Genomic DNA, 258,329 nt, shown 5'->3' on the forward strand with positions numbered 1-258,329 from the left:
ACCAACTCCCAGAGTTCACCCAGACTCACGTCCATCGAGTCGGTGATGCCATCCAGCCATCTCATCCTCTGTCGTCCCCTTCTCCTCCTGCCCCCAATCCCTCCCAGCATCAGAGTCTTTTCCAATGAGTCAACTCTTCACATGAGGTGGCCAAAGTACTGGAGTTTCAGCTTTAGCATCATTCCTTCCAAAGAAATCCACTCCTTCAGAACGGACTGGTTGGATCTCCTTGCAGTCCAAGGGACTCTCAAGAGTCTTCTCCAACACCACAGTTCAAAAGCATCAATTCTTCGGTGCTCAGCCTTCTTCGCAGTTCAACTCTCACATCCATACATGACCACAGGAAAAACCATAGCCTTGACTATTAAAACTGTGTTAATCAGGCTGGGACTCAAACTCAGCCAAAACCCAGAATGGGACTTGAACCTATTGGCCAGGAGTGAGATCACACACCTGGTCTCAGGACTTAATGAAGCTCAGGTTGTTGATGACTCATCACAGAAAGAATTCAGTCATAGGTAAGAAGTGGGTTTATTTAGAGAGAAACACACTCCACAGACAGAGTGTGGGCCATCTCAGGAGGTGAGAGTGGCCCCAGGGTATGGAGTTGTCAGTTTTTATAGAGGTGGGTGATTTCATAGGCTAATGAGTAGAAGGAATACTCCAGCTATTTTGGGGAAGCGACAGGGATTTCCAGGAATTGGGCCACCTTTCACTTTTTGACCTTTATGGCTGGCCTTGGAACTGTTACGGCACCTGTGGGTTTGTCATTCAGCTTGCTGATATGTTAAATGAGTGTGTACTGAGGCTCACAGTCTAGTGGAAGTCGACTTGTCTACCATCTTGGACCTCTTTGGTTCTAATCAGTTTATGTCGTGTCCTCGGGCTATGTTATTCTTTTAAAGGTTGTGCCCATATGTATGGTGGAATAGTAAGTACTCAGCCATTACAAAACAAAACCAAAAATGAAATAATGCCACTGCATCAACACGGATGTACCTAGAGAGTGTCATGCTGAGTGAAATGAGTCAGAGAAGGAGAAATAGCATATGACATCCCTTACATGTGGAATCTAAAAAGAAATGGTACAAATGAACTTACAAAACAGAGACTCATTCACTTAGAAAATGAAAATGTGGTAGCTTAAGGGACGAGAACTATTTACGTGTTCATGGTTCTGCAGTGTGGTCAGAGCTTGATGGAGTTGAGTCATCTCTGCTGTACACAGTACTAACTGAGGCAGCTTCACTAGGGCTGGGGGCTGCAAGATGGGTTTATTCAGATGTCTGGTATTGCAGGAGGGGAGGCTAAAATGGCGACAGCTGGTTTCTGTTTCTGTGGCCTCGCATCCTTCAGGGCCTCTGTCTCTCTACATGGTCTACCTGGCATGTTAGCAGGATTTCTTTACGCAGTGACTGGCTTCCTGGAGAGTGAAAGCAGAAGCTCCCATTGTCCTGACTCCTAGGGCGGGTACTGGGATAGCATCCTTTCTGCTGAGTTCTCTTGGTCAAATCAAGTCAGAAAGCTAGTCTGAAATCCAGGGGAAGAACTAGACACCACGCTGATGTCTGAGGAGCAGTGTTCATGTGTGTGGCAGGCAGTGTTGGTTACCCTTTTGAGCAAGGCTTCAAACACAGGCCTGCCTGACTCCAGGCTCCTGACCCAGCCTCCCTAGCCCCAGCCCACCTTAGTGAATATTTTTGCCTGGCTAGCTTGTTCTCTTCCTTCTACTGGTTTCCAAGGTGAACTCCCAGGAAGAGGGAATCCTGGTCAAAGGGCAGGCCTATTGCTGGGCTCTATGCTGAGACAAGTAGGCATCTGCAGAGCAAAGTGATCTCATGAACTTCTCCTTAAGCATCTTGCTTAAGTCTCCTCCTCCTCTTCACAAAGGACATCCAGGTTTCATTTTGTTCCTTCTATTTTTGCACCTCCTTTGACAGAGGAAATTTTGGCTCCTGGTATGGAGAAGCTCTTCAGGGCTTCTGGGGGACAATAAAGTCAGCAGAGTCATGAGGATCAGCTGCTCCTGAGCTGTGTAGGTTAGTGTTCCCGGTGGGGCAGATGCACCTCTGGCAAAGGCACCTGATGTCCTTTTGGGGAGGAAATCATATTATATCTAGATATTATATATCTCTCCCATATTATATCTAGACCTTTTTTGTGGGCCATGGACCCCTCCTCATGTTGATGTTTTTAAATGCTTAATATCAACTACAAATAATTTTTTAAAACTCAATTATATTGAAACAGTTATCACATGATAAGAAATTTTTATATAGCAATATATATATATTTCTTTATTAACACATGAATAGCAAGATCTAATTGGTCTGATAGTTACCCTAAGTTTCAAAATAGTGATGAATGTAAATGACATTTTGTGATGAGATATGAAATATCTGTGATTTCTATTAGTGCCAAAGTTATAGGAACTTTTAATACTGTTATGAAATGTTTGCTCTATTCATAATAGAAGGAAATGCTAAATTTTAGTTAGAAGCTAATAGAAAGAGATATAATTATTTCCCATTCAAATTAATGGTCTCTTTTTAAGAACCTTGGTTTGGGGATAGCAGGGTTGTTGAATGAAACAGCTTGACTCCTAGACTTAGAGGTGGGCATGTAACCCAGTACTGACAAATCGGAGCAGGGATTGGCCTAGTGACAGGCATTTGAGCCAAATTGATATAATCAGACTGAATCCTAGTCTTTTGCTAGGCAACTGGCACAGCTCCTTTGCTGGACTTGCTAAGAGGATTGGGTTTAGGCCTGGAGCATACCACCTTGCCATCACCAGGACAGAACCTGTCCCAGAATGAAGCTTTCAGGGAAAACAGAGCTGAGAGATGAACATCCACGTCTTCCTGGTGACATTCCTCCTTTAAATGTGTTAATTAATGGAAGCCAACATATTATATGTTAAAGCTAGGTTAAGTAGGGTTTTTTTATTAATTGCAACCAAAGCAGCCACGACTAATACTCTATAGTCCCACAAAGCTTAGCACAATGCCTGGCACAAAGTAGATGGGTCATGAAGGAATGATGGATGAGTTTCAAACAATGTAGTAAAATGATTGACATTATTCACTAAACTCATACATGCAGGTCTGGCTTGATTGATTAAAAGATGAAGTCTATACTCAAAGGAAGCATTCCACAGGCTTTTGTTGATTGAAAGAATAAAGAAATGCATCCATTGTCATTATTTTCTATCCCCAGCTTTGTATAGTCTTTAGTGATATAACTAGGACCATATAACCACCTGAAGAATGTAAGTCTAGAAACATGATGCGCCAGAAGTTACAAATCAAGTCCCTGGCACATTCACCCTGGGGAGAGCCATGCAGCAATTTGAAAGAATTAAAAGACATTTGTTCCTTGGAAGAAAAGCTAGGACAGACCTAGATAGCATATTAAAAAGCAGAGACATCACTTTGCTGACAAAGATCCATATAGTCAAAATTACGGTGTTTCCAGTAGTCGTGTGTGGATATGAGAGTTGGACCATAAAGAAGGCTGATCGCTGAAGAATTGATGTTTTCGAATTGTGGTGCTGGAGAAGATTCTTAAGAGGACAGCAGGGAGATCAAACCAGTCAATCCTAAAGGAAATCAACTGTGAATATTCATTGGAAGGACTGATGCTGAAGCTGAAGCTCCAATACTTTGGCCACCTGATGCAAAGGGCCAACTCACTGGGAAAGACCCTGCTGCTGGGACAGATTGACGGCAGGAGGAGGAGGAGGGCAACAGAGGATGAGATGGTTGGATGGCATCACTGACTCAATGGACATGAGTTTGAGCAAACTCTGGGAAATCGTGAAGGACAGGGAAGTCTGGCATGAAGTGCTGCACTTCATGGGATTGCAAAGAATTGAACATGACTTAGTGACTGAACAACAGTTTGAAGAAATAGGTAGATCTGCATGTACTGATATGGAAAGACCTCTAAGACATATTAAGAAGGAAATTACAAAATAGTGATTGTAGTAGGATTCCATTTTGTTTAAAAGTCTCAATCGAAACTTTGAGGGTTTCTAGGTTTTATATGTATAAAAAGCAAAGAAAAAAATCTCTTTTTTTTCCCTTTTCTGTAAGGCAATTCATGAAACAGTAACAGTGGGCACCTATGGGGAAGGAGTGATATTGGGTGAAGGTGATCACAGATGCTTGTCCTTTCTTTGTATTGTTTACATTTTTTTTGTCGTTTTTTAAAAATATTCATTTTACTTATTTATTTGGCTGCCCTGGGTCTTTAGTTGCAGCATGTGAACTCTTAGTTGCAGCATATGGGATCTAGTTCCCTGACCAGGGATTGAACTTGGGCCCCCTGCACTGGGAGCATGGAGTCTTAGCTATTGGATCACCAGGGAAGCCTCTTGTTTGCGTTTTTTTATACAAGGATAAAAATAATTGTATCACATGTAATTTAAAATAATTTGTAGTGGAGGACTTGCCTGGTGGTCTGTGGTTAAGACTCTGCATTTTCAACGCAGGGGATGTGGGTTTGATCCCTGGTTGGGGCACTGAGATCCTTACATGTCCGAGGGTGAGGCCAAAAAATAATAAAAAAAAATTACAATGAAAAATAATAACTCTGACAGAAGGTGGACTATTCCCTTTCAACCGATCTTTCATCTTTGGAGTTGTCTGCCAGTATTCTTCAGGGAAGCTGAAGAGCGCAGGGCTGCCCCCACCATGCTGTGCCCAGGATGCTCTGCTGCGCCCATGATACCACACTGTGCCTATACCTTGCCCTGCCTGTGAGGCCATGCCCCTTTCCCTGGGACTCTGAAGTTCTGGCTGCTCCAGGAACCAAAGAGCTTCCACCCCATATAAAACGCTCCTAGGGTGGCCTACTGACCTGGATTCTCTGCTCAGGATCCTGACTCCAACCATCTCTGCTGCCAAACTACACATGGCCCAAATGATTTCCCCTGCAAAGGGGAGCGGGAATCAGAGCATCTCACAGTCAGGGCCCTGGTCTCGGGGGAACACACCCATCCAAGGCGCATTTGGGATGGCCCACCCAGTCCAAGCGCACTGTTGTGCAGAGGGGGAATCTGAGTCTCAGCCTGGAGAAGAGGTTTGTCCAAACGTGAGTTCGGTCCCCAAGTGGGACTCCAAACTGACATTCGGTTCAAAGCTCATTTTAGGAAGGGTTCCTACCAGTTCCATCAGAGCTACTCCTTTATGTTGAGATCTTAAGTCTCTGAAATGTCTCTGTTACAATGCAGATAGGCTACTTAAATAACATAGATGGCAATTTTATTTATTATAAAAACAAAATTGAAACAAAACACAAATGAAAATATGAAAAGAAATTATTTCCACCATCCTCATGTTTTGTTTGTTCACACTCCTTAGGTCACTCTAACATATACACTTTAAATGTACATTTATGCACACAACTACAATCACTTTATAAACATTTTTATAACCCTATTTCACTTAATGTTATACGTATTTTCCCGTACATTTTCCATATAGCTTTCTACCTTCTGCCGAGTATCTTCATTGTTTTTGAATTATAAAATATTTCAAACATACAGAAAAGCACAAGGAACAATGCGCTACACAGATTTAACAAACACTGATACTTTAAAAATATTTTTGAGATTAAAAACAAGATCACAGGTATAACTGGAACTCTCTTACATACAATGTAATCCCACCAGGAGAAGCTACATAACTTGCAGGGTCTGGTGCAAAATGAAATGCAGGAACCCTTATTTAAAATCATCATGAATTTCAAGTCGGCAGCAGCAGAGTAATTAACCACGTGTAAGGCCAGTGTGACTTCAAGAGTGAGGTGGCTCACCCATAAAGCCAGCCCTGGGTCCCCCCTCTCCTCTCACTTTCTTGAAATGAGCTGTACCTTTGCTGTTCCATGTTTATGCTTTTACTTTATATATGTGTACTGGCCAATGCAATGGAAAATTATTTTGCATATTTAAAAACATTACATGCATAGTATAACATTGCATGTATCCTTAGGCTGCCTATTTATCTCACTCATTGCTTTTGTGTTTTATCTTTGTGGATTCATGCAGCTGTTATTAATTTTCACAGTTGTCTAATATTCCATTGTGTGGTCTCACCACAGTTCATTTTTTCCTATAAGCTGTATTTTTTTTTTACCATAATTAATAATACTGCAATGAACACCCTTGAACACAGTTCTCTGTACACATGTGTGAGCTTTTGTCTACTGTTTGTAACTAGGTGTGGAATTGAACTGCTCTTTCTTACTAGATGCTAAGGTTCTTTCCAATTTTTTGCTTGGTATCAGTGTGCTCCTCCTGTATGCCTCCTCTTGTCCCACAGTCATCTGAAAATACTCAGTTCAATTCAGTTCAGTTCAGTCGCTCAGTCGTGTCCGGCTCTTTTCGACCTCATGAATCGCAGCATGCCAGGCCTCCCTGTCCATCACCAACTCCCAGAGTTCACCCAGACTCACGTCCATTGAGTTGGTGATGCCATCCAGCCATCTCATCCTCTGTTGTCCCCTTCTCCTCTTGCCCTCAATCCCTCCCAGCATCAGAGTCTTTTCCAATGAATCAACTCTTCGCATGAGGTGGCCAAAGTACTGGAGTTTCAGCTTTAGCATCATTCCTTCCAAGAGCACCCAGGACTGATCTCCTTCACAATGGACTGGTTGGATCTCCTTGCAGTCCAAGGGACTCTCAAGAGTCTTCTCCAACACCACAGTTCAAAAGCATCAATTCTTTGGTGCTCAGCCTTCTTCACAGTCCAACTTTCACATCCATACATGACCACAGGAAAAACCATAGCCTTGACTAGACGGACCTTTGTTGGCAAAGTAATGTTTCTGCTTTTGAATATGCTATCTAGGTTGGTCATAACTTTCCTTCCAAGGAGTAAGCGTCTTTTAATTTCATGGCTGCAGTCACAATCTGCAGTGATTTTGGAGCCCAAAAAATAAAGTCTGACACTGTTTCCACTGTTTCCCCGTCTATCTCCCATGAAATGATGGGACCAGATGCCATGATCTTAGTTTTCTGAATGTTGAGCTTTAAGCCAACTTTTTCAGTCTCCTCTTTCACTTTCATCAAGAGGCTTCTTAGTTCCTCTTCACTTTCTGCCATAAGGGTGGTGTCATCTGCATATCTGAGGTTATACTCAGGAGAACCCTTATGAGCTGCCTCTTCTCTAAGACTCATCATCCACTGAAGCTCTTCCCTGTAATCAGCCCATCATTTCTTATCTATGACCAAAGCCTAGTGATTCGCACTCTAAAATGTGGCCTCCACCCATTCACTCTTCCAGATCCCTCCTACTACTTTCATTGTCTTGGCTCAGGATCCCACCTCTCCCATGGGCTCTTCTCCCAGCCCCACCCAGCTTTCAGCTCCCCCAGCTTCCATGAAAAAACTTATTACAGGGCTTTCCTGGTGGTCCAAAATCACTACAGATGGTGACTGCAGCCATGAAATTAAAAGACGCTTACTCCTTGGAAGGAAAGTTATGACCAACCTAGATAGCATATTCAAAAGCAGAGACATTACTTTGCCAACAAAGGTCCATCTAGTCAAGGCTATGGTTTTTCCTGTGGTCACGTATGGATGTGAGAGTTGGACTGTGAAGAAGGCTTAGTGCCGAAGAATTGATGCTTTTGAACTGTGGTGTTGGAGAAGACTCTTGAGAGTTCCTTGGACTGCAAGGAGATCCAACCAGTCCATTCTGAAGGAGATCAGCCCTGGGATTTCTTTGGAAAGAATGATGCTAAAGCTGAAACTCCACTACTTTGGCCACCTCATGCAAAGTGTTGACTCATTGGAAAAGACTGATGCTGGGAGGGATTGGGGGCAAGAGAAGAAGGGGATGACAGAAGATGAGATGGCAGGATGGCATCACTGACTCGATGGACATGAGTCTGGGTGAACTCTGGGAGTTGGTGATGGACAGGGAGGCCTGGCATGCTGCGATTCATGGGGTCGCAAAGAGTCGGACATGACTGAGCGATTGATCTGATCTGATCTTCCTGGTGGTCCAGTGGTTAAGAATCCGCCTGCCAATGCAGAGGACATGGGTTCGATCGGGATCCAGGAAGATTCCACGTGCCATGGGGCAACTAAGCCCATGCCCCACAACTATTGAGCCTGTGCTCTAGAGCCCACAAACGGTAACTGCTGAGTCCCCATGCCACAACTACTGAAGCCCATGTGCCTAGAGCCTGTGCTCTACAACAAAAGAAGCCACTGCAACAAAAAGCCCAAGTACCACAATCAGAGAGTAGCCCCCGCTCTAACTGCAACTAGAGAAAGCCCAAGTGCAGTAACGAGACCTGGTGCATTCAGAAATAATCTTTTTTTTAAAAAGACTTATTTCATCCTAGCATGTTGACTAGTCTCTCCCCTGCATATTGTAGAGATCACAGCTGTGAGTTACAAGAGAGCAAAGATTATATTATGGTTACTATTTGTGGGCCTGTAGCACAGTGCCTAGCATCTGGCAGGTTCTAAAAATATTTATTGAATCTATCTATCTATTTATCTATCTCAGTTCAGTTCAGTCACTCAGTTGTGTCCTACTCTTTGCGACCCCATGAACCGCAGCACGCCAGGCCTCCCCGTCCATCACCAACTCCTGGAGTTCACCCAAGCCCATGTCCATCGAGTCGGTGATGCCATCCAACCATCTCATCCTCTGTTGTCCGCTTCTCTACATAAACATTATGCTGTAGCAGTTCCAGTTTTTGAATCAGATCCTTAGGATATGTTTCCAAAGGAGCATTATTGATGATTTAGGATAGTGAATGTGAAGTTCAAAGTCCTTTGTAAGTGAACTTGATCCACACAAAATTCTAGGTCAGGTAGGACAGATAGGTTGATCATTAAAAAGGTCCCAAAGTGATAGAGTATAAAGATATTCACAAACAATAGGTACTCAGGCATTCTTACCATCTGCTTGCCTTATTTGCTAGAGATACTAAATTTAGATGTTGCCCTTTAATTCAGGTAACTCTTTAAATGTTGCTGTATTATATTATACATGTAATACACATATATATGTATTTTATACATCTAATTATATATTATATATATGTAGTAACCTGGTAGAATTTACATCTCTGTAAAAAAACAGAATAATTCATATCACTGGACCTTTGTTTCTCCATCTATCAAATGGGTATAATGAGGGACCATTATACCTGTCACACCTGTCTAGGATCATTTTGCTCTGTGAACAGATGAAGAAAAAGCAGGTGTTTCTATTCCTACCCCGCTTCATTATTCCCATGCTTTGTGCACAGTCATTAACAAGGCAGAGGTGAGTGAATGAAAACCTGCACTTGCAAAACTGGGAAACAGTCATAGGCAACTTCACAGCTGTTTAGTGCCCCTCATCTGCTGATTTGGGAACACTTTTCAGCATTTGTAGTGTGTAAAAGACACAGTGATCTGCTAAGTATCCCCTAAATGTACTGGTGAGTTTATAAGTTGGCCCTACAGGGAGAAGAGGGCAACATAAAGAAATGCTTTGCTTATGCTGGACTTTCTTTTTTTTATTCTGACTCCACTGTGTGGCATGTGGAGCCTCCCCAAACCTACGCCCCCTGCAGTGGAAGCACGGAGTCATAACCACTGGACTACCAGGGAAGTCCCATGATAGAATTTCAGGCACTGAAAGCTCTAGTCCCCAGTTCTGAGACCCTCAACTGACACAGCTGGGTGGTTTCTTCCACAGGCTCAAGCATGAGAAGTCTGTCCTGTGAAGACACCTGACCACGATGCATCCAACCTAGAGCCCCGGCTTCTAGTCCTGGCTCTGTCCCGAAGGGGTGTGTGGCTTTGGCCACATTCTGCTACGTGTTCAGCGAAGCTGATGGGTAACATACACTCCACAATTCTCAAGTTCTACAATTCAATAGGAGACGGAGCCAGCTCTCTAAATTAACAATACAAATCGGGTGACTTCTTAGTTCCTCTTGGCTTGAGTCCCTGCCTCCTGGGACTGGAGAAATAGGTGGGAAATAGGTGTGTCAGACTCCCTGGCCTGGGTAAGAGAATCACTGAGTTGTGGGCAGCTGGCAGGAAACTTCAGTGATGATCAAGACTCATGTCCCCTCTCCCCCATTCACTAGCAAAAATTTACTAAGCAATTGTTCTGAATAGAGTGTGGGCAGGGGTGGCAGCTGTTGTGTTCACTGATTTATCCATGGTTCACATCATCCCAGCTGGCACTTAGTGGGTGCTCATCAAATGTCTATTGACTGATGGGTAGTTTCCTGCAGCACAGTCATTTAGGGGAACCTATTAAATGCAGATTCCTGGGCCCACTGTTGACCTATTGAATTTTAATCTTTGGTGACAGGGACCAAGTATCTGTCATGACTGGGGTCTGCGGTTTACACCGTGCACAGATCTGGCTTCAGATCTCAGCTGTGTCTCTGCTTGGTCTTGGACTAATCATTTCAACCCCTTTTAAGCATTTGTTTCCTCAGTCATAAAATGGATATCACACCGCCAAATACTCAGGGTTGTTGAAGTCAATCTGAGATGATAATAAGCTCAGTTGTCTGGCACATGCGCAGAAGAGAGAAACTGTTAAGTTTGGGCTGGTATCTATAAACGCCCATAATATCTGGGCTAGAGGGTTCAGTAGAGGTCGATTTAGCCCAACTCTTTTGTTTTCTACAGGTATGGAAACAGCCTCAGAGAGGGGACGGTAATTGCAGAAGATTATATAGCCCGTTAGGTTTCTTGAGGGCTTTTATGGATCAGAGAATGTGAAGAGGTTGAGAATCTATTGAGTGGCCTTTAATAAAGGAATCCTTGGGATAAGATGTTTTTGTAAAAGAGGTTAGATATCTCAGATCAGGTGCCTTCTCATCTGAGTCTCTTGCCAACAAGTAGCCCATTCTGAGGACACAGGGATTAGTGAGAAAGGCCTTGTAGCTGGGCAATTAAAGACAAAAGCTTTTGGGTGGCGCTGTTGAGGGCTTCCCTGGGAGGCCCTGTCTGGCACTGCAGCTCTGCCAGGCCAAGGCTGGAGATGGCTAGTCTCAGGGATCCTCCAAGAATGGCCTCTGGGCAATAAAGGGCATAACACCAATCAGAGGTGAGACTGGATCTGGGAGGGATGCTTCTTGGAAACAGCGTCCTGGGAGGCTCTGGCTCTGATGTCTACAAACAGCAGCAAAAAAGCATGGCCTCAGGAGAGCACATGTCTTTAGTGCTGAAGGTGATGATCCTGGTGACAGTAGTGATGATGATGCCTGTGAGAATCAGCACTTCCTCTTTGCAGGCTACAGAACCAAGCAATTAATTTTACATGCATTGTTCCATTCAGTCTTCTCAAGATCCCTACCTGGTGGAAACTGAGGCTTAGAGAGGTTAAGTAAACTAGCACAAAGCTAGTGAGCACCAGGATTCAAATTCAGACCTATTGGAGTTCAAGGTAGCCAGTAGCATATAAGCTCTGGAAGAGAGGAAAATAACGTTGGCCAGGGCTTCAGGGGACATATATTTCACCCCCATTTTTACAGATGAGGAAACAAAGGACCAGAGAGGTTAGCACTTCCCTCATGAAGTCAGGTACTGTACCAAACACTTTGCATATGTTAGCTCCTCGATCATCATAACACCCCTCTTAAGTAAGTAATTCTATGGTCCCCATTTGTGTAGATGAGAAAACCAAAGCCTGAGAATAAATGACTTGCAGGTGCTCGAAACCAGGCACTCTGACTAGAGGGCCCACGCTCTTAACTCCCTGCGTTGCCCAATACTGGAGTGAGATGTGATGGGCTGGACCAGAGCCTGGGACTGCTGACTCCCAGGCTAGCGCTTCAAAGCTCCATGTAGGCTTTCTCTTGGGATCCATTGTTCCTTAAAAGCGCCCTGAACTAAAGCCCAAAGAGTGAAATCACGCCCTCTGGTTCTGGGAACCTCAAACTGGAGAAGGAAGCTCCTGCTCTGGTGTTCAAGTCTGAGCAGGTGTATTGGGGACTCTCCCTGTACTCTCCTTTCCTCCTCCGGCTGGGAGGGAGCCAGGAAGGGTGGGCAGGGTGGGGCAGGCCTTGCTAGCTTGGGATGGGAGGAGAGCAGGCGGCAGGAGGGCCCAATAAAACAGGTTGAAATCTTCCCGCCTTTCTGCCTTTACCCAGGCGGTGCCCTCATCTCCTGGCTGGCAAACAGCAGGGCATGATGATGAAAGTTCAAGGCTGGCGTCAGGAGGCCTGGGGCTCTGGATCTGGCCCTGGCACTCACTCCATGCATACCCTTTACCCTAGGCAGTTTTCTTATCTACGAAATGTGTGGTGATGGTAATGGGAGATCTAAATCCTCTGGGATTTTTAGTTAACACATTACTAAGAACCTACTATGTGCCTGGCACTGGAGACACAGTATGTGCAAAAGCAAACTCAGGCCCTGCTTTCATGGGTCTTTAAAGTCTAGTAGGAAGACGTCTGAAGATCAAATCTTCACTGTAACTACGGTAAAATGGCAACCGTTACCAGTGTTTTAAAGGTCTGCAGAGCTAAGGCCGCCGGGAATGATGGAAGTGGCAGGAGAGAGAGTTGACAGTCCGAGGAGCAGCAGGGAAGGATACAGTGAAGATGTGGTTTACTCGGTGAATGTCCGCAGACAGGGAACAGTATTCCGCAGTCGGATGGCTTACCCAAGAAACTGGGAGGCCAGTGGGCCAGCAGGAAGCTGGCTACTTCAAGGCACTGTGGCCGTGGTCAGAGAAGGAGTTGAAGTTTTCGGGGGGGAAGTACACAGTGAAGGAAGCCAGAGAGAGAGATAGTTAAGAATATGGGTCAACGCATCTTCCAAAGAAAAGATTTTTTTTAAAAAGCTTCCCCCTCCGAGGAGCCTTCCTTGATTTCTCCACCTTTGACCTATGGTATCCCTCCCTCTCTGGCTGCAGCCCAGCGAGACACTCAAGCCTGTAGGGCAGTCAGACCTGGGCTTTGTTTTCCTGTATTAAACTATATCGTGGCATCAAACGAGGTCCTCTGCCTTCTGAGGCCTCAGTTTCCCCAGCTGTGCCGAAGCAGGTTGTCTCGTAAGGACCCGCCCAGCGCTAACGCAACGTGATTCGGTCGGCAGGAGCAGTGGGCTGCCTGCATTGCTGCGCAGGCATCGGGCTGCTGGCTGACTACCGTCACCCGGCTGCGGGCGCTCTCCTCCCGGGCCGGGGGCAGCGGGCGAGGATCCCGGCGCCACACATTGCGCAGGGAAGGTGGGGTGCGACCCCCGGCTTGCGCGGGCGCCCTGCGGCCCCGCCCCCGCGGCCAGCGGCCCTGCGGCAGCGGGGGCCTGAGCTCCGCCCTCCCTCCTCCCGCCGGCCGCCCTCCCTCCTCCCGCCGGCCGCCCTCCCTCCTCCCGCCTCCCTCGCTTGCTCGCTCGCTCCCTCCCCCGGCCGGCTCGGCGCTGACTCCGCCGCACGCTGCAGCCGCGGCTGGAAGATGGCGGGGAACGACTGCGGCTCGCTGCTGGACGAGGAGCTCTCCTCCTTCTTCCTCAACTATCTCGCGGACACGCAGGTAAGATCAGCAGGGGCCACGGCCGGGTAGCCAGGGCCGCTGAGCTGCGGAGGCTGCCGCCGCAGCCGCGGAGGCCGGGAGGCAGCGGTGGGCGCATTGAGGGGATCGGGGGTTCCAGACTGCAGAGTCCCCCTTCCATGCACCCTGCGATGCACTTCTTTCTGGGGACAGGGAGCTGGAGGTCCCCCCACCACGCATGCCGGACCGTTGCGGTCGCTACGGCCGCTGGGGAGGGTCTAGCCTTGGTTGCTTGGATTCCGGCCCACCCCCACCCCCCTGCCCACTGAGGTGGGGGGTTCGGTGCTTCCTTGAAGAGGTTGAGCCGCGTCAGGTGTGGGGGACCCTCATGCTGAGTCTAGGTGCAGAAGGCGCGCCCTCAGGCTCCCGGCACTTGCTGCCGTACTTTCACGTGGACTTGTGGCCCCGGCGCAGGCGCCTGTCCCGGTCCCCGGAGTCCCCTGATCCTCCGGTCTCGGGTACCAGGTCTGCTACAGCTAGCCCCCTCGAGGCTCTCTAAAAGCTCCCGCAGCGCGGAGTTTTCTGCCAATTGCCCGCTGAAGGCATAGGGGTCTGCAGGGCACGTGGACATGCGGGCGGGGATAGCACCTTCCTGGTTTCGCTATTCGGTGGACTCCCCGGGGGCGAAAGCCCGGCAGGATGGGGCCGGAGGACTGTCTGGGGGCGTCTGGGTCCCCCTGCAGCGCGCGGCCCCTGGTGCGCGCTCGGCGATGCTGGGGGAAGGGAAGGCGAGGCGGCGAACAGGGCTCAGGCTGCGCCTGGGAGACCCACTGGCGACACGCGCGTGACAGGAGAGGGTGCTCCGTTGGGCCGGGAGGGGCGAGGAAGCTGGTTACTTGGAAACGGGGGCGGGAGGGGGGGCGGTTGCTGCTGGGATAAACTGCCCGGAAAATGCCCGCACAGGGAATGCGCGCCCCCTACCCGTTCCCCAGTTTTCCCCACCCCATGCCTGTTGCAAGCATAAAGTTTGGCCCCATAGTTAGGGTTTTTTTCTACGGTCACCCCGCCACGGGTAGCGGGGAGGCTGGGGGTGCAGCCGAGCCGCGAATGAGACCCCGGATGCGGGTGCACGCCGGAGGCAGAGGGGCTGCTGGGCTCTACCGGGCGCGGCTTGCTAGGGCTGGTTTGGTACCTGGAGTCTGAGCGCCGGTGCCGGCTTGTTTTGCATAACACTGGAAGGGAGGGGGAGGGGGGCGGGATGTGGGAGGGGAGAGAGGGAAACTTTGCTTCTTGTTATATCTGCCTGTCTTGGGCGGCAGCAGCTGTCATGGGACCGGGTGGGCGGGGAGAGGCTTGCTAGCTGACTCCTTGCCGTGAGATGCGACTTGGAGGGGACGCAGCAGCCGAGACGTTCAGCTCTGGGGGACTCTGGGTGGCGAGTCCCGCTGGCTGCTGGAACCGCGCGACGTGGCCGGGTGTCGCCGAGAGGAAGCCCGCCACGCGCAGAAGAAGGCCGGTCCCTGATCGCTGCGGACGTCCATGCGTCAGGGAGCCGCGGGGCCTCGTGGTCGGTGGCGGGATCGCTTGGGTGGGTTCCGGGCACGGGCCGCAGGGGCTAGTGGCATATGATCGAGCTTCTCTAGGCCCGGGGAAAAGTGTGATGAATGGTCTGCGCGCGGTAGTGTGTGTTTGTGTGCACACGCCGCGCGCATCGGGCGCGTACCTTACCTCTGACGAAACTGCAGTGGAGCTCCAGTGGCAGTCACCGGGCGCCGGCACTCGCCCCGGGCCCCTGTCTGCTCCGAAGGCCGATCCCAGCCTCGGCACCACCACCGCGCCCCCAGCCCCCTAGCCCCCAGCCCTCTAGCCGACAGCATGGGACCGGGGGGGGGACTGGATACAGGGTGGGCAGAGTTGCTGCTAGAAAAGTTCTACCCTCGGCCCTCTCGCTTGTCCGGGGGTGTCTCCAAACCCCTCTACTAAGACGCGGATGTAGGAGGCCTGAAATAGCCAGAGACTCGTCCAGAGACCCACAGGAAGAACTCGTCCACTTTGGACCCGACCCTAGGTCTCAACACCATCTTCTGTGTTCTTCGGCTCACATTTGCCGTTTTAGCCGTCCAAAGTGCCTACCCAGCAGGCAAATTTCACCAAAGGAAACTAGAAATTTGGGTAATCGTGTATCAGCAGAAGCAGTGCAGTGGAAGTTAATCTGGGACGTTTTGCTTTTTTTATGTAACCACGTGATGGGCTGAGGCCCTTCGGGTGATCTCTGCCGTCCCAACTTGGGAAGTGTAATTGATAGGGGGAGCTTGGCAGCCGCCCCTAGAAGGCTCCGAGAACCAGCCGGAAGAGGACCTGGGCGGGTCTTCGCGGGCCTCCTCATTTTACAGTTGGGGATCGAGGCTGTGAGGGCTGGACGGCTGGTACAGGACCATGCAGCCAGTGGGTGACAGAGCCACCCAGGGCTCCTGACTCCAGGTCCTGTGTGTTACCTCGAAATAGCACTGGACTTGGAGTCAGAAGGCCTGAGTGGAGTCGCCTTCCCCACTCTCTGGCTGGGTGACCCCAGAGCAAGCCATTTTAACCCTCGAGCCTCCTTTCTCCCATCTGTCAAATGGGGCTGGTGGTGCCGGCAAGAGAAGCCCAAGGCCCGGTGGTTGGGGGTGAGCACTCTTTGCATGTGAAATGTCTGGTCCTTCCTGTAACTTCCTCTCCTCCCCCTAGACCCTCCCTGGCCCTCCCCTTCACCGTCTCCCCCTTTGGAAGGCGTGGGGAGAGTGAGTAGAAAGGTAATTTATCAGCTTTATCCCAAAGACTTGTCTTTGGCAGCTAATCCTGGGTTAGATAGAGGGAGGATTTCTGTTGTGGAGACTTAACTTATACCCATTCAGGTCAAAGTTCAGAAATTCAACAGATTAAGGGTTGTGAAAGTTTCTTGGAAAGGTTTGGGGCATGTGTCGCAAAGGACTTTGTGTTGGCTTCTCCTTGTTCCGGGCCCCTGCCTGTAGTGCCCTCACCCACCATCCCTGTGTGGCCCTCTCCTCTAGCAGGCCTCTCTAGCCCAGCTTGCCCTGCTTTCTCTAGCCTCTGGTTGTCTTAGTCTGTGTTATACAACCAAGCATTTTGTGTGTGAGTCCTGTGGCCCAGGAAGATTCTGGAACTAGAGTTGTGCCTTTCATGTCTTTGTGCCCCTGTGTCACCTGTCACTGTGCTGAGCTCCTTTGCTTAGCTCTTGGCTAGGCACAGAAATGACAGACAAGGGACGTTCTCAGGCTGGCTGGGGGGACAGCTGGGCCCAGTATGGGGAGAGAGGAATGCAGAGGGCTGCAGCTGTGGGCAGTGACTTAGGCTCCAGAGACCACATAGTAAGCCCACACTATGGGTTGTTTGAAGACACTTGGGACATCAATCATAGATGTGCAAACTGTCAGAGATGGCAGGATCTTTATAAATCATCAAGTCCAACTCCTTATCATTTAAAAATATTTAATAATAGAATTGTTAGGAAACACTGGCAAGCATAAAGAAAAAAAATGAAAATATGTAATCTTACCCAAACATAACCACCGTTAATTTTTATATGTGTTTTCTGACTTTTTGTTTCCTATTGATTCCTATGGATTATATCTTTTGTACAAAAATGGAATCATTCTTTGTATAGTAATTGTAACTTGGAATCACACTGTTCCAACATGCTTTTTTTTGTCCTCCAAACAATATACTTTCCACATCAGCAAGTATTCTACCTAGTATCTTAATATCTTAATGGTTATGTAATATTGAGGGTTGAACCAAAAGGTATTTAATCAATCCTTTATCGTTAGTCATGTAAGTAGTTATATATATATATATATATTTTTTTTTTTTTTTTTGCTCTTGTAAGCCATGCTGAAATGAATATCTCTGCGTATGTCTTCTTTTCTTCATTTAAATTCCTAGAAATGAATTACTCTGTCAAAGGAACTATGCAGGCGTTTGGTAAACACATTTCTGGATTGCCTTCTAGAAAGATTGTGCTAATTTGCACACTAGCATTGTGTGGGAATACCCAGTTCCCCATTACCCAGAAAACTCTTGGCATTTTAATTGTTTTTCATTTTTACCAGTCTATTCATCAATAAATTTTGTCACCTTATTGGTTTAATGTGCATTTCTTTGATGACTTGTGCTGCTGAACCTTTTCCCCAAATGATTATGGGCCATTTATGGTCTGTTCTGTGAAATGTCGTGTTAGTGAATTTGGCCCATTTTTCAGTTGGTATGCTGTTTCCTTGTTGTTCTAAAACTGGATCTGAACACCCGAAGGAGCACCTGCCACATGGAGAACTGGAAAAAATGGCTTGACTAGTGTTGACTTGCTTGGTCTGGGATGCTGCTGCCTCCACAGCCCCTGAAACCAGGGCTAACTTCTTTTCCAAGTCAAAGTTCTGGCCATCTATGGGGCAGGTTGAAGTGCAACCTTTGCTGGGTACCTTTACCCACTCTTCATCTGTGTGAGACCCAGGAGACTTAACTCTTTCACCTGAGCGCAGAAGGGGACACATTTGCTGGCTCTGTTTACCAGAGACCCAGGGTTCACTTTCATTGGGGCTTCCTGGCTGGTGCTAATGATTAGGATGCTTGTGGAACCCAGGAAAGGCAATGGCCCAGCAACTGGGCCCTGGGGGTTTATGTTTCCCCTTCACCCTAGGGCTTTCCTCTCCCCAGCTGCTGCAGGCTAGCCAGAAGCTTCATCATTGCCAGGATATGAGTCACCCTTTTCCTTCTCTCTCTGGAACAAAAGAAGGAATACTGGTTTGAGTCAGAAGAAGCCTTGCAAATGGGGGCTTATGCTGGGAAGCGAGTCCCTAACATAAGCATTGCAGTATTAATAGCTATCTCCTCCTGCATTATCATCATCATCAATGCCATTTATTGAGCATCCTCTATGTGCTGTGTGCTCTGCTGAGCCTTCTGTTTGCATTATTACATTTCATTCTCATAAAGATTCTACAAAGTATAGATGTCATTATTCCCATTTTACAGCTGAGGCATTTACAGTTTCAGAAAACTCATTGACTTGCTGAAGATGATCTACCTGCATTTCCTTGGAATAAGTGGAAATGCCAGGATCAGTGGGCAAGGTCCCCAGACCTCTTGATTCCAAGTTCCATGAAGACAGGGACTACTCTCTTTCTATTCATTGTCTTCTAGCACCTTGAGCAAATGAAGGCAAATTGTCAAGAGAGAAGGCAGAACTACTTCTCTAGGCCTCTGTTCTTCAATCTATGAAATGGGGATACTAGGCCCTAACTCTCAGGATTGGAAATTAAATAATAGAAAGTACATAAAATGAGCATCTGTTGTGCACAAAACTTTGAATCCTTCTGTCTCTGAAACACTTTAGAAGGGCAAGATCAAGGATAGAAGGATAGAATTAACTCCTGCCCATGCAAACTTTTCTCTGTAAGAAAGGGAAGCACAGTTCTTGTGATAAGGATGGAGGGAACCCAAATAAAGTCATTTAGAAGAGAATGAGCAGGGTTGTTTACTGTCTCTCCCTCTCCAACATAGTTGAATGCCTCAATTACATCCTGTGGACACTCAGCTGATGAGGAATCAATTGAACTGGATTGACCTTCCTGTTACTCTCCCTGACTTCCGGTCTGGGTCCTTGTCCATTCACAGCTGGGTTCGTGTATTTACTATCACACCAGACTTTGTCCTCTCCTGATTGTCCTCAGCCCCGATGGCAGATCAGTCCCCCTAGAGCACGTGTCTGATGCCACCCCGTTGCTCACACATCATGCATGGCTCCTTGCTGTGCTTAGTTGCTCAGTGTCTGCGACTCTTTGAGACCCCATGGAGTGTCGCCCACCAGGCTCTTCTGTCCGTGGGGATTCTTCAGGCAAGAATACTGGAGTGGGTTGCCATGCCCTCCTCCAAGGGATCTTCCCAACTCAGGGACTGAACCTGGGTCTCCTGCATTGCAGGTGAATTCTTCACTGTCTGAGCCACCAAGTACTCTTAAATGCAAACCTAAAGTTTAACTTCATGTGCTAAGGCCTTCAGGTATTCGAGGTTGAAGAGTTAGGCCCCTGACTTTATCACAAGCTGTCTGCTTTCTCTTTGGGATCCTGGCCTGCCCCAGGCTATGTCATGAATCTTCCAGGAGGTATTGGCTCATTCAGCTATGTTCTGTCTCCTGTTGGAATTTCTACTATTTGCGTTATTCATCCTGCATAAGACTCAGCTCCCACGCTATCATTTTGGTGACATCTCACATCCAGGTACCACTGCTCCATCCCATATGTAGCAGAGAGCATTCTGAAGTCAGCCTGCCTGGGTTTGAGTCCTGGTTCTGTGATTTACCAGCGGTGAGACCTTTGGTATGTCATGTGACTTCTCCGAATTTCCATTTCCTCAGGTGTAGAGATAACGATAAATAGTACTTCCCTGATAAAGCTGTTTCACTATGGAGTCAATGAAAATCAAAGGACGTATGGATTTAAAGCACCTCACAGAATGCATGGCATAGAAGTACCCAACAATAGATGCATCTCTTGTAACATATGTCTCGTTAAGTATTTAGGAAATCTCTCCAGATTGTTAAGCTCCATGAGGGCAAGGATTTTTGTTCACTTTGTTAAACATTTTTTTTCCCACAATGAATAGACAAATGCCTGGAACACAGTAGCCATTCAGAATCCTCACTGGGTGAGTAAATGAGCTAGACTATGAGCCTCTTCAGAGCACGTGTTCATCAGACGAGGCAGATTAAAAAATCTTTTGGAATGACCTGAAAGTTCCTCTCCAGACATTCATCCCCAGCATTTTAATATATTCATAGCCTACCTGTGTTTCAAGCCCCTGCTCACACGTGACCACTCTGGAAAGTCTGTGAAGCACACTGTTCTGCTGACATGGAGGGTGCCACTTACTCTCTGCTAGCGCTTTGTCTTATTTTCCGTGCAGCATGCAGGATCTCAGTTCCCTGACCAGGGATCAAACTCATGTCCCCTGCAGTGGAAGTGCGGAGTCTGAACCACTGGACCGCCTGAGAAAGCTGTGCCTGTGTGCTTTTATCCCTATAACTAGAATGACAGCTCAGGAAGGGCAAGAAAAAATATTTTTATCCTAGTCTGGTTTTGTGTTTACCCATTAGGTAGGCAAATTTTTGAGCAGAACAATGTTTTATATGACTAGGTGTCAGGTTCTCTGCAAAGAACTTCGTATTTTAAACATTTTATCATGGAAAAATAGCGAACGTACAGAGCCAAAGCCAGTGGCAGGAAGGGAATCGAGAATGTCCATGCCACCGTCACCCGGCTTTGGCCACTTTTGACAAGCGGCCACTCTTGTCCGTCCACTCACAGACCACATGCCATCTGTGGCTGTTCAGTGTGTATCTGTGAAGAGACTTTTGAATACTGTTGCAATGGTTTCTTGCAGTGTGAGATTGCTTCTGTTTTCCCCATTTTGTAAGTGATGAACTTGAAGCACGGAGAGGTTAAAGCAGTCATGTAGGGTCTGGGAGCTAGTGAGTGTCTAACCTGGGATTTGAACATGGGTTCTTGAGCAGCTCCTGGTGGCGCAGATGGTAAAGCGTCTGTCTACAATGCGGGAGACCTGGGTTCGATCCCTGGGTTGTGAAGATCCCCTGGAGAAGGAAATGGCAATCCACTCTAGTACTATTGCCTGGAAAATCCCATGGACGAGGAGCCTGCTAGACTACAGTCCATGGGGTCGCGAAAGAGTTGGATATGACTAAGCGACTTCACTTTCTTGAGCAGCTCACTCTCCTTGGCTTGGGAGGGCCCTTGCTGCTAAGTCGCTTCAGCCGTGTCTGACTCTGTGGGACCCCATAGACGGCAGCCCACCAGGCTCCCCCATCCCTGGGATTCTCCAGGCAAGAACACTGGAGTGGGTTGCCATTTCCTTCTCCAATGCATGAAAGTGAAAAGTGAAAGTCAAGTAGCTCAGTCGTGTCGACTCTTCACGACCCCATGGACTGCAGCCTACCAGGCTCCTTTGTCTATGGGATTTTCCAGGCAAGAGTGCCGGAGTGGGGTGCCATTGCCTTCTCCAGGAGGGACCTTGGAGCACATCAGATCAACCCCTACCATTCCCAGAAGAAGGGACCCTGCGCAGAGAAGGAGAAGCCACCTTGTTGGACGAGGCCTAGGTCTCCTACTCCCTGACTAGTTCTTTTCCGGTATCAGAACTTGAGGGGAGGGTGGGTCTTGGCTCTGGGGGAGGGACAGGGTGATGGCCCGAGTAGAGACTCTGCTGCCCGAGGTGGCCAGGCTTTGTGGTGGCTGTAGAGTCCTGGGGTGCAGATCACCACCTCCTTGCACAGGCTGCACGTTCTTCCAGCTCTCACTGTGCCTAAACCCCGGTGGGTTCACCCATTCCTCTTGCAGTTGACCTTTGTTTTTCAGTCGCTCAGTCGTGTCTGACTCTTTGCAACCCCCATGGACTATAGCACACCAGGCTTCCCTGTCTGTCACCAACTCCCAGAGCTTGCTCAAATCATGTCCATTGAGTCAGTAATGCCATCCAATCGTCTCATCCTCTGTCATCCCCTTCTTCTCCTGTGTTCAATCTTTCCCAGCATCAGGGTCTTTTCCAATGAGTCGGCTCTTCACATCAGGTGGCCCAAGTATTGGAGCTCCAGCATCAGTCCTTCCAATGAATATTAAGGATTGATTTCCTTTAGGGTTGACTGGTTTGATCTCCTTGTAGTCCAAGGGATTCTCAAGAGTCTCCTCCAACACCGCAGTTCAAAAGCATCAATTCTTCAGCACTCAGCCCTCTTTATGGGCCAACTCTCACATCCGTATGTGACAACTGGAAACACCATAGCTTTGGCTATACAGATCTTTGTTGGCAGAGTAATGTTTCTGCTTTTTAACATGCAGTTGACCTTGGGTTTTCTCATTAGGCGCTCAGGACCATCCCTTGAGGGAGACAGGGTTGGGAGACAGAGCTGAGAGGAGGAAGCTGGCCTGAAGGCACATAGCTAGCTAGGCTCTGGTGGCAGCAAGGCTCCAGGGCTCCTGCCCTGCCCTTCCTTTAAGGCAGAGCCTGAGCTGCCCCCCGGGCCCCAGGTCTAGAGTAGGAGGCCAGAGAGACTTTTACAAGTCAAGGGCAAAGTCTTTGATTAATTATCCCCAAAGGCCTGTAATTACTGCTCTGTCTTTTAGGGAAGAAAACAAAGGTTTGCTCTAATTATTTGTTTCAGTGGCTGAGAGGGCTTTGAATCCTAGGATTGTACTCTGCTTGGGGTGAGCCCTGTGGCCTTTGGCACAAGAGTTTTTGTGTGTGTGTGTGTGTGCCTTAGCACTTTTATCTAGGAAATAGGACTGATAGTAGCACATACTTAAGGGGTTTTCTCGGGAAGGGAATGGCAACCCACTCCAGTATTCTCGCCTGAAGAATTCCTTGGACAGAGGAGCCTGATGGGCTGCAGTCCATGGGGTTGCATGCACGACCGAGTGACTAACACTTTCACTTGGGCTTCCCTGGTGGCTCAGATGGTAAAGAATCTGCCTGCAATGCAGAAGACCTAGGTTTGGTCACTGTGACGGGAAGATCGCCTAAAGAAGGAAATGGCTACCCACTCCAATATTCTTTGCTTGGAGAATCCCATGGACAAAAGCCTGATGGGCTAGTCCATGGGGTTACAAAGAGACGGACGGGACTGAGCAACTAACGCTTTTACTTTTTCAAGGGGTTTTACAAAAGGCTGTTTGAGATGATGCCTGTAAAGTGTTTAGAAATGCTCAGTGTATAGGAGCCATTGTTAAAAAACAGAAAAATATAATTCAGACCTTGCTATTTATCTTCCCACTGAACTCTTGGTCCTTGATCCTGTCTTAGCCCTGAGGTTCCTAGTATTATGATTTCCTTCACCCTATCTTTCTGCAGGGACTGGAGAGGAATCCCCTCCAGCCTTAGCCAAGTATTCCCATGCTGACTTTTCGAAAAGCAAATCCAGTTAGATGCTACTTAAAGAGAGGAGAAGAAATATCCGTGATTAAGAGCTCTGGGCTTTGGAGTTTAACTGCAAAGGGTTTAAATTTGTATTCTACCATTTACTAGCTGTGTGACCTTCACCAAGTGTCTTAACCTCTCTGACCTCAGTTACCTCATGCAAAATTGGTGATAATTATAGTATGTTCTTAAGATAACTGCAGGAGAGAAATGTGCCTGCCACATTGCCTGACATATAGTAAGCACCCACCTGACATATAGTAAGCCACTGTGAAGATGACAGTGGTAATTATGTAAATACACCAAGGTAAACTTGAGCTTTCAGGGAGTTGGGAGTGCCTTAGAGACCATCTTGCTCAATGCCCTTACCTTGAGGTGAAGAAGCAGACAGGGAGCAGACTAGGGAATGCCTTCATATCGCCCAGCCTGGCTGCTGTCTGCTTGGCCAGAGCTGGCTCTGCATAGCAGGGACTCAACTGTCTGGGACCCACTGTCTGGGAACTCAGCCGGGCGAGCCCTGCTTGGCTGAGATGGATGCTCCCCGGCAGCTCTGCTGCCGTGTTTTTTCCTTGTGCTTGCCTGGCAGAACAGAGTCATTTAGCAGAGGGAGAGTGAGGAGACGTTAGAAACCAGGCCCTGAGCAGTTGCAGCAGCCGGCCCACGAGTGGCTCCCTGATGTTGCCATGGCAAACAGCCTTGGCAACGTGGCTGCTTGAACCTTATTTCTGGTCTCAGGCTCTTCTCAGAGAAGTGTGGTACCCAGGACATTGGGGAGGGCCCTGCCCTGGTTCTTTGGCACTGAGGATGACCCAGCCTCCATGCTGCTAGTGACCCCAGACCCCAGCAACCCCTGCTCAAAACATCTGCAGGATCATCTTCAGTGACCTGCAGAAGCAAGCTCCTTAGTACAGCATCCAAGACCTCAAATGCTTACCCATTTATCCATCTATCTGTCCATCTATTATTCCAGTACTGTTGACCATGCAGCACTGTACCCATTGCCACAAGAGCAGAACAATATATTATTTTTAACATGAATCCTGGTGTTCCTAGACTGCCCTCCTCTTCAACCATATCCTTCAACAGTGATGATGATGAGAACAGTTAAAAACTGCTAACCCTTTCAAGAAGAGCATTTAATTTCAGAGGAACCCTATGAAGTGGGGTTTACCCAACTTTGCAGTTGGGTAAACTGAGGCTGACTTCCAGTTTATGGTGCTAATATTGTTTTGCAGTTCCTTCCCTATACATGGCAACCCCTAGGACCCCTACCATGAGGTATCTGTTGCCCCTCCCCAACTCCAGCAGCATCCTTCAAGGCCTCAAGGGCTGCCTCCCCTAAATCCCCCTCTGAGAATTGCTCCCCCTTTGCTCTGTGATCCTATAGTCTATAACAGAATTTACATCTCCTATCTTCATTTTGTATTCTGTCACCCTGATTAGTTTATATCTGTCCTTTAGCCACTCCAAAACAAAGCACATGGGGAAACTGGCTATGAGGGTTTTGAATGTCCTGGTGAGGCATCAGCAAAGGTTTTTGTTAGTATTGTTGTTAATAACAGTAAGCATAGAAAGTAGCTAACATTTCATGACCGCTTAATATGTGCCAGTACTAAGATAGGACCTTCAGGTACATTGTCAGGTAAAGGATTCTCAGCTACTTGGAGAGGTCGGTGCTATGACAAACCAGAAAACTAAAGCTACCAGATGTTCAGTGACTTGCCCTCTGTCACCCAGACAGACAATGGAAAGGCTGGGATTTGAGCCTAGGTCTGCCTGGCTTCAGAGCACATGGTCTTAGCCACTGCAGTGTGACCAATCTGCCTGAGCATATAACAAGGACTGGAATGGGGTGATGGACAGCGGGATGGAGGCGTCTAAACTTGGCCTCAGCTTGGGGGTGCTCACTGGAAGTGAGTGGATGTGGAAGAGAAGAGACAGAGTGCAGGGGGCTCAGAGTGGTGTCCCTATAGCAGAGATGGGGGTGCGGTGGGGCACAGAGGAGAATTTGCTTCGGGGGAAGATTTGTATGGGGAAGAGACCTCTATTTATTTTGGACCTTCCCTGGAGCCTTGTTAAATGCAGAACTCTGGTCCCAGCCTGTGATAACTTTTATGTGTTTATTCTTTATGTTCTCTCTTTTCTGACCAGTCAGGACCAGAGCTCCCTAAGGAAAGGGATCTTGTCAAGCTGGTTCAATATCAGATCTCCCAATGCCTTGACAGCGGCTGGTATACTGTAGGCCCCCAATAAATATCTGTTGAATTATTAAATGAATGAACAAATGCCGTTTGATCTTTCAGGAAAGTCACCAGCCATTTGCCTGGCCACAGAAGCCTCTTCTCTGTGTGTGGAGCTAGGATGTGTGGGTGAGGGGGGAGTTTAGGAGGATTGTGCTAGTCCCCACAAGGAACCCACTGCCCTTGTCTCCAAGATAAGCCTTGCACACAAAGGAATCAGAGGACAAACATCTTTTGGAGCCTCCAGAACCCCCTATCAGAACACACGTCTAGTGGCCAGGTCTTTGTGGAATGTTAAAACACGGGTTAGGAATCCAGTCTATTGCTCTGGCCAGACTGGGGAGGGGCTCAGAGCTTCCAGAATCTACAGGGAGGGATTTGGTCAAATGTTGCCATGTCTTCCAGGGAGACCAAAACCAACACCTTACACCGGGCCTCATGTCCATTGCCCAGCTGCTTATTCCATTGGGTCTGGCCTCCACTCTGGAGGAAAAAAGTAGAGAGCGAATTCAGAGAGGTAAAGGGATCATTCAGGAACCCAGGACTGTACTCTCCAGCCCAAGAGGATTAGCTCCAAGCCACATCCATCATTCCTTGTTCAGAATCGCCTGGAGACTCAGTCTCTTCCATAGAAGATCACCCCTCACCTGTCCCACCTAGGGCCAATTCACTCCTTGTTTACACACAGTTCTTACAAGCTTGGGAGTCCTGTCCAAGCCTCAGGACATTAGAAGCAGCAAGTCAGTTCTGTTAGTGTGTCCATGCAAGCATGGGGTGTGGGGTGCATGGCAGAAACACGTGGATTCAGCACTGAAATCCACTGGCGCCTGAGCAAGCAGCCCCCTTATTCTGAAAACATTACTTTGCAAAAGTACAAAGCTAATGCACTGTAGAGACAGTGTATCATCCCGGAGGAAAGGTATATTCTGATCAGTGGTCTCTGTTCAAGGAAGCAAGAAAGTAAAATGTATTTTGGTGTCACTGTCTAAAACAGGAGGTCTATCAAGAGGAGGAAAAATTTCAAAGTTGTCTATAAATGAAGCTTATTGTGAGCACACATTATTTCTTGATAATGGCTGATAAAGAAGGAGTTAGTCTAGCTGTAAAAGTTTCTTTGAAAGTTGATGCAATCTTGTCACGTGAGAGGTTGTCTTTTGGATTTCCAAGGCTGCATGGAGTAATAGAAAGGGCCTATGTCACATGCTCATTGGCTTCAAGAAACTGTGTAGCCTCTTGATGAAAGAAAGCTGACCGTCTGTTTTAAATCTTAGCTCTATGGCTATTAGCTGTGTGACCCAAGGAGTTAGCCACTCTGTGCTCTCATTTGCCAGCTCCCAAATGGGAATAATATTAGCTCCTGGGCTTCCCTGGTGGCTCAGAGGTTAAAGTGTCTGCCTCCAATGCGGGAGACCCGAGTTTGATCCCTGGGTCGGGAAGATCCCCTGGAGAAGGAAATGGTAACCCACTCCAGTATTCTTGCCTGGAGAATCCCATGGACGGAGAAGCCTGGTAGGCTACAGTCCACGTGGTCGCAAACAGTCGGACACGACTTCACCTTCACCTTCACCTTCAAATGGGAATAATAATAGCTCCTACCTGCCAGAGTTGGTAGAACTAATCAGTAGTTCTCAGCCATGACTGCATATCAGAATCATCAGTGTAGTTTAAAAAAAAATAATAATTATACGTCTGAGGCCATCCCAGACTTATTGAATGAGGATCTTTGAGAGCAGCCCCTTAAGTGTCTGTGTTTTTCGAAAGCTCCCTGTCATAGACACACTTCTTTGGTCCTAAACAATCAGATACTATTCATAGAGTGTCTGGAATGAACTCTGTTGTCTCCTCCCTTCTCTGTCCTTCTAGCTTTAGTCCAGAGCACAGGATACAGATGACCCAGAAGCAGATACAAGGCCCCTTTATGATGCCTGTGTAAAGCAGGGTGGCTTCCTTATCTGGCATTTCTGCTTGACCTTCACATTAATCTCGTGTTATAGCAAGAGGTGATTGCAGCCATGAAATTAAAAGACACTTGCTCCTTGAAAGGAAAGTTATGACCAACCTAGATAGCATATTCAAAAGCAGAGACATTACTTTGCCAACAAAGGTCTAGTCAAGGCTATGGTTTTTCCTGTGGTCATGGATGGATGTGACAGTTGAACTGTGAAGAAAGCTGAGCGTTGAAGAATTGATGCTTTTGAACTGTGGTGTTGGAGAAGACTCTTGAGAGTCCCTTGGACTGCAAGGAGATCCAACCAGTCCATCCTAAAGGAGATCAGTCCTGGGTGTTCTTTGGAAGGACTGATGCTAAAGCTGAAACTCCAGTACTTTGGCCACCTCATGCGAAGAGTTGACTCATTGGAAAAGACTCTAATGCTGGGAGGGATTGGGGGCAGGAGGAGAAGGGGGCGACAGAGGATGAGATGGCTGGATGGCATCACCGACTCAATGGACATGCATTTGAGTGAACTCTGGAAGTTGATGATGGACAGGGAGGCCTGGTGTGCTGTAATTCATGGGGTCGCAAAGAGTCAGACATGACTGAGCGACTGAACTGAACTGATAGCAAGAGGAGAGAGTATGTGCATGCTAATTCACTTCAGTTGTGTCCAACTCTCTTGGACCCTATGAACTGTAGCCCACTAGGCTCCTCTGTCCTTGGGGATTCTCCAGGCAAGAACACTGGAGTGGGTTGCCATTCTTCTCCAGGGATATTCCTGACTGAGGGATCTAACCCACGTCTCTTGTGTCTCCTGCGCTGGCAAACAGGTTCTTTTCCTACTAGCACCACCTGAACAGCTTTCCCATTTTACAGAGGGGCAAGTGGAGCCGCAGAGGGTGATCGGATATGATCCTGCAGTGAATCAGATGTTTGTCTTTGTCCCTCTGTCTGTCCCACTAGAGCCTCAGCCACACACACACACACATTTCTGGGGCAACTCAGGAGGTGGGGATCGTGATGACTGCAAAGGGCGTGCATGGGTTGGAAGAAGGAGAAAGGAGGGAGCTCGAGGGAAACTAGGCTGCTTACAGACCCTTAGAGACCCATCTACAGGCTGGTGCAGGTTGTCCTACCTGGCCCTCTGATGGTGTAGAGCTGGAAGCCACTTCTCCTGATGCCCAGTTAGTTGTCCTCCCAGCTCTATGTGCTGCTTCTATGGAGAAGACAGAGTTTGGCTCCAGTGATAATAGGAGTAATCTTCCAGCTAGTGTGGTGAGGCCTTTGCACATGCTGTTGCCTCTGTCAGGAATGCTCTTCCCAGGCCCCCTCACCTCCTCCAGATCTGCTGAGACATCACCTCCTCAGAGAAGCCTTCCCTGATCTTCCTGTTCTGTGCACTTTCTGTTGCAGTTCCATGCTCTCTTTTCTTTAAGGTATTTAATCATCCCAGGTACTTTCTTGTTTACTACTTTTCGCCCCATTGAGTGCCTGTTGCCCCATCAGAACTGGATATTGCCTATCTGGTTCCCACTGCACCCCCAGAAGCTAGCCTAGGGCCTGATGCATGGTTGTCGTTCATTGAATATTTCTTGAATGAATGAGTTGTGTTGAGCCTTTAATCTGTACTGGCTGTGTGCTGAGTTCACCTAACTCTCCCAACAGCCCCAGGACATAAAGCCCCAAACTTCAGATGAGGGGCCTGAGGCTCAGAGGGTGAGTGTGGGCCGGGGGACTAGCTCCTCTGCTGCCCAAGCCACACACAGGCACATGGGGTCCCAATAGCACCCTGCCCCCAAGGAGTCATGCCCCAGTGCTCCGGTGACCTCATGCCACTTTCTTCCTTGGGTTGGGCAACAGCACCACCCTCTCTTGTGGGTGTCACCACGGGCACCTCTCCAGCAACACCCAGGCCTCCAGCACTTGCCTTTTGTCCTCGTGGCCAAGGGAGTGGCTGCCTGGCGCGCACTTTGTAGACCAGCCCCCTGCAGGAATGTAGCTGTCTTCCACCTCTGGAGGTGGTCTCAGACCAGTCAGTGCAGCAGGTGAGCCTAGAGGACAATGATGGTATCTTGCGCACGTGTGCTAAGTTGCTTTAGTTGTGTCTGACTCTTTGCGGCCCTATGGACTGTGGCCCGCCAGGCTCCTCTGTGCATGAGATTCTCCAGGCAAGAGTACCGGAGTGGGTTGCCATGCCCTCCTCCAGGGGATCTTCCCAACCCAGGGCTGGAACCTGCCTCACTTACATCTCCTGCATTGGCAGGTGGGTTCTTTAGCACTAGCGCCACCTTCCTAGAAGCTTGCTTCCCTAGGGACAAAATGGGCCCAGTTTAGTGGATTGAAGTGTGGGGAGAGCAGAGTGGGCGAGAGCAGTGGTCCCCAAACTTTTTGGCACCAGGGACTGGTTTCATGAAAGACAGTTTTTCCATGGACCAGTGGGAAGGGGGATAGTGGTCTCAGGATGATTCAAGCACATTACGGTTATTGTGTACTTTATTTCTATTATTATTACATTGGTTCCACCTCAGATCATCAGGCATTAGATCTTGGAGGTTGGGCACCCCCGGGCTAGAGAATGAGATCAAAAGCATGAGAGGAAGGAGGGAAATGTAGAATCTACCCCAGAATGAGAAGTCCTCTTTTGCTCAAGTTCATGCATGCTAAGTCACGTCGGTCATGTCCAACTCTTTGCAACCCCATGGACTGTAGCCTGCCAGGCTCCTCTGTCCAAGGGATAATCCAGGCAAGAATACTGGAGTGGGTTGCCATGCCCTATTCCAGGGGATCTTCCTGCCTGGGGATCAAAGCTATATCTCTTATTTGCTCAGGTGACCTCACAGTACATTTTCAAGGATCCAGTTGTGGGACAACCAGAGGACGAGAGGTGTCAGTTGGTTCCAGTAATGGACTCAGCCTGGGGTCTGGATTGTGAGGGTCAGTGGAAGGCAGAGTAGAACAGTGGTTAAGATTGGAGCTCTAAATCGGGGCCTGAGTCCAGAATCTGTCATTTAGCAGCTGCGTGGCTTAGGGCATGTTACTTAATCTGCCCGGACCTCAGTTTCCTCAACTGTGAAATGGGATGATGGTAAGTATATCAATGAGTGGTTGCAATGATATAGTATCTGAAGAACTTCGTGCGGTGTGTGGAGGTGGTTCTTCTCCGTAACAGTGGCAATCAGTGACTGGTTGGTTTGATGACAGATGGATGGCAAAAACTGGTAGACCCCATGAGTGACAGAACCGTTGATTATCAGTTGATACCTCTTCCTTTCCCTATCTGTGTGGCAGTCACTTCCTCTGTGTAGGAAGCTACAATTGCAGGTTTGAACAAGCCCTGCTTCCCATCCTGGGAAAAACAGATCCACAGATGGCTGTGGAGGGTGGCCATTATGGAGGGAGTGTCCAGGCAGCTCATGTAGCAGAAAGAGGACTGAGGAGAGAGCTAGCTGACCAGTGGGGGAGGGCATCCTAGAGAGAGGCCATCGTGTCATAAGGCCCAGCATGTCCTGTGGCTGGTGAATGAGCAGTGAGTGACTGCAGGGGGACATGGACTCCTTCCCCATCAGTGGAGGCTTTGAGCTGGCTGGATGACTCCTGTGAAGGGGAAGAACATGCAGGATGAGCTAAGTGTCTAGAAGAATCACAAGTAGGAGCACCAAGATTTCCACCCATAGGAACTAGCAGGAGGCTGCTCTGAAGGAGTGGGGAGGTCTTGGGAGTGGGGGTTGACTAGATTTTCCCCCAGCCTCACAGGCAGGATGGAATGAGTGCTATTGCCCTGTGGTCTGTGCAGCCCTAGGTGTGGAGTGGAGGCACACGGCTGGAGCACAGCTTCTCACCTGCACACCTGACCAAGGTTCTTTTGCCCAGTGAGGCAGTAATCTCCATCACGGTGGGGCCAGCCCCACACAGCCACTGACTACTTGATGGACAGGGAGAAGGCTAGTAGCTTTACAGAAGAAGCCGTTAATAAATTTAATGATGATAGTGATAATTATTGCCATAATTATTATTACTATTACTCATCTCACTTCTACTGTTATCCCTTTTAGCATATTACTGGGAAGTTCTCATAGTATTTTACAACCTCATGACGATTTCCATTTTCATTTCACAGATGAAGAACCTGAGACCCAGGGATATTGAAATGTCTTACCCAATAAGGTTAATGTCTTACCCTCTCAATTTGAGAAGAATATGGCATTTGTGGCCCCCAAGTTCTGTCTGGTCAAGAAGGCATGGCTTTGGAAAGGGCCCCTCAGCCATTCACGTCTGTGCCTTGTCTAGACTGAGTTCCCAAGATTATCTTGAATTCTCCTTGGGGCAATGATCCTCAGTTTTTGTGGAGTTGCAACAGCAACTCCAAAATCCACTGTGTGATTTTGCAATAGTTGCAACTCCCCCAGAAAAGTATAATTTCCAGCAACTCTTCTTTGAGTTAGGGAAGAGAAAAATCTTATTTAGAGAATTCTGTAGCTGTCCTGGAGATGAGAGAGGTAAGAGTGCCATGGTGAGAGCGTAGTTCTTAGGGTCTGGAGGAAGGCCTGGATTCAGGTCCTGCCCATCCCTTTCCACTGGGTAACCCTGGACAAGTCTGGCCTCCTCTCTGGGCTTGAGTTTCCCCATCTCTACCATGCTGTGACTTATCCTTTTTCTGCCGTGGGGGCTGTCTTGCTTTTGTAAATTTTGTTTGGGGCAGAACTGCCAGGTACTAGATAGAGGGAGAAGTGGATACCGGAGGCAGACAGAGCTGGGGGATCATCAGAGCTCGGATGGGCATGTGATTTCCTTCCATCCAGGGGGCAAAGCCAGTGTCAGGCCCTCAGCTCCTCAGGTTGTGGCTCCGTTGCTGGTGACGGGTGCCTACTTGTCTTTGAACTGCAAGTTGGAAGAAGTTTGTCATGGGATCATGTGCCTTAAACGTGTGGGTTTGTAAAGAGAAGAAGGCGGAGGAGGAACTCCAAGCAAGAGAGTCCCTGATTTCTAATCTCTCCAGTGAATCACGGAACACTTGGATAAGACACTCATGGGGGTGGAAAGATGGGGTGAAAATCAGGAACTTCAGGCCAGATTGTTTTAAAGGAGCAAATTATTCAGAATCCTCTATTGATAGATTATATCTAAAATTGATTTCTTCCTTCCCTCTCCCCGCCCCCACCCCACAGTGCTATGTTATCTATCTGGAATCATTCTTTTATCTGTAAAACTGCCTTTCAGCTTTCCTCTCTGATTTAGTTAAAAAAATTTTTTTAAGAAGGGAGGGAAGGTGTTAGTGAACTCTGAGATACCCCGAGGGTACTGCAGACTTGGCTGTGGGTGCTGTCTGAGGCTCAGGATGGCTACTCGTGGGCCCTGGCCCCTGGAGTCTTTCACACGCAGCTCCTGCTGGCTCAGCCACGAGGTCTGCAATTATTTAAAGAAAGCTCACAGCAAGTGGAAAAAGAGCGACCACACTTCCCATACCATGTGGCCAACAGGCAATTCAACACCAGAGCTACCCAACTCCTCAGGCCCGCACCAGCTGCCAGATCTTGCAGCCGGGAGGATTAGGTGACAGAGGGACTGATGGGCAGGTCCACGTGCACCCAGTGGGTGCACGCAGGCAGCCTGGCCCCGCTTCAGCCCAGGAGACAGCATCCGCCTGTATCCAGGGGAAGCTCTGCTCTGAGCCTTCCAGAATAAGTTAGTTAAAAATCAGTTTTGTTGGGTAATAAAGGAAGCTAACAATAATGGAATTTGAAACAAAAATCTGATATCACTGTAACTCAGACATTTGTCTAATTGGTCCGTTTTGTTGTTCATTTACTAAGTTGTGTCTGCCTCTGTGCAACCCCGTGGACTACAGCACACCAGGCTTTCTTGTCCTTCACTATCTCCCTGAGTTCGCTCAAACCCATTGAGTTGGTGATGCCATCCAACCATCTCATCCTCTGTCGCCCCCTTTTCTTGTCCTCAACCTTTCCCAGAATCAAGGTTTTTTCCATAATTCACCATTAATCCCCAAGTGTTTTGGAGAAATAACTTATTGTTTTAAGTTTTTTTTTTTAATATCTTTGTTGTTTTTTTCAACAAATATGTATGTTTTTATATTAATATTCAAAATATTAAAATGTTTTTAATAAAAATTTAAAAACATTAAAAAAATGTCCAGTGTTAGGATGTTAGGAGCTAACTTGTCGAAGAAAGTGAGAGGCCACCCCCATCCTGTAATCTCTTACCCTCAAGAAACAACCACTCTTAGCATCTTGATTGTATTTAAATGCCTTTTAACTGAATATGTCACTCTCTGTTTTATTTTTATGTACATTGTATTTTCTTGTTGTAAAAGTATCAACTGTTAATTTATTATTGAAATTTAAGAGAGTACAAATCGGCCAAAAGGAAGCAAAGAATCCCACACCCAGGAACAACCAGTCAAAAGCAGTCCTTTTTTATTTCTTGGCTTGTTCCACCACCAGCCAAACTTCCCTCCTTGGGCACACTTCCGCCTTCCAGTCCTTTATGGACTGATTTCTGCCCATGGCCTTGAGAAACAGATAACTTTGGCTGAAGTCCTGGTTTAAATGTTGCCCACAGTGTGACCTCTGTCCTTCTTCATAACATGGGATCAACCCCTGCATTGCCTTGAGAATGCACGTATCATGGATTTCAAAGCTAATTGCACATTGTATCATAAACAGATGTAAGGCAGTGTTATTACTTCACCAGCCTGCACCGCCACAGTGACTGCTATTGTTTTAACTCAGACCATATCAAGTTTGGACAGTATCTGATCACCTCCAAGTGTCTCACATGACCCATCACCATTATCTCCCAGAATTTAATCATCCCAGAGATTTGGCTTTTATTCCGCACACACATTTTTTTTCCCCACACACGTATTACATCAAATCTTTTTATATCTGTTTGTTAGTATGTACAGAGCACGTTAAGCACCCATGCTGATAGAGAAGGTATTTAAACCCAGATTTCCTGATTTAGAATTCTTGAGTCGGTCAGATCATTTAAAGTGTTAACTGATCCACCTTGTGATTGAGGCTGCAATTGGAGCTGACCCAAGGGGAAAAAATTGGGTGGGGGTCATGTGGAGCAGGTCCTGGGAAGATCCAGCCACCTAGCAAGTTAATTTTCATACTGGTTTCAACATACAGCATTGTTCAGTGGGAAAGAGACAATAGACTTGCTTTTGTATTTATTTTGAAATTTTAATATGTGATCCTCCTTGAAAAAAATTGTAAAAGTTACAAAGGGAAGTCCTCTCTCCCGTTCTTGTGCTCCTGTCCCCACAGCAACCCTGCTACCAATTTCTAAAATGTTCTTCCAGAGAAAAACTGTGCAGCATATATACGGTCAAACTTCTGCCTCCATTTTTTGCACAAATGGTAGCAAGCTAAGATCATTGCCTGTGGGTTGCTTTTTTTTTCCACTTAATATTATATCTTAAAAGATCATTTCTTATCAGTGTATAAAGAAAGATCTACTTCACTCTTTGTGTTGACTGTAGTTTGCTTAACCAGTTTTCGATTGGGCATTTTGGTTATTCCTAATTTAGTGCTGCTACTAGTCTGTAGTGAATATTTTTGTATGAGCGTCATTTTACACTTGTGTGAATGGATATGTTAGGATAACTACTGCCAAATGGAATTGCCCAGTTAAAAGGTGTATGCATTTATTATTATTATTTTTAACACTGTTATTTATTTTGGCCCGCACCTTGTAGCCTGTGGGCTCTTAGTTCCCTGACTAGGGCTTGAACCAGCGCCCCTGGCAGTGGAAGTTCAGAGTCTTAACCACTGGACTGCCAAGGAAGTCCTAGGTGTATGCATTTAAAATTTTGATGAATGTTACCACATTCCCCTTCATAAGATTACATCAGTTTTGCATTCCTGCAGAAATGAATAGGAAATGCTTGTTCAGGAACACAGCATGGTATTAAATTTTTTTGATCTTTGTTAATCTGGTATCTCTTTGAAGTTTTAATTTGCAGACTTTCTCTCATGGTTAAGAGTCACTTGTGTTTCCTTTCCAGTGAACTGCCTATTGTGTTGTTGACTCTTACTGATTTATATGAATGTGCTTGCTTTCCCTCTACTTTCCCTTATAATACCCTGGCACCTTCTTGGGCTCCACCCTCCTCTCTAGCACCCCAGGTGAAGGGGAAAGCCCAGTGGACTAGAACTGGAATCTAGATCCTGGTCCTGACACCTACCTGCTGTGTGACTTGACTAGTCACTTAAGCTCTCTGAGTCACTTTTTCCCACTCTGTAAAGTGAGGCTGTTAGTTCAAGAGCAGGGTTGTTGGATAGATTAGACAATCAATCTGAAAAGTGTTTATAAACTGTAGAAAGCTGTAAAAACATAAAATCACATGAATATTTACTTAGTTTCAGATGACTGAAAAAAAATTTTAGATTCTTAAAACTTGAGAGCCATGTCATCTGGTTAAATAGAGATCAAATAGGTGGGGAAAGTGAGGTCCAGAGAGTAGACCTGCCAGAGTCCAAGTTAGACGCTGGTCTGGCCCAGAATAGGGTCCTGAGTTGTCTTACTACAGTGAGTCATAGGTTATGTGCAGTTTCTTTGAGAGCATTATGATTCATATGGTTAATTATTCTAACTTCTACTACAGTGTCTCTGTTTCAGTGGAATGCCTTGTGGCTGAACCCCAAGAGCCCGTGGCTCAGAGCTGAGAGATACCTAGGTTGGAATCCCAGTTCTGCCCAGCGTTAACTGCAGACTCTACGCTAGGTGACTTCACCCTCTGGGGCCATGATTGCCTTCTCTGTGGAGCAGAGAGGACTGTTGAAAGGATTACTGAGACCACAAAGGTAGAGCCTTGCCTGTCTGGCTTGGAAGGTGGTGTCATTATTACTGTTTGTCTGACACTTGGGTTCAAGGCCTTGCACTGTCCTCCCCTTGCTGGTTGGCCATCTTACCTCACCTCTCTGAGTAAGTGTTAGGAGTCCTGGCTATACAGAATGGATCTGAAGAATCAATGAACTTTGTATATAAAATGCTTACCATGTAGGAGGCATCAAATAAAAAAATAAGTTATTTAAAAAATACTTAATGAATTGTTTATTATGTGCTGACACTGGTCCAGATTGAGGATTTAGCAAAAAGGAGCAGGGTCCCTGGCCTTGGGAAGCCTACGCCCTAGTTTATTATTGTTCTTGGTCATAGTAAGGGCTGCAGATTCTGGCCATAGTCAGGTCCTGATGTGGATTCTGCTTGACCTAGAACCCCGAGGACTCACACCCTGAGGGGATTTGGGGGTTTTTCCTGCTCCTGTAGACTCTGCAGATCACATCCTGTGAAATGTTCTTTTTCCGTAATCCCAGAAAATGTGACTCAACCTGCCTTCCCCTTCCCCAAATGGGGATAGGAGTGGGGGCGGGGCTCATCTGATGGCCTGTGAGCGGAGGGGACTAGAGCTTCCTTGACTGCAGCTAAAGTTCTAAGATTCAGTGCCTTGTCTGACTTTCCATGGAGATAGGATCTGGCTTCCTGACCCCTGGGCCTGGATCACCCTGCCTGATTGATTATTCTTTTGGCTGCAGGGAGTTTCCATCTCACTCCACCTGTATTTAATGCCCATTTCCTGTGGTTGGACAAGGGGACGTAGTGATAGACCCAGTCCTGACTGTGGGGAACTGACGTAGGGAAACAGAAGAGGAACATGATTTCAGCTAGTAATAAATTTTAAGAACAAATAGGACACGGACTCTTTGTGACCCTTTGGACTGTAGCCCGCCAGGCTCCTCTGTCCATGGGATTCTCCAGGCAAGAATACTGGAGTGGGTTGCCATTTCCTCCTCCAGGGGATCTTCCTGACCCAGGGATGGAACTCACATTTCCTGTGTCTCCTGTATTGCAGGTGAATTCTTTACTTGCTGAGCCATCAGGGAAGCCATTTGTGTAGAGGCCTGAGAAATAAAAAAGGAAGCAACCTTTTGGGGAAAAGGTGTTCCGGGTAGTGGGGAGCAGCATGGGCAAAAGCCTGGAGCAGCTGGGTCTGTCCGTCTTCACAAGAAACACCCACTACTTGTGCAGCCAGGATCCCAGGGGAGGCTGCATAGAGACCTGGAGTTTGAGCATCTTTTCAGAGCAGGTGGTGTGCTAGTTATAAATCAGAGCAGGCCCTGCCTGAGGGGATCCGCTTGGGAGAGTTGAGTGAATACATCTGTATTTTAGCCCATCGCTTAAGCTACAATATTTCTTTGAAATGAGTAGAATGCACAAGGTCTTTCCAAGTTGCAGAATAGAGGCCTTTGCTAATTCAGAGGAGCTCCGGCAGGCTGTCCGAACAGATGAAGGCTTCCTCCCTGGCTCTCCATCTAGTCGTGTCAGCGTCCTAAGGCACCCTCGATGCAAAGTCAATTTCCACTTAGATCTGCGATTTAACGCCCGGCTGCTCAGAGAGCTGCAGAGAGTCGAGGTCAGCGCGGCTAATTGGGTTGCTTAATAAGAAGGAGATTCTTAGAATTGGAATAACTGGGCCCAGGGCAGGGTCACAGAGTGGAGAAACCACAGGGCTAGAGGAGGAGGCAAGACCAGGAGGAGAAAGGAAGGTCCAGCCAGAGGGAAGTGCTGGTCACAGAGTTCTAGTGACAGAGGTGAATGGAGGCCTTGGACCCATAGACTCCGCTGCCCTGGGAGGGAGTCTTGTTGCCCCAGAAGTTTAGAAAAAGACCAGGTGGGCAGCTTGGGACATTTTTTTGGTCTTTTTCTAGAAAAATATATGTATTTATTTTGGCTATGCTGGGTCTTAGATGTGGCTTGAATGGAGGGGGAGGGGGTCCTCAGTCTTCTTTGTGGCATGCAGGATCAAGTTCCCTGACCAGGGATTGAACCTGGACCCCCTGCATTGGGAGTGTGGAGTCTTAGCCGCTGGACCACTGGTGATTAATCTCTCCTAGCAACAGCCTAGATGATGGAATCTTTTTCTCCTTCCATCTCCTTTATACCCTTATCCCCCGTCTCACACATGGTAGCGCCTGTGGGCAAAGCCAGCTGATCGTGGGGACAGATCTACCACGTAGTGGCCACGTGAGCTCCACGGTGGTAAGGGTGTATACTCAGCCAGTTCGTGACCTACTGTGGGGTGGACTCTGTCTAGGTAACCCTGCCTTTGGGACAAATCCAGCCTCCACCTTGTTCTTAGGTCAGCATTCACTTATTCGTCCATTCCTTCATTCACTTCATCCATCATCCATCCCAACTCTGTTGGGAGCTAGAGGCGCAGCAGGACAGCCTGTCCCCGCTGTCTTCCAGTGCTCTGGGAAGAGGACAGAGTGGACCCGTGCATTGGATGCATCATTATTATGATTATACTCATCATTGAAGCCATCAGTTAACTGTTGTGAGATGGACCTCAAAAGATAAGCACTGGGAGTTGGCTGGGGGGTTTGGATCCGGGTGGGATCTCCTGTGTGGTCACGTGCTGGGCCAGGTGCCACCTTGTGGGAGCAGGGGTCCTGTCTGGGGGCTCCCCGCCTTGGGGATTCACAGATGCCTGCAAGCCAGTTCTGCCCATGGGCTTGAGCCTGCCTTCCCGGCTCCAAGGTGTCCTCTGTCTCTGTTGTGGGGTCATATCTTGCTTATTTTAATTCAACAAATATTTGAATAATCACAAATGTTTATACTTATACATTTTTCACATTTTTACTTCCAGTTTTAAAGCAGATATAATTAAAGAATTGGACAGTAATTTTATACATTCACAATCCCTCTGGTTCACAGAAGAGTTACTTCTGCTTTGTTTTTCTTTTTAAGTTTTTATTTATTTATGTTTATTTGGCTGTACTGGGTCTTAGTTGCAACACCCAGAATCTTTAGTTGCAGCATGTGGGATCTAGTTCCCCGACCATGGATTGAACCTGGGCCCCCTGCATTGGGAGTGCAGAGTCCTAGCCCCTCAAGCTCTAGGGAAATCCCTTTGAAGTATAAAACAAACATTTATTACAATTTTAATTACAAAAGAATTAAATATTTTTTGAAAAAAGTTAAAGACATAGGTACATCCTCCAAAAGGAAATAAAGACCACCCATAATTTCACTATCCAGGCGTGGCCACCCACCATGAATGTTTCTTCTTTCTTCCCATAAACAATTTTCCTTAAAAAAGAGATCAGATCATATTGTCTTTGTTACTTTTTCACTTAGCATTATGTTGGATGATATATCTTTATTAAGATCTCATTAATCTTTATTAAGGTTTATAGAAGGTCTTTTCCCTGGCCTTCCCTGGACTTTTTTAATTCACTGCTTTGATACCAGCAAGATAATGCTACTCATGGTTGTAGCTAGAGATTCTGTTTTGTGGTTTGTTCAGTTATGTTTTACTCATGACCTCAGGCAAGTAGTTGACTCCTGTTTGCCTAAAGAGGCAAACAGGAGTTTGCCTCTTTATTTGCCTCTTTACATTTATTTGTAAGAGGGAGAAATGACTGTACCTGCCTCTTGAAGTGAATGTGCAGGTTGAATGAACAGATGGGCCTGGTGCCTAGAGAATGCTGTACCAATAGCTGTGCCACCATGAAGCAGGAGGTGAGGGAAGGGGTACCACCATTCCTGATTCAGTGGCCAGGAGCTGGAGACTCAAGTCACCTGCCTTACACAGCTGACCAGAGTTGAACTTGAGCAGCATATAAATGAAAAAGTTGAGGTGCTGGGCTGCTCCCTGGGTAGGCATAGGATGTGGAGATGGAGTTCTCGCCCCTCCCCTTGTCCTCACAAACCAGAGGAAGTGCATTTGGTTAAGAATGACCCACATCCAGCAGCAGGCCTGCTTCTAGCAGCAATGAGGACCAGCTGCAGGGCTGCTCCTTGGGAGCTGGTGAAGGGTCTGGCCTCCAAGAGCCTCCCAATCTGGGGGCTCCCAACACCTGTCTTGAGTGTGGAAGCCCAGAGGAACTGAGCTAGTGACCCACACGTCAGGCAGTGTGTTAGTGGCAGAGCTGAGATTTGGATCCAGAGATTTCCTACCACATTTTCCATGTTAAATTCTTTACCCAGTGTGATGGAGCATCTGTTATGTGCAAGGAGCTGTGGGGGGACAGACAAAGAAGGGGTGCAGTCCTTGTGCATATATGTAGGAGATGTAGCAAGGGCCAAGGACACAGCAGGGCCATCTCCTGATTCAGTTGTTCAGCACACACCCATGGTCTGCACTGTGCACGCAGCTGTGAGCAGGCAGACCGCATCAACCAGCAGACAGCAAGCCGTCAGAAGGTCGAGGCTGTTGAGTCAGCCCAGTGAGGGACATCACATCGTGCTGGGAAGAACTGCTGGGGGTTGAGATTGGGCTGCCTCAGCTGCAGTGCCCCTGAAGGCAGGAGCAGGGCCTTGGTATGGAAGATAGCTCAAGGTAGGGCTCTTGAGTCAGATCTACTTGAGTGCTGGGTCTGAGGATTCTGCCATTTAACAGTCTTTGTGACCTTGGGCAAGTTGCTTGGCTTTTCCGAGCCTCCTACCCTGTTTTAAAAGGTCACAGGATAAAATGCACCCTTTTAAAATGAAAATGAAAATAAAATGAAAAAGCTGGTTTAAAATGCAAGTTCAAGAAACTAAGATCATGGAATCTGGTCCCATCATTTCATGGCAAATAGATGGGGAAACAATGGAAACAGTGACAGACTTTATTTTCTTGGGCTCCAGTATCACTGCAGATGGTGACTACAGCCACGCAATTAAAAGATGCCTGTTCCTTGGAAGAAAAGCTATGACAAACCTAGACAGCATATTAAAAAGCAGAGACATTACTTTGCTGACAAAGGTGCATCTAGTCAAAGCTATGGTCTTTCCAGTGGTCATGTATGGATGTGAGAGTTGGACTATAAAGAAAGCCAAGCACCAAAGAATTGATGCTTTTGAACTGTGGTGTTGGAGAAGACTCTTGAGAGTCCCCTGGACTGCAAGGAGATCCAACCTGTCAATTCTAAAGGAAATCAGTCCTGAATATTCATTGGAAGGACTGATGCTGAAGCTCCAGTACTTTGGCCACCTGATGTGAAGAACTGACTCTTTGGAAAAGACTCTGATGCTGCAAAGGATTGAAGGCGGGAGGAGAAGGGGATGACAGAGGATGAAATGGTTAGATAACATTACCTACTTGATGGACATGAGTTTGAGCAAGCTTCGGGAGTTGGTGATAGACAGGGAAGCCTGGAGTGTTGCAGTCCATGGGGTCTCAAAGAGTCGGACACAACTAAGCGACTGAACTGAAGAATAAAATGATAATAAACAGACATCACGTGTCTTCAGCAGTCATATGGTTATCCTCACTAACTTCTTTGCCACTGTCTCTCACAGCAGCAGGTATGTAGAAGTCTGGGACATGCTTGGGATTGGCATTGCTCGTTTGCTGTGGAGTGAAATGTAAGTGGAGCCCAAATGCTGTGCAAATATGACAGACACTGCCCTACCAACGATCTAAGCACCTGCCACACAAATAAGAAAGCCCCCGAGGCCTGCTGTGTCTGGCTGCCCCTGGTAGAGGTGGAATCATTTCTGGAATTTGCCCTGAGGTGTGGCAGAATCCCATCTGACCAGGTCTCTCAGCACACACCCAGTGTTCCAGTGAGCCTTCTTGGAGAGCCTGCCCTCCCTGAAGTAAAGATAAAAGAAAAGACTCCTGCCCTGAGCTGCAGGTCAGGGTGGAGGGGAGCAGGGTGAATTCCTTCTGGAATCAGGCATATTTCCTGCTGTTCTAGTTATTTTGTTCAGTGACTGATGTTGGCTCCATGTCCCGCCCCTTCTCACACACTCACAACACTGTTTTGGTTTTGTGGGCCCTGGAGGGGTTGCTTGGAGTCCAATCCTGCTTCTGTGGCTTATTAATTTGACAGGCTGCGGGTCCCTGCTGTCCTCAGTCTCCTTGTCCAGAACGAGGGAGCGCATGTTCTCTCGCGGGCCCGTGGGCACTGGCAGCACCCCCTCATCATGGGGGTTGGGGGTGGGGAACAGGATAACACACGTTTAAAGAGCTTAGTGCACGGTGCCGGTTGCTGTGAGCTCTGCTGCTTGCTCTCCCGGCTAGAGTGTCTGCCCCTGCCTTGCTGGTCCCTCCTTAGCTCTGTCTACTCCCCATTGTTCTTGGTTCAGACCCCTCATCCTCCCTGGGTTCCCGTGAGGACTGGTGTGAGTGATGGTGTAAAGTGCAAGGGCAGCGACAAGCAGATGGGGTGACTTTGGTCAGGAGGCCCTCGTGGTGGCCTCCGCGGGCCTCTCTGCTGATCCTGGCCTGACTCACCCACTAAGGACTCTCTCTGGATGGCTCTTGCGCTTTCCCAGGCCCCAGCCTTCTCTTCTGTCCTGAGGAAGAATTCCAAGACTCTCAAGAATAGAAGAGATTTTAGAGGCCATCCCACCCAGCATCCTCCCGGATGGAGAGGGCTTAGATTTCCCAGCTGCTGCTTGTGCACGCAGGACAGGGTGCTTGCTATTTCTGGAGGCCCTCTGTTTTGTTGGGGGGACAGTTTTGGGGACATGTGGGTGTTGAGCTGAATCTGTGAATTCTATCCTTTGGCTCTCCCGGGAGCCCCCTCGGTCCCTTTGGAGAGGTGAACTGGCTGGCCCCTGCTCCCTCCTTCTCCCCTTCCCTGGCCCTGGAGCCTCCCTCCCTCTGGTTCTTGGCCCTGGTCCTCCAGTTCTCAGTCTGGATTCCTGGGGGAGCCCCAGTGGAGTGAGAGCTTTGCCATGGCCCCAGGTCCTGGGGTGACTCTTGAACTTTTCTTTTTTTTGTTATAAAAGTTGTTAACTTGCTTTGGTTTTCAAGTTGAATAAAAGGCATCAAGCGCTTGGTGTGTTTCTCTCTCTCTCTTTTTTTTTTTTGTCAGGGGCTGCTGGTCACGAAGCATGGATTTGGGGGAGAAGAGAAGGTGTTTTAGGTCTTTATTGAGGTCCATTGTACGCTGGGTCGTGGGTGTGGTGTGGGGGGTGTGTACATCCCGAGGATTCAGGGTGTGAGCGTGAGAGCCCCAAGGCCTTCAGAGAGCCTGTGCTCCTGGGCCTGACTAAAACGGGGTCAGAGCCCTCATGTGGAACTCTGAAGATAGTGTGGACCTGTTTTACGTAAGAATGTTGAAACAGAGAAGTGTGCATGTGATTTCATTGACTCTGAAAGCCAGGTACAGGCCCCACTTAAGAACTTCTATCTCAGTCTTTACTCCTTCATTGTACAGACAGAGAAACTGAGGTCCAGAGAAGTGGCCCCACACTTCACAGTGAATGGTGGGAGGGCAGGGAGGCTGGGGAGGAAAGAAGTGCTCAGAGTAGGCCCAGGTGGCCAGGTGGCTCAGCCTGGAGCAGGGCTGGTGGGGTGTGCCAGGATGGGGAGGGAGATGGGTGAGAAGGACCCTGAGGGACAGAGGCTCAGGATGTGATGTCTCCAGCCCCGCTGAGGGGGCTGGATCAAACATGGGGACTGCAGAGCCGGAGCGGGAATTGGGATATGGAACCTGTGAATTCGTGTCATCAAGACAGCCTCCAGTACAAGGATGACGTGATCCTTGGCCAGTGAAGGTGCCAGACCGAGGGAGGCCAGGTGCTGGGTTGAAAAGACCTCAGCTGCCACTGTTTCAGAATTTTCCAGGGGAAGACCTGAGCCAGCAAGGGCAGGCAGCTAGGATAAAGTCAGTGCGTGTGAAAGAGAGACTTCAGAGTTCCAAGGGAAGTGTGGGTGGTCTGCTTGTTGATTTGGGGCAGCAAGCAAATCAGGGTATTTCATTTAATAATTAAGTATTTATTTAGATGCATTTGAGAAAATGTAGCTATTATATATATGTGTGTGTGTGTGTGTGTGTGTGTGTGTGTGTATCTTATAAAGATGAATCTAAGGAGAAAAAAAGGAAAGGATTTAAAGAAAAATTTGGGGTAAAAAAAAATCAATGGAGGGGTTACAAAGATACGGTAAGACTCAGGCAGCTGGCATGGGAAGCATAACACTCTAGTGACCATTGATTGACCCGGGCTGAGTCCTGAATCCTGAGTCCTTTGCCCTAAGGTTGGGATCCCCTTAGGGCAAAGCATAGGCCCCAAACAGTTGTGCCTCCTACTTCCCTCTTAGGACAGGCTTTCTCCCAAGAATGGCGCAGCAAAGGAGGGACCCAGGGGGCCTCAAGCTACTTAGGGCTTTTCTCTAGGACCTGAGCTTTGACCAGGTTGATGGAGCAGAACCGGCTGGGAGCTGAAGCCCAAAGACATGGGGCTGGGCTCTAGCCTAGGTTGCTCCTGGCTCTGTGACTCAGGAAACTAAAGGGCAGTGCCCTATGTCCTGCTGGTCTGTGAGATAGGGAGGCTGGGAGAGCTGCCTTGGGCCTGTGCAGTGATGGGCTCGGTTAGGCCTTGGCTGTCTCAGGGCATGGAGGGTGCAGGCTCGATGGTGACTGGGGCTGCCAGTATACAAATGGCAGGAAATGATGGAGGTGCCCCTCCCTAGGAGGTTCTGCTGGTTAGAGCAAGTCTGGTGACCATCAGGATGGTGTCTGATCCACTTATCTGTGTACTGTTTACTATCCCTCCTGTCATCGGCATGTCAGCTTCGTCGGGGTGCTGGGGGAGGGAGGAGTGTGAAAATGAAGGTGCTTATTAATGAGTGGAACTAGAGTCACTTGCCACTGGTGCCACCAGGGCTTCCCCAGTGGCGCTGCTGGTTAAGAATCCACCTGCCAAGCAGGAGACGCGGGTTCAGTTCCTGAGTTGGGAAGATACCCTGGAGGAGGAAATGGCAGCCCACTCCAGTGTTCTTGCCTGGAAAATCCCACGGACAGAGAAGCCTGGCAGCCTGTAGTCCATGGGGTCGCAAAGAGCTGGACATGACAGAGCGACTAAATAGCAATGACAAAGAGTTACTGATGGCCCAAGTGCAAGAATGGGCACTTCCCCCTAGGATTTGCTGGAAGGAAACCAACTGATGTCTGACAGGTAGGGAAGTGTTAAGGGGGTACCTGAGATAACAGGGGGCTTCCCTGGTGGCTCAGACAGTAAAGAATCTGGCTGCAATGCAGGAGACCTGGGTTCAATCCCTGGGTCAGGAAGATCCCCTGGAGAAGGAAATGGCAACCCACTCTAGTATTCTTGCCTGGAGAATACCATGGACAGAGGAGCCTGGTGGGCTACAGTCCATGGGGTTGCAAAGAGTTGGACACAACTGAGCGACTTCACTTTCCCTTTCCGAGATAACTCAGAATTTTCTTTTTAAGGCAGACTAATCCTATGGAAGGAAAGGAGGGTTAGACCCTCTTCGTCACCTTTTCTTTATTAAATGAAGAAAATACCTCCTTTAGCTGAGGGAGGGACAGACGGTAGAGGCCAGCCTGGCTGGTGCTGGTTCCCTGGGGGAGGCCCGGGCAGTCAACTGGTGCCTTGTTGGTGAGACCTTACTGTCTGTGACTTGTGACTGGAGCCACTTGGAGCTGAGGGCAAGGGGAGAGAGGTGGTCATTCTTACCTGAAGTTCTCTTGCCTTTACGAGATGCACCCTTGGGCATGCCACAGCACTGCTGTGAGCCTTCAGTTCCTTATTTCCTCAAAATTAGGGTAATAATGCCAGCTTCTGTGGGATTGTTTTTAGGGTTAAATGAGGTTAAGCGTTTGACAGTACCTAGAAAATATTGTTCAATTTATTTAAGGCTGCTATTTTAATAAAGAGATTTATAAAAATGAATACATGTAAAAATTGATTGATTACTAATCTGTCACCGGTATTACCTCTGACTCCTCTGGAAAAGCTTGGACCTTATGAGACCTTGTCATAGAGAAGTTTTCCACCTTGTGGCAGATCACCCAAATTGCAGGTTCAGGACTTTTGGTTTAATTTTTTTATCATCATATTTTATTTTTGTCTTGAATGGGGTGGTCTGAAAGGAGATCAGAAAATCTAAGTCATGTGGTTACAGGATAACCGGGAAAGACAGCTAAAATATCTTTACCAGGTTAACTACAGAACCAGACCTGGTAGGGCCTTACTGATCCAGAAATCTATATATTTAAAGGTAGTACTAAGTAAGCTCTTTCTTAATAGGCCAGGCAACTTGATTAGCCCTTTTCATACCTCCTCTGTAGTCTGTTCCTCATAGCAAGATCAGTATTACTTACTAGTGCCATATATCAAAAGGGAAAACTGAGGCTCGGAAGTAACTAACTTGCCTGACAGCACGCACCTCACCTCACACAGCAGAGCTGGGGGTTAACATGCAGTCTCATTCCAAAGCTTGTGTGTGATCTTAGCCCTTTCTTCAAAAAATTATTCTTAAAATTTCAAATGGGCAACACAGTATTATTAACTATAGTTGCTACACTGTACATTATATCCCTAGGAATTATAACTGGAAGCTTTTACCTTTGACCATCTTCACTGATTCCATACCCCTCAGCCTCTGGCAACCACCAATTTGCCAGTCTGTTCTCTGTATCATTGAGTTTGTGTGTGTGTGTGTGTGTGTGTGTGTTTTCTACATTCTGTGTATAAGTGAGATCACATGGTATTTGTCTTTCTCTATCTGACTTATTTCACTTAGCATAATGCCCTCAAGGTCCATTCATGTTATTGCAAATAGCAAGATTTCCTGCTTTTATGACTGAATTTTATGTGTTTGTGTGTGTGTGTGTATACATATATATGGCCTTCCAGGTGGCACAGTGGTCAAGAATCCTCCTGTCAATGTAGGAGACACAAGAAACGTGGGTTCTACTCCTGGGTCAGGAAGATCCCCTGGAGTAGGAAATGGTAACTCATTAATTCCATGGGCAGAGGAGCCTGGCAGGCTACAGCCCATGGAGTCGCAAAGAGTCAGACATGACTGAGTAATTATGTATATAGTTACTTATACATATATAAAATAACTACTACGACTAATGTTTAGTCGCTAAGCCATGTCTGATTCTTTTGTGATTCCATGGAGTGTAGCCTGCCAGGTTCCTCTGTTCATGGGATTTCCCAGGTAAGAATACTCAACTGGGTTGCTATTTCTTTCTCTAGGAGATCTTCCTGACCCAGGGATTGAACCCAGGTCTCCTGCCTTGGCAGGTGGATCGTTTACCACTGAGCCACCTGGGAAGCGCCTAAAATTATATATATAAAACATATATATAAAATATGTGTCACATATTCTTTATCCATTCATCTGTCGGTGGATACTTAGGTTGTTCCCATGTCTTGGCTGTCGTAAACGGTGCTACAGTGAACGTGGCCGTGCAGATGATCTTTTCCAGTTAGTGCCTTTGTTTTCCTCAGATAAATACCCAGAAGTATTAACCCTTTTATTGCCCCTCAACCAAGGCCAGGCCAAATATCCATACTGTTTCTGGATCCCAGAGGGTTTACTAGGCTGAGCTCTTGGTTTCTGCCTGCAGCTGGCCTGAAGAAGCATTGCATCACCCTAGGGCCTGGGTTTATGCTGTGAGTCCTGCCTATGTCCTTTACAGAGCGAGGTAGCACCATCATAATTTCATTGCATCCAACTGAAGGTGAAAGTGAGATGATGGAATTATCTCTTCTCCCGCTTCCTGTTTCCCTCCCCTTACAGAGTCAGGTGGCTGTCCTCTCTGGGAAATGTGGATGTTCTCTGAATGGCTCAGACTGAAGCAGGTGCTTGCTTGTACTTTGAGAACCTGAGCATGGAACCAGCCTGGGTGGGGGGGGGGTGGCAGGGGTGTGAGGGGTAAGCAAAACCAGCAGGTTCCTTTCCCAGTTAGTTAGGCTGGTGGTGTCAGCCTGGAGTGGCTAGTGTGGCTAGCTTGGAGATGAGGACAGGGTCCCTGCATTGAGTGAGTGGAAAGCTGTCCTGGCCACTCCCTGGCCTGGCTGCCCACAGTCCACCCTGCGAGGACATCCCCTGCGCCAGGGGAGGAAGTCTGCCTGTGCTAGGAAACAACAGTCTTCTTTCTGCAGAGTTCGACATCTCGGCCTATTTCCCACACTGGCTTGGCTGGGAGGGAAGGGTGTGGGCTGGGGTGTAAATTTCACAGAGATGGGCTCTGGGAACCTGAGGGGGTGTTCGTGCAGGAGCCCACAAATGCATTCTTGTGCCCCCAGCCTTTCTCCTAGATCCAGGAGATGTGGTCTGAGTGAGGCTGGCTGGAATGATTTCTTGGTAATAAAATAATTGTTTAGAAATTCAGGGCTCCCAGGGGAAGTGTTCTTCCTGCTTTTTCCTCTGACTCCACAGAGACACCAGGAAACTTTGAGGATGTGTGGAGAGATGACGTAAAGACATTTTACAAGCATGGGGTCTCAGGCTCTATTGAAGGGTAGAGTGGAGATGTTGAAACTGCAGGGGAATGGAGACTCAGTGTAGAGGAATTCTAGAAATCTAGGATCCTCTCAAATCATGAATTCGTGGATATCCTTTGGTCTAACTTTCCAAAGTAAGAAAGCTTCTGTTAGTATCCCCCAAAATGCTGTACCCAATCAGCTGTCACCTCCAGGGATAAGGCATTCGTTCTCACTGTAGGTACATCTGACAGCTCATGTGTTTCTTTTGTTGAGATGAACTCTGCTCCCCTGGAACTTTTTAGCATTTGTCTGTATTCTTCCACATTACTTCTTACGTTTTTTCCTTACAAATGATAACCAAGATGGCTAAATAGCAAACTGCAGGAGAAGTGGTTCTCACTGGGACCAGAAGTCCATCAAGGGTACCATGAACGCTGCTTCTTCTTGGGTGTGTCCTCTCAGTCGAGGGCCACTGTCTTCTCTCTGGGCTTCAATTTCTTATACACTGAACAGGAGTTGTCTTAGCTTCCTATTGCTGCTGTAACAAATTACTACAAACAAAGTTATTATCTTACAGTTCTGGAGGTCAGACAGCCAAGATGGGTCTCACTGGACTTGCACCAATGGCGGGGCTTCATTTCTTACTAGAGAGTCAGGGCAAAAATCTGTCTTCTTGCCTTTGTAGACTTCTAGAGGCTGTACACATTCCTTGGTTGTGGTTACGTTGCTCTGACCTCAACTTCTATCATCACATCTCCTTTTTTGACTCTCTTGCCACCTTATAAAAACCCTGTAATTACATGGAACCCACCCAGATAACCCAATGTAATTTCCCCATCTCAAGATCTTTGACTTCATTACATCTGCAAAACCCGTTATAACTTAGGCTAGTCCCAGGTTTGGGGGTTTAGGACATGGGGGACATCTTTGGGGGACAGTATTCCATCTCCAGAGCCCCCTCAGCTCTGTGACAGCTCAGCATCCCCCTCAGCTGCACCTAAGCCTCCTCAAGGTTGAAGGAACCCCCTGCTTTCTTGCCGGGTCTGGCTTCTTGATGGGGAGGAGCTCTGAAGTCCTGAAGTTGCCTTCTCCAGCTGTCACATTGTGTTCAGTTTCTTATGAGTAAAGTTTAAAGAAAAAAAAAAGGGACCTAATTTTTACATCTCATGCGTGAGTGCTCACTCAGTCGTGTCTGACTCTGTGACCCCATTGACTATAGCCCGCCAGGCTCCTCTGTCCATGGGATTATCCTGGCAAAAATACTGGAGTGGGTTGCCATTTTCTCCTCCAGGGGATCTTCTGAACCCAGGGATCGAACCCGTGTCTCTGGTGGCTCCTGCATTGGCAGGTGAATTCTTTACCACTGAGCCACCTGGGAAGCCCCATTCACACTTCTAGGAACCGTATTTTTGTTGCCTAGCAGCCCCTCAGAGTCCAGATAAATATAAGACATCCCCGCCCTCAGAGAAGTTGATCATCTGATTAAAGGGAGACATACATAAGCACCCATGCAGACTTTTGACTTCATGGCCAGATTGGCTATGTGACCTTGGGCAAATAACTTAATAGCTCTAAGTCTTCTGCATGTTAGGTGGAAATAATAGCATATTCCTTTCCCCCAAAAGTTGTGTTAAGAATAAAAACAGATTTTATTATAGAAACACAGAGGTTTATTGTAATAACTTGAAATAACCTTGAGTGGTCACATCAAAGCAGTCATAAGGACTTAAATGACTAAATGTGATATAAAACTATTCTAGGGGCAGGGCTTATGGAGGAGATGAGGACCTTAGGCTTTGAAGGATCATCATCATCGACACTGACAAATTTCTTATTCTAGAACCTTGAAGAAATTGGATGGCAGGTTTGTTGAAGCTAGAACAGAGTACAAGTGGTGCCCCAGCAGCATGTCTAAGCCCCATGTACCAGGGAACCGCAGACAGCCAGTACTCGTCACCCCCGGGCCTCAGAGTGCACACACACCGTGCAGTCATCCTGTGGGTGATGGATCCAGGGGAGAGGCCAGCATGGGCCCTGAAAGCAGGTGCAGGGCCATTTAGGCAGGCATATGTGGGTCCAGAGGGGGCTGTTGGAGAGGGCCAGTGCCAAGCCCTCCAAGGATGCAAACAAAGCCCAGTGCAGGGGCCCTGATGGCCCAGGTCTGTCGGGCTGCTGGGGACACTATGGGGTGCTGCAGGCAGTAGGCAAAGGCATGAGGGTGGGAGCAGCTGGGCGTGGCCATAGGTCTGTGAGGTCACACTGGGGAGTGGAGAGAATCCACGCAAGAGCACAGCGTAATGGGAAACACCTATTATGTTCCACGTAAATTATAGCAAGGAAACTGTTTTCCTTCGCTCTGTTAGTTTTGCATAGAAAGATATTGTGAGTGGTATTCCTTTTTCCTTGTTCTTTCTGTTTGCCTGTCTGGCAGCACTGAGTAGAAAGTTCTGTACTTACAGTATCGTGTTCAGTGGTGTCCTGGTGAATGTGTAACAGTGGGCTCAAGGATGGGGTGGGGGCCATCATTTTTAGGGTTGACCAGTTTCCATGATGTAAATTGCCCACCTACAGCTGATTTCACATTACCAACAGAATGTTACTGAGCAATCTCCCTAAGCTGGCTCCAGCTTTCATCTGCTCTGTCAGTTCAGTTCAGTTCAGTCACTCAGTCGTGTCAGACTCTTTGCGACCCCATGAATTGCAGCACGCCAGGCCTCCCTGTCCATCACCAACTCCCGGAGTTCACTCAAACTCACGTCCATCGAGTCGGTGATGCCATCCAGCCATCTCATCCTCTGTCGTCCCCTTCTCCTCTTGCCCCCAATCCCTCCCAGCATCAGAGTCTTTTCCAATGAGTCAACTCTTCGCATGAGGTGGCCAAAGTACTGGAGTTTCAGCTTTACCATCATTCCTTCCAAAGAAATGCCAGGGCTGATCTCCTTCAGAATGGACTGGTTGGATCTCCTTGCAGTCCAAGGGACTCTCAAGAGTCTTCTCCAACACCACAGTTCAAAAGCATCAATTCTTCAGCGCTCAGCCTTCTTCACAGTCCAACTCTCACATCCATACACGACCACAGGAAAAACCATAGCCTTGACTAGACGGACTTTTGTTGCAAAGTAATGTCTCTGCTTTTGAATATGCTATCTAGGTTGGTCATAACTTTCCTTCCAAGGAGTAAGCGTCTTTTAATTTCATGGCTGCAATCACCATCTGCAGTGATTTTGGAGCCCCCCAAAATAAAGTCTGACACTGCTTCCACTGCTTCCCCATCTATTTGAAACGAAGTGATGGGACCAGATGCCATGATCTTCGTTTTCTGAATGTTGAGCTTTAAGCCAACTTTTTCACTCTCCACTTTCACTTTCATCAAGAGGTTTTTGAGTTCCTCTTCACTTTCTGCCATAAGGGTGGTGTCATCTGCATATCTGAGGTTATTGATATTTCTCCCAGCAATCTTGATTCCAGCTTGTGCTTCTTCCAGCCCAGCCTTTCTCATGATGTACTCTGCATATAAGTTAAATAAGCAGATGTTCATTTAAAAACAAAAAATATTTATTTCATCTTATTTAATTAATTAGGCTGTGCCCAGTCTTTGTTGCAGCATGTGGGACCTTTGGTCTTCATAGCAGCATGCAGGATCTTTAGTTGCAGCGTGTGGGATCTAGTTCCCTGACCAGGGCTGGAACTCAGGCTCCCTGCTTTGAGAGCATGGAGTCTTAGCCACAGGACCACCAAGGAAGTCCCTTTACCTTCTTACTTTAATCCTCAAACAACACTGTGAGCACTTGTTTCCTACTTACAGACAAGCAAGCTCAGAAGGTGAAGTTTCCTAACCCAGGCCTGTCAGACTGCCAAACCTTCAAGCCTTTCCCCCTTTTATGGACTAAATTGCTTCCCTCCCGAAATTCATGTTTTGAAGCCCTAAACCCCAGTGCAATGTTTTGGAGATAGGGCCTGTAAAGAGGTAATGAAGGTTAAATGAGGTCATAAAGGTGGTCCCTCATCCAGTAGGACTGGCATCCTTATCAGAAGATGAAGCGACAGCAGAGATCTCTCTTCACCCTCAGAGACAAGACCGTGTGAAGACACAGTGAGAAGGCAGACTTGCGCTGTAAGCCTTGAGGAGAGGTTCCACCATGAACCAACCCTGTTGGCAGACATTTAGCCTCTAGAACTGTGGGAAAATGAATTCTGTTGTTTAAGCCACCCAGTGGTATTTTGTTATGGCAGCCCTAGCTGAATAGTACATTCTAATAATATGCTGAGGCCCCAGTGCCATGGCAGTGCACTGCCAGCTTTTTTGCAGAAGGCTTGGCCCTGCAAGAGGTATTGAGGAGCGTCTGCTCCGCAGGGACCAGCTGGGGTGATCTTGACAGGATGGAGGTCCCCATTCTGCAGACAGGGAGACTGAGATCACCTCCGAGGTCTCCTTCTGGTGAGTGGGGCTGCCGCTGTGGACTCTTGAGGCCTGGATATCACCCCAAAGGCAAGGAGAGTTGAAGGGTTTCTTTCCCTCTGGTCCTCGTGTCAGGCTTTACTACAGGGATTCCCTGGGGGTTGGATTCTGTGTCAGAGCCTCTGGGAGCTTTTTACAAAGCCCTTCTAGTCTCCTAGGACTTCCTCTGAGAATTCAGGCAGGGCCGCTGGTAGGGCGTTTATCTGGAGAGCGTGACTGGCTTATTGGGATGGGTGGGGTGGGGTGGAGAAGGTGGTCCCAAAGGGGCCACCACTGTTGTGCAGCTGCTGGTCTGCTGTGTTCTGGGTGTGTTCAGGGGGACATTGCACTGTGTGGGGGCAGGTGCCAGTGGGATCAGAGCCAGATCTGGTGGGCTGCACACCCGGTCAGTGGGAGGCCCCTCCGAAAGCCCCCTCCAGGCAGCCCCAGGACCCTTGGATAAGTAGGCACAAGGGCAATACTGGATGTTAGGTCTGAGTGTGTTTTATAAGCTCTGGCAAGTAAGGCCTTTGTTGTGAGCTTATTGGGCTGGCAGCTGTGATGTGTGACTGCGAGTGTGTTCCGTAGGGGCATGGTTATAACATGTCGCTCGTGGGTTAGGGTGTGCTGATGGTATTTGTGTCGTGCTGACTGTCATGGGATGTGGGATTTGTGTTAATGATGCATCTTTAAGGTGCCTGGGGTGATGGATTTGGCTGTGGGGCTGCGTGGTATTGCGTTGGTGTTCGTGGTGTTTTCTGTAACTGCTTAGTGACGGGGGTGGTGGCATTGTGGTCAGATTGGGTGCGCCAGTGCTTGTGACTAGGTGAAGGTGCAGTTAAGGTTTGGCACGATGTGTTAACGTTTTCTAAAGGAAGTCAACCCTGAATATTCATCGGAAGGACTGATGTTGAAGCTGAAGCTCCAATACTTTGGTCACCTGATGTGAAGAACCAACTCACTGGAAAATACCCTGATGCTGGGACAAATTGAGGGCAGGAGGAGAAGGGGGCGACATAGGATGAGATGGTTGGATGGCATCACTGATTCAATGGACGTGAGTTGGAGCAAACTCTGAGAAATAGTGAAGGACAGGGAGCCTGGCGTGCTGCAGTCCATTTGGGTCGCAGAGAGTCGTGCACAACGTAGCGTGACTGTACCTGGAGTTGAAGGTTTTGGTCCCGGCTCTGGCAGTGTTGCAGGATAGTGTTTTCTTGTGGGTGCAATGCTGGTGTTTTTGGCTAAGGTGCTGGCAAAGCTGATGCTTTATCTCTACCTTCTTGATGTTTGGGGATGGGGACGGGGGACCACACAGGCTGTGATGGCATTGGGGGACAGGGATGGCTGAGGTGGTGACTCATGCAGACCTCCACACCTTTTATTAATGAAAACAGCCTCCAGAGGAAACACAGCAGTGCCCCCCAAAGCTTAACTGGGGCAGCCCTGTGTATCCTCATATCCTGTGGACAGGGATGCTGAGTGTTTGAATGAACCTGGCATTGAACTTTCTCAGCCATTGCTGCCCACAGGAGGGCCAACCCTCTGCTCCTTCTCTGTCAGGTGGGCAGTGTGGTGTGAGGGAGCCTCTCCTCTCAGAGGTGGAGTCTCAGTCTGAGCACCCCCTGGACCCCTCCCACCAAGGACACCGCCACCTCTGCCCTGTGAAGGTCCACCCTCTTGAAATGACCACCGAACTCCTACTCACCCTTTGAAGCCTAACTTCTCTTCCAGGAAGCCTTCCCTGACTGACTCCCTCTCTTCCATCTGCCCCAACCCTGATCAATTTCTGCCCATTTGGGGTTCTGTCAGTCTTTTCTACTGGGACCATTCACTCTCAACTTTGCATTTTGCTTCCTACTGGATTTCCTTGTTTCTTGATAAGCATTTATTGAGGGCCCACCATTTTCCAGCACTGGGCAAACAGACAAATAAGACAGTGTCCCTGCCTTTGTGGGGGGAGACAGACACTAATTAAGTATCTACCTCAACGTGTAATTACACACTGGGAGGGTGTTATGACGCTCACAGATTTCGTGCCTAGAGGCTCAACAACCAGGGAGGTGGACTGAGGTAGGGCCGGCAGGGTGGCCATAAGCTGGAGACTGGAGTGAGGTGGAAGTAGACGGGGGAGGAGGGCAGAGTTTTAGGGAAGTAAGCCGATTATGAAGTTCTGAAGGAAGAGACCCAGCTGCCTGGCTTGATGGTGACTCTTGGCCTGGGTGACTATGGACAGGTCCCAGCTTATTCTGTCCCCAGGATCCCATCCAGCCCTTCGTGGGCCCCACTGGCACCTGCATACCCCATCAGTCAGAAAGGAGGTGCCTGCAGGGGTGCCTCAGAGTCATTTTAGCACCAGTTAGGAGAGCAAGTGAGCCACTTGTCCTGGGTCCCCCTTTCAGCTCTGACTTGAATGCCCTTCTGGCAGAGGCCAGGATGGTATGGGCATCTGAGCCTCATCAGGAAGCCTGGGGTTGGCATCTCATAGCATTTGTGAAGCCAGGAGCCTGGGGGAGCCCTCTGTCCCTCTCTGATGAGAGGGCCCCATAGTGCTGCTGCTTACTGGCTGCTTACTGGCTGTGTACACCGGCCCCCTATTCCTCACCTGTGAAATGGAGCTAAATATATCGTGTGCTCCCTGGGGTTGGGAAGTTCACAGGTAACGCAGTTACCTGTAGGCCCGGCACTGAGTGAGGACTTCATGAAGATTTGTGGCCACTCTCATCTTTCTGGGGTTGGTCCCTTGGTGACTGGCCTGACCACAGTTATCGTATCTGAGCATTGAGAAGAGGTTGGGGTGATTTCTCAGACTCCAGATTTGACATTTGTTTGTTCATTCAGCAAGGAGACTGCACCCCGAGTGAGCCAGGTTCTTTTCAGGGTGAGCCAGTGTTCAGAGATGAGCTCGCTGGGTCGTTCCCCGACCCCCTACATTTGATGCTGCTGCTGGGCAGGCTCTGAGCCTCCCTCCACCTCTTGCATCCATTGGCCAGCTCAGAAAATGGCTGAGATTGCTTAGCACCCGCTCAAGGAAGTCACTGAGATGTGAGGCTGCTGGTTTGTCAGCTGACGGCCTTTTGCCGAGGGATTGACTTCTATCTCGAGATCTCAGAGTCCTGTGGGAAACTGCTTCACAGCATAGCTTCCAAGCCTCATGCCCAGGTCTTCGCTTGGGTCTGGGGTTGGGATTTGGCCCTGTGCCTGGGTGTCTCTGATGCTGCTGGCCACAGTTCATGGCGTTTGGAGGCCATGAGCCCTCATGGAACAGAGAGGAAACGGAAGCCCAGGGTAGGGCGCGGACTTGGCCAAGGACTCAGAGTGGGTGAGTGGCAGAGCTGAAGCCTCAATCTGAGACTCTGGACTCTGAGTCCAGTGTTCCTCCCATTGTGCAGCATGGCCTTTGAGGGGGAGGAGGGTAACTCCACACCAGTGTCTTCCAGGGTCGAGGTGGCCTCATCTGAGTCTCAGGCTGGGACCCTCTGAGCAATGCACTCCTCCGTCAGAGCAGGGGGAGCTGCAGCCCGTGCTGGCGGCTGTCAGGCAGGTGCAGATGGATGGAGCTGGTTGCGCAACCTCACCTGGACTGAACTCCCCTTTCCTCTCTGGTGGGGTGTGTTCATGGGCAACTGAGGGGTGTGTGAAGGGTGTGTAGGGGTGGGGTAGGGCAGCTCCCTGTTGCAGAGACCGCAACAGCCTCTCACAGCCTCACGTGGCTGAACTCTCACCCCTTTCAGTTTCACTGAAGAAGCCCTAACTGCCACCCCATGAGGGCAGAGGCAACAGAGAACACGCTTCTGTGGATGCATCACAGTAATAAGAGGGGAGATGGAGCCCCCTACCCAGGTTCTCTTGCCTGTTATTGTCAGTGACATTGCATCCCTGGGACAATCTGCTGGCCCTGTGAGTCTTCAGTTCCCGTCCCTTCCAAGGGGCTCACTTGCTTCTGCCCTGTCCACTGCCCAGGACACTTGGAGGTTGCAGTAGAGTGAGGCTTCCTGGAAGGAAGAAGGGCCATGACTGAGATGGTACAGTAGCTGAAGCTCACAGGAATCTGTGACTTGCCCATGGTGGACAGAACTGATCAGTTACCATACTCTCCCCATGAACCTGGACAGGCCCCAGCACCCTCTGCGGAACAGAGCTTCCCAATCAGTTGGAGCTGGCATTGGAGGTAAACATTCTCTAAGAGATCTAGACGGAGAAGGCAATGGCACCCCACTCCAGTACTCTTGCCTGGAAAATCCCATGGATGGAGGAGCCTGGTGGGCTGCCGTCTATGGGGTTGCACAGAGTCGGACACGATTGAAGTGACTTAGCAGCAGCAGCAAGAGATCTAGAAAGGGATGCCAAGTCTGCAGCTGGGCCTGTCTTGCGTTGAAGGCTTCAGCTAGAGATACCCACTCCTCTTCCTTTGCCTTTGGATGGGAGCTAGGAGGTCCTTTGAGTCTCTGTGGCTTATCTGACCTGCATCTGCCTCTGGACCTCCTTCCATGTCCCTCTTCCCTCCCTCCACAGGTGGCACCTAATGGAATCGTGGCATTAGGCACACTGAACAGTCTATAAGGGAAGAAAATCAGGTGAGATAGAAGTAAGTTAATGGAGTTCTCCTAATTTCCTCTCTGATGGCCTCTTAACAGTCTCCCAACACAGCCAAGCTGTGTGAAGCCAACATTGCCCCCTAGTGGTTGGCATCAAGAGAGCACTGACTGCCCAGGCCTCCTCAACAATGATTGTTATCAGCATCCTCATCCAAGGATAATTCCTTTGGACCCCTTCTGTTCTAATTCCAATGGATATCCTAGAAAAGACAGCAGAGTGTAGGTGATGAAGACAATCCAAGAACTACTGCACCGGGAGCAGGAAGAGCTGAACCACAGCCTCGTTTTCATTGCAACCTAATTGTGTGACCATGGGCACATTCCTTTTCCTCTGTGGGCAGTGGTTTCCCCATCTGTGCTTTGGAAAGTTTGCCTGTGTGTTTCCCTAAAGGGGTACCAGAAATTTCTTAGACTGGACAGCTTTCTTTGTGCAGGAAATATAGCCACCAGGCCCCTGAGTCAGATCATTGTGCCAACCTGGAACTCCCAAATGCCTATGGCAGTGGTTCCTCCTGTGGTTGGCATCCGTAGACCAAGGGGTCTTGAGATCATGGATGAGGTGAATGCTGGCCTGCAGAGACCTGGGCAGGCTTCTGGTACCAACTGCAACTGAGCTGCAGTGAATTCATCCAAGGCCCTGGGAGTGACCCCACCCAGAGGCCAGCACTGTAGAGTAACAGAGGGACCGAGGCCTCAGCAATAAGACCTGAGTTCACAGCTCTGCTTGGCCACTTACTGGCTCTGAGGTTTCAGACAGGTTTGAACAGGACTGAGCGCGGTTCTCAGGGGATGAGGGAAATAGCCCAGTAACCTTTTCCCTTTGGCAGCGGACAGGGTGGGGCTCTCCAGGCCATTTGTACTCGACACGCATGCACAGACGTGCTCACAGTCCCACGCTCCTGCCTCATGCCTGCCCCCGAGTCCTTACCCTCCCCTCCACCCGGCTCTTCCACACTCAGGATGACCATGCCCTGGGGTGTTGCACGTTTTAGCCTGCTATCATGTCCCACTCAGCAGATGGAGGGCCCAGGGCCCAGAAGAGGTGACAGAGCTCGTCTGAGTTAAGCGGCAGCGCCCGGGCTGGACTCCGTGTGGATGCGTTCTTGCTGTTGTCATGATCGCCGCAGTAGTTTTGTGGTTTGCTGTATCTATTAAGCAAGTGTGTGCCAGGGCTTTGGAGCAATTTTCTCAATCATCCATCTCTCATGCATCGTCTGCCCCCTTCACAGATGTGGAAGCTTCTGAGCAAAGTCCCAAACTCCGGGCCATTGCCAGCCCTGCTCAGTAGTGAGGAATGGCCGGAGCTGCGCCCACAGCCAGGAGTAAGAGGGGGCTTGCTGGGCTCGGTGCCCGGGAATGTGTTGGGAAATTCCGCTGCCCTCCCGTGCTGGGAGGGAAGAGTTAAGTATCAGCCTTGTCCCTCATGGATCACAGAGGCCTCACTCCTTTTACAGCCTGGGCCTCCTCCGGAAACTGCCCCTCCCCCCGCATCCTAACATCTTGCCTTCTTTGGTCCTCTCTCCCCTTGAGGGCCGCACCGCCCCATCCTCCTCCCAGAGCTCTAGCTCCCCAAGAGAGGAACTCTTAGAAGGAGGGATTCTAAACTGTCTTCTGAAATCACACACACACCCTGTCCAGCTGCTCACACGCATAGACCAGCATCACCTGGGTGTCCGCGGATGCTGGTGCATTTTATAGGTGCATGGCAGAAGAGAGGCAGCCCCTGAACCATAAGTGGGGAAGAGGCCCACATTCCTGGCAAGAAGACTTTAGTCCGTCTCTCAGCCTCAGCCTGCATCTCGGTGAGGGGTGGGGGTGGGAAAGAGGTCTGTGAGGCTTCCTGACTCCTCCTGGGCCTCCAGGGGCCAGAGAGACCCCGGACACTGCGAGAAGAGACTCAGAGCAGAGGTCCCAGGCTCTCTGGGTTGGGAGGACCACAAGGCTATGTCGTTGAGCCCGCCCCCACCATCTCCTGCTTGCACGCCTTGCCGTCCACCAGGCAGACTGTGTTTGCACTCATGGGTCACAGAGCCCTCACTGTCTCACAGGGCTGCCTGTGACCATCTTTGGGCAGCTCGGATTGTCGCAGGCGCTTCCTTAGGGTGAATGAACTGCAGTTTCAGCTCCCACCCTTGCCCTGGCTCAGCTTCATGGGACCTCTCAGAAGGAAGCTCTCTCTTCCTGCCAGTCACAGCCCCTCATCCCCTCTTCCCACCTGGTTCCCTCACAACACCCCAGGCCAACCATCCAGGATCTGTAACCGCCTGGCTGTGGCTGGGGGATCTCAGGCAAGAACTGGCACTCAGTTTCTTTGTTAGTAGAAAGGGAAGTGTGAGTGACTGTGTGACCTCAGAACTGTCTCCAAGTTTCCAGAACTCCATGGAAAGAGATTATCCAGAAGGTTCTAGAAACATCTCACAGGGGAGACAGCCTGTGCCCACTGTCTGCGTCTGACAAGGAGTTTGCTTGCAGACCAGTCTTTCGGGGAGCAGGTACCCAAGAAATCATTTATAAGATCCAGTATTTTAAAAAATTTTTTTAATTTAAAAATATTTATTATATTTATGACTGCACTGGGTCTTCATTGCTACATACAGGCTTTCTCTAGCTGTGGTAAGTGGGGCCTACTCTTCGTTGCATTGTGAGGACTTCTCTCATTGCAGTGGATTCCCTTGTTGGAAGCACCAGCTCTAGTTGAGCAGACTTTGGTAGTTGCAGCACATGGGCTCAGTAATTGTGGCACACCAGTTTAGTTGCCCCGAGACATACGGGCTCTTCCCAGACCACGGAGTGAACCCATGTCCCTTGCACTGGCAGATGGATTCTTAACCACCGGACCACCAGGGAAGTCCAAGATCTAGTTTTGAGTGTCCCAGATTGAAGGCCCCACACCAGCCTTTCCTCAGAAGGGTTTCCTCAGATTTCTTTTAACTATGAGATAAAATCCAGGCGAGGGCCTGACATTATCTGATCCCAGCCAGGCCCCAAATCTGAGTGCAGTCCACAGAAGAGTCCTGAAGTTTGAATCCTGTCTCTGCTACATCTTGGGTGCACGTCCCAGACACTGAGCCTTTCTGAACTTGAGTCTCCCCATCTTTTAGGTATGGTGAGTGTTGTAGGGATTCTGTAGGCTGCATGTTAATTCCTGGTGCATCATAAGTGTGCAATAACTGGTAAGCAGCAGACAGTAGGCACCCCCGAGCCTGGGGGTGCGGCTGCCTCTTCTGTCCCCGGAGTGTGGGTAGACCACCTCAGGCGCCACACAGCACTCGTGCCTTCTGGTTTTTACTGAACACCCGCTATATACAGACAGTGAGGATACAACAGTGTAAGGACTGGCCAGTTGCTGTGCCTGTGGAGCTCTCTAAAAATACAGAAACAAGGAAACAAATCAGGGGACATTGGTGACAGGCTGTGGGATGGTGGTAGTGCAGAAGGAGAAAATAGTGATGGGGAGGGTGGGCATCGGGGAAGGCTTGTTCCAGGATTGACTATTGAGACTGCCAGGCAAGAAAGAGCATTTGAAAGCTCGGGAAGGGTGGGCTTTTAAGAGAAGAGGAGGGTGGTGTGGTGGAAACACGGGTGCACGGGAGGGAGGCAGGAGCAGGTCCCAGATGTGATGAGGTCAGATGTGCACGGAACCCTGCCGTGTTGTGTCCTGGTGTCTTGGCTCCAGGGCTGCTCAGGGCCAGTAATGTTTGATAGAGGGGTACCCAGAGCCCACTCCCAGTCCTTCTGCGTGGGAGCTTTCTTGTTTCACTTGGCATTTGCAAACACGCTCTGGCTGGCAGCATGTGATCCCTGTACCCAAAGCTGAAAGTAGATCTAGGTGAAAGGGCCCCCTCCTGGGTGGGGTGGAGAGAGCGGAGCCTGTGATGACTCGCAGGCGTATTCCTGCTGCAGAGTTTGGAGGTGGGCAGGAGTGGGGCGCAGAGCTGCGTGGGGTTGAAAGGGGTCAGCGCATGCACCCAGGGAGGCAAAGTCACCAGCATGGGTTCTAACACGGAGAGGAGCCCGTGTGCAGAGTAGCAGGACCCTAGTGTGACCCCAGACCTGTTGGGTTCAGACTCCCATCCTGACCTCTCAACAGTCCTCAGTAAGGCCCAAGTTGGCTCGCCTGACCTTGAGTCGGGTGTAGGATTTCAAGTCAAACATTACCTAGTGGTTAGTGGGCAGAGTTCAAGAGGGAGAGGATGATATCTGGGTTCTGGTCTGGCTCTTCACCATCTCGCCATTGAACCTGAAACAGGGCCCTTCTCCCTCAGCCATGCAGTAAGAAGTCTGACCTCAGGATCTCTGAGGCCCTTCTTGCTCTGATAGTCTGTTATTCTAGTTTTTTCTAGTTTTGCAGAACGGGGATATTTGGGGGAAGTAGGTGTATAGTGTGAAGCATGCTGAATCTCAAAAAGTTATGGGTACTTCTGAATGCTTGATTGTATTAATAGAAATCTGGCCTCTAGAACTAGGGAGGAGGTGGTCCTCAACAAAGTAGGCAAACAGATGTGCTGTCAGAGAAAGAGGAACCACAAGCGAGTAGCTCTAAACCACATGTTCTTCCAAATGGCAGGAGCTGTAAAGTGTACAACCAAAGAAAGAAGGTGTGGGGAGGGCACGAACTGCCTGTGAATATTTGACATGGGCGAGGGGTGGCACTGAAGGGCGTGCCACCCCTTAATGAGGAAAGTTTCCAACTCAGGCAAGCAAGGAGCTTCCCCGATGTCCAGAACTGACCCAGATGGAACGAGCTGGCCTGCCTTGGGTGGCAAGGCATTTCCAGTCATGGGAGGTATGAGGGGGTAGGGGGGTGGTCACCTGTTGGCTGTGATGATACTTGCTGGTTCTGCATGGCTGCCCTCTTGTGACCTGGGTTCAGGCCTGACACCTGTGGCTTGATCCAGGGACAGTCACTTAATGTCCATGTGCCTCAGTTTCCTTATGTGAAAAGTGGAGAGAATACCTGTCTACCTCTCAGCCTTGCTGTCCAGGTTAGCTGAGGTGACAGCTGTGGAGTCATTGGTGTGGTGCAGCTACAGGCGTGAGCAAGAGATAATTATTGGTTTTTTCCCTCCTCTGCGATGTCTACTTGCTACCATGATGACGTCTGGTGGTGGGCAGGGAGTGGCTTCCCTGATGGCTCAGCGGATCTTCCCTGGGTCAGGAAGATCCCCTGAAGGAGGAAATGCCAACCCACTCTAGTATTTATGCCTGAAAAATCCTGTGGACAGAAGAGCCTGGCAAGCTACAGTCCATGGGGTTGCAGACACGAGTCGGACACGAGTTGCACACGACTGAGCACACACACATAGGGAGTGGAGAATCCCTGCATTCATAGCTCAAGCTGAATGATCTATATAGTGAGCTTCTGCCCTAAGAAATTTAATCTTTGGGGGAGAAGAATGAAGAGTAGATACTAAAGCAGATATGACAAAAACTGACATGAGTACTGATAATTTGTCTGGCCGGAGCAGACATCACTAATCAATCACCATACTTTTTCCTGCAGATCCTTACCCACACGATGGCAGCTACTACCAACTTATATTTAGCTTATGAGATAGACTATTAGCTACTCCTAAATAAAGGGAAATAAATACTAATGCCATTCTTGGTCAGTGCCAAGCAAGTGACTCAGTAAATGCATTAAGGGAAGTGTTTGCATTGGTGGGGCATGGGGATCAGGACAGCCGTGAAGTAATTAAATGATCACAAAAGCCTCTTGGTGGAAGTGGTAATGGGCTGAGTCCAAGATGGAGGGGAGAGAAGAAAGAAGTGGGAAGGGCACTCCAGGCCACTGGCATGGCATGAGCAAAGACCCCCTGGTGGCCCAGATGGTAAAGAATCTGCCGGCAACTCGGGAGACCCAGTTTTATTCCTGGGTCAGGAAGGTCACCTGGAGAAGGGAATGGCTAGCCACTCCAGTATTCTTGCCTGGGAAATCCCATGGACAGAGGAGCCTGGCAGGCTAGTACGTGGGCTTGCAAAGAGTCAGAAATGACTGAGTAACTGACAGCACACAACACAACAGAACAAAAACCCAAGTGATGCTGGGCTGGGAGTGGGGTTCGTGATCCCACTAGGGGTTGTAGTGAGCGCTGGCCTGGGGGTCTGGTCCCTGTTCTACTACCCACTTACTGTGTGACCTTGGGGAATGCCCATTCCTTTTTGTTTTTTGAAATTCATGCACTTTATTTTATTATTAAGTTTTTATTTTATATTGGAGTATAGCTGATTAACAATGTTGTGCTCGTTTGAAGTGGACAGAAAAGGGACCCAGCCATACGTATACACGTTTCCATTCTTCCTCAAACTCCCCTCCCCTCCAGGCTGCCACATACCATTGAGCATACCTCCCTGTGCTATATAGGAGGACCTTGTTGGTTATTCATTTTAAATATAGCAGTGTGTACATGTCCGTCCCAAACTCCCTAACTATCCCTGCCCCTCATCCTCCTCCCGCCCCGCGGCAGCCATAAGTTTACTTGCTAAGTCTGTGAATCTGTTTCTAGTTTGTAAATAAGTTCAAGGCCCATACGTTTTGTGTAAGGTAAGGGGCGAGGATTGGTCTCATATCCACAAAGCTGTGAAGAAGTGTTAAAAGACAAATATTTCTGCAAAGACCAGTACACACATGCACCCTTTTCCTCCAGCAGTGACTACCTAATGAATGCCTTGCTGGTAGCAGCATATGTGACCCGAATGACTCAGAAATCTGGGGGCTGGAAGCAGTAACCACACCAGGAGAGTTACTGGGGATAGAAGCGAGATGTGGGCTGAGTGGGGCCTGAGCTTGATGGATCCCTGAATTTCTAGATGATGGAGTGTTTTCCCTGAGATCAGCAGAAGGTTTGGGTCCAGAGCAGCTGAGCTGGGTAGCTGGGCCTCTGCACCATTTCAAGGCGCCCTTTCATTCTTCGCCAAGAGGGAGGGGAGGCTGGGTATGGGCCGGGGGGGCTGACAGGTTCTCTTCTATTTATAGCCAAGATTCGGGGTCATGTGGCCCTGGGTGCTGGAATGGCCCTGATGCCTGGTCTTGCCAACCAATCACAGGGTGGCGTGCCCCAGGGTCTTGCACGTTAGCAGGTGCCCTAATGTGAACCCACAGGGCTGGGCTGAGCTCTGGCCAGATGCTCAACATTCCCTCCTGAGCCCCAGCAGGCCTCTGGGGGGCTGCCAAGTACTGGCTGGGACTGGGGTGGCAGGGGCGGCAGGGGAGAGAAGAGAGGAAGGGAAGAAAGGCCTTGAGTGGAGGCAGCTGGTGGGGCTTTCCTAGCCAGTGGTTCTGCACTTGCAAGTGGATAGAAGGTCAAGGTGCTTAGGGCAGAGGTTCTGGAATGAGCATCGGAACTCCTGGGTCACTGTCTCCTGTCACACTGGAATTACAGAGAGAGACTGGTGGCCCACTCCGGCCTTCCTCACCCCTGGGACACATCTCTTTCCCTCCTGCCACACTCAATACCCCAGAAGCCCATTAATTAACTTCCACTGAGATGCACAGCCCCCCAGTGGGAATAGGGAGTTTGTCTTGACCAATCAGCTCATCTGCCTCATCTTGCCCTGTCGGCAATCAGTCCAGTCCATTCATTCCTGTTCATTTTACTTTCTTCCACTTAGCAGCGACTGTGTCACTCTGGCCAATGGGACAGCCACCCAGTTGGGCCTCCTGCTGCCATTTTTGTCTGCATCTCCACATGGCAGCTAGAGCACAGAGCTATCAGGTCACTGTTCTGCAGAAACGCTGTCAAAGAAGCTCCATGATCTTGGGGCAAAGGGCAACCTCCCCATCGAGGCCTAGAAGTCCTTCAGGTTGCTTCCCCCTGATCCTCATCCCTGACCCTCACTCCAGCCAGTTGAACTTTTCTCAATTCCTTCTCTTTGTGTTCTAATTACCTGGACGTTAGCCTGTGCACCACCTGATTGGATGATGGGGGTGCCTTCTTTCTATCCCTGTTGTATCCTTGGAAGCATGGCTCAGGTTCGCATTGAAGTGACAGTTCAGGAAAGAGGGAAGTGCATGTACCCTTGGGATGACAGGTTTTCTCTGTGCTGTGTTCAGGCTTCCTGAGTCTAGAGAGAAGCCCCACCCAAGGCAGCAACAACCCTGGGTCCCAGGCAGGCCTCTTCCTTTGGGGCCTCAATCTCCTATCTGAGGATTGGACCTGGCACCTTTGTCTGAGGGCCGTTCCCGTTCTAAAGGTAGGGCAGAAAAAACGATGGGCTAACAGCATGGACTTTGCAGCCAGACAGACACAGATATGAATCGTGGCTTTTATCACTTGCTGGGCAGGTGACCTGGGGCCTTTCTGAACCTTGGTTTCTTCATCTGTGAAGGAGGTGGAGGTACTCATTTCTGCGATCTCCAGTGAGACAGCATAGTGCCTGACACTTAGTAAGCACGCAGGAAACGGGGACCCCTTCCTTTTTAGTTTACAATCTGATGATGAAATGTGGCAGTTCAAAGGACTCATAAATTGTTATCATTAAGGAAAGTTCTTTTTTCTCCTCTTAACTTTTAGTGCTAAGCATTTATAGAATGCTGCTGCTGCTAAGTCACTGCAGTCGTGTCCAAATCTGTGCGACCCCATAGACAGCAGCCCACCAGGCTACCCCATCCCTGGGATTCTCCCCTGTGTATTTGGTCCTGCCCTCTGCTTCTCCTGAGACCCCAGTCCCCATCTTTCATACACAGAGTGAAGACCTCATGGTCTCCTGGTGGTGGTTCACACGAGTGGTTTGGATGAGTCTGTGGAGCCTGCTGTGGTTGGTGTTGTGACTGTTGAGGGCTTGTGGCACCCCATCCCAGGCACTAAATGAGGCCAGAATATGAGATTGTTGGCTGACCCCTCCCCTCACATGTACCAGATTAGCTCCCCAATGGGCTGGGCTGGGCGTAGAGTGAAGGCAAGCCAAGGACCAAGCCTGACATCCATTCTTGATGGGAGGATGCCCCGGAGGCAGCAGCCAAGACCCAAGTATCTGTGCAGACCTGGACACCCTGTCATAGGGTAGCCTTAAGTGTAACCCAGCTGCATCCATGCTATAGACTGTAGAAACTGGAATTGGAGACAGTCAGGGGAGGAATGTCTCAGGTAGTAGAAAATATGGAGGAGAATTCAGAGGGTTGAAGTGAAGACCATCAAAAAGCACTAAATGTCAGTGAAATAAACAAAGGAATGAATGAACCAACCAATGAATAAAGGTCCTCTGCCAATAGAAGCAAAATTGTTTCGCAGGCCTCAGAAGCAGAGCATTAACTCCTTTGGCTCAAGGGTTGTCAATTTTATTAGGTGCCTAGAGTAGAAAAGAGACATCAGTAGAAGACCACAGGGTCAAGCTCGATGATTCTCAGACTTTTTTTTTAATTTACCCCAACGTGCATGTTAGAAAACACAGTCTCAGTCCTCTACGTATGCCCAATTTATCAGCTGTAAATTGGCTGAGAGAAGCTGTAGGGCCCATGTTCCTGCTGGAGATCTTTTCTAACCACATCAGAATGTGTGTATTTAACTGTCAGGATTGCTGTGGTTATGAGTGAAAGAGAGCTGACTCAGAGTCACCTCCAAAAAAGGAATTTATTGGTTTCCATAACTGGAAAAAGTGGGGTTCATGTTCGGTTTGATCCAGGAGCACTATCTTTCAGTGTAGCTTCCCTTTACTGGGGCTCCATTCTCACACAGGTTCTTCCCAGTCAATGAAAAAAAGGGCTGCAAGGCCTCTTATGGATCAGATTAGCAACTGCAATAGGATGAGAACATTCTTTCCCAATAGCACCAGCTAACATCCTGGGACTGACTCTCATTGTTTGGATTAGGGAGTACATTTTTCAGCTTCAAGCCAGTCATGATGTCTGGGAGTGTGGCTCTCTGATTGCCCAGGACTGGACCATGCGTCTACCTCTGGAGCAAGAGTATGCATATAGGTTCAGCATCACTGACCCATGAGATCCAGGATTAGAAGGTATTGTTCTCCTTCTAATGAAGAATGGTGGAGAGGTAAAAGCCCTTGTGCCCATTGAATTGCTCCATTTTACATTAATTAAAAACCAAATCATTCTTCAGGTTGGGGTTTTAAAATAGATTAGTAACTAATTACCTCCCATACCTACCACCAGTATCCATAATCAGAGGAGACCTGCTGATGTCCAGTGCTTCCCCCAAGAGCTGACATGATTGCCAGTCATGAAGTGGGACCAGCTAAGCAAGGCATCTATGTTGAGCAGTTGGGTGTAGGGAAAGATGGATGCTGCTGTGACCACATTCTACTCACAGGGACACTATAATCTACAAGAAGTATCTGCAGGGATGTTGACATGTGTAGTAATGGGACTAGGCTATGGGTACCCCTGTCTCCCAATCAGAACTAAATTTGGAAATAGTCCAAGTTTGAATAGAAGGTTCTGTCTACACAATGAAAGGTTTGATCATCTACCATCTGTGATCAGTTGGTAATGACTGTCAAGAATACTGTGCTGGAGAGTCCAAATCTATGCTCAAGCTCAGTAGGAACAAGGCCTACGACTGATTAGTGGTGTCTGCCATGTACATAGGCATTGCAAGTGGTGGCATGTTTGTTGCGTAGTAGACCATTCTTGTACTTTTTTTAGCTCTTTCACTTTAGATATGAGTCAGCAGAACAAATGGAGGCAACCTCAGGGCTCAAAAGAAAAACAAATGCAAAATGGGGACTTGCCTGGGAGGTACTTTGAGAATTCAGAGACTCATGCTGCTGTCTGTATTTCCTTGTGGAATTCATTTTCCCTGCCGAAGCTTGCTTTTCTCATCTGAAAATTGGGACAAATAATCCAGTCCTGTGGACCAAGCAGGGCTGTTATGAGGATAAAATAAAGTACTAAATGTGAGATCATTTTATCATACTTACAATAACAGCGAGCAGTCAAATGACACTTTTTATGGGCCAGACACCGTTCTAAGTGCTTTACTTATATCCTCATTAAAGCCTCAGAATAACTCTGTGGAGTAGTTACTGTTATGCTCATTTTATAGGAAATGGTATTTAGGTGCCGACGTTGTCACATTCTCAAGATCATGTAACTCTGGGAGCGGGGTTCAGGCCCAGGCAACCTGGTTCTGGTGTCACTGCTTTGGATCCCTTTATTAGGCACTGTGGTGCTTCCCATGGTAAACTGTAAAGTGCAGTGCACCTGAAAGGGATTACCTAAAGCAGCACCTCTCATTCTTTTCTTGCTCAAGAAATGCCTCACTTGTCTACCCTCTCATTAAGACCCACGAAGGTTGCTGTGGTCTGTGTGCCAACCCTTCACAGCTCAGTGACACCTTTCTAAGACCTTGTCGGGGTTAAGAAGGGGAAGCAGGGTAAATCTAAGGGTCTGCCCCTGATCTCCAGTCATGCTGCCTGAGTTCATCTCCTGGCTCTAGCTGGGTGACCTTGAGCAAGTTGTCTAATCTCTCTGAGCCTCAGTTTCCTCACCTGTACATAGAAGTGAAAATCATACCTTCTGTGTAGGATTATTATAGGGAGTAAATGAGATAATGTAGGGGATGTGCCTGGTAACATGATAAATACTCAGTGTAGGTGGTGGGAGGAGGGGTGCAGAAGTTAAAGGGACCTGAAATGGTGGGCATGAGTTGCCTCTCTCAGGACTGGGCAGAGGACCGGGACTCTTCTTTCTGCAGCATCATTTATTGTGAGGAAATTCTCCCTTCCCAAGTGAAAGCTATCACCCTCACCCTCAGCCCCCCCACTTAGGACTCAGGCACCCTGGGCATGCCTGTTTCCTCCCCCCTGCGTGTTCTGCCAGTTCTTCCCGCCGCGTTCGCTCAGCCTCCAGCTGTACTCCCTGTCCACCCTGTGTCTACCCTGCTGCGGCCCCAGTCTGGCCAGATCCAGAGTGAGCTGGTTTGTGGCCTGCATTTCCTAGGGGCCTCTGAGGCTTCAGAATTATAATAAAAGGAGCTAGCACAGCCGGAAGAGATCCTGATTCTAGGATGAGACATTGGGAAACAAGTGCTCTTGTTTTGGGACCTGATGAAGTAAAGAAATGAGTGAGAGAGCTTACTGGGGCTTTGCTTTCCTGTCGGTCACTCTGGAGACTTTCGCATCTGTAGGGAGGGCCTGGCTGTCCATGGGCAGTGTGTGGCAGGTACAGACTCCTGGGCTGGGGCAGGAATCTGGGCAGAGGACGGTAATGGTGGCTTCATCACTGGGAAGCTTGTTTAAAATGCAGATTCCCGGGTCTCCCCCAGTGATGGATTCAGGGCCTCTGGGGTAGGGCCCGGGAAACTTGCATTTTTACAAGCTTCCCCCAGGAGATTCTGCAGCGGGTGGTCAGGGAACCAGCCCTTGAGAAATACTGAGTCCTTCTTAGGAATACCCTTTGATTCCGTTGTTGTCCTTCAGTCACTGTTATGTTTCTCCTTAACTCCGCTTTCTCAGCCATTCCAACTTCAACTCTTGGGGGTGAAAGGCCCTGCAGGACCCCCAGGACTCCCGATTAGAAGTTTCTAGAGTTGACTCTCTACTTCTTCATTGGCTCCCCATCCCTGTTGATGTGCAAGAGGCTTGGAGCCTGCCTGCTGGGACTGGGGCTGTGGGCTGACTACGTGCAGATGCTGGTGCTGAGATTGATTCTGTGATTTCATTGCCTGGAGAGGCTAGTCTTTTATAGCAAAAGTCAATTTCTGCAGAATGAGTGGTAATTAGGGAATATTAGAGCCTAAAGGAAGCTTTATTTTTTCACCCAGGACATTTTCCCCTTCTGCAGACGCTGTTAGCTGAAGACCCAATGAGTTGAGGAGACAGGGAGAGCTACTGTCATTGGCCTGGTGTCTAGCAGCTCCCTTCCTCTGTTTTTACAGCCTTTTATAGATTAAGATGAGGGACCATATCCCAGTGCCTTGCGGTTTTCCTGTTTAAATATAAAAGGATACATCTATAAAAGCTTCACTCATTCAACACACATGGGATGAATGAGCACCTGCTGGCCCCAGGGGACCCTGGGACACACAGGATTCGAAGCCTCTCCTTGGGGGAATGATGCTAAACACACACAGAGACATAAGCTGGGCAGATGGTGTCCTGGGGCAAGAATTGGGAGGGCAGGGTTTAGAAGAGGACAGAGTGACCGTACTGGGGAGGGGGAGCAGGTGGAGTGCTGGAAGGTAGAACCCTGCGTCCAAAGGTGCTGAGCTGGAGCCATCAGTTGTTTGGAGTAGAGGGTGGGGTGGGTGGGGCAGACGTTATAAAATAGGCGTTAGCAAACAGGCCTGGCATAGAGAGCCCTTCCAGTCCTCCTGAGGGAGGTTCTGATCCTTCAGGGATGAGATGGGGCAGAGGGAGACAGTGTTCTTCCTTGGGGCCTTCAAGATGTGGGGTCTCCACCCCTTTGCTCTTCATAGGAGCTCCCCAGAGGTAAGAGTCAAAGAAAGGCTGAGACCACCTCCCAGAATGATTCATCCCACTTTGAGGATGGAGTAGGGATGGGACTAGGAGTCTGAGTGTCATTAAAGGAATGTGATTAAAAACAAAAAACAGTTAAAAATGTATATTTTTGTTTGGCTGCACTGAGTCTTGGTTGTAGCACTTGGGATCCTCCCTCTTGCTGGCACGCAGGATCTTTAGTCGTGGCATACAAACTCTTAGTTGCAGCTTGTGGGATCTAGTGCCCCAACCAGGGATCGAACCCAGGCCCCCTGCGTTGGGAGCACAGAGTCTTAGCCATTGGACCATGAGGGAAGTACCAGAGAATGTGGTTTTATGGAGACACTGACACAAGAGAGCTGGGGTCTGATCCTGGCAAGCTACACTGCTTCTGCCTCTCTGTTACAGCCTTTGTTGACTGAGCTTTTCCCATCTGAAAAGTGGATCATTTGTTTCTACCCTGAGGATTGATGTGAGGCTAAAAGAATATGCTGATGAAGGATAAGAACTTGAATGGAACACAGGTTTGGTACCTGGTCACACTGATCAGTTATAGCATCCTCATTCTTGGGTGCTTGAGTTCCCTTTGCAGTTTGCACTGCTGGCCGCTGTATAAATCCCAACAAAGAGGACATCACTGCCTTCATTCTTCCTTGTATGGGAAAAAATGTGGCTTTCACCCACTGGTATCTTGGATCTGCCCATGGGGCCCCTAAAAGAACTTCATGTGTCTTCTCCTTGACCTTCAGAAATGTGCAGATAAAATAACAGTGACCACAGCCTTGGGACAGGACATGCAATCAGAGCCCGGTTCTCTGGGTTTGGTGGTGGGTGTGTCCTCCACCCCTCTGGGCCTCCCTGCCCTTGCAGTTTGGGTTGCTGGTCCAGTGACTCCCTCACCCCACAAAAAGGCCTGTGGGGGCAGCTGCTGTTGCCTACTCTTTCCTCTTGGCCTGCCTAAGAACTGGGTGGAGGTGGGCAAGTGCTTCCTGGACAAGGGAGTGGTTTCTGCCTGCCAGAAGGAGCCCCTGAGTCACAGGAGATGTTTTCCTGTCAGAGGGGAAAGTGGTTCTATCAACAAGTCCAGGGAAGGACAGAAGGAAGCTGGTTCATTCGAGCATCCTCTGCCTTCCCCAAATCCCCTCATGCTGTCACTGATAGTGTAAGTAGCCCATTGTTTAGAAGAATGCTCTTGCGCTGCCTCACTCGACACTCATGCAACAAATGTTTGTGGGGAGGACAGATCACACCCTCGTTTCCTCATGCCTTCAGAAACATCTCATCCAGCGGCCTACACCTTCTGGAGTCTAAGCAGAGCCTGTGGTAGCCCAGGGACCAGGCCCTGTAGTCCCCCAAAGGAGTCTCCTTCAGAGCCCACGAATTCTTGTTGCTGTCATTTGTTTGTTACTGTTGTCTATTTATTTATTTTTGGCTACACTGAGTCTTTGTTGCTGTGCACAGATTTTCTCTAGTTGCCGCGCACAGGAGCTACTCTCTGGTTGCCGTGTACTGGCTTCTCCTGTAGTGGCTTCTCTTGTTGCAGGGCACAGGCTCTAGGCGGACAGGCTTTGGTGGTTGCTCCTCAGTGCATGGAATCTTCCTGGACTGGGGGTCAAACCCCACATCCCCTGCATTGGCAAGTGGATTCTTGACCACTGGACCACCAGGGAAGTCCCTCATTCTTGTTTTAGATGGAGCCTTCAGCTTTGAGATCTGGTTAACCAGTCCCCTGTTGATTAGAATTGGTACCTAAGCAGGGAAACATGGAGCTTCTTGAAGACAGCAGACTCAGAGTGGGAAGATGTGTCAGCCAAGCACCCAACTGTCCAGGGGAGATGGTTGCTAAGGGCAGAGACCAGCAGCTCTGAAGATCTCAGAGTCCCGAGGGAAGGGGCAGTACTGTGTCAGAGCAGAGGACCACTTGGAGGGGGTGGTGGTGAAGATGATGGTCCCAGAGGTCAGCAAAGTGAGGCCCTAAGGGCCACATCCAATCACTGCCTGTTTTTATAAATAAGGTTTTATTGGAAGCCACCATGCCTGTTTGTTCACACGTCTGGCTGCTTTTACACTAAAACTCCAGGACCGAGTAGTTCACTTATGGCTCAGAAACCTAAAACATTTACCATTTGACCCTTTACAGAAAAAGGTTGCCAACCCCTGATGATTGGGCTACCAAGGAAGGGTTAAAATTCAGCCTTTTTCCCTGGCGGTCCAGTGGTTAAGACTGTGTACTTCTACTGCACAGGGTGTGGGTTTGATCCCTGATTAGGGAACTAGGATCCCACATGCCACGCAGCATTCCCTTCTCCCCTCCAAAATAAAAATAAGTTCAGCCTGTGTTAGAACAAAACCAGGAGGAGTGGAGGAGTGCAGTCTCTTGGGGAAGAACTTCCAGACAGACTGGCTGATGGTGTTGTTCCTCACATGTTGATTCTTTAATGAATGGAAAAGGTTTCAGATCATCTGCATTTCATAGAATTGTAAAATATTAAGGCCAAGAAGGGTGTTACCGGCATCTCATCTGACTCTTGCCTATCCATATGGAGAGACTGAGAAACTGAGGCCTGGGGAGGCAAGGGGTATTTGTCGGATGCATATGGTGGTGGCAGCCCTCAGTTTCAAATCCAGACCAGAGCGCTTTGTTCTGATTTGCTGTTCAGTGGCATGCGTGTGTGCATGCCCCCATGTGTGTTCTTGCGTGCACGCGCACGTGCGCACACACACACGCACACACGCGCACACACACACAAGCAAAATCCTCTAAGCAGTAACGTGGCAAAGAGATGTGTTTGCCTCTAAAGAGCCGTTGCTTATTTTTGTCTTTTTCTGTGTTAATTGCCTTTGCATTAGGAGAAGAGGGGCAAGGATTTCTGCTTTGCCCTATATAAGGAGGCCGTTGTCCCAGCCAGACCCATCCCATGGCAACAGGGCTAAAATGGAAACAGGGAGTTCTGTTTAAGGCAAGCTCCTGCACAACAGCTGCCTCCCGCCTGCTGCGGATGGAGCATTGTCTGCCCAGCACCTGCCCTTCCTGCTCTAACCCGATTGGAATGCGGACTCCAGGGGCGAGTGCTCCTGGAGCTGGTCCTTCGTGGGGGTCACTGTCCACCGATGCGTGGTGCCTGCGATGTGTGGTGCCTGCGTTGGGGCTGGGTGGAGTTCACCAGAGGCAGCTTGATGCAGTCAGAGGGGCAGTCAGACTCTCCGGCTCAGAACCTCAGTTTCCTCCACTGGAAGATAGGAGAGCTAGAGCCAGGTCTGTCTAAGGGCCCCTTTCACTCTGCTAATTCTGGCACTTGTGCCTCCTTTGGTGAGGCTCTGAAACAAAAAGGGTTTTGTTCTTATTCTAGCATGGAGGTTAAATGTCACGGCTTAGGGAGTCAGATTTCCTGGGTTCCCATCCCAGCTTAACGACTTACTTAGCTGGATGTCTCCAAGGAAATTAGCAAACCTCTCTGGGTCTCAAGTTTCCTCATCTGTGAAATGGAACTATAAGGGAACCTATCCCATGAGGCACCTGCAGCTATTGTTTGGTTAAAGCATAAGGAGAGCGGTTGGACTGATTGGCGGTCAGGCTTTTTTCCTGCTTGGGGTTCTGTGGCTCTGATTTCGAGATCTCCAGCCTCTCAGGTAGGTCTCCCTCCTGCCCCAGTGTTGCCTGGGGAATTTCCTATGCAGACAACACTCCCAGCTCTGGAAACCTGATCTGGAGATTAGAGGCCTGGAAAAAGCAGTTGAGGAGAAAGGAGCCATGAGGAGTTTCCAAGGTGCTGCAGGCAATGTGAGTCCAGGTGTGGGTGCCACATCCCTGCCAGCCAATTTCCGTGGGCAGAGAGGTCCAGCAGGGGAACAGCCTCTGAGCAGGATGAGGTCACAGCATCATGAGTCCTGGAATGCCATCAGTTCAGCCCTGCACTTCTGCATCTTTCTGTAGAAGCATCCATCCCTGGTCTTCTCTTTGGGGATGACTTTTGGAGAAGATGGAGGAGTGGGAAGGGGTAATTTTATTTTATTTTTTTTAAAGAGTATGATGAAGTGATAAAGAATCCGGCTTTAGGATCAGACAGCCCTCAACCTTAGCTGGGAAACCTCCTTGGGCCCCCTCAGTTTCCGCCTCTGTATAAGGAAAAGAATAGCAGCTGTAAGGACTGCATGACATAGTGCCTGCCCAGAACTCAGCCCATTTCCCCTACACAGTAAAAAGCTCATTCAGTAAAATCTGAGGAGTGCTTACTGTGTGCCAACATAGTAGGAAGCAAGACACACAGACTAGTCTTCAGCAGTCAGGAGCTTCTGTTTGAGTGCAGGTAGACAGATAACAAACACATCAACAGAATGGACAAGTTTATTTCAGACAGTGACGTGGGTCATGAAGAAATGAGACGCAGCCATGTGATGGAGAGTTTGCCAGGGTGTGGGGAGGGGTAACCACTTTATAGTGAATGGTCAGGGAAAGCCTCTCCGAAGAGGTCACATTTGGTTTCAACGTCAGGAAGGAACCAGCCATGCAAAAATAACTTATGCAAAGGCCCTGAGGCAGTGACTACTTTGCCCTCTGATGTAAAGAATGCTGGGATGCCTGGGGCGTGGTGATCAAGGCAGGAAGTAGCCAGAGAGGATGCTGGCAGCCTAGGCAAAGGCATTCTAAGCCACAGATGTTTGGATTTATATGTACAATAGGAGAATCTTTGGAGAATTTTGAGTGGGAAGTGGGTGACATGATCTAGTTTACATTTTTTTTTAAGATTATTTGAGCTACTGTGTGAGGATGAACTTGGGGTGGGATGGAGTCCTGTTGGGCAGCACTGTAAAAGCCTAGGTAGGAGGTGATGAGGTTATGCGTGACAGCAGAGATGGAGAGGGAGTGGACAGGACTGATGGATTGAATCTGGCAGTGAGGGAAAGAGAACCCCGGGTTTTCTTCTGAGTAGCTGGGTGAAGGGTTTGCCATTTATTGACACTGGGAAAACTGCAGAGAAACTGGCTTGGGTGCAAGTAGAATTCTGTTTGGACATAAGGTTGAGATGCCAATAAGCCACCCAAGTGGAGTTGTCAGAAGGTAGGATGTGAAAGGGCTGCTTTGCAGAGTGGTTGAGGACGCGCTAATGCATGGAAGGACGCAGCTTGTTTTGAGCTGAGACAGCCTGAGTGCATATCTAGCTGGGGCTTAACCCTCTGCCAGCCCTAAGCTTCTGGATTAACTTTGAGAGCTTTCCTTAGTCACCTAACAGCTTTGCATGACCCACATCCCTCCCTGAGCCCCTGATGGGCGCAGGGCTGCTCAAGCCCCTCCCCTAGAGGACTCCTAATGGCATGCAGGTGGAACAGACCCTGTCATGTCTGGGGGCAGAGTCTGAAATAGCTTGAACCAGCTACCCTGAAGAACATTCACAGGATATGCCAGGCCCTGGGTAGACTGCTTTACAACTGAGTTGCTTAACCCCAGGGGATAGAATTCAGAGGTCTGTGAACTTGGATGAAAAAAAAAATCACATCTTTATTTTTGCCAACTCATTTCCTCCCATTGTGAATGTAGGTGGCAAACCGTAGAAGTATTAGTGGTACCTTGACTTTGTCACTGATGGAAATCAGATAATATTCATATCACATTATAGTTTTTTCGGATACCTAAGAATACTTATACTCATTGCTACTTTGAAATTACTGGTGATTATTACACTTGCTACTACATCTTATTTACTATAGTAATAAGGAAGCCTGCTATATTACTGTAACATAAATTTAGTCTTTTTAATATTTTATAAATGTATTTTGATAGTGTTGATTTCCTAAATAATCCTTTTATTTTATGCATTTAAAAATATTTCACTTATTTTATCTTATGCATTCATAAACATTCTGAGAAGTTTATAGCCTTTATTAGACTGTCAGTGGGATTCATGACTCAGAAAAGGTTAAGGACTCCTACTTTGCAAGCATGATTTTATCATTCCCAATTTAGAAGCTAAGTCTCAGAGAGGTTGAGATCAGGCCAGGGTCACACAGCTGATTGAGTGGCTGAGCCCCAATTAATGCAGATCTATCTGATCCCACAGTTCTTAACAGTCCTGCCACAGCCTCCAATGTAGTTCTGTCAGCTAAACCTACAACCTATTTAAACAGAAGCCACAGCATAAAAACTGTTATTTTATCCAAAAACAATTATTATGGCTTTTACATTCTAGTCCCTAGCATACTCTTGTTTTTTATAGTAGAAGAAATTTTTTCTTACTAGTGAATAATTTAACTTTGTTTTATGCCAGGTCTTGGGAGGGAAAATCTGAGGGAGTTCTGAGAAGAGGCACCTCACCTGGCCTGTGCCTTTGGAGTATGTCTCAGCCCACCACTGTGCCCTCAGGGGTATGTGATCAGAGACAGAGAGGCATGGCCTCAACTCAGTGATTCTTAGGCTGCCTTGTAGGCCAATAGCCCCGAGATAATGAGAAAGCTGAGGCCTCTAGCCCCGGTGGCTATGGTCCCATAGCTCCAGCCAATGGAGTTCTGGTGCTGGCTTTTCCCCCATGCAGCCTTGATCTAGTTCCAATATCACTTAACTTGGCTGTGTGATCTCAAGCACATTACTTACATTACTGAGACTCAGTTTCCTCATCTGTAAAATGGACTGGATGGTGTCTGCCTTTCTTTACTTGGTTGGGCAGGATCAATGAGATGGCTGTGTAGTGCATGGCATAAAAGGGAGGCTCACCAAAGGTTGTGATTATCATGGGCCACAGGTTACCGAGTTCTCCTTGGTCCTCAGGCAGGGGTGGGTGCTGAGGGGGACAGGAACCCCCTTGCTGCATGGGAGGTGAAGTAGGACTGTCACCAAGTTCTCGCCAAGGCTAGAAGCCAAGTCTGACCGAAGGATCCAGTCTCAGCCACAGCCCAGAGCCTCCTGGGTGATTAGTCAAGGGTGGGGATTCGGGGCCAGACTCCCTGCCTCTCATCCCTGTCTCTGCGCCTTCCTCTGAGCCCCACACCAGATTGGTGGCTTTATTTCATGCGCCTCTATATTTAATAAGCAGGGCTGTGATGAGGTTTGGTGACCTCAGGGCCCAAATGGACTGTCTGCTGGCATCAGCCGTGCTTGAGTCATTTCCCAGGGATGCGCGCCGGGCAGGTTTCCAGGAGCTGAATTTACCCTCTGATTCTCTGCTTTCCTCTTCTCTCCTCCCCATCCCCCAGCTCCATTTTAGAGTTTCCAACTTCCTTGGCTTTAGGAGGTCATGGACCAAGTTAGAAAGCAACATAATTGTTCCTTTGGCAGGCCTCTCTGCACCCCTGCCTCAGCAGAGGCTCAGGCTCAGTGTTGAGGGAGACCCCAGAGGCTCAGGACAATGACCCAGGCTCCTGCCTGGCTGAGGACTCCCTTGGGTGTGTGCACGTTGAAGATGCAGGCTCAGTGGCCTAACTGCCCTGAGAGATGCAGCCAGAATGTGGTAGGGATGCAGAGGAGAGACAAGTAGGGGAGATCAGGGCAGGCTCCATGGGGGAGGTGGTATGTGAATGGACGTTTATTTATTTATTGTTTTATTTTTGGCTGCACTGGGTCTTTGTTGTTGCCCACAGCCTTTCTCTGGCTGCGGTGAACAGCGGTGGCTTCTGTTGTTGCGGAGCACATGCTCAGTGGTTGTGGCTCATGGGCTTAGTTGCTCCAAGACATGCGGAATCTTCCCAGACCAGGGATGGAACCTGTGTCCCCTGCATTGTCAGGTGGTTTCTTAATCACTGGACCACTAGGGAAGTCAGAATTGGCCTTTTAAGGATGGTTGAAGCCTGTATATGATCAATGAAAATAAAAACCTTCAAAGAGTAAAGAAAGACGCAACATAGAAAGCAGATATTCTCTGACATCCCTTATCCCCAATCAACTCCTTATTCCCGAAGCCCACCCCCCAACTCCTGGTGCTTTCTTTTGTGTCCTTCTGGCAATAATCTGGTCTTCCCTGGTGGCTCAGCTGGTAATCTATGAACCATCTGTCCATCTTCCCACCCATGCATCATTTAAAAAAATAAACATGGTCATATAACGTTAACTTCCCTTTTCTCTTAACAGCCCAGCTTGGCAACCTTCCCATATAGCACGCGTGGGGGTTGGTGGCTCTGACTCACGGCTGAGAACTCTGCTGGTCCTTGCAGGTGGCTGGAAGGGCATGGGCAAGATGAGAAACCCCACAGTGTGTATGAAAAGCTGTGGCAGGGGAATGAGGGAAGCAATAATCTGAGTGGTTAGGAGCCCAGGCTGACCTTTAAATTTGGATGATCTGGGGATGAATCCCAGTTCCAGCACTTTCTAGCTGTGTGACCCTGGGCCAGTTTCTTTACCTCTCTGAGTTTCAGTTTCCCCATCTTCCCAATGGAGCTAATACAACCTACCTTTGAGATGTTTGGGGACTTTCACTTACAGCTCACAGAGGTACCCAATCAACAAGACTAGCTTCTTGTTTCTGCTGTCATCAGGGTGGTGTGTCAGATGGGGCAGGGGGCAGCTGAGCCCTGACAGGTAGGGCCAGGTGCGTGGTGGGTGTTTCTGGAGCAATATTTGGAGAAAGGATCTGATCGATCTGAAGCTTAAAATAGCCTGGAAGTGCAAGAACAACAATAAATAAATGGGTTCCGGATGCTTTTAAATCTTGGCATTTCCTGATCTCAGCTCAGCTGGTCCAGACAGCTTCATCAGCATTTACTGCCGAGGCCGGCGGTGCACGCCTCCCCTGGCCATAGCCCAAAGCTGCTTTCAAGAAAATCAGATCTAGAAACGTTCGGATCTCTGGCATTGGTCCTGCAGGTCAGGGGTAGAGGCTGAGGACCAGGCAGCCCTGGGGTTTGTCCCATGTGTGTATAGAGGATTAATTAAGGCCTAGGGAAAGATGTGAGGGGTGAGGTGGGACTTCCTAGGACTGGGGAGGGCGGTGAGATGGTTGCCAAGAATGGAGTTGTTCATTTATTCTCTGTGTTTATTAAACACTTATTATGTGCCGGGTGCCAGGGATACGTTGTGGTGGTTTAGTCGCTAAGTCATGTCCAAGTCTTTCAATCCTATGGACCGTAGCCCATCAGGCTCCTCTGTCTGTGGGGTTTCCCAGGCAAGAGGACTGCAGTGGGTTGCCATTCCCTTCTCTAGGGGATCTTCCCAACCCAGGGATCACACCCAGGTCTCCTGCATTGCAGGTGGATTCTTTACCAACTGACCCACCAGGGAAGCCCAAGGATACCTTGGTGAGCAATAATAACATGCCCATGCAAGTAGATGTTTAATTACCAACTGTGATAAGCTCTGAAGGCTCAGGACCTCCAGAAGGCCAGGCTCCTTCTGCAGTCTGCATGGCTCAAGGAAAGCTTCCTCAGGAGGTAAAGAGTGGAGGGTACATACGAGATAACTAGACAAAGCATCTATGTGTGGGATTATGTTCCAGGCAGAGGGAATAGCACATGCAAAGGTCTTATGGGAGAGAGGTCCTGGCAAGTGCTAGTGTTGGAGAGAAGGTCAGTGGGGCTGAAAGTTGGGTGGACTGTGGGTTAATGCCAGGAAATGATTTTGGACAGGTAGAGAGAAGCCAGATCATGCAGAATGGTAAAGGCCTCCTGAAGAGTTTGAGTCTTTATCTGGGAGGAATTGGGAACAAGCAAGGTTTTAAACAGGGTCCAGTACAGTCGGATCTGCGACTTGAAAGCACTTGGCTATGGCTGCCCCCTGCCCAGCAGCCTGGAGGGGGCTGGAGTAGAAGCAGGAAGCCATGGCTGCCAGTAAGTTGTGAGTTGATAGTGGTTGGACTGGGTCAGTCTGAGCTGGAAGGGTTCGCACAGCGATGGGGTACAGAGGAAGTTCTGGAATCCCAAAGGGCTGCATCTGTTCCAGCAGTCGCTTCAGGTCTCCTGTGTAGTAATCTCAGGAATGACTGTTATCTTTTTAGCACTTACCGTGCATCTGACACAATGCAAGCCCTTCTCATTAAATCCTCATAGGATCCCTATGGCTATTATTACCACCTCCTGTTTTACTGAGGCCCAGAGAGTTTAAATCATTCAGCCAAAAATCACACAGCCCAGCCCCCTGTTGTCCAGCTCCTCTGGGCTGACCGACCCTTGGATCAGTGTTCTCCAGCCAAGTTTAACCCTTCTCGGGGCTCCGCCCGAGCCCCCCGGCTTCTGTCTGGTTGCTCCAGTGACCCTTAGTTGGCATTGTGCCCACCCTGGCTACAAGAACTGGTTCAGAGCTGGGCTGGAGGGGCTGTGTGTGACCTGAGGGGACACAGCCCCGTGGCCCTTGCCCCTCCACCCTCAGCCTTTTATCCTCTGACGTGAGCTGAAATGGCTGTGTCTCTGGGTTTCACATGTCGCCTGCCTCTTGGGGATTCAGATGGTCTCTGTTGCTTGTTTTTATTTTGCTTCTTCATTTCCTCTGCCCTCCTCCTTTCTCCCTTTGCTCCCACCCTGTCCCCATCTGTTGCTGCCCCACGGGGGTCTTTTCCTCGCCTCCCAGATGTTGCAGGCAGGACTTGGAATGGAAGCAGAGGCGTTCTTCCTTCCGGCCTTTCAGGAAGGAAAGGAACTAGCAGTGTGTGCAGCTGTTACCTGCTGGGCACTGGGCTAGACTGTTGGCATGCGCGATCTAACATAACGCTCAGAGCAGTCGCCCTGAGGTGTACACTCTGTTATCTCTACTCCACAGATGCAGACGCTGGGGCTCGGAGGATTTAGGTGCTGAACTGAAGGTCACATGTTACAATTGGTCTTCCGATTTAAAATTTTTTTGTTTGCCACACTTTAATGTGCCTATGAATCAACCGAGGGATCTTATTAAAATGCAGGTTCTGATTCAGGAGGTGTTAGGCTTCAGCATGAGATTCTGCAGAATTGAACAACCTCCAGGGCTGGGCAATGCTGCTGGTCCGTGACTGCACTTTGAGTAGCAGAGTGAGGAGCTAGCAGATCTTCCACGTGCCCTCTCACAACACCACTACAGACACACCCCATGTGATGCCTCCTGCAGTGGTCATCACCTCCATCTCCTCCACCTCTCCCCCTTGTTGGGAATTGCCAATGGGGCAGCTAAGGCTTTCCTACCATGCCCAGGACATCATAGGCTGACCCTGCATGTCCCAAAGCCCAGCTGACTGACTGTGGTCTCCAAGCCTAACCAGTTTTGGAATATAGGGAAACTGAGGCTCAGAGAAGTGGAGGGACTTGTCCAAGGTCCCATGCCACTTGAGCAGAGAGTTCAAGATTGCTGCTCCTAATCAGTGATATTTTTGCTTCAACTGAGGCAGAGGTCTGGGAGTTCTAGTCCTGTTCTTCTCTTTAACTTGCTTCGTGACTTAAGGCAAGTTACTTCCCCTCTCTGAACCTCAGCTTCCCCATCAGAAAAAAATGGCTTAACCTCTGCCCTATTGTAAGGGTCAGATGGGAGAATGTCTAGTTTACAGGCGTAAAGGATTTTTATGAGCCCTGAGACCCCTAATCCTGGCAGGGTGGGAGGAGCCCGGTAGGTCAGAGAAGTGGGCTCCCATGGCAGGGACTTCACTCCCTGAAAGACCTCACTCTTCTGTCTTGGAGAACCCCCGCTTCCAGCCTGTTTCCCTGCAGGCTGGGTGGTAACCAGGCATTGTTAGATGGTGCCCCTTTCCTAGCTCTGGTGCCTGTTATTCTACCATGAAGGCCCTGGCTCTGGTTGGGAAACCAGTGGTGATATCACCCTGTGGACCACCTCCTTGTTACTTAAGAAGAAGGGAATGGAAAGGTATGATTTAGTTGACAAAAATTCACTTTACACACCCGGTGAACACACTTCCACATGAGACAGGTTGGCCTGTGGCTGGAGAGAGCCAGTGCCTTGGGCCTGGGGGACGTGAGTAAGTGGGCCCTCACTGACCACATGACCAGGGAGGGCCTGCTGGGGCCAGAGAGAGTCTGTTTCCCACCAGCTTTATCTGGGAGCCATGGGTCTGGGTTTCTCATCATCTGACCTCTGTGAAATGTATTTCCTTAAGGAATAAATGGATGGAGAAGGACACCCCCCCTCCCCCCCACCACCAGGAAAGGAGGGTGCATGAGAGGGAGGCCTTGCAGGACTCATAGCATGGTGAGGCAGAGCTGCCTGAACTGACCTGGGAAACTGGAGCTCTGCTCCCCAGGCCCACCTCTACCCATCCCACAAAGATCTAGTGAGCACCTACTCTGTGCCTGACACTGTCCCAGGCACCGGGATTCAACAGAGGACAAGCCTGGACCTCTGCTCTCCTGCGGCTGGTATTCTGGAGGGGACAGACAGACAGACAGTCTGTGGGTTTATGCTGTGCATAACACATGGGGACATGATCCATAGCGGGTTAGGGGTTGGGGAAGGCCTCTCACTGAGACCCAATGCTGGATAAGTAACCTGGGACCAGGCAGGACAGATGTGTCATAGGTGGAGAGCCCAAGCTGAGAGAGTTTCACTCCAGGAGAAGAAGAAGGCCGCTGTGTTCGCAGTATGGGAAGGGTGAGAGGGCCCAGGAATTTGTGCGAGAGGAGGCAGGCCCAGGCTGCGCCAGGCCTCATAGGCCAGTGAGGACTTTGGGTTTTTGTCAAGGGCGGTGACAAGTTGGGGAAGGCTCGTGCAAATGCAGGAGGGTGAGCAACAGCCCCTAGTCTCAGCTGTGCCTCCAGTTCCCTGGGGATGGTGGGCGAGCCCCAGCTTTGGTGGTATCTTCTGTGGTCTACACAGCACCTTCTTTCCTGGGCTTCCTGAGCCCATAAAGACTCTCCAACATTTACATTCTGCTTTGCAAAGTCATGTTACCTCCCTGGGTCTTAGCTTCTGCATCTGTACCATGTGGAAATGGTAGATACTACCTACTTGGAAAGTGGCTTCTTAGTCTGAGATTTCAAATGAACCCAGTAAAGCCTTTAAGTTGCCGACAAAATAGCATATGTGAATAATAGGTATGAGTGTGTGGGTATGGGGAGGTATAAAATTCATGTGCAAAACATAATGTCGTCGTATTTCTAACATGGAAGAAAGAAACAGAAATTTGGCTTCCTGTGTATTTGGTTTTTGGCAAGCTTATAATGTTGAATTCACTCAGGTTAAATAGGAGTATGATGCGTTGCCACTGTGTAGTTTTTAGTTAATAAAAATGGAAAACCTAATTAATTAGCTTCCTCATCATCCCTCCCACTTCCAAGCCCAGGGCGCTGGCAGGCTGCGGGGGTGGAGAGCATGCAGGGGCTTCCCCAGGGAGCCCAGCGTGGGAACCACAGGACCAGATGGGCTGTGAGGCCCTTCCCGGCTCCCACGCTGTGCAGCAGCCCCAGCAGGGGCAGTTGTGGGCTGCGTGTTGCTGAGTCATCTCTCCCTCCACGGGCTGTGTGTATTGGCTGACAAGCCAAGGCTGCTGTGTTGGTGGCTGAGCCCTGCCCTGGGTTCTTGGGAAGTTGACTTCACCTCTGCCCGTTGGGCTGGGGGATCCTCAGCTATTCTCTGCTCCTCCAACTCACCCCATGGTCTCCTCTCTGTTTGAACCTCCGGGAGCCGGCCACCTTGGGGCTGCCCTTCCAGAGTGGGAGTGATGCTCCCTGGCACGATAGCATGGCCACAGTCAGCCCTGGGCAGCGTGGGGGCTGGAGATGTGAGCCGGTACCTTGCTGGCCCGATGGGCGTGACATTTCCTCAAATGCCATGAAGGGGCTGCCTGACCTTCACTCTCATGCCAGACCCCTCTTTCTGCCTCTTTCTGGGTTATTTATAACAGTGTGAACAGGCAGAAGGGCTTCTCAGCTGAGCTCTGGCCCAGCTCCCCCCGGGTCTCCTGCCAACCACGGCAAGGAACACATAAATAGAAGCAAAGAACGTGGACACCGTAGGACCCCAGAGAACTCCTCCAGAAGGAGTGGGCCAGGCACTTTATTTTAGGTCTCTGGGACTTTTAGCATTTAATTTTATTGTGGTAAAATATGCATAAGATAATATTGGTTATTTTTAAGCGTACAATTCAGGGGCATTAAGTACATTCACGACTGTGTACAGATAACACCACTGTCCATTTCCAGGCATTTCTTCATCCTTCTCATACCCTCAGGTAGCTGACACATGCCAGTCCCTCCTCCCCTGCTCTTGAACGTATTCTGATTTTGAGGGAACTCCAGAAAATGTGATGGTGAAGGACAGCGATCCTGCAGTGTGATCAGGGAGTTGAGGGGTTGTCCGTTTCAGCTGCAAGGAGTGGGTGCTTTCCCAGGGCTCACTGTAGCCCTCTGCCTTCCTTCCCATCCAGTAAAGGAATCAGAATGGGAGAGGAGGTCCTGCTTGCTGGGAGAACCATGAATCTGCTCTAATCTCTTTTCTTAAGCAAAACCTATTCATTTAGCAAACTTCACTCCTGTCTTTATGAATCAGGCAAGTTTGTTGCAACTCACCTCAAAGCTGAATGCTGCTCACCATGGTCATGGACCATTTATGGCCTTTGATAAAAATGTGATAACAGTTCCTCACCTATAGATAGCACTTTAGAGTCCCAAATGCCTCACTGGACAGGACTGGAACACCCTAGGGTTATGGGCTCCATTGTAGAGATGTGGAAACCGAGCCCCCAGACTAAAGGGATCTAGGACAGGATCCGGTCTCATTTCAGTCACCAGAACATACAGTCACTCATTCTCACTAGGATTAGGGGGCAATGGCAACCCACTCCAGTACTCTTGCCTGGAAAATCCCATGGATGGAGGAGCCTGGTAGGCTGTAGTCCATGGGGTCGCTAGAGTCGGACACGACTGAGCGGCTTCACTTTCACTTTTCACTTTCATGTATTGGAGAAGGAAATGGCAACCCACTCCAGTGTTCTTGCCTGGAGAATACTAGAGATAGGGGAGCCTGGTGGGCTTCCGTCTATGGGGTCGCACAGAGTCCGACACGAGTGAAGCGACTTAGCAGCAATAGCAGCAGCACTGTGAGGCAAAGGAGACACGTGGCTCAGGCACAAAAGTTGAGATGACAGAAAGTTCAGTAATCAAGATAAGTCATATTTTAATGCAACACTTTAAATATGTTGCAATAGTTAGTGTGTTAGTTAATTTGTTAATAGTCGATGCCAAAATATCCATTTTGAATATAATAATACCACATCTTTTAAAGGTAGGAAGACTGCCATGCGGAGCCAAATAGTCTGAAGCAAAAGGAGAAGTCAGTACCACTGACCTTGTCTTTATTTAGTGTTTTGATATTTTGTTCATCCTGGATTGGGGGGCGGGCATTAATTTTGATTGTTTTCACAATATTACATCAAATATGACCTGTCTCGATTGCTGGATGTTTGGTGCCCGAGGTTGGTACCTCCCGCACCTCAGCCAAATCCCAGCCATGACTCCACCTTCCAGTGTCTGTGCCCTCCTATGACAGAGGACCCCCCTGCCTCCCAGGCCTCAAGTCCTCGTATGCCAGGGCCTTGCAACCACTGCCGAGGGCAGCATTTGATCCTCGCCATCTATTTTTGTGCCTGCCCTTCAGTGATGATAAAACGTTGCTCTGGGTAGAGCTGATGTGTTGAAATGGTGAGTGTCAATGTCAGGTGGCCTGTGTGATCGTGTGTCTTCATTTTTGGCCTCTCAAAGGGGCCTGGAACCAGGGAAGAAAAGGAGTTCCTGGGCTTTTGCCCTTACAGAGTAGGACAAAAGTCATTATCGGGAAACTGAGGCTGCCGGGCAGTTGGCCCTCGTCTCGAGACTTAATGGAAAAGATGTCCAGGTTACATTCTCTTGCTCCTGAGCACCACCCTTTACAGGGCGCTTCCACATGGCTGTCACTTTGTTTATTGAGCAGCCACTACATTCTAGGCATTCTGCTAGGGGCTGGGGAAACAGCGGGGAACAAGCTTCTGCTCGGATGGAACTCCTAGCTGGGGGAGGTAACATATACAAGTAGATACATGAAAAACGGGGAAGAGTTCTAGAGAGGGGTGCTGCTGCTGGTTACACAACAGTGTGAATATACTTAATGCCACCACATTGCCCAGTTAAAAATGGTTAAAATGTAAAGTTTTATATTATGTATATATTACTACAATTTAAAAAAAATACTGGCAAAAGTGGTGGGGGGACATCAGAGAGAGAAAAGTGCTAATTGAGGAACTTGGAGTAGGTGATGGGAGAGAGGTTGGCAGCCACTTCAGGATACAGTGGTCAGCAAGGCTCGTCTCAGAGGGACACTTAATCTGGGCTGGGGCTGATAAGAAAGGACCAGCTGTGCGCAGATGAAAGCAAGAGAAGGCTTCCCAGGCCGAGGGAGCTGCCGGCACAGAGGCCCCACGGTGGAAACTCAAGCCACACAACCGTTCTGTGTTGCAGGCCGGTCCCTGGAGATGGAAAGAGGCTAGGGGACGCCCTGCAACTAGCAGGTGATCAGCCAGGGCCAGCCTCAACCAGTCTTAACAACCGGTGGATACCTGCACGCACTTCGCAGCTTACAAAGCGCTTTTCCTGCCGCTCTCCTTTGAGTTCAAGAGGCCCTTGAATTCAAGTGCAGAAAATTGATAGCAATTGTAGGGGAGCACAGTGTGCGAATGGCAGTGCCCCGGAACACCCTCACTCACTCGTCCGCTCGTGTCACAGAGTACACTTTACGCTTTTCAGATAAACAAAACACCACCTTTCCAAGCCAGGGGCAGCCTGGGCCGCCTGGCAGGTGCCAGAATGGGTGGTGGGGCACTGATGGCATCCCCTAAGACCTCGGTGCCAGCCACCTGCCAGGACATCCAGGAGCTGCTTCACCCTAGGCCACCTCGCTCAGGCACAGCTCTCAGAGATCTTAGGGATCTCAGCTGGCAAAGGGGCTGCTGGAAGGCAACAGGGAGGAAGAAAGGATATGACTAAGATAACACCTGTCCCAGGAGACTTTCTGCCTCAGTGTCCTTGTCTGCAAAATAAGAGTCTTCTGTCTCTGGAAGTGTTTCCCTAGGTTCCTCCAGTGCCTAAAGCCCCAGATCTGGGAGTCCATTGTAGAGATTAATTTTCTGTGCTATGGAGGCTGCAATTCATGTATAATAGTCACCTTATCTGATAAAGAGTGGGAACTACAGCTGAGGGTTGGAGGGGTAGGTGGAGGGCCAGAGAGGGGAATTCCTCAGACAAAGTCAGTGAAAGCACAAAACCATAAAACCTAATACCTACCTAGGTTGTTTAATGAAGCCATATGGCGTGCACATTCATTATTACCAGTCTTTGCTCTGGGACTGCTTGTGCTGCTGGCACTGAAATCCCGAGCTCTCTCCTGCCTAGTCCACGCCCACACTGCCAGGGCTCCTGTTTCCAGACTGGGGATGCACTCAATTGGATGAAGAATTTAGACTCCCGTCAAGCAATCTAAGTGCAGATTCTTCAGAGTCTTGCCAATGTCTTCCTAATCTTCTACTATTAATTCACCCACACATAATTTGACAGCAGGGTTTTGTGTTTTCTTTTTAAGGAAAAAAAAAAACACAAAAACAGCTCAATTTTATTGACTCCTTCCATAGCCTTCAACTTAGTTTCCGTTGAAGTCTCTTCTCTTATCCTCATATTTTCTTTTGATGAACCATTTCATTAAAGTTTGTACTTATCAGAACTCCTTGGTGGTCCAGTGATTAAGACTGCATGCGTCCACTGCTGTGGGCCTGAGTTTGACCCACCAGTTGGGGAACTGCAAGCTGTGCAGTGTGGCCAAATAAACAAATAATTTTTAAAAAATAATAAAATTTGTAAAGATTGGAATTCCCTGGTGGTCCAGTGGTTAGGACTCTGCACTTTCACTGCAGAGGGCATGAGTTTGATCCCTGGTCTGGGAACTAGGGTCCCACATGCCCCATGGCACAGCAAAAACCAAAAAGTCTGTAATTATAGTTGTGTTTGGGAGAAAACACAACCGACATTGAACAAACAACCCAGACACTGGAGGCAGGTGTGTAGATGACCTGGAGGGTTGTCTCTGAGACACTGGGGCACTGTGGGCCTTAGCAATGTGTGTTGTTACAGGAAGGGATGAAGAGTGTGGATTAACCCGGCCTGTTGCTTAGGGAAGCGTCTGTTGTACCAGAGGCCTGACAAGGCCTGATTAGGATTAGGTTTGATGGCAAGTAACAGAAAACTGCCCAAAATGATGAAAACTTTGAGGAGCTCCAAGCTGACTGCTCCCTCACGTCCTAAGGTGACTGACCCAGGGCCGATTGGTGCTTTGAAATATCAGGGACCCCACCTCCTGCTCATCTGTCTACCAATCAGAGCTGCCTTCTCAAGGTCACTGATAACTAACTTGTCATCCTCTCTGGTTGTCTGGGTCTGGCCTGGCCTTGTAGCCCAGTTCTGAGCCCTGGACTTGTTTTGCTCTCTGGGTTGGAGGACCCACTCCCACCAGATCTGGTGATCTTCCATCAAATCACCTTACCCTAAGCCCTGAGTGGGCAGCTGTGTGGCTGGGGGTTGGGACCTGGTTGAAAAGGGCTGAATGTCACTGAGTTTGCCCTCGGCAGGCCTGGGACTGACGCTTTCATGTGGAAAGGGCCTCCATGATGTTTTGAGACACTTAGCCTTGAGTGTCTCGGTAAAAGATCCTTTCAATGGTCTGCTTTATCTTTAAGCTCAGAATGTTTTTTTCTTTTAGGCTGGCTCAGAGCTCCTGCATTTTCTACTTATTCTTCCTGGAGCTTAATTTTGTGTCTATGACTCCTGAGTCTTATTTCAGAGGAGGCTGGTAGTATTTCTTTGTGGTCTAAAAATCAATTACTTTTCCTACTATTCTCCTGGAAGCATCTTTAGGAGTTTTGTACTAATTTGGAAGACAGTGGGAAGATTAGATTTTTTTTCTTTTGGTTGTAAAAGGGATGAATCAATTATAACTTTTTCATTGGTAGATGATAAACTCCAGCTGGCACCTAATCTGGAGAGGGAACTTATTCACTCACATATTTGTGAAAAACAGGGACTAGACTGGCTTCAGGCACAGCTGGATCCAAGTGTTTACACTCTTTTCTCAGGAATACATCTCTCTTTGCTTCTTTGCTCTGCATTCCCTGTGCTGGCTTCATTCTCAGGCAGAAGCAAAAATGTCTCTCAGTGTCTCCAGAATTACATTCAAGCAGCTGGGCACCCTTGTCCAGATGCTCCAGCACATTCCTGGTGGTCACCCTGAACCACTGCTGTGAACCAGTTGCCATCATCACTGGATGAAACCCTTTAAATTGGCCAGACTGTACTCACCTGGACTGACTGGGTTGGAAGGAGGGATGATGTCCTCAAGGAAGATCAGTGGGCTTCCACATTAGGAAGGGGAATGGGTGGGAGGCCAGCCAAATAGCAGAGATGGGAGGAGAAAAAGGAAAACATCTTTATAGTGAAATGACCCTGTGGGGACTTCCTGCGTACTTACTTCCCTCCCTTCCTAGAAGGCAAATAGAGGCGCAGGCTCATAGGTCTAGACCAGGCTGGGTCTAATGGATTAGCAGTGGCCGTGAAGGTTCCTCGTTGCAAATGCTTGGGGCTCATTGGGAAGTAGAGCGGTGTTTGATTAGTGGTGTCTGCCACGGTTAGGGAGGCAGGAAAGGTGAGCCCAGTGCTACATACCTGTACCCCTAATAGATCTCATGCCCAATCATTTAAAAGGGAAAACTTGCCTGAGACCTTCAAATACAACTTTGTCAGTGAAGGAGGCTCCAAGCGGGCAGTAGGGCAGTGCTTAGGGCATCCAAGATGGCAGTCAAGGAGTGTGTGAGGCCCAGAGCGAGCCAGTGTGGTCTGTCCATTAGGGCAAGGTCATCCTCCAAGGGAAACCACGAGCCACAGTAACACTGGAGTGGGGGCTGGTGCAGGCTGAAGGAACAGGATTGAGGGCGTCAGGTTTAGGACTGAGGGGATGGGTCAGGAGACGAGTTCTTGAAGCATTGACCCTCTGAGAGGCCCTGCTCTGCCCATCAGTGCAGTGGGAACATTGACCACTGCCTACCTTCCTGCCTTCTGGGAAGGTATTATAGCTGTGAATGTCACTTGAATGTCAACTCTAAGTGCTATATCTGTGACCACCATTCACTGGGTATCTAGACCTGTGTTGTTTTATCTTTGTAAGGACATTGTGAAGTAGGATTCTTTTATTATCCCCATTTTGTTGATAGAAACTGAGGCTACAAAATTTAGGTCCTGATCTCAAAGGATGAGTGTTAGTAACCAAGCCAGGCTTAGCCCTTTGTCTTTCTTGTCTGGGCCTCTTTCCATGTTAATACAGACCTTCCTTCTGTACCTTTGTTTCCCCCTCCATAAATTTCATTTATTTATTCTGCCTTCATCCCAAAGTCTATGTGGATCACAGAAACTAGATAAGTACAAAATTATATCAATCGCTTGAGCACGATGGGTCCATAGGGTCTGTGTGTTTGATATTCTCTTTTCCAGAGGGGGCAGTGAGAACCCAAGAGAGGAGGCAACCCACTGAAGGATGCATAGTGACTGCGGGCAGGCCCAGCACCCAGGTTCTGTTAGTGCAGCTGCCCCTCCCCGCTCCCGCTTCCTTCCACCAGGTATAACTCTGAGAATGTGCTCTGGCCAGGCGCGCTAAGCTAGGCGATTTGCTGAGTGTAGTCTGGAAAGTGGAGCCACCAATTTTTCCTGCAGAGGCATTCTGTCTTAAACAGGGAATCGATTTCTGACAAGATGCACAAGCTTCCAATGAAGGCACTTATGTGAACCTGGATGAAGCACCATTAATCCATTGCCAGGAGTGTTTATCTCCCTGGCTTGGGGCAGCCGCAGCCTGCTTAGATATGGGATGTGATGTTGCTGGAGGAATGGGTACAGGTGATGCAGCAGCCAGAGGTGTTCCTGCCGCAGTGGTGTGAGCAGACTTGTGGTGGGGACCACCGGGGGCTCTGTGCCTGGGGCCAGCGCACAGCACAGCACGTGTGGCCCCAGGCCTGTCCCTGCTCAGCTGCAAGCTAACCCTGTGACTTGGGTCTTTCTCAGACTTTTCCCAAAGCTCTGTCTCCCCATCCATAAATGGGAATGCATGCATGTATGCTCAGCTGCTAAGTCGTGTCCGACTCTTTGCAACCCTAAGGACTGTAGTCTGCCAGACTCCTCTGTCCACGGGATTCTCCAGGCAAGAGTACTGGAGTGGATTGCCATTTCCTCCTCCAGGGGATCTTCCTGAGCCAGGGATTGAACCTGTGTCTCCTGTGGCTCCTGCATTGGTAGGAGGATTCTTTACCACTGTGCCACCAGGAAAGCCCATAAATGGGAGGAAATGATTTTAAAAGTTCCTTCTTACCTTCAGAAGCAGGATGTCAGACAATGGCACAGGCTGTGCAGGGAGCCAGGAGACCCAGGGTTGGAATCTCAGCTTTGTGTTTCTGGGACCCTTGGTGCTAAGGGTTGAACTGCATCCTCCATTCAAAGATATGTTGGCCTCCTAATCCCCATTACCTCAAAATGTGACCTTATCTGGAGATAGGGTCTCTAGTACAGAGGTCATCGAGTTAAAATGAGGTCATCAGTGTGGGCCTAATCTAGGGAAATTTGGACACGGAGCCTGGCATGTGTAGGAGGAAGATGATGGGAAGAGAGACACAGGGAGAAGACGCCATCCACTTGCCAACAAGAGAGGCCTCGGAAGGCAGCACCCCTGCCAGCATGTTGATCTCAGGCTTCCCGCCTCCAGAACGCGGAGGCAAAGTATTTCTGTTGTTTGAGCCACGCAGTTTGTGGTGCTCTCTTATGGCAGCCCTGGCAGATCAATACAGGTGACGGGATCTCCGAGTTTCCTCGTTGGTGGTAACGGGGACAGTGACACCTGCCCTGCAGCGTTGTTAGAGGAATCCAGTGAGAGAATGCAGATGAAGCACTGGGCCTGGCCCACGGTGCACCTGCAGCGTTGTTAGAGGAATCCAGTAAGAGAATGCAGATGAAGCACTGGGCCTGGCCCACGGTGCACCTGCAGCGTTGTTAGAGGAATCCAGTGAGAGAATGCAGATGAAGCACTGGGCCTGGCCCACGGTGCACCTGCAGCGTTGTTAGAGGAATCCAGTGAGAGAATGCAGATGAAGCACTGGGCCTGGTCCACGGTGCACCTGCAGCGCTGTTAGAGGAATCCAGTGAGAGAATGCAGATGAAGCACTGGGCCTGGCCCACGGTGTATAGAAAGCGCTCAGTCATAGTGGCCAGCCTGTGCTCTGACGCCCCTGCCCCCACCATTCTGTGAGTGGGGCCTACAGGAGCCGGCCGCATTAGAGGCCCTTTAGGTCACCTGAAGCACCCCTCCAAAAGCCTCTCTAAATATGAAGAGGGCCAGAGAAATCACTGTTAATGCAACGCTTAATGGTTTTTAGCCAGAGAGTGGCCTCAGCCCTAATCGACAAGGCCTCGAAGCTGAGATTTCTTTGTTTTTATGTCCTAGGTACACTGTGAGTGTGTCGAGCTGCTCTGTAAATCAATAAGTGCAGTGGTCATGGCCCCTTGATGGTATTTTGTAAAGGCAGTGGCATGGCTTTCATAGGAAGGATTCTCATTGGATGACCCTGAGCTAATCCATTATCCTCCTTGGACCTCAGTGTCTATATGTGCCAAGTGAAGGCGAGTCAGAAGTTCTTAGCTGTGTCTACGAAAGGTTAAGAGGTTCAGAGGTTCAGTCTGAATTCCTTGCACACACATGCATTGTGCACGCATACCATATCTGGTTCTGAAAGGGGTCTCCTGAATTGTCCACAAAGACCTGGACAACCTCTTGGGACAGCTGGTTCCTTGCTGATCTGAAATTCTGGAATTCTGATTTAAAACTTGTTTATAAGATTCAAGAGGCAAGTCTTACAGAGGTGGCTGCTCTGAGTTACTAGGATGGGCTGATTCTGGAATATATAAAGAGTTCCCCAAAGAGCTTATAGGTGGGGGCTTTGCTGGCCAGCCAGCTGCCAGTTGCTGAGCATCTTTGTGTCTCTGCTTTTGGCCTTTCCTCCTGCTCCACAGGCCCTCAGTGGAGGGCCTCGGTCCTCCCAGCCCTCCCGCCTGAGTCTCTACTGGATGCTAGTCAGCCTAGCCCACCCGCTTGCTTCTACACTGGCCCCACCCCCACCACGTGCATGCTTGTGTGCTAAGTCGCCTTAGTCGTGTCCGACTCTTTGCAACCCCATGGACTGTGGCCCCCCAGGTTCCTCTGTCCATGGGGATTCTCCAGGCAAGAATACTGGAGTGGGTTGCCATGCCCTCCTTCAAGATGTCTTCCCAACCCTGGGATTGAACCCCCACATGTCTCATGTCACCTGCATTGGCAGGCGGGTTCTTTACCACTAGTGCCACCGCCCTCATCACACTTGGCATAAGACCCAAATCCATCCAGTCCCTACTTGAGCTGGCCTCCACTGCCTCTCTGAAGGCATCTTCTCCCTCCCCTTACTCCAGGGCTGAGCTGCAGCCTCACTGGCCTGTGGGCAGTGCCCGACACTCTAGGCTTGGTCCCCACCTGGATCTCTGCCTGAAACCTTCTCCACACCTTCAACTGCCTGGCTCCTCCTTCACGTCTCAAACCAGACGTTGGCTTCTCCAGGAAGCCTTTGGTCAACCCCATCTAAGTAGATTCCCCTCCCTCTCTTGTCCTCCATCAGTGCACCTGGTTTGTTTCCGCTGTGGCACTAACAAAATCTGTAATGAAATATGTATGTGTTTTCTTTTCCCACTGAGATGGCAAATCATAAAGGAATGCACTGAGTCTTATACATCACAGGGCCTGCCTCATAGTAGCATTTAATATAAGGTTTGCAGGCCCCCGGTATCATGCACGGCTCATTTAAATACTGACAAAACCAAGTGCTAATGAGGGCCTGGAACAATAGGAACTTCCATACAGCCTGTGGGAGTGGGCAATGGCACATCCACATTGGAGAGCAGTTTTTCAGGTAGCTTTTATCAAGGTTCACCAATGCTTTGGAGAAGGGAATAGCAACCCACTCCAGTACTCTTGCCTGGAGAATTCCACGGATGAGGAGCCTGGCGGGCTGTAGTCCATAGGGTTGCAAAAAGTCATACACAACCGAGCACGCATGCACAGACACTTACCATATGAGCAAGCAATTCCCAAGAGAGAGAAAATTGCATGATGTATGAGTCTTTATCACGCAAAGACTTGTACACAAGTACTGTAGGCTTGTTCCTCACAGCCAAAAACTGAAAACAAACCAAACGTCTGTTTAGAACAGGCAAGACCACTGTACCCCCATGAGCCGACTCAGTAGGGGAGGAGGAGGCAGCCCCAGGAGGCGGCTGAGAATCCTCACCGAGTGACACAGGGCTTAGTTCCCATGAGTGTTGAACACATGTGGCTCGGAGGAAGACCAGGCAGATAGAGGGCAGGCACGGTTGGGAGTGTCCCTGGAGTTGCACTCTCTGGGCATGTGCTACCTGGCCTGAAAGCAGGGACTGGCTGCTTGCGAGAACCAGCCTTGGTGCCGCCCGGGTGTACAGGATTCTTGCAAAATGCCAATTAAGACATTTGACCCAAATTCAGATAAAAGCCTTTTTCCTGTGTCAAGTTGAGCTAATAATATACATTTATTCATAATTTATGAGGCCTAGTAAGTGGTAACAATTAAGGAAAAGGCCTGGATAAAACCTATTTCTCTTCAGTGTCACGCAGGCCTCTTTCTGTTCTCAAAGGAGGTTCCACCCATCTCTGCCTGCCATGAAACTCTGTTTTATATTATTTTTTAAAATTTGTCACCATTCCTGCTTGCTACCATTTATTGAGCACTTACCAAGCCAAGTTATAGCATTGCCTCATTTAATATTAACTGTATGAGGCAGATGTTATTATCCCATTTTACAGACGAGATAGTTGAGCTTCAAAGAGGTGAAGGGACTTGCCCAAGGTATCACAGCTGGTACATGGGGATTGTGATTCATAGACGCTGGACCCCAGTGTCCATGGTATCCTGTTTCTGTGTCAGCCTCCCCCAGCTCAGGCTGTTTCTGAATCTGCAAGGCACCCTTCTATTGGTAACTTTTTTTTTTTTAATTTTTAAATTTCTTGGTTGCTCCCAGTGGCATGCAGGATCTTAATTCCTTGCATTGGAAGCTTGGAGTCTTAACCACTGGATCCCCAGGGAAGTCCCTTGGTAACTGTTAAACCTGGGAGACCAGGGTGAGAAAGCGATCGCTTTCTGAGTCTATCGTCTGGGTTAGGCTGCGAATCTGCATTGTTTCCATCAGGTTCCGGGTGGTGCTGCCCCTGCTGGGACCACACTCTGAGAAGCACCGGTTTAGTCAGTGCTGTTACCAGGTCCTTCCTGACTCTCTTCTACCCCACCCACCACTTATGGCCTTCTAAACCTCCTATGTATTGGCACCGTATTCTCATATGTATTATCATCAACAGTGTGCGGCTTGAGTGTGTCTCATTCTTTTTACACGTGTGGGATAGTATTTTACCTGCCAATGTTCTGCAGGTTAGATTTAACATGATATGCATGTATGATATGATAACATACATAATGCCCTCATTCTTTTCAACAGCACTGTAGTATTCCATGATATAGATGGTTATACTTTTACTTACCTATTGTCTGCTGATGGGTAATCATCTACCCTTTTAGACATGACAATTATTTCTGGGAACTTGAGTGTTTTTCTAGAATGCAGCAATCACTCAATGATGTCAGTTCTTGCTTTTTGTTGTTTCCTTATTCATATAGAAGGATTGTTGCCTTCTAGAAATCCCCTTTCAAATGGGAACAGTTATAGAAAGGAGTAGTTCTCTATTTACAGGTTGTAATCAAGTTTTCAACCAAACATTTCTGGGAAGAGAAAAGAGGTCCTATGTGGGCAGGGCTTTGAGGGGTGTATGGGAGTGTGGAGGAGAAGGGAAGATATAGCAGGCAGGGGCATTTGTAATGCTTGAGCCTGACCTACCTCCTGGTAGTTTCAACAATTGCAAGAGGATGAAGTAGATCTTTGCATTTCTTGGTCACTTGGCAAAATCAGGCCCTAGACAAAGGCAGCCAAAGGTTCAGACTGCCAGTATCCTAAGTAGGAGGGTCCCTTCTTGGGTCTAGCCAGGCTCAGCTCTGACCCACCTCCTTTCTACCTGTCTCCTCAGGGTGGGGGATCTGGGGAGGAACAACTCTGCGCTGACTTTCCTGAGCTCGACCTCTCCCAGCTGGATGCCAATGACTTTGACTCAGCCACCTGCTTTGAGGAGCTGCAGTGGTGCCCAGAGAACTCCGAAACTGACCCCAGCGAGTACAGCCCTGATGACTTGGAGCTCTTCCAGGTACGCCCTCCGAACCTCACCACCGTCTGCCTCACTCGTGCCTCTCTCTGCCCCTGAAAGCCTGGCTGCCCTGAGTCACCTTCTTCTCCACTTGCATATGCAAAGAAGACTCTTCATCCACTACAGCTATTGGGACCCTGTCTGTTGTCCTGGGTCTGCACTTGGTCTTGGGCAGCTCTCACCCTCTCAGAGGCAGTATTATCGCCTCTGGGAAGTGGGGACTGGGAAGAGCTACTTTCTCCATGCCCCTAGTCAGAACCGAGTCTCTCTGTGAGCTAGAGCGAGTTCTTCCTTTCCTTGAATGATCACACTGAACTCTCATTCCCACTCTGTGAAGCAAGTGAGATTATCTCCTCATTTTACAGATGAGGAAACTGAGGCTTGGAGAAATTTAGCTACACGCCTAGGGTGATTTACCTTGTTAGTAGCTGAACTAGATTGAAACCCAGTTTGCCTGCCTCCTAAGCCAGAGCTTTATAACCATGCTGACGCCATAATGGCTGACACCATAATGGGACTGACTCCCATTCTCTGTGGCAGGACTGTCCCTGTGTATGTATGTTCACTCACTTAATTTTATTAACAACTCTCAGGCAGGAGTGTATTTATCTCCATATTTCCATTGGTACCTAGAGGTTCTTTATTTATTTGTTTTTTCTTTATTTTTATTTTTTAAAAAAATTTTAAATTGGAGGATAACTGCTTTACCATGTTGTAGTGATTTCTGGTGTACAACAATGCAAATCAGTCATAATTATTTATATTTATATATATTCTCTCCTTGAACCTCCCTCCCCCCTCCCATAGAGGGTCTTTAAGAAGAAGCAATGCCAGAACCTGCAGTTCATATCTGTGCCTCTTCCCCTGTGAGCCCCACAGTCCTGGAGGCACGTTTCCTTTAAGAAGGCCTCTAATGTGCGATAATGTGATGTCTGGGATTTGCTTCAGAATAAAGCAATCCCTGCATGCATTTGCATGTGTGGGTGTGCAGCATGGAGAGTAATAGGTGAAATAAGATTAACCATGTTGAAACTGGGTGATGAGTACATTTGGAGTTATTATTCTTCACTTGAAATATGCTCCTATATAAACACTGGAGGAAGAATGCATATCTCTCTGTGCCTGTCTGACAATATAATAATAATTATAGTAATAACAATAACAACAATAATAACATACCATGTGCCAAGTCAGTGTGCCAAGAGTATCATCTCAAATAATTCCACTGACAAATTGTATCATTCCTTCTAGAAATGTTTATGGAGCTCCCTATGTGTGTCAGACACTGCATTCAACAGTGGACTCTACGGTCTAGAGGGAAGATTGACCCTAGATCAGGTAATACATAGTCAAACAGTGGTCACTAGGGACATGGGCACAATAAGAATAAACCTGGGATGAGGAGCGTCTGAAGAAACTGGGTGGTCAGGAAAGTCCTTTCTAAGAGATGCTTCAGCTGAAGGAGGACAAAGGAGCCTCATGGTGATCCCAGAGCCAGGAAGCAGGAAAGCTTGCTGTGTTGGGGAGCCGAAGAGCTGGAGGGCAATAGCTAAAGGGAAAGTGTCAGGAAATGGGGGGTGGGGATAGGCTAGGCAGGGGCCAGATTATGCCTGCTCTTCTGGGTCATATTAGTGAAAGTGATAACGGCTCAGCTGTGTCTGACTCTTTGCAACCGCATTGTCTGTAACCCACCTCTGTCCATTGAGTTCTCCAGGCAAGAATACTGGAGTGGGTTGCCATGCCCTTCTCCATGGGAACTTCCTGACCCAGGAACAGAATCTGGGACTCCTGCATTGCAAGCAAATTCTTTACCATCTGAGCCACCAGGGAAGGAGTTGGATTTTCCCCAAGATTATTCTAACCTATCAGTACAAAAATTATCAGTAACCCATTTTACAGATGAGAAAAGTGATGCTTAGAGAGGTTAAGTAACTTGCCTAAGGCCACACAGTTAGGAAGGGTCAGTGTAAGTTTACTCTAATGCAGGAACCCAATCCCCTCGCTGTTGTGTGAGGATCAGCAGGACTGCGGTCTGGTTCTGGCTCCATCCGGGGCCTCCATTCTTTCTCACAACCATGGGGCAAACTGCGCTCTGCTATTCCCTCCCTCAGAGTGGGGCCAACTTCCAGGAAATGCTTTCAGGTTATAGAGAACTGATGAGCAAGAGGGATTTGGATGCTGCCTAAAGACCATCCCTGATAGCTCAGTGGTAAAGAATCCGCCTGCAACGCAGGAGACCCTGGTTCGATTCTTGGGTCGGGAAGATCCTTTTCCCGGGAGAAGGGATAGGCTACCCACTCCAGTGTTCTTGGGCTTCCCTTGTGGCTCAGCTGGTAAAGAATCCGCCTGCAATGTGAGAGACCTGGTTGGATCCCTGGGTTGGGAAGATGCCCTGGAGAAGGGAAAGGCTACCCACGCAAGTATTCTGGCCTGGAGAATTCTGTGGACTGTTATAGTCCATGGGGTCGCAAAGAGTTGGACACAACTGAGTGACTTTCACTTAGCAACTTAAAGACGATCCCCACCTAAACTGTACAGGCCCTGCCTACTCAGAGACTGGCCAGACCCACTAGTAAGCTCCTGCCAGGAGCCTACGATGTGCATGAAATGGCCTCAGACACAAGTCAGCCTGGTGTGGCCCTTGGGCTCTTTGCATAGCAAGGAAGGCAGAAGAATCTTCAGAGATGGTCAGGACTGTGGTGGAACTCTGCGTACACTGCCTCTCTCCCCTTCATTCCCTGCATTCCATAACCTGCGCCACCCATCACACCCCGGTGCCCCTCTGCGAGGGTGATTACATGATCGGTGCCTGATTCCTCCTCGATCCCCTCTCCACCCCTGGAGCTTGGGGGCTGATACAGCACTGTAAATTGTCATGGTCCCAGGCTGTGCACAGAGACCAGCACTTTCTTTATTTGTTAAATAATTAACAAATATTTCTGTGAATACATCCTTCAACACCCAGCTCTCACGTTAGCTCTTCCTAACGCAGGTGGTCAGTCACTTCCTCTCTGGGCTCCCATCCTGTGCATGCATGTGACCTTCAGAGTTCAAGCTCCTTGAGGGCAAGCGTATTTTGTTCCTCTGTGAGGCCCTTGCACATTGAATTGAAAAGACTCGGTCATAGGTGTTGAATGAAGAAACTGATTGCAATGTTTTCTTTCCTGCCAAGGACCAGACATGACCCATTCCAGAGTCCTTGATGGAATTCAGAGCCCAGAGGTTCTAATACGCCTCCGCCACTGACTGGGACAGAGTCCTCACTTGACCAGTGGCAGTCGTATAGGCATGCTGCCTTGAGTCAGAGCCATGTTCTCACAAGTCAGGTGGCACCATCGCTATGGAAACAGACCCAGAGAGTGGAGAACAGCTATCTTTACAAGAGCTGACAACTGCCCCCGGAGGCAGGGACAGTACCTTCTGTTTGTGTGCCCAGAGTACTGGGGCCAGGGCCACCGTAGGCTAAACTTAGTAAACATTTTTGGAGGAGGCAGGCGTTTGGTTTTGTCACCATGTGCTGTGTGGCCTTGGGCTAGTAGCTCCTCCTTGTTGCGCCTCAGTTTCCCCAGGTGAGAAATGAGGAAAGGGCACGGATTAGATCAGCGGTCCTTAATCTGTTATAGGGAGAGAGCCACTGGGTCCTTTTAGACTCTGTGGACCTACCCCCAGAAAAAAGGAAGGGAAAGTGACTTCCTGGGTTTCCTGCACCCCCGTGAATGGGGGCAGTTTCTGAGTATTCTTCTGGCCCTGGGAGCCTGAACTCTGTTCTGTTGTCTTTCCCTCAGGCCCCTCTAGATGCTCAGAGTGAAGGTTCTCCCTCTGGTTTCTTGAAGGTTCCTTTTTCTCCAGCCTCAGAGCGCTCAGGAAGATTGGGGGTGGGGACGAGCCTATTAATATCCGTTCCTCAGCTGATTAACTCTCCATTAATTTGCACTCCGTTTCTAAGCAGAACTGGGAGAGCTGAGCTAATGGGCCTGGGAAGAGGAGAGGGGCGGCCTGGCTCCCTGTGATGTATTATCCTGGGGTACTGATGGGACCATGCCGAGGGCAGGGCCGGACTCTCTTCCCTGACCCCACCTGGCTGTTCCGAGCTGGAGCTGCTAAGGGAGGGCTGAGGACAGAGTGGGAAGGCCTTCTGTTAGTCATTTTGTAACCTGCTGGGGCTCCTTGGCGGTCTCTACCATCTGGTATTCATTTCAGCACCATGCCGAGTACCTAGTAAGTCCTTGACCATCCTCCCTACCCGCCTCCCAACTTGCTGTGTGATCTTGACAAGTCTCTCCTGGACCTTCATTCCCCCCACCCCAAAAAAGAATGGCAAATAGGCTTCCCTGTGAGTTCCAACCCAGATGATCCACAGTGTTGCCTGGAGGGTTGTGTTAAGAAAGGGCATGGAAGGAGCACTGGGTGGGGGCATGAGGGATGGGACCCACAAGCTGCATGTTTGACTTCCCTGGTCACTGTGTGACCCCCACAGGCCCTTCCAGCTCTGATACTTGTGATAATTCAGAATATCTCTGGGCCTTTTTCCTCTGGCTGTGAAAGCCTGACCCCTCCTTCCTTCCAGTGCTGATGACACTGAATGACTTGTGAATCACTTCCCTCTGGAATGGGTTCTTTGAGACTAATCTCCCCAGTGGTCAGAGTTCATTTTTGGTTCACTCATTCTTCCATTCATCAAGTCTGCCTGGAGCCTCCCACGCCCCAGGCACTGAGCTAGGCCAGGAACAATTCACAGAGCCCTTGTGTGGCTGCCTCCAGACCGGCCTCCCTAGTAACCCTTGGAGGGAAACTGACTGGGGACCAGGTCTTCCCCCAAAGCTTCAAGGCTTAGAAATGGGAAATGACTTACCCAAGGTCACCCTGTCAGTGGTAGAGTGCCCCCCAGTCAACCCCAAGAGTAGTCCTTGAGCCCCATGTCCAAGATCTTAACTCCCCATCAGGCTGGACTGATTGCTCTGGAAACACAGGTTTGGGGGTCCGGCCTGTGGATGGGGATTGGGGCTGCCCCTTGAGCTCTTTTGCATTCCTGAACTGGAATTCCTGGACCTGCCCTTGGACCTCCATCCTGGGGGCCCAGGTCAGGCTAACCTGAAACCTTCCTTTGACCTTTCTTTTATTCTTAGCTGTCTTGCAAAGTCACAACCACATTTGTTCTCTTCTCCCCATGTCCCCCTTCGAATTACTCAGCTGCTGCTCTGGCTGCAAGGCCTGAAACAGATTTAGTACAGCCAAAAGGCCGTCACGGGATGTGTATTTCAGATGAACTTCCTGAAGAAAGGATAAACAGCCTGACCTGGGATGGGAAAGAGCGCTGGTTAAGACATCATGTGACAGACAGGCCTCCTGCCAGCACAAGCCCAGTAGCTGGGCTTTACTGAGTGAGACGCTCAGTGCCTCAACTGGAAGCAGGGTGATCTCCGTGCAGGGCTGGTGAGCTGGGAGTGTGCGTGCAGACTCTCGTGTCAGAGATCTGAGACATCAGAGAAGGAAGCCTGTCAGTTCATCTGTGTGTGCTGTGCTCTGTGTCAGCTCTGCCTCTGCCCCGGATTTGCTGTGTGAATGAATTAAATGCACCCAGGACATGTTGGTCAACCTCCATGAGGCTCAGTTTCCTCAAATGCAAAATGGCAATTAGAATAGTACCCCACCCCCCTTTTTACGCTATCTAGGTTTTTCATAGCTTTTCTTCCAAGGAGCAAGCATCTTTTAATTTCATGGATGCAGTCACCATCTAATATGATAGTGGACTTTTTGCTGACAAAGTTCCATAGTCAAAGCTGTGGTTTTTCCAATAGTCATGTATGGATGTGTGAATCGGATCATAAAGAAGGCTGAGCACCAAAGACTTGATGCTTTTGAACTGTAGTGTTGGAGAAGATTCTTGAGAGACTGTTGGACTGCAAGGAGATCAAACCAGTCCATCCTAAATGAAATCAATCCTGAATATTCACTGGAAAGACGTATGCTGAAGCTGAAGCTCCAATACTTTGGCCACGTGATGCGAAGAGTCGACTCCTTAGAAAAGACTGTGATGCTGGGAAAGATTGAGGGCAGGAGAAGGAATCGACAGAGGATGAGATGATTGGATGGCATCACCGACTCGATGGACATGAGTTTGAACAAGCTCTGGGAGATGGTGAAGGACAGGGAAGCCTGGCGTGCTGCAGTCCATGGAGTCACAAAGGGTTGGAAATGACTGAGTGACTGAAGAACAACAACCCCACCCCCACAAGGGTTATTGTGGCGTTTACCTGAGGCAGTATTTACGAAGCCTTTCTATTTCTTTCATCAGCCAAACCCTTTGTCCCTGGTCTTGGCACTAGGTTTTCAGTCTGCCTGGAATCGTCTTTCCTCAGCTCTTTGCCTGGCTGGTACCTTCTCATCTTTCAAGCCTAAGTTTCAGTATTAGTTGCTCAGAGCAGCCTTCTTTGACTGCTGTAAATAGCCTATAAATCTTTACCGCATTCTTATTCTGCATCACAGCTTCCTTTTATTTTTTTTCCCAGGCTTTCTCACTCTCTGAAATGATCTAGTTTTGTTTCCTTGTTTAACTCTTTTCTCCACTGGAGGGTAAACTCCGTGAGCTACCAGTCTGTACCACCAGTCTCCAGTCATCGCCAAGCACATAGTAGTATGTATGTGTTAGGAGAAGGAAGAGTGGGGAGGGGAGGGGAGGAACTGCCCCCGCCACAGCCATCGTCATCGCCCTCACCCCCCACCACTGTCATCGTCACCTTCACTGTCACCGTCATGCTTATGGCAGGAGTCATAGTGGCAGTGGTAACAGTGGTGGTGATGGGAGTGGTAGTAAGGAGTGCTTGTTATGTGCCGGGCCCTGTGTTCAAGCATCTTACATATATTTACTTAGTCCTTGACAATAGCCTTATGAAGTAGGTCCTGTTGTTACAGTTGGTAAATGTGAGATCTGGGATCCACCCCAGCTCCAGATCCCAAGCTCCTAGCCACCACACTAACCGCCCTGCCCATCCATGAGTGAATGAGGCTGTGGGCCCTGGGAGCCCACAGGGGCATGGCAGCTGTTGTCCTGTTGCTCTGCTCGTCACTGTCACGGTCGAACCTTGAAGCTTCCAGTCTTTCCACCAGCTGTCTGGGCCCCAGGGTCAGAGAGGCTGACCTGAGGCTGCCAGTGGCATAGACCAGCCTCGGTACTCTGTCCAGGAGTTTGGACACAGGAGGCTGTGGTATGAAGAGATGTCCTTGGAGGAAGGGATGGGTGTCCCCTGATTAGCATGTGACCCTAAGCCAAGGCCCTTCCTGTTACCACCTGCTACCTGCTCGAAAATCTCTGATTCTTAGAGTCCATAGCGCATTTCTTTGGCATCTGCTTTCCTAAGAAACTGGGAAGATCTGAGCAGGTTTGGCGGGAGGATGATGGCGGTGGTGGTGCAGCTGCAGGTACAGAGCAGATTTCTATCCAAAGTCGCTGAGCCCAAGGCATTGGCTAACCGTGTCGCCTCTCTGCCTCTCTGCTCGCTGCAGATAATCGACAGTGAGAATGAGGCCCTCCTGGCAGCGCTCACCAAAACCCTGGATGACATGCCTGAAGATGTTGTGAGTCTGGCTGCCTTGCCAGCCCTGGATGATGGAGACACACCCTCCTGTGCTTCTGCATCACCCATCCCCTCCTCTGCGCCCCCCAGCCCCTCTCTGGAGGGGCCCCCTGCCTCGGCCCCTGAGGTGGATGAGCTCTCGCTGGTGAGAATCTGTTTCCAACTGAAGTGATGGTGGTGGCCTGAGATGTGGTGTGTGGTTGTAGGGGTGGTGGGTGCAGGGAAACCAGCTCTAGGTCCTGCAGGGATCTCTGTGCATCACCGGCAAGGGTTCAGGGCAGACAGCCTGGACTGGTGGTGGGCAGCCTCCCTGGGCTTAACCTGCGACTCTGTAGGCCCTTTGGGATTTCATGGATTTACCCTAAGTGTGCGTTAAACCTTGAAATTAAATGCAAATATTTTCCACAGACCCTTGGTGGTTCAGACGGTAAAGAATCTGCCTGCAATATGGGAGGCCTGGGTTTCATCCCTAGGTTGAGACGATCCCCTGGAGAATGGAAGGGAATGGAAGGGAATGGAAGTATTCTTGCCTGGAGAATCCCCATAGACAGAGGAGCCTGGCGGGCTACAGCCCATGGGGTTGCAAAGAGTTGGACATGATTGAACGGCTGACTTTCACTTTCACTTTTCCACACATATACACACAGTGAAAAATGCAAGCAGGAAGTATGGAGAGTTAAAAGCAAAACCTCCTTACCCATCTCATAATGGCTTTTTCTTTCCCCAGATGTAACCATGGTTACTGATCTGTTGTGTGACTTTCCTCTTCTACTTTTTTTTTTAACGACAAAAAGGAGCCTCCATTACACACAGCCTAAACCTTGCTTTTCTCAGTGAATTGTGTGGCATGGAAACTTTAAGATGAACAGAGGTAGCTCTGTTTTATCCTTTTTGTCAGCTGCATAGTGTTCCCTCATAAGAAGGTACCATAACTTCTTTAACTAATCCTCTGGTTGGAGGATATGTGCATTGTTTCAACTCTTTTATTGTTCCATTACTTTAGACTGTGTCCTTCACCAGGAGGAAGTGGATCCATTCCTAGAAAACAAATTCCTGGGTCTTAATGTATGTGGTTTTTCAGTTTAGACAAGTACTTCTAGCCTGACCTCCAAAGGGGTTGGACCGGTTCATACTCTAACCAGCAAAAGTTAAATGCTACCTGAATCCACGTGGAATGTGGAAATGTACACATGGCATTGCAGGTTTCTGGGGAGAAGGTCTCAGCCTTTTCAGATTCCAAAGGGATTTCAGAGGTTGCCAAAAGCAGTTGCTCTTGTCGCAGGCTAAAGGTGCCAGAACCCCAGATGTACTGGCTTGTGAAGTCCAGCTCATCTGTCTGGGGCTCCTTACCTCATCACTGGCACTCCTAGGGCTGGTGAGACTTAGCTGGAAAGTCAGGGCCTGTTGGAGGTGGCAGGGATCTTCGGTCGTGGAGAGTTAGAGCTGGACAGGCCCTTGGTGATCATAAAGTGCACCTCTGGGGAAACTGAGGCCCAGGGAGGTGAGGGCCTCTCCCAGGATCACACAAGTTGACGTGCCAGCAAGGGCTAGAACCCAGGTCTTCTGATTCCTAGTCCAGGACTGCTTTCCCTCTCTCCTGCTGACTTCATGTTCCCCAAAGCAGTGTGGAACATTTAATTAGCACCTGTGCGTGCCAGACTCTAGAGTGTGTTCAGTCCCATGTTATGCTCCTGCTGATGAGGGTCGAGCGTCCTTTCTGATTAGAATCAGATCTCTTGGGTTTGAATCTCAGCCCCACCAGTGAATGCTCTTGTGCCTCTCTCTGACTCAGCTTCCTGGTCTGTAAGGTGGGGTTAATAGTAGTGCTTATCTCAAAGGCGGTTGGGAGGAGTACAGCAGATAATGTAAAGCACTTAGAACAGTGCTTGGTACAAAGAAATGGCTCAATAAATGCTATCTAAGTGATAGTCACAACCGTCAGCCATGGTGTTAGTAGTAGTAGTAGTAGTGGAAAAGTGAAAAGTGAAAGTGAAAGGCACTTGGTCATGCCCGACTCTTTTCTACCCCGTGGGTTATACAGTCCATGGAATTTTCTAGGCCAGAACACTGGAGTGGGTAACTGTTCCCTTCTCCAGGAGATCTTCCGAATCCAGGGATCGAACCCAGGTCTCCTGCACTTAAGGCAGGTTCTTTACCAGCTGAGCCACCAGGGAAGCCCAGTATTAGTAGTAGTAATACTTTGTGTGTGTGAGCACGTGTGTGCTCAGTCACTCAGTCACGTCCGACTCTTTTTGACCCCATGGACTATATAGCCCACCAGGCACCTCTGTCCACGGAATTTTCCAGGCAGGAATACTGGAGTGAGTTGCCATTTCCTTCTCCAGGGGATCATCCCGACCCACGGATCAAACCTACATCTCTTGCGTCTTCTGCATGCCCGGTGGATTCTTTCCTACTGCACCACCTGGGGAGCCCAGTAGTAATGGTTGTGGTAGTAACAAGAGGAATTCTGAATAGGACTCTGCAGAGGAGCCACACCTGAGTAGAGAGGTAGAGAGCGACCCCTGCTGGTCGCCAGTTGGTTGTTCCCCCTCACGCCTTGCTGTACTTCTGTTTCAGGCGCTATGCTAGGCACACAGGACACTTGCCATCTAGACTCCCCACATTCCAACATAGTTCTAGAAAGGCCCTGAGAATTTATACAAATTCTTAACCTGGAGTCATGGGTCCCAGAGAGTCCACATGCAGAACCCATGGACCTCTGCATACGTGTGTGTTTTCTGAGGCTAGCAGCTTCTCTCGTATCCTTACAGGGACCCCTGAATCAAAAAAGACCCAATTATTTAGTCTGCCTGCTCCTGTTTTACACACACACATGCACACGCACATCCATGCACACTCACAACCTTGGAGAAAGCAAGGCCAGGAGGAGAAAAGGACTCACCCAAGGTCTCACAGTGAGTTGGGTTGAACTGGGTTAGAACCAGGTCCCTTGCTCTGGTATGACCATCTTTTCCTGTCCATGTCAGAGAATCACAGACATGCACATGCTGGTTTGGGGTCTCGGTAGGGTCGTGTGGCTCCTCTAGCTCCTAGGGCAGTGGGAGTGGCCTTTTCTGTGGTTCCCGGGCCCTTGGCAATCCCACTGGGGGGTCATGTCTCCTGAGGAAACACTCAGTGCTAAAACAAAAACCTCTCAGCTTCCTGACTTGTTCTCAGCTTTGGCTGTGGTAGGATCACCGGCGAAACCCCCAGGTGCGCTCAGCTCCCTGCTTTGTTGGCTGGAATACACTGAGCACCTTTCCTCTGGGTGTAGAAGTGTGAAAAGCTTATCAACTTTTATAGAAAAATTATAAAAGCCAGACAAGCATCAGCTTAGGATGCTTCCACTCGTGTGAAAACAGCTGGCTTGGTTGGAGGTGATGTGTACATATATGCATTCTTGTGTTGTGTATGTATATATTTCTGAGTCCCACCTCAGGAAAGGGTCACAAGAAGGTGGTTAATAGCAGTTGTCTCTGGGACCTTGGACAGGAGGGAGACTAGCTTCCCGTTGTCTACCCGTCAGTATTTGTGGTATGTGTATTTTTTACCATTTCCAAGTATTACTTGTTAAGGTAAAGAATCAATTTTCTAAACAATATGATTAAACAAAAAGAACAGAGGAAAATCAGCTAAAATCCTACACCAAAGAAACACTGTGGGACCTCACCATCCAGACCGTGTATGTGTGCATGTGTGTACTACAAGTGTGTGTAGAGAGTCCCAATCAAGTGTGTGCATCATATTTCAGTGGTAGCGTGGGTAGACATCACCCGAGATCTGTCTGGGTTTCTGAAGATCATAGATATTTCTCTTGGGTTACTCACTCTGAAAAGGACTTAACATTTTACTGGGATACTTGTGTCTGTTTGGCATTGCTACACAACCTGCTTTCTGTACTTAGTGTATCCTAGGCCATTGAGTGCCCTCCCTGTGGTCTTCCACGCTCCCACGATGATGGGGTCAGAGTGTGGTCATCCTGGGGGTCTGGCTCCAGGCCGAGCTTCTCCCTAAGCTGTGCTTCCCTGTGTCTCTGGCTGTAGCTCAGCCCTGGCTTCTCCCATCTGCTCCTCCTGCAGCTGCAGAAACTCCTTCTTGCCACGTCCTACCCAACCTCGACCTCCGATAGCCAGAAGGAAGGGACCGCATGGCGCCAGGCAGGCCTCAGGTCCAGAAATCAGCGGCCTTGTGTCAAGGTATGTCTACACATGCCCCCAAACCCACCCAGGACTCCTCCAGGAGGGTCTCTGGGCAGGGGGTGCACCCTTCCACTCTTGTTAGAGGCCGTCAAGTTCAATACATTCATAGTTCACTCTTTGCTCCTCACACAACCCTTGTTGCTGATGTGCTGGACACTACTTGAAACCTAGGCTGGTCCGGGGTTCTAGATAGAGCCCTGGACTTTTTCATGTACAGTTGACCTTGAACTACATGGGTCTGAACTGCACAGGGCCACTTCTACGTGGATTTTTGTCAGTAGTAAATATTACAGTACTGCAGGATCTGAGTTCATTGAATCCATAGATGCAGAGGAACCGTGGGTACTGAGGACAGACTATATCAGTCACGTGAATTTTCCACTGTGTGGAACCCCTGTCTGGTTCAAGAGTGAACTGTAGGGGCTTCTCTGGTGGTCCAATGGCTAAGAGTCCACGCTCCCAATGCAGGGGGCCCAGATTCAATCTGGTCAAGGAACTAGATGCCACATGCCTCAACTAAAACCCAGCTCAGCCAAATAAATAAATATTAAAAAAAAAAGCCAACTCAACCTCAGTGTTCCAGGCAGTCTTAGATGTTGAGTTACAGCTGGGACAAGGAGGCTGTGGCCTGCCCTCAGGAAGCTTATTCTAATGAGGTGACAGAACCCAGCATAATATCTTTGTTGGTACCATGGAGACCACAAGGAGGAGTTTGAATTTCTCCTGGGGGTGGGGCGCATCAGAGAGCTGAAAGCACCATCGTGAACACCCAGGAGGGAAGCAAATCCTTTTCCCTCTTTGGGCTCCATCTTCTGAGACCTCCAAGGAGGGGTTTCCAAGGTGACTTCCCAGTGTTCCTGTTACTCAGAGCCTGCACTCAGCCCTTCCTCTTGTTCCTAGACACTGTTGCAGTGTCAGGCAGACTCAGGAGGGCATCTTTCTCAGATCATAGCTCAGTGTAGGAGCCTGTCCCCTCCTGGTCTCCCCGAAGGTGGGGGAGGGGGGGACCCTCTCCCTGTGCTCCCTCCCTACTTGCCCTGGCTGGCCTCCCCAAAGAGACGGCCATCCCTCACATCAAAGAGGCGGCAGCTAAGCCCCTCTGTGAGCCAGCCTGCCCTCTGGGAGGTTCGGAAGCATTGCCGGGGGAGGGGGCATGAGAGACAGCAGGACAGCTGGCCTGGGCTCAGCAGAGAGACGGTTGCTCTGGGGGTGGAACCCCTCTGTAGAAGAGTGAAGGCAGAGAAGTCTGGAGAGGGCAGTTGGCTGGGGCCACGTTGCAGAGCACCCCTGGCCAGGGGCTTCCCCTTTACTACACGGGCACTGGAAAGCTACTGATTTTTTTTTTTTAAAGAGGTTTATGAAGGTGCCGTTTACATACCATAAAAGGCACCTGTTTTAAAAGTATGATTCAGTGATTTTTAATAAACTTACAGAGTTGTGCAGCCATGACCATAATCCAGTTTTAGAACATTTCCATCCTCCCAGGAAGATCCCCAGTGTCTCTATTTACAGTCAGTCCCTGTTCCCACGCCCAGCCCCAAGCAGCCACTAATGTACTTCTTGGCGCTCTCACCGAGGGCTCCGCGCAGGGGAGCAGGGTAGTCAGAACAGGGCTTTGGCAGTAAACCTGGAAAGGGCGGGATCCATAGCTGGGGTCCCTGTTAGGAGGCTGGCCGCTCCTTCATCCTCATCCCCTGAGTGCTGTCAAGTGCCGGGTTCTGTGCTGGAAGCCGGGGATGGAGCAATGAAACCCAGCATGATCATCCTGGAGAGACAGGCTGGGCCTGGCCAATGGTGCAGCTGTGGGCAGCGGGGAGAAGCCGTGCGGGTCTCCCTCCTCACTGTGGCCTCTTTCCCTCTCCAGATGGACGGCCCCCAAGACAGGAAGGCCCCCACGCCGCACCCTCAGAGCCGGAGCTGCACGGAGCTACACAAGCACCTCACCTCGGCACCGTCCTGCCCCCGGGCTAAAGCTCTGTCCCCGGATAGAGGCCTGCAGCCACCACCATCCTTGAGTCCCCGGCTCCCCACCAAGGAGGATGAGGAGGCGGGCGAGGACTGCCCAAGCCCCCAGCTGGCTCCAGCCTCCCCCGGGGACTCACCAGCGCTGGGCAGGACAGACCCCAGCGCCCAGGTTTCCCAGGAGGACATGCAGGCCATGGTGCAACTCATCCGCTACATGCACACCTACTGCCTCCCACAGAGGAAGCTGCCCACACAGGCGCCAGAGCCAGCTCCCCAGCCCAGCAGCAGCCCCGCCAAGCAGGTCCGACCCCGGCCTCGGTCCCAGCACCCTTCCAAAGCCGCCTGGACCGAGTTCTCCATCCTGAGGGAACTTCTGGCTCAAGATGTCCTCTGCGATGTCAGCAAACCCTACCGCCTGGCCACACCTGTCTACGCCTCCCTCACGCCCCGGCCCCGGCCCAAGGACAGCCAGGCCTCTGCCGGCCACCCGGGCCTCATGGAGGAGGTGAGGGTCTCACCTTCATCCAAGAGTTCAGGGCCCAGACCCAGCCTGCGCCCGCTGAGGCTGAAGGTGAAAGGGCATGTCAGCCGGTCGGCCAGGCTGCAGCCGGAGGAGGAAGAGGAGGAAGAAGAGGAGGAGGAAGAAGAAGAAAAAGAGGAAGAGGACGAGGAGGAATGGGGCCGGAAAAGGCCAGGGACCAAGCTGGGGAGGAAGCCGGAGAGCTCTGTGTGCCCCGTGCGGCGTTCCAGGAGACTGAACCCCGAGCTCGGCCCCTGGCTGACTTTCACCGATGAGCCCATGGTCCCTGCAGAGCCCCAGGGGCCTCTGCCCTCGCGCTTGGCCCCCGAAGCCTATGATGTGGAGGGGGAGCCTGGCAGCCCCACTGATGAGGACAGTGGCCAAGACCAGCCGCTCCTGCGGGGACCCCAGATCCCGGCTCTGGAGAGCCCCTGTGAGAGCGGGTGTGGGGATACAGATGAGGACCCCAGTTGCCCGCGGCTCTCTTCCAGAGGTAGTCGGAGTCGGTGGTCCGAGAGAGGGGGCGGGGCTGAGGTGTGGCAGACCCCACTGCACTGGAGCCAGGAGCTCCAGGTTGGGCGAACCCCTCTCCCTCTCTGGCTCTCAACTTTCCTTCCTGTATAATGGGCTTAGCTGGGCAGACCTTCAGGAGTTACCTGAGCATCTCTGAGTTTCTCATCATGCATGGGCCAGGCTCCTTAATGAACAAGGAGCAAGATGCCGGCGTTCTTGGGGCTTGTGTATCAGTGGGGGAGACAGGCAATCATAAAGTGAGCAAGAAAGGAAAGTATTTACAAATTGTGATAAGTCCTCTAAAGAAGACTTCCTGGGTAACAATGTGATGGACGGTGTGAGTCTCTAAATTCAGCTCCACAATGAGGTTGAATTTTAAATGGTAACAAGAGTGGGGATAATAATACAGCAGTCATCTATTTTATATTTGCTCTGCCAGGCTTGGTCTATGATTTAATACAGATTATCCCCATTGATCCTCATAGGAAACCTATGTGGTGGGTGCTGTTGTAATTCCTGTTTTAAGACATGGAATAAAGGCACAGAGGTGTCTAATGGTTAGTCAGCTAGTTAGTCCTGCATCTCTTGGGGCTGAGGCCACAGATGCTGGCCTTGGAAGCTGGAATGCTTCACCATACGTGGTATACTGATTGGCCATAAGGGGTCGCCCTAGTACCCATCAACGCTGCCAAAGCAGTAGCCCTGCCAGCTGTAAATGTCTGCTGAGTCTGGGGGAATGAAGGTTTTGAGCTGTTCCTGCTTGTCCCTAAAAATGGCAGAGGCTTTTGGGTCACATGCCTGCTGTGCTTGGTACCAATGCAGTTCAGAGGGAAACATCCTCTCTAGCAATGCCGTGTTGAAGAATCTTATTTTTCTCTTTTGTCTTCTTTTCAGACTCTCCCAGGTGCCTCATGCTGGCCTTGTCGCAAAGGTAGATTTCTGGGAATTGTTGACTTATTATTCCGTGAGACCTTATCTGGTTGGGTGTAGGGTGGCTCATTGGCCCCTGAGCCTGATCCTGTCCCCACACACCCCTGCCCTCATTACCATGTGGGGTTCTCAGGAGCTGGGTTTCCTTGGTAGGCAGTTTGGTTTTAGAAGCTGATCTCTGCAGGCCTAGGAGATGGAGAATTTCATGGGGAAAAGCTGACAGTGCTGTGGCTTTGGGCAAGTGTCTGCTCTCTGGGCCTCAGCTGTTCCGTGGTAAATAAGGAGGTTGACAATGATTATCCTGTCTCCACTGCCCTCAGATTTCTCTTGTGTCTCCTAAAAGCTGTATAGCTTTGAATTCCTCTAACAGCCAGGATGGGGATTCTCCTGCAAATTCTCCCCAGGCCTCACTTTCGTGGGCTGCAATAGCAGGATCTGTCACGCTGTGCCCTTGCCCTCCTGGCGTGCTCGGGGAGGTGGAACCTGCTGCTGACTGGCGTCTTTCCGTCCCGTCCTCCAGCCCCACCGGTGACCCTCCTTTTGGCAAGAAGAGCTTCGAGCAGACCTTGGCGGTAGAGCTCTGTGGCACGGCAGGTAAGCTAGGGGCTCAATGGGGAGGTGCCCTTGGGGAGGAAACACCTCAGGGAGTAAGGGGGTACCCCAACAAGCCCTCCTTGCCACCACTGCACAGGCTACGCTGGATCTTGAGATTCCCATTGAGAGAGTTATAAGGAGAGTCAGGACCCAGGTTCAGCTGTTTGGCTACCAACAGTTGGCACATGACCTGATGTTAAAAAAAAAGAGAGAGACGTATGAGACACGTATCTTCCCCTGAAGCAGCCCGCAGTCCTATGTGGGAACCAGATTCACACCATGACAAGTATTGTTTGATACGGGCTTGTTCCAAAGACCTTGCAAGAGCTCTGGGAACATAGAGGAAGGGACAGTATGGGGAGGGGCAGGATGAGGCCTGAGAAGATGCAAGGGTACCCAGAGCAGCAGGCATTTTAGCTGCGTTTGCAGGGTGATAGAAGTGGAGGAGACAAAAACAAGACAGAAGGGTATTCTTGGGAGCAGAATTGGCATGAGCACAAAGGCACAGAAAAGCGGAGGTACAGGTGCATTGGAGGAGACCGGCCACATGGTGGTGCTGTGGGGCAGAACTGGGGGCCAGGCAAGAGCAAACATCAAAGGCTAAGAGGAATGTCGGGCTGAAGGGGTTCATGCAGTTCCTCAAGGCTCCAGGAGCCCCAGAAAGGAAGAGATCGCTGGCATTTTGGCAAGTTCCCTCTGGTACCCGGGTGAGGGTGAAGGCTAAGGTCAGTTGCAGGACCCCCTAAGGTCACTGTGGTGGTCAAATCCAGATGGGAGGTTTTGGCCTGTGGTACCTGCCACCTCTGTACCCTGGGAGACTTCAGAGGTATTTGGGATGACCATTTGGGAGGGCTTGTGGAATGATGGAATGTGGAGCAGGAAGCAGGAAGAGAGATCTCAGATAACCTGGAGGCTTCTGCGAGGCTACAGAAAGGATGGCAAATGGATTTCATCACATGCCAGCTCCGAAAAACTGTTGACCGACTGTATGAGATGGAGCCCCAGGCTCCGTCCAGGCTCAGTCAGCAGCGCAGTGATCGATTAGCGATGCCTGCCTTCCACTGGGTCTGGGGAGTGGTGACACGCATGCTGTTTCTCTGCCCTCCCAAAGGAGGGTTTCAATGCTCCTTGGAGAAATGATCTGTCTCACATTTTTCCTCTTGCTTGGGTAGGACTCACTCCGCCCACCACGCCTCCGTACAAGCCTACAGAGGAAGACCCCTTCAAGCCAGACATCAAGCACAGCCCAGGCAAAGATAGAGCTCCCACCCCAGAGGGTCCCCAGCTCGGGGCCACCGCCGAGGCTGCCCACAAGCTGCCAAAGAAGCACCCAGAGCGGAGCGAGCTCCTGTCCCACCTGCGGCATACCCCAGCCCAGCCAGCCTCCCAGGCTGGTCAGAAGCGCCCCTTCTCCTGTTCCTTCGGTGACCATGACTACTGCCAGGTGCTGAAGCCAGACGGCGCCCTGCAGAGGAAGGTGCTGAGGTCCTGGGAGCCGTCTGGGGCCCACCTGAAGGACTGGCCCCAGCCAGGGGCCCCACGGGCTGAGGCTCAGGCCACTGGCAGGGAAGAAGACGGAAGCTGTGATGTTGGTGCCCCCACCAAAGACAGCACGCTGCTGAGAGACCACGAGATCCGTGCCAGCCTCACTAAGCACTTTGGGCTTCTAGAGACAGCCTTGGAGGATGAAGACCTGGCCTCCTGCAAGAGCCCTGAGTATGACACTGTCTTTGAAGACAGCAGCAGCAGCAGTGGCGAGAGCACCTTCCTCCTGGAGGAGGAGGAGGAGGACGACGATGAAGAAGAGGACTCGGGGGTCAGCCCCCCTCGCTCTGACCACTGCCCCTACCAGAGCCCACCCAGCAAGGCCAGTCGGCGGCTCTGTCCCCGCAGCCGCTCCAGCTCTGGCTCCTCATCCTGCCGCTCCCGGTCACCAGCCACACGGAGGACCTTCAGGTATGGATGGGTGGGTGGCCTTAGGATGGAAGGTGGGCAGCTGAGCACCTCCAGTTCTGAGGTGTCAAGGGAGAGAGGAGCCCTGAGACCAGGGCCACAGCTTCCTGTGTGGCCTGTGTCCTGGTCAGAGGCCCTGGAGGTGGACTCCTTGGGGAGTTATGGGCAAGTCCTGAAGCCAAGCGAAGCCTGCCGTGTGGTCCAGTGAGGAGTGGTCCAGATCGCCTGGCCTCAGGGGAGGAAGAAAACGCACTTGCTGGCCTTTTGTGACCTTATTCATCTGTTTCTGCTTTTATATTTGTAAAATGGGTAGGTTTTTGTGTAAACATATACAGTTGACCTTTGAATAAGGTGAGTGTTAGGGACACCAATCCTCCACACAGTCAAAAATTGTGTATAACTTATAGTCGGCTCTCCTCATCCAAGGTAACTCTGTCTGCAGATTCAGCAACTTCTGACAGTGTGGTATTTACTACTGAAAAAAACCCCAGTGTTGGTGGACCCTCAGAGTTCAAACCTGTGTTGTTCAAGGGTCAACACATCCATACAGTGTAATACCTATGTGACATTTACTTGTAAAACAAAGATTAGCATAATTCTAACTTGTGTTCTAAAAAAACACCAAAAACCCGGCTTTAAAACAGTGATAAGGTTTATTCCCATTTCTCGGTGCTGCAGAGTTGTGCAATCTTCCGGCAGTCAGCCACCGGGTGGGAGAGCTCTTTTCCTTCGCACTGAGATGACGTGTCATGAGCGTTTGCTTATACCGTCTTTGCTCACTGAACCGGACGGTAGAAGGAGCTGTTCCAGAATTCTGTGGACCGCAGGGCAGAAAGAATGGAAGTCTGGCATCTTTTGGTGGAGACAGGTTTCTTCTCTTCCCTAATGACAGCAGGATCTGGTTCTTTGGAGGGTAGGCCTTAGGAGCGTGGGTGCAGGTCCCAAACTCTCTGCTCGAGATGCACCTGAGTGACCACCAGATGGCGCTCCTGGGTTCAGAGCAGTGCAGCAAGCCTGATCCTGGGGAGGCTTCCTTACCAAGCTGGTGGCTGGGCCCCGCCTCCTGAGCCTCAGGTTTTGTAGGTCGCGGGTGGGGGTGGAGAATTTCATTTCTAATAAGTTCCGGCGTAATGATGACATTGCTAGAGCGCTATACTCTGAGAAACAGAATTCAGGTAGTAGAAAGATAACTTTAGAAAAATTCCTCTTTATATTTTCTTATCTCTACTGGTGGCTCTTAATTGAAAATCTGATGAAAACAAAGCTTCCTTTCCCCATTAAAATGTATGCAGACAACTAATTGGGCATTGGATTTTAGGGGACTTCTGGACCACCCCCCCACCCCGGCCCAGACACTAATGTGCTGAAGCCCTGGACTATCTGAAATAAACTATTTAAAATAAACTCATTTTGAGCAATTTCTCTAAAAGCCTGTCTATGTAATAAGCCAGAACAGTTAGTCAGAGCCATCTTCTGTCAGACCTCTCTGAGCCCCCCTTTCAGCTCTGTTCTCCTTTCCCCAGCGGGTCACTTTGAGCTAGTCTGCCTGTGTTCATGTTAGCTGGTTTCTTCTGCAGTGTCTGTTCAGAAGCTACTAAGGTTCTTCTGTTGAAGCACATCCCCCAAGGCCAGAGCTGGAGCTTCTGGCTTCCTTCCCTTCCTGGCCTGTTCAGGCCCTTTACCCATGGGCTTGGCACAAGAGTCAGGGACCTCTCTCAATCACCACAGTTTCTCCTTTTCCTCTTTCTCACTTTTGGGCTAAGTTCAGGCTGGCTTTCACTGGAGAAAGTTAATTGGTTAACTTGGTTCCTACTCAGCTGCCTGGCAGAGCTTGATGGCTGGTCAGTTGGATAAACTAGTCATCAGCCTTCTCCAGACCAGCATTTCTCTACTTTTGCTTCTGCTACCAAACATCAATCAACAGGAAGGCTTTGAGCTGGTTTAACAAGCCCTATAGCACCTTCAAGTCACTCTCAGCTCTTCATGGGGGAAGACTTCCAATGCTGCTGCAAGTGGATAATGATACTCTTATTATATAGCACTTTAAAGTTTGAAAGTCACATCCCTTTCTATTACCCTCTTTGAGCTTCACAGAGGCACTTGAGGGAATCTCAAGTGCTTTTCAACCCCATTTTATAGATGAGGAAACTGAGGCTCAAAGAGGTTCAATAGAAAAATATAGCCAGCAAGTACCAAGCCATTCCAGGGCTAAGCATGTACAGGTATGTTCTGATTTGATCCTCCCAAATGGCTGAGGAGGCAAATACAATTGATTCTCCTTAGTTTACAGATGAAGAACTGGCTTAAGTAGCCGGTCCCGGGTCACCAGCAGAGAGGTAGTAGAATCAGCATTGGAATACTAGCTGACTCTGGAGCCCCTGCTCTCATTGTCTGCTGTGTTCCCAAGGATGCACACGGTGTGTGGCAGAGTCGGCACTCAACCCCCTCTTACATGCTGAGCTCCTTCCCCTCCATCAGCCTGGCCACTGGGAAGAGAGGGCATTGTACAGACAGGTGCCTGGGAGGACGCAGGCATGCGGCATCCAGGGGTTTCTCCAGCTGAGTAGCCCACTGGCTGCCTGGGGTGTGGGGGCTGTGATGGCCAAGGTTGCTGCCTGGCCAGACAGCAAAAGTGGAGGGGGAGCCATGGGTCTAGAATCAGCAGACCTCCCCCTGGCTCTGGCTTCCCCACTTCTTAGCTTTGGGGAAAATTTCATCTTGAACCTGAGCCTTAAGATTTTCATCTGAAAAATGGGGAAGCATGAGACCTCAGAGGATATTTTTTTATCAGGTCAAATACCATAATGAAGCGAAAGGGTCTTTCCACCCCCAGCAGCATAGAAAGGTTCACAGGGATTATGGTTAGCAGTGTGGAAGGCGCGTGTCAATCACATGTTCAGACCCACATGTGGCCCTGGGCGCTTACCGCTGAGACAGAGAGCTGGGCTCCCTCTCCCAGTCCTACCTTCACTGATGAACGAGTCCTAACAAAGCTGAAGAAACATCTCTCGCCTCCTGGAGCAAGTCCTCCTCCCGCCCCACTGTGGTCCCTGCTAAGAGTGAGTGAGTCTGCTTTGCTTGTTCACTGACAGATGTGAGAGCAGAGGGTCGTGTTCAGACGGAACGCCAAGCGTCCGGCATGCCAGGAAGCGGCGGGAAAAGGCCATTGTAAGTGACTTGGGGCCCCAGAGCCCGGAGTGAACGGGGACAAGCAGGGGCGTCAGGAAGTGTGGGGGCTTCAGAGACCCGAAGTGCTTTGAAGTCATCTGGCCTACAGGAGATAGTTGTATTTCTCTCATTTACTAAAGCATAAGGGTCATCAAAAGGCATCAAAGGTGGCACGTGCAAAATGCAGCCAAGGGACTGGTCTGGGAGTGGGGTGGGGTGGTGTGCCATTGGTGAGGATTTAGGGCTCAGTATCAGAGGCTCGACAGGGCCCAGGGGGTGAGCACTGATGAGGGAGCAGAGCCAGCCCTGCTTCCACTTCTGTGTGACCTTGAGCAACTTCCTTGAGCCTCAGTTTACTCATCTGTATATAGGGTCCCCTGGTGTGATCTGGGCTACAGGACCAAGAGAGCCTGTCTCTTCCTCCCTGCCCGACTCTCTAGTCCTCTCCCAGAGTTAGTCCAGAGGCCCAGGCTGTGCCTGGTGGACCTGTTGCAGAGCACCATGCGGGGAAAAGTCATTAGGAAGCTGGAGTCACTGCCCTTATATCATTAGAAAGGAGGGAAGGGAAAGTAAGACAGAAGCACAGACAGACTCTCACTGGATTTCCATACACCCACACCCCGCCCCCACGCACCCCCCCTACCCCCAACACCCGACAACGTGGTACTTCAGGGCAGGGCACGCTTGAGGTGTGCATACCCCGGAGGTGTGCTCACAGCTATCTGCAAGCAGGTACTTAAAACCACATGGAGCAACTTCCTGGGATCCTTGTGTGAGTGCTCAGTAGTTGTGGCATGCCTGGCCCTGTTCTAGGTGCTGGATGGCAGCAGTGAATGAGACAAACAAGGTCTCCACTCCTATGGTTGGGCCAGAAGGGAGAGAGAGACGACAGACTCATAAGCAAAGCAATAAACACTGTAATTACAGATTGGGAGGTGCACTGTGAAATTAATCATGCCACGACTAAGATGTCTGAAACAAATCATGTTTTGACTTGTGGGGAGGGTTTATTTACATGGTCGTCTGGGAGGGGCATCTTCAGAGAGCTAGGCCCCAAGGGATGGAAGAAGCCATCCAAGCAAAGGTTCAGGAGGACGGGGGGCAGAGGCTGGAAAGAGCCTTGTGAGTTCAAGGTCCTGGAGGAGGCGGGTGGTGGGAGGAGAGAGGGGGTGGGCAGGGGGTGGTTGCATTCTTACACGGAGCTGAACTGGGCCACCTTGGGGGACAAATCTAATGCCTGTGACTACAGCAGTGCTCTCTGTGGACCGCCGCCCTCTGAGGTGCATGGCTGGAGAATCGCTGGCCTTACCCTGTTCCGGAGAAACCCTGTCTAGACCAGACCCTGGTGGTCTTGCCCACCAGGAGCACAGCTGGAGTTTCTCCAGCAAATCAAAGGCACTCTTCCGATGGTCATGCCTTTAACTGGATCCAGTCACTAGATGATGGTGGGGGGTTGGGGGAGGTCCCAACCAGGCTTCCATGATGCACCCCCTCTGCTGGGCAGGTCTAGGGGCCTGGCTCCTAAAGGTGACCGGTGTCTACATCAGTTCAGTTCAGTTCAGGTCAGCCGCTCAGTTGTGTCCGACTCTTTGCAACCCCATGAATCGCAGCACGCCAGGCCTCCCTGTCCATCACCAACTCCCAGAGTTCACCCAGACCCACGTCCATCGAGTCAGTGATGCCATCCAGCCATCTCATCCTCTGTCGTCCCCTTCTCCTCCTGCCCCCAATCCCTCCCAGCATCAGAGTCTTTTCCAATGAGTCAACTCTTCGCATGAGGTGGCCAAAGTACTGGAGTTTCAGCTTTAGCATCATTCCTTCCAAAGAAATCCCAGGGCTGATCTCCTTCAGAATGGACCGGTTGGATCTCCTTGCAGTCCAAGGGACTCTCAAGAGTCTTCTCCAACACCACAGTTCAAAAGCATCAATTCTTCGGCGCTTACCCTGGCAAAACCAAAGCTAACGGTGGCTCCACATCCTTATGCCCCGGTCCCACTGTTGTCTTCCCCACCACTCTGACCTGTAGCGACCTGGCCGCCAGTGCTCGCCCTCTAGCATCCTCAGCACCTCCCCCAGTGCCAGAAGAAGTCAGGCTCCAAACAAATACAGAAGCTACCCAGTGTGCAGGTACATTAGTAGCAGTGACTCCCTCTCCTGTCTCCGCCCAGTCTCTGTTCATTCCCTTCAAGTACGCAGTCGCTTCCTTTCGGGCCACCTCCCATCCGATGCTTAACAGCCCCCTCCTCCCATAAGGCAGGTCCTCTGGGATAGCGACTGTCACTGTCCTGTCTCTGACTCCAGTCCCAGCTGGTGTCGCTTGCTCAGCCGGGTAACATGGACTGGGGATGAGGACTCTGTGGGAGCCCGCCATCTGGGGGGCTCTAGGAAACCACCCGAATGACAGGTCCCTCTGTGTCCCCTTCGGGCAGGGCGAAGGCCGCGTGGTGTACGTTCGAAACCTGTCCAGTGACATGAGCTCGCGAGAGCTGAAGAGGCGCTTCGAAGTGTTTGGCGAGATTGTGGAGTGCCAGGTGCTCACGAGAAGCAAGAGGTGAGTCAGGCTCTCACAGAGGAGGGGAGTTAGGGGTGTGCAGAGGTCCCCATTCAGGGCTCACCACATGAAGGTGCCCAAGAAGACTTCCAGGACAAACCTACCCTTAGGTACAGGAGAAGGGGGGACCAGTAACAATTGTGCAGCCCAGGAATCACCGCAAACATGTACTGATATTCTGCTAAAGTGCGAGGCAACTTTCATGCATTGTCTCACGTCGGTTTTCCAACTTGCGTATGACACATGCAGCCTTACTGTTTCTATTGCTTTCCTTTCTGGATGGCGCAGAGAAGTCAACTGAGCAGCTAGTTAGTGGTAGAGCCAGATCTGCAGCCCATGTGTCAGCTTCTGGTTTTCCATCCTAGAGCTGGTATGGGGCTGGCAAAAGCCCATGGTGGCTGAAGGCACACTTGTATTGCACTCTTGGCTGCCAACCCCATGTTATTCCATCCCTCCGTTCCTCTGCAGCTGCAGCCCTGTGTCCCACTCACCCAGGGAAGCAGTGCTTCATCTCTCGGGAGATCTGTAAGAATAGGTTGCATATAAACGCACAACTTAGGTGTCAAAACTTCGTCAGATTTGAAATAATTCTGAAGTGTCTCCTGTTATTACTTGCAAACTGAGTTATTAAGGTTTTAAAATTCTAATTTAATAATGACTTTTAAAAACTTCAGTGAGAAAATAGTTTCTACATAAGAATCATTACACATCTCACATCCCTTATGGTGGCTATGGAAAAGTAACAAATGAGGATGTGGAGAGACTGGAATCCTTGTGCACTATGGGTTGGAATGTAGTGGGTTGGCCAAAAAGTTCATTTGGGTTTTTCCAACCGATGTTATGGAAACCCAAACGAGCCAATAAAAGGTGCAACCACTATGGAAAATAGTATGGGGGTTCCTCATAAAATGAACCATAAAATTACCATTTGACCCAGCCATTCCTCTTCTGGGTATATAATCAGAAGAATTGAAAGCAGGATCTTGAAGAGGTATTTGCACATACATGTTCATAGCACTGGTATTCACAATATCCAAGAGCTGACAACAACTGAAGAAGAATGGATCAGCAAGAAGTGTATGCGTGCCGTGGGATATTAGTCTTGAAAGGACGGGAATCAGTCCTGTCACATGCTACAGCATACATGGGCCTTGAGGACATTATGCTGGGTGAAACCAGCCAGTCACCAAAGGACGCATACTGTGTGATTCCACTCACATGAGGATCTAAAGGAGTTAAACTCATAGACAGGGAAAGCAGAATGGTGGTGGCCAGGGGCTGGGAGAAGAGGATATAAGGCATTGTTGTTTAATGGGTTCAAAGTTTCAGTTTTGCGAGATGAAAAATTTCTAGAGATCCATCTTACAACAGTGTAAGTTAACACAGTGTGGCCCTAGTGGTAAAGAATCCACCTGCCAGTGCAGGAGACGTAAGGGACATGGGTTCAAACCCTGGGTTGGGAAGATCTGCTGGAGTAGGGAATGACAGCCCAGTCCAGTGTTCTTGCCTGGAAAATCCCATGAGCAGAGGAGCCTGGTGGGCTACAGTCCATAGCATCAACACGACTGAAGCAACTTAGCATGCACGTATATACTTAACACAACTGAACCCCCCATACACTGAAAAATAATAAAGGTAGTAAATTTTATGATATGTATTTTTGTCATAATTTGTTGTAAAAAGTCATGACACAAATTAAACTGTTTACGTTCTGTGCAGTCTTCAGGATATCCCATGAAGGTAGCATGTAAAAACAAAGCAAGCAAATTAATCTCTAAGTAGACAGTGCAATTTGTTAAGATTTAAAAAGTACTCAGGAGTCTCTGGAGAAGGCGATGGCACCCCACTCCAGTACTCTTGCCTGGAAAATCCCATGGACGGAGGAGCCTGGTGGGCTGCAGTCCCTGGGGTCGCTAAGAGTCGGACACGACTGAGCGACTTCACTTTCACTTTTCACTTTCATGCATTGGAGAACGAAATGGCAACCCACTCCAGCGTTCTTGCCTGGAGAATCCCAGGGACGGGGGAGCCTGGTGGGCTGCCGTCTATGGGGTCACACAGAGTCGGACATGACTGATGCGACTTAGCAGCAGCTGCAGGAGTCTCAGATATTTAAAGTCAGAGGGTTCCAGCCTTGGCCTTGTTCAGAGAGGTGTCAGGAAACGAAATTCAGTCAAGTGTTTGTGAGGCACTCTACCTGTGCTGAGTGGTAGGATGGTGCTGTCCTTGAGGAGTCTGAGTAGCAGACCGATAGATCAGGATTCATTTGATTGTGGAACTGATGAGTGTAGATCTGACTTTAGGTCCCCCTCACGCTGGCATTCTTCTCAGGCAGGCTTCCCTCATGCTAGCAAAGTGGTTACCTCCAGCCGTAAGCATATCTCCTACCCAGGGAAGCAGGAGTTCCAGCAAAGATATGGCATGGAATCTTTGGGGTTCTGTTTTGGGTGACAGGTTCATGCTTGAACAATCACTACGGCCAAGGAAGGTCACTGTCTTGTGTCTTACCCTGGTGCCCTGAGCCCAGCTGAGCACCGGGTGGTATTGTCAGAGGGCAGGGAGAGAATGCTGAATAGGCAGGCGTGAAGGAGGAGGTGTATATGCAATATCAGCGATGTTAGGGAAGGTGAAGGACAGGTTAACAGCCAAAGAAGTGGCGGCTGAGGGGCTTCCCTGGTGGTCCACGGGTTAAGAATCCACCTTTCAATGCAGAGGACATGCATTCAGTCCCTGGTTGGGGAACTAAGATCCCATAGACCATGGGGCAACTAAGCCTGTGTGCCACGACTAGAGACCCTATGTGCAGCTAGAGAAGCCGCATGCCATGACTACTGAGCCCATGTGCTCTAGAGCCCACGTGCTGCAAGAAGAGAAGCCCGAGTGCCACAACTAGAGAAAGCCCACGCACTGCAACGAAGATTCAGCACAGCCTAAATAAATACATGAATATTTAATTTAAAAAAAGAAGAAGAAGAAGAAGTGACAGCTGAGGCTGACTTTGAAGGGTGTGGAGTGGTAGGATGGAGCGTAGGTGTGGCTGATCCTGAAAAATGGGGATCGTGAAGGAAATAGAGAGGACCATGAAGAGCCTCAGATTTCACGGCAGGGAGCCTGGGTTTGAGTCCCTGCTCTGCTCCCTGTCTTTGGGCAAATCCTGAACTCAGAGCCTGTTCCTCGTCCCAGAGGGAGAGATGACAGCAGTTCCTGGTCACAGGGGGTCTGAGAGCACGTGAGGCGATGGGTGGTGGCCAGCACTTATTAGTGCTTTATTGCCAACCCAGTGACCGTCATCATGTCTATCGGGGAGCCGTGCGACACAGTCATGAGCCATTGACTCATGACTCATGGTTTCCCGCCCCTCACTGGGTAGCAGGTGGTCTGACAGTGTCCACCAGGCTGGCCCAGTGACACGCTCCCCCTTTCCTCTCCTTCCAGAGGCGAGAAGTATGGCTTCATCACCTACCGGAGTTCTGAGCACGCTGCCCTGTCCCTGAGGAATGGCACCGCCCTGAGGAAGCGCAGCGAGCCCTCCTTCCAGCTGAGCTACGGGGGGCTCCGGCACTTCTGCTGGCCCCGCTATACTGACTATGGTGAGTATGCAGGCCCTGTGCATCCCGCTCATACCCAAAGCTCTGGGCCAGTGACCTCCTTTATTGAAACCTAAAGCCCCCTCTGGACACGGCTCCCATGCCCAGGCTGCCCTGTCATCGTTGCTTAGTCATTGAGTCGTGTCCAACTCTTTGTGACCCCATGGAGTATAGCCCACCAGGCTCTCTGTCCATGAGGCTTCCCAGGCAGGGATACTGGAGTGAGTTGCCATTTCCTTCTCTGGGGGATTGTCCTGACCCAGGGATTGAACTGGTGTCTCCTGCATTGGCAGGCAGATTCTTTACCCCTGAGCCATGGGGGAAGACCAGGCTCCCCCATGCTGGTGGGAATAACTGGGCAGCCACTTGGCCTGGAGGCTGTCCTCTTGTTTTCCTTCTGGCCTCTGGTCCATCTTGCCCTATGCCAGGACTGGTACCAAAGAGATGAAGCCTCTCGTGGTCTCTTGGAAGGTCCAGTCTCGTGCTCGCAGCCAGGTGGCAGAACCACGGCTGCCGTCTCTTTGACCTCACAGGGTCGGCAGCCGCCCTGCCATCCATGGTGGCCCTGACAGGCAGCAGCCTTGTCCATTAACTGGGTCACAGTGAAACAATATTGTCACCATGCCCTCACCATCTGGGGCCAAGTTGGTGAAGAAGGACAAGAGTTTGTGGTAGGCCAGAGTCTGCTGCAGCCTCCATAGTGCAGATCTGAGTGTCAGGAGACCCCGGAGGCACCCCACCAGGCAGTGCTCCCGACTTTGTGTCCCCCATGGGGACCCAGTTCCCCAGCCACGCAGTGAGGACATCGTAGTTGTCTGCCTTATGTGACTTCCGCACTGGTTTCCTAAAGGGCAAGAAACCATTAGGGGAAGTAAAATTAGAGGCTGTTGGAGCGGGAAAGGAGCCCTGGGGGGAGGGCTCTGGTTCAGGCATCCCCAGCCTGCAACCAGGGCAGCCGAGCCCCCAGGACACCACCCACATGGCAGAGGTGGCCCGGAGGAGCGCAGAGCCACTGCCCACTGCTCTCTGGAACCTCAGGCTACCTCCGCTCCGTGGGGCTGACCCTGGTGGCAGATGTTCTGATTGGCAGGCTTTCTGAATCGCTCACTGCCTTCCCCTCTCACTGACTCCTCCACCCTCGCCCAGATTCTAATTCAGAAGAGGCCCTGCCTGCGTCAGTGAAAACCAAGTACGAAGCCATGGATTTTGACAGCTTACTGAAGGAGGCCCAGCAGAGCCTGCACTGATAACAGCCTTAACCTTCGAGGAATACCTCAATACCTCAGACAAGGCCCTTCCAAAATGTTTACGTTTTCAAAGAAATTAAGTATATGAGAAGGAGAGAGAGCGAGCGCGTGAGAGAGAGAGAGAGACTCGGAACTGCTGTCCTTTTAAAAAAAAAATCAATGTTTACATTGAACAAAGCTGCTTCTGTCTGTGAGTTTCCATGGTGTTGATGTTCCATTGCCACATTAGTGTCCTCGCTTCCGACGGTTGTCCTGGGTGTGCGCCAGATGCTTGGTCTGGCACCCACCTCCCCTTCCTCCCCGACCGACGTCCCCTCGTAGACGTGCAGCTGTGTTCACCATACCATTTCTCGTCTGTAGTGTGTGATGATGAAATTGTTACTCGTGAATAGAATCAGGATTATAAACTCACTTCTAATTGAAGAAAAAAAGTATATCCTTAAAATAATGTATTTATGGCTCAGATGTCCTGTGCCTGGGATTATTGTATTGCTTCCTTGATTTTGTTAACTATGCACTGTCATGAGGTGTTTGCCACTGACCTGCACTGCTCCCTTTACCAGAATGCCCCAGAAGTGCTGGCGGCCGGAAGCCTGGTTACCAGGGAGGAGTGGCATGCAGCCACCATCAGGAGCGATGGAGAGAGGGCCTGTTTCTGGGCCTGTTCTGCCAAGCGCTGCCTTGTCTCTCATTGAGCAAGCTGGGGTTTGTTTACAGTCGGTGCCCAGCTCACACTTAGTTTGTGCCTGGATATGAGTGCGCAGATCCCCTCAGACCTTGGAAAGAAGGTGGGGTGAGCTGCATTATTCCTGTTTTCCAGGTGAGGCCAGCAGTGCCCTAGGAGGCAAAATGACTTGCCCAGGATTTCACGACCTGTGAGACTATAGTGGCCCAACCCAGGCCCCTCCTCCTGCCTTAGCTAGGGTAAAGAGGCAAAGTTGCAAGGACTGGTAGAAGTGGGTTCAACTGAAAAGTACAACAGTCTAGGCGCCTCCGGGCTCATTTTGGGGGGCAAGTTGGCAGCTCCCTCGTCAATATCGGGCAAGTTCAGGCTTTGGCACCAGTCTTGATCCAAGGGGTCCTGAGGTGTGCTTACACCTGTGGACACGCCATCAGAGCTTCAGGGACACACCTGGAGTGATACAGAGAGGTGATCTGGGAGCAGTCACCCTTTTGGGGCCAGCTACCACCTCATCCTCCTTCAGCTTGACTTCCCTTTTCTTCACCTGTGAAGTTGTTTGGGCAGCAGGGGTAATAGGGAGCAGGAGGGGATGTGAGGCATGGGGATAGAGAAGACAATCTCCAATCTCCTTTCCAACTTAGAAAACATTCTCATTGGGTTTTATTTTAAACTTTGTGTTCTTGAGCGGTATCAAAGCCATGTCCACCTTGGATGTTCAGGAGGTTCCTTGGGGGCCATTTGTGAGGGGGAGCGTGGCTAGGCAGGGTAAGAGTGCACTGCTTCAGCTTCAGACAGAGTGGCTCCAACTTGGTCTTTTTCACACATCAGAGTTCCTTGGGGAGTTTTTGTATTTGAAAGAAAAAAGATCCTGCTGCTTAAAAAAGTTTGACTTGGCTCATTTAACTAAACAAAGTGATATAATCTATTACTAATGCCAAGCCTTGTTCTTTGGCAATTGGTAGTTATGGGGTTTGGGTTTTCTATTTATGTTCTTAAGATTATAAAATACCTCAGTAGTTTAACTGGGCCAATAAACCTCTCCTGAGAGGTGAGCATACTTCAAGCCCACAGAGAAGGTTGGAGGAGACTGGCACTGGAAGAAGCAGGGAATCTGAGTTCCTGTGTATCAGGTCACTTCACCTCTCTGGACCCCAGTTTTCTTTTATGTGAAATGGACCAAGGAGGAGAATTAGGCAGGCTGATCTCTAAGGTCCCTGCCAGCTCTGACAGCTGTGGCTTCTAAGGTGGTATCTAGCAAGTACATGGCACATGGGCCACTATTCCCACATCCTTGGCCAGTTGCAAACATAACTAGTTGAGCACTGCACTCATGTTCTTTGAACTTGGTCACGCTCAACAATCCTCATCACAGTGCTCTGAGCAGTCATGACTAGTTGATCAGAGTTTAACCTATCTGACATCCTGGTGTAATCTTTGAAAGTTTTCTGTCATACAGAACCCCGTGGTGGCCCGGTTTCATGCTGGCCCATCCCTCTCTGTCGTGTCCTGATCTATGAGAGAAAATTGCCCTTAAGCCATTCCTTGGCACAGGACTCCCAGTACTACTCTGACACAATCCCGCTTGGAGGTGGGGGCCAAGGGGAATAGTGGACAGGAATATGTTTGGAGAAGGCAGGGTTTATAAGGATAGACCAGAAAGGAGACTTTCCATGGCACGAGTCTGAACATTATAAATTCCCTTTATAGCTGTTCACTGCCTAGCACACAGTAGGCACACAGTAAATTGTTATGGGATGGGATGGAATGGAATGGAATAGAATTTAAATCCACCTGATGCCTCCCCTAACTCCTGATTTGCACTAACAAGTAAACTGAAATTTCATCCTGTGGAAAAAATAGAAAGGAACTATACATTCAGAGTGGAGAGAGCTGCGTTGAGTACTGGCTTTGCCAAGAATTAACTCTGTGACTTAAATAAGTCAGAGTCCCTTCCTCTCCCTAAGTCTCTGTGCTAGGAGGGGTTGGACTAGAAGATCTCTAAGCCTCTCCTGTTTGCTTCTTCCCTGATTGCACTAGACCAGGGGTTCTGCCATGGGCAGGTGGTACCTTAGGGTGAAAAAATGCAGATTTTTAGTGAAAGACAAGTGTCTTCCCTCTACTGGGTCAGCGGAAGCCACCCTTTCACTTCAGATTAATACAAGGCACTTGAAGGTGGTCAGACGCTGGCCCTTGAGCAGAGATTTGAGTTTAGTCCTGGGACATGATATGCTTAAGGTTGGGGCTGGGGCCTGCGGATGGGAGAGGGTGTCTGCCGAGGGCATCAAGCAGTTTCTTCTCACCATCCCATATGTAAAAGGATACAAGTTCTAAAGGTGACCAACCCTGCAGACAACCTCCATCCGAAGACTCATTCGGTGCTGTGTATTATTTACCAAGGAGATTCCAAGGTCTCTCCAGGAAAACCAGTCAACCTTGGTCTCTTTCCTACCAAATTAAGGAGTCCCCCAGAGGGAGCAGCTGCCATTGGCAACCATCTCACTGTAGCTGTGTCCTAGTATCTGCTCTCCGTCATGTTCACGTGCGATTGCCATGCAAGCTTACAGTAGACTGTGTTGGTAGCCGCCCACACAAGGCAGGTTGTACTGTCTATCTCTGTGCCGTGCTGGTGTTTTCCAAATATGTTCCATCTAAATGCTAAGTGGAATTCTTCCATCTCCTTCCTCAGTCGGTACAAGGCTGAATCAGAATCCTCGCTCTCGGGGGCTCTGGTTAATGAAGGAAAATGCATCAAAGAGGTAAAGAATATGAGTGGATGGAGTGCAGCTAAGGCCCTGACCCTCTTCTCCCCATCACACCTTGACCCCCAGTCAGAACACTGCTTTGAGGTATCAATACAAAGCACCAGCCAGGTGTCTGCAGCTGCTGTGAGCTCTCATAGCCCTGTGTGTGGAATGTGCTCAGGGGAGAGGCGGGGCTTTGGGAGCTCCAGGGTGGGAAGAGGAAGGGGTGGGGGATGCTCTGAACTGCAAAGACTCAGTACTCAGGTCCTTATGTGGGAAGAGATGCAATAAGAAATCTGTCTCGCCTAAAGCCTGTATTGATGTTTGGAGAGCGATTTCTTCTAGGCGTATGCAGTATGCACGCTGAGGGGACAGGGACAGCATGACAGTGCAGCCCTTCTGCATGGACAGCTTGAAACCCAATCCCAGGCCTTGGGTTCAGTTGCAATGACAGCCGAGCCCCCAGCTAGAGTGATGGGATGTCCCAGCTGTGAAGCAGAATCAACTCCAAAGGATTTGTTGATCTGACTCACTCATGTCGAAACTGCAGTCTTTTCTTACCGTTTGTGATTTAGCAATTGTCCTCAGACATGACCAAGGAAAGAAGTTGAATATATAGTAGCAAATAAAGTGAACCTAATGGTTTCAATGGCCAAAGAAGAGGGATCCTTCCCATTGGGGCAGAAGGAAACCGGTTAGTGCTTATGTGCAATATGTTTAATCTGGGCCCCACGTCCCTGAGACGTTTGCACACATAGATAGGCTCCAGAACTGTCTGCTGAGTCCAGGGGTACAGGGTAAATGGAGGGAGAGCTCGGGAGCTGGGAAACCTTTGTGCATAGAGATGCCCTTGGCTCAAAACAGACATAGAGCGGAGGGCCCCTGGGAGCCGGCTGTAGAATGCCCAGGAAGCAGGCAGAGGCTGACTTTGCATTAAACCAATAAAAGTACTTTGAGAAACCCATGACACTAAGCCTGGCTCCATGTTTCTACACTGGCAAACATGGATCTCCCTGGGCGATGTGAGGTCGTCTCCTAGGCATTGGGACAGGGGGCCAGGAAAGGGGCTGGTGAGGGAGGAAGGCGGAGATGCCTTCATAGACATCAGCTGAGGGAGAGCCCATCCTAGGGCCAGTCCTAAAAATGGAGCAATGCTTTTTGATCTGATACCTATTTTTGTAAAAAAAAAAAAAAAAAAGACAGTGCAGCCAATTGAAATGGGTTTGCAGAGCAAGTCACTTACCTATAAGCCATCTAAAAGTGAGAAACCCAATGTTTCTTACTTGCTATGTGATCTTGGGCCTCTGTTTCCTCATTTACAGATGGGAATGAGTATTGGATGGGCTGAGCACTAAAGTCCCTTTCACCTCTGATGGGCTAAGATTCCCATCCTGGAGCACCGGGAAGCCATCATTAACTCATGAAACCAATTCCATTCTCTGGCTGTGCCCAGCTCATGTTCAGGGTGAGAGTTCTCTGCAAGGTTACCAACTAGCAGGGAATTCAAATCCACATGGTCCTGGCCGAGTTACCTTATATGAGGAGGCCAGCTCCCCAGGACAGATCTAAGCCATAGTTTCTGGTGGGGATGGTGAGAAGTTAAACCCCAGTTTGGCTGGGTGGTGATGTCAGATCTCATATTAGCTTTGTCATCGTCCCCACCAAACAGCTTTCAATCTGAATGTTGTGACCTCTTGGCTGTTTCTCTCTTGCTGTCAGGCAATACTAGCAATACACTTGTTTTTGCAAAACAGCTTAACTTAGGTACTTTTCACACATTTGTTTCAAATGATTGTAAAACATACGGGGCAACAGGAGGCACGGATCACACTGCATATGTTTAGGGCAGCTTTGGTTTTTTGTTTCTTTAAGGGTGTAGCAGTGGTAGCTGAGGCTCTGAGATTTTGTGGGGCAGATTTGCAGAAAACTCTGTTTCATCAGAATGCCTTGCACATTCAGAAGCAGCACAGAAATCCAACTGCCCAAACTGGGGGCTCGGAGAATAGGGTTTTGTAGGTGGTCAGTCCCAGGGCTGTTCAATAATGCCTCCAAAAGGTGTTTTATAGCCAGGACCCCCTCTGTGCTGTATGTTTTGTCAAAGGATCCTCCAGATCTCCACTTTGCCAGCCTCGCTCATGGGTGACTTTTGAAGGGATTGGTCAGCTTCCACCTCAGCACTTTGCCTTATCAATGTCTAGTCGCCATCTAGTGGCCGAAGACTGTATCCACCAGCTACCCAGATAGAAGGCAAATAAAGCCTTTCGACCACTTTGCAGTCCAACACCAATGTTGGGAATGAAATGCAAGGACATGAGCGAACTGTCTGTGTGTTTAGAGCCCAGTGTAACACCAGTCAGAAGCCCCAGAAGCAACCACTCAGACTGAAAAATACACTAGCTCTCCTGAGGGCAGCGGAAACATGAGTGGACCTGGCCCAAGTGCCAAGGAGGGGTTTACTGTAACTGCAATACTGGCAGCCCAGCTGCTGACCTTGTTAAGTGAACCTCTGCTAGGTGGCCCCCACTGGACCCTCAGGACAAGCAGAGAGGTTGTGCGTGAGGATTTTGTGGGGGGCCTGGCCGTGGCCTTTGATATGGTCTACCGAATAGCCAAACAGCTTTTGTTTGCTTGTTTTGTATTTTGTATTTAAAAATCTTGTCAAATGTTTTTGTGTTAGGAATAAAAAGTCATAAACTACTCCCAACTTTGTTTCTTGAGGAATGTTCTGATTCCAACAGAAAGAGGTTGGAATCTCAAGGGGTGTGTGGTCAGGGTGGTCAGTGGACCAGGGAAGTGGACCACTTGGATTTCCAAATGGTTTCAGTGGAAGATGACCATCCAGAAGTCTGACTTGGGGCATTCTGCTCCGGAAATTCACACCCACCCACTCCCTTCACCTCCGTGTGCTGCGATACTAGCATTAGCATTGGCTTGGAGCATCTGCTTCTTCCAGAGGGGGCTGCTAATGTTGAAACCAACCCAAGATTCCTCCCCCCACCCACCCCAGGTTTCTAAAGAGATGATGTCTGTAGCTAGCCTTAATTGACTGGGCAAGGTGGTCCCTATGGTCCCTTCCAGCATTTCCAAATCTTGGACTCAAATCCTTTTCTCTTGGTATGATCATGCAGCCTAGAGAATTCTGAGCAATAGAAAGCCAGGGCTTTCCCCGGCTCTGTAACAGGGTCAATCCAGGGAATGGCTCACCTTGTGAGGTTTGGGTATCCCCAGGGGTACTACCGTAGGGGGCATTATTTATTAGGAAGCTCAACAAGGTAACTACAGCCTGGGGTGCGTGAGTGCAAGGCTGTGTGTGTGTGTGTGTGTGTGTGTGTCTGCACGTGTGCACACCTATGTTTGTGTGTGTGTGTGTGTGTGGAATTACATTGATGCATTTCTTGAGAAAGGTGCAAGAATTTCACCTACACAGAGGGACACATCTGCTTTGTTATTTATAATAGAAAGCTAAATTTTAATTTTTTAAAGGACACTGCTAATGATTGAGAATCGAGTTTTTAGTTTTGCTATTTTTTTTAATTGGTAGAGGATTTTTTATATATTTTTTCCATTTTGTTGGGTTGTGTCCTTATTTATATAAATACTTTATCCGTGAGGGGCAAGGAAGAAAACTTCTTTGCTTTTAATTATTGTGGTTGTCATCGTCCCTATTTTATTTCTGGTGTGATTTATCTGTTTTACCTTCTAAATGAGAAAATGTTTTCCTGTATTTGTACATTGTCAGATTCTATAGTTTCATAGATAATTTAACCAAATTGCTCTATGTATTATTATTCTGTGAGTATAAAGTTCTATTTTAATGTCTGTAAATACTTCAGAACTGGCTTCTTTTCTCAAACTCCACTGTGGAGTTATTGTTTACATCACAAAAACTGTAGAATCTCTATGCTCATGTACTGTAAATAGTGAAGTGATCTGCTTATAAATAAACTTAACAAATACACTATGGAGATTAAAAAGAAAATACCACCCACAGCTCTGCCCAGGTGTGTCTTTCTTTATTGAGTCCTGTGTGCTTGTTGAGTGTTGCTCTGGCTACTAAGGAGGAAAAGGCTTCTAGTTTCAGGGTCATCTCTTGAGAGAAGACCTCAGCCTAGGGTGCCTCTCCAAAATACTTTTCATGGATCACAAGGAACCATTCAGACTTGCGTCCCATAACATTGTTCCATTACCAACTTTTTGCCAGTATGACTTACAAAGCTATACCACCTTCTGAACGAGGACTCCCTTGTTTTGGTATATCTGCTTTTCCACACAAACACACTACATATATGTGCTAAAAGAGATATTTTGACATTATGGTTTCAGGCAAAGACACTTGCCAGTTGACAACTCTGAAATAGTCTCTGAACAGAGAATATGGAAAAGAGACTTGAATTGTGTACCATATTTGGGTGAACTTGAAACATTTTCCTGTGCTTGCTTACTCCCAATGAGAGCAGTGAAGAGTGGCATCTTCCAGGACCTTTCACCTTGGATGTGTGTGTTATTGCTGCGAACTTGTTCTGGGTTGAGCCAAGATGGCCAGGCCTTACCTGGCATGGATCTGTCATAGGCTGCAGGCCACCACCCTCAGGCAAACTCTCCCTGAGGATGAGGTAATCCCGAAGGGACTGAGACTGAGGGCTGTCTATTGACAGCGCTCATCACTGCTGAGACCACGGTCTTCAGTAAAGGGTCTGGGCAGCTCATCGCAGTATCCACCACAACTGGGTATTAGGGGTTCATGTGTGGCATGCGATCATGATGTGATTATGTTTGAAAACACCCATTCATCTTTAAAGATGCGTAATGGAGGAGTCAATGATATGCCTGGAATTTGTTTTTAAATATTTCAGCTAAGAAAAAAAGAAAACTCTAAAAGGACAGATGAAGCAAATGCAGCAAAAATCCTGATGTTAGAATCTGCATGATGGGTAGGAGTCAATTCATTGTGTAATTCTCTACTTTTGTGAATGATTGCATATTTGTGTACTATAAAATGAAAGTATAAGAACACAAAAGATTCTAGGTAAGCAGGTGAGTCTGGCACTAATGTTTGAGTCTGTGAAAGCTAAAATGTTGGTTGTCATTCAATAAAAAGTTCTCACAGCTGAAAAAAGAGGCTTGAAAGCCACTAGGAAAGATGTAAACTAAATTCTCTTTCAGTTTTCAAACCCCACAACTCTGACTTCTCGAGCAGGTGGCGTGTGGTTTCCCACCGGCCTGGGTGCTCTCGTCGGTGAAGGGTGGGGCCGGCCTGGGCCCTGGGTCCTCGCTCTGCTATTGGACGCAGCAAGACTTGGATGCAGGCCCGCTCCCAGGTTGCTTTCCGCCGTGTTGACTTCCTGCGGCTGCTGTGATCAGACAGGAAAGACAACACACCAGGTGAGAGGAGGCTGCAGCGGGCTTTCCCTCTGACCTTGTTTGGACCAGGAGTTGCAAACTCAAGGGCTTTTGGAGGTCCTACATCCACCCCTTTATTATTGGACTTTGTCCTACTCTGGTCAGGGGCAGTTGGGGAGGAATAGAGGGGAGGCTCCTTTGCTGGGACCCTCAATCTTGGGAACCAGGCTGTGCCACTGCTAAGGGTGTGATTTGACCACGACACTTCACCTCTGCGCGCCTCTGTGCTCTCATATGTAGAATGGGGGCAATTGGGTTGTGGAGTGGCCTGAATGGGCCTACGTGTGTAAGGCTCTGTGGTCGTGAGCACCCAGTGTGTGTGGGGTTGGGACCCCCCCATCCTCCCCCTTCCACAAACCTTGGTTGGCTGCCTGCTGTTTCTGCTTCTCCTCCTCCAGCCCCTTCATCTTGGTCTCATACTCATCAGCAAGCGCTTTCCACTCCTTGCGGTTGTTGGTAATCCCATCCAGCATGGGAGTGATCTCCTCGTGGAAACGGGAGAATTCCTGCAAGAGACAGAGCCTCTGGCACAGGCACAGAGCCCTGGGATCCGGTCTCCGGGCAGGGCGCAGTGTGTCATGCCCTCACTGGAGTGAGCGTCCCCAGGGGGCGGCCGCTTCCATCACCCAGTGCTGTTGGAGACGACACTGTAGGGCCCTCAGTCACAAGGTCCCGTACCTCACTTGCGTAATACCCTCCTGTGGCATTACCTGGCTTTCAGGATGGAACACAAACTCCACAAGGCTCCCAGACCCAGTGGTCTTCCTCGTCACCAACTGGAACCCTCCGGACATTCCAGATCTCTGTCTGGGCCTCACACCAGCTCGTTGCTTTGCTGGAACTCTCTAACTTCCCCCTCTTTTCCCTTGAGGGCTCTACTCAGACATCACTTCCCCTCGGAAGCCTCTTCTGATCCCCAAGGTAAGTCGAGTCCTCTATTAGCAGCTCCCCAAACCTTACATTCCCACATCACATTTCACTGTAGTGACTCCCTCTGCTAGTCTGCCTCCGGAGCTGTGCACTGGGGAGGCAGGCACATCTCTGCTCATTCACTGGGGTGACCTTGGCCCAATACAAGGTCTGGGCACAAAGATGCGACAAGGATTCTAAAGGTCTCTTAGCCCTAGAATAAAAATAATGCCTTTAAGCACAGCGCGTGACAGTTTATGATGCTCTGTGTCTCCTTTGGTCCTCAGAAAACTCCTGCCAGGTGGGACAATGAGACTTGTCACTCCTAGATTTTTGGGTGAAGAAATGGAGATGCAGATTGGCAGAGATTTGCATAAGGTGAGAATGGCACATCCAGGGTCCACTTCAGAGTTCAGCCAGAGCTAGCTGTGCTCAGATCAATTTTGCCACCAGCTGTGTGACCTTGGGCAGGTCCCCATGAAATTGGAACAGTACCTCATGGAGTTGCTGTGATAATGCACGTAAGGCTCTTAGCCCAGTCCCCACTGTTTTGTAAATTACTGATGATCACAGAGAGCATCAGCTACCCCGGCCTGCTGCTTGGAGGATCCTGGTTAGTCTGCGTTATATCAGAGATGCACTCGTGCGCCCCCTGCGGGCAGAAGGGCTGCAGCTCAAGTGAAAGTCGCTTAGTCGTGTCTGACTCTTTGTGACCACATGGACTATGCAGTCCATGGAATTCTCCAGGCCAGAATACTTGAATGGGTAGCCTTTCCCTTCTCCAGGGGATCTTTCCAACCCAGAGATCAGACCCAGGTCTCCAGCATTGCAGGTGGATTCTCTACCAGATGAGCCACAAGGGAAACCCAAGAATACTGGAGTGGGTAGTCTATCCCTTCTCCAGTGGATCTTCCTGACCCAGGAATTGAACCAGGGTCTCCTGCATTGCAGGTGGATTCTTTACCAATGAGTTTATCAGGAAAGCCCTCACGCAGCAGAAAGAGCCCTCAAATACAGGGTCAGGCTCCCCCTCTGATGCTGTGTCCTGGCCCTGTCATTTCTCCTCTCTGACATCTGTCTCCTCGTGTAACATAGCCAAAATAAAAATAACCAATGGGAGGTGGATGGTGGCACAGATAATATGGATAGGGGCATGGCAGGTTTCTCAAGAGGGAGACTTTAACGTTGAGCCAGAGCTCAAAGAGAAAATTCAGAGTATCTTTCGACAATTGAGTAACTGTGACCTGTCATATTCCCACCAGCTGGGGAAGTTAGCTGGACATGTATCTGCTATGCTCCCCATGTCTCTGCCTGAAAAGATGATACATCATTTGACCCACAACAATTTACTGAACAACTCTGGGCTTCCTTGATAGCTCAGTTGGTAAAGAATCCACCTGCAATGCAGGAGACCCAGGTTCAATTCCTGGGTCAGGAAGATTCACTGGAGAAGGGATAGACTACCCACTCCAGTATTCTTGGGTTTCCTTTGTGGCTCATCTGGTAAAGAATCCACCCGCAATGTGGGAGACCTAGGTTAGATCCCTGGGTTGGTAAGATTCCCTGGAGAAGGGAAAGTCTACCCACTCGAGTATTCTGGCCTGGAGAATTCCATGGACTGTAGAGTCCATGGGGTCACAAAGGGTTGGACACGACTGAGCAGCTTTCACTTAGGATGTGTGAAGCTGCAGGCTCTGGCCTGGGTGAAAAGTCACGGAAGCTCTTATGGGGCTGTCCTGACAACCAAACACCACTGGAGGTGAGATGCATTTTGTAAAGTAGTACTCACAGGTCACTTGCCAGGGTTTTTTATTCCTGATATCATTTGGGAATCCCAATGGCACCCCACTCCAGTACTTTTGCCTTGGAAATCCCATGGACGGCAGAGCCTGGTAGGCTGCAGTCCATGGGGTCGCTAAGAGTCGGACACGACTGAGCGACTTCACTTTCACTTTCCACTTCCATGCACTGGAGAAGGAAATGGCAACCCACTCCAGTGTTCTTGCCTGGAGAGTCCCAGGGACGGGGGAGCCTGGTGGGCTTCCGTCTATGGGGTCGCACAGAGTTGGACACAACTGAAGCGACTTAGCAGCAGCAGCAGCAGGCTCATCAGAGACATTTTGTTGGGCCTGAGAAAGCGAAGGACCTACCTTGTAGACAAAGGTGCAAACAAAGTCGATGAAGCCGACCTGAAGCTTAGGGAGTTCATCCGCCTTGTTTCTGTCCATCATGGGCTGTCAGGGGGAGAGAGAGTTAATTGCACTGGGCCCCTCTTGGGCTGATGCAGCAGGGAACCCATCCTACCTATGAAGTGAAACATTCTTCCAAAACAAAAACCCTCTCACTGGTCTCCCTGAGTCTGGTGGGGAGCCAGCGGACCATTCCAGCCAAGTTTACTTTCAATATAGATAGATTCACAGCTGGACAGGTCTTCCCCTTGCATGGTCTGTGCTGTTAGCACAGAGCCATGGGAGGTAGACTCCTAGACTGTCGGAACTGAAAGGGAAATCTAAGTTTTGGCCATCTCTACTGAGCTGACTGAGCCAAGGATACACCTTAGAGGAGGGTCTCCAAACTTTAGTAGGGAGCATGTTGCTGGGCCCACCCCCAGAGTTTCTGTGCAGGTAGGTCCAGGGTGTGCACGGGGTGAGGGGGTGGAGTGGTCTGTGGATTTGCATCTCTAATGTGTACCCAGGTAACAAGGTTGATGGTGGTCTCCAGGGAACACACTTTGAGAACCACTGCGTTAGGGGAAGCTCATCTCTGTGGTAAGGTCACACATCTGTGTGTCAAGGATGAAGGGGCACATCTCTCCATCATGGCCAGGTCACTGCTCTCCACCATAACAAGATCACACGCCCAGTATCAGGCTGAGGTCCCTTCTCTACTCACAATGGGATTCTGTTGCAGCACCGTGCGCTCCAGGTCACCTTGTTCCCAGAATTCAGCAGCAACCAGCAGAGCCACCTGCAACAGGCAGACGCCCTCCATGGAGTCAGGTCTCAGCCCCGGTCCTCCCACCCTGCTCCCATCCCTCTTGGGCTTCCAGCTCAGCAAAAACACCCCAATCCTGCCCTACCACCCCACTATATGTCATCACAAGAGATTGCCACATCTTGCCAGAGGATGATGGAGCAGTGGGCTGCCTCAGCAGCTAGAGAATCCAAGCTGCATTAGCTGCTGTCACCAGGACTGGGATGCTCCTCCTCTCAGGACAGGAGGACAGGAGGAGTACGTACCTTGCTCTGCACCTCCCAAGGCTTGGTGATGGCTGAGAGATCGCAGGCGGTCATCATCATGGCCCTGCACACAAGGACACCAACCATCAGTCCAGAGGCAGTCAGTGCTGTATATCTGATTGATTCCATCTATCTCTTCTTTTTCTGCCCCTACTAGTAGGTGGCCTCATCCCATTGTGAGCAGAGGTGTCAATGCCCAACTGCATCTGAAGGTCAGGTTTTGTAGTCAAACAGATTTAAATCCTGCCTTTGTCAGTTATTAGGAGTTTGGCATTAAGCAATTAAACCAAGTTCTGGGCCACAGTTTCCTTGTCTGTAATAATACTGCTACTTTCTTCATGGAGTGAGTGCAAGATTCAATGAGATAATGTGTGTAAAAATCTTAGCATGGTGCCTAGATATATTATGTGCACAACGTGTGTGTGTGAGTCAGTCGTGTCTGTTTGTGACCCTGTAGCCTACCAGGCTCCTCTGTCCATGGAATTTTCCCGGCAAGAGTACTGGAGTGGGTTGACATTCCCTTCTCCAGGATATCTTCCCAATCCAGGGATCAAACTGGGGTCTCCTGCATTGCAGGCAGATTCTTTACTGTCTGAGGCACCAGGGAAGCCCACGTGCACAATAAACTGGCAATTATCAGGAACACATGTTGGGTTTCTATACATTATGTGCCCCACGCTGTTCTAGGCATTTTATAAATAGCAATTTCATTTAAATCTCATCACATCCTCAGAGTTCCTTCTGACTAGAATGGAACCGTATTTCTCAACCTTTTTCTCTTTATCCTCCCTGATCTATTGTCAAAGGACCTTTTTATACATCTTTCCTATAACCACTTCACCGAGAAATTTTAATAACATGGACATACTGTGCCTCTGGAGGGCCACAGATCACTGTATTATCTAAGAGTTTTTTGCTCCTCTCCTGAGAACTACTTTTTGCCCCAGCAGGTAATGAATGATGAAAGGAGAAGGACGACCCTGGTCATTGTGAGGAAGCCTTATGTTAAAAAGTAGAGGAACAGACTGAGGAAAGAAAGGATTAAAAGATAAACTGTTAAAGTACTTTCACAGTAATAGGAAGGTAAGACAGGTATTGTTACACAGGTAGGTATGACATAAGACAGAAAGGGAAGGGACATGTGAAAAGAATTGGAGCAAGAGGAGAGAATTTGATAAGGTATTTCAGAGATGGGGCACAGTGGCGTGAAGTCTGGGAGGGGAATCCAGGGTCATGTGCTGTGGGTGTCAATCCCATGCCGGGGAGTGCAGGTGTATCCAATAAGCAGGGAGCGCATTGACGTTGCAGGGTTGGATCATGACTCATCAGAGCTGCTTGGCAGCACCTGTAAGACAGAACAGAGAGGGAGGGAGGCAGGGAGGGAGGAAGGAGAGATGCTGCAGCAGTTCAGGAAGGACAGCAGGAGGGCCTGAGCTCCCTGGCCGGGAGAGCATGGGATCAACCCCATGTGGGAGAGTCAACCCCACTTGGTGAGAGGATGGGCAGAGACTGTGGGGGACAGTTGGAGAAGCTTGGGGCTCTGAACCTAACTAGCACTTGGATGATTTTACAGTGAACCAGCTGTAGGTTACATAAGCTGGTCTGGGAGGCCTTAAGAGTTATGAAATATTAACAAGTTTAACTATCTTTAAGTAAACCCTCAAAAACTCAAAAAATTATTTGAGTAAATAAGCTTTCAGGAATGCATACATCTTCTTAGGAAAACATTTAGTGGTAGTGTTAGTCGTGCAGTTGTGTCTGACTCTTTGCAACCCCATGGACTATAGCCCACCAGGCTCCTCTGTCCATGGGATTCTCCAGGTAAGAATACTGGAGTGGGTTGCCGTTCCCTTCTCCAGGGGATCTTCCTGACCCAGTGATTGAACCTGGGTCTCCTGCATTACAGGCAGATTCTTTACCATATGAGCCACAGAGAAGTGCCATAGGAAAACATTTATTCCTTGTAATAACATCAGAACACATGCCTGATGCTCAGTGTTAAGTGTCAACATGCTACGTTTACTGTCAAACACATTAAGCAAATGAATGTTTGGTTGTGCATCCAGGAGTCACTGGTTCCTTGTTACCTGTCAGTGTCCACATCAGGAGAGCTCTGGATGTTTACTTTCCCTGGCTGAAGAAAGCATGTGACAATTACTCCCAGGAGTTAGGGAAATACCTAAGTGTTTTATAGATAGATATTTGGTATGTGCATGTGATGGGCGCTGGGGGTGGGGGACACTTGGACACCAGAAAAGTCAGTCCCAAGCTTCGTGCCCTAAAGACAAGGCATTACATTCACGTCAGCACTGTGGCCTTAGGTGTTCCTTGGCCAAGATGCTATGCTAGGCATTAGGGACCCAGAGAGGCCTGTGGGGAGCCACATAAGGAGCAGAGGGGAAACACATTCTAGGCAGAGAGAACATCTAGCGCAAAGGCCTTTGTGGAAGGAAGCCTGGAAGCAAGGAGGGGCTCAGGGAGCAGATGGAAGAGGGGTTGAGGGGACCTGAGATGAACAGGGTAGACCCAAAACCCAGGTGTGGGGACATTTCCATACTAAGAGCAACAGGAAGAGTCACTGAAGAGTGGGGGAGGGGTCATATTTGCATTTTGCAGAGAACAACACAGTGGCTTCAGTGATGAGGTCCCAGGAGCCCAGTTAGGAAGCCACTGAAGGGTCCAGACAAGAGATGGATGTGGCAATACAATGAAGTATCCAGACAGACAGGCATTTAAAAATAAACTCAGCATGGCTTGGGGATAGATTAGACATGCAGCGTGAGGAAGACGGCAGTGTCAGGATGAAAGTGGTTATTATGCAGAAGAGAGCTAGAGTAAGTCCTAAAGACTTGTGGAGAAATTTGAACCTTATCCTCAAGGTGGGTGAGAGTCATCAATTGCAGGGGGAGGGGGTCAAGGGCGGTGAAGTTAAACAATATGAAATTCAGTGCAAGGCTTTGGAGTCAGACCGAGCAATTAGATCCTCACTCTTGTCCTTGGTTGTCATATCCAGGACAAGTGACTTATGTCTTTGAGGCTCTCTCTATCTTTGGTGAAACAAGATAATCACATTAGGTTGGGTCGTACAAAATTCTGATTTTGTGGGTCAGAAACAGTCGATTGCAGCAACATGGATGACCTAGAGATCGTCATACTGACGGAAGTAAGTCAGAGGAGAAAAATCGTATGGCATTCCTTATATGTGTATAAAAAGAAATGATACAAATGAACTTACAAAACAGAGAGTAGTAGACTTAGTGAACTTATGGTTGCCGGGGGAAGGATGGGGAACAGGATAATTAAGGAGTTTGGGATGGATATGTACATCCTGCTGTACTTAAAATGGATAACCAACAAGGACCTACTGTTAATATATACCACATGGAACCCTGCTCAATGTTATGTGGCAGCCTGGATGGGAGTTCGAGGGAGCATGGATACATGGATATGTACGGCTGAGTCCCTTTGCAGTTCACCTGAAACTATCACAACATTGTTCGTCAGCTATATATAAAAAAGTTTAAAAAAAAAAAAGCAGTTGAAAGTCAGCAATTTCATGGGCTCAATGCAATATATCTGTCCTAGGGGTTACTGTGACCAATACATAGGATGATTTTACAAGTGCTACCATGGGCCTTATCTTCATCACTATCACCTGCATCATATTAAGCACCAGGATGGGCTCCTGCAGCACCAGGCCTAAAGCAAACATTACTTCTGCTCAGCTGGGATGCTCAGCAGTGCTTCTCCTTGACCCTTAGCTCGAAGCGTGACCCTGGAAGCATCCCAGGCACCCTTGCGAGGCATTCAGACTCTTCCTGGAATTACCCTTGGTCTGAAGTGGGTAGCCTGCAGGGGCAGTTTGAAGGGAGCCAAGGAAAGCTGTGGGTGTATGGGAGGGGGATAGGGTGACCTGGTTGATGCTCCACGATTGCCCATGAGACACTAGGTAAGTCACTTTGTCTCTCTGAGCCTCATTTTTTTAATTTGTAAAACATGAGACCAGGAGGCACCAACTTTTTCTGTAAAGGGCCAGATAGCAAATATTTTAGGTTTTGCAGAGCATGTGGACTCGATTGCATTACTCAGTTTCATAATCGCAATGGGAAAGCAGCCACAGATAAGATCAGTTGGTGCTTGGCCACCAGAAATGCCCTGCTGAGGCCTGGGCTTCGTGGCCTGGGGCTTGAAGGGGGTTGGAAGTTGTTAACTCACCCAGCACACCTTTGCTGAGTGCTCACTGCATGTCAGGCCCTGGAGAGATTGCAGAGGACTTAGGACTGAGAGCAGCCCTGTAGGCATTTACCATTAAAGTAGCTCTTAATCGACGGGCCCCACACCATTGTGGTTTATGAATTGTGCGGTTTGCGGTGTTTTTGGTGTCTTCGTGGTTTTCATACTTTCCCTCTGGTCCTTCCCAAAGTTCCACCCTCTTGAACACAGAGAGCACCTTACGCCAGGTAGCAGCGGATGCTGGAGCCGAGGTGATGAGCTCACTGGGTTTTAAGTGGCTCTTAATTGCTGCTTGACAACAGCTATATACAAAGTCTTGGCCACTATTCCATTATTTGCAGGATGTATGTTAGAAGAACATGTTTAGCACAGTGGTTGCCTTTGGATTCAAATGCAAAAAACTTTTAAAATTCTTTTAACGGGTGGGGAAAAGGGTGGAGAAGGAAGGATTTATTAGTTGCAACAAGTAAGGAGAACACCAGGGCATCTTTTCCCAAAGCCGTGTCTCCCTGAACTAGCAAAATTGGGGGCATTTTAAACTATGGGTACATGCGTATTTCTGAGGGGGCTTGAGTAGAGCAGAATTCAGCACAGAATTGGAGCAAAGATTGAGTCCAAGTTTCACTTGGTTGGAGTCAGGAGGGTCCACATTATCATTCCACCCCTCACCTGGGTGGGGGCCTTAGTTCCTGGTGGTAGGACTTACTGAAGTTCAGCTTCTTTATGTCTCATGGAGAAAGAATTTGGTGAGAGACAAAGTGATAGGTAAGAAGTGGATTTATTTAGAGAGGTACACATTCCATTGACAACATGTGGTCTGTCTCAAAAGTGGCCCTCAAGAGTGGCCCTGAGAGAAAAACACTCCACAGACAGAGTGTGGGCAGATTCTAAATTCTTAACATTCATTTCTAGATGGTTGGGTGGATGGGGAAGGGGAGGATGAGCTGCTGAAAAAAAAAAAAAAATGACAGGGTCACTTATCTCTAGGGTAGTGCCTAAGTAGGGTTCAGGATACTTTTAGGCACTTGTGAAAATATTTAAATTTTAGTTTATTTAAAAAAAATAGTAATAGTGAATATATGAAGAATGAATTAAGCCTGGATTATATTTGCACTTATATTAACAGTCATGAAATATGATTTTTATTTATTTAAATGGAGGAAGAAGCCATTAAGGCAAAAAGTACCTATGACCCACCTACAAATGTCATAATGTGACCCTCTATTAAAGAATATCAATCTATGGGTACTAAAATTGGAATTCTTATAATTTCTATTTATCAGGAAATATTATTCACCATTATCTTCATTACCTCCACCATAGTTTACTGAAGTGAAGTGTCTCTCTCAGTCATGTCTGACTCTTTGCGACCCCATGGACTGTAGCCTACCAGGCTTCTCTGTCCATGGGATTTTCCAGGCAAGAGTACTGGAGTGGGTTGCCATTTCCTTCTCCAGAGGATCTTCCCAACCCAGGGATTGAACCCGGGTCTCCCACATTGTAGGCAGATGCTTTACTGGCTGAGCCACCAGGGAAGTCCACCATAGTTTGGACCCAGGTAAATAGCAGGGAGGGAACACAACTCCATCCATCAACAGAAAATTGGATTCAAGATTTACTGAGCATGGCCACGCCCATCAGAACAAGACCCAGTTTCTCCCTCAATCAGTCTCTACCATCAGGAAGCTTCCATAAGCCTCTTATCCTTCTCTATCAGAGGGCAGACAGCATGAAAACCACAATCACAGAAAACTAACCAATCTGATCACATGGACCACAGCCTTGTCTAACTCAATGAAACTATGAGCCATGCTGCGTAAGGCCACCCAAGATGGACGGGTCATGGTGGAGAGTTCTGACAAAACGTGGTCCACTGGAGAAGGCAATGGCAAACCACTTCAGTATTCTTGCCTTGAGAACCCCATGAACAGTATGAAAAGGCAAAAAGATAGGACACTGAAAGATGAACTCCCCAGGTCAGTAGGTGCTCAATATGCTACTGGAGATCATTGGAGAAATAACTCCAGAAAGAAAGAAGAGACAGGGCCAAAGCAAAAACAACACCCAGTTGTGGATGTGACTGGTGATGGAAGTAAAGTCCAATGGTGTAAAGAGCAATATTGCATAGGAACCTGGAATGTTAGGTCCATGAATCAAGGCAAATTGGAAGTGGTCAAACAGAAGATGGCAAGAGTGAACATCGACATTTTAGGAATGAGTGAACTAAAATGGACTGGAATGGGTGAATTTAACTCAGATGACCGTTATATCTACTGCTGTGGGCAAGAATCCCTTAGAAGAAATGGAGTAGCCATCATAGTCAACAGAAGAGTCCAAAATCAGTACTTGGATGCCATCTCAAAAATGACAGAATGATCTCTGTCCATTTCCAAGGCAAACCATTCACTATCACGGCAATCTAAGTCTATGCCCCGACCAGTAATGATGAAGAAGCTGAAGTTGAATGGTTCTATGAAGACATACAAGACCTTCTAGAACTAACACCCCAAAAAGATGTCCTTTTCATTATAGGGGACTTGAATGCAAAAGTAGGAAGTCAAGAAATACCTGGAGTAACAGGCAAATTTGACCTTGGAGTACAGAATGAAGCAAGGTAAAGGCTAACAGAGTTTTGCCAAGAGAACACACTGGTCATAGCAAACATCCTCTTCCAACAATATAAGAGAAGACTCTACACATGTAAATCACCATATGGTCAATACTGAAATCAGATTGATTATATTCTTTGCAGCCAAAGATGGAGAAGCTCTATACAGTCAGCAAAAACAAGACCGGGAGCTGACTGTGGCTCAGATCATGAACTCCTTATTGCCAAATTCAGACTTAAATTGAAGAAAGTAGGGAAAACCACTAGACCATTCAGGTATGACCTAAATCAAATCCCTTACGATTATACAGTGAAAGTGAGAAATAGATTCAAGGGATTAGATCTGATAGAGTGCCTGATGAACTATGGATGGAGGTTTGTGACACTGTCCAGAAGACAGGGATCAAGACCATTCCCAAGAAAAAGAAATGCAAAAAGGCAAAATGGCTGTCTGAGGGGGCTTTACAAATAGCTGTGAAAAGAAGAGAAGCAAAAAGCAAAGGAGAAAAGGAAAGATATACCCATTTGAATGCAGAGTTCCAAAGAATAGCAAGGAAAGATAAGAAAGCCTTCCTTCATGATCAATGCAAAGAAATAGACGAAAACAATAGAATGGGAAAGACTAGAGATCTCTTCAAGAAAATTAAAGATACCAAGGGAACATTTCATGCAAAGATGGGCTCAATAAAGGACAGAAATGGTATGGACCTAACAGAAGCAGAAGATATTAAGAAGAGGTGGCAAGAATACACAGAAAAACTGTACAAAAAAGATCTTCATGACCCAGATAATCACAATGGTATGATCACTCACCTAGAGCCAGACATCCTGAAAAGTGAAGTCAAGTGGGCCTTAGGAAGCATCACTACAAACAAAGCTAGTGGAGGTGATGGAATTCCAGTTGAGTTATTTCAAATCCTAAAAGATGATGTTGTGAAAGTGCTGTACTCAATATGCCAGCAAATTTGGAAAACTCAGCCAGTGGCCACAGGATTGGAAAAGGTCAGTTTTCATTCCAATCTCAAGGAAAGGCAATGCCAAGGAAAGCTCAAACTACTATACAATTGCACTCATCTCACACACTAGTAAAGTAATGCTCAAAATTCTCCAAGCCAGGCTTCAACAATACGTGAACCATGAACTTCCAGACCTTCAAGCTAGTTTTAGAAAAGGCAGAGGGACCAGAGATCAAATTGCCAACATCCGCTGCATCATCAAAAAAGCAAGAGAGTTCCAGAAAAACATCTATTTCTGCTTATTGACTATGCCAAAACCTTTGACTATGTGGATCACCACAAATTGTGGAAAATTCTTCAAGAGATGGGAATACCAGACCACCTGACCTTCCTCTTGAGAAATCTGTATGCAGGTCAGGAAGCAATAGTTAGAACTGGACATGGAACAACAGACTGTTTCCAAATCAGGAAAGGAGTATGTCAAGGCTGTATATTGTCACCCTGCTTATTTAAAGGGTATATCATGAGAAATTCTGGGCTGGATGAAGCACACGCTGGAATCAAGATTGCCGGGAGAAATATCTATAACCTCCGATATGCAGGTGACACCACACTTATGGCAGAAAGTGAAGAACTTAAGAGCCTTTTAATGAAAGTGAGAGAGGAGAGTGAAAAAGTTGGCTTAAAGCTCAACATTCAGTAAACTAGATCATGGCATCTGGTTCCATCACTTCATGGGAAATAGATAGGGAAACAGTAACAGAGTTTATTTTTGAGGGCTGCAAAATCAGTGCCGATGGTGACTGCAGCCATGAAATTAAAGGATGCTTTCTCTTTGGAAGAAAAGTTATGACCATCCTAGACAGCATATTATAAAGCAGAGACATTACTTTGCCAACAAAAGTCCGTCTAGTTAAGGCTATTGTTTTTCCATTGGTCATGTATGGATGTGAGTGTTGGACTATAAAGAAAACTGAGTGCCAAAGAATTGATGCTTTTGAACTGTGGTGTTGGAGAAGACTCTTGGGAGTCCCTTGGACTGCAAGGAGATCCAACCAGTCCATCCTAAAGGAGATCAGTCCTGGGTGTTCATTGGAGGGACTGATATTGAAGCTGAAACTCCAATACTTTGACCACCTGATGCAGAGAGCTGACTCATTGGAAAAGACCCTGATGCTGGGAAAGATTGAGGGCAGGAGGAGAAGGGGACGACAGAGGATGAGATGGTTGGATGGCATCACTGATGTCACGCCCTGATTCTGAAGGTACTGTCACATCCTGGTCCTACAGTAAGCACACTGCATCAGGGTGACCCGAGAGACAGCAAAGCAGGAGACTCAAATGTGGTTGGGACTTCCCTAGTGGTCCAGCGCTTAGGATTCTGCAGGGACTTCCACTGAAGGGGGCATGAGTTTGTCCCTGGTCAGGGAACTAAGAGCCCACATACCTCAGGATGAGGAGAAAAAAAAAAAGATACCTCAAGGGTTGAGGTGTGGACCTCAAATAAGATGAAGGTTACCAACCGGAGCCCTCCCGGATAATCAGAGCAGAGGAGGCACGTGCTGGGTTTTTTCCTCAAAACAACCAATTCTGTCACCAACTGGGTGTCCTCTGATTCAATTCAATTCAATACAATTCACTTTTAACATTTGACTAGCGTCAGATTTTGCAGGTTGGCGGGCTCAATCCAATAAGACTGCCCTCACCTTGGAAGTCAGTTGCAAGTATCAGAGCCCGAGGCTACCACACCTCTGACTTGACTACAGAGGCAAGGGGTTCTCATGAACCCCAGGTTTAAAAACTTGTTAGGACAACTCATAAAACTTCGGAAAACTCTTCTCTTTGCCAGTTTACCATATAGGATATAACTTGAAAGTGAAAAGTGAAACTGAAGTTGCTTAGTCGTGTCTGACTCTTTGCGACCCCATGGACTGTAGTCTACCAGGCTCCTCTGTCCATGAGATTTTCCAGGCAATAGTACTGGAGTGGATTGCCATTTCCTTCTCCAGGGGATCTTCCCAATCCAGGGATCGAACCCAGGTCTCCTGCATTGTAGACAGACGCTTTACCGTCTGAGCCACCAGGGAAGTCCGTAGGATATAACTTAGGAATAGCCAAATGGAAGAGACGCACAGGACAAGGTATGGGGTTGGGAGTGCCTACAGAGCTTCCACGCTCTTTTCAGACATGTCACCCTCCCAGCCTGTCGATGTGTTCACTGACTTAGTGGCTCTTCAAACTGTTTTTCATAGGTTTTTATGGAGATTTTGCCCCATAAACATGGTTTATTAAATCATTGGCCACTGACTGACTCAGTCTTCAGTCCTCTTCCTCCCCAGAGGTTGGGCTGGAGCTGAAAGTTTCAAGCTTCTAATGAAATCTTTGTCTTTCTAGTGATCAGCACCTATCCTGAAGCCCTCTAGGGTTCCACCAAGAGTTGCCTCATTAGAGCCAAAAGAAAGTGAAAGTGGCCCAGTCGTGTCCGACTCTTTGCGACCCTGTGGACTGTATAGTCCATGGAATTCTCCAGGCTAGAATACTGGAGTGGGTAGCCTTTCCCTTCTCCAGGGGATCTTCCCAACCCAGGGATTGAACCCAGGTCTCCCGCATTGCAGGCAGATTCTTTACCAGCTAAGCCACCAGGGAAGCCCAAGAATACTGGAGTGGGTAGCCTATCCCTTCTCCAGTGGATCTTCCCGACCCAGGAATTGAACTGGGGTCTCCTGCATTGCAGGTGGATTCTTTACCAGCTGAGCTACCAGGGAAACCCTTAGAACCAAAGACACTCCTATCAAGTCTATGACTCATCACTATCAAGAGTTTTAGAATCTGTGTTGGGAAATGGGGACAAAGGCCAAAATACATAGGTCTCTTTATATCACAGGAAAAGCCTGACACCATGCCTGCCATGAGCAATGCAGCACAGCACTCCACGTGTCCCGGCTCAGCCCCTGTGATAACCCATAAGGTAGATACTACCATTACTCTCTTTGAGCAGATGAGGAAACAGGCACAGAGAAGTGAAGTTACCTGCTCAAGGTCAATCACCAATTAGTGAGAGAGATGAGACCAGACCCTCTGGAGCTGAAGCCCTAAGTGTGTAACAGGTACACTATACCCAGGTGTGTAGTAGCTCTAATTATGTGTCTAATCACCTAATAGATGGACCAGCCCCAAGACCGCTTCACAACAGTGCTTTTCAACCAGGTGCCACTTTTGCTCCCAGGGGATATTTGGCCATGTCTGGAGATAGTTCTGCTTGTCACAGCTGGGGAGGAGGGGCTGCTACTGGGATCTACTGAGTAGAAACCAGGGATTATATTAAATATCTTTAAATGCACAGGAGAGCCCCTATTATATTTATTGCTCCCAAATGTCAATAGTGTTAAGATTGAGAACCCTACTTTATAGATCTTTGAACATTTTTCACTGAGTGCCTACCAGAAGAATTCTGAAAAGTGTTTACCTTCTTGTACATTTTTAAGTTGACATCTTGACTTACTTACCCAGTCTTGAAAGATTGAAAGGACTCTGCAAATAGTATTACTACCTCCTTCTACATCATGGTACCCAGATTACTTATATTGTTGAGAATGTTACCTTCCAAAAATCTTAAATGGGTTCCTTGTAACTTTCTTGTATTAATGTGTCTTCAGTGATAGGCTGCTTCTTTTGTTGTTGTTTAATCTATATTTTTATGTTTAATTAAATGTAGTTGGGTTCTCCCTGTAAAGCTCTGTTATGTTTTTGGCTTAATAAAAATAATTATGATCATAAAAATAAATAAAATGGTTTCATTATTCTTTAAATATAAAGAAATCTAAATAGCATAGCATTTTTATATCAACCATCAGTGTACCATCCATTTAAAAACAAATGAACCAGCATTTCTTTAAGATTCTAGAGTTTTAAAGGCTTCCCAGGTGGTGCTAGTGGTAAAGAACCTGCCTGCCAACGCAGGAGATAGAAGGCTTTGCCTAGAGAATCCCACGGGCAGGGGAGCCTGATGGGCTACAATCCACAGGGTCACAAAGAGTCAGACACTACTGAAGCGACTTAGCATGCACACACAAACCTAAGACCAGAAACCATAAATCTCCTGGAGGAAAAGGTAGGCAGAACACTCTTTGACATAAATTGTTCCAATATTTTTTTGAATCTGTCTTCTGAAGCAAAGGAAGGAAAAGCAAAAGTAAACAAATGGGACCTAATTAAACTGAAAAGCTTTTTCACAGCAAAGGAAACCATTGACAAACCAAAGATTCAACCCATAGAATGAGAAAAAATATTTGCAATTGACATGTCCAATAAGAAGTTTAGTATCCAAAAATATAAACTATTCCTACAATATCAAAAAAAAAAAAAACAGCCTAAAAGCAAAAAAGCGAACAATTTGATTAAAAAATGAGCAGAAGAACTGAACAGACATTTTTCCAAAGAGGAAACGCAGATTACCAACAGGAACATGGAAAGATGCTTAACACTGCTAATCATCAGGGAGATGCAAATCAAAATCGCAATGAGAGATCACCTCACACTCGTCAGGAAGACCTTCATCATGAAAAAAGTGCTGATGAGAATGTGGGGAGAAGGGAACTCATACACTGTTGGTGGGAATGTAAATTGGTTCAGCCATTGTGGAAAACAGTATGACAATTTCTCATAAAACTAAAAACAGAACCATATGACCCAGAAACTCCACTCCTGGTTATATATCTGGGGAAAAAACACTAATTCAAAAAGACACATGCATCCCAATGTTCTTGGCAGCACTGTTTACAGTTGTCAAGATATTGAAGCAACCTCAGTGTCTGTCAACAGATGAAGGGATAAAGATGTGGTATGTATGTGTATATGTGTGTGTACATACATATATACACATACACACATCCATCCATCCAACGGAGTAATATCCAGTCATAAAAAAGAATGAAATTTTATATTTGCAGCAACATAGATTGACTTGGATGGTATTATGCTAAGTGAAATCAGTCAGAGAAAGGCAAATACTATATGATGTCTTTTAAACATGGACTCTAAGAAATGCAACAAACTAGTGAACATGTTAAAAGCAGCATCAGCAGACTCACAGATATGAAGGACAAACTGGAGATACACTGGTTACCAGTAGGGAGAGGGAAGTGGGGAATAACAATATAAGAAATTAAGAGACACAAACTGCTATGTATAAAATAAGCTACATGGATATATTGTACAGCACAGAATATAGCCAATATTGTATAATAACTATAAATGGAGTATAACCTTTAAAAATTGTGAATCACCATATTATACACCTAAAAGTTACATAATATTGTACATCAACTATGCTTCAATTAAAAACAAAAGTCTGGAACTTTGCATTCTTTTTTTCTCCATAAACATGTATTTCCAGTTAACTTCCCCTACAGAGTTTATCCTAAGGTTTTATATTTGTGTGTATGTGTGTATGTATATCTATATATGTGTATAACTGTATATATATCACAGATATTCAAATATATATATGAAATGTGTTGATCACTTTTTCATACTGATTTTTAACCAAATATGTCCATTAATTAAAATATGTAACTAAATATTGTCGTCTTTGACCATAGATCTCCAAGTATAGAAAATTTTTGTTCTGGATTGAATTACTATTATTACATGATTAACCAATACAATAAACTATATTACCTGTTTTTTAGAAATTATTAAAAACTCAAATATTTTTGGAAATTCATCTATTGATAGAGAGGATGGGACTTTTTTTTTTTTAACCAGTTAATGCATGGGGAATTCCCTGGCAGTCTAGTGGTTAGAACTCTGAGCTTTCACTGCCAAGGGGAGAGTTCAATCCCTAGTTGAGGACCTAAGCCATGTGACATGGCCAAAAATGAGTTAGTGAATATTTCATACTGCAAGACTAATTAGATGCAACATTTAGAAACCCTGGGAATGGAAAAAGTTTTGTTACAACATCATTCCATTCTTTAAATTCTTCCACATTATCAGTTGACAGTTTAATCAGATTCTCCTTTAAGTTTGTCTAAAGCAAACATTAGAGTCATTCACTTGCTCAGTTTCCAGGAATTGTGCCATAAAGATTTGACTAAGATTCCTCGTATGACTATTAATTGTACCCGACACTTTCTGTGTGGCACTTTGGTTAACCCAAGACACTCAGAATATGTTAAGGCAATTAAAACACTATTCACTTTAATATATCTTCCAGTTTTATATTTTTTGACTTTTTTTTTTATATTGGAGCAATTTGATTAACAATGTTGCATTAGCTTCAAGTGTACAGCAAGTGATTCAGTTATGCATGTGTCTATTCTTTTTCCAAATTCTTTTCCCATTTAGGTTATTACAGAAGAGTGAGCAGAGTTCCCTGTGCTGCACAGTATGTCCTTGCTGGTTATCTATTTTTAATATGGTAGTGTATATATGTCATCCCAAACTCCCAATTTATCCCTCCCCCTCCCAGTGCTGTATTTTTTATAAAGTGCTTTTATCTTATCACAACATTTAGCAACATTTTCATCAAAACTTTGAACCTTCAAGTTTGATTCACTTATTTCTGGAAATATCTGCCATGTAACAATTGGAAATGCCAGTCTTTTATTGTCAACTGAAGCCTGAAAATAAGACTTGTTTCAGAAAGAATCTGACCCTTATTTTTCATTTCATATAAGCATGTTATTAGAATGCATTCTGCTGACACCCACCTTATTTTTTATTCTTAATTCTAAGAAAGGCAGAGGTACTAATAGATGGATAGGTATGTAGGTAGACTAGATAGATTGACGGATAGACAGACAGAAGCATGGATGAAATCAAGTACTGCTACCTTTTTGATGGCCCTGATAGCAGGGGGCCATCCCACATCCCTAACAGCAGAGAATGCGGTTCATTCTCTGAAGGAAGTAGAGTGCTAAATAAGAGATGCTCAGCTTCTGCTGCCCCACTGTACAATCAAAGGACAAAGCTTTCCACTTCTAACGCCCTAACAAAATAAATATATAAGACAGGGAAGGTCCAAAGCCCTCCCTTGGGTTTATAACGCCATGATTAAAAGGAGCTTTGAAAACACCAATATTTATTGTCCTTCTGTTTGATGCCCCAGGGGTCTTCACACTATAGACTTCAAGAAAGGGCAAATTTGTCTTTATTTTGTCACATGGGATAAGAATGAGGAACTGACCATGCCTCACTTACTGCACTTTCTCCAGAAGATAATGTAAAGAGAGAAAATACGGATTCCCTTGAGACCATCTAAGCCTGTGTTTGTCTTGGAAGGCTTTGCAAGAGCTTCGGCTTAAGACTACGTTGGCTTTTACCATGATTCAAGAAGTCTTGCTTCTGGCTTTATTTATTTATTTTTTTGGAAACCTTTCATGTCATATCTTTGTAAACTGCATGACACCGCACTGTGTGTAAATAATATATTGTATTTAACCTGGTCCCCCATGATGGTCTTTTAAGTTTTTTTCAATATTTTTTGTGGTTACAAGTAATGTTGCAATGAATAACTCTATGCATACTTCTTGTAGCACAGGTGGGAGAAATTCTGTAGGGTAAATCCTGGATCTGGGATTTCCTGGGCCAAAGAGTATGGCTGGTTTCAATTTTGATAGGCATTGCCCTTCGTAAAACTGCACCTGTTGGAGAGTTACTTGGCCATCCGGGGGTTAGGACTTGGCGCTTTCACTGCCATGGCCCTGGGTGGTGAGGGTAAAAAAGTATAAGCCAACATTGAAAACCAAAGAAACAAAACTGCGCCTATTTACATTCCCAGCACAGTGAATAGGGTTGCCTGTTGCCCCTCACTCTGCCCAACACCACGTGTTAGCAAGCACTTCATCTTTGCCGATAGGAGGGATGAACAGTTATATCCCAAAGTAGTTTAATTTTTCATTTGTCTCACTGTGGCTAAGGTCATCTTTTCATATGTTTACATCCCACTGTAATTCCTTTTCTGGGAAATGTTTGCTCACGCCTTTTGCTCATTTTTCTGTGGGATTAGTCTTTTTCTTGAATTATATTAACACGACTGAGGAAACTAGCTCTTTTTCTGTCAGAAGCATTACACATATTTCCCCCCAGTGTATCATTTAAATTCTTACTTTAGCTCTGAGCTCTTGTGGGTGTTGTCCAGAAATCTCTAAAGTTTCATTAGTCAAATTTATCAGTCTCTTTACGACTTTTGAATTTTATGTCACACTTAGAAAAGCTTACTCTTTTCAATTCTCCCAAGCTTTTTTCCTCTCTCCATATTATTAGTTTATTTTCTCATTATTTTAAAATCCTTGATTCATCTTGAATTTATTTGCTATAGGAGTGAAATAGGGGTCTGCCTCTGTGACCACCTATGGCAGAATCTGAACTATATTTCTTCTTTGTCCCTGATTCCTCACACAGAGCTCCTAAAACCCTTGAGATTTCCCTAGTGATACAAGAGTCTTGTCCTTCCCCAGAAGCCCCCTTTGGGGCTATGCTAATGAAGTGACTTAGAGTGACTGAGGGTAGGGTCCCTAGATGGGGTCAGGCCTACCTGAAAGACCAATGGAATAGAGGGATGGACTTTCAGCCCAACTGCTGGCCTCTGGGAAACGGGTGGGGGGAGCTGCAGATTAAGCTTTGTAAAAACTATTGAACAAAGATTTAATAAGCATCAGCGTGGATGAGCACACCCCAGTTCTGTAGTAATGGAAGCCCCTGCATTCAGGACCCTTCTGCCCTTTACCTTATGTACCTCTTTGGCTGTTCTTTTGTAATAATCCTTATACTAAACTAATAATGTAAGTAAATGCTTCTCTGAGTTCTGTGGGCCATGCTAACAAATTAATCAAACCCAAGGAGGAGTTCACAGCAACTTCCAGTTTATAGCTGGGCAATCAGAAGCACAGGCAACCCGGACTGGCTTCATCTGAAAGGAAGCCAGTCTTGTGAGGCTGAGCCCTTAGTCTGTGGGGTCTGGCGCTATCTCCAGGTAGATAGTGTGAGATTTGAGTTAAATTTGTAGGACAGCCTGTCAGTGTTCACTGAGCACTGGAGAACTGCTTGCTGGTCTTGAGGGAAAAAAAAAAATCCATCAGATCACCTCATGGGCCCAACACCATTTATGAAATTATCCTTCTCCACTGGCAGAAAATCTACTTTTAGCACAGGCATTGTCTTTTGAGTCTGTCTACTGACCTCTCCTGCTCATACCTAGGACTGAGCTATCTTCAGTTCTGCTGGCCCCTATTATTTCCTTGTTTCCTCAGAATTTTCTGGCTCTTTTTCATACTTAATTCTCATAAGGATTTTGGAATTGGCTTCCTAATTCTCCACAAAATAAAGTTGATATTTTCTTTGGAATCACTTTAAATAAATAACTAAATAGGGAGAACAGACAACTTTGTAATAATAAGTCCCCCTGTCCAAGAACTTAGGGTTCTTTCCACTCATTCAGCCCTTCTGCAGCACCATTTTTGAAACATTGTGGAGCAACTCCTGGTCTGTCTGGGAGCAGCTATCACTAGAGCATGACTCATTGTTCAGTGGGCACAGGTCACACTGCTCCTCAGGGTGGGAGGACCTTTGGGGAGGCTTGGTTGGACAACTTCACAGCTGAGGGAAAGACAACTGGCCCCATCTTCCCTGAGCCTGTCCCAGCAGCTGTCTCTTCTCTGGATTTGCGAAATTCGTGACTTGATTAAACCTCACCTCTGCAGAAGCATCTAGGGATAAACAAACAACAGTTCTCTGGGTCCTGGGTCAGGCATTGTCTCCTTTAATATCACCCAGGACCTGTCATAGGGAAGCCAGGGGACCCATTGGCTTGCGCGACGTAGTCATGAAAAGACTCAAATTTGCATTTCTAACCCCATCATCAGCTGAGGTGAATCAAGGAAGCATACTGAGAAACTAAAAGAAGATATTCACCAGAAAGCTTTGCGTTGCATTACCAGACCTCGTGCCAACAAAGCACTATGAATGTCACACAAACCAGGGAACTAACTTGTGAATTGCATGCCTGCTTTTGCCATGTATAAGGGAATACTAAAGAGATTAAGCCCATATATTCTGAGTAACACTTAGCTATCACTCAAACCATAATTGGTTTAATGCTCTGTGTTTTACCAAAAACTTTATCACCAAAAGTTATATCACTTTACCACCAAAATTCTGCATTTTAGCATAGAATTACTTCAAATCTTGTACTTTTTGTATACAGAGAGGTATGCATGCATGCGTACATTCTTAGTCACTCACTTGTGTCTGACCCTTTGCAACCCCATGGACTGTAGCCCACCTGGCTCCCCTGTCCATGGGATTTTCCAGGCAAGAATACTGGAGTGGGTTGCCATTTTCTTCTCCAAGGTATCTTCCCCACCCAGGGATTGAGCCCATGTCTCCTGCATTACAGGTGGTCTCCTGTATTGGAGACAGATTCTTTACTTACTGAGCCACAGATACTGTCTTGTATTTTTGTGCTAGAATGAAGAGTAAACATATCATTTTTGCAGTGCTGTTTTGGCATAACTTCTTTGTTTTGTGTGTCAGAGGCCTCCAGAATGAAAAGTTTTGCAGGGGTCTCTTGAAGACGGAGAGGCCTGACAGGATAGCATCTTGCCTTTTGACCCTGGGCTTAAGGGAATCAGGGTTTAAGCCTTGTCTCAACTCACATGACAATTTCCTTCCGTGTCTGATCCAGCATCATGTACTGCGTCCACTCCTGCTGAGTCTCGTATGTCTTAGACTGATCCACGATCTTTTGGAACATCGTCCTTTTCCTACAAAACACATCAGTTTGTTAAAGGAGCACATATTAGAATAAGGCAACCCCTGGCCTTCTAATGTTGGTTGTTTCAGAGGCTAATTATGGCAGTGTAACTTTTAAAAAGAAAGGTGAAAAGAACCAATGCCTGGGAGTGAAGACCTAGGTTCTAACTCAGACTCTACCATGGGTTTATTATCTGATCTTAGCTTATCTTCCCCTGATCTCAGTTTCCCCATCTGTATAACAGGGTAAGACTAACTCAGAGCTGTAGTGAGAATGGATGCATCCATAGCACAAGTGTGGTACCTGGCACAGAATACTCACTAAATCAATTAGAACTGTGGTGTTCATTATTTTTATAATAGTATTCTTTTTTGTTTGTCCATGCCTTGCAGCTTGCAGGATCTTATTTCCCCTGCTAGGGACAGAACCTGGCCCCATGGCAGTAAAATCCCCAAGTCTTAACCACTGGACTGGCAGGGAATTCCCTAATCATTTTTATTCTTAAAATGAGAAGAAATACCAACTTGAAATACAAGGCAAGGTCTGTAGCAATGATCGCAATGTCCATCATGTGGATTGCATGCTCATGCTGCCTGCGATTGAGGTTCTGAAAGATATTTAGGCTCTAAAGAGAAAATGGAGGGATAGAAGTGATGTGAGAAGGAGAGAAGGGAGAAGTGACGCTGGCAGTAAAGTCATTCAATTCCCGATGGCTGCCCCAGGTGACTAGAGAGACAGTCCAGGCCAATGCCTGGCTACACTCAGGCTTCTTGTGAGATGGGGACTCGTTCTCAGGCCCCAAAGCCAATGCAGAGGGCCCTCATCCTACCTCATCTCTCAACAGTGTTTTACCAAACTCCAAGTGGTGTCTTTCCAAGATGGAGGACCCATGGAGCTTGGCCAGTGGGTTCTGGGATCTGAATGGGAGAGAAAGAGACACACAGAGAAGATTAACATGGAATGGCAGAGATGAAGGTTAAAGGCATCATCCATTCCTGTCACCTCCTAATTCTGCAGGCAGATAGGTTGAAGTGCAAGAATAAGAAGGGACTTGTCACACAGTACGACCGTGAGAAATAGGACTAGATAGCAGGTGTCCTGGCTCTCATACTTTAACTTTCTCCATAACTAATTCTGGGCCTCTTTGGGGACATGGCCTCCCTAGAAGTGTGGACCCTTATCCCCAGAAAAAGACACAAACACAATGCCATGTGCAGTTTTACAGACCCATCCCCATAGCCATCCATGGACACTGGCACTGGGCTAGTGCTTTAAAGATCGCCAAGCCCCAGATCTTCCAAACCTGATTCTGAGAAGTCACTGGATTCCCACAAGCAATGTATTTATTCACGTCTTTATTCAATAAATATTTGCTGAGCCCTTGTTGTGTGCCAAGCACTGAGATCAGTACTTCGCCTTCTACAAGGTAAAATGTAAACATAATCTCTAACCTTGGAGCAGCAGGCAGAAACTGAGAAGACTCACAGAAGCATGACTTACAGTCTGTGGGCCCTGGGCAGAGCCTGGGTACGACACTAGTCCCTGCTCTGCCAGTCCACGTGGTGGTCATGAGGGTCTCCCAAGACCATGGTTCCTGGCCCCTACTTCAGAGACTAGGATATAAGCTCTGTGAAGTCAGGGACTGTGTCTCGTTTGTTCACCATGGAACCTCCTTTGCCTAACATAGGGCCTACCATGCTGGCCTTTTGTGCATTATAAACCCAAGGTGAATAAATGAATCATTAGCAGTTACTAACATCTTGGCTTAAATTAGTTCAGTAGGAGAGGAAGGAGCAGAGTGAGAAAGTTTATTAGTTTCCTGTTGCTGCTCTAAAAAATCACCACAAACTTAAATGGCTTAAAACAAGAAAAATTTAGTGTCTTTCAGCTCTGGAGTTTAGAAGTCTAAAATGGTCTGAAGAGCTGTTTTCCTTCTGGAGGTTCTAGAGGAGACTGTTTCCTTGCCTTTTCTAGCTTCTAGAGGCCCCTAATTCCTTGGCTTGTGACTTATCCTGCATCTTCAAAGCCAACAGTGTAGCATCTTCTGTCCTCCCTGAGTTCCTACCTCTTTCTTACAAGGACCCTTCTAACTATTTGGGGCCCACTTGGATAACCCAAGATAATCCCTATATTTCAACATCCTTAATCATGTTTATGAAGTTTCTTTTGAAAGTAAGGCAACATATCCCCAGGCCCCAGGCACTGGGGTGTGGACATATTTGAGCTTCATTATTCTATCACAGGAGTTTACCCAGAACCAAAGGATAGGAGGAAGTGGGAAGCTGTGGACCATGGGAATTCCCCATGGCAAGTGAGTCTGTCTAAGACCCATTCAGATCTAGGTAATCAATCCCAGAGGCAGGAGGTAGAGAGAAGGGCCAGTAAGGGCTGACTCACTTCATCTGGTAGAGATTGTTAGTGCCTCTGTGGTCAATGTCATGGCAGAAGGCGGCGGTGACCATGGCCAAGGCCTCCAGGTCTGTGAAGTATCGCTTCAGCTTTCCGGTCTGGAAGGGCAGTCAGAGATGCTACTCACTCCTTTTGTGGGGGGCTTGGAAGCAGGACTGAGAGAGCAGGAGTAAGGGGGAGGGCCTGGTGCTTGGAAACACAGGTCTGATCTTGGCTCAACCCCTGGTGCCACAGGATGACCAGACGTTTGCCAGGACTGAGATGTGGGATATGGGACTTTCTGTGCTAGAACTGGGACAGTCCAGGCAGAGGTGATGGTGGGTCGTTTTACTCCCGAGTCACCTTAGCTGGTCCCACCTCCCTCTGGGCCTTAAAGTGGAGGGTGTCAGACTGGATGCTTGTTGAGAAACAGACAGCCCTGGACTTTGAGGATTTAGACAGTGTTGGAACATGTCCAGACTGGTAAAACAAACCTTCCAAACCTGGTCTACTGGTTCAAACACAGCTCAGAAGAATTTTTCCCTGGCTGTCCTCACTTAACTCCTTGTTTGTGCCGGGTATTGGAGTCAAGGCTGGAAAGAGCCCTGAGGAGGTGCCGCTGACTTGTGACTCTAAGAAATAAATCACGTCTAAGCGGTATGTTTTTCACCTTCAGAGGCAGCCTGGCTAGAATTCCTGCCCCCAGGCCCCAGTGCTTTCTCTGGCCTGACCACTCCAGACACGAGGGAAAGGAATGAGGATGGGGACACTGGGCAAGGGCAGAGATTTGTGTTGTGACCTGTATGGGAAAACACTTTTAAATGAAATATAAAACCTCCAAAACTTCTGAGACAAAATGACTCACACATATACACATTGGTATGTCCATCCAAGGACATAATAGCATTGTTCGTAATAGTGAAAGATCAAAAGCAATCCTCATAAGGGAGCTGCTGCTGCTGCTGCTAAGTTGCTTCAGTCGTGTCCAACTCTGTGCAACTCCATAGACGGCAGCCCACGAGGCTCCCCCGTCCCTGGACTTCTCCAGGCAAGAACACTGGAGTGGGTTGCCATTTCCTTCTCCAATGCATGAAAGTGAAAAGTGAAAGTGAAGACGCTCAGTCCTGTTCGACTCTTAGCAACCCCATGGACCGCAGCCTACCAGGCTCCTCCGTCCATGGGGTTGTCTAGGCAAGAGTACTGGAATGAGTTGCCATTGCCTTCTCTGAATAGGGGAGCTAGGTAAAGAAAGTGTTATCTACTTAAACAATGCAAAATACTATGAAGTCATAAAATTAGATCATGGATAAGCCTTGAAGACATTATGCTAAGTGAAATTGATCAGACACAAAAGGACAAATACTGTATGATTCTACTTAGGTGAGGTACCTATAAGAAAGGGAATTCATAGAGACTGAAAAAGTAGAATGCTGGCTCCCAGGGGCTGGAGACTGAGGAAATAGGGAGTTGTATTAATGTTGTTTAATGGAGACAGGGTGTCTGGGAAGTTGGAAAAGTTCTAGAGATGGAGAGTAGTGATGGTTGCACAATACTGTGAATGTCCTTGATGCCACTGAATTATGCACCTAAAAATGGTAAATTTTAGGTTATATATGTTTTACCACAATAAAATATATATATAGGAAAACATGATTGATATATTTATATAGTTTCAAATAAAAAAGCATATTATAGAATCATATTGTTTAATTGGTTATAAATAAAATAAATTTTGTGTATGTGTGTGTGAACAAATCTCTCGATGCTTCTGGAGGGAAACCTGGAAGGAGCTGTGCCATGGTTTTCTCCAAATACTGGCTTGGGGGTGGGAGTAGAATGCTGCCTTTCTTTCACTTTTTATTTTACATACTTCTCGCTTCTTGGAATTCATTTATGCTAAGCATGTACTCTTGTTGTCTATTTTTTAAAAAGGCAATAAATAGAAGAATGATGCCGCTGCTGCCTGGCGAGCTGCACTGAGGTGCCCAGGGTAGCGGGAGCCCCTAGCAGCCCGAGGTCCCTCCCACCACGCCGCTGGGTCCCCCTGTTCTCGTACCACCAGCAAGGAGAACATGGTCTGCCCCACGTTGAAGCCATGCCGCCAGTTGTGGTAGGTGATCCTGCGGTAGCCCTTACTCAGGGAATACATGAACCGCACCAGGGCCTGCGAACACACACACAGCACACTGTAAGGCAGCAGCACCGCACTGGGGCGGGCAGGGGGGCCCGCCTGGCCGAGCCCCTCAGTGTTCCGGTCCCCACGCCGGACCACAGTGGGAGGAGCAATAGGTGCACTAAGACCGTGAGAGCACTTTCAGACGGCTGGATACTATGACAATGGACGTGGTCATGAAACAACGCCCTGGGAGAAGCTTGCAGGCAGTGTAGGAGAGAAAACCAAAGGCGTGTTGAGATCAGTGGTTCTCAAACTTGAGTGCATATCTGCATCGCTGTGGGGTATGGGAAGGTCTTGTTAAAACAATTTCTGATTCCTCACAGCCAGTGGAGAGAGGAGGGGGAGAAAGAGGGTGTATGTGCGGGTGTTGGTGGACCCGTGCTGGCATTGATCCATTTTCAGGTGATACTGATGTGGTTTAAAGCACAGTTAGGACTGCTGCTTTAATCAAAGAAGTCTGGGAAATTCTGCACACAGTACACCCCCAGCTCCACCTTTTCTGTCCATCCCCATGCCTCTAGATGCACAGCACACCTAAGGAATCCTGCAGGGGAAAAAGCCCTGTCTAAATGGATTTAACACACATTTCCCACCCTGTTGAACTGTAGGAACTTTTTTTTTTTTGGCATCACTTTTATCCACAACCTTCAGAACTCAGTGCCTCAGAACCTACCTTGAGAAACATCACAGCTCAGAAGAACCATGTGTCTCTTTTCTGGTAAATGACTCATCTGTGTGATGTGACTAATGCTTTAAATCTTAAAAACTGAGAGTACACTCTTTCTAAGGCAGTTTACAGATTGAGGTTTTGTTTTGTTTTGTTTTTTAAGCAAGAAAGGAAGGGAATAAAAGGGAAACCAAAGGTTTGTTTCAACCTCACCTCCTGAGGAATGTGAAATTTATCCACCACTTTGAGCTCATAGTACATCTGAATTCCACATTTCACCAGCTCCAGTTCCGTCAGCGGCAGGTCGCTGAAGTGGAATTTGTTAATTTCATATTTGTCTGCATCTGGCAGCTCTCCTTGCTGTATGAAACATGGAGTCAAGTGACTGGAGCACATGAGGAATCCCTTGGTCCCTCCCTCACCCCGCCCCCCACCAGCCCTGTCCCTGATCTGAGTCTGCTGGAAGGATCAGAGCAGAGTGGCAAGGGCCACACTTGGCAGAGATGCTCCCCACACATGCTTGGGGCACGCACGCCCTGTGCTTGCAACAGGTCAGGACCGGCGCTGCTGCCCAGCTCACCAGGATCTCAGCCAGTTCTTCTTCCTCGCATTCCCACGGCTCCTTCCCATACACCTCTCTGGTTTTCTGCCAGGGCCCGAAAGAGCAGAGAAAACATTAGTTTACTATATCTGAGGTCAAAGTATGTCTCTACTTTTCCATTTCCTTTTTTCTTCTTCCTCCAAAGTTCTTGCAACAGAGCTACCAACTGAGAGAGGCTCCCATTCAGCGTTTATTGACAAGTAATTCAAGGTCATGGGATTTGGAGTCATGGAGTCCTGCGTGCAAATTCAAGCTCTACCAATTGGATCCCCCATTCCTCATCTGCAAAATAGGGATACTAAAAGTACTTAACGGGCAGATTAAAATTAGATTATCCAAAGTCATTTAAAAAAATGTATATGAAATTGAAATAATGCATGTAAATCACTGAGAGCAGTGCTCAGTATATAGTGAGTGCTAGGGTTAAATAATGCTGTTGACATTCTTACTGTTTTTATTACTAACTGGGAGCCTGGAGGTCTTGCTCATGGCCCTGGCTTTTCCTCTTACTATGTGACTTGAGCCAAGTTCCTTCCCCTCTGGTCCTGTTTTCCCTGTGTTACAGGGGGAGAGGAACCTGGACCCAATAACTTCTTCCAGATTTCTTGATCTAGAGCACAGTCTACCTACTTTTAACTGGTTCACTATGCCTCCATAGGGCTTCCCTTGTGGCTCAGCTGGTAAAGAATCTACCTGCAATGCGGGAGACCTGGGTTTGATCCCTGGGTTGGGAAGATCTCCTGGAGAAGGGAAAGGCGACCCACTCTAGTTCAGAAATGCCCTCTGAACACATCGGCTTATATTTTTTCAACTTGTGCAGTGCATAAACCCAACAAGTCTTGGGAACTCAGCTGGGTATCATATCTAATGCTCTTTGGTTAATTCAGTTTCTTTCTAAAATCTTGATCTTTTTGAGTCCAAAATTCCAGGAATGGTAGATCACTGATTCTCACATATCTTGGAAAGCCTGTCATCCTATTTCCCACCCACGTAGGATTCTCCTCTATAGCATCCTTGATATGTGATCATCCAGCCTGTGTTGCAATATTTCCCATGACAGGGTGCTCCCTACCTTCCAAGGAAGCCCTTTCATAACAGTGATAATTTGCTCATTATCCTGATAAATGTTAAATGAGAACTATTTAGTGAGCTGTGTGATTTGGGGATAACTTCCTTTCCCCTTCTAGGCCTCAATTTCTTCATGTCTACAATAGGGTGAAAATCCTTACTGTGCCCATCTTACTGGGCTATTATAAGCATGACAGGTATGAAATACCAGATATACTCTATAGCGATGAAACTATGTGATGGCTTCCTGCCAACATCTGACGCTACCCTATGAACTATTTCTTTGCTCAGAAAGTTTGACCTCCTAAGGCAGGTCTGATCCTGTCTCTGTAATTTAGAGCAAGACTCTCTGAGCCCCCACCTTCTCAGCTATAAAATAGGTGCGGTTAGCTGACCTCACGGAGGGAGGCTCTGAGCAACTGACCATTGTCCATTGGTCTGTCAGATAGAGCTTCCTCTCAGAGTGGGAATTGTGGTTGGTGACTCCATCTCTAGTACCAACCAAGTCAGCCCTGAGCACAGAGGAAAATGGAGTTTCTAGAGCTGTTAAGCCAAGGCATGGTTTTAAGACTGAGGTAACTTGAGAGTCCCTTGGACTGCAAGGAGATCCAACCAGTCCTTCCTAAAGGAGATCAGTCCTGGATGTTCATTGGAAGGACTGATGTTGAAGCTGAAATTCCAATACTTTGGCCACCTGATGTGAAGAGCTGACTCATTTGAAAAGACCCTGATGCTGGGAAAGATTGAGGGCAGGAGGAGAAGGGGACAACAGAGGATAAGATGGTTGGATGGCATCACTGACTCAATGGACTTGGGTTTGGGTGGACTCTGGGAGTTGGTGATGGACAGGGAGGCCTGGCATGCTGTGGTTCATGGGGTTGCAAAGAGTCAGACATGACTGAGTGACCGAACTGAACTGAACCCTGGGAGGGATAGCTGTTCCCAGAACAGCCTTTTCTTGAGGAGAAACGGGAAAACCACTACCCACCAAGATTGTCTGGATTTCTTCATTGTCACACTTCACGTGGTATTTCACCATGTCTTGGAAAATATCCTTCCTGTTTTCAAGTTTGTTCATCAACTCATAAGTATCAGGATTTAAGACAGACCAGCCCAGGAACTGGGCCAAAGACTGAAAGGAAAGAAAGGAAGAATCAGAGGGAGAACATTCTGGTCTGGTCCTTTCTCTGTAACCTGGGGCAAGACTCTCTAAGCCTCTATCTTCTCAGCTATAAAACAGGTGTGGTTAGCTGTGTGCTGGTCTCCTCAAAGGGATGCCATGAGGATAAGATAAAATGATGGATGAGAATACACTTTGAGTAAAGCTCTAGCACAAAGCATCGTCCTCATGCATAACAGCTTCACAAAAAGGGAATGTGTTGTCCCCATGTGGGGACAGAGGACATAAATGAACTCTGTGCTTTCTGCTCAACTTTGCTGTGAACCTAAAGCTTCTCTAAAAGGTAAAGTTTGTTAATTTTTAAAGAAGGGAATATAGATTTCTTTGACAACAGAGGCAGTGCAGGAGGACAGTCAAACAAAAACATCGGATCAGGAAAGTATGTACGAGGTGAGCCCCCATCCCTGCTGGGCTGGGACAGCAGCATGCTAGGTCCCCGCCACGTGGCTCTGGAAGTCCCACATCCAGAGTCACCTCTGAATCCCACATCCAGAAGCCTCCTTAAAAACCATACCTCCATGAGGGTCTCATCCATTTCATCAAAGGGTTTCCCATCTTTGCGATTGTAAAACGTGGCCACCCCAACAATTTCCTCCTTCTTATTCACAATTGGCATAGAAAGGACATTTTTAATCATCCATCCAGACTCATCCAGAGGCTCTTTCTGCAAGAGAAGAGCCAGAATAAGTTGCCCGGGTACCAGGCTACAGAGACATCCATGATGGATTTCATGCTGTGTTGTGACCCTGCTTGGCCGAGGGGTTGGCAGGTTAGACCTTGCTGGGTTACGCCTGGTTTTAGTCACCAAACGCCATGAACAGTTTTGCCCATCTGGTGGGAGCTCCATAAGCCAAATAGCAATACCATTTTCATTCCTAAGATATCAGGGCCGTTATGTGCCAGGCAGTGAGTTGTGTGTTGCTGGCTCTAAGGATGCCCACAGACAGTACAGGGAGGCGGTATTTCCCTTTCAGACACAGGAGCTGACTGTGGAGGACTGGCTTGGCAGGGGCCCTGGTGATATTGTAACTTTGAACTCATCAAGTAGATATAACCTGCACCTTTTGACCGCCTATCTGCCTGTCTGTGTTCCTTTTGGCATGTCATTTTATCTCCATGGGCCTCAATTTTCTCATCTATATATGGGGACAGTCGTAAGAGTCTATGCCTCATGGGACAAATGAGAAAATAGAGGTGAGATTTCTTGGTCAATTAGAAGGTGCTCTTTGTGAGTCATTTCCTATTTGATCCTCACTTCCATCATCTATAAAAATGGGAATAACTAGACTAGATACTTTCTAGGCTCTTTTCCCACTGATTCATTACAGATTTATCAAATGTTTTACAACGTGTAAGAGCTAGAATCTGAGGAAACCAAGGCAAGTAAGGCACAGGTGTTGTTCTCAAGTTGCCCATCATCTGGAAGGTAAGGAGGCCATCAGATGGCATGCAGGAAATTCTCTCAGGGTCTGTGGGAACCAGGGAAGGGAAGGAAGTCAAGAAAGCTTTCCTGGAGTCGGGGAGTCTTCCAGCTCAGAGGTTCCAAAGTTTTGAAGGTGGCAAGATGATGGTTATTATTATTTCTGTGACACTGGTATCACCTGGTAGGAGAGTGACCCCATAGGGATGAAGAACATAGTCCAAAGGGCGCAGGGCTGTCAGTCAGGAAACTTGAGTTTAAGGCCTGCCTTCCTCCCCACTCTCTTCCTCACCTTGGGGGAGTCCCTTTCCTCAGAAGGCCCTGATAAGGAGGCAGATTTTATCAAGAGTGAAATGGGAAAGCATTAAAGATTTTTAAGGAGAGAAGTTATTTGGACAGGCATGGTCTGTGTTTGCCAGGAGCTCATGATCTCATGGGGAGAGAGACATGTGGAGTGCTGGCCAGGAGAAGGGTAGAGGAGGGAATCTCAGAGGGGCCTGAGTTCATCCAGAAGGAATCAAGGAATGTGTCCTTGAGAAATTACATTTGAGCAGTAAAAAATGGAGAGAGGATTGCAGGAAAGAGAAGGCTTGTGGAAGGGAGAGTAGACCAATGAGCCTGAGGGGAGAGTGGCAGGAGGAAATTCTAGAGAGGGAGACAGAGGCCAGGTCACACAGGGCCTGGAAGTTTTGAGTTTAAAAAGCATTAAAGATTTTTAAGGAGAGAAGTTATTTGGACAAGCATGGTCTATGTTTTCCAGGAGCTCATGATCTCATGAGGAGAGAGACATGTGGAGTGCTGGCCAGGAGAAGGGTAGAGAAGTTTTTTTAAAAACATCACTTGGGCTACTTTGTGGAGATAGAAGACTATGATCTAAAAACAAGATCAGATTTGACTTATGAATATGAGTAAGCTGTAATCAGATGACTTGGGTAAAGACCAAGCTCTCTTTTGGTTATAATCATGGTAGCAACTCTCAGCAACAACCTGCCTTGTCATACTGATATGATCAACATCACAACACAAGACGTACAGTTTTAACCTTGGAAGGATATTCTCCCTAAGGTCTTTCATAATGTTCTTTAAGGAGTAAACACATAAGCCACTAATATTTATATGAGTCATTTTTATTTCCTTCTTCATTATTTTCTGACCACTCATGATTTGTTTTCTGTATATCTAGAATGCTAAACCCAAAATATTGACAGGGTACCTGCAACTGAAGAAGTTAAGAAAGATAAGCCACAACCTTTGACCTAAGGAAGCCAATATTTTGCCAAGAAGAATTAGTCTAAAAGGCAAGGAAGGAGCATAAAATACGAGGGAAGGGAAATGGAGTGAGAAAGACAAACTCCTTGGCATGGACTTCCAGGCCCTGTGTGACCTGGCCTCTGTCTCCCTCTCTAGAATTTCCTCCTGCCACTCTCCCCTCAGGCTCATTGGTCTACTCTCCCTTCCACAAGCCTTCTCTTTCCTGCAATCCTCTCTCCATTTTTTACTGCTCAAATGTAATTTCTCAAGGACACATTCCTTGATTCCTTCTGGATGAACTCAGGCCCCCCTGAGATTCCCTCCTCTACCCTTCTCCTGGCCAGCACTCCACATGTCTCTCTCCCCATGAGATCATGAGCTCCTGGCAAACACAGACCATGCCTGTCTGGTCCACCTCTGTAGCCAGCGTAGCATTGTGCCAATGGCTGGCCCAGACCGTGTCCTCCACAACATTTTTTTAAAAAGACACACAGACAACATCAAATGGAATACTAAACAAGATTCTGTGATCATCTTAAGGAGACAGAAATGATACTCAGCCAGGGGAAGTAGAATAAAACTTCATAAAAATTTCATAGCATTGAGTCTGTCATTGAAGGGGAGAGGGCATCTGGGCAAGAGATGGTAGTGAGAGAGAGAACTGCATAAGCAAAGGTCCTGAGGCCAGAAAGCAAAGGCTATAAACCTTAAAATCAAATGGAACCTTGGCATTTACCAAATTAATTCTCTCCCCACTTCCATTGGCACATGACTTTTTTGTACTCACGTTTTCACTTTATTGAGATTGCTTCCCAATAACGTAGATAGATTTTAATGTATTCTAATCCTCCTTGTGGGGAAAAATACCAAGTAACTAAGATAGCAAATGAAAAATGACTTACCTGGAATGCAAAAAAGTCCTCTGAAGGCGCATTCATGATGTTGCAAATCTGAAAGCCATGGAGAGGAATAATGGGGTTTTAATTAGCCTTGATAGAGTACACTTCAAGGACACTGGGCATGCTATTTTCAAAAATACCACATCCTTGCCCCACGGCACTCACATTCTTTTTGTTAGGTAGACATGCTCATGATGGTTTTGAATTATTAACTGAGGTTACTGAACAGGAAAGCTGCCGTATAAACATGACTTCTTACCATTTGCCTTACTTCTGAGTCATTTCTAAACTTTGAGAAAGTTAAGGCTACAATTTGTCATTTTTAGAAGCTGTATAGTGTCCCATTTTCTTTTTTTACATTAACTTTTTCTTCGTATTTCATTTTTTTAGTTATATGTATCCATAGACCTGTTCTTTTTCAGATGCTTTTCCCATATAGGTTTTTATGGAGTATGTGTAGAGTTCTCTGTGCTATGCAGTAGATCATTGTTGATTATCTATTTTATATATAGTAGAGTATATATACTAATCTGAACCTCCGAATTTATCCCTCCCCCGCCACTACCTTTCCCCTTTAGGTAACAGTAAGTTTGTTTTCTAAGCCTGTGACTCTGTTTCTGTTTTGTGTGTAAGTTCATTTGTGTCCCTTTCTTTAGACTCCATACATACCTGATGGCATGTGCTTTGTAGATATCACATACAATCACTTACATGTGGAATATAACTTATTGTTTGTAGACTTTTTGATGATGGCCGTACTGACCAGTGTGAGGTGATAACCTCATTGTAGTTTTGATTTGCATTTATCCAATAATTAGTCATGTTGAGCATATGTTTTTGGCCGTCTGTATACTTTGTTTGGAGAAATACCTATTTAGAATCTTCTGCCGAGTTTTTGATTGCGTTTTCCTTTTTTGGGGGGGTAGAGATCTGTATGAACTTTCTGTAAATTTTGGAGATTAATCCTTTGTTGGTTACTTTGCAAATATTTTCTCCATTCTGTGAGTTGTCTTTTTGTTCTGTTTGTGGTTACTTTTCCAGAAAAGCATCTATTTCTGCTTTATTGACTATGCCAAAGCCTTTGACTCTGTGGATCACAATAAACTGTGGAAAATTCTGAAAGAGAGGGGAATACCAGACCACCTGATCTGCCTCTTGAGAAATTTGTACACAGGTCAGGAAGCAACAGTTAGAACTGGACATGGAACAGCAGACTGGTTCCAAATAGAAAAAGGAGTTCGTCAAGGCTGTATATTGTCACCCTGTTTATTTAACTTATATGCAGAGTACATCATGAGAAACGCTGGACTGGAAGAAACACAAGCTGGAATCAAGATTGCCGGGAGAAATATCAATCACCTCAGATATGCAGATGACACCACCTTATGGCAGAAAGTGAAGAGGAAATAAAAAGCCTCTTGATGAAAGTGAAAGTGGAGAGTGAAAAAGTTGGCTTAAAGCTCAACATTCAGAAAACTAAGATCATGGCATCCGGTCCCATCACTTCATGGGAAATAGATGGGGAAACAGTGGAAACAGTGTCAGATTTTATTTTTCTGGGCTCCAAAATCACTGCAGATGGTGACTGCTGCTGCTGCTGCTGCTGCTAAGTCGCTTCAGTCATGTCTGACTCTGTGCGACCCCAGAGATGGCAGCCCACCAGGCTCCCCTGTCCCTGGGATTCTCCAGGCAAGAACACTGGAGTGGCTTGCCATTTCCTTCTCCAATGCATGAAAGTGAAAAGTGAAAGTGAAGTCGCTCAGTCGTGTCCGACTCCTAGCAACCCCGTGGACTGCAGCCTACCAGGCTCCTCCGTCCATGGGATTTTCCAGGGAAGAGTACTGGAGTGGGGTGACTGCAGCCATGAAATTAAAAGATGCTTACTCCTGGGAAGGAAAGTTATGACCAACCTAGATAGCATATTGAAAAGCAGAGACATAACTTTGCCAACAAAGGTCCGTCTAGTCAAGGCTATGGTTTTTCCAGTGGTCATGTATGGATGTGAGAGTTGGACTGTGAAGAAGGCTGAGCGCTGAAGAATTGATGCTTTTGAACTGTGGTGATGGAGAAGACTCTTGAGAGTCCCTTGGACTGCAAGGAGATCCAACCAGTCCATTCTGAAGGAGATCAGCCCTGGGATTTCTTTGGAAGGAATGATGCTAAAGCTGAAACTCCAGTACTTTGGCCACCTCATGTGAAGAGTTGACTCATTGGAAAAGACTCTGATGCTGGGAGGGATTGGGGGCAGGAGGAGAAGGGGACGACAGAGGATGAGATGGCTGGATGGCATCACTGACTCGATGGACGTGAGTCTGATGAACTCCGGGAGTTGGTGATGGACAGGGAGGCCTGGCGTGCTGCGATTCATGGGGTCGCAAAGAGTTGGACACGACTGAGCGACTGATCTGATCTGATAGCTATACAAAAGCTTTTAAGTTTAAATAGGTCTCATTTATTTATTTTTGCTTTTATTTGCATTTCTCTAGGAGGTGGATCTAAAAAGATATTGGTGTGATTTATGTCAGAGAGTGTTCTGCCTCTGTTTTCCTCTGGGAGTTTTATAGAGTTTGGTCCTACATTTAGATCTTTAATTCATTTTGAGTTTATTTTTGCACATGGTGTCAGAGAATGTTCTAATATCACTCTTTTACACATAGCTGTCCAGTTTCCCAGCACCACTTATTGAAGAGACTGTCTTTTCTCCATTGTATATTTTTGCTTTCTTTGTCGTAGATTAATTGGCCATAGCTCGTGGGTGTATTTCTGCATTTTTTATCCTGTTCCACTGATCTATAAGTCTGTCTTTGTACTGACACCATACTGTTTTGGTTACTGTAGTTTCATAGTAAGGTGTCCCATTTTCTTTCCCCTTTTTGTTCAGGATTGGATTATGTCCTGAACAAAAATATGTGTTTTTAAAAATTAATATAAATAATGCTATAAATAAACATCTTTGAAACGATTATATTTGTTTTGCCAGGCAAGAGTTTTTCCTTGTGGTATAAATGTCACAGCAGATGAAGAAATAAAAAGTGCTGTAGCTCTGGTTGCATGTTGCAAAATTTCTCTCCTGACAACTAGGCCAGTTTACTCTACTGCACCAGTGATACTTATCTGATCCCTCCAGAGCCCTGCCCATGGGGCTACTGTTCAGATTTTTCCATAAGATGTTGCAGAAAACCCAAATGAACTTTTTGGCCTACCCAGTAGTAACCATCCAGGTTTTCTCTTTCTTCTCTTGCATTTTCTACCTTCTCATTACCCACCCACACCTCAGAAGACCGCCTGCTGGTTTCTGTCCCCACTCCCCTATCCCGCCACCTTACCACCAAGCCTGTTCTCATTAGGGACATCAGTGACCACCTAATTGCCAAACCCAGTGGGGATTTTCAGTTCTTATCTCACTGGATCACTTTTGTTGCATTTGGTATTCTCTCTCTTTATTGAAATTTTCCACTCCCTTGGTTTCCATGACACTACCCACTCCTGGGTCTCCAGACACTTCTGAACCCTTCTACCAATTTTCCTTCACACACTCTTCTTCTGCCACCCAATCTTTAAATGTTGGCATCCTCCAATATCCTAATTGAGTTCCTCTCCCTGGTAACTTTATCCACACTCATGGTTTCAAGTACCATCTTCTACTAGGAGCAAATGGTCAAGGATTATAATATTTTCTATACTATAATATCTTCTGCATTGTAGTCAGTATGAATCTCTACCTCTTGTGGACACGAATCTCCAACTTCATCCCTTATTTAGCTCCACAGTGGCAGCGTCATCTGTTTAGCTACTTGCTGGACACCTACTCTTGAAAAAAGTCTCTGTCACACCTTACCTGAAACTGATCTCAGCAGGTAATATCCAAACCTGGAGGCAGCATTATCCATCCAGTCTAGACATCTGAAGTTGGCTTTGACTCTTCTCTCCCTGTTTCTCTGCTCACAGTCAGTCACGAAGCCCTCTCACTGTTAGATTGAGTTCTGATCCTCCTCTCTCCACCTCGTCTTTGTTTGAGTCGTGAGTATTAAATGACCAAATGTATTTACTGCCTGGCTTATCATCAGCACTCTGTGGCTGTTTAGTGTTCTTTACTGCCTCTGCCTTTGTTGAGATGTTCATCATCTCTTGTTTGTGATGACATACTTTTCTCTCTGCTTCCAATCTTAAGTCTCTTCAGGCCTATTTTCCAGGGAGCTTTCAGAATTTTCTTTCTAAAATGAAATTTATTGTGTCAACCTCTTACTTAAAAACCTGTCACCTGTGGATTAAAGTTCCACCCTCTTGATCTAGCATCCAAGCTGCTGTGGTCTGGCCCCTCCCTTTTTCCCTCTCAAGCCTCATCTCTCGCCATCTTCCTGTCTCAAACCTAACACTCCAGCTACTCCAAACTGCACACACCATGTTGCTCCCAACCTCCAAGCTCGAGTTGTTGGCCCGTGTTGTTTTCTCCACCATGTTGCTTCCTGGTCCCTACCTGCCTTACCCCTATTTATTTTAAAACTCAACTCATACCAAAACACCCTGGAAAGTAAAGGCTGGTTTAGATGCCCCCCCACCCCGCTTTGTATTCCTAGAATATACCATGTACATCTTTATTGTGACCCTATTGCATTATAATATAAATATCTGTTCATAAAGATATCTCCCATTTGATGATGAGCTTCAGGACAGCAATTATTTGATTCATCTATCTTTGTATCCCCACAGCCAACCACAGCACCTGGCACATAGAGAATGCCCAATAAATAAACACCCTGATACATGAACAGCACTGTGTACTGTGTGCCTGGGAAAAGATACCTCTGTATCTTTATGAGTGGCCTCAGATTCAGGGGTGATGTGCTGCTAATACCCATGGCCCTTCTCTCGAGGGCAGGGGATGCTGTTACGCTACCCTGGACCCTGTGGGTAGGGCATGTGGGAGACAGCATTTGAGGTCCACTGTGTGGTTAGAAATGTGGTAGGGATGGGAGCTTGGGAGGGGCAACCAGGTCTCTGGGATAAGAGGCTGGGTCTTGCTCTGTGGTGAGCCTCGTGGACCAGCCAGTTATGACATTATCCCTGATATTTGCATAAGTATCTTTGGTTGTCAGGGAGATTTACACTTCTCTGTCTCATGTTTATTCAAATGTCAATTCTCTGCACATCCCCTTGGACCAGCCATCAGGTGAGTTGAGAAACGAGAGAATCAGGCTTTGAGAGATCCATGCTTCCCATAGTTTTTCCCACTCTCTTGATCTGAAATCCCTTCACTCTTCAACATTAAGAAGAATGATTCAAAAACTGATTCAAAACTCTCCCCCTTCAATGTTATATTACTTACCAGGCCATTTTGGGCAACATAAGTGGGGAGACCGCTCACTAAAGCCCAGTGGTCTGGAGGAGGATTCCTGTCAAGACCAAAGACAGTGGTGACTTTTGAGGTGGGGACAGATGGACTAAAAACTTGAAACTGGATCTTATCCTCCCTCTTCCCTCTGGTGGCTCCAAGTACCACCCCCACCAAGATCAAGCCCCAAATCTTGGCTAAGCATCTTAATGCCCAAATGTAGACATTGAGGAAAAAGTCACAAATCCGTTATATGGATTTCATGCTCTCTAAGAGACAAAATTGATCCAACAGATGGTTATTGGCTGCTGAGCAAAACCAGATGCCATCATTTCCCTCCACCAGTCCTTATGTAGAGTGAGTTGCTCAATACCGTGGAGAGTGAGGGAAACCCTCCTAGGATGAGCTCCTACCACATGCCAAGCACTAAGCTAGGTGCTTTGCATACTTATTTATCCCTCATTCCCAAGTGACTCAGATGGTAAAGCATCTGCCTGCATTGCAGGAGACCTGGGTTTGATTCCTGGATCAGAAAGATCCCATGGAGAAGGGAATGGCAGCCCACTCCAGTATTCTTGCCTGGAAAATTCCATGGACAGAGGAACCTGGCAGGCTATAGTCCATGGGATCGCAAAGAGCGAGACACGACTGAGTGACTAACATACACAGCAATATCACAATTTAGATTTATATATTTATTTTATATTGGAGAAGGCAATGGCACCCTACTCCAGTACTCTTGCCTGGAAAATCCCATGGATGGAGGAGCCTGGAAGGCTGCAGTCCATGGGGTTGCTGAGGGTCGGACATGACTGAGCGACTTCGCTTTTACTTTTCATTTTCATGCATTGGAGAAGGAAATGGCAACCCACTCCAGTGTTCTTGCCTGGAGAATCCCAGGGATGGGGGAGCCTGGTGGGCTGCTGTCTATGGGGTCGCACAGAGTCGGACATGACTGAAGTGACTTAGCATAGCATAGCATAGCATATTTATTTTATATGGTATATTTTTACTTGTTTATTGCTAAAAATACACAGAAAAATGTATTAAGAACTTCAGTTGTTTGGAAGTGAACACCTATGGAACTATACCTATGAAACTTGAACAACCTGTTGGCATCTTGGAAACCCCTAACCCGCCCCTTCCACTCACAACCTTCTCCTGAACCCCAAAGGGAACGGTTGTCCCAACTTTAGGATTCTTGCTTTTCTGTGGAGTTTTACCACCTGGTTTCCTGTACCCTGTTTCACATATTTTTCAACTTCATTCAGGTAGAATCATTCAATGTACATGCATTATTTTGTTGGACTTCTTTTTCATGTTGCTGTAATTCATTTGTTTGATAGACTTAAACCATTTTTCCTGGTAAGATTGTATATAATTTATGCATTCAACTGTTGATGGACATTCCCCTTCAGTCAGTTCAGTTCAGTTCAGTCGCTCAGTCGTGTCCGACTCTTTGCGACCCCATGAATCGCAGCACGCCAGGCCTCCCTGTCCATCACCAAATCCCGGAGTTCACTGAGACTCACGTCCATTGAATCAGTGATGCCATCCAGCCATCTCATCCTCTGTCATCCCCTTCTCCTCCTGCTCCCAATCCCTCCCAGTTAGTGTGAGTCTAATATGAATATTCTAACACTCTGGTGTGTGCATGCTCTCAGTTCCATGTGGTATTTCTGGAGTAGAAATACTGGGTCGTAATATGTGCATATCTTCAACTTTACTTGAGAAAGCCAGACTGTTTTCTAAAATCCAATTTGCACCACCATTGGTGGTATATTAGAGTTCCCTTTGCTCCATGTCTCTGTCAATGCTTTAGTATTTTCAGACATTAAAAAAATATATACTTTTAGATTAATAAAGTTCTCTATGGAAATAATTATAACGTGTTTCTGTTAATGTGACAGATTTTATAGATTGATTGTTCTAATGTTGGCCTTGCATTCCTGGAATAAATTCAATTGGGTCATGATTTATAACCCTTTTTAGTTATTATCTGCTAAAAGTTTTTTAGGATCTTTGCGTCTAGGTTCACAAGTAAGCTTGGTATGAATTTTCCTCTTTCATACAGACTTTGTTGAGTTTTGGTGTCAAGTTTATACTAGTCACTTTTTTTTCTCTATTCTCTTAGATAATTTGTATGAGAATTGTGTTATTTCTTCCTTAAATATTTAGTAAAACTCATCTCTGAAGGCATCTGAGCCTGAAATGTCTTTGTGGAAGGGTTTTAATATATTTTACTGTTATAAGACTATTGTGATTTTCTATTTCTTTGTAATTTATATTTAGTAAGTTTTATTTTTATAGGAATTTGCCTCTTTCATCTAGATTTAAAATATTCTGGGCATAATATCCTTTTATTGTATCCTGTTAGTGTCTGTATGATTGTGGTTATTACCCTTTTCCTTTCTAATACAGTTCATTCGAGTCCCTATTTTTCTTGGTCAGTCTTGCCAGAAATTCATCAATTTTATTAATCTGTCCAAGAAACCAACTTTTGGCATTTGTTCAATATTTTGTTAATATTTAATTAATTTCTGGGCTTATCTTTATTGTTTTGGAAGGGTATGCTTGCTTGTTGTTAGTTTCTTGAGATCATATGATGGATAGCTCCTGTCTGCCCCTCCAGAGCCACTTCCAACCTGCTCCTCCCTGTCATGGGAGGCCAGTCCGTGTGGATTTCATCAACGGGGTGTCTGGCCTTCTAGCTTCTGACTGAGTTTAGACTGAAGGGGAGACCTGGCCAAAACTACAGGGCGGTAGAACAGGAAGGTCAGGCTATTTATTTCCTTGGGTTCCCCTGGCAGCGTTGTTCTGAGTTTGTTTTGTCTGCACTTCTCTAATGATGGCCTGCTCTATATGAGTATTTCTCCTCACCACATTCTAGAAATTTCCTTGGGGCCCAGAAGTGCTCACAACTTTACTACTAAAATATTCTCTTGTGGTTGGTTTCCTTCATTCCACCCATACACACCTCTGTAATTCATCCTTTTGTAAATAAACCCTCCTTGATTTACCTGATTAAAAAAATTTTTTGACTGTGCTCGGTCTTAGTGGTGGCACTCAAAATCTTTAGTTGCAGCATTCAAACTCTTAGTTGCGGCATGTGGGATCTAGTCCCCTGACCAGGACCAAACCCAGGCCCCCTGCACTGGGGGCGTAGAGTCTGAGCCACTGGACCACCAGGGAAGTCCCGAATTCCCTAATTTAAATGTGACACCTAGTATCTGTTGGGGCCCTGGCTGATATAGTTTTGGTACACAGTTTATTACTTTATTTTTTTATTATTTTCTAGTATGAGAGTGTAATACTGTAAATTTCACCTTAGGTATGATTTCACTGCATCACATTGGTTTTTATCACATATCATGTGATATTGTCATTCTTTTAGTTCAGAAAATATAATAATTTCCATTGAGTTCTTCTTTTATCCATGGATATATGGAAGTATATTCCTTTTTATTTTTTCATAAAAGTAGTTTCTAGTTTCCAAGCATATAAAGATTTTTTTTCTAATTAGCTCTTTGTTATTAGTTTCTAGCATATTTTCATTGTGACTAGAGGACATCTCTGTATGATTTCAATCATTTGAGGTTTGTTTTATGGTCTGTTATATCACCAGTTATCATAAATGCACAAGTATTCTTGAAAAGACTGAGTGTTCTGTAGTTTGGGTGTGAGATGTCATGTTCTATTAATGTATAAATCCATTAGATTGTTTGGTAATTATCTTATTTAAATATTCTCTATTCTGTTTATTTTAGTCTGCTGTATCAATTAGCAAACATGAATTTGTCTATACATTCTTAAGTTTCTGTCAGTTTTTGCTTTCTCTTTGAGGCCACATTATTAAGCATATACACATTTGTAAATTCTTCCCAGAAAGTCAAGTTGAATTGACCCCTTTATCATTAAGAAGTTACTATCTTTACTAATGTGTACCTTGACACCTATTTTTATCTAATAGTAACATAGTTACATCAGTTTTCTTTTGATTATCATTTGTGAGGCATATCTTTTGTTCATTCTTTCATTTTCTCTGTATGATCTTTTAGCTAGGTCTCTTGTAAAGAGGATATATGGTATTTCTTCATATATCAATGGAGCTCATCAGTTATTAGAAGAACCCAGCCTGTGGGATCTTAACTGCCTGAGCCCTGCAGTGCAAGTGCAGAGTCCTAACCACTGGACTTCCAGGAAATTCCCAAGAACCGTTTCTTATACACACCTGAGAGAGATAATATTCTGCCAGTTAATCTGTAATACAAAGCTTTTTGAACTTAAAATTATTTATGAATACCGACAGAGCTCTCTTAGCATTTAGATTTAGGTTTTTATCACATCTCGCATCTTTCTCCTGTCTCTGTGCCATTCAAAGCTGCTTTTTGTTTTGGTGCTGCATCATAGTATAATCTCTTGAAGTTACTTCTGGGAATTTATATTAAGTTCAGTGTGGATACAGCCCCACCGTAGAAGGCAGCAAGATGGATGTTATCAGAGACTAGAGGATGTGATGCTTGGTGAGAAGTGGTGAGATGGGGAATGCTGTGACCTGTGATAACTCCAAACACAGACAATGAGTCTGATAAACCAGCACCTCTAGAGAAGGGGTCAGAAGACAGGATGGGGGCAGAGTATGCCGTTGACAAGAAGAAAAAAGAAAAAGAAATGAATTTAGAAAAGACTTAGTTGTTGCGTAAACAGGACTGAACAGAGAAAACCCAGAAACTCCAGAACTTAAAGCAATCTCTCATCCCTCATCAGGATCAACATTCTTTGGCAACAGTTGAGGCCTCTCACACCCACTGTTTAAGGATTGAGGTGACTTGCAATAAATCTCTTCATTTGAACGAGAAATGGGAGGAGAGGTGAAGCTCTCCACAGAGGCCGATTCTGGCCTCAAGGTGTCTGAAGTTCACTTGGGAAAGAGCCAAGCCTCAGATAGAACTGTGGGCATGGCTCCTAGCACTCTCAGAGGATTCAAGTAGGTAAAAAGCCAACTGAGTTTTGGGGCATGCTCTTCTGGCCGAAAAGTTCAAGCTTATATGCAAAACATTCTTGATTGTTGGAATCTTAAAATGGCCTTTGAGGCCCCACCACCTGCACGGAGGCCTCACCCTCTGGGATTTCAGCTTTTTCATTATCCTCCTTGGAGAAGGCAATGGCACCCCACTCCAGTACTCTTGTCTGGAAAATCCCATGGATGGAGGAGCCTGGTGGGCTGCAGTCCATGGGGTCGCTGAGGGTCAGACATGACTGAGCGACTTCACTTTTACTTTTCACTTTCATGCATTGGAGAAGGAAATGGCAACCCACTCCAGTGTTCTTGCCTGGAGAATCCCAGGGACGGGGGAGCCTGGTAGGCTGCCGTCTATGGGGTTGCACAGAGTCGGACACAACTGAAGCAACTTAGCAGCAGCAGAAGCAGCAGCAGCAGCAGCAGCAGCATTATCCTCCTTAATCACATAAGACATTAGAGGGGAATTCCTTGGTGGTCTAGTGGTTAGGAGTCTGAGCTGTCCCTGATGAGGGCACAGATTCAATCTCTGGGGAACTAAGATCTCACATCGTGCAACCAGAAAAAAAAAAAAAAAAAAAGACACTAGACAGCAAGCTTTCCTTGGGGGCTGAATCACTTCCTTTGCTAACTTCCTGCCTTTCCCTCACCCTCTGCCTTAGGCCCCAGATGAGCCTCCAACAGAAAACCATTGAAAAGCCCTGATCAGATCCATGGTCTCATTCCATAGTGGCCTCTCTATGGAATGAAACTTGGGACTTGAACTCACAGCAGCTGACTAAGAATCCAGCCTCATTTTCTAGCCTGCATGATCTTTCCCACCCTTCTGCATTGTCTCTTTGTTGCTCTGCCTGAGTGTGTGGCCTTCTTGGGTTTGGTGAGCGTTGATTTTTGAATGAGTATGTTATGGACACTAATGCGCCTGCGATTCTGCATGTTTGGAGAAGAGACTTACGGGATGACTTTGATGTCTTCTTTGCCATGCAGGATGTAGTCAATGACCTTGTAAAAGTTGATTTCCTAGGCAGAAGAGAGAGAAATATATACTTTCAGAGTCTGAGACAGAACTCCAGCAGGAGTGTGTCCTTGAGAAAGGCTTTGTTCTTTCCCCTGTGCCCTGTGGTTTTCCAGAAGCACTGGCCTGACCTGCTGAGGCTGTGTCCCAGTGCTCCTGGAGCTCACTGTCAGCTGAGTCTCAAGATTCATCCTGCTCTTCCTTGGAGCCAGCTCACAGTGGCCAGGCAGGGGCTGGGATCTGGGGCTTTAAAAAGGAGTAGGAAGTGTTCCGAGGGGGCCTGGGGTTCAGTACAACGAGAAAAGATTACTACTGGAGTCTAGTGAGAGAGGAAGATGGAAGGGGGCTCCTGTCCCATTAGCATCATCGTTAACCCAGCCATCCTCCATGCAGAGTCAGCTTCATGGTCACAGCTCCTTCCTCCTTCACTCAGCTCCTCTCTCTGTTTCATCAGCTCTTTCAGACTTGCCTTCCCAATCATGCCCTATGCGTCCCACTCACTTTCCACTTCCTCCCTCCTTCCTATCTCCTTGCACCATTAAAACCCCCATTCTCTTACAGTGCTGCTACTAAGTCACTTCAGTCGTGTCCGACTCTGTGCGACCCCAGAGACGGCAGCCCACCAGGCTTCCCCGTCCCTGGGATTCTCCAGGCAAGAACACTGGAGTGGGTTGCCATTTCCCTCTCCAATGTGTGAAAGTGAAAAGTGAAAGTGAAGTCGCTCAGTCGTGTCTGACCCTCAGCGACCACATGGACTGCAGCCTTCCAGGCTCCTCCATCCATGGGATTTTCTAGGCAAGAGTACTGGAGTGGGGTGCCATTGCCTTCTCCGTCTCTTACAGTAGATCTGTTTAATTACTTGAAAAATGTAATTGGGGAAAAATCCATTACCTTATTAAAATGTCTAAACACCTACATGTGGTAGGCATGTTAGCATTTTACAAATTCAAAAACTGAGACCCAGAGAGGGGAAAGGACACATTTATTATAAGACAGTGAACCAGGATCAGAACCTAGGCCCTTGACTCCAGGCTGAGAGCTCTTTCTGTTGTATCACTTAAGGTTCATCAGCTTAAATAGTGTATTCCTCTCTGTATCACCCTTACCTAGAACAGGGTTACTCAAAGTGCAGTCCCTGGATTGGTACCAGTCTGTACACTATTTATTACTATTCTATGATGAGATAAAAACAGAAATTGGCAGTCAGTGTTTAGAAACTTTTATAGCAATTTGACTGAGTTAGGTTATGTCTGCTGAAACTAATAATTTTTAAAAGACTTAACACTTTGTATGTCTTCTAAAATGTTTAGAAGACAATTTTTTCAAATATAGACTTTTATCATATCATGAAAAGTATTAGTCCAAAATGAATTGGAAATTTTAAAAAATTATTCCTTAACATAGGCATTTTGAGAAGTATCGCCCTAGAGTTTAAAATGTAGATATCTGAGCCCACCCAGGCCACCTGACCCAGAACCTCCACAAACAGAAATTCCTCATCTAGTCAAGGTGCCTAGTTGAGAAGCAATTGTGACCTGCAGGATCATGAGGGAGAAGGAGACACTCTGCCCCTCAATGCTCAGCGTTTGAAGCAGCTACAGTGACTGAACCCTTTAAGAGCACCCATGGCTGCTCCAGGGTAGGTAGGAACTCCCTGCAGCAGGAAGCATGCAAGGGGAGGCCAGATGCCCCCCGAAGCATGATGAAATGGAGTCAGGAATAGATCTACAGTGCAAAGACTCAGGCTCTGGTCTTGGTTCCACTTGGTGTCCTCTCTGGGCCCCAGCTGTAAGATGGGTGGTACTTGTTTATCGTCAGTATCAAGTAGCAGAACTCTTTCTCCTCACAAAGCATAGGCCCTACTCCTAGAAAGCAGAGGAAAGCAACACCACCCTGATGGGAGTAGAGTCTGGTACCTCGAGATCCTGCATCTCTGGGTTCTCCCTCGCTCCCTGTCTTGTCCTCTACTGCCCCATTCACCCCTCGCTGAGGCAGCCACTGTGGAAACCTAGGTGTCTAAAGATAATCCGGGAATTTAAAACACTGCACTGGGGAATCCATAAAGCCCATTCCAGCTTTGAGTCTAAGACTATAGGTGGATAGTAAGCATGAATAGCCTTTTATAGACTAAAATGCCATATTTTTGACTCAGTAATTCTACATATGCTAATAAACCCTATAGATATACACCCAAACATAGGTAAAAGCATTGTTTTCCCCACCTAGGGCTCTCAGCCAGACTGCTTTAAAAAGCCTAGAGATAGCTGGTGTCCATCCCTTGGAGATGATTAAAAAACAGTGCCTGTGCATAATGGGTGCTTGTCTCCAGAGCTGTATCTGTGCTGATAGGGAAAGATGCCAAATATCCTCAGGTGGGAAAGTAAGGCACAAAATAGAATCATCACGTTTGTCAAAGTGGGGTGGTGGTGGAATACATACATTTGTTGCTGTTCAGTCACTAAGTTATGTCCAACTCTTTGAGACCCCATGGACTGCAGCACACCAGGCTTCCCTGTCCTTCATTATCTCCTGGATTTTGCTCAAATTCATGACCATTGGGTCAGTGATGCTATCTAACCATCTCATCCACTGTTGTCCTCATCCCTTTTTGTCTTCAATCTTTCTTAGCATCAGGGGCTTTTCCAATGAGTTGGCTTTTTGTATCAGGTGGCCAAAGTACTGGGGCTTCAGCTTCAGCATCAGTCCTTACAATGAATATTCAAGGTTGATTTCCTTTAGGATTGACTGGAATGATCTCCTTGCAGTCCAAGGGACGGTCAAAAGTCTTCTCTAGCACCACAATTTGAAAGCATCAGTTCTTTGGCGTTCGACCTTCTTTATGGTCCAACTCTCACATCCATACCTGACTACTGGGAAAACCATAGCTTTGACTATATGAACCTTTGTCAGCAAAGTAATGTCTCTGCTTTTTAATATGCTGTCTAGGTTTGTCATAGCTTTTCATCCAAGGAGCAAGCATCTTTTAATTTCATGGCTGCAGTCAACATCTGAAGTGATTTTGGAGCCCAAGAAAATAAAATTTGTCACTGCTTCTACTTTTTCCACTTCTACTCACCATGAAATGATGGGACCAGATGCCATGATCTTAGTTTTTTGTATGTTGAGTTTTAAGCCAGCTTTTTCACTCCCCTCTATTACCCTTATCAAGAGGCTCTTCAGTTCCTCATCACTTTCTGCCATTAGAGTGGTATCATCTGCATATTTAAGGTTGTTGATATTTCTCCTGGAAATCTTGATTCCAGCTTGTGATTCAGTCATCCCAGGATTACTCTGCCTAAAAGTTAAATAAGCAGGGTAACAGTATACAGCCTTGATGTACTCCTTTCCCAATTTTGAACCAGTCCATTGTTTCATGTCCACTTCTAACTGTTGCTTCTTGACCTGCATACAGGTTTCTCAGGAGGCAGGTAAGGTGGTCTAGTATTCCCATCTCTTGAAGAATTTTCCACAGTTTGTTGTGATCCACATAGAAAAAGGCTTAAGTGTAGTCAATGAAGCAGAAGTAGATGTTTTTTGGAATTCCCTTGCTTTCTCTATGATCCAGTGCTAAGTTGCCTCATTCATGTCCAACTCTTTGCAGTCCTATGGACTATAGCCCTTCAGGTTCATCTGTCCATGGGATTCTCCAGGCAAGAATACTGGAGTGGGTTGCCATGCCCTCCCTCAGGGGGTCTTCCCGACACAGGGATCAAACCCTTGTCTCTTATGTCTCCTGCATTGGCAAGCAGATTCTTTATCACTAGCACCACCTGGGAATCCCTATTATCCAATGAATGCTGGCAATTTGATCTCTGGCTCCTCTGCCTTTTCTAAACCCAGCTTGTATATGTACATACAGAAATATCCATAGACATTTGAGAAAGATAGACCACACGTAGTGGCTGCCTAGCTGCCTCAAGGCAGGCTGGATTTCTGTACTCTGCCCTTTTGTATGGTGTGAGCTCTTCTCTGTTCTCATGTATTACTTTTTCAGTACATATAAACAAATTGTGCTAAGAACATTTTAAAACTATGAAGTCATATCCTATGGGCAATTCTAGAAATCTGTTGAGCCTTTGGCAGAGCTGTTTCCTCTGGCTGGAGAGATGGCTTTCTTGCTTCATGGTCATCTGTCCTTGGACCTGGGCTGTTCACTGTTCCCCAGGCAACCTGCTGGCTCTCTGAGCCTGGTAGACTGCCCTACCCAGAGGTCTCTACCAGGTTCCTTCAGAAAGATGAGAGATGGACTTTTTTCTTTTAAACTTACATAAGACTCAGTTTTACCTTCGCAGAGAGCAACAGAAAAATCAGTGTTCTCTAGATAAATAAAACTTTTTCCACACGCTATAGCTCAGCCAAGTTACTTTCAAGGCCATATTCATGTATGAGTCCACCCGCTTTTGGAAAATCAAAACCAAGCCATCAATGAGTGCCTTTGTCACCTTGCACCTAAGCAGCTGACACTGTAACACAGGGTCTTTGAAAGAGCCAGATATAGCCAGAGCCAGATCATCATGCATGGAAATATACCAGTTTTAAAAGAAGTGCCATTTTTGTTTTTTTATGAAGACTACGTAGCTGTTTTTCATAATGAAAGCACACACACATACAATGCTTTATTTTTAAAAGGAGATGAAGTGAAGTATAGCTGCTTTGGGAGAGCTTCAGACCCAAGATTCAGGGAGGTTAATTGGTCAAAATTCAGACAGAAACTGTGTTTCTAGCGTGAACATGGCAGATCAATTGTGAGAGTGATGTTAGAAGGCAACAGGGGAAGTTAAACAGCCTGACTGCAATGATAGTTACCTGAAAGAAAAGCATCCAGGGTTTGAAACTGTGTAAATGGTTTTTCCCCTTTAAGCCTTTAATGTCCTCTACTATCCAATAGACATAAAGAGAATGTTGTTGCTGTTTAGTCACTCAATAGTATACAACTCTTGCAACCCCATGGACTGTAGCCTGCCAGGATCCCCTGTCCATGGGATTTCCCAGGCAATACTGGAGTAGGTTGCCATTTTTTTCTCCAGGGGATCTTCCTGACCCAGGGATTGAACTCATGTCTCCTGCTTGTCAGGCAGATTCTTTACCGCTGAGCTACCTGGATACCTCCTCCATAAACTGATGAGAAGAGTATATTACAGATTCCAGGTGAAGCGCCCGGCAGAGAGTGAGACTTACGTTGCCATCGTTGTCGGAGTGCCTACCAAGTCAGTGTGATTCGCTTTAGCTACCATGGGCTGCCTAGGTCAGCTTGATTTCCTGAGTGTTCCAGATGAGGAAGGGAGGCTCAGAGAGGTGCCCAAGGCTACACAGGCAGCTGCTGGAGCAGGGACCTGAATTTAGTCTTTCTCCCTTCAACCCTATGCTCTTTCCAGAAGATCTGCTTTTGTCCAGTCCTGTCCTGCTGTGTCTGGGCCCCGGCTCAGGCCTCTGTGTGTTTTCCTCATCAACTGTGTCCTAAATATCAAACTGCCTTTGGAGATAAATTTGGTGACAGCATTCCATAGAAGAGAAAGTGGAGACCCTAAGGGGTTATTTGACCAAGCTCACCCTACAGGCTAGCAACCCACTAAGACCAAAGTTCTTTGTCTTCTGGCCTTTTCCATTGCAACCTGACATCTCACACTCTTGCAAGGACTGAGTCATTGCTGCATGAGGTGGAGGAGGGTTTGGGGAAGAAAAGTTTTGCCCATGAATGTGCTGGTCACCTCAGTGAAACTAAAGCTTCTGAAGTGATCAGATGATGGGCATCCCTTTTAGGCTGGAATTTAGTGAGAAAATGTCCTCTTCAGTTTAATCTTTTTTTTTTTTTTTAACCTTTTATTTTATATTGAAGTATAGCCAATTAACAATGTGGTAGTTTCAACTGAACAGCAAAGGGCCTCACTCAAACATATAAATGTGTCTTCTCCTCCATCTTCAGTTCAATCTTGAAGATAGGGATCCTCAAGAGTGAAGAACCAGATAAGTTAGATAGGGTCTGATATTTCTCTAGGCCTTCTGGAGTTGGAAATGACCTCTGACCACAGGGCTCAGCTCAGAGAGCTGAATATTAAAGCAGCCCAGGAAATTGAAACTAATTGAGGTTGGTGGAGTTTGAAAGCTAGAATGGTCTCTACCCTAGTTCCTAAAATTCTAAATTTCTGGAAGAAACAAAACCAGCTCATATGTGAATTTGATGAAAACTCAGTAGTAACATCTCAATTATGTCAATACAGCAAGCTGTACTTAAAAAGGAAAAATGTCCCCAAACAGTTTTCTGACAGTAGCACGTGATGTTAGTCTTGCAGACTTAGTCTTCCAAAATGAAAACATGAAATTGTATGGGCAAAATAGTAGTTTGAAACTGGACAGTGGCAGATTATAAAGGTCATTTTGGATAAAGCACAGCAGACATTGTCAATTCCAAGGCTGAAATCTTTTCTGGTGTGTATATGAAGCTCACAGTTCAGTTTAGTTCAGTCGCTCAGTCGTGTCCGACTCTTGCACGCCAGGCCTCCCTGTCCATCACCAACTCCCGGAGTTCACTCAAACTCATGTCCATCAAGTCAGTGATGCCATCCAGCCATCTCATCCTCTGTCGTCCCCTTTCCCTTCTGCTCCCAATCTCTCCCAGCATCAGAGTCTTTTCCAATGAGTCAACTCTGCGCATGAGGTGGCCAAAGTACTGGAGTTTCAGCTATTGCATCATTCCTTTCAAAGAAATCCCAGGGCTGATCTCCTTCAGAATGGACTGGTTGGATCTCCTTGCAGTCCAAGGGACTCTCAAGAGTCTTCTCCATCACCACAGTTCAAAAGCATCAATTCTTCGGTGCTCAGCTTTCTTCACAGTCCAACTCTCGCATCCATACATGACCACTGGAAAACCCATAGCCTTGACTAGATGGACCTTTGTTGGCAAAGTAATGTCTCTGCTTTTTAATATGCTATCTAGGTTGGTCATAACTTTTCTTCCAAGGAGTAAGTGTCTTTTAATTTCATGGCTGCAGTCAGCATCTGCAGTGATTTTGGAGCCCAAAAAAATAAAGTCTGACACTGTTTCCACTGTTTCCCCATCTATTTCCCATGAAGTGATGGGACCAGATGCCATGATTTTCGTTTTCTGAATGTTGAGCTTTAAGCCAACTTTTACACTCTCCTCTTTCACTTTCATCAAGAGGCTTTTTAGTTCCTCTTCACTTTCTGCCATAAGGGTGGTGTCATCTGCATATCTGAGGTGATTGATATTTCTCCTGCAATCTTGATTCCAGCTTGTGCTTCTTCCAGCCCAGCGTTTCTCATGATGTACTCTTTAAATAAACAGGGTGACAATATACAGCCTTGATGTACTCCTTTTCCTGTTTGGAACCAGTCTGTTGTTCCATGTCCAGTTCTAACTGTTGCTTCCTGACCTGCATATAGGTTTCTCAAAAGGCAGGTCAGGTGGTCTGGTATTCCCATCTCTTTCAGAATTTTCCACAGTTTATTGTGATCCACACAGTCAAAGGCTTTGGCATAGTCAGTAAAGCAGAAATAGATGTTTTTCTGGAACTCTCTTGCTTTTTCCATGATCCAGCGGATGTTGGCAATTTGATCTCTGGTTCCTCTGCCTTTTCTAAAACCAGCTTGAACATCTGGAAGTTCACGGTTCATGTATTGCTGAAGCCTGGCTTGGAGAATTTTGAGCATTACTTTACTAGCGTGTGAGATGAGTGCAATTGTGGGGTAGTTTGAGCATTCTTTGGCATTGCCTTTCTTTGGGATTGGAATGAGAACTAACACAGCCAGGGTATTAATCTGAATACCTAGAGTTTGAATTAAGGTTAAATAAAGTCTGTCACGCACACACACACACACACACACACACACACACACACTGTCCTTTATTTTGGGTAGGGTTAGTGTTGGCTAGGGAGAATCAGGCCTCCTAGCAGAAATGGTATACTGTTTCAGACAGCCTGGAAGGTTTTGTGAGAAGATGACTGGACTAAAGCTCAATTCAGGACACAGCTATGCTGCTTACTTATTCTATGTGGCCTCAGCTAAAGTCATTCTACAGGTTCTATAGGCCATTTGAGTGCCGGGTCTGTTTACCCTGCTTCATCTTTGCATCCCCACATATTTCATTACAGCTTCTCTAAAGTGTTTATGTCTCATCTTTAAAATGTAGCAATAGTAGGAGGCCAGAGGTTGCACACTGAAATGCCAAGGGAGACCTAATAGAAACATAAATGAGAGGAGGCAGCCAGGGGTACACAAGAGGGAGTCAGGGGGACTGTGGCAAACTAGGGAGCTCAGGCCAGGTTGCAAGGAGGCAGCTGCTACTCAGCTCCAATCAAATTTCACCTGTGGGATGGGGATGGGGGGGCTGTGCAGTTTTGAATGGTCTGCCACCTTTTCAAAAGAATCTGAGAATCTAGACACTTGTTGGAAATAAAGAATTAAAAAACTTTCATAACTAAACATATATGTCTATTGACTGGAAATGACTTTCCGGCTATCAACGTGTACATCTATATTCGATTTTGAGATTATTTACATCTTTAATAATCTACAGTTCTGCTGAGTGAGTCCTTAAGCATGTTGCTTGATCTTTCTGGACTTCTTTCCTCATCTATGGAATAAGAATAGTTTCCCTCTTCTGTCAGTCCCACCAGGTTGTTGTGAAACTCCAGGGAGATATTAAAAACACCTTGCAAAATACAGGGCTTGAGCAATCGTGAGGAATTACCATAATTTCAAAGGTGACGACCCAACCCAGAAGAGATAAATACCTATGTGGTAGAGAAACTTCATCAGGGCCTACAGTGCCTTACATGATATTTCATTAAACATTTGTTCATACTGAACAGGCCAGAGGGAGACCTACCCTTCCATCCGGAGTCCTGGGACCAGCGTAGGGTGGAGCCTCCCCCATCAGGACTGGCCACACATCAAAAAATTCCTAGGGTTGAGAAAAACAATAATTATGTGTCTTGAAAGCAGATCAAAAAAGGAGATTAAGAAAATAAGACTCACCTGGATGAGTCATCTATCACTGAAATTTGGAAGATGTGAAGAACTCAGTGGAACCTAAGCTTGGCAGGGCTGCAAGATTCACTAGACTTGGAAAAAGTCAATTGTGTCTGTGCTTTGAAATATATCAGTATCATCAGAACTGGATCTGTCTAATCAATAACCAAGAATGGGAGCTAAGCAAGAGCAACCTCATTCTTCCTCTGCTGTGGGACTTGAGAAGGAAAAAGTGGACTCTATAGCCAAGAAATTTACCTTACATACCTGCTAAACATGTGATCAAATGTTTAGCTAGAACAATGTTTCTTCCAGTATCATTTATAGCGGTGAAAAATTAGAAAAAACCTACAATGGCACAGTGGTAAAGAATCTGCCTACAATGCAGGAGACATGGGTTTGATCCCTAGGTTAGGAAGAGTCCCATGGAATAGGAAATGGCAACCCACTCCAGTATTCTTGCCTGGAGAGCCCCATGGACAGAGGAGCCTGGAGGACTACAGTCCATGGGTTCACAAAGAGTTGGATATGATTTAGTGACTGAGCACGAAGTATCCAAAAGGAGGAGACTTATTAAATCAATTATGGTGTATCTGCTGCTGCTGCTGCTAAGTCGCTTCAGTCGTGTCCGACTCTGTGCGACCCCATAGACGGCAGCCCACCAGGCTCCGCCGTCCCTGGGATTCTCCAGGCAAGAACACTGGAGTGGCTTGCCATTTCCTTCTCCAATGCATGAAAGTGAAAGTGAAGTCACTCAGTCGTGTCCGACTTCTAGCGACCCCATGGACTGCAGCCCACCAGGCCCCTCAGTCCATGGGATTTTCCAGGCAAGAGTACTGGAGTAGGTTGCCATTGCCTTCTCTGATGGTACATCTAGTAACAAGCATATTACAGATGTGTATGTATTGATTAAAAAGATGTCCATGATACATCAATGAATAAAAAATGTGAAGTGATAGATGCATAGATCATGTGACCCCCAATGGTTTAACTCTATATAGAAAATGCTCTCAAAGAATTCACAACAAAGCATTAACAATTGACTTTCTCGGGATTCTTCCTTAATAAAATGTATGGCTTTCATAATAAAATTTTTTTTTCCAAATAAGGAAAGAGAAGCAATGGTGCCAAATATGGACAGATAGACCTTTGAGCTTCAACAGGAAAGGATGACACCTGTAAGATAACTGGCAAAGAAAGGGGCAGAGAGAGGAGAGAAAAGGGCCAGCAAAGGCTCTGCATGGTCACGCAGCCCCAGGAGAAGAAACTGACTAGGACGCCACACAGGCTTCCTTGCTGCTTCTCCTCCGGTTTTTCTGCAACACATGCTGCTGCACACTTGGATTGGGCCAAATCTGGGTCTGAGGAAGAGGCCCCTGTCCTCCAGTGCCTCTCTGTTCACTTATCTGCTGTGTTTAGAGACAGTGATCTGCTCACTCTGGGTTACCATGGGCAGGATGTCAAGCCCCTCTGCTTCTTGAACTCTCTCTCTCTCTCATTTGAAAATATTTGTCATGGTGGTTTGTCTGCTCTTACATCATCCAGAGGGCAAGCAGATGGCAAATGAAGTCCACATGAAATTCACATTTCACGTCCTCACCCTTCTGCCCAGTTGGACTCTTCCTCTTGACTGTCGACAACAGGAAGCAATTCAGTTCTGGGTGAAAATGAGAGCTGGGGACCTACCTAAGCTCCACAACATGCTTTGTGCTGGATAGAGACAAGGTACAGTTCATGCCCAGAGGATCTACTATCTCATGGAGGAGACAACTAAGCCTTTGAGTGACTTTAGTAAGGTAGCCAGGGTAAGAATCAAAACAGTAACAAAAAGAGAACACAAATGTTGAGACCAGAAGAAGAATATCAGGCTGACACTATCGAGGTCAAACACTGCACGGTTTTGAAGACTGTCCTCAGGAGAAGCAGATGTCAACAGAGGGTGCGCTGGAATGTGGGGCGTGTTTGTGCCTGCCGTCCTCTGTCCCGTCTCTCTCTCTCTCTTTTACTTCTAAACAGCCTTCCTGAGATATAATTCATACACCTTGTGACTCGCCCAGCGTAATTGTACAATTCAGTGGCCTTTATTGACACTTTTCATAATGTCAATACTTCAGTTAAGAATTTAGCTATCTGGGGTGGGGCGGGGGGGGGGAGGGGAAAGAGAACCAGTTCTTAGAGTGATTATAGGCAACCCAACCCACTTCTAATTGCTAGATTGTTCCATCTATTGGGGATGACTAAATCAGGATATTCTCATTTAAATGTGACTTTCCCTTTTGAGGGAGAGTTCAAAAGAAACAGAGGGCAGAATGCTGCAGCTTAGAGCTGTGTTTTGATCTTTTAAGATACAAACTGAGCACCTTAAAATGGACTCTTGAGAATTATGAGGACATCACAAAATTTATCCTTACCTTATAACATATTAATAATTTCAAGATGAGTAAAAGATGAAAATGTATTAATCAAAGCAATTAAGGTTATTTCAGACTATAGTATTCAGGTTGAGGAAGTCTTTCTTAAACAAAATTCAAAACACAGAAGCCATAAAATTTAAGTCTTCTGTATTATGAAAGATGCCATAGACAAAGTTAAAATATAATCCACAGAAAAGGAAAATATGGTTGCAGCTAGGTGACACATACATAATCTATATAATATAAAGCACTCATATTTTAATAAGAAATAGACAAAGAATTCAATTTTAAAGGTGGAAAAATGGGCAATATATTGCACAGAAAAACTTGGGCAATGTATGTAAAAAGAAAAGTTAAATTACAAATAAATATACAAAATGTATTTACTCTTCTATGATCATCAGTGAAAAAACAATTAGAAAAGAAGAATAATAACATTTTTGCCTGTTTAAGTAGGAAAAATACAAAAGATTTATGATACACAGAATTGGGGGCAGGAGTTTGGAGAAAGGGAACTCTCATGCAGTGCAAGTAGGAGTATAAAATGATTTAGCCTTTAGACGGAAAATTTGGGGAAAGTGAAATAAAATTTTTTTCTTAGTAATCTACTTCCACACCTTTGTCCTATAGATAGTCTCTGTCGAGTGGGCAGGAATTTAACTCCAAGGTTGTTCATTACAGCATTGCCTTTAATTGCAAGACTATCTAGAAATGATTTAAATGCCCAGAAATAGGGGAAAGGATAAACTAATTATGGTATACCAATACTATTTTAAAAAATGAGATAAATCTATGTGGACTAAAGAACAAAAAAAGAGGATTTCTACTACTACCAATGGTAGCCAGTCTGTTGCAAACCAATCCTCCAACTGAGAATTATCATGAATCTGGACTCTGTATATGTATGTGTGTATGCGTATATAAACATTTATGTGAAGGAATCATAGCGCTAGCAAGGCAGCAATAATTTGATGGGCCAAGATCTCACAGAGAAGGGAAGCCCAGAGATATGAGCCTGATGCCTGATTCAACTTTTCCTCTTACTGACACCAAAGATGTTGTGGAGCAACTGGAAAGGTGTGCAAAGCTTTCAGTAGACCTACTTGGCTAGTAGGACTAGGTTGAAATTTGGGACCTGCCAAAAAGGAGACATCCTTGAAAGCAACCCAGGTTTTTAGCCTGTCCTTCCTAAAGATTTATACTCTAGGAGTAAAAGTGAATCAGAAACAGAATAACCCTCACAAAAACTGAAGACCAGCTTCAAATTGGCTCAGTCCTTGATTAGATTCAGATACTCTGCCTTTGTTTCAACTTATAACCAGAAGTAACATAAATCCCCTTTGGAGGAATATAACATTGCCAAGAGTTTCAAATCATCTCCAAAATATTTTATACAGATTTCTAGTGTTCAAACAAAAATAAATGGGCATGTACAAGATACAGATTAACTGAAAAATCAAGAAATAAAGCAGATTATAGAAAGAGGAACCATAGAATATATATGTGTACCGAAAAAATATGTACTAGAGTGTTCATGATAGCAATATTCATAAAAGCCCAAACTGGAAAATTCAAATCACTATCACTGGTAGAATAAATAAATACTTTGTGGATTACTCATATAATGGAATATTCTACAAGAATGAAAATTAATGAACTAATTAATGAAAATTGATGACTATGATGAGCAATAAGAATGAATCTTACAATCCAAATTTTGATCAAAAGAAGTCAGACACAAAAGAGTATAATTACATTTATATGAATTTCAAAATTAGGAAAAACTAACGTGGCTTTAAAGGTCAGAGAGTGGTTACCTTTTAGGAGGAAGGAATGGGAGTTACTAGAGAGAGGTAAGAAAGGGGCTTCTGAGGCGCCAGTAATGTTCTTATTCCTTAATCTTGGTGGTAGTTACGTGGGATATTCACTTTGTGGTAATTCACTGAACTATTTTCCTGTAATAGTGCTTTTCTCTGTGTGTTTGTTATATGTACATATATTATTTAAAAATCCACATGTACTACTATGGAATTATTTTTGTAGAGCATTATATAAAAAAGGGAGATTATCATGTTGCCCAGCAATTTATTTTATTTTTTAAACTGGGTTATCTTTTTATTGTTGAGTAGTAAGAGATTTTTGTTTTCCCCTTCATCAGCAAACATCAAACTTTAAAAAAAGATGGAAGTATAGTTGATTTACAATATTGTGATAGTTTCAGCAAAGTGATTAGTATATATATATTTTTTTCCGTTATTTTTAAAACTAACAAATGTATCATGACTATTTTATTTATTTATTTTTTAATATTTATTTATTTATTTGACTGCACCTGGTCTTCATTGCATGCACGGGATCTTCGATCTTTTGCTGTGATATGCGAACTTTTAGTTGCAATACATGGGATCTAGTTCCCGACCAAGGATCAAACCTGGGCCCGCTGCATTGGGACCACAGAGTCTTAGCCAGTGGACCACCTTCCATTGTAGGTTATTACAAGATACTGAGTATAGTTCCCTGTGCTATACAGTAAATTCTTGTTGCCTGTCTATTTTATATATAATAGTTCGTATCTGTTAATCCTATACTCCTAATTTTAAGAGTTCTTTTTATATTTTACATACTTGTCTTTTCAAAAGGTTTCTTCTTTACTGTCCTTTCAAGCACAAAACTTTTAAATTTTTATGAAGCCCAATTTTCTGTTTCTCCTTTGTTACTTGTGCTTTTGATGCCATATCCAAGAAACCATTGCCTTATCCAGGGCCACAAAGATTTACATCTATATTTTCTTTTAAAAAAATATTTATTTTTTAATTGAAGGATAATTGCTTTAGAGAATTTTGTTTTCTGTCAAGCATCAACATGAATCAGCCATAGGTATGCCTATGTCCCCCTACTCGTGAACCTCCTTCCCATCTCCCTCCCCTTCCCACCCCTTTAGATTGATACAGAGCCCCTGTCTGAGTTCCCTGAGTCATAGAGCAAATTCCCATTGGCTATCTATTTTGCATAAAGTAATATGTTTCCATGTTACTCTCTCCATACATCTCACCCTCTCTTCCCCGCCCCCGACCCTGTGTCCTCTCCATGGCTGCCCTGCAGATAAATTCATAGGCACCATATTTCTAGATTCCTTGTTTGTTTGGCTGCATCACATGGCTTTCAGGCTCTTAGTTCCCCAACCAGGGATTGAACCTAGGCCCTGGGCAATGAAAGCTCAAGTCTTACCCAACGGACCACTAGGGATGGACAATATTACAATAGTAAACAATATTTATCTTTCTTTTTCTGACTTACTTCACCCTGTATAATAGGCTCTAAGTTTGTCCACCTCATTAGAACTGACTCAAATGTGTTCCTTTTAATGGCTGAGTAATATTACATTATATGTATATGTACCACAGCTTCTTTATCCATTCATCTGTCAGTGGACATCTAGGTTGCTTCAATGTTCTAGCTATTGTAGTGTTGCAATGAACATTGGGGTACATGTGTCTTTTTCACTTTTGGATTTCCTCAGGGTATATGCCTAGGAATGGGATTGCTGGGTCATATGGTGGTTTTATTTCTAGTTTTTTAAGAAATCTTCATATCATCTTCCATCTTCAATTTACATTCCCACCAACAGTGCAAGAGGCTTCCCTTTTCTCCACACCCTCTCCAGCATTTATTGTTTATGGACCTCCTGATGATGGCCATTATGATTGGTGTGAGGTGGTATCTCATTGGAGTTGTGATTTGCATTTCTATAATAATGAGCGATGTTGAGCATCTTTTCATGTTTTTGTTAGCCATCTGTATGCCTTCTTTGGAGAAATGTCTATTTAGGCCTTTTTCCAACTTTTTGATTGGGTTGTTTGTTTTTCTGGTATTGACTTGTATGAGCAGCTTGTATATTTTGGAAATTAATCCTTTGTCAGTTGTTTCATTTGCTATAATTTTCTCCGATTCTGAGGGTTGTCTTTTCACCATAGGAAAGGTTTCTGCCCACCTTTGAGTGTATTTTCTGACAGTTTCTGAAGTTGGCAACTTTCTTCTTGCTGCATTTTCACCCTACATGGAAACTTCTTTATCACTCACCTTTACCACCTCATCATGCCTTCTTCTCACATGCTCATTTTTTCCCTATGGACTAGGGAAGATATAGGTTATTTTTCCTCCCCTGTGCCCTGGAATGACTTTTCCTCTGTAGAGGCTGGTACTCCTCTCCTCAGTGTAAAAGACCTGTGAAAAACCTTTCATAACCATCTACCTCCTGCCAGCCATTTCCCTGTGCAACCAAATTCATGACACAAGGCTGGGTTCCACCTGATATATAGCAGCTATATATTTAACCTATTCTTGGAAATGTCTGCTCTTAAGTGTTCTCACCTTCTGTTTGGTCATGTCTAAGAGCCCCACAGAGTATCTGTCACAGTTGAGGAAGGCACGGACTGTGTACAGGGCTTTGTGGAACTGCCTCTCAATGTCTGTAAGCTCTTCAAAGACTTTGCTCCCAGACCACAACAGTATCTGAAGAAATACAAAAACACAGTTAGTGTTCCTGAGGCACAGAACAGCAGCTCATAATAACCAAGAATAGCTGTCCCTGTTTTGTAGATGGAGAAACTGAGCTTCAGAGTGGTGAATAACGGGGCAGCTGCTATTGGATCCAACTCTTTCCAATTTTTTTATTTCCTAGGTTGTTAATAACAACGATGATAACAAACATTGACAGAGCCCAAGTATCCTACATACTTTATCCCGTAATTATCCCCATTTTTCAAAAGAGGAGGCTGAAGCTTGGAGAGGTTAAATGGTGTGCTCAAGGTCTTAGAACTGGTAAATGGCTTAGCAAGGATTCAAGTACAAGCTGGCTGACATGAAAGCTTATACGTGCAGTCACTCTGGGTTACAGCTTTACAGACATCATGACTCATGCACCCCAGGGATGCTGGGAGAGACTGCACGATACTTCCCAGGCACTCCTGTCACTACTGCCTTCTAGCTGAGCACATCAGTGCTTCAGGAAGAGGACACCTTCAGTCCAGTCCATTCCCTCAAGTCAAGCCCTTTACCTGGCCACGCCGAGTCTCACAGTTGTGCAGGTAACTCAGGTGGAACACCTTCATGATTAGATTTGCAAAATTGAGGTACTTGAGAAGAATCTGAAAATCAAACAGCATGAGGAGAAACAGATGAGAAGGAGAAATTCCTCTTCTGGCCACTTCTACCATCAGCCGATAAGTTTGAATATTTTCAAAGCTTCATCTGAGACAGTTTGAGCAGATGGATCGTGGAAAGCTGACTCATAAAATGTTGCATTATGTGAGGGTAAAACTCACAGAATGTAGAATGTTAATGTTATTAGAAGTGTGTTCATGAGAAGTTGCTACTGTTCATTGAGTTTGCAGGCCCCGTGATAAGTCATGTATATATGTTATCCTGATGGCCACAAATGACCTCAAGAGACACTATAGATACTCTCTATAAAAGATACTATAAAACCAGCCCCATTTTACAAATAAGTAATCTGAGGTTCAGAAAAACGTGCCCAAGACAAACAGATATTAGCAGAACCAGAACCATTATCCCTATATTCTTATCTCCAAAGCCCAACATCTTAATGATTATCCTGTCCTGCCTCCCTCACAGATCATCAGACCACTAACTTCCTTGTCTTACAGAGGGGAAAGCCAAGGTCAGGGCAAATAGCAAGGGTCAGAAGATTTGTGAGCTGGGAGAATGTGCTGGCATGGCCAGCCCACCAGTTCCTAAGCACTCTTACCTCTTCATCATTCTCGGTGAAGTGGGGCCCATCCACTTTATTCACAGCCATGATTATGGCCACCACATCCTTCCCATTCATTATGGGAGAAGCCAAGATGTTCTTAGTCTGGTACTCTGTGAGGGTGTCCACGAAGTCACAGAAATGTTCATCCTGAAGGTAGACAAAGACAAGTATGAGTGCGCAGAGGAAGAGCAAAGACAGGAAAACAACCCAGAGCCCCAGGTGCCCGTGGTTGCTGTTGTTGTTCAGTCACTCAGTCATGTCTGACTCTTTGCAATCCCGTGGACTGCAGCACACCAGGCAACCCTGACCTTCACTATCTTCTGGAGCTTGCTCAAATTCATGTCCATTGAGTCAGTGATGCCATCCAACCATCTTGTCCTCTGTTGTGTTCTTCTCCTCCTTCCTTCAATCTTTCCCAGCATCAGGAAAGATGCTGGGAAAGATCTTCACATCAGATCTTCACATCACTCCAAAATGTTGGAGTTTCAGCTTCAGCATCAGTCCTTCCAATGAATATTCAGGGTTGATTTCCTTTAGGATTGACTGGTTGGGTCTCCTTGTAGTCCAAGGGACTCTCAAGAGTCTTCTCCAACACCACAGTTCAAGAGCATCAATTCTTCGGCACTCAGCCTTCTTCATGGTACAACTCTCACATCCATTCATGACTACTGGAAAAACCATAGCTTTGACTAGATGGACCTTTGTCAGCAAAGTAATGTCTCTGCTTTTGAATATGCTATCTAGGTTGGTCATAGCTTTTCTTCCAAGGAGCAAGCATCTTTTAATCTCATGGGTACAGTCTCCATTTGCAGTGATTTTGGAGCCCAAGAAAATAAAGTCTTAGTGTTTCCATTGTTTTCCCATCTATTTGCCATGATGTGGTGAGACCAAATTCCATGATCATCAGTTTTTGAGTGTTGAGTTTTAAATCAGCTTTTTCACTCTCCTCTTTCACTTTCATCAAGAGGCTCTTTAGTTCCTTTTTGCTTTCTGCCATTAGGGTGGTGTCATCTGCATGTCTGAGGTTACTGATATTTCTCATGGCAATCTTGATTCCAGCTTGTGCTTCATCCAGCCCAGCATTTCTCATGATGTACTCTGCATAGAAGTTGAGTAAGCAGGGCGACAATATACAGCCTTGATGTACTCCTTTCCCAATTTGGAATCAGTCTGTTGTTCCATGTCCGGTTCTAACTGTTGCTTTTTGATCTGCATACAGGTTTCCCGGGAGACAGGTAGGGAGACAGGTAAAGTGATCTGGTATTCCCATCTCTTTAATAATTTTCCACAGTTTGTTGTAGAGGTGGGGTAGAGAGGCTCCCCGTTCTCTTGTTGACAAAAGAATGAAGCCAGTTCCATCTACTCCTCATCAGGGACGAGGCTATTATAGATGATTTCTACCCTGGAAGCCTCCAAAATCCAGTAGAAGAAAGTCTGAAATACAGCTTATGAAGGGTTATGGAGATGTGAGCAAAGCACTGGAGGGACCCAAGGATGGAGGTGGAGGGTTGGCTTTGTCTGTGGAGGAAGATTTTGAGAAGGCTCTCTTCCATTGATGACAGTTAAATGTAAATCAGAAACCTGAGTGAGGAAAAGACCTTAGTGAATAGAATCAGCACAGTTGCCAGCAGGTGTTGCGTGTGGCGCTTTGCCTGCCTCAGCTCACTGTATTCTTCCCAATAACCCAAGAGATGGGACCATTAGTAGTTCATCTTACAAAGGGGGAAACTGAAACTCAAGATTAACATTACTTATTACTGTGTGTGTATGTGATTTGAGAAACTGCCCTCAGCTCTGCTGCTTCATCCAGGGAAGCTTCATTTCAGGGAAGCCTGGATAAGTGTAGACCTGGGTCTGGGTCTTTGAACCAGAGAATTTGTTACTTCCAGCTTTTATTTATTCATTTATTGGCTGCACTGGGTCTTCATTGCTGCATTCAACTTTTTTTGCGATCCAGTTCTAGCACCACACAGCCAATCCAATGGATATCCCCATTCCACAAATCTTAACGGAAGCCCCGCTCTGTGTCAGGCCTTATGCTAAGCACCGGGGATAGAGGGAAGACTAAAATTCAGGCCAGCACACAGATGAATCACACAGAATTAACAGAATTCACACAGAATTAACACAGATGTCCTGTGTTAATAGTAACACAGGACATAAGGGTTGGCTCAAAGCAGTATGAGTGCAGAGGAGCACACACCTCCTACACCCCACCCCGAAGGCAAACTTGGAGGCCAGTATAGGGCGGTACAGTCTGGGTGGTCAGAAAGTGGGGACAGAGCGTGAATTGTTGTCTTAAATCCAAAAGAATCCACCTTTCTGTTTCTTGGTCACACTGTGAGGTTTCCCAACAGTCAGCGTTGCTGGGAACACAAGCCAGCTGAGATGTGTACAGTTCAGGCTGTTCTGAGAAGGAAGTGTATTTTGCAGAGCCAATTCACACAGCTGTGCTAGAACTAGAACTTTCCCACAATGCAGAAGTTTAGAATGTGGTGCTCTGCATCTGGGGATTCTTCCAGTTGGAGTGGGACTAAATAAACAGGCCCTGTTGTCGATGAAGCTCTCTCAAACCAGGTGAAGGGTAAAGGAATTAAGAGAAGCCTGTAGTGCTCAACTTGAATTAGTGTTGGAGGATTAAGCAAAATCTCTAAAGAGGTATTAACCATAAGGGTATTCCATGTCACTCTCTAAGGACAACTGATGAATACAAGCCTGAGTGAGACATGCCCAGATTCATTTCATCAAGTCAGTTCAGTCTTTCAGTATTCACTTCTGTCAAGGAAAGCAGTACTTGGGCCTTACCTGCATCTGAGGCCAATGTTACTAAAGCCACCAGTACCTTCTCTCCCACTGAGTTCTCAGCCCTAGAATTTTCTCACAAATAGCACAGCTGCCAATTGACTGGTGTCTGTATAATCATTGGCATCCTTATATTTTTAGCATATACAGTGTTCTCAGCTGTGTCATAGAACCTCAACTTATCAGCGGCGGAGGGACCTTAAAGGCCACCTGCTAAAACTGTTTTATTTACTTTTTGTTTGGCTGTGCCTGGTCTTAATTGCTGCATGAGGGATCTTTTTCTTTGGTTGTGGCATTCGAACTCTTGGTTGCAGCATGTTGGATCTAGTTCCCTGATCAAGGATTGAACCTGGGTCCCCTGCGTTGGGAACACAGTTTTAACTGTTAAACCACCAGGAAAGTCACTAACCTATCTGTTTTAAAGCCTAGGAATCAGAAGTCGAGCAGAAGAAAGCCCAAGTCATTCATTCATTCAGTTGGCATTAACAGAAAGCCTTTAATATATGCTAGGCAGTTTAGGCAATGAACAAGACGGGTGAATATCTTTCCCTAGTAAAGCTTCCACTCAAATGGGGTGGACAGACAAAAAGCAAGTAAACAGCTGCTTTGAAGAAGAGAAACTGGATGATGCTATAGAAAGTGATGGTAGCGGGGGTAGGTTGAAGCTGCTCTGGTCAGTCCTGGCAGGTAGGGAGGCTTCTCTAAGAGGCAATGCAGAGAGTGAAGGCTCAGAAGAGCCAGCCAGCCAGAAGTGTATTCCAAGCAGAGGGCACGGAGGATGCCAAGGAGCAGGGGGCAATGAACTGACTGATCTGAGAAACAGGAAGAAGGCCTGCTTAGTGAGGAGATTGGAGGTCAAGGAAGTCAGAGAGGTAGCATGCGTGCCTACGTGCATCCTAAGCTGCTTCAGTTGTGTCTGACTCTTTGTGACTCTATGGGCTGTAGCCAGCCAGGCTCCTTTGTCCAAGGGATTCTCCAGGCAAGAATACTGGAGTGGATAACCATTTCCTTCTCCAGGGGATCTTCCCAACTCATGGATCAAACTCAGGTCTCCCACATTGAAGGCAGATTCTTTACCATCTGAGCCACCAGGGAAGCCCCTCAGAAAGGTGGGCAGAGGCCTTATGTGACAGGGCCTTGGAGGCCACTGGAAGAGCTTAGATTTTATTCCAAAGTAATTCAAGACTGCTTCTCATTCCTGGAAACCCAGTTTCTCTTTTCAAACATCCTCTGTGCCAAGCTCCAGTGTGTCCCATGATATCTATTTATTGAATGACTTTCACTTTCAATGATGTACTAGGCCCAGAGCCAGACAATTCATTGACTCTCACATCTTCCCTGTCACATAGAACTCTCTCCTTCCCTGTTTTATAGACAATTCTCCTGCTCGTAAATGGCACAGTCACTGCATTCATTCATTCATTCACTGATACACTGATCGGCTCATTGATGGATTGATTCATTCATCCACTTATATTTACTGAGCACTGGGTCTGTGAGAGGCACTGGGTCTGCCAAGACCCGTAAGAAAGGGGAGGCTGTCCTCAGTGGGTTATCACTGTACAATGGGGACATTATGTAAAGCATGAATTCACAATTCAAGCCATAATGTGAAGAAAGCCCCCAGAGGATTGATGGTATCCTGGGGCCCCTCTGAGTGGCTTCATGAGCCTGTCAGTAGTTGAAACCTCTCCGAGCCTCAGTTTCCTCTTCGGTAAAATCACCATGTCAGACCGGGTCCTCTCTGAGTTTTCTTTCTGGCCTGGCATGCTGGGTTCCAGGTGTCATAGGGCGGGAAGGAGAGCAGGACAACCAATGTAAGAGCCTCTGGACATGACAGTGCTTTCAGCTTCAGTCTTCAGAAATGGGATTGTCACCGTCTAGGAGAAACTCACTGTTTTCCTTTACTCTCACATAACTACCATATTCACAACACTTAGCACACCAGATATGTAGATGCTTTTTTCCCCACACTGACCAGTTCTCTGACACTAGCTGGGTATCCAACAATTCAGTTCAGTTCTGACACTGTTTACCTGGAGAACAAGAACGTACAACTGGAGGGTTCAGTCCCTGAAGACTGCCCCTGCTTCGGATGCCAATGTCAAGTCATAGGCTGCTATCTGTGCTTCTGCCTCACTAACTGTAAATCGAGGTTCCAGTGACTCACTCCTTGGGTTTGATTACTTGCCAGAAAAGCTCATAGAACTCAGGAAAGTATTTACATTTACAGTCTTAGAATAGAATAAGTGTACCAATGAACTGTCAGATAAAGATATATAAGGTGAGATCCAGAAAGGTCCTGTGTGCCAAAGATTCTGTCCCCTGGAGTTGGGGTGTACACTACCCTCCCAGCACATGCATGTATTCACCAGCCCAGAAGCTCTCTGAACCCTGTACTTTTGAGGTTTTTTATGACAGTTTAATCACAAAGGCATAATCAATTATTAATCCCATTTCCAGCCCCTCTCCCCTCTTACAGGAATGTTGTTGTTTAGTTGCTAAGTTGTGTCCAACTCTTTTGCAACCCCCTAGACTGTAGCCTGCCAGGCTCCTCTATCCATGGGATTTCCCAGGCAAGAATACTGGAGTAGGTTGCCATTTCCTTCTTCAGGGGATCTTGCTGACCCAGGGATCAAACCTGAGTCTCTCGCATTGGCGCATGTGTGCTGTCTCTTTAGTCACGTCTGACTCTTTGCAACACTATGGACCATAGCCTGCCAGGCTCCTCTGTCCATGGGATTCTCCAGGCAACAATACTGGAGTGGATTGCCATGCCCTCCTCCAGGAGATCTTCCCAACCCAGGGATTGAACCTGCATCTCGTATGTCCTCCTGCATTGGCAGGCGAGTTCTTTACCACTAGGGCCACCTGGAAAACCCTCTTAAGAGAATAGAGGATGGGCTGAAGGTTTCAAGTGTCTAATCAAGGCTTGATCTTTCTGGTCCCCATCCGGGAGTCCACCAAGAGTCCTCTCATTAGAACAAAAGACCACCTACCACCCAGGAAACTCCAAGGGATTTAGGAGCTCTGTGTCAGATGGTTCTATCACTCAGGAAATTACAAGGGTCACTTCTGTGTCAGGAACCAGGACAAAGACCAAATAAATATTTCTTTTTATAAATCACAATATCACAGCCCACTGGGAAAGGGCCATGACTTATTAATTCACTCAATAAACTGTAATGAGGAACCACTCTGTCCCAGGCCCTGGGCTAGGTCTGGGGACCAGTAGTGGTGAATAAGATACGCAGGAACAGACAAGCCTTGTGGGCTTTCCCAAGGAGAAAGGGTAAAGAATAAATACACAGACACACACTGAATGTCAAGTAGGGTTGCCAGATTTAGCAAATAAACACAGGATTAATCACATTTGAATTTCAGGGAAACAGCTTTCTTAGTATATCATGTGTTGCATAGGGTGTACTGTAGTGTGAGCTGGACACCCTTGGGAGTCGTTTGTTTTCATGTTTGTAATGTGAGTGTATGACTTAGGCTTTGATTGCTGACATCCACCTCAAAGATGGCTATCTGCCTATCTCAAATAGACACACTGTCAGCCACACACTAGTTAAAGAGCCATGCCACCTCCTCACACTGAGGCTCTTTTGTTTTAAAGATCTTGGTTGATTTTGATAACTGATCATTTGGAGCCACTTTTTGCTTTCTATTTTCTCTTACCAAGATTTCAATTTCTGCTCTTATGTTTTAAACTCACTAATAGAGAGTGAGCCTGTGAAACCCTCAACCCTCATGAAAGTCCTAGGCCAGAGCCCACTCTCTCCCTCTCTAACATGAGACCTCCTTGTACAGCCCCAGGTATGCAATGTAATTTCCAGGTCTTATAAGTAATAAGCCTTTGTTTTTTCAAAGTTTTCTGATCACTAGTGCTAAAGGGTATCTTGCATTCATCATAAGAACCACATGGGCTTGTCCAGTCACAGCATTGATTATTGACAGTTTAACAGTTATTAGCACAAAACACATACTAAAATAGTTCTCTGGGGCTTCCCTGGTGGTCCAGTGGTTAATACTCACACTTCCATCGCAGGAGGCATGGATTTTGTCCCTGCTTGGGGAACTAAGATCCCACATGCCATGCAGCTCAGCCAAAAAAAAAAAAAGTATCTCTTTGTTTATCTAAGATTCAAATTCAACTGGGCAGCTTACATTATATCTGGCAGCCCTAATGACAAGTTGCCCCCGAGAAGGTCCCAAGGATAAGTAAGAATGTGTCAGAGCATGGGAGCCACATTACAACCATGGGAAACCCATTCATGGTTTCACATTTTTCAATGCAGTAATTACAACCACTTTCAGGTTTTGGTGGGGGCTGATGGGAAGTGTGCTAAAGGCTAAGAGTATCACTTATCAGTGGTTCAGGGACTACCCACCCCCCAGTCTACACCATATCCCTGCTTCTTCTCCATCCAGCTCCCAGTGTCTGTCCACAGACCCCAATAAATTATGATATCTCAAGGAGGAAGATATGTACAACTGAAGGACAGAGGCTTGCTGACCTGAAATGACATCACTCCAGGCCTGAGGCACACACCAAGGGGGCTGCCTGGCCTGAAAGCTTCCCGGGAACACAGCCATCCCGTCCAGGGTGAACTTTGGGGCTGACAAAGAAACAGCAGGCTTAGTGCAGGGGTTCATCAAACTCTCAGGGATATTTTAGGATCAGAGAGTCTACTTAAATCCTCAGTCCCTCAACACCAGGGTCCATAGAAGTTTTCAGCACCTCTGTTCTGTCTTTCCCACAAACAGAATCTAAACTGAAAGCTCCAGAAAGGCAAGACTGGATTCCTCTCCAAGCCCCACACAGACCTGGTCCAGCATCTATTCCATAGAATAAATTCCTTAACAGCAACAACAAAGTAATAGCGATATTAACAAGGAGCAGAAGCTGTCAGTAAGAGCCTAAACTATGTGCTAAGAACTTTGCTAGAGGAGAAAGAATTATCTCATTTATCCTACAACAACACTTAGAGAAGCTAGGTTTTCTCCCTCTATTTTACAAATTAGGAAGTGACCCCAAACAAGCTAAAGAGTTTGCCAAGGCCATGTTATTAGAAAGGGAGTCTTGATTCACACCCAGATCTGACCTCAAAGCTTAACATCTCAATTTTCTGCCATGTAATTTAAAAGGACCTTTTTTTCATACACTGCACTTAGTTTAATGCACTCGTTTTATAGGCCACGAGGAAGTAGAGAACAGCAGAGCAGTGAAAGGGTGTGGCACCAGTCCCAGTGCCTGAATTCAAATCCCTGCTCTGCCGCTTTCTGTGTGACTGAGAAAAGATTTCAATTTCATCATCTGTAAAACAGGGATAATCAGTTATAAGACTGTGACAACCCATGTTGGCTACAGTCTAGAGAGAAGTTGAAGTCTGGAGAGAGTTGAAGGGAGAACAGACTCCAATCCAGTTGAATGAGTCCTCAGGAAAGTTCCCTGGGTGCAGAATTACCCTTACCCTAGGAGGGCCAAGGAGAGAGGAATCCCATAGGAGATCTAGACCAGCATACTTCAAAGAAAACCAGGTTCCACAAAGGCCCAAGTCTATGCCTTTCATCTTGCCAAGTAACTCAAGGGACTTTCTAGTGGTCCAGTAGCTAAGACTCTGTCCTCCCAGTGCAAGGGGCCAGGGTTCGATCCCTGGTCAGGAAACTAAATCCCATGTGCTGCAGCTAAGAGTTTGCCAGCCCCAACTAAAGATTTTCCCATGCCATAACTAGAGGATCCTTCGTGCCATCACTAAGACCTGGTGCGGCCAAATGATGAATTAATTAATTTTTTTCAAAAAAGGAACCCAAGTCAAAAAGATGATCCATTGGAATTCTTACATCTGTGCATGTGAAGTCCAGGAAGCTCTGCTCTGATGCCTTGGTGACTCTGGGCAAGCCCCTTCTCAAGATCTTCTGACTCCAGACTTCTCATCCATTAAACAAGTCAGCTGGATGAGATGATCTTTGAAGCCCCATACCTCCCCAACTTTTAATTTTAAGAACTTTAATCTGAAATTAGGTCAGAGGTAAGGGGAACACAAAGTCACAAAATGTCCAGGCTGGATCTTGGGAATGACTGAACACAGGCTCCTGGTTAGGCCAGTTCAGCAATAAATGAGACCAACATTGGCCTTGACAGCCTAGGGCAAATATTGGGGTAAGACAGGTGTTAAAGGGATTATTGCAAAATTACCTGAGTGTGAGTCTTTTTGCTAAGTGTTTGTTGAGCATCTGCTTTGTGCCAAACCTTTGCTATAAAGTGGGCAATTGCTATAAAGTGGACAAACATTTGGTATAAAGTGGACAATAAGGCAGGCATGGTCCCTGGCCTCCAGGGCTTATTGTGGTAAATGGTTTTAGGGAGGAAACTCACAGAAGGATCTGAGAGGGTCTCCCTGAGGAAGTGAACTTTAAGCTAAGATCGGAAGGATGAGTAGGAGTGGACTCTGGCAGATGGTTATGGGGAAAACTGCATTAAATGATTTCCTGTAGGTGATCAAAGAAGTCTTTGTCAGAGCTGCCAGGAGAATCTCACAGAACACTAAACTCTTAGAAGACAGAGCCAAGTACTTAACCAAGTAGTCAGTTTAGCATTTCCGTAATGACTGCCAGCCTATGTCTCCTGACGCAAGGCACAAAGTAAAAATAACATCACCTTTGTGATAGTCCTGCCAGAAATGCATAGCCTGAATCTAAACGTGAAGACACAGCAGACAAGCCCAAATGGAGGGACGTTTCTGCAGAACAAGTTGGCCTATATCCTTCAAAAACATCAGCATCATGGAAAACAAAGATAGATTGAGAAACTGTTTCAGATTGGAAACTAAAGAGACAGTGCTAAATGGGCATCATTGAGATGACTCGCAAATAACTGAATATGGACCGTTCATTAGATAATAGTATTGTAACGACTGTCACATTTCCTGAGTTTGATCATTGTACTTTGGCTATGTAAGAAATGTCCTTGTTCTGAAAATACACAGAAAAATTCCTGGGGTTAAAAGGACACATTATCTGTGTTTGTCTCCCAAATGGATCAGAAAAAAATGGAGACATAAAGCAAATGTGGTAAGGTGAAAGTGAAAGTTGCTCAGTCGTGTCCAACTCTTTGAGACCCCATGGACTATACAGTCCATGGAATTCTCCAGGCCAGAATACTGGCGTGGGTAGTCATTCCCTTCTCCAGAGGATCTTCCCAAAGCAGGGATCGAACCCAGGTCTCCCACGTTGCAGGTGGATTGTTTCCCAGCTGAGCCACGAGGGAAGCCGGGTAAGGTATAAACAGTTGATGAATTGGGATGAACAATATACAGTTCTTGGTACTGTATTTTAAACTCTTCTGATTTTTTTTTTTTTCAAAATAAAAAGTTATCAATAAACAAATAGAAAGACTTCCCTGGTGATCTAGTGCTTAAGAATCTGCCTGGCAATGCAGGGGACACAGGTTCTATTCCTGGTCCAAGAGGATCCCACATGCCACAGGGCAACTAAGCCTGTGCGCCACAACTACTGAGCCGGAGGACCTAGAGCCCAAGCTCCGCCTACAAGAGAAGCCACCACAGGCCGCAAGGAAGCGCAGCCCTTCACTCACAGCAGCTAGAGAAAGCCCTCACAGAGCAACGAAGACCCAGAGCAGCGAAAAATAAATTAATTAAAAAAAAAATAGACAAGTAAAAAAAGAAAGAAAAGTGTCAAGTGGTCACCAGCCCAGTCTTGGTGGCTGACAGCTCCCTGTCCCGTATACCTCCCCTCCAAACCCCATGGAATAATGCCTCCCTGTCCCCCACTCCCATGGGGAAGAGGATACCTCCTCTGTGTTGGGGACGTTGACGATCTTTTTAGAGAGCGCAACATGGCCCACCACTCCCATGTCCAGGGGGAACACGATCTCCGAGTCAGGCGCCACCAGGCACTCCTCGAGCACAGCATCCTTGTGGACGTTGAAGAGCCGGGTGGCCAGCTCTGCGATGCCGTTCCGGGCCCTGTACATGAATAGGCTCATGCGGTCAGCCTGCAGCAGGAAGCACAACTTCTTCATGACGTTGAAGACGCACTTCTCGGCCTGCAGGTTGTCCTGAAAGTCCCGCAGGAGGTCGAAGATAATTTCACTCTCTTCCACGCTGCTCAGCGGGTGGTAGTTGCTGAAGTCCACGGCCGCCTCCCTGGGTCCCAGCAGGTCTGAGATGACCTTGGCCCGGTAGCGCAGGTTGTAGTACTGTTTGGCAAAGCTGACATTTGAGTCCAGAAACTTCTCTACTTCCTCTGCCGTCACCTCGCCCATGGCTGGGAATTGCACTGCCTATTTCTGTAGATGGGGGTGAGGCTGGCCTAGACTTCTCTGAGTCTTGTTTGTGAACCTCGTTGGTGTGGCTGCAGAGCAGAGTGAATGAGCTTGGGAGATTAAATCATTAATATTTCCCCAGAGCAAGGATTATGAGGATCAGGATGTTCTGGGTGCTTCTGGGCCCCAGATGGGAGAGGTGAGTGTTCTCTTTTCACCTTGGTCCGCTAATAGGAGAAGAAAATTTGGCACAGAACTGGCATTGAGATCAAGTAAAAGAAAACACCAAACAGAGAGGCTGCAAACTGGTAACACAAGACATCATACTGTTATAAAGATGCTTTCTTTGCCCTGTATGGTATTTTTCTTTAACATTTGATACGGAAGCCCATGTTTACTGTTTAACAGTTTCGTTTAGCTTCTCTCAGAGAATCAGAAGATCTAACAACCCCGTATCCAGTTTCTCTGTGGCAGAAATGGCTAGAGCTGAGAGGAACTGGGCATCCACCTCCTGTCCCTGGCCCCTCACCCCACTCTTCTTCACCTCTGTCCCCAGGATCCCCTAACACACGGCTTCCCTCTGCATGCTCACCACTGAGCCTGCTTCCCTTGTGTACATTATGGGCCAAATATCCACATTACATCTCTGAATTTGAAGGACCTTTATAAAAACAGGGCTTCCCTGGTGGCTCAGCTGGGAAAGAATCCACCTGCAATGAGAGGGACCTGGGTTCGATCCCTGGGTTGGGAAGATCTCCTGGAGAAGGGAAAGGCTGCCCACTCCAGTATTCTGGCCTGGAGAATTCCATGGACTGTATAGTCCATGGGGTTGCAAAGAGTCAGGCACAACTGAGTGACTTTCACTTTTCACTTTATAAAAACAGCACCTTTCATAGATTTTTTTTTCTATTACAATACACATGTTTACTGTAGAAAATACACAAAGAAGGCCCTTAGAATCACCCATAATCCTGCCATTCAAAGGTAACCTTTAGTTAACATTTTTGTTTCTGTCCTTTCCGTAGAGGCTTAACCTTCTACTGTCCTTCAGTCCCTGATCTTTGTTTTGGCATTTTAGGGTGCTTTTGCTGGCTGCAGCCAGTATCTTCTTGGGTTGTCAGCTCAGAAACGCACACAATACTGTGGATTTTATCAGCTCCAGTGAGGCTCAAAATACCAGAATCCTCATTGGGTTGTCTCTCCGAACCCGCCAGGGCAGGAAGAGAAGAGCGCGTTCTTTCTGGATGAAATATACTGTAGTGACTATGGAGATATATATATATATATATATATAAGAGCCTGGCACACCTGTCTTATAAATACTGTGGAATGTAGGATCATAGACTGCGGTTGGCACTTTGAACTGTGTAAGTGAACTTTAAAGGAAAGTATCAATAGATCACTTCCTTTATTATAGAGTGTAATTAATTAATTCTCAGGATACTGTGCCTATTCAACACTGTGTATACAGATGACCCTTGGTCTGGTGGATCTCACAATAACTTTTCCAAACACATCCACCATAACTAACGTGAGCTCTCTGTCTGGAATGTGAATCCCTGTCTCTCCAGCTCCTCAGCCTCAAGGTCTCAGCTCATGCTGCTGCTGCTGCTGCTAAGTCGCTTCAGTCGTGTCCAACTCTGTGCGACCCCATAGACGGCAGCCCACCAGGCTCCCCCGTCCCTGGGATTCTCCAGGCAAGAACACTGGAGTAGGTTGCCATGTCCTTAGTCACCCTTAATTGTCTTATCTCAGGGAGCCCCAGTCACTCTCTCCCCAATTCCTGCCTGTCATATCATCCGTTTATTTCCTTTTTCACTATTAAAACGTGTTTTCTGGTTTTATGTTTGTCTGCTCTGTGTCTTCTTCTCTGTACTGTGAGCTCCAGTGAGGGCAGGCACCTGTCAGGACTGATTATTGAGGCTTTGCAAGGCTGTCTAGCATAATCCTTGATGCTCAGTAATGTTGTTTTTAAATGATGTTCATGGTGGTTCATTTTATGTGTTAGTTGGGCTAAAGGATGCCCAAGTAGCTAGTAAAACATTACTTCTGGGTTTGTCATTAAGAGTGTTTCAGAAGAGATTAGTTGAGTCATTAGACAAAGTAATGAATTTTACCCTCCCCAGCACAGGTGAGTATCCCCCAATCCATCAGGAGATTGAATAGGAAAAAAAAAAAAGATGAGGGGAGGGTGAATTGGCCCTCTGTTTGAGCTGGGACATAGATCTTCTCCTGCCCTTAGATGTTGGCACGCCTGATTCTTGGACTCAGACCAGGACTTAAACCTTTGTCCCCTGGACTCAACCTGAATTATATTACTCTTGACTAATTCAAAGTCCTATATTTCTTTTTTTGGCTGCACTGGGTCTTCCCTGAGGTGTATGGGCTTCTCTCTAGTAGTGGCATGTGGGCTTAGTTGTCCTGCAGCATCTGGAATCTTAGTTCCCTAACCAGGGATTGAACCTGCATCCCCTGCATTGAAAGGCAGATTCCTAACTAACTACTGGACCACCAGGGAAGTCCCACAAAGTCCTATATATTTTTTTTTTTTTTTTTTTAAGCAAGTGGCTAGAGTTGGAGACAAGGATTGAGAAGATGCAAGAAAGGTTTAACAAGGACCTAGAAGAAATAAAAAAGAGTCAATATATAATGAATAATGCAATAAATGAAATTAAAAACACTCTGGAGGCAACAAATAGTAGAATAACAGAGGCAGAAGATAGGATTAGTGAATTAGAAGATAGAATGGTAGAAATAAATGAATCAGAGAGAATAAAAGAAAAACGAATTAAAAGAAATGAGAACAATCTCAGAGACCTCCAGGACAATATTAAACGCTACAACATTCAATCATAGGGGTTCCAGAAGAAGAAGACAAAAAGAAAGACCATGAGAAAATACTTGAGGAGATAATAGTTGAAAACTTCCCTAAACTGGGGAAGGAAATAATCACCCAAGTCCAAGAAACCCAGAGAATCCCAAACAGGATAAACCCAAGGCGAAACACCCCAAGACACATATTAATCAAATTAACAAAGATCAAACACAAAGAACAAATATTAAAAGCAGCAAGGGAAAAACAACAAATAACACACAAGGAATTCCCATAAGGATAACAGCTGATCTTTCAATAGAAACTCTTCAAGCCAGGAGGAATGGCAAGACATACTTAAAATGATGAAAGAAAATAACCTACAGCCCAGATTATTGTACCCAGCAAGGATTTCATTCAAGTATGAAGGAGAAATCAAAAGCTTCTCAGACAAGCAAAAGCTGAGAGAATTCTGCACCACCAAACCAACTCTCCAACAAATACTAAAGGATATTCTCTAGACAGGAAACACAAAAATGGTGTATAAATTCGAACCCCAAACAATAAAGTAAATGGCAACGGGATCATACTTATCAGTAATTACCTTAAACGTAAATGGGTTGAATGCCCCAACCAAAAGACAAAGACTGGCTGAATGGATACAAAAACAAGACCCCTACATATGTTGTCTACAGGAGACCCACCTCAAAACAGGGGACACATACAGACTGAAAGTGAAGGGCTGGAAAAAGATTTTCCATGCAAATAGGGACCAAAAGAAAGCAGGAGTAGCAATACTCATATCAGATAAAATAGTCCTATATATTCTTGATTAAAACTTAGAAAGTACAGGAAGTCACAAAAGAAAAAATGGAAATAAAACATAATCCCAGATATTACCATCGCCAATATTCTTCGTATATTTTTAAACCTTTCCATACCTATCTATATCCATATGTATATTCTCAACCTTGGCATTTTGGGCTCAGTGATTCTTTGTTGTGGGAAGCTGTCCTGTACACTATAAAGATGTTTAGCAACATTCCTGGACTCTACCCACTAGATGCCAGTAGCACTCCCTCCCCTTTAAATTGTGGAAATAAAAAACATTTCCAGACATTTCCAAATGTCCCCTGAGATCAAATTATTCCTATTGAGAACAACTGCTCCACTGCTCTGTTGTTTCTAATTTTCTAGTAGTATAAATTATGGTGTAATGAACACTTACATTTCTTAGTGGAAATATCTAGAAGTGAAACCCCAGGCCCAAAGAGTTTGAAGCTATCTAAGAGTTTGAATAAATAATGCAAATTTTGCTCTAAGAGGCTCTATCAGAGTGTGTGAGGCTGTTCTTACCCCTACTGAGCCCCTCAAAAAATTGAGCAATCTTTCTTAATCCTGACATAAATAGCACTCCGAAATTTGGCCCCAGTATTCCTTCTTATTTTATTTTGTACAGTTTCTCTATACATACTCTAAGCTCCACCCTAGTGTTTTTCATTCTCTCTGACTTTGCCTCTTCACTCTTGCTGAGCCCTTGACCTGTCCCATACCACCCAGTCCAAATGCTGTTCCCACCATGGATTCTTTATGCTCCAGTTAAGACTCTTTCTACTTTGAACTCCAAACTATTGGTCTGCTTCCATGTCAATAGGAGTTTCTACATTCTAGGCTGTGTTATTTCTATACATTTGTACTCTCATCAAACTCAAAGTCTTTGAGGATAGGAGTAAAGCTTTGCCCCTTTTAAAAAGTCTCTAAAACAGCCCAGCCCAAGTCCTTCCTGTCATATGCCCACTGGGCTTAGTTCTGGCTGGGAATATAAGCAACTCTTTTGCAAGAAATCTATTTTTACCTTATTTTTCAATATGCCAGAATGAGACAGTCAAATCTGCTAACAAACTTTAGTGCTAATTGTTGGCTAGGTAGGGATAAGCTAGTATTTGCATCAGTTCACCTCCTATAAGCCTGTTCAATGGGTCTGATTTCAGATGTCAGTGAAGGAAATTTGAAGCTTCTTTCATTGGAAACAGGGGCTACCAGTATGCGTAGGAGAGAATGCTTTCTGTAGTCAAGTCTATACACAAACGTGTTCTACCTGAAAGGAGAAAACAGGACTGCAGGCCCAACAATGCCACTGACTCATTCTATGATCTTGAAAAGGTTCTGTCTTCTCTCAAGGCTCTGTTGATTTTCCTAAGAACAAAACAGAAGAGTTGAATAACATTATCCCTAGCACTCCCGGTTCCAGGACTCCAAACGGGCTGGAGTGAGGGAAGACTGACCAGATGGTTGACCTCTCTGTTTCTGACCACAAGCCTTGCCAAAGGATCCTCCCGGAAGAAAAGCTGGAGCTATTTATTTAACATAATCTCTACCCCAAGATCTATAGTTCACTGAAAAGAAAACTGGAAGGCTTTGAAAATTTACATGACTCAAATCATAGGTGATTTTAAAATATGTATTTATTGAGATAAAATTCACATTATATAAAAACATCTTTTTAAAGGGTATAATTCTGTGGTTTTTAGTGTATTTCTTACGTTGTGCCCCCACTAATCTATTTTCTCATCCTCTGGTAACTACTAATCTACTTTCTCTATGGATTTATCTATTCTGGACATTTCATATAAATAGAATTATACGATATGTGTGTGGCCTTTGTGTCTGTTAGGGGAAGCACACTGATTGAAACCGCCCACCCTGGCCAGGCACCATAGTAACCATTTGCATGAGTTGTTTTATGACAGGAGATCCCGATAAGGAATACAGAACTAATAAGCCACCACCAACTGGAAGAGTTCGGGAAAGGTCGAAAAGAGACACCGCGTGTCCGTCCACTTTCTAGAATCCCTCTCACCAGCATCCATCTAGGCTGAGCAATGCGTGAGCCACCAGGAAAGACTCTGAATTAGAATGACTGGCCAAAGACCACCAGGAAACTAATCCCATCACCATAAAACCCGAGACTGCAAGCCACGCGGCAGAGCAGTTCTCCTGGGTTCTCTTACCCTCTGCTCTCCACCCAGGTGCCCTTTCCCAATAAAATCTCTTGCTTTGTCAGCACATGTGTCTCCTCAGACAATTCATTTCTGAGTGTTAGACAAGAGCCCAGTTTCAGGCCCTGGAAGGGGTCCCCCTTCCTGCAACATGACCATTCTCATTTAGCATAATATTTTCAAGGTTCATCCATACTGCAACATGTAACAGAGCTTCATTCTTTTTTATGACTGAATAATGTTCCATTATGATGGATATAGATACCACATTTCATTTACCCATTTATTAGTTGGTGGACATGTAGGTTGTTCTCACTTTTTCGCTATGCAAGTCTTTGCGTGGACATGTGTTTTTGGTTCTCTTAGGTATATACCCAGGAGTGGAACTGCTGGGTCCACAGGTGGTTTTAAGACACTGAGTTTGGAGGTAAAGAGGGGGGAATAAAAGAAAGAAATAGGGCACAGCAAGGAATCAACTGGGTGAAGGAGAGGTATGTGTGGAAAGGTATTTTGTGAAGCACCTTTTAGAAAGAAGAGGAGCCAGAAATTCAGGACCTGCTAGAATGGGAATGGGTTGTGTTGTATGTCAGTGGCCACCACAAATCCTAGTGTTGGGTGAAATGGTGTCCACAGGCCCCCAGTGTTCATCACTTGTGTTAATAGCAATGATGAGGGAACCAAGGATGTTCAACTAGGAAGAGGCTCTGAAAGATTATTCAGAGTGGAGGAACCAGAGAGCCAGACAAGCCAGTAGGTCAGAGACAAAAGTTATTATAATAAGGCAACACCAAGGAATTCCCTGGCGGTCCAGTGGTTAGGACTTAGCACTCTCACTGCCAGGGCCCTAGGTTCGATCCCTGGTTGTGGAACTAAGATAGCCCAAGCCTTGCAGTGAGGAAAAAAAGCAATACCCATAGTGTTTAAGAGGTGGTGTGTAAATTATTCAATATCCCTGGACCTCACTTTGCTTAGCTGTAAAATTAGAATTCTTTTACATGGTGGTTGTGGAGATGAAATAATATATTGTGTAATGTGCAGCTATGTACCCAGTGCATGTTAAGTTGAACCATATAAAATTGCTCCTCTTTGACTATTTTTGTCCTCTAGGGACAGCAGTTTCAGACTGTTCAATTTAATAGTAGTCATCCAATCATCATTAGTTATCATAACTATCAAAGATTAACTGGATTACCTTAAAGATAGTCAAGTCGTTGTCATCGAAGGTAGGTAAGCCCAGGACAAGGCAGAGGATTCAAATATCAGCATTTAAATAGGAAGATGATTCCTGTTAATCAGTAAGGACGTGGTTGCAAATATTTTAAAAATAATTTTTGTTGGAGTATAGTTGATTTGCAATTTTCCCAGAGGAATGAGGAACTGGCTTAGAATGAGGATTGAGAAACTGGAGGGAAGGAAGTGGGTACAGACGCAAGAAAAACGTGTGGAAGACACATTGGTTGACTGGGAGACAGGGCCTGAGAAACAGTGCTGCCAGCCTGGGTAATTTACGTCACTGGGCATTGAGTGTCCCCCTTCAGGACCTTTCGCTGGCATTACAGGTTGACTTAGCCTCCATTTCCTGATAGGAAGACTTTCACCTCTGGCTTGCCAAACCACACAACCTCTGTGAAGCCATAGAAGGGAAGAGTTTTCCTGGCCCCACCTTGGAACTGCTGGAATGGCCTCCAGCCTCATTTTATTGGGCTCCACCTTCATTTTATGGCTTCCCAGGTGTCACAATGGTAAAGAATCCACTTGCCAATGCAGGAGACACACGAGAATTGGGTTCTATTCCTGGGTCAGGAAGATCCCCTGGAGTTGAAAATAGCAACTTGCTCCAGTATTCTTGCCTGGAAAATTCCACGGACAGAGGAGCCTGGTGGGCTACTGTCCATGGGGCCATCAAGAGTCAGACACGACTGAGCAACCGAACACACACACAAACACACCCTCATTTTATACTTAATCTTGGCTGTCTGCCATATTTCATTTGTTCTTATCCTTGACCTAGAGTTGATGTCAGTTCCTCACTGTCCTGCCTCCTGACGTTGACGTAATGCCATGCCTTTATTCAGCTACGTGGGTTTCCTGTTGAGTCTGCCTCCAAACCGTGGCTAGTCTGTGAAGTTCTCTTTGTTTTACTTTGAGGATCTAACCTGGGTGATGGATGAGCCATGCAATATTTTCTCCTTAGGTGCATTTTAACCTTTACGTCATTTTTATTTCTCTTCTTTTTTTTAATATTCATTTTTATTTATTTGTCTGTGCTAGGATCTTCAGTTGCTGCATGTGAGCTCTTAGCTGAGGCCTGTGGGATCTAGTTCCCTGAACAGGGATCAAACAGTTTCCTAAACTCTGGTCTCAATTTTCTCATTTGCAAATTGTGGATAATAATGATACTTATTTTATAGAACTGTGGTGAGGCTTAGTGGCAGTGTATGTATAGAACTTTCTTTGTGGCTACTTCTCAGTAAAAAGTGTATGTTAGTCATTCAGTCATGTTTGACTCTTTGTGGCCCTATGGACTGTAACCCATCAGGCTCTGCTGCCCATGGGATTCTCCAGGCAAGGCTACTGGAGGGGGTTGCTATTCCCTTTTGCAGAGGATCTTCCTGACCCAGGGATCAAACCCAGATCTCTTGCATTGCAGGCAGATTCTTTACCATCTGAGCCACCAGGGAAGCCCATAAAGGTAGTTTAATACTTTGGGGCCTGCACCACAGAGCATGTGGGATCTTAGTTCCCCAACTAGGGATCAAACCCCTGGTCCTTATATTGGAGGTATGGAGTCTTAACCACTGGACCACCAGGGAAGTCCCTAGATATTTTGTTTAACATGTATGTAAACATCTTTCTATGCCATTAAATATTCCATTACCACATGACTTTTAATGGCCTCACAGAGTTCCACTGGATGGTTGTACCATAATTTAACATATTTCTAACTATTGGTTATTTAGGCTGATTTTTTCCTTCTTTTTTTCTTTCCTTTGGTATTCTTAAAGAACATTTGCTAAATCTTTGTGCACTTTCTTATTGTCTTATCTTTTAATAAAAATATGAACAGAAAGAACAATTTCAACTACTAATCTTTTAAGATATTGTCCTGGCTATCCAAAAATAAAAGCATTTAAGTAAAGAAATGTTGAGAAAGTCAATATTTTAGTGCAGAGATCATGTTCCATCTTGAATGACCATTTCTCACAGCACCTAGCTCAGAATCCTGAAAGAACAAATCTGGAATGCTGGGGTTTGTTATCACTATGAAACACCAAATAACAGATCACTTTCTGTACCTAAATATTATAGCAAGGGTGACTTGTACTGCTTCACCCCAGTGTAAGAATCACATTTCTTTTCTTCCTCCAAATCAAATTGTATATATTCCAAGCCCCCATCCCACAGCTGGCAGGATATCCAATCTCAATAATTACTGTGACCATCATTCCACCCCAGGGTCATGTGAAGGCCTGTTGGTCTAACTCAGTTCAGCTGGAGAAAAGCGCTGTAACCTTTATTTTGTCCATTCTGTGTCCACACATGTGCCCCTTGTCCAAACTGATAATGCCCCTGAAACAGTGGTGTTCTTGGCCAGGGTTCTGGGGTTCTTGCTATGGCTTCAGGCTCCCAGAGCTACCAAAAGGCACCCACATGGCAAACCTTCCCACCTCCCCAGGGCAGGACAAGGCCCAGGTCCTTGCCACTCGAAGATCCTGCCAAGCCTAGCCCTCTTGGCAGAGGCTTTCAAAAATTTCCTTTCCTCCTCCATTCTTTCCCTCTCTGGGATGATTCAGTCTAATTTCCCTCAAAGGCCAAAAAGAAGAGAGGATCTCTCCTTGAGTCTGAGAATAGTTACTTCCTATCCTGCCACACAGCATCCTTGAGAGGCAAGTCATCAAGAAGGGCCAAGCCCCCTTTAGGAACTGGGGGGAGAGGGAGCTGAGGAAAAGTGGAGAGGACTTCCCTGGTGGCCTGTGCCTAAGACTCCTTGTTACCAGTGAAGGGGGCCCGGGTTCAATCCCTGGTCAGGGAACTAGATCCCACAACTAAGAGCCCACATGGCAGAACTAAGACCCAGCATGGTTAAGTTAATTAGTTAAAAAGAATGGAAACAATATAAATGTCCATCACTGCTTACATGAATGATGGTCCCCCTAAAGAGTGGGATACCATGCAGCTGCTATGACCAAAGACAGCCACAGCGATATTCCTTCCCCACCCGACATGTCCTTCTCACAATGTGACTTGGACATGTCTCTTATTGAGACTTGTAAGTATGTGACTTTTGAGGCCAGATCCTAAAAGGCTATACAGAATCCTCCTATTACTGGAACCTTTGAAGTCTTCAGAGGTCATTTAAGCACAGACTGCCCTGAAACTGCCATGATGTGAGGAAGCCTAAACTAGCCCATACAGAGAGACACAGGGTGAGGCCCTGAGTCTGCATGAAGAGAGATGTTCAGCCTTCAGCTTCTTCATTCCCTGTCTCCACTCTAGCCACTATCTGACTATATAGCTCTATGAGAGATCCAAGCCAGAACCACTCATGGAAACTCTTACCAAACCTCTGACCCACAGCAACCATGAGAAATAACAAAAATGGCGATTGGTATTTTAAGCCACTAAGTTTTGGAATGATTTGTTACTTAGCAGTAGATAGTCATAAAGGAGCTCTTTATGCACTGAGATGGAAGAATCTTCAAAATTTAGTATTATCAATTTCTAAGAGTATAGAATAATAATGTATGCCCATTTCTTTTTTTTTTTTTAATTTATTTATTTATTTGGCTGTGTCAGGTCTTAGTGGCAGCATGCAGGATCTTCATTGTCACGCGGGATCTTTCACTGCAGTGCATGGACTCTCTGGTTGAGGCACACGAGCTCCACGCGGGACCTTTCACTGCAGTGCATGGACTCTGGTTGAGGCACAAGAGCTCCAGAGCGTGCAGGCTGAGTAGTCACAGCAGGTGGATTTAGTTGCTCTGAGGCATATGGGATCTTAGTTCCCTGACCAGGGATCGAACCCTTGTCTGTCCCCTTCATTGCAAGATGGATTCTTAACCGCTGGACCACCAGGGAAGTCCCTGCCCATTTTTTTTTTTTTAAGTATATATGAGAGTGACTAATTGGTTGATTGGGGGAGTCTTGTACATGCACAGATAGGCTTATCAACCCTAGGTGTATATTAGAATCTTCTGGTGGGCTTTTAAAAAGCATCAATGCCTGAGCCCACTCTTTCCCAACTCAATCATAATAACTGAGGATGAGACCAAAGTATTTTTATTTTCTAAAAGTTTCCCAAGAGATTCTGATGTGTAGCCAGAGTAGAGAACTGCTGGTTAGACTACCTTGGAAGGCAACACAGGAAGCTAGTGCTGTGTTTGCCTCCAGAAAGGGATGCTGGGGTAAGAATGGATAGTGTAGGAGAGATCTACTTTTCATTGTAAACTCTTTGATATTTTGAACTTGTTTACTTGTACATGTTACCTATTTGTAAGAATAATCAGTGTTAGTTGCTCAGTCGTGTCTGACTCTTTGCAACCCCGTGGACCGTAGCCCACAAAGCTCCTCTGTCCATGGGATTCTCCAGGCAAGAATACTGGAGTGGGTAGCCTATCCCTTCTCCAGGGGATCTTCCTGACCCAAGAATCGAACTGGAGCCTCCTGCATTGCATGCAGATTCTTTACCAGTTGAGCTACCAGTGAGTTCTGCCTAAGAACAATCAAGTTAAATTAAAAAGAAAATGAAAAAAGCAAAACAGCTGTATCAGCAGAAATGAATCCCAAATAGCAAATCAGGAACAGTCCACTCAACAGTGGGGTCTCAGAGGAAGTGACCTGTCCTTCCTGGAAGAGTGGGTAGTCAGGAAGGGCTGAAGAACTGAATCCTGAAGTAATCCCTAACCTGAGATGACTTTGCTGGCCCATAACATCCCCAGTTAACACATCATTAGTTATTCTTTGGAAAAGAGTTTGGGACAGAGTAATGGTTATAATGTACAACCCTCTGGCTGCCAGTTACCTCTGTGCACCCTGAGACCAATAGGATGGAAAATGCTCAGGCCTGGTTGGGAGGGGTGAAGAGATCTGGGTTCTGGCTGGCTGGGCTGCTGACATGCTGTTATTGAGGAAAAGCTGATTATTACTTAGCCAGCTCTCCTTTAGCAGGGATTTGGTTATCTGTTTCACACCTTAAGATTCCTGCCACAGAGAACTGGAGCATGATGAAGGTACAGTAGGAATGGTGGACCAAAGTCTAGCTGTATGAGGCCCCTGGAGATTTGTATGCGGGTAGGTGAGGGGACCACAACATTAAATAGCAGCCTGGATGCTGAATTAGGGGGTTGAAAGGCACCAATGAGAGGCTCGGGAGACAGACAGCTATAACAAAGAAAACCCCTCCCTGTCCCACCTCAGAATCCACTACTTGTCAGTTGAGTGGCTCTGTTAAGTAACAATATTCCAAGCTGCAATTTCTTCATCTACAAAGTAGATGAGGGGCTTCCATGGTGGCTCAGTGATAAAGAATCTGCCTGCCAATGCAGGAAATGCAGGTTCTATCCCTGGGTAGGGAAGATGCCCTGGAGAAGGAAATGGCAACCTGCTCCAATATTCTTTCCTGAGAAATCCCATGGACAGAGGAGCCTGGTGGGTTATAGAGTCCATGGGACACAACTTAGCAACTCAAAAACAACAAAAGTTGATGAGAACGTATGGAATAAGAGAGAGAAAATGATAGCCGTTATTATATTAAACCAGTCTTTAGTGGTATCTATTACACACAAGGATGGGGATAGAGTCTTACCTTTGACTAACACAGTAAGTGTAGTGGTTAAGAGTGGGCTTTGCAGGCAGCTATAATTGGGTTGAAATCATGCTGTTGTCATTTATTAATAACTGTGGGACTGTGGACAAGTCACCTAACATCTCTGAGTCCCATTTCTTCACTGATAAAGGGAGAGTCATAACATAACACCCCCTCAAAAGCTTCTGCTGCTGCTAAGTTGCTTCAGTCATGTCCGACTCTGTGAGACCCCATAGACAGCCCACCAGGCTCCTCTGTCCACAGGATTCTCTAGGCAAGAATACTGGAGTGGGTTGCCATTTCCTTCTCCACAAAAGCTTCTATGAGGCCTAAATAAGATAATAAATGTGAAGTTTTGTGCATCCAGAAATAAATAACCAGAAATTGTTAACTGTTGTCTTCTGTTTGTTTTGCAACTTATAAGGAGTGGACAAAATACATTAACACCCATTGTCTTACTGACTCTTGAGTGTGGGGCCATTAATTACCCTTGGAAAGGTGAGATTATGCGATTTGTCCTCATTGCTAGGGGATTGTACCAGGAGCAGAACCCAGGTGTTCTGATCCTGATATGGCTTGTGACTCTGGAAGTTCGGAATCTGGTGGGTGACAGAAACCTGAGGCTCATCTCAGGGTAAGAAATGGAGTTCCTTGAATGTGTTCTTGAAAAGGGAAGAAAAGCAAGTTGACCATTTTGTTTCCTTCACTGGTTTTCTTTCACTCCCATCTATCCTGTCATTCTATGCAATCATCTGTGAACCCCCCTACAGGCAATACAAGATGGAAAATGAACAAATGAATGTATAATCTATATCGGATAGTGCCTAATTTGTGGCACATAATTAAATGAAGACTACATGCTAAAAAGTGACTAGCAGGACAGTCGCCAAGGAAAGGGCAGGCAGGTCTTTAGGCTGACACTGGAGAAATAAGTAGAGGCCAGGTACTGGAACCAGTCAGTGTCTAGGTCGAGAAAGAGAACAAGCTTGGCAAAGGAGGCTAGGATGGGTGGAGAGGGCTGAGGGAAGGAGAGTTGCGACGTTAGAAGGAAGGGGCCGGGGCCCAGAACATTCAGGACTTTGGGGGCATAGGGAGAAATTTCACATTATCTATGAATGTCAAGGAAAGCCACGGAGGAATTACATTTCATATTTATATACTCATTTACATCTTTAAAAGAACCTTTGGGTATTGGTACCTTCGGTCGAGAGTAAGTTAAACTGGGGCAAGAGGCCCTCTTACTTTGTTGCAGACCTTTTCCCATATAGGGCCTCCATTTCTCTCTCAGTGGGCTTCCCTGGTGGCTCAGACGGCAAAGAATCTTCCTGCAATGTGGAAGACCTGGGTTCAATCCCTGAGTCGGGAAGATCCCCTGAAGAAGGAAGTGGCAACCCACTCCATTATTCTTCCCTGGGAAATCCCACGGACAGAAGTGCCTGGCGGGCTATATAGTCCACGGGGTCGCAAAGAGTCGGAGCACTTTTTTTCTCTATCAATAAAAGAGGGGGGGTGCCAAAAAGTCGAAGATGAAAACGATACCCCTCTTAAAGGAAGAACAGTTTAAGCTCTCCTTAGAGCATTTCCACGTCTCGCCCGATAGTGAGTCCTCGCATTACCCTAAAGGTTAAGCCGGAGGAACCGTGATCTGCTCACTTCCAACAGGCAAAATCTCCTTCATAATCAGGAACGCGTGGCTTCTTCTGTACAGTACAGCCAATCGCGAGGAGGAAAGCGGCTTGGGGGCGGCACTCTTGCCGGTTCTGGCCGCGTCATTGGCTGATAGCCGCGTCGCTCTGTCGCAGTGCCACGTGACGGCGCAGGCTGAATTTTCGCTCTATAGTCGCCTTCCTCACCTCCCGGCGGGTCCCTGCTCACCGCTTGCCTCAGTCCCGCCCGGCCGGGCCACACCTCCTCCTGGGGCAGGGCGATGGGCGGGCAAGGGAACTGGTGGGTTAAAGGGAGCCCGGCCCAGCAGTGGGCTACCTCCGCTCGCGCCACGCTACCGCCTCAGTCCCGCCACGGCGGAGGACGCGCCTTGGAGCCGGGTCGCACGGTACGGCAGAGACTCTAGAGGTGAGGCGAGGGGAGGGACTGGAGACCGGGGAGAGTGAGCAGTTCTGGCCTCCGCGCGGTCAGCGGGCTCCTCTTGGAGTCGTCTTCGCCTGTGTCCCACGTTGTGGTGGGAGGAAGCCCTCGCCAACGGTCGCTGCGGGCAGTCGTGGCTGGGCCGTGAGAGGTGGGCGTGCCTCGGGGTTATTTCCTCTGTCGGCAGGGGCGGAGGCAGGGCTAAGCGTCGAAGCCCCACATCCCCATCCAGTGAACCCGACCCAGCTCCTGCGCTTGAGGTCTGTTCGTCCTTCATCCCATCTAACGCGCCGGGTGGTCCTCAGCTCGTAGGTGAAGGCACGGGTCTTCCTCCGGAGTCCTCCTTGTGCCATCCGGAACCCCGATATCTGGGAGCAGGACCGAGGAGATGAGGGCCACCCTTACCACTTCAGATGGGTAAACTGAGCCTTGGACAGGAGAGAGGACTTGATTTCTTGGTTTTAAAAACTACATACCAGGTTAAGTACAAATCATACCTCTACTTCTTTGAGATTCATAGACTGAAGTTGAAATCCTTTCGCTGGTGAGATGGAGACACTGAAAGGACACAGAAAGGGACAGAGCCTTGCTGAAAGTCACACAACAAGTCATTTGCAGAGCTAGGACTTGTACCCAGCTCTTCAGACTCATAGGCTATTAGACTGGGCCCCTTCTTTGCGCAGATTATTGGTCTACGGTGAGTTAGAAGCATTCAAGACTTAATGGCACTCCTCTCTGGCACTCATTCTAGAACCTTTTTTCCTCATTCCTGGGGCTCTTTATGTGAAATCTGGAACTAATGTGATATCAAATATTGAGTTAAGCGGAAGTTCTTGTCTTCAAAAGTTGAGTGAATGAGAAATGGAGAGCCAAAGCTGTTGGCAAGAAATAAGTCCATTTTTTTTTTCCTCTTCAGTAATCTCAAAGGATGAAGACTAGTAGCTGTCATTTTTTAAGCAAATGCTATGTGCTAGGCACTGTGCTAGGTACTTGGCTTCGTTTTAAAACAACACTGCAAGTTATGTAATGTTATCTCCATTTTACAGGTGAGAAATTAATGCTGAGTAAAATGAAGTTTTTTCCCTTGGTGCCATACAGATGTTGAACAGTGTGGCTGGGATCTGATTAGAGTTCTTTCTGACTTCAGAACATACCTAGTGATTCTTGAAATATGGCCCACAGTCTACTTACTCAGAATCACCCAAGGGGCTGTCTTGAATCTCACCCCTGGGTTTGTCTGAGAATCTCCATCTTAACAGATCTCCGTGTTGGGTGTCATTGTAATATAATTTGCTGCTTCCTGGAGGAAGATCTAGAGATGATGTATTGGGATTTGACAAGATCTAAATTAGATTCACTAGGGGTCCTTTTGAGAATTGATGTTACTTTTAATGGGTATAAACCGTCAGATAGATGCTTCCCAAACTAATTTCTTGACACAAACTTGGTTATGGTGTGTGAGGGTGGAGAGGGAGGAGTAATTCCCTTTTTACCAACATAGCTCATAAACTGTTATTCATCCATTTGCTTAACAAATACTTGTTAAGCTCTTATTAGGTGCTGTACAGTTTTAAGGTACAGGGGATACAGTTGCAAACTGCATTAATTATCAAAATTAATAATAGAAATGAGTTGAGTACTTGGCCACAAAATTACTGCTTATAACTAGCTCCTAAGACCTCTTAGCAAGGAAACAAAATTGGGGTCCATGTGTTTTAGAAGAGAGCTAAGCTTGGAAATTGGAAAATGAGGATTGAGAATCTGGTTCTACCAGTTGAACAAGTGACTAAACTTTGATTTTTCTCATACTGGAGAATAGGAATTCGTATTCTATTTTCAGATTTACTGAGGAGGCAAGTGGAAGATGCTGATGAAATCTTACTAAATTTTTATTAAAATTTTTTTTCTTTTTTTCTTATTTAGGTGAAATTTTTTGAAAGCAATGTAGTGCTGTGCAAGGAACTATTTAATTATTTTACCATGGTTTTACAGTAAGTTATTTTCCTCTTGGGTATTTTATTATTTTGTCTTATAATGGGCTTTATAAGAGAAAGAATATATTATAGTGCTTATACTACTGATGTAAGCCTTATGGTGGTGGTTCTTTTTACATCACAGAATTAATGGACATTGTTAATCATTTGTGATAACTGAAAAGTAGGGAATTTAAAAAAACTATTTATATAAGTTTGGCTGTGCTGGGTCTTCGTTGTTGCTCGGGCTTTTCTCTAGTTGTGGTGCTTGGGCTTCTCATTGCAGTGATTTCTCTTATTAAGGAGCACAGACTCTAAAGCACAGGCTCAATAGTTGGGGCGCACAGGCTTAGTTGCTCGGAGGCATGTGGGATCTTCATGGATCAGGGATCAAACCCACATCTCCTGCATTGGCAGGCAAAAATCTTTACCACTGAGCCACCAGGGAAGCCCCAGGAAGGTTTTTTTTTTAAGTTATTTATTTTTAAAAATTTTTGGCTGCTCTGGGTCTTGGTTGCTTTGCACTGACTTTCTTTAGTTGCGGTAAGCGGAGGCTGCTCATTGCAGTGGCTTTTCTTCTTGGGGAGCACAGGCTCTAGGCACATGGGCTTCATTGGTTGTGGCACACGGGCTTACTTTCCCCTCCGTATGTGGAGTCTCTCCAGACCAGGGATCAAACCCATCTTCCCTGCATTAGCAGGCAAATTCTTATCCACTGTGCCACCAGGGAAGTCCGGGAATTTTTCTTTTTTTTGGTCTTCACTATATTTACTTGGAACTTCACCTTTTTCTTCATTTCAATAAACATAAATCATAGCCATACATAGCAACTTGGAGGCATTGCGTTAGATTCTGGGTATGTAGACACTGGGATGACTTGGTGTCTGTCCTGAAATGGTACTCGTGTTTGAGAGACATGTAAACTTGAGCGACTTGGGTGCTAAATGTCATGTCATTTGTTGGAGAAACATAGCCTGTGAAATTTCAGCCCCCTTCTTCTGTGGCATTTGAGGTGGGATTTAAAAGATTAGAAAAAGGACTAAGACAGATGGAGACAGAAGGGAAAGGCATCCCAGACTAAGGAATGACATGAGCAAGGGCCCCAAAGGACAAAGGCTGTTTAGTATTTTCATGGACGGGTGATTGGAACACTGGTGCATGAAAAGAAACAAGAGAAAGGCAGCTGCAGGCTAGACTCAAGTTATTTGACTATATTCAAGGAGGTAGAGAGTTATTGCAGATTTTTGAAGAGTGTATCCAAATGATTTGATGTCATGTTGTTAATGAATGCTCCTTTTGAAGAAGAGGCAGCATGGGATGGTGGTTAAAAACATTGGTTCTATTCAGTGTTTAAGGCTGAAGTGTGTCTGCAACTTTCAAATAGTTGAGAGAAAAATTACCAAACAAACCAACTGGTATGTGTAAAGAGTGCAAAAGTAGTACAGATATAGCAAAACATTAACAATTGGTGAATTGTTCAACGGGTGAGTTATGAATAACCAGTGTTCATGTATCATTCATTCAACGTTTCTGAATATTTGAAAGGTTTCAAAATAAGCTGTTCAGAGACAGAGTAGGCTTGAATCAGATAGGTCTTGATTCTCATCATGATTCTACTGCTTAAAAGCTGTGTGAGTACTGGAAAATTATTTCCAAGCAACACAGTCCACACCTCTTCCAGCCTAGTTTAACTGAGATTTTCCACTTAGGAAAAGAGACTTTTTGTTCACATTAATATTAGGTTAATGTTAAGACTTCTCAAGTTTTCCACAAACGTTAGATAGAGGTTATTTTATATAATAACTGTTTATATCCCCTTCTTTGTCTTTTTTTTTTTTTTTGCCTATGACGACATGGCATGTGGGATATTAGTTCCCTGACCCGGGATTAAACCCATATCCCCTGCATTGGATGCATGGAGTCTTAACTGCTGGACCACCAGAGAAGTCCACCCTTCTCTGTCTTCTTTTGGATTATTTACTATTTTCTGTGATCCCATTTTATCTCCATTGTTTATTTGCCATAACTTTTTGTTATTAATGGGATTGCTTTAGAGTTTATAGCATCTGTAACTATCACAGTTTGCCTTCAAGTGATATTATATCATTTCATGTATCGTGTAAGATGCAATGCTATGCTCGCTCCTGGTTTTGTATATATTAAATTATATATAGCATAACATTGGCCATATTAACCATTTTAAATGTTCAGTAACATTAAGTATAAGTGGAATTATATAGTATGTGTCCTTTTGTGTCTGGCTTCTTTCACTCATCTTTGCTGTAGATGAAGAGTATCTGAGCTTTATTTCTTTTAATTGGCTAAGTAATATTTCATTGTGTGGCCTAGACCAGTTTTTTTTCCATTCATCTATTAACAGATACTTGGGTTATTTCTGCCTTTTGACTCTTGTGACTAATACTGTTGTGAACGTTTGTGTACAGGTATTTGGTCCCTGTTTTTAGTTCTTTGGGGGATATACCTAGGAGTGGAATTGTTGGGTTATATAGTAATCCTGTGTAACTGTTTGAGTAACTACCAAACTGTTTTCTGCAGTGTTTTTACCATTTTACATTCCCAATGCAATGCATCAATTATGTTTCAAAGAAACAATCAAGTTTTAAAAGTTAAGAATTATTTTTGAAAAAAAATTTTTTGTTAAAATAATTAAAAAAAAATAAAAACCAATCTATCCATCAACAGAAAACTTAGTACATGCCTCTTGGGTGCTCAGTCCTATGCAAGGTATTGTGAGAGTTCACAAAAAGCATAAAGTAGCTCCTTGAATAATTTTTAATCTAGTTGAAAAGATAAAATGTATATTCAACAGACATTTATTGAACATCCAAACAATGAGAATTTAGAGAAAAATGAGATTCTGTTTATGTGCCGATGATCTATCTTCTCTTCCCCTCCTCATTTATTTTTTTCAATTTTGGCTTCTCTCCTATGCTTGACACCCCCAGTTTTCTTTTTTCTGACCAGGGATCAAATGCACGATCCCTGTAGTGGAAGGCCAGAGTCCTAACCACTGAACCACCAGGAAAGTCCCCAAAATGCCCATTCCTAATTGCTTACTGGATATCCTCATTTGGATATCTAAAAATCTCAAACCTATGACATATAAGGCAACCTTTTTGTTGCTTCCTGTCTTTCCATTCTGTCCTCCACAGTCCCATGCACTATCCTTGTATGTGGCCCACCTCAGAGTTCATCTTAGATGTATCCCTTTTCTGCAAGCATCATCTTTTGTCTAGTTGCACCTCTGAAATGTCAAACCTCCTTTCCTGCCCTGTCTTGGAGTTTATGTCCTTTCCGCCATAGCTTACAGGATGAAGTCCAGGCTTCTTGGGATTACATAAGGACCTGTTTTGCACTCCAGTCTTACCTTCTGCAGTTTCAGTCCAGAAATCTGGCAAGCTAGGTGACTTTTTCCTGGGTCTTGGATTTTTCTGGGACCTTCCACTTGCCTGAGTTTCTTTTCTTTTCTTACCTACTTTGCAACTTCCTCACATTGACCTACAGCCTATTCTCTATTCTCAGAGTATGGCAAACCTCTGTTATGGCACTTAGAGTGTTATAGTTTATCTGTTTATAAATCTGTCTTAACCCACTGATTGTGGGTAGAAACTGGGTTTCTTATCCATTTTCATATTAATTTATTGATCTCCTGCTATGTGCTAAGCTTTGTTCTTATTGGGGATACAGTAGGTATGAAAAAGACTATAAATAACATTTTTTATAAGTATAAATGCACAATATAATTGCAAAAGTCTATGAAAGTTCTGTGAAGAAAATAAAGCCAGATAAGGATTTTTGAGAGGAGTGGCAGTATTATTTGGTATGGTCAAGGAAGGCCATTATATGGAAATGATATATAAGCTGAGGCCTGAAGAATGAGAAAAGGCCTGCAAGATCTGAGTGTGTGTTTCCTTATTAAGGTCTCTGCACTTGCTCAACTTCTCTGCCTGGAACAAACTTGGCATGTATTTGGCATGTTGCAAATAACAGCAAGAAGGCCAGTAGGAAATGAGGGTGGAGAGTTGGACAGGGTTTAGATATTATTAGCTGTTGGAGTAGCCCAGTTGAGATCTGATGGTGGAGGGAAGTAAGAAGTAACTGGATTCCAGATACTACGGACAGTGGGGAGAGGATGGATATATTTAAGGTAGAGCAGACGGGGAGTGAGGGGGAGGGGCATGTGAGGGGGTGAACAAAAGCAAAATCGACCCCTAGATTTGTAGTCTAGGTTCTGATGCACTGTGTCTAGCACAGTGGTTAGCTCGGAGTAGATAAGGAGACCAGTACTCAATCTCTGGAATCAAGATTGCCAGGAGAAATATCAATAACCTCAGATATGCAGATGACACCACCCTTATGGCAGAAAGTGAAGAGGAACTAAAAAGCCTATTGCTGAAAGTGAAACTGGAGATTGAAAAAGTTGGCTTAAAGCTTGACATTCAGAAAAGGAAGATCATGGCATCTGGTTCCATCACTTCATGGGAAATAGATGGGGAAACAGTGGAAACAGTGTCAGACTTTATTTTTGGGGGCTCCAACATCACTGCAGATGGTTACTGCAGCCACGAAATTAAAAGATGCTTACTCCTTGGAAGAAAAGTTATGACCAACCTAGATAGCATATTGAAAAGCAGAGACATTACTTTGCCAACAAAGGTCCGTCTAGTCAAGGCTGTGGTTTTTCCTGTGGTCATGTATGGATGTGAGAGTTGGACTGTGAAGAAGGCTGAGTGCCGAAGAATTGATGCTTTTGAACTGTGGTGTTGGAGAAGACTCTTGAGAGTCCCTTGGACTGCAAGGAGATCCAACCAGTCCATTCTGAAGGAGATCAGCCCTGGGATTTCTTTGGAAGGAATGATGCTAAAGCTGAAACTCCAATACTTTGGCCACCTCATGTGAAGGGTTGAATCATTGGAAAAGACTCTGATGCTGGGAGGGATTGGGGCAGGAGGAGAAGGGGACGACAGAGGATGAGATGGCTGGATGGCATCACTGACTTGATGGACGTGAGTCTGAGTGAACTCCGGGAGATGGTGATGGACAGGGAGGCCTGGCATGCTGTGATTCATGGGGTCGCAAAGAGTCGGACATGACTGAGCGACTGAACTGAACTCAGTCTCTAGGAGCTCACATAGAAAGTTAACCAGTCCATCCTTGAAAGGCTTGTTGACACTTAGGAACATTTGTGGAATAAGCAGGGGTGCAGGCCCACAGAACAAAGACAGGTCTGAATTTTCATCTCATAGTACTTGAACTTCTTAGTCTGTGGCAGAGGGCTGGATCAGTGGCCAGGGCTGAGCCATCCTGGTTGTAGGCACCCATGGATGGGATGGAGCTAGATACAGAAGCTTTAGCTCATCCTTTTAGCTTCCCAGGCTGTACAATGTCGTGATCTTCCCTGAACTTATCTGACAACAGTGAGCTAGAGGATCAGATGGAACTGTGTAAATGGAGACTCTGTCTTGGTTTTACCTGTTTATGGTTTAGTTTTTTTGTTTTTAAATAATCTTAAAACTAATTTTTATTCATAAAGGGCAGAAAAGTAAAATACTAATTACTTAGTTGAAAAAGAATTAAATAGCATAACAGACCAGAAGATGTAATGAGATAATAGATAATTATTATCAAATGAGTGATACAGTAAGTGATTTTCTCAGAAACCTCCAGGGCTTGTGCGCTGTCTGCACGTGAAAGTCTGCCTTTCTTACCGGGCATACCGAGCCCACAGTACCTTTGCCGCTTTCTCTCTCACTGACCTTCCATATGCACCTGGTGGTTTAAACGTGTCATACTAATTTCTCATTCTTTCCCTCCAACCCCAGAACTATTGCTGTTTGTGTTTTCTTCTCCCTCATCCATTTTCCAAGTCTTCATTCTTTCATTTCTGACCCAGACTTCAGAGCCCAGGTAGGTACGTTGTTCCCTTGAAGCCTTGCTAAACTGTTCATCTCTTGCAGGTTTCTTCCCTGCTTAGATGCTCTGATCATAGTAGTTGGCAGCTTCGAGTGTATTTAACAGTGAGTTGTCTAATATATAGTTAGAGAATATACAGTTAGAGTCTAAAGTACAGTAGAGCAAAGCATGAATATGGAATCATTATGCTTCAGAGGGAGACTTTACCAATCTCTGAAGACTATTGCCTTCCAAAAAGGCATTTCAATTTCACAAATTGAAAAACTGTTTTATATACACTATTGGTTAAAATATGCTATAATTACTAACCAAAAAGTAGACATTGTTTCTCTTATATCTGCAAAATTCCAAAAAGAAGTTGGCCGAGTGCGGTCAGGCTTACATGGAAGGGATGTCCCTCCCTTTTAGTCCAGTGCTCTTTGTTGTTGTTCAGTCGCTCAGTTGTGTCCAACTCTGTGCGACCCCATGGACTGCAGCACACCAGGCTTGCCTGTCCTTCACTGTCTCCCGGAGTTTGCTCCAATTCATGTCCACTGAGTCTGTGTTGCCGTCCAGCTATCTAATCCTCTGTTGCCTCCTCCTCCTCTTGCCCTCAATCTTTCCCAGAATCAGTAATTCACATGGAAAACAGTGCCAGGGCTGCTGTTTCATCACCAGAAAAAGAGAACCAAGTAGTCACAACTTCACGTGCCTGATCAAAGAAGGAAGTACAGAAATGTTCTTTCTGTGTTGCCTGAACTGCCATTATACTTTAGTATATGAATGTGTAAATGTATTTTTCAAATATTTTGTTGGTTATTTTTCTCCAGTTCCTGCAAGATAATGTGAAAGGTTCAAGAGTTTTCCTTTTGAGCCTTTTTTATCCCTCACTGTCAAACATCAATGTTGATAAAGGGAGAGATTATCCTGTATGATACAGGAGAATCCTATTTTATTAAATTTCATGGAATATAGATTAGGTATTCCAACTTTTTAAAAATGGGGGGTCTGGCTATCGGCTATATTTCAAGGATAAACACTGTAATTTCTTAATTTTCATGAAGCAGTTGGTGAATACTATAATTAAGCAGTAACAGGCTTGAGGGAATGAGAGGATTTTTGTGCAAAAAAAAGGATACTTGAAAAATGTAGCTATTTCCAAAGTAGATATTTCCACCTGAAAATAAATACTGCTTTGCATCCTACCTTTTCTGTATTTCAGTTATTTATTTAGCAAATATTTTCATTCCGGTTTTGGAAAGCATATACTTGGACACAGTAGGGGATACAGAGATGAACCAGAATGAAACTTGCTCTTAAGGAGCTTAATCCATACAGAGATCATACCTACAATTTAGTTTAAGATAATTTTTAATGTTTTTTTGGGGGGGGGATTTAAAATAGGCTTGAAAAAAGGGAAAAAAGTAGTTTTGAGAAGGATTCTAGATGGTAACTAGGATCAGTAAAAGGCTATAGATCGTATTTGGATTCAAACTGATGGCTAAATCAGTTCCACTTCTAGGACTGCTTGTGAGTGAATACCTGTTTTATCTCCACCTCAGTTTTTGAGAGCTGGAGATGGGAAAGGACCACGGCCATGAACACAGAGGAGAGTTGGACACAAGTTTATTGGTGTCAGTGCTAGGTCATTTTGGGTAGCAAGTAGGTGAAACTGGGATCTGTAGGGTACCTGAATTTCAAAGTGTTTAGAGATAAGTGAAGTTAAAGAAAGCTAATTAGTGACATGGATAGTAACATGCTCAAAAAAAGAGCTATTCTTAGAGTCTTAAAATCTGGATTTTATTATCTGGTTAAGTTACTTACAAGCTACATGAATTACTGTAAGTCATTTCACTTTATTATAATCTGCATCTTTATATTTAAAGTGGGTTTCTTATAGACAGCATATAATTGGGTCTTTTTAAATCATATCTGGCAATCTATTTAATTGGTATGTGTAGACTATTCACACTAAATGTGATTTTTTTAATATGTTTGAATTAAATTCTACTATGTTACCAGCTATTTTCAATGTGTTCTGTTTTGGGTCTCATTTTTCATTTGGGTTAATATGAGAATTTTTTTACAATTCTATGTTATCTCCACAAGTAGCTTCTTATTTATATCTTAAAAAATTTAGTGGTTACCCTTGAGTTTACAGTATACATCTTCCTTCATAGTATTGTACTACTTCATATATAGTACAAGATCTTAGAATTCTTAATTCTGCCTGCCGTAATTTGTACTCTTATGCTTTTTATTTTGCATGTGCTATAAACAAAATGCATTTCTATTTTTGCTTTAGGCAGTTATCTTTTAGAGCAATTAAAGAGTTTTAATTAAAAACAAATTTTATTTTCATGTGTTCCATTTTCTAGACTTTCTTTGTTGTGTATTGTGCACACCTGAGTTTTGTCTGGTGTATGTGTGTGTAGTAGTAGTAGTAGTGCTGGTCTGCTGGCAATAAATTCTCTTCATGTTTGTCTGAGAAAAGTTTTTATTTCTTCTTCATCCTTCAAAAAATGTTTTTTTCTGGGTTAACAGTTATATTTCTGTGATAAAAGTATCACTCCATCTTCTGGCTTATATGGTTTCCAAAAAGAAGTCTGCTATAATTCATATCTTTGTTGCTATATTTAGCATGTTTTTTTTTTTTTTTCCTTCCTTTGGCTGTCTTCAGAATTTTATTTTTGTCTTTGTTTTCAGCAGTTTGAATATGATCTGTGTAGGTGTATGGTGCTGTGTTGTTTGGTTTCATTTTATATTTGTCCTTAGTATCCTCTGAGATTCTTGGATCTGTAGTTTGGTGTCTGTCATTAATTTTGGAAGATTCTTGACTATTATGTCTTCAAATATTCCTTCTTCCCACTCTATGTCTTCCCCTTTTGAGATTCTAATTATGCATAAATTTGTTTATTTAATACACCCCACCACTCTTGAATGTTCTCTTATTGTTTTTGATTTTTTAAAAGTTCTGTTTTTCTCTGTTTTAGGTTGGGTAATGTCTATCGACCTATCTTCAGTTTCATTGATTCTTTCTTTGGCTTTGTCAGGTCTCATGGTCCTGTCAGAGGCATTCATTATCTCTGTTACTGTGTTTCTCACTTTTCGTATTTCATCTCAGTTCTTCCTTACAGTTTCCTCACTCTGTCACACTTGTATTATTAATTTTTACCTTTTCCTTTCCAGCTAGCTGTCATATAGGGCAAGATTTGAATTTTATTAGTTTTTCTTATGCCTCTTTTGCATACCTTAGGTTTGGAAAAGCCTTTTGACCCAGAAATCACTAAGAGCTATTCCAAAATAGAATGATGTAAGGAATGCACTCAAGCAAGCTTGGCCTGAAAGTAGAAAGTGAGAAGAAAGGTATGGACCAGTTGCATTGAGGGATGAAGAGCTGCTGTGTGTTTTCATCAGTCTGATTGACTTGCTCAGGTAAGCAGTCATCTAAATCTGTTCTTTTTTTCCTTGTTTGTTTAACAAGACCATCAATGTAACTGTTATTTTACTCTTGTTCAGTGGGATGACCAGCTATAGTCCTTTTATCCTAACCAAAATTAATGTGGATTGCTTTTACAAATACTATGTTCTTGAATGGGTCATGGGTCCTGGATTATGGCGTCTTGGCAATATTAGGCTTATGGAACCTCACAAGGGCCTATCTTTTTGTCAGTTCTGAAATGGAAAACTCCCTGAGTCCTTTATTTAATATTATGCTATGCTATGCTAAGTCACTTCAGTCATGTCCGACTCTGTGCGACCCCATAAACGACAGCCCACCAGGCTCCCCCGTCCCTGGGATTCTCCAGGCAAGAACACTGGAGTGGGTTGCCATTTCCTTCTCCAATGCATGAAAGTGAAAAGTGAAAGTGAAGTTGCTCAGTCGTATCCGACTCTTAGCGACCCCATGGACTGCAGCCTACCAGGCTCCTCCGTCCTTGGGATTTTCCAGGCAAGAATACTGGAGTGGCGTGCCATTGCCTTCTCTGTATTTAATATTATTTTACCTCTTATTGGCCACACTCATAAATTTGTTTATTCATTTATTCTTTCCTTCATTCAAACATTTTGTAAGCCTGCTATCTCACAGTTACTGTACATTGTTGATGATTATAAAGATGAACAAGATATCTTTTCCCCCAGGAGCTGGGGAGACTCTTCCTTAATATAAGAGTGTGGTTAGTACTGTAGTACAGGTGTGAAGTGCCAGTTAATTAAGATTAATTTGGGCTGAGGAAGATTGGTCAGTGCTTTGAAGAAGAGAAAGAATTTTTAACTGGATTTTTAAAATGGTTAGGATCTTGGTAGGCAAGAGTTTGATGGCCATTCTAAGCTACTGCTACTGCTAAGTCACTTCAGTCCTGTCTGACTCTGTGCAACCCCATAGACGGCAGCCCACCAGGCTCCCCGGTCCCGGGACTCTCCAGGCAAGAACACTGGAGTGGGTTGCCATTTCCTTCTCCAATGCATTAAAGTGAAAAGTGAAAGTGAAGTTGCTCAGTCGTGTCTGACTCTTACCAACCCCATGGACCACAGCCCACCAGGCTCCTCTGTCCATGGGATTTTCCAGGCAAGAGTACTGGAGTGGGGTGCCATTGCAAACAGCTAACACAAAGACACTGATTTGTGAAGTATTTGCCAGTTGACACTCTGTTCCTCTGAAGGCCTGTTTCTTTTTCCTTCTCTTTTACTACAAGACTTATTTTTGTTGTTGTTGTCCCTCCTCTCTCTTTACTTGTTTCTACCTTCTATGTTTTCCTATAGTTTTTAGTGACAGGTCGTATGGCCCTGGTTTTGTGCTTTAGGACCCAGAGATGCAGGGTCACCTGGATCACCCTCCAAGTTGATGTGTTGGGCACCATCATTCCTCCGTTCAGCTTATGTTTCAGAGTGTGTACTTGGAATAATAAAGCAAATCTGTCTTTGCATGTTTATAGATCCTGCACACAGGACAGATGTGACTCTCTACTACACAAAGTAGAATGAGTAGACCAAAACCTTTCAGAGCACGTATCAGACACCTGCCCCATCAGTCCACCCCATACTGGTGCTTTGTTTCCTTCAGCAGTCCCTTATCAACTTGACTCTTCTTTTCTACCAAACTAGAATATGTTGTTCAAAGATCCAAAGGCATCCTGTCCTTTTTTTTTTTTTTTAATTTCCCAAAACATTTAAGTTTACTCTGTCACTCACATTTCTTTTCTGTTTATTTTCAATAGCTAGTAGGTTATTTTAAAAGGGCCCCACCTCTAAAAAAAAATCAGTCATCTTCCTTGTTTCAGGGACTTTTGCAGGTAAGGTAGTTGTCAAGGTTTGAGACCAGAACCTCTTTTGCAGAATTCCTCAGAGTAAAAAACCTGAAAGTAAGATAGTAGCAGGTAGAAAGGAGTAGATGGGCTACCCTGAAGGAAAAAACTGCATAAGGTGCCAGCAGAGGTCGGGGAGAATCCTTGATAGTTTATACTTTTGGGCAGCCCTGTACTCCGTAAATTGTTTGCTTTAACTTGGTTGTTTACGGTCTGATTCTTTTTTCCTGGGTCAAGACAAATGAGGCTCAACTAAGGAACGTGAACAAAAGATACCTACCCCCAAATTGAACTCCTGTTAACTCTCATGCATGACAAGTAGGACTGTTAAAATATGTGCGTACTGAGAATTACAGAATTAAGTTAACCCTGCTCTTTTCTCTAGGATAGGAGGCTGAAACATCTGTCTCCAGAAATGTCTTTGAAAAATGAAGATCAAAATGACCTTTCACCCAAGGACTCAGTTAAAGGAAATGACCAGTACAGAGCTCCATCTGGGATCCATCTGGAGCCTGAAGAGGAATCACGTAATGACTTCTGGCAGTTTGAGCCCAGTAATCTTTTTAGACACCCTAGGATCCATTTGGAGCCTCAAGAGAAATCAGATAATAACTTCAAGAAGTTTGTTATCAAAAAACTAGAGAAGAGCTGCCAGTGCAGTTCAACCAAAGCCAAAAATACCATTTTTGGTTTCCTTCCTGTTTTGCAGTGGCTCCCAAAATATGATCTGAAGAAAAACATTTTAGGAGATGTGATGTCTGGCTTGATTGTGGGCATCTTATTGGTGCCCCAATCCATCGCTTATTCTCTCTTGGCTGGCCAAGAACCTATCTATGGTCTGTACACATCGTTTTTTGCCAGCCTCATTTATTTCATTTTGGGTACCTCCCGTCACATCTCTGTGGGCATTTTTGGAATACTGTGCCTTATGATTGGTGAAGTAGTTGACCGAGAACTATACATAGCTGGCTATGACACTGTCCATGCTGCTTCAAATGAGAGCTCATTGGTAAACCAGATACCAGACAAGACATGTGACAGAAGTTGCTATGCCATTATAGTTGGCAGCACTGTAACCTTTGTGGCTGGAGTTTATCAGGTAAGAAACGATGGAATAAGTGATTCTTTCTGGCAAAGAAATCACTATACATGAAGTCTCAGTTCTGTCAGGGATCTTAGCAATCATAATAATTAAAGCTATCATTTATTGAGTGCACAGGATATGGAAGAGGTAGTGCCAAAATTTAAACCCTGGTTTGACTCCACAAGTAAGATAAGGCTGCTTCTATTTTCTCAACTTCAGCCTGCCTTTTAACTAGTTAATGTCAGTCAGCCAGAATTTAATTATTTGTTTGTAAAAATTTAGACCAGAACAGGACCTCAGACCACCTAGTTCAACTTCTTAATTTTATATAATAAGAACTATCAGATTTGCTTGAAGTTACTTGTGGTTGGTTATTGGCAGAGTCAGCACTAACAGGCAAGAGGGTGACTGGGGGTTGGGAGAGGAAGAGTGCAAGTTTTTTAAACTGTAGGTGACTTCCCCCTTTCTTTTAGAATTGCTGCTCTAGTCAGTGACTCTCACTAAAGTTTGTAGTTTTCTCGGACTGTTGGGGAGGAAACAAGTTGGGGACCTCTATTTCATACTATCAGCCAGGAGAAGGATTAGAAATGAAGTTCTTGGGTCTCCACAGAATCCATTGATCTGCCATTTCCATCATGCCTGTGCCTTTTGGCATTCAGGACCCAATGCCAGCATTAACCCTCTTCTCTGTTAGAGACATTTTGAACCAATATGGGGCGCAGGAGAGTAGCTCACTCTATTAGGTGCCTGGGTAGGAGGCGAGGGAGAAGAGGCTGGTGAACAGAAGAGTCGTGTCCTGAGTTCATTTTTACTTTTTCATTAGTATGCCTCACCAAGAATGAGGAAGGGTACAATAGAATTTTGAGGAAGAATTAATTGGGAAGAGGAAAAAGAAATAAAATATTGTATCTTTGAGGATGTAGAATTAACATGGAAGGCAGTATGGTATAACCACATATACATAGGCTGAAAATCGTTCTCAGTTTTAAGTTAGATTAAAGAGAGTTCTATAATTTTTAAAGTGTGATTCCATTTTGATGTGAATCTAGTTTTTTGTTTTATCAATAAAAACTTTACTTTTACAGTAATGATAATGTGATTTAAAGAAAAATAAATGTTTTTTAAGTTAGAATTTTTCCAGTTTGCATCTTTATGATTTCTCATAGATCCTTGGGAAACTTTTTCTTTTTCAAAGCAATCTGAACCTTATTCAAGTTTAAGAAACATTGAACAAGAAAGTAGGAATCCTGACTTCTTGTCTGGGCTAGTTAGTAACACTGTGATCTTGGGCAACTTGTTCAGGCCTCTGAGTGTCAGTAAAATGAGCCCTCTCTTTGTAAAATGAGAGAATTGATAAATGATTGTGTTTTTGTTTCTAGCTCTGACATTCTGTGGTGCTCTGGTAGAGTGTCTCCACACAAAGAAATACTAGGGGAATATAGGATTTATAAGGTCTTTTCCATTTATATTTAACACTTGTATATCCTTTCTTCTAGGTAGCAATGGGCTTCTTTCAAGTGGGCTTTGTTTCAGTCTACCTCTCCGATGCCTTGCTGGGTGGATTTGTCACTGGTGCCTCCTTTACTATTCTTACATCTCAAGTCAAGTACCTCCTCGGACTCAGCCTTCCTCGGAGCGCTGGAGTGGGATCACTCATCACTACTTGGATACATGTCTTCAGAAACATCCGTAAGACCAATATCTGTGATCTCATCACCAGCCTTTTGTGCCTTTTGGTTCTTTTGCCAACCAAAGAACTCAACGAGCGCTTCAAGTCCAAGCTTAAGGCACCGATTCCTGTTGAACTCTTTGTTATTGTGGCAGCCACATTAGCCTCTCATTTTGGAAAACTGAATGAGAAATATGGCACCAGTATTGCTGGGCATATTCCCACTGGGTTTATGCCACCCAAAGCACCTGACTGGAACTTAATTCCTAGAGTGGCTGTAGATGCAATAGCTATTGCTATCATTGGGTTTGCTATCACTGTATCACTTTCTGAGATGTTTGCCAAGAAACATGGCTACACAGTCAAAGCTAATCAGGAAATGTACGCTATCGGCTTTTGCAATATCATCCCTTCCTTCTTCCACTGCTTCACTACTAGCGCAGCTCTTGCAAAGACACTGGTGAAGGAATCCACAGGCTGTCAAACTCAGGTTTCTGGTGTGATGACAGCTCTGGTTCTTTTGTTGGTCCTCTTGGTCATAGCTCCTTTGTTCTTCTCCCTGCAGAAAAGTGTCCTTGGTGTGATCACCATTGTAAATCTCCGGGGAGCCCTATGTAAATTTAAGGATCTGCCCCAGATGTGGAGGATTAGCAGAATGGACACAGTTATCTGGTTTGTTACTATGCTGTGCTCTGCACTGATCAGTACTGAAATAGGCCTGCTTACTGGGGTTTGTTTTTCTATGTTTTGTGTCATCCTCCGCACTCAGAAGCCAAAGGCTTCATTGCTTGGCCTGGTGGAAGATTCTGAAGTCTTTGAGTCCATGTCTGCCTACAAGAACCTTCAGGCCAAGTCAGGCATCAAGATTTTCCGCTTTGTGGCCCCTCTCTACTATGTAAACAAAGAATATTTTAAGTCTGTCTTATACAAAAAAACTCTCAACCCAGTCTTAGTAAAAGCAGCTCAGAGGAAGGCAGCAAAGAGAAAGATCAAAAGGGAAACAGTAACACCCAGTGGAATCCAGGATGAAGTTTCAGTGCAACTTTCCCATGATCCCTTAGAGTTCCATACAATCGTGATTGACTGTAGTGCAATACAGTTTTTAGATACAGCAGGGATCCATACACTGAAAGAAGTTCACAGAGATTATGAAGCTATTGGCATCCAGGTTCTGCTGGCTCAATGCAATCCCTCTGTGAGGGACTCCCTGGCCCGGGGAGAGTACTGCAAAAAGGATGAAGAAAACCTTCTTTTTTATAGTGTATATGAAGCCATGACTTTTGCAGAAGACTCTCAGAATCAAAAAGAGAGACATATTCCCAATGGTCCGAATTTTTCCAGTGATTGATTGAGAAGGTAGATGGAAGGAAGAATCCTGTCTAGCCAATAGATTAAAATTTCAAGTGTGTAGCATTTTATACTGTGGAACTGGAAATTGCTGCACACAAGAAATTTTAACCTTTTGGCTAGGCAGAATTCTTCCTTTGAAGTTGATGGCCTTTGTAAATACAGAAATGCAACAGAGCTTTTAGTTAGGCAGAATCAAAAAAAGAAAATGTGGTTTTAAGTTTTCTCTCAAATATGAGATATTCTTGGAATTAAATATCTGTTGAACTGTAAAGTAGCCCCAAACCTAATTACCATCCTGTTTTAGGAGATATGCATCTGAACTCTTGCTTCTCCAGGAGGTAAAGGGGTAAAGCTGGCATGTACATAAGAGGTGCTGGAGCCTGTTTGGCATGGCTCTTTGGAGAGAGAGGAGAAAGGAACTAGGGAAAGAATGTATGTCTTCTCTTGTAACAGCAAGTCAAGAGGCTTCTGGAGTGCAGGGTAGTAACTAGACAAGCTTGTTCTCACTTGAGCTTCTCTATCCCCTGTCTTTGCTCTCCAGATGGCAGTCAGATCTCTGGCTTTTTACAGGAAAGTATCGTTCCTCTCTGGCACAGTCTTATCAGGAGTCTGATGGCAGAGCAGGTTTGGGAAACCCTACCAGTCAGTCCCACATTATACAGAACGCTCATGGTGTGATACAGTTGATGTTTTTAGTCAGCCTTTTTGTTTAGGGTAAGTAGGTGAGAAAAGAGCTCTCCATGCCAGTCAACATAGTGAGAATCCTCCCTGTCTCTTCTGTGATTCCTGTCTGTCCTTGTTTCTGAGTATTAATCTGCCATTAAGCTCTGTTTTAACTTTCATGTACTGTGTTTCCCATGGAATCTGTTCTAAACCGCTATGTCTGATTGCCAGTGAGTGACAAGTTTGCCAGAGAAAAGGCACAGTGCTGACTTAGCAATTTCATGTAGCTTTTTAAGTGACCTTGAGGCAAACTGTTCCAGACAGATTGCAAAAAAGGAATGATTGACAACTTCCCTTAAACATTTTTAGTAGTGAATTTTTCTTTCCTTCCCGTGTTTAGCAAGAGTAAGCTGGGAATTGACAGTCTTTCTCATATTTGAGAAGCTACTATTCATTTTTAATCTGTAAGAAAAAATTTATTGTGACCAATGGAGAAAAATGCACAGAAGTGACAGAATGCTTCCAAAACAACATCAATAATTGTAGATGTTTTAGTGAAAACAAAACTAATGCTCACTGCTACGCACCCTGTTGATGTATAATAAATACTGATGGCAGTGACCACTTTTCGCTTTTTGGGGCCACCTAAAACCATTGTGTAAAAGGATTTAGAAGCATCATCTTCATACAACCCAGGTTCTGGGGATGTGCTATTTATCATACCTGGTCACTAGTTGTGGTTCAGAAATATTTTCTTTGGAAAAGTATGTCCAACATTGAAAGCTTATAGTTCTGTATCTGGACCTTTATGGGTGAGGGAAAATACCAGATTTTCCAAACTTTGGATTAGGAGACTGGTTTATATGAGACTGAAACATTTAGCACACCATTTTAAACAAACAAGATAAAAACCACAAAAGTGCAAAATCATTTTTAACCCATCCCTACATTCTAAACAGTATGTTTATGAGAAACAAACCCTGTGTATAGCACATCTACTGAAATGGGAGACTTTTAAACATCTTTCTTGTTGGCTCCATAAACTGCAAGTGTTGATTTTCTTTTGAGAGAGCTCTGCCCATCAGTTTACATGAAAAATGCCTTCTTGTCATTAAAGCAGTTTCTCAGGAGCTAGATTTCTCTCTTTGAGGTGATTTACATCACGATTAAATGTAATAGTGTCCTTAGAGTTTTGACATCCTTTTAGAACTTAAGTCTTGAATTTCAGAAATGTTAACTGCTGTTTATTTGTGTCTCTTTTGTTTATTGTTTGTAGCAAATATTTGCTCTGTCTCTCCAGTCTTAGATGAATAGGAATAGTAAAATCAAAGTATCTTGGTTGTCATTTGTTTTCAACCCGGTCTTGTACCTCACCCGAGCCAAGTTTTGAATCCAGATCATGGTAAATACCTAATGCCATGTGACAGAGTAATGGGTACATGTTCAAGATGACTTTATAGTTTAGCAAACCTTACCATGGGGGAATTAAAAAAAAGAGTCCAAAGAATTTAGAAAATCTCTTAAAAGAACAGAATAACAGGCTTTGACCTTTACCTCCCATTTCTGTCCAAAATGTAGATATAAACAATTCTGGGACTTTCTGCAATTAGCAGATTCTTGAATTGTGTTCTGGTTTGCTTTTCTCGTATCTACCCGAACAAATAAGACATTCTGCTTTTGGAAGCCATTTGTAAAAAATACTGAAGATACACTAGAATTTAAATCTTACCTTGTCTGCTTGGTTTGAAATCTGCCTGTACTTTCATGTTAAGATTTTTTGATTGCTGGTATTTAAAGGAATCAAGCCTGAAACCAAAGCCAAAGGAATCTGCTTTCTTGCTCAAAGGTTTGGTTGATTTAGTTGATTAGGTGATATTTTATACACTTTATTGACACAAAATGTCTTGTTTACTCTGAACTTTAGAGTCTAACTGAGGCATATTTGTATTGCTTATTGATGAATGTACAAAATTCTGAATATCTTAAAATGGTCATTTAATTGAAATGTATGTACACTCTTGATGGTTAAAACTCATACAACCAGAGGGGTAGAGTTCACCTAGAGTCAAAGGGTAATATTCAAGAGAGAGGTGAAGGGGATAGACCATTAAAAAGACGATCTCTGAGCAAGCAAGGGAGAAGAGGGCCTCAGATGAATAGGATTCAACCCCTGGTTAGCTTCATACATGACTGTCCATAAGTAGGGAGACCAGGATTAAGAGCCACAGCTTAGTCTGAGAGCAGACTCAGAACTGGATTCTGCTTCTAGAAGGGGAGTGCACAGATTCACCAAAGTGAAAGAGCTGGTAGCCAAGGTTGAGGCCAAAGCCGAGGTTGACCTACTGCAGAGCTCTAGATTGAGTGACTGTTGCCTCTGATAGCAGTAAAACTGACAGATGTCTAATTGACTTTTTTAAGGAGCAAAGGAAAACAAAATTTGGATAAACTGACATAGCTTTTAAACATCAGTAGACACTGAAGCCAAAATTTACTGGTAAATTTACAGCATGGTAAATGGTGATCTTTAAATGGTGTCAAAATATTAGATGAATTCATTAGACTATTCTAATGCTCATGACCACATTTTAACAAGAAAAGTAATTCTCTGCAGGGGTATTCGGTTAGTAATTTGTCACTTAAGAACACGTGGGGTATTAGCCCTGAGCTTAATATAAAAGTGAGAATAGGGTTGTAGTGAATTTTGGGGGGACTTAAACCTAGAAGTTATAATGATAAATTCAAGCTTTGTGCTCCGTATTCATGTTCTTGTTTTCCTCTATGTATTCCTAGAGATGAGCCATGTAGACAGTACCTCAAATACATCCTGAGGACCTATGCAGGAGTCTAGGGCCCTGGCCAGGTGCTGGGACTTAAATACTAAATCCAGTAGGTGGGCTATATGCTAACTCTTCTAGTAACACATGGCAGCACTTGGAGGTGCTTTATGGAGGGCCTAAGCTGAACCTGGACCGATGTCTGAGTGGAAGGCAGGCAACTGAGGCAAACAAGGACACCCCTGTTCTGCTCAAGGAATGATTGCACAGTGACAAGGTAAGAATCCAATCGATAGGATTCGGACTTTGATTTTTCTGTTCTTTGATGTTTCTCTTTTTTTCCGCTACTGTTTTATCTGTTCTAGTGATGCCTTATTTGAAACTGGGCTTTAAGAACTGCGAAAAGGAAGAAATTAGATCTAGAAAGCTTTTAGGCTATGAACTAATTAGGCTTTTTTTTTTTTTTCTTGTGGTATAAAGATTTTAGAAATCATGAATGGAATCATTCAAGTGCTAATAACAAGAATGAAAATTATAATGCAGTAGGCCAAAATAATATACCAACTAGTTTATTATCATAGCCTATTATCATTATTAAAGTAAAATAGTTTTGAAATATTATATACAATTTTAGGTTTTTTAAAAAGATGTTAGTAACTTTAGAAATGGAGAATTTAAACATAGAAGTGGGGGAAATTTATTTCTATAAGGTAATTTTTATCTTGACAAGGACTATTTTTTAAACAAGTGTTTTGCACCTGAAATTTTAAAGTAAACATGTTAATACAGTTAGGAAAGTAAAATAAGCATTATACCAAATAGTAGACTTTTTTCTGGTGTGTATTTTTCTCCTAGTGATGTAAAATAGGAAGGAGATATTGAATTATGAAAACTGGAATAATGAAGGACACTAGATGGCTATATTGGAGCCACCACATTTATAAATCTACATTGGAACTTTGGATAACCTTTCTTGGACTTGAATTATGACTCTGAAATTGGCCAAATAATTGTAATCTTATTAAAAATACCAATGACAGAATTTCTAACAAAGGGTTTTTACTAGGCAAACACAAGCATCCTTAGGCATAAAGGATCTCTAACTGCAGTTTAAAGAAACTTATTTTAGGGAAGTTTCCCACACCCCAATCCCCATCCCTAAAAAATTAGTTGGAATGATACTGCTCTTGCCTTTTCAATTCAAATCAGTTGGGGAGTTACTGTTTGAGTTCTGTTGCTGCCATGATTCCTCAAATTAGTGTGAACAAACCAATCTATATAACACGCTACCTTTTTTGGTCTCTTCAGTTTTGTATACAAATCAAGACAATATTAGGATTAGAGCTGAATGAACTTAAATTCTCAGTCTTGTCTATTCACTAAAAAAGAATACTGCTTTTTTTTTCCAGTTTATTCAAGGCTAATGACTTTTGAGAATTTGTTTTATACCATGTATGTATATCTGTTTAAATTAAAACAAGTGCCCTGATGCTACTCCACATAAATTATGCTTAATCCTCCATGGATTGAGGATGAGTTGTTGATGGATTACAGCCTATTTTAAGAGAGGGGGGAATTGGTTAATAGCAGCTCCTTTTCTTCTGGGATCTGTTTGTGATATTATTAATAAGATCCTGTATGTGTTGAGATCTAGAGGTGTCATTTCATTTGTCTTTTAATAAACTGTTATGCTAATAAAATATTACTGTGTATACATTATTCAAGTGCAAGAGGGAAGTGTTTCTAACTAAGCATATTTAGGTCGCCAGTGAATTTTAAAATACCGTCTCTTTACGTTGGAGTGTGATTTAGTCATTCATTTTTGCCACCAGACAAAAGTATTTGTCCTTACAGAAAATCTTAAAGCATAAAAAAGCCTAGTTCTTTCCTTTTTGCTTTGGGGTCCTGAGTCCCCTCTGGGGACTCAATTTTTCTATCAGTGAAGTAGGGGAAGAGGACTGGATTGCTCAAAGAGTCTGCCAGTTCTTATGTTGCAGGACTCTTGTTCGTTACTGTGTTGAAATCAGAAAATTCAAATCTGGCGTATGTTTTACTACTGTCCTAACACTGAATTTTGAAGCACATTTTCCTCATCAGATTGCAGCTAACACCTTATACCAACTAAGTGAGAGAAGTGGGAGTGCAGTTCCTAAGTGGAGCACATACCACTTTGTAAGGACTAATCTGTACTACCATCTCCTCCCCATACCTGCTGAGAGCCTCCCAGAGCGTCCCCCCTCGTCTGCCTCTCAGCTGTGGAGAAGAAGTAGGAGTGTGTGTATAGGGTTAAGGACAGTTGTCAGTCTTCCTTTGGCAGTGCTTTGGTAGCCCTGGGCATTCTGCTCCTAAGCTCGCACCTGCCGCACAGGGTGAAGGAGTGTGCCCTCACTCCGTCTGCACGCAGCATCTAGGATCCAGAGCCCCTGCAGTGCCTCCCACACTCATCCTCTGGCATCTCCTCTAACCAACTTGGAGGGCTCTGCGATCCTGTCGGTCCTTTCAGTGCTTGTGTCCTTGGCCTTGTCTCTCCTCATATAGCACTACTGCTTAAAGTTTGAATTTCCAGATCCATTGTAACTGATCAAAGTATGGCTCTTCTTGGAGAAATAGCCACATGTGCATGTATATACAGACACTTGATTAGAAAAAAAGGCTGGTTCATGGACCCTCATATCATAAAACACCTTGCATTGTAAGCTCTCCCCAGATGACTGTTTCCACATTTATGGCTTTAATTCCCTTATTATATGTATGCTAATGCCAGCCAAACATAATTTCCAGCCTGACATTTCTAAACACTAACCAGCATGTCTGTCTGTGTATAAATCTCCACAGCTGTTACTGGACAGTTCAACCTGGATCCCACAGGCATCTCATAAGCAATATATCTCCAGGCACCTCCTATTTAACCTCTCTTGATTATGGCATGAGCTAGCTACTCAAGCCAGAATCCTGGGAAATTCTAGAACATTCCTCTTCATCTCTCACACCAAAGCCATCTACCTGACAAGTCTTTGAAGTCCAACACCTCTTCTTTGCCCTCAATGTGTATCATTTCTCTTTGGGATGATGTCACAGCCTAACTAGTTTACCTGTATTTCTGCAGCTCAGCCTCTACATTGGTTCTCAGTTTCTACAAAAATGAAGTTTGACACTTGTAAGTGGTTCTCCAGTGTTTTTAGGGTAAGTTCAAGATTAATGCTTTAGCCAACAGGACCTTAAAAACTGTTCTTGCTTGCATCTCCAGTCACTTGTCCTACCACACATCCTTTGCTTGACATCCCTACCTCTAACGTTAGCTATTCCCAAATGGGCCATTTTTTTAATACTCAGGCCTTTTTATAGAAGGCTATTCCTTCTGCCAGGGATTGCTTCCCAGCCCCATATACATAACTCCCTACTCTTTCTTCAGACACTTCATATTAAATGTCTCTGGCTCTTAGCAACAATTCCTATTGAATTCCTCTTCTCATGAGGCTCCTTTGGGCTCTATCTCTATACTTCTGTAAATTTCTCTGATTATTCTCTAAAATGGCATTTACAATTCTTATTATTTTTCCCTCCTCTCATTGATATCCTCTGCTTCCTGGACTGCTTGAGGGGAGGGTCATGAACTTAATTCATTCTTTGTGCCTCTCAGGTCAGCAGTGGGTATTTTATTAAGGTCCAACATTTCAGTAATTATTGAAAGCACGGATATATTGATGGGTGACTATTTCTCTAACACTGGCTTATTTGCAGAGCCTGTCAATTATCTGCCCAGTCAATTAGGTGGCATGTGTTATCAATAGTTGAAGGGATAAGTGTGTATAACGGGGTGAATTGGGTAGTCTGAGGTACAGTTATTTCTTTTTTTAAAAATAATTTTATTTATTTTTGGCTGTGGTGGGTCTTCTTTGCTGCACAGATTTTTCTCTAGTTGTGGACATTGGGGGCTACTCTAGTTGCTGTAGGCAGGCCTCTCATCGCTGTGGCTTCTCTTGTTACGGAGCACGGGCTTTAGGACACACAGGCTTCAGTAGTTGCAGTGCAAGGGCTCTGTAGCACAGGCTCAGTAGTAGTAGCTCCTTGGCATGTGGGATGTTCCTGGATCAGGGATCGAACCCGTGTCTTCTGCATTGGCAGGCAGATTCTTTACCATTGAGCTACCAGGGAAGCTCAAGGTACAGTTATTTCTAAATCAGTTGCTTGAACAAGTCCCACATCCTGTGTCTCCTCTCTCTTTCCTCTACTTTCTCAGTCTCTGCTATGTCAGAGAAATTCCAAGTGGCTGCTCCTAATTTCTTCAGTTGGCTGAACTGTCTCCCTCATGTAGCCCACCTCTGCCCTCTGGTGGCGGGAATATGCTCTGAGTGAGTGAGTGAAGTTGCTCATTTGTGTCAGACTCATTGTGACCCCATTGACTACAGCTCATGGAATTCTCCAGGCCAGAATACTGGAGTGGGTAGCCTTTTCCTTCTCCAGGGGATCTTCCCAACTCCGAGACTGAACTCAGGTCTCCCGCATTGCGGGCAGATTCTTTACCAGGTGAGCCACAAGGGAAGCCCAAGAATACTAGAGTGGGTAGCCTATCCCGTCTGCAGAGGATCTTCCCGACCCAGGAATCGAACTGAGGTCTCCTGCATTGCAAGAAGATTCTTTACAAACTGAGCTACCAAGGAAGCCCTCTGCTGCTGCTGCTAAGTCGCTTCAGTCGTGTACGACTCTGTGCAACCCCACAGACGGCAGCCCACCAGGCTCTAGCGTCCCTGGGATTCTCCAGGCAAGAACACTGGAGTGGGTTGCCATTTCCTTCTCCAATGCGTGAAAGTGAAAAATGAAAGCGAAGTCACTCAGTCGTGTCAGACTCTTCGCGACCCCATGGACCACAGCCTACCAGGCTTCTCCATCCATGGGATTCTCCAGGCAAGAGTACTGGAGTGGGGTGCCATTGCCTTCTCCAGGAGGCCCTCTACCACATCCCAATTCAAAGATAACTATCTATCCTTTGGTATTATGATTTGTTGGAAAGAGTAAATGGTAAGAAGTGAGACAATGCTTGACATAAATATGCATTCAGTAAGTCTTAGCTTTCTTCTTTTACACATCAGTTTTTAAAATACTTATTTGGCTGCTTGAGGTCTTAATTGCAGTATCTGAGATCTAGTGCCCCTATCAGGGATCGAACCCTGGCCCTCTACATTGGGAGCATGGAGTCTTAGCCACTGGACCACCAGGGAAATCCCTTAGCTTTCTTCCTTTTTAATGAAAGAGCCCTTCATAGGAATAGGGCAAAGACAACTCCTTGAGTTTATCTATTGTTCAGGTTGGGTGGTTCTGGAACACTGAACCCCAAGATATTTTAGTGGTAAGGCAGGTCCTTGCCTCTAGATGGTTGGGTTCCAAATTGGGTGGATAGTAATGACAATGTGTGTGTGTGCGCTCAGTTGTGTCCAACTCTTTGTGACCCTGTGGACTGTAGCCTGCCAGGCTCTGTCCATGGAATTTTCCAGGCAAGAATACTGGAGCAGGTTGCCATTTCCTACTCCAGGGGATCTTCCCGACCCAAGGATAGAACCTGCATCTCTTGTGCCTCCTGTATTGGCAGGTGGATTTTTTTACCACTGCACCACTTGGGAAGCAAGTGATGACAACAGACAGTATTTACAGGTACACTTTTTTATCCTTATGACAGCACAATTGAGGTAGGTCCGTAATCCCAGAATGGTGGCTTAGAAAATGGATTGGTCAGGTGGGACAAAAGCAGAAAGTCAGAGAGAAGCCAGAGAAGGCCTGATGAAGACAGCAGACCAAGGAGGGATAGCATCAACCTTTTTTGGTTTAAAACAGTGTCAAAATCCTCTAATTTTGGGACTTTCCAGGTGGTCCAGTGGTTAAAACTCTGCGCTTTCACTGGGGGGTACAGGTTTGATCCCTGGTGAGGGAACTAAGATCCCACATTCTAGGAGGCAAAACAACAACAGCAACAACAACAACAAAACCCCAATATCCAAGAGGAGCAAAGTTTCACCTGACAAACCAGACTGCAAAAGCTCTCCTGGATCTGATATCCATCTACTTGGATATAATTCATATGATATGTTAAATGAGTCAAGAACATGAGATTTCTCTTTTTAAAGAGCACGTTTAAGCACATACTTACTGAATATTACTATATACAAACACTGAGATAAAGCCTTTCACACTAAAGTCTTATCTTACAGAATTGGAGATTCCCACAGTGACTTTCTGTGCAAAGAAATAGGTTTAACTCTATTAGAATTCTTCATTATCAAAGAATAGATTGTAACCTGGACTGGAATAATATTTGAACAATGATTAATGGCAAAATTTTGCAAGTCCTTTTAAAATAGAGGGCTGCCCTATCTTATCTCCAAATCATTTTCTAGTAGGATCAGTGCTTCTTGCAGTTTTAAAAATAAGGTAGCTTTGACATTCAGATCAGATCAGTTGCTCAGTTGTGTCCAACTCTTTGCGACCCCATGAATCGCAGCACGCCAGGCCTCCTTGTCCATCACCAACTCCTGGAGTTCACTGAGACCCACGTCCATCGAGTCAGTGATGCCATCCAGCCATCTCATCCTCTGTCATCCCCTTCTCCTCCTGCCCCCAATCCCTCCCAGCATCAGAGTCTTTTCCAATGAGTCAACTCTTCACGTGAGGTGGCCAAAGTACTGGAGTTTCAGCTTTAGCATCATTCCTTCCAAAGAAATCCCAGGGCTGATCTCCTTCAGAATGGACTGGTTGGATCTCCTTGCAGTCCAAGGGACTCTCAAGAGTCTTCTCCATAACCACAGTTCAAAAGCATCAATTCTTCAGCACTCAGCCTTCTTCACAGTCCAACTCTCACATCCATACATGACCACAGGAAAAACCATAGCCTTGACTAGAAGAAACTTTGTTGGCAAAGTAATGTCTCTGCTTTTGAATATGCTATCTAGGTTGGTCATAACTTTCCTTCCAAGGAGTAAGCGTCTTTTAATTTCATGGCTGCAGTCACCATGTGCAGTGATTTTGGAGCCCAGAAAAATAAAGTCTGACACTTTCCACTGTTTCCCCATCTATTTCCCATGAAGTGGTGGGACGGGATGCCATGGTCTTCGTTTTATGAATGTTGAGCTTTAAGCCAACTTTTTCACTCTCCACTTTCACTTTCATCAAGAGGCTTTTGAGCCAAAGATGGAGAAGCTTTATACAGTCAGCAAAAACAAGACCAGGAGCTGACTGTGGCTCAGACCATGAACTCCTTATTGCCAAATTCAGACTTAAATTGAAGAAAGTAGGGAAAACCACTAGACCATACAGGTATGACCTAAATCAAATCCCTTATGATTATACAGTGGAAGTGAGAAATAGATTTAAGAGCCTAGATCTGATAGATAGAGTGCCTGATGAACAATGGAATGAGGTTTGTGACATTGTACAGGAGACAGGGATCAAGACCATTCCAATAGAAGAGAAATGCAAAAAAGCAAAATGGCTGTCTGGGGAGGCCTTACAAATAGCTGTGAAAAGAAGAGAAGCGAAAAGCAAAGGAGAAAAGGAAAGATATAAACATCTGAATGCAGAGTTCCAAAGAATAGCAAGAAGAGATAAGAAAGCCTTCTTCAGCGATCGATGCAAAGAAAGAGAGGAAAACAACAGAATGGGAAAGACTAGGGATCTCTTCAAGAAAATCAGAGATACCAAAGGAACATTTCATGCAAAGATGAGCTCGATAAAGGACAGAAATGGTATGGCCCTAACAGAAGCAGAAGATATTAAGAAGAGATGGCAAGAATACACAGAAGAACTGTACAAAAAAGATCTTCACGACCCAGATAATCATGGTGGTGTGATCACTGACCTAGAGCCAGACATCCTAGAATGTGAAGTCAAGTGGGCCTTGGAAAGCATCACTACGAACAAAGCTTTGACATTACTTGATGTTAATTTATACACCAGTACTTACTGATGTGCATACTGATGTTTACTGATGTTCCCAGCACAGTGCTAGGCACCTTTATGGTTACAAAGGCAGAGTGGTTCCTGCTCTCATGAAGCTTACAGTCTGGCTACAGAATGTTGACAAAACATTTAAGTGCTTAACTGAATGATAAAGACAGCAGTGCTGAGGAGTCGAGGGAGAGAAAGGTGGAACAGGCGCTGGAGTCTTCAAGAAGGGCTAAAAGAAAGAGGACTCTGGTTAGTGCTTGAAGAACATGTGAGGCCCAGCTTGGTAGAGAACAGGGTGAGGCATTCAGGCAAAGGCACCTGGCGGACATGGGTGTGTAATGAAGACAACGGCCCATGGTGGGGGCCACACTAAACTGTCCTGACAACCAAGCTGGAGATGCAGGTTGGAACCAACTCCAGAGGGTGCTAGAACTCAGCTAAATAGTCTTTTGCTTTTGTAGGCCTTTGGGAGCCACTATAGATAATTAGGGAGGGGAAAGAGTTCTAACATTATGTGCAAAATGGACTTCAGGAGAAAGATGAGGGAAGAAATTAGAAATTTTATCTGTAATCCTGACACATGGTGAGAGCAATTAAGGTGCTGACAGTGAGACAGAACCACAGGACTTAGCCAGAACACACAGTTTTCCTCTCCTATGTGTTAATAATTTAAAATATGTATAGTAACTTTAATTCAAATTATATTGTTAAAAGGAAAAAATATCCATAATAAGGTTTTAAAAAAACATATCTATTTAAGCATCTGCTGTGTGTGTGTTTGTTCTTTTGTTCAACATGGAAGTGGTATTTTCTATGATTAATCTGCTTTATACATCTGGTTCAATTAAGTAACTACAGGAAGAAAAATCACTAAATTGCTATGGATTTCTAAAATATCCATAAAATTAACTTGTGGCAGGGAACCACCCTACAACAGTAACAGGTATTGCGTGTACCTTCTAAAAATGAACCTGACACTTATCTAACTCATGATGAATAGATACTAGGTTTAGTATAGATAGGGTTTCAGATAGGGTTTCAAATAGATAGGGTTTCAAAGGATATTAAGCATGCCTTTTTATAGGAGAAAAGCTTTTAATATAATTTAATTTTAATTTTTAACTAGAGGATAATTGCTTTACAGTGGTATGTTTAATATAAATTTGATGATAAATTTGTACAGTTTTAAATAATTTAACTCTGCTCTCACAGACTCTTTGAAGAACAAACACAAATGAATAAGGGTGATTTATGGGCTTCCCTGGTAGTTCAGTGGTAAAGAATCCACCTGCCAGTGTGGGAGATGCAGATTTGATCCCTGACCTGGAAGGATCCCCTGGAGAAGGAAATGGCAACCCACTCTAGTATTCTTGCCTGGGAAACACCACGGTCAGAGGAGCCTGGTGGGCTACAGTCCATGGGGTCGCAAAGAGCTGGACATGAGTTAGTGACTTAACAACAACAGCAATGAAGTAATTGTAGTGAAGGCAAACAGTGTGCCCTTGTATTAACGACATGGTCCAGGCTGGGTTATCCACTAGTGTGCAGAGGACCACCGTGGATTATCCGAATAATCCAAACATTCTCACACAGGTCATCTCTCTTATAAATGTTCCTCACACCTTGCCTGGATTTGAGAGGTACACTGGTATTACCATGCTTTCCAGGTTGTAGCATGTCTCCTCTTTCAGGCATTTTATTTCCCTATACTCTGGGACCCTACTGATAATAATCCTGAAGTACTAAAAGATGCTTTGATAGGCTAGAGGGCTCTTGGTAATTCTTTTGACATAAATGTACCTCTACTGAATACTTGGTAGGGCATTCAGGAAAATAGCTAAGAAGGTTCTGGAGTTACTAGATCAGCAGGAAGGAGTTACAGTTCTAGAGTAAGAACATCTGATGCTTTTTTTTTTTTTTTTTTTGAGTGATTGGGAGTATTTAGATGGCCAGTTAAAAAGAGAAGTGGTAGAACACAGCAGGACCAGTGCTTCTCAAGCATGAACCTTGGACCACATCAGCATTGGCATTGCCTGGGAACTTATCAGAAATGAAAACCCTTGAGTCCAAAATTCCATTCAAGAAAGTTTCCTGATTATTTCAGAAAACTGGAATGTTGTCATAATATTGCTCAAAATTTAAGTGCAATATCCTATCTAAAGAAATTTATTCTTGTAAACTACATCCTCTGAATTAAAAGCAGTTAATTTCTATATTATTTTGTTTGGAGGAAATCTGTAATTTTGGAATCAACAAGAGTTTGCATCACTTTTCTCATTAAATATTCATCTATGCATTTAGCTGTCCAAAAATGGCACCAAGAACACCCGCACAAGTGGAAAGGAACTGTCTAAGCGTCTGTGCACTTGAGATGGCCTCTGTGATGGTGATTTTTGGCTGCTGTGGTAAAGATGCCTCCCCCTTATCTTCACTTCCAGCTTCATCAGTACTTTCGCTGGCTCCCATGTCCTGGATGACCTCTGTGTCCAACAGCTCCTGAGAGATGATGAGGTCATCATCTGCAGTGACAAAGTCTTGGAAATTTATTTCATTTGGGACACAAGTGGCAAGAGCCACCAAGTGCCATAACTTTTCAGTGGCAATACCTGGTTCACCGGTGGCTGCTTCTGTGTCAGAATCTGTCAGTTCCACAGGGACGATGCCTGCCTGCTGCCAGCATTTCACCACTGTGGACCGCTAGTTGACTGACCACCATGCTGCAGCAATCATGCCATCAGCCTGCTTGATGTCCACTTTTTCTTGATCCTCACTGCTGTTGAACTTGAGGAAGATCCGTTGTAAAGGTGGCTCCTGTACAGCACTTTCATGGTATGAATTATGCCAAGATTCAGGGCTGCAGGACGGCAGTACAGTTTGAGGGCAGATACCACACCTGACTCCTTTCCAAGCATGGAAGAAGCATGCTGTGAGCAGAGCACTTGTCGATCAGCAGGAGGCTCCAGCGTTCCGCCTGCTTCATCCTGGCATCCACTTGCATCAGCCACTCATTAAACAGATCCTGTGTCATCCATGCCTGCTGGTTGGCTCAGCAGTCACAGGGGAGGGAATGGACATTCTTGAGGCAGCGTGGGTTGGCTGACCTACCAACAATCAACGGTCTCATTTTTTCAGTTCCTAAAGTGCTGCAACAAAAGAGTGCTGTCAACTGCTGCCTTGCTTTCTTGTCCCCTCGACAATGGTCCCCTTTAGCAGCAAGTGTGTGCTGGGGAAGCAACTGGAAAAACATTCCTGTCTCATCATCATTAAAGATATCATCTGGGCTGAAGTCAGCAACTAGTTTTATAATTTCCTCTGCATGCCACTTGTTAACTGTTCACTAATCTCTCACTATCCCCTCTACAGACTACTTTCAAAGAAATTTCGTGGCGATCCTGAAGTCTGTTCAGCCAGCCCACAACTTGCTTGAAAACTGTCATAGCCAAGCATATTGGCCAAGTTTAGTGCTTTTTTCCAAATGACAGAACCAGTCACAAGAACTGGACTGGATTTCTTGAAACCAGGCAAAAACAGCCTTATCAATGTCGTCATAAAAAGCATTCCTTATCCTTTTCTGCTGAAGTCCCATACATGCCTCCTGCATCTTTTTTCAAATTTGGCATGATCCTTCAGTATTCTGGCCTAGAGAATTTCATGGACTATGTAGTCCATGGCGTCACAGAATCAGACACGACTGAGTGACTTTCACTTTAAGAATGTAGACAGAGTAGAAGGAGTGATGCCAAATTCTTTTGCCACATTGCCTTTCCTTTTGCCTGAGTCTACAGCTTCCACAACTCTCCTTTTCTCCTCCAGGGAGAACTGCGGATGCTTCTTGTTCCCCTTGTTTGCCATATCTGTAGAGTGAGGGTCAGGCCACAACTACCAAGGCTGTGTCCGTTCCTCCTCTCGGCTTGTTTTGCTGCAAGTGTGGAAAACCGAGAAGACAGAATGGAGTGCCTATCAGGAACCAAAGATAATGGATTCCCCCTAAAAGATGAGTTCAGATTTTTTTAAATCGTATTAAAAAATGATAAGGCCAAAGTCAAGAGAAGATGGGATTCATGCTACTGACTTTTTGTAGAGATTACTTATACAGATTCATCATATTAATAGAATGTTTGAAATAGAAGAGATCTAGTCAAGTTTCCTCAAATTTTCTGAGCCTTCATAAAAATAATAACTGTGTCTGCTGTCTGCTATGAGACTAGACTGAAATAATAGGTGGCAAAAGCTCTGCAAATAGCAATGCATTATATAAATTCAAGGAATTATTATCAGGCTTATTTCATAGATGCAGAAACTGAGGCCCAGGGAAGGGGCTTACCCAGGTTCATATAGCTCAGATTTCTTGACTCAGATTAGTGCTGTTTCTGCCAATCTATAGTCCTGCTTGAAATCCCACCACCATGAAATCTTTATAGCTCTGTCACCATGGTTTGGAAGGATTTTTCACTGTGGGAAGATGTTTCCGGTAGCCACACATTCATTTAATAAATAATTACAGGTGCCTAGTGGTGAGGATACAGTGATGAACAACATTGTCAAGGTTCCTGCCCTTATGAAATATACAATGTGATATAGGGAGATAAACAATAATTGAACAGAAAAATTAGTTAATCTAGAGTGTGATATGTACTATGAAGGAAATAATCCAGCAGTAGCAGTTCTGGTAACTGCCTGCTTAAACCTTTTATCATGAGAATCCTCTGAGAACAAGAGAAGCTGCTGTGCTTTAGGCTGAGACTTCTGCCACTACCTCCACACGTCTATCCATTCATGACATCCTCTTTGTGCTAAGCACTATACTTGATGTCAGCCATACAAAGATGAATGCAGCATAGTGCTTACCACTGAGGACATTACTAGGGAAGCAGGGAAGACAAAACTATAGAGTGTATGGAGTACTTTAATAGAGGCTACAGTGTACTGTGGAAGAACAAAGAAGTGGGATGATCAACTGGTGGGACAGAGATGGGCAGTGTATTTCTAAGAGGAAACAAGATTGATGTTGGGAGTTAAAGTATAAACAAACAGGAGTTCATGAGATAGAAGGAACTATGTGTAAAGGCAATGAAGTACTGTAGAAAATAAAAAGGCATTGTCGGGGGAAGTGTCTTTGGAGAAGAAAACAAGAATCTTGGGATAGTAAGAGGCCTTTAGAGTTTTGGGGTTTTTTGTTTGTTTGTTTTTGGAATGACATGATCAGATTTGCACTTTAGAAAAGTCTTTTGGTTGCAAGGTGGAGTACCTAATGGGTAAAGTACATTTTCCTAAGAGGTGGCCCTAAATCTGAAGATAAATGCAGGCTAGCCTACAGGCTATATATAGTTGGGCTATGTTAATTTGAGTGCAACAAGAAGCTCCTAAAGGATTTTAAGCAAAGAGAAAGATGACTGCTGTGTGAAGAATGGAATGGAAGGGTGTCAGAGAAAAAGGAGGAGACTAGGAGGCTGTTGCAGGACCCTTGATGTAAGATAATGGTGGCTTGTTTTAGAGTAATAATGGAGATGGTAAGAAGTGGTCAGTTTGGGACAATGTTTTTTCAGATCTTCCTGATGGATTGGTGCAAGAGGAGTCAAGGATAACTCCCAGATTTCTGGCTTGAGCACTTAGCAATTGAGTGAATGGTGATGCCATTTACAGAAATAAGTACCAATTATTGGTTCTTTGTAAACATAACTTGTTATTAATACTTTACATGCTTAATACAGCTTATATGTGATGGGACTGGAATTCAAACCCAAGGAGGCTCAGTACAAAGCTAGCATTCTGCATACTACAGAGTGCGATATAGCTTGTTCTGGGAACAATACCAGTACTGAGAAGAGAT

The 258,329-nt window shown here is 46.1% G+C and overlaps 3 protein-coding genes and 1 long non-coding RNA gene across 10 annotated transcripts; 3 read left to right on the forward strand and 1 right to left on the reverse strand.

Annotated features, from left to right (window-relative positions):
- Positions 1-13,371: 13,371 nt before the first annotated feature.
- PPARGC1B (PPARG coactivator 1 beta) lies at positions 13,372-132,440 on the forward strand. Of its 4 annotated transcripts, XM_070374616.1 has the most exons (13): positions 13,372-13,515; positions 97,343-97,516; positions 98,768-98,854; positions 105,020-105,235; positions 109,173-109,289; positions 111,157-112,270; positions 113,185-113,221; positions 113,741-113,814; positions 114,987-115,770; positions 118,860-118,935; positions 121,365-121,486; positions 124,922-125,076; positions 126,220-132,440. In XM_070374616.1, exons 1-13 carry the CDS (start codon positions 13,438-13,440, stop codon positions 126,318-126,320), a joined length of 3,135 nt encoding a protein of 1,044 aa, XP_070230717.1. In that variant the 5' UTR covers positions 13,372-13,437; the 3' UTR covers positions 126,321-132,440. The 4 variants fall into 4 exon arrangements, 3 of the variants coding, with proteins under 3 accessions (XP_070230717.1, XP_070230718.1, XP_070230719.1); XM_070374617.1 differs by lacking the exon at positions 98,768-98,854; XM_070374618.1 differs by lacking the exons at positions 13,372-13,515; positions 98,768-98,854 and adding an exon at positions 14,817-16,139.
- Positions 132,441-134,741: 2,301 nt separating this feature from the next.
- On the reverse strand, positions 134,742-198,180 carry PDE6A (phosphodiesterase 6A). The gene is made up of 21 exons (XM_005895344.3): positions 198,034-198,180; positions 197,324-197,413; positions 196,638-196,778; positions 189,710-189,784; positions 180,802-180,866; positions 174,821-174,887; positions 169,498-169,545; positions 166,439-166,588; positions 165,733-165,876; positions 163,656-163,721; positions 163,289-163,435; positions 162,289-162,396; positions 160,242-160,351; positions 158,674-158,761; positions 158,369-158,469; positions 157,747-157,854; positions 139,292-139,355; positions 138,945-139,019; positions 138,203-138,286; positions 135,502-135,649; positions 134,742-135,094 (listed from the first exon to the last, which is right to left on the reverse strand). The coding sequence occupies exons 1-21, from the start codon at positions 198,112-198,114 to the stop codon at positions 135,021-135,023; spliced, it is 2,034 nt and encodes a 677-aa protein (XP_005895406.2). The 5' UTR covers positions 198,115-198,180; the 3' UTR covers positions 134,742-135,020.
- Positions 135,076-140,618, forward strand: LOC138988567 (uncharacterized). Its single transcript, XR_011464863.1, has 4 exons — positions 135,076-135,125; positions 136,015-136,064; positions 136,340-136,430; positions 138,963-140,618. It is a non-coding gene; the product is annotated as an uncharacterized lncRNA (long non-coding RNA).
- Positions 198,181-223,559: 25,379 nt separating the features above from the next.
- SLC26A2 (solute carrier family 26 member 2) lies at positions 223,560-246,295 on the forward strand. Of its 4 annotated transcripts, none has more exons than XM_070374624.1 (5): positions 223,560-223,820; positions 225,756-225,823; positions 234,975-235,153; positions 237,410-238,123; positions 239,605-246,295. In XM_070374624.1, exons 4-5 carry the CDS (start codon positions 237,440-237,442, stop codon positions 241,123-241,125), a joined length of 2,205 nt encoding a protein of 734 aa, XP_070230725.1. In that variant the 5' UTR covers positions 223,560-223,820; positions 225,756-225,823; positions 234,975-235,153; positions 237,410-237,439; the 3' UTR covers positions 241,126-246,295. The 4 variants fall into 4 exon arrangements, with proteins under 4 accessions (XP_070230725.1, XP_070230724.1, XP_070230726.1 ...); XM_070374623.1 differs by having other exon boundaries at positions 223,562-223,820; positions 237,415-238,123; positions 239,605-246,294; XM_070374625.1 differs by having other exon boundaries at positions 223,562-223,800; positions 237,415-238,123; positions 239,605-246,294.
- Positions 246,296-258,329: the final 12,034 nt, after the last annotated feature.

This window comes from Bos mutus, chromosome 7, assembly GCF_027580195.1.
Source record: "Bos mutus isolate GX-2022 chromosome 7, NWIPB_WYAK_1.1, whole genome shotgun sequence".
Classification (NCBI taxonomy): domain Eukaryota; kingdom Metazoa; phylum Chordata; class Mammalia; order Artiodactyla; family Bovidae; genus Bos; species Bos mutus.

Bases quoted from the DNA above. Each gene is read 5' to 3' on its own strand.
- PDE6A (XM_005895344.3), bottom strand. From the start codon at position 198,114: ATGAATGGGAAGGATGTGGTGGCCATAATCATGGCTGTGAATAAAGTG. The intron at 163,436-163,655 runs GTGAGCTGGGCA...TGTTTCATACAG, and splicing joins AAGAACTGGCTGAGATCCTG to CAAGGAGAGCTGCCAGATGC. The intron at 135,650-138,202 runs GTAGGTCCTTCG...TGTCTCTTGCAG, and splicing joins TTTGCACCTTTGTCTACAAG to GAATTCTCCCGTTTCCACGA.
- SLC26A2 (XM_070374624.1), top strand. From the start codon at position 237,440: ATGTCTTTGAAAAATGAAGATCAAAATGACCTTTCACCCAAGGACTCA. The intron at 238,124-239,604 runs GTAAGAAACGAT...CCTTTCTTCTAG, and splicing joins TTGTGGCTGGAGTTTATCAG to GTAGCAATGGGCTTCTTTCA.
- PPARGC1B (XM_070374616.1), top strand. From the start codon at position 13,438: ATGGCGGGGAACGACTGCGGCTCGCTGCTGGACGAGGAGCTCTCCTCC. The intron at 97,517-98,767 runs GTACGCCCTCCG...CATTCCTTCTAG, and splicing joins ATGACTTGGAGCTCTTCCAG to AAATGTTTATGGAGCTCCCT. The intron at 115,771-118,859 runs GTATGGATGGGT...GTTCACTGACAG, and splicing joins GCCACACGGAGGACCTTCAG to ATGTGAGAGCAGAGGGTCGT.